We start from the raw sequence: 263,887 nt of genomic DNA, 5'->3' as shown, positions 1-263,887 counted from the left end.
TTTATGTGTAAAAAGAAAGTTCAACTAAATAAAAAATCATAAACAACAGGATGAAAAATCGAAACGTAGCAAAAAAGACATGAAATAGTGATAATTCGATAATTTTTGAAAATAATGAGTCGGTTATTGATACCTTTGAAAAGGCTGAAGATCGCAAACGATTTAAATCCTTAAAACTTGACAAAATCGATAAACCTGTAATTGAAATAAGTAAAAGCGATACGAGATAAGAACGAACCTGTGAAATCGCATGATTAAATATCTCCCACCTAGGTTTATTTTGTATTTGACATTTTTACTAAATAAATTGTTAGAACTTCGTTATTTCCCCGAATGCTGGAAAACAGCTGTGGTTGTCCCTATTTCGAAACCAAATTCTAATTTGACTTTACTTCAAAATTTCCGTCCCATCTCGCTACTCAGTAGCTTGAACAAAGTGTACGAATCTGTGCTCCTCAATTGCCTGAATCAATTTCTTAGCGACAATAATAAAATAATTTCCGAACAATTCGGTTTTCAGAAAACCCTGTCGACGAATCACCAGCTAATTCGTTTACAGAATTGATTCATGATGGCTTTGTGAAGTCTCAAACCACAGGTGCACTTTTACTGGACATAGATAAAGCCTTTGATAAAATTTGGCGCAAAGGGCTCTTATTCAAGTGCATGCAACTTGGATTTTCGGCGCAATTTGTCAAGATTTTACGCTCGTACCTATCATCTCGTAACTTTAGGGTACGAGTAAACAATGTAATTTCGTCCCCCAGACCAATCCTGAGAAGTTGTGCGCAATGAAATTTAACTCTCTCGAACTTTTTTTAACATTTTTGTTAACGACCTACCAAGAGTTAAGAAATGTCACTTTGCAATTTTTGCAGACGATACTGCCATTCTTACACAGCATAGGGAATCCACAGACAGTCACTACACAATTACAACAGTACACGACCCTTTTACAGTACTGGCTCATTGGCTGGAAAATAAAAGTCAACCCGAATAAATGCGTGTGCCTCTTATTTACTAAAAAATTGGTAATGCCCCTATCCAAATTTTCGACCTGCCCGTCCCCTCTGTAAAAGAATATAAATACTTAGGGTTGACTTAAGACATTAAATTAAGCTTTAATAGTCATATTAAAGCGGCCCTCGCCAAAGTATTAAACTCAACAGTTTAATTTCTCCATGGAGTAAGCTCTCGATTACACTCAAGCTTCTTCTCTACAAACTATTTTAAGACCAATTCTAATGTAAGGCTCCCAAATTTGGGTGGCCACTTCTGTCGGAAACATTAAGAAGTTGCAAGGTTTTCAAAACAAACATCTGAGGAAGATAGTTAATGCACTCTGGTACGTCAGAGGGAAAATAATTCATTACGACCTCCAAACTGAACCTGTTTCGGAATTTATCAAAATAACATCAATTAAGTTAAATAAGTTAAAAATTACCCCTGATTCGTAACGAGTTACTTCAATTGCCAACGTATAATCCTGCTGTAACCAGCTCTAGGACCTAGGGCTGCAGCAGAGAATGTCTTTATCAATTTCCCAGCTGTAAAAAGGCTGAGAATTCACTAACTCTGTTACCAATCTGGTGAATTAAAATTCTCAAAATTATTTCTGTTTCGGCCTTAGATAGCTATGATGAGCTACACGTGCAAAAAAATTTTTCTGGAATTTTTCGAAAATAAATAAATCAAAATAGCTAATTCAGTCCCCATAGAAAAAGGCACGCATAACGTAATTCCTTTAAAGTTCTATTTACTCCATAAATAATCTAAATATTATTTTAAATTAATAATTATATCCTAAAAGTTAAGATCTGCCGACGTCCTGGCTTAGGGGCAGCGCGACTTCCCCGTGATCTGGGCATCCTGGGGTCGAATCCTGGCTCGGTAGTTCTTCCCCGTGTTCTATCTGTGAGGTATGTGAATGAGCCCCCCTGTAAAAAGGGGTTGTGCAAGCGAATGTGTATGTGTTTGTGTCATCTTCATTTGAGCTAGAAGTCAGACTTCTGCCTCGGATGCTCAGGGGTCCTTACCCTCAGAAGCTACTGCATCCCCTTTAAGCGGCGTTCCTACGACCGGAGAATCTTCAGACAGGCCACGCGTCCCCCCCCCTTGAGCCCCTCTTGCGGTTTTCTGGGGTGCTTTGATGCCTGTCTAGTTTACCGACAAATTGTCGGTAAACTGGACAAACATCAAAGCACCCCAGGAAACCACAAGAGGGATCGAGGGGGGAACGTGTGCCTCGTCTGCCGGGCGGACAGGACGCCGCTTTACGTGTTAACGCGGCCACGACATCATCATCATTAGTTGAAATCTAACAATTATACCAAATTTCATGACGTTAGAGCTTTATTGCGCCCATCCAAACTAATTCAATTAAATTTAATTTTTCCCTAAACTTACAAATTAAAGCAATTATTCCAAATTATAATGTGGAGGTGCTCGTGATCACTTTGTCACACCTCGGAACTCCGAAACATCACAACGTTGCCGTACCAGGTCGTTCATTAAAGATAAAACGGCTGATTATACTGCAAATTTGGTAAATTCTGCTTTCCAAGCAAACTTTTAATAGCTCAAACAACGACGTGATATTCAAGGGCAAGTAATATTCGGTTGAAAGTGACTCCGTTTCGGATTCGCAAAGATCTCAATGGTTAAATACATTTCTGAAAACCATTTCAAAAGAGTGAGAGCCCAAAAACATTCTTAACATGGATGAAACTGGTGTCTTTTTCCTTAGAAATGTTCACTAAATTTATCGCTTTTTCTTTTACTTTGGAAAGAAAGAACATTAAAGACTTTTTGTCGTAGGACAAAATCAGCGAGTAAGTTGTTTTAGATACATGAGATTATATGGACTATGACTTTAACAGAATGACTGAAGAAATTTTTGAAAAGTGGACAATTTTTGATAAAAGTTTATCAAATAAAAAAAGAAATTGGCTAATTGCCCACTTTCTTATGGGCAATTGCCAGGCCCATGATTTGAACAAATACTAGCTAATATTAAACTCATTTTCTTCCCACCTAATGTAATTGCTTATTCACAAACCATTGACTAAATGATCATTAAAGATTTTATTCCGGTTTATGAATAAAGTTCATAAACTGGAAGCAAATACATTTAAAATTTTGACTCTATAGAAGAATTAATAAATCTTCGATTATGTATAAGCACATTAGTCAGAGTATGGGAGAATAATATCTTACTTCCAACAATAAAAACATTGTTTTGCTAACTTAGATTAACGAAAAAAAAAGCAATTTAAAAAACAAAACATAACAGAAAATGTAGAGTAAAAAAATACAGAAAGTGCAAAAAAAAAAAAAAAAAAAAAAAAAAAAAAAAAAAAAAACTTTGGAAATAGTTCATTTTGTTAGAACAAAGAATTTGACTGCGTTGGAATTTTTACAAATGGACGATAACTTATTTACGACTGATTATTTCCCCTATCAAAATACTTTCTAATATATTTTGATTACTTTGGCTAATATGCTTATATATAATCGAGACGGGATTCAGGATTAACAAAAAGATGATGAAAATAAAGATGAATTAACTGAAAAATCACCTAGAAAACAAGTAATGGGAACATTTCAAATAGTCTGATACAGTTTGAGATTTATTTCTAATGTTCTTGAAGAAATTGGTACTTCTCTGAATAAAAGTGGATATTATTTTGAAATGGCTTCAGCCAAAGATTAAGTTGAAAAAGATATTAGGGATTATTTTGTTCAAAAATGTATCATATTCTTTATATTGTAATATTATATTTCCATAATAATCAAAAATATATCATATTTCTATGTATTCTTTAGTGTACTGTAAATATTTTTTAGTGTATTTGGATATTGCAAAAAAAAAAAAAAATGTCTAGTTCTTAAAGTAAATTTCTTTGATCTTTAAATTTATCATTAACTCTAAAAAAGGAGTTAGGGCTGATTGTTTCTAGAAACAAAATAAGGAAATATTTAGAAGCAAAATAAGGAAATATTTAGAAACAAAATAAGGAAATATTTACAATATGTATTTTTACAAAAAAAAAAAAAAAAATCTTTATATTGATTTCTTTTTAAATCTTTCCATTTGTCATATATAGAGCTTCACCTATGTCTTATACTACTCAAAAATCGTTAAAGCGCCGTTTTCGAAAAGTAACAGCTAATGATATAATTGCGAACTTATTTTTTCTATCATAATTTAAATTAAATCTTGAAACTAATTAATCAACTCATAATGTGTCTACACCTCTAATTCTATTTTTATTTGCTGATTTCAATGGATATTTTTATCATTTAGACTCAGACAAATTCTCCCATTCATGTCCCCAATCCAGCAAATCTTTGAAATTCGTTTTCATCCATAAATCAGCTGGGTAAAACATGAACAGATGTTAGTCACTCCCCACCACCTTGTGCAAACATAAGAATAGAATTCGTTGTGGTGACCGTTACATACATTTCTATCCAGCCATTTCACATCACTCTTACTGACCAGCAGTCCCTTTGGAGGCTTTTGACCCCCTCCCTCAAAGCCGGGAAAACGATATATCGAAACAGTCGCGCACGTCAACATCACTCCCTAGTTTTCTAACACAAATAGGAAAATTGAAAATGGACAGAAAAATAACAATATTTAAACTGAATCCGAAAAAGTACTCAAAAAGTATATGCAAGACCCCTCAACGAGGGATTGTTGAGCAATTTGAAAAACATTTTCTTTTGTGATTATTATTATCTAAGTGAGTAAAATAATAATGGATCTGGAAGGGTGTGTTCTTGTGTCATAACTATAAATGTTTAAGTGAAGAATCAATATATCATACTGAAAAAATATTGTTACAAAATACCTAAGGATCAACTCAGTGGAGTAGCTACGAATGGCTTTTCAAAAAGTGGCGGTACAATCATATATGCAGAAAAATAATTTTCAACTAGGAAGTATGGTTTAAATGTCTTGAAATAACTTGCTAGGGAAGCAGCAAAAAGGTTAATTACATCGATCTGATTCAGATTTACTATTTAATACATTACAGTCTTTTCCTTTTATCTGCTTTCTTAGATTAAGGTACTTTGTTCATTTGTAAATTAATAATAGTACCTACGAAATCAAGCTTCTCTCGGTTTTGTATGTGAGCCAAATGTGCATTTTTGCTCTTGGATGTGAGCCGAACATATTCGTATTCGTATAATGTCATATAGCGCCATCTCACAAAATTTTGAAATACCAGTAGGTTATAATCCTATGACGAGTGCCACAAAAATTTACGTGATGGCGTTATATGACATTGTCAGCCATGAGACTAGATAGAAAAAGACTATAATAGTAAATTATAAAAAAAATGTTTTGAGTGTGTGCTTGCGTGCGTGCGTGTAAAATCACGTTTTTTTCAGGAAAGCCACCTACATAAATAAACTTAAAAAGCAAAACCTTATCTAAATATAAAATTTGATCCAAATCCGTTAGAGCCGTTTCCGAGATTCAGGAAATTAATTTATGTGTAAGTTATAGTGAAAACCTAAAATCAGTCAAAACGCGAATTAACTAGGTAAAACGCGCTTTAACTAACAGTTTTAGGGAGAACCCGAAAAAGCATTCTAAATGACAGCGCTAGAGAGGAATGGTTTTCTCTAGTTATTTCTGGTTTTGACCAGTTAAAACCTTGTGAATCTAGATTTGTTGCTTGCGTAATAATAAAAATAAATAAGTATAATAAACTATTAATTTATTATACTTTGTATTAATATAATACAAAGTATAAATAAAAAATTAAATTAAAAAAGTAAGTAAAGCCAAATTAAAAAGTAAATAATAAAGTATTTTTTCCTTCAGTGATGGGTTTTTTCCTCAAACGCTTTTTTACTAAGTATAGTTTAATACAATAATTTTGGATAGATGCAAATAATATTGCCTAACAAATCAGTCACAAAACGAATAAACCGGATTCCCCCTAGCGCTGTTAGTTAGATCGTGTTTTCCCTAGTTAGTTCAGATTCTCCCTACTACTGTTAGTTAGGACGCGTTTTCCCTAGTTAATTTCGGTTCTCCCTAACGCTGTTAGTTAAAACGCATTTTACCTAATAAATCCGGGTTTTAACTGGTTTCGAGTTTTCACTGTAACATATATACAAGAATTGCTCATTTAGAGTAAGCTAAGTTATAAGATTAGTTAATTTTTAAATTATACGATGCAATAATACAAATATAAAATACAAATCAAATGATTAAATTTTCATCAGTGTGATAAAATACTGAAACACCATAATCCTATCTCCAATATTGAAATATTATTCTTTAAAAGTAATTAAATAGGTTTAATTTATCAATTTTGATAATGGAAAAACGATTGCATTGTAATTTTATGCTTTATTTTGTGAATGAGCAATTAAATTTATTTATCTTTTGATCTTTGAGTATATTACGAATTCGTCCTGAGTCGCTAAGATTTCAGCTGCGTCACTGGATCTACTTTGTAACTTAATGGCATTTGATGGAATGAACTTACAGAAATATCATGTTGTAGAAATATAATTTCTTTTCCTTTTCAATAGTATGTGATACTGGAACTTTGCACTAAGAGATCGTGATCAGTTTAGAAAAGAAGAAGCTTTGACAGCAAGAGACTGTAATCTCGGTTGTTGCTGAGAAAGACGTGTGCAGTAGTTGCAGTTGAGTGTTCATTTAGATTGGATTTACTCGTTACACGCTCAAACATATGCAAGATCGAACCGGCGTGCAAAATCTTAAAATGATGCTCATGCCCAATTGAGGTTTACTGTTTCGAAAAACTGATGAATTGCACCCATTACGTTTTAAGAATATCCATCATATCCTTATTTAATTCTGAGTATATTCAAACTGCTTTAACATTGCGACTTCCCTTTTTCAAAATATTTCTTAGGAACTGGGGAAATAATAAACGGAACATAATTGCCAAAAAATATATCGCACTACATTACATCTCTAGATATAGTAAAGGATGATTTCTTCACCCTTCCGCAAAAAAATTGTTATTTTAAATAAATAAGTTCATCTTCCTTTTATTATTGTTTAATACTGTATATCCTGTAGAAAATAACAATTCTTTCATAGTCGTGAAATAATATGAACTTACAAACTTGCTACTGCTTACCCAACTATCTTTATGTTGCAGCGTAGTCAAATATGAAAAATAAATCGGGAAAAATTTATGGTACGTTTTAAAAATTCATTTATAAATATTTCTGCTTATAATTTTATAATATAACTGAGCAATGTAAGCAATTAATATATTATTGATCGTTATTTATTATTGTATTATAAGCATTTGTTGTATAAGTATTATTAAGCACATATTTGTGATAAGTTACGGCTGCAAACATATGTGATATGAAACAAATCAGTTAATATAAATCTAATTAAACGAATCAAGGTTAGGACAAACTTATTATCTTTCTTTTAAAATCAACACGTTTTTCTTCTTGTCACGATATTAGCTACAAGTCACGAAATGGACGTCTTTAACTCTGAGGTCACGGAAATTCCATGTAGTGCTGTTTTAAAATACCCTAAAAGAGTTGTATTAAGGTTTGAGCAATTAATTTTAGATTTCCCTTTTTCATTTTCTTTTGATTACGGACATTTATTTCGATATAAGATGTCTATTTTCGATAAATTCTGGCAAAATTATTAGTTTGCTGTTAAGTTAAAATAATTCTACTGCTAAGTGTAAAAAGGATTAATCGTTTCTCGGCCCTTTGGCTAAGATCAAAGTGAAGTATCAAAGGAAAAAAAAAAGAAGTCATATTAATATTATAGTTTTAAGAGTAGGGAGAAATGTATGACTTCTCCATTAATACGATTTTACGAAAAAATATCATGGAAGTGGTTTTGAAATACTTTTAATGAAGCCATGAGGGAGTATTCAAAATTTCTTATTTAGTTTCAATTCAAAAACTAAATAAGGAAGTACAATAAATATTTATATATACATATAAGGAATACAGATAAGAGTATTGTATATATATTATGTATAATTGTATATTGTATACAAATAAGGAAATGCAATATATATTTATCCAGAATCCTAAATAATTCTGGTCGAAAAAAATCGATACGCCGAGTACTTTATACTATAATAATGTCCGTTGTGAAAATAATGGCGATATCGCAAATGCTTTTGCTACTTATTTTAGTCCTGTTTTCAAACCAAGCACGGATGTTGACGGTATTGCTAAGTAACAACACTGATCTTATTAAAATCGACAATGTAACTTATGACGATGTGGAATTGGCTATCAGAGAATTAAAATCTTCTTTAACTGATGGTGTTGATAATATTCCATCCTTTATTATTAAGGAATTTTGATATTCCATCCTTTATTATTTTTGTTTATCCTCTGCTTATTTTGTTTAACTTGTCGTTGAAAGCTAATGTATTTCCTCATAACTGGAAGCACACAAAAATTATTCAAGTTTTTTTTTTTTTTTTTTTTTTTTTTTAAGGAGATGAACATGATTGTAAGACTATCGTCCTATTGCTATGTTACTAAATTTTTTGTGTGCTCGTCTAAATTTTTTGAAACTGTAATTCATAAAAGGCTTTTCTGACAAATTAGAAACCTAATTTCTTAGTCTCAACGTGGTTTTGTTCCTAAACTTTCAACTGCTATCAATTTATATTGCTTGCATATAAGATTACTTCTTCATTTGACGTTTGTTCTCAACATGATGTCATTTACACTGACTTTTCGAAGGCATTTGATTCTATCGATTTTGGAATTCTTTTAAATGTTACGGATTTCCCTCTATCACTATCAATCCGTCGGGTTCGTTTACTTGTGTGTATTTAGTGGCTGTGTATGGTATGAAGATAACACAACACGATGATCAGTCCTTTCAGTAGACGAACACACAACACATTTATTGACACTACGACACACAGGACAGCACAAAGACGACAACTATATACAGCATAGAGAAGACAATTATCTTCAGCCGAGACGTGCACACAGCAGCACACAACAGGACTCTACTGCAGACAGTAGCGCACAGCTTAGTTCAGCACTAGCTTGACTTTGTCGCTTCTCTGCTAATCTCTGGAAGACCCACTGTTTACCGTCGATTCCGACTACCTCTCCGGCAGCTGCAGACTGCCTCCTTTTATAGGTCTCAGGAGGCGGGGCTAGAAGCCTCTCAACCGATCAGGAACTTTTGAGGCGTATCTCGGCTCTTAATGGACGAGTCGGGAAAATTCTCGATGTTTGTTATCAATTGTTCAATCGATTGCATTGATATTCTGACTTCTATGAACTTCGCTGTGCCTGTAAGATCCTAATGGAACCAGAGTATTTTTCCAAATGTTTATTCTAAATTTAACTATATTAAAAGACTCTCTTTGTATACATTTTGTAAGACTTTAAACAGGATCTCTGGGGAATTAGACATTCTTCATATGACCCCAAGCGTTTTTAAAGCGACTTGTTCTTAACTATTATCTACTTGACATTATTTCTTTTTTATTGATTTTATTAGTATTTTAATTCTTGACTGAACATTGTTTTTAACTATACATATTGTGATATCTATGTGTATTCATACCTTTTTGTTGCTATTGTGCTTCTGTGTGTTTTGCTTTTTGACCGTTGCTAGTTGTTTACATTTTTATTTATATATGATTTAGAATTTTGTAATTCTATATTCTTTGCTTTTCCTTTTTTATGTGGTTTTAATTTGCTTTGTGGCTAGTGTCTGTTGTAGGTTTTTGATTAATGCACTCTGTAAATGGAGCCAGTCTCTGTAGTGTGCTTATTTCAAATAACGACTTAATCAAATTTATAGCGAATTAAACGTGTACAGCGCTTTTCCCGAGTTATTTTATTAACAAAATAACTAGAGTAATTTTGTTTAGATTTTAACCGTATTGGAATATGTTGTAATAAATATAAAAGCCTCAGATAAGTTGATAGATGGGCCATCTTGTTCAAAGGGGGTAGAAATAGTGGGGGTTGAAATTTTCATTTCGCTAGAGCTTCCTTAATATTGCAAACAGGAAAATAAATCAAATCAGCTGAAATTAGCATCTCATTAAGACGAACAACTTTTGTATTTAATTTTTGATAGCTGCAATTGTTTCGAAGTTAGGGGCTGAAATGTGATTTTCAACCCATAATTTTGACTGTTACTAACAATTTATGTTGCCAGTTTTGAAAAAAAAATGAAATAAAATAACTACCTTTATTTAATTTCCATATTTTGAAATCGTTTACATGCATGTGGACAAAAAAATTAAAAGCTTGAATAAAGCTAATAAAAAAGAATAAAGGAGGAGAAAGATTTAATGGCAACATGATATAAAAACGATCAGCTTAAAAATTTCCAGAAGCTGCGTGTTTTTTATTTTCATACAAATCCTCCATATTTTCAATGGTTATTATGAGTTCTGTTGATGAATAAGCCTTATTTTGTAATATCTTCAGTGACAGAGCAGTAGTGAGAAGATTTTCCTGTCAATATTGTGTTATGGGTGGAATATGTAGAGGAGACCGGGAAGAGCTGACAAGCGGGGGATGATAAAGGATGTCTTTTTTATTTTAATCAAATTTTACCATCTATTGGATACTTCTATCTCTACACACTGCTAGATACTAAACATTCACACAGTGAAGCTTTTGCTGCCTTTTCGTTGTTTGTTAGATGATGTCCGTGTATTTTGTGTGAGTTGTTGTAATTTTCAAGATGGCCATCGTCAGCTGACCACTGTGTACCGCTGGCCACCTCGCCACCACTGAACAAAGCAGTATCGACAGGATTTGTTATGGCCGACAACTGTCTTTATCACCATCAAGTTACATTTCTGGCCAATTCTCCGAACTGGCATTCTCTTTAGAGACATCCAACCTCCTCCCCCCCCGACTCGAGAAACGCAATATATTCAAAACAATACCGTGTCCATAGTCATTATTCTCTTCTCTTCAGTCACAAGGTGATCAATCTCCGATCTTCCTCCTCATCTTACCCTACACCTATCAACCTGTTTTACGAGGAGCAGGTCACCAGATCTCGTATACTGGAAGGGAAAATATTTTATTATTCTTTGTAACACATTACTATCTTAAACTATAAGTTTTTCATAATTACTGTTTATTTGTATCATATTCATGTTATTCCTATAAAAAAATTAATGATTTTTAATGTTTCCTATCAGAGCAAAATGACTGGGGTAATTTGACGATCTCATTTTGCCCCTAGTGTTTTTTACAGTACAGTACTGATGATACCAGGTAATCTTAAAACTCTGAAGGATATGATGTCAAAAATTGTCAGTTTTTTACCAATTATTTGAGAGTTTGTAAATAAGGAAGAAGGACAGTAATTGACCACTTTGTGGCCAATTACCTCGAAGAGAATGTCAGTTTGACAAATCGGTCAATGCAAGGATGGAAAATGCTAAAGATAGCAGTCGGCCACAACAAATCCTGTCGATACTGCTACGTTCAGTGGTGGCGAGGTGGTCGGATGTACGTAAGAAGAAGAAGTCTTTTTTACAGTTTTCTATTAGAGGTTTATATGGGATTTTTTTTTCTTATTTCGTTTGATTCCTTTATCTACTTGATCCACAAACTGCTCTGTATCATATTGTGAAGCGCATAGATCTGCAGATAATACTTTAGCAATCTCACCTTTGGAAGATAGTTCAGTAAAAAATGAGCGTCAAAAACATTTAAAGCAACAAGAGCAAAAGGTGTGGGAAGCGAAATAAAGGGGTATGTTACTAAGAAACTGAAATCTAATTTCTGTAAAAAAATTAAGAAACCCAAAGCTCATAACTTCAGTTGAAACTTCCGAAGAAAGTACGGTGTAGTTCCTGAATGTTGTGAGAGTTTGATCCTCCATCAAAAAAACCAGGATAGAACGTCTTGATCGCACGATGGCATATATATTTAGAAGAATGTAAGCTTGAGCTTAGTTTTTTGATAATAAAAAAACACTGAATTTTAGTTAGTATGTGCCTAGAATTTCGGCACAATAACTTTTTCATAACATAATATTTAATAAAAAATACTTAACAATATTTAATTAATTAGTGTACTATCTTATATATCCTAAGAATAAAAATGCATTCAACTTTTATTAGGATTTTAATCTTACTCTTGATTAAAATCATCTTGCCCCAGTACCAGAGTAAGATAACATTTTCGCATTATCTTTTAAAAATAGCAAAATGGCATTGCTAATGCCAAAAAAATATATCTAACTAGGTACAATAAAAGATTATTCTAGTAATACATGGAAAGAAAAATAATTTACCTGGAAAAAAAAAGGTCAACTATTAGCATCGTCAATTTGCCCCAATCTCCCCTGCATTTCACAGCACAGGATAAATTTTTATGCAGAGAAAATCGACGTTACTTGGCGAAAGAGAAATGTTCTTTTTTCCCCCCTTTAGAATATATTTTTTCCTGCTTTCTAGACTTCAGAACTTCTCGTATAAATTGGGCTACCATGATTTAAATTTGATATCTTTCAAATTTTTTCTTACAGTAAACTTTGATGTGTTCTGGTTGATCATATCCTTTTTATTGGAACACTGTGTAGTATATCAATTCTTCATGAGAATTCTTCACCTTGAATTAAATGTAAAAAGCGGATATTCTCGGACAAGAACCCTTTTAACTTTTAACCCTCGTTTTTTCTTAGCATCTAGGGGAGAAACAATCTTTTGCACCATAAAACTACATATTCATGTCACTCCTACAAGACTCCTTCAAAACTTGAAAAATCGAAAAACATAGATAGAAAAAAAAGAGAGAAATGATAATCCCTTTTTACATTTAGTGATTTAACTTTAATATTTTGAACTTATTCTTTGTAGTTGCTTGTTATTCGTATTTCATTTTTATTCTCTTGAACGCGGCAGATTAAAATGCATGTTCTAAAACAAAAATATTTTTTAAATGGGCTGACCGTTGAAACTCAGTTTATTGATGTATATTAAATATTAAGTGTCCATTTTGTATTTTTCTGCAAAAATAATTAATTCTTTATTTAAAAAAAAAGTTTTATTTTTATTTTTGAAAAATTGTGTTTACTATAAAATGCGTAAACGAAGCGCATTGCAAAGATCTTTAGGAGAAATGCGATAATTTTAATCAATCTCTACTAATAATAACGATGAATGTATATGTATTGGTGGAGCTGCGAAATTTGTCACATATGCATTTTGATTAATGACAATGTGTAACTCGGCACGATTTGTTTCTAAATTTTAATTAATTAAAATAAGCGAATTTTTGACGTTTTTCCGCGATAACATCCCAAAATATTGTTGCACGAAAACGAATTCCACATCTTTTCGAAATTTTTTTTTAAAAAATGACTTCTAATTATACCAATTTAATAGTAGTGCACATTTTTAATCAATTTTGACATTTTTTTAAAAAAAATTTCCTAATTTCCAGCAACAATTGTTGCCCTGAAATACAAACCGTTTTCATTGTTTCCTCAAATATTTAATCGCTTAGTTTTCTTTCATTATTAAAAGTTAAAGAAGGAGAATTCTGTCTAATTCTCTGTAGTTTACAAGGCAAATAAAAAAGTGTAGTTACAATACCGCAAAATTTAGGACAGAGATAAACCCCACATTTACGTTTTTAATTGCAATATAATGTCAAGAAACTGGTCTCCATTGGGAAGTCTATGTACAGAGTGAGCAGAATACACAAAAACAGTTCAAATAACATGGTTTTAATATCTGCCTATTTTAGGGAACTATAGACATGAATTCATTTTTTAAACGATTAAATTGAAATTAACTATAACTAATATCTTCAGCGAATCAGCTAGTCACCAATTAGCTAATTAATTATACAGCACAAACTGACTATAAAGACTGTTTTAAGTTTTAAGAAAATAAATTTGATAACTCTAAAATACATTAAGAGGTCATTGTTGTTGAAAACTGGATCGCTGTTATCAGAAACATCAATTCAATTCCATCCTTAGTTCGTTTAATAATGTTAAATATCATATGAAATATTTTTACGTCCTCATTAATAGAATACCTCGCCAGTAAAATATTTGATAAATTAATTAATTACATTTTAGTAAAGTAAAGAAGGGTAATCAAATAGCGTATGCATAATTTCAAGTTTTAATAGAACAAAAAATTTTTGGATTGACTAAAAGGAGATCTTTAGGATTTATATCATGTTCCTATACATTTGTAACATTTTTTACAGCAGCGTTTGAAGCCACTTAGCCTATTATTTATTTTAATCTACACGATACACGGAAAAAACAATAAAACACCATCTAAAATATGTAGACCAGTTACTTAACCCTTTCCAGGGCCGTGGGAAGTATGCTTCTCACCAAATTTATCAATCTTTGTATGAAATTATGTAGGTTAGCATAAGTTCTGACACACTTTTTTAGAAAGACAGAAACTTAGATGCTTCAGTTCTTTATCTCACACAAAATGATGTGTCTTGATTTGCTACTTAATTATTAATTAACCAAATTAATTAATTAAATTTATCTAATAAGCAAATGAATCCCTTTTCTTATTCTAATCTTAAGTCTAAAAATATTTTAACATAATATGACTAGAAAAAAATGTCCCTTTAAAGGGTTAAATCAATACTTTGAGCTTTAAATAGTTGATATACTAGAGTTTTGAATGGCATATTATGCTAGGCAATTAGCCTTAAAATGACGGATTTTAACTGTAAAAAGAATTGTTTACTATTTAGCCAAGCTCTCAAGAGGAACTGAAGCATAATGAATTATTTATAAGAGGATTTTGTATATTTTTATATTTTGAAAGTTCAGGATTAAATTCAGGTTCTAGGTAGCTATGTTTGATATGAAGCAATCAAAATGTGTGTGTTTTTTAAATTTAATGTTTTTTTTCTTTTATTTAGAGCATGTTCAATCTGCCAAGACATTTTTCTTGCATTATTAAAGCGTCTTAAATAGATAATAATAAAAAAAAATGATGCTTTGTATTTGTAAAAAATTCAAAATTTTGTTGCTATGCTTCTGAATAGCTGAAATTTTTCTCGATTAGTTTCATGATTGATACTAGGACTTCCTAAGCATCAATTTAATTTTATTCAAGAGCGAAGTGGAATATTATTAAGTGTAGAAACTCAAAGCTTTGCGGTATACACGGGATATTTGGGTTCCTCAAAAGTTTATTTCACGGTGTCTGTCTGACGGTTAACTGGTGGGAAGCAATACTATGTGCAAACAGTCTCTAAGAGATGACTATCTTTAAATGTCCTCAAATGTTTAGTATACTTTCGATGAAGTGCAGTTTAATTTAATTAAATATCTACCTACAGAATAAAAACAATACAAGGGCTTCTTTGGGATGGATCTGTTGATTTTTAACCACAGTCATTCATTTCTCCAAATTTTCGCGCCATTTCAGTGGAAGAAATTTGGCCTCACGGATTTAATGCACGCCTTCGCTGGATGAAAGTTATCCATTCGTTTTGGCGTAGTTTTAAAGACGTCCTGTTTTCAAATTCTTCCCAAGAAATCAAGTAATCAATTCCATTGTGAACTGTCAATCCTTTAACCATTTGACTAAATGATCTAGAATAATGCAAAGTTTGTTAATTAAACATAAGTTTTTTCAGGCACGATAATGTGAAAGCAAACAGAAGTTTGATCAACCATCAAACATTATTTGAACAAGTGCTTCAGTGGACGAAGGATTATGAAGTTTACAGAAAAATGGAAAGAGTACATAGAACAAAAAAAGCCAATGTCACTGAATAGGATTTGTTTTTCACATACCCAAAGTGCTTTCTAATATACGAGTACTTATTCTTTTATATAAATTACATTCCAAGAAGTTTGAAAAAATTCTCTTTATTCTTTTATAACCCACTTAAAATATTCGTCATAAATAATTCGTTAAAAAGATGGCATTCTTTTGTTGCATGAAATAATAAGACAAAATATTAGAGGTTTTACGCAATTTTTCAAAGAATGTTTTCTAATTGATTTTCATTCAAATTCTTTTTTCAACTGCAATTCTAAAAAAAAATCGGTTGTGGACCAAACAAACAGTATGACAGAAGCTTTAGTTTAATTTAATTATATTAACGTTCTACTTTGAAGCAAGTTGAGGGTTATCTGGCTTGGAACTCGCAATTTAAACCGCAGTCAGATGAAAAGACAATACCTGAGCTTGCTCCGCCACCACATACTTCAAATTCCACCAACGGGAGGAAGTTTCATCCAAAGCCTCAAATTTATAGTGCATCTGGGCAACTTGATAGTATTCACCAACGACAAAGTACAAAAAAAAAAATACAATTAGTACAAAAAAATTTTAAGATCTATTATCATTCCAAATATATCCTATTCAATATCCATTGATATCTTCATAATTCCATTTCTTTTCTCTGCATTTCAATTTAAGTTCAGCAAAATTATTTATTTTTTTTACTAAAGGAAAAACGCGGGGAGTGATATTTGGTTTTAATTGAATGAAAACCGATATAATAGAAGCTTAAATCTTTAACAATCAAGAACTTTCCATAGTTTGAGGATATGGGAATGGAGCATTTGCGCTCCATAAATTATCCCCTACCCCTGTTGCATTGTAGGTTTACTGGGATTCGGACCTTTGGCAAGAAAACTTGGCGCGCATCTAGAGGGGTGACGGTTTTTAGTTTTGAATAGCTGCATTTCCGGTCGGGCTAATTGGTGATAATGGAATGGTGATAATTTTTGTAAAAATTTTATTTGATCTTGAATTTATGAGATCTGGTACATACATTTATCTTATTCATATATCTTGCAATAAATGATAATTAATTCTATTATTAATAGAAAAGTAAGACTGTTTTTATCAGAAAGATAAATAGCGGAATTAAATGCATTTAAAAAGAAGTAAGATATAAGAGAATTTATAGCTGTTTTATTTACTAATATTTAAACAATCTCATATTTCTGAATGAGTTTTCTTGAAAATCGCTATTATATATACTCATAAAAGGGGGAAAATGTATGTGTATGTATATATATTACAATAGTTCGCTTAGCAATATCTTTATTAAGAAACTAGCCGCCTTTGGTGACCAGGAGTTCGCCAGTATAAAAGATCTCTAAAATTTTCAAATTTATTTTATGTAAATTGATCTTTTAATAGCTTTTTCTGCAAAATATTTAGCTATCAAAGTTTCAGATTTTGATAGTTATATAATTCAGTCATACTATTATGTAGGCCTTAAACCGTTCTGTTCACTGAATTACTTACTAATTTCTGTCAGAGTTCATAAAATTTGCACATTAAATTGGAGTGGAAATGTTAAACTGCAATTAATATAAAAACATTTTTTACTGAAACCAAGCACATCTTTTTTTGAATATGAAAATTGAATGTACAGTCGCTCAGCATTGAAGTTGTATATGCAATGCAGAATAATTTTTGTAATTTATACAATATCAAAGAATTACTCAACAAAAATTTCTCTAATTCATCGTAAAATTCAGTTTTTATTTTTACTTTCAAAACATTTAAATGATGCAAATGAAAATATTTTATTTGACTTCAGTCAATAAATGTTCTTATGAAAAAATTATGAAGTTTAAATTTTACACAGTCCTTTTGTCCTAAGGAGTCATATTCTGCAAAATACTCTTGACACTTCAACTCTTAACTCAAGTTCAATAAATATACTTTCTATCTTCTGCGATCAAATCTGTCAGTTTTTACATATCAATATTTTACATATCAATACATATATATCATATTAGAACAATCAATATTTTCATAATCATAAGCCAATCACTGTTGAGAAATCCTGGTAAAAGATTGGAGTATCTTCTTTGAAACGGACTATGAAGTGTTCTAAAATCGCCGCCAATTTTTATAGAAGAGTGATATTAAAATTTCATAAATTATTTAGTTTTAATGAATGATTTATTTGATTGATGTTCAAAGATTTTTATTTAACCCTTAGTGCTCCGAAAAGTAATTAGATGCATAAATATTTGCCGAATAAGAGAACTTGTTCATTGCTCTGAAAAATTAATATATATGAATTTTCCCTAGAAATTAATCTACATATTTTTACCAGTCAAAATTTCATAAAATAATTAAATAAAACGCCAAAATGATGCACTGCCTTGAATGGTTTCTGAGAGGAGAGATCGAAGTGCTAAGTGTTAAAATATTGATGTCTCAAAAAAATTTGTTAAATAAGATTCAAAGGTTAATGTAAAAGGGTAAACATGTAAAAGGATTACAAAGGGTAAAGAACCTATGTAAGAATTTAACATTCTTAATTCATCGGAGCATTTATTGACTCAAGTAACATAAAATGTAATTGTTTAGTTCATTTAGACCATTTTGTTAGTAGATGCGTGCCCCTGATTAAAATTAACTGATGGGCGCTGATTACAGTGATTATCCAATAGATATATTAAACCATGTTTGCCTTAAATTTAATTGTTTGATTTAATTAATACTATAGATATTGTAAAAGGTCATAGAAATCTTTTCCTCCATTTACTTTTTAGAAAATATATTTCAAATTTTCTCGCTTCTCACAGACACTTGCTGAAATTTACACTTTTATATATTTAATTTACAATAATAGTTGATTTATTTTTTTTAATTTGATCTTCTGTCAATGTGATGGCAACAGCTTGATAAAAGCTAATTTTTTCCCATTGACGTGCTCTTGCGGATTAAAATTTATTTTTATTTTGTACGAAATACATTGTTGAAAAATATAGTTAAAATATTTCTTTAAAAGCTTGTCAAACATCGAAACTTAATTTGTAGATTAAAGCATTGATATCATTAAAAAGAAAATTTTTTGAGTTTTATCTTAATGCAAAAATCAATTTTGTGCTGTAATTTTTCGGAAGTTATAGCGTTGTAATTTTTAGAAAGTGTATTTATTTTTAAATCCTGTTACTCCTTAATGTAATAAATTATTGCATATATAAGGATCAATGTTAGTGAAATTAATTAAAATTAGATGTTTCCATTTTTGTTGAGATTACTGAAAATTAAAAGAGATGCATTGCATAAAAAGCGGAATAGTATAAGGTTTTTAGAACAGTAGTAAATGTTACATGTCCAATAGAATTTGAAGTTACATATGCTCTTGTGAGTAAGCGGTCAAGAACAAGCTAAGTAAATTTAGCAACCATAAATCTGAATTATAAAATTAAGTTGGTTACTAATTTCATAAAAACTTTTAAAAAATGCTTTTTAATGTGTATATGTGTAACAATATATTTTACAACTATTTTTCTTCAATTAATGGTTATATAGGAGTAATCCTAATTTCTATTTTGAAAAAAATAACGTTCCTACCAAGTTATTTAATTGAATCTCTCAAACATTTAAAAAAATTTTAATACATACAAATGAACAAAAATTGCGGATAAGCTTTCAGAAATGTGGAACATTTTTGACTATGCTGAATGTCAGAGACAAAATGTTTGCAGGGTTTTTTTTTTTTTTTTTTTTTTTTTTTTTTTTTTTTTTTTTGTTAAATATAAGTGACCATATAATGCATATTGTGAAATATTGAAAAAGAATTATTTAGAAATTATATTCATTTTTTAAAAAATTTCGAACTCCTTTTTATTATTTTCATATTATTTTTTTATGTAGCCGTTTAGATGTTGCATTTAAATGTCGTTTCCGGTACATTGGATTATGTATAGTTAAACCTGACAGTAAATAAGCTAGAAAATGAAGTAATATATTTCAGATTTGAAGGAATTTCAGTAGTTAACAACATTTTCTTATTGAAAATGTTTTTTTTTTTTTTTTTTTTCCTGAGAATTAACCAGCAACTGTTTTTAAAATTATTAATATGATTCCTATCATTTATTCAAAAAGCTTATTATTTTGCAAAAAAAAAAAAAAAAAAAAAAAAAAAAACTTTATTTGAATAGCTTTAACGTAAAAAACAAATTAGCTCATTTCAAATATCAGTTTGTGGAATGTATATACATAAAAGCATACATACATATACATACATTTAAATTTGAATTTAAAGCCCATTCTATGTATTTTTTTTTTCGTTTTGTTGAATAAAGTTAAACCGTAAGAGATATAAAGATTAAATTCTCATAAAATTATAATTCATTTTATTAGATTAAATTTGTATTATGCACATCAGAATTATAATTTTTATAAATGTCTTCCGTGTGGGAAAATTATAAACGTATTCCTTTTAATAAATACATTTTTAAAGCAAATTTCTGACACTTTATATTTATTATATTCAACACTCGTTTGAAACGTGGTAAGGGTCATCAGCATTTTTCTAAAGGAAGTTTCGTTTCGTTATCAGAGACAAGGAGTATCATTCTCACTCATAGTGAGTTCATTACCATTTGGCGTACATTGTAAAATTGCCAAATCTTACATGCAAAGATAAAGTTTATAATGTGGTAGCCTTTCTTGACACTTGAGCGGAAAGGGGGACATTTATCGAGCACAAATACCATACAACCGAGGATATACTCAAATATTGCACATTCAAAATAAAAACTTTATAAATGGTTTCAGTGACAAACTTCTTTGTCAGATATATTTTTAATTGATATAAAAAGGCAATGATTCAGAAGTCGAAAGAAAAAGAGAGACAACCCTTTAACAGTCAAACAAATAAATGAAAAATAAGTTGAATATTTATTTTTGTTTTTGCAACAAAAAATTGAAATAATCAAGCTGATTAATAACACAATCTTTGCCATGACCCATATCTGCTATTTTCATTTTTTCTACTATCTCTTAAATATAGTACAGGAGAGGTCATTAAATTCGATATACGGTTTGAATCACGAGCTTGAGCCAAATGGCATGAGCGGCTATCAACGTATTAAATATTCAGGAATAAAGAAACTCTTCAGGCTAAAATTCCATACACGGTCGATTCGAATCTTGTTATTACATATTATACATAATGCATCTATTGGTTGGTTTATAGGCTAAGTTTTTTTTGGTTTAAAAGCCAAATTTGATAATTCTACCCCAAGTATATATTAATGCATAAAACTTTGAATTAAGACATAAAACATTTTAAGGCCTTCGTATGTTGATATAAAATCATAATAGATAAAGTTTAAAAAAAATGATTAATATTTAAGTACAATCCAAAGCTGCAATGAATAAAAATGCAGAATCGAGTTAGAAAAATTTTTTAAAAGCAACTTTAATTTCTTTCTCAGAGTTAAACTACAAAGACAAAGAAAATAAAGAATTTAATATTCTATAATACGAATATCTATGGATAATTTTTCATAAAAAATCTGTGTCAATGCATACAAGCAAAATCTATAAGTTTTTGTTCTTCATGGAATGATATATATTTTTTTTATTTTGATGCTTTAAGTGGAAATGGAGGTGGTGAATAAACACCTGAAAATGTCTCCTCTATTTCCTCGCTAATTTTATATTCCAAAAAGTTCTCCGGAGCACTCAAAGTATTCACCTTTTCATCTGTTTCCAAACATTCAGTTTCCTTTAGTAAAGGAATGTTTTAAATATACGATCAATATGAACATGTGAAGAGAATTTGGTATCCTCATCAGGAACTTTAATGTCATGCATTAAAGAAACAAGTCGATTCTTCCACACATTAGATTAAGTGGAAGAATTAACCTTCTTGGAAGCTAAATTTGAAGCTTGTTTGGGTGAAGTTTACCAAAATTTTGAAGCTTGCTTATTATCTGCATTGAACTTGAGAGATGCTAAAAGGTTTTATATAATTTTGGTGCTTTTCTCATACTTATTGGAGAATTATCCTTATTAATCTTATCTTTTCTTAATCCCCTCCCCTCATTTTGTACAGTATTAAAGTCTAAGCCCCTTGAATTTCGGTTACATTCTGGAGCTCCATATTCAGATGAATCTGAATCAAAGAAAACAACCCTATCACTCAGTTCAGGTGTAATATAGAAGCTCTAATTTTCCTAATTATTCAGCCAACAGGTAATATTTAATGAATAAAAGTAAAAGTTCAATTTTTCATAAGTTCCTTAGTGGCGCAAAAATATAGTACAATATCGTATGACATTAAACAATATTCGCAATAGCGTATAATATTGTGGAATATTGATTAATATAATATGAAATCGAACAATATTATACAACAGGCTGTGCTACCTGGGTTGTGATGATATCTTGTCCTGAATACCAATAACAGTAGGTAAAAATGACATAACTTTTTGCTTGTCGACTCGTCCGGAAGAATCTCGCAATATGGCAGCTTTGGCTGTCATAAATCCGTCATGAAGTGCTTGGCGAATTCGAAGCCAAGTGAAACAATTCGTAAATGTTAAAAAAATTTTTAATTAAATGTAAGAGTTATTTAATAATATTTTATAAATTCGTCTATCTGTTCCGGTTATAAAATTTATTAGAGTATGTGTTTTAAAAGTATTGTCTTTTAAATTCGAGATACACTTATTTTCATTTATAATGTTAATTGAAACAAATAATTTTCAAAGTAAAGTGTTTTATTTATTCTTTTTTGAAAGCGTATCCGTATGATACCAGTTTTCCCTACTGATTAGATTCTAAGAAACAGGTTCAATTTTCGACGGAAGTATTTTTCAAAAAAAGATGTAATATTCAACCGTAATTTTTTTTTTTACTTTGTCTGTCCAAGTCAAGCGTTTTACGCATTTTTATGTTGTGTTCTATATACATTCTATTATATTTAATTATCCATGATTTTCCTTTTAGTAGATTTAATAGTAACAGAATATTGATTTTCAATATAAACTGCTTTTAAAAAAATTTCTTGTCAGAATCAAGAATTTTAAGTAAGCAGTTCGTGATCTTTTAAAGCGAATAAATTCGCGAAGCGATAAGCCATATCGGAGCCGAAATTAAAGCGGAATTTTGAGAAATCCTTTATCAAACTCATACAACACAGATAAAAAATGGATTTAGTTTAGTTTTATTTTTTGATAGGAGGTGTGCAGCTCTATAGTAAAGTAGAGGTACTATAGTATATACCTAATATAGTAAAGTAGAGAGGCGAATCTGTAGAACTTTTGAACAATTTCAGGAAGAATAGTATAGGAAGAACAATATGAGGAAAGTATACAGATTATGTGCTGTTCATTTTCGGATTCGAAAATCCTTCGCTCTTTTGTGTCTACGTCCGAAGGTGTTTACTTCATAAAAAAAGGGGGGAGGTGAGAAGGAAGAAAAAAAGGAAGAGATGTTTACATTAGCAATAGGCTGAATGCATGTTGATTGCGGAATTAAGAAGCGTAATAACCATTCATCTTTCTTCGTACCCCCCCCCTCCCCGCCCTCCCTTTAGCGAAGTATAAGCGTAGAAAAGTGCACATCTCGGTATCCTGAAACAAACAGTATTAAATCAGGCGCAAAATACTTGTTTTTGAAATGCAAGGTCTTGAGGTTTATAGAAGCTTTATTCTGATCATATGGGAAAATTTCTAGAAAATACAATCGCTCACCTCGCATAACTATGATAAGTGGAAAACTGTTCTGGAGTTCAATTTCAGCGTTTGCTGAGCTACTGACTATGGTGAAGCCCAAGGACCTCTGTGATTTAGCTTTTATAATTCGGGCTCTATTTTACAATTGACTTTTGAGTTTTAAAAGTAAACTTTTTCATACATTTGAATTTGCCAGCTTTTTTGCTATAAATTAAATTGTTTTTAATCCAAGGAACATTCGTCCTCATTTACGCTTTTTTTCATAAATAAAAGATTATGCGCATGATTGTATACGCGAGATGCAGCAATGCGTCTGAAATGAAAAATATCTATAAATAATGAGTTATTAATGGTTAATAAAGATGACAATCTGTTGACGATTTACAGAACAGAATAATAAAGCTTTATTCTGTTGTCGTTCATCATTATGTATATAAAATTCGTCGTTTTAAAGGCAATAATGGGTACTAAAATATTATATGTATAAAATGTTTATAAGGGATTATCTGTATCTTTGAAATTGCAGCAACTTAAAAATTTCCTTATAGCAGTATTCCTTCTTGATGTCATGAAAATGTTTCTTATGAAAAAAATTATACCGGGACAGATTTTTGTTAATATATAATGATTATATTGGGAAATTTTGGACATTTTCTGTTAAGGAACCGCTTCCATATTTAGGTAATTAAGACTTAGGGAGGTTTTTTTTTACGTCAATATTAATATTTTTAATTTGTGACTCTTTAAAAGCTTCTGTGAAGTTACAAATCGATTGTTACTTGATGCATGACAAAACATTGGTGTGAAAATTTCTGGTGGAAATTTGATTCTTTTCCGCAGAAACATATTCGAGAGCATTGAAAGATTGCTTTAAATTGCACCCGAGCCTAAATCATAACTTCTCTCAAAGCAACAAAAGGCAAAGTTTCGTTGTATGCGCGAAGGAAATAATAAACATATTTTTCAGGATTAAAACTAATAATGATAATCGGCCGATTTTTATTCTTTTTGAGCTTTATTTCCACATTTCTTTATTAGTATATACTATTTCTGTTATCATGCTTGCTATTAAGGAATCGAAATGAAATGCGGCAACACATTATTTCACGAGCAGATGAAATAAGTGGCGCATTTCATTCGTTGACAAATGTAAGTTAATTCTCATCCATGCTCTACGGATAACTTAATGTCCTGCAGAAATACTTTTTGATCGAGAAATATTTCATGATATAAAGAAACATACTCAGGATACATGAATATACTACAAACGTAGACTGCAAATCGCAGAACGTTACAGAGTGTTCATTCACTTATTCTTTCTATCTTTTATTTCTGTTATTGTAGACAGTTAAGCTATTGATTTATCAGATATTTTTTTGCATAAGATATTAATAGAAATTTGAAATTACGTATAATTAGAGTAATAATTATTTTTTGTATAAAAATAATCATTATTTAGTGTTAACTTTTGCATTCGTTCTTAAACGGTTAAAATTCTTTTTAAAATGATGTAAGAACCGCGTTTCTTTACTTCGTAATGGAAATATTTGACAAATCAGGTTTCTTCATTTAATTAAGGTCAAATAAAAAATAATCGCAAATATTTTAAAAGTCACTTATAAATCTCACGCGTTTCCTATAAGTAACAAACCTTAAAATAGTAATAATTTAAAATTGAATTTCATTCGAAATTGTGTGTTCATTTTGTAATAAAATATTTTTGCATATCACAAACGAAAATTTTTTAAGACGTTTATTCATTTTGACTTTCAGATAAATTGAAATGTATTATTTTTTAAATTTTATTTAATCTGCTACTGTTTTTCCTTAAAATGTAAGGTAGGGAATGCATAATTTTATACTTGCAAACATAGAGGTACTCTAAAGCGATTATCAGTATTTCATAAATCAATAAAACTGTTTGAAATTGTTCATTTTCGTATATGTATGGAATAGATGTAAAATACATTTCGCATCCAAAAACTTTATACTAAATGCGTAATATAATAATGTTTTGATGCCCAAATCCTATTTTTAATAATTATGAAAAAGAACAAAACATTTTTAAATTTTAAAGAAACAAGAAAAAAACTTTTCGAAATTAAGTGAGAAAAGCTCTTTCTAAAATTGATCTTATTCTTGCCATCAATAGATGACAGCATATCATATTCTATATTACGATGAAAACAATACCGTAATTTCGATTTTTGTCAAAGTAGATCGGTATGAACTAAAATTGATCCGTGTCAATAAATACAGAATTTATAATATCGTTTTTATTATATTACGTAATAAAACATAATATTTAGTATCTTGAAGTTCTATCACTTTTAATGGATTTTTTTAAAGAATAAGAACCCAAGTTACGTGATATCCTGAAATAAAATTAATATTGTTATGTAAAACTTTACTTTTATAATATTTGTGAAGATTTAGAATCTCGGAAATATTGTCTCATAATATACAATGTTTTGAAACGGTATATGGCATTCCCTGGTACTCACGGTATCATATAGTACTATGCAATTATTTTAAAATATTTATTATGGTTATTGGAGATAGGTCAGAAATAGCATACTGACCCCATTTCGGCGAAGAACCAAATGATGAAAAACGAAATAACATCTGAAAACTCTTCTGGGGGAAATGATGATGATGTCGTGTCAGCGTTACCATGGAAAGAGAGTGCAGTAGCCTCTGAGGTTAAGGACCCCTGAGCATCCGAGGACAGAAGTGTGACTTCTAGCTTATGAAACTCACTCACATTCGCTTGCACGACCCTTTTTTACAGGGGGGCACACATCTCACAGATAGAACACAGATGAAGAACAACCATGCCCGAACCGGATTCGAACCCGGGACGCCCAGATCACGAGGAAGATCCGCTACCCCTATGCCAGGACGCCGGCTCTGGGGGAAATTTTAACTTTTTATGGAGATTCCTTAATAAGGGTGCACTTGTATAAAAAGAAGTAAAAAGGATGCATAAAATTTAACTGAACATTCTCACCAATTAAAAAAACAAATATTTGTAAATATTTTTCACCTTACAAGTTTCCAAATCTATTTGAAGATTTATTCAGTTTGATCTCAAAATTGCGTGAAATCTTCAACTAGGTATTTAGTATTTATTGAAACTAAAAACAAGGACACAGTGACTCCTGAAGCCTTTACAAAAATTTTCCTACTGTCTTGAAGAGCATTTATTGAATCGAAATAACCATTCTACTTTCCTTTGTAATACGAATTTCTTTATTTTTGAGATAAATCATATTCATTAAGTGAAGATATAAACTAAATTATAATTGTAAATGACACGTAATTAATGTTAGAAATTCAACTCATTTTAGTAGTAAAAAATTCAGCTCATTTTTTATTATTTTTTTTAGAACAGTTTGTTTTATTACTTTATATTTTAAAATGTAGATGAATCCTATCTGAACTAAAAATGTATAAAGAGACTTTTTGGTAAGAAGTGTTCGTATAACATGAAACTTCAAAAATCTCCTTTCCTATTCTATATTTCAAAGTTATATCCCTATGCCTGAAGCGAATTTATTAGTTACTTTACCTGATGACCTCAAAGAATGAAATAACATCAATATAAATGTAAGAGCTACGTATATCTTGCCCCATTCACTTCCAGGTCTATCATGAGAGATTCAAAAATTCATTATCGGCTTTTCGAATACATCATCGAAAAACACAACTGCATGCATTCGTAATTTCCTATACTCTCCCACTTTCCTACAAATATACACTCAGGCTTATTTTATTGATCTAGTGCTATAGTAAACGAATATCCGATCCAGCTTAGGTCTTCATTTGAGCTGAGATTTATCCTAAATTTAATTTAACTGTGATTAATCTGTTAAAAATTCGATAAAATTAAACAAAATTTACAACTATGTTTTAAACCTAGTGTTTTGGTAAAAGATTATTATAAATCATCATTAGCCACATAAATTTATATTTTATTTAGAAAGACGAAAATAAATATTATAAAGTCAATAAAGAATATAAATAATAATATTAACTACCTTTGTATAATTACAATGCAGAATGCTTACGTGTTTTAAACCAAGAATGATCATTGGAGGAATCGAGCACATGTGATAATTTCCTTCGTTAACAAAAGTATAGTTCAAATTTGAACCGCTTGAGGAATTTTAAAATGAAATATAAATCTAAAATATGAAAGTATGCTTTTAATCAATTATTATAGATGAATAGAGCGAGAGATTTTTTTTAACCTTGATATTCTCCTTTCTTATTGGCTGTTTCACAAAAAGAAATAAAACAGTCACATATTTTTTATAATGTTTTCTTACGATTTTCGTTGAGTGGCATCAGTAATCTCTGCAGATGCTTTTGATGATTTTTTTTCCAGAGCTAAATTTTTATTAGGAGATTACCTTCGTTTTCGTTTACATTCGTTAGAGCTGGGGTTTCTGAGGAATACGATGTTCTAATGTAATTAAGATTTCGCTATGATTTGGCCGAAATTTTTTCTTATCGGTAAGTGACGTAGATAAACTTTATATATTTATTTTTGTCATAATTTTTTTTTTAGATTATTCTTAATATTACTTGTATAATAAGAGAAATGTAGGTTCTGTCACGCCTTGAAGTATCAAATTAAATATTGAGTTATTTATGTTCATTTCATTTCTTTTATTTTCTAATATTTCAATAAAATTTGCCGATGTTTTTGATGCTTTAATATCATTTTTACTGTTTGAATTTCTAAATTATTTATATTTTTCTTCTAAATTATGCTAAGTTTCTTGCACATAATTTCTTATTGTTTTCGTCTAAAGAACAGTTTAAAATGTCTGCATTTCTTTCTTTTTTATTTTAATTATTTAGATATTCAAAATTGATATGAAACTGTCTAAAAATCGTGTGTATTTTCTGTAGAAATGATGTTTGTGTTTGGTTTCGATTTTTTTTTTCGTCTATTTTTAATTTTTGATTTTTTTTTCAAGAAAATCGAATGTATAAATTTTTTTTTTATTCTGCGCGTTTGCTTTTGAAATAATAAAGTGTTTAAGTTAATTTTTAGTCCAATTTTTTTTATGCTTCTTTCTGGGAGAAAATTGAACGAACGTGCACTGTGTACGAAAATGTACGATTTTCGTACATGTTCATGTGGTTGTTTATAGTTATAATAATTAAAGTTTGTGTTTATCACATATTTAAACATTTAAGTAATGCAAATTTGTCAATTTTATTAGAAGGGAAGATCATTTTTACGAATCGAATACTTCTTAAATGTTTATATCAAAACATCGAAATTCAGACATATATTCGTTTCTTTTGCGTATATGTTATTGATAAACTGTAATGTTATATGTACTGTACATCAATATGACAAACAATTATATATTAATGTGTAGGAAACTATGTATTGTGGCATTGTTAACTTACTCTGATGAGTTAAGGGGCAGAAATCATAACATTATTGGCTAAATTTTTGGGGTATCTTTTCCTTTAAGAAATTTAGAGCATTAAGAAAAACATTAATACTCACATGTTTTTGACAATATAATAAAATGTTAATCTGACAGCTTTAGTTATTCAGCTTTTTTTTTTTTTTTTTGAAGTGTTCAATTATTGATTCCGAGTTTTGTGTAAAATGAATACCTTGACATTTTTTTATTATACTTTCAAAGGAAACTGAAAATTTTATTTTGTGCCCAGAATTAGTTTCAAGTAGTTCTGTTTAGTTAAATTAATTTTTCCAGTGATTTTTTTTTAAATATATAATCTATTTAATATCATGTGGTTGATATTTCAATATGAATTAGTTTTTAGATAAAGTAATAACATAAGGTTTAAGGATAATCTCTTGTTATGTAATTAATGCTTATTTCTGAAATATTTAAAATTTCAAACATTGCTTTATGAAAAATAATACATGATATAAATAAAAACCTGTTATTCTGACTTTTTACTTTCAAGTGTGCGTTTGTAGCATATGCTTTAATTCCACAATTTATTAAATACACCTAGAAAGAATATTAATTTCTCTTTTTATATTCCAATGAATATTGGTGCAATATAAACTCTATTTTGACTTTTTAGTTCTTAATTTTGCTTATACTGGATTTATGGATTCGATACATATTGCTAAATATATTTTATATGCAGGATTTAAAATTAATATATAATTCTTTCAGCAGAAAAATTTAAAATCTTCTTTTGTTTCATAAAAATGTTATGGAATTAAATTTTAAATCTGATCTTCATTGAATTTTTTTTTAGTACATAACTAAATGACATTTTTCTTTTTTAATTACGGCCAGTCACACCTTTATTACAGAACTAAGCCGTATAAACAAGGATTATTGTGACTGGCTGTTATGTATCATTAACTATTCAACTTTTGCATTAAAGAACAACGGCCAACAAAAATTCAAAGATTCTTTAATCTGTTGTTCGTAAAAAGGCTAGAAAGGTTAATCGGTAATTGGAAAGGCTAATTGCATCATTTCTTTGAATATTTTTAGATTTCCAGGATACTGTAATATTGTGTTAAATTTATTATTTATAATGAGTTTCCCTCTAATTTCTTTGAGTTTGACACATTCTATTATGTAATGTTGAACTGAGCCTATTTTCCCCACATATACATGTGTTGTCTTGCATCCTGCCGAATCTGTAGAAGTATTTAGGAATACTGTATCTTTTTTTGGATAAAAAAAAATTATAACCCAGTTTTCTGTCTGTAAACTTTTTTCAATGCCACCTAGCTTGGTTTTTTTTTTGGGGGGGGGCTGACATTAATCTGTAAACAAAAAATTATTTAATAATAATGAGAAGGATGTCCTTTTAAAAATAATGCTTATTTTAATGAAAATTTCTAAATAAATGTAATTTTCTTATTTTAGTTTTTTCCTTTTTTGTTACAGAATCTGAAAAAATTAAATTGCTAAATTTTTATAAATATCAAACTTCTACCATGTTACCCTTATTAAAAATCAGTCCATAGTTTAAGAAGCTCTAAACTAGTTGAAATTTATGATTATATGTTGGTTATTTACTTATTGTGATATGCTACATAAGTTATACTTTTTATTTAATGCTACTTGTAGGTTAAATATCTTTTTTTTATTCAATGATTGAAGTCTATAGATTATCGTACTTGGTTTGAACTAGTATTTATTAGTTATTCTAGATTTAAGGTGTCTTTATGCTCTTCATTGTTAAAATTTATTATTGGAAAGTATAACTATTGCTGTATAATTAGCATAATTTGTATATCATCTGCATCAAAATGAAGTTTGCATTGCAGTTACTTTTAATATCTTTTGTTAAAAAAATATTTCAGATGCTGCTTGTTAAATATTCACTTCCAAAAGATAATTGTTTGAAACTGTTCCAAATATTTACAAAGCATTTCATGATTTTGGGTCTTCTGATCTTCAGCTGAATTTAAACTTTATAATATACTAGATATAAAAAATGCTTTTAAAACATACTAATATTTTCTTAATTGTTCAATAATATATCTTTCGTGTTCAGTAAAAATGTTGGCATTTCTTAACTCTTTAAACCAAGGTGGTATTAAAATTACTTCATTTTTTTAAATGTGTAAATATGCATGGTGGGATAATTTTTTTACCATCCTTTTTAATTATTATTCATGAACCTATGTGGCATGTTTGAACAATTTGATTTGCACCATATGGTAAAAAACTTGATTTAATTCTTTTTATTTTTGTTATTTCTTTATTAATAAAATTAAACCAATCTTGTTTAATTTAAGATGAAATAAAATTTTTTTACCATATGGGTCTTTTTATTTTCTAATATTTTGTGCCTGAAAGAACTGAAATGACACTTTTGTTACCTTTACTTTTTTTTAAAGCACGTTCTTTAGTAGATTTTCTAATTTCTCTCCCCCTTCCAATTTGTCTGGTTGACATATATGTGTACTGTAGGTCTTTAATATGTTTTCATTTTATTTATGCCGAGATTTTATAATCTCATAGTGGTTTACGCTTTTTGGTTATCTAGTTTGATCACACTCTTTTGGGAATGCATTGCTTTTTTATTTAACCAAGAGTTGATAATATATATGAGATGTCTAAAGATTACTTATATTTTTTGTTTAGACAATTTATAATGTAATATCAGTGCTTGGATCTAACCTGTAAACCTGTTGACCAACTTAAAAGAAATATTCTCTTTTCATCATGATTTTTTTCTGGGGTTTCCCTAGATTTATTAATATGTATTATTATAGTTTATGGTTAATAACTGATTTTAAAAAAATGATTCTCCTTTTTGAATAAAATTCAATCTGTTATGGAGAAGTATATTCGAGTAATAAGAACTCTTTCAAAGCTGAGATAATCTTTTACTACGATGTCTGTATTCTGTTTTGATGTTCATGGTTAGTTGCTGATTGATTTACAAAACTTCAAGCATTTAACTTCTTAAATTTAAATATTTTTTGTGATATACAGATGAATAATAATACCTAAATAATTGAATAAAATTTAGAATGTTCAACTATTTAATTTTTAATGGTTCTTATAATTACTCTTACTTTGTTATAAACATGCATTATACATTACATTTAAGATAAGAGGCTAGTATTAGTTTGTTTATATATTTGTAATAATATCTATTTTTAATTTATACAGCTTGAATTAAAGGTTTAAACGTATTTATTTAATGGATGTACTTTACTTTATTACATTCATGAACTGGTTCTGATTTGATTTTGATCATTACATTTGACTTGTGCTAGTCTCACTTTTTTTTTAATTTCAAAATAATTTGATCTGGTCACTCATGAATGTTTATTATATTGTCTATGTCTCAGTCAAATATCAAGAATGTGAAAAAGGTGCTAGATTAATGTTGCAGCCGAGGAGCATAATTATACGAGTAGCAGGATTAATAAAATGACAGGGTCCTATGATAATAGCCCCCTTCCCAACACATGGTGTTGCAGTGATATATATACTGCTGTATCTGATCTTTTCAATGGCAAACATTTTTCTCTTCATAAAGCATCTTTCTAACATTCCTAAGCATTTGCTTAAGGAACCATACTCTAGTTATGCCATTGTATGCAACATACCTAGAAATTTAGATGCATACTTTGATTAAAGCTAATTTTTTATATTGGGATTGATTTTAAACTGTTGCTGATTAATCATGGAATATATTTTAATTTTAGGAATTAGAATTGGTTTTAGATATTACTATTTATTTATAAGAAGCCAAGAAGTTGGTCTAGTTTGTTTGATGATTTACCTTAGGTAATGTTGACTACTTGAAATTCAGATGCCTCTACAACATTCGAATTTTAGCATGTTGTTTTTGATTTTATTTATATGTATGGAAAGGTGTTTTGTCTTATCTTGTATTATTTTTCCCATTAGATTATATAAAATAAAATATAAATATGAAAATGTTTTCCTCTTATTGTTTTAGAAGTAAATCTAAAGTGTTATGTTTTAATAACTGTGATATCAGGAAGAAAAAGGACTGTCAAAGAAATGTAATATGTTCAGGAGAAAAATTCTATCAATATTTTTAACTCAATACTATTATTTAAAAACTGATTACTATTTTTACAGCAATAGAAAAAAAATAGTCTAGTTGTCTGCCATAGTGTTGGTTCTGAGCCAACTGCCTTATGGTTACATTAGTACAGCTGCACTTGGCAAACTTCCCAATGTCAGGGGCATATGTCTAATGGGGGGGGGTTGCAGGTTTGATGCTTGACTCCAGGACATCAGGTACTAATCTTGACTTCTACTCTAAGTTGTACTCCTCAATAATAGTTATTAGATGCATATATATTGGTTTTACTGGCAATTTATTTTTTAGTTGGGGTATATAGTATGTAAATGCACTGTTTCTTAACTTCTTTTTCTGAAAAACAAAGAAAACGTTATTAGTTTATATTCAGTTGAGTTGTATTGATTAATTTGGTATTAAAATACCATTTCAGAATTTTGTTGTTAGTATAATTACGATTCGGAGATGCCCCAACAGTTCTTCTGTTTCTTTAAAATAGGACCAAATTTAGTATAACGTTTTCCATTCTTGGGATTTATTTTTAGACTAATGATCTAAAAATAGTAACCAGGAAAATTTGTTCTCTATCTAGTATGATACACAAATTGCATATCTTTTTTTGTTTTTATTCATTTGCTCTTTTCTCAGAGACCACATAATCTGGCATTTTTATTTGTTGTGGTAGATATCTGATATTGCATATATTATCTTGTTCAGACTGGCCAAAACCAAAGTATTTCGTAGAATCCTCCATATAAATTTTAAAAAATCATTATTTTGCTTTTATTTAAGTGTGTAAGAAGCATTTATCAGCTTGTAAGTTTTCCTTTTTTTTTTGAACGACACTTTTCTCTTCATATCGAAGATATTTCTAATTGAGGAACAGTGTTGTCTAAAGATGACTTTTTCTGATTTTTAGAAGTTTTCATGCAATTATGAAACTACAGGCGTTATGAGTATTAAGGAATTTGTGTATAACAATCGTGAATTACCATTTTATTTCTTAGATAGATTGAGGGAAATAAAAATTACGGAATGTATATTATGTGAAACATAGACGTTTGTTTCGAATTGGTGAAAAGGCATTTATTGAAAAAAGCTACAGAAATTTATTACACATAAAAATGAATGCATGATTAGCTTCAATTAAAAGCTATGGTATTGATATATAAGATGCATTATATTTAATATTAGTATTATATTAATAATTTTTTTATTACAACGCAAAACTTTAATATCTTTTAGTGCTATTTTTAGTCTACACTATCCCCCCCCTCATCCTTTTGAGAAGTGCATTGAACCTGTCCTGAATATCTGCAGGTTTGATGAGAAATAACGCATTTAAATGTTTTGTTTTGTGAGACTGGAACTTCTCCGTTTCAAACCTGTTGATAAATTTTAATAACGACCATTCTCAAAACTTGATTATTATCAAAAATCGATTTTTTTTAATCACGAGAAAGCACTGAAGCATGAAAGTTTTCCTCCCTTTGTCATCGATTTTATGTAATTAAAAATATTCCCATCATCGTGAAAAGTGTATATTCCATTTTCTATTTTTCAGTCCGAATTTAGCAATAAACCGTCCATTTTTGTTTTACTTTTCGTTTGGTATGTAACATTACTTCCCTGTGTGCTGTTTTCTACGTTGTCAAATCCCGTAGATTTGCCTTACTTTGCCAATCGATATTCGGTCCAATAAATGAGGCCTCATCTATGACTGGTTATTTAATTTAACGGTAGTAGGTGACTTTTAGATTTAATTATCATACGATTTAGTATTCATATTATGAGCTTGTCTGTTTTGTTTTAAATAAATGGTATTGATTTGCTCTTAATTTAAAGTTGTAAGATTGGCAGATAGTATGAGAAACGCTTTTATTTTTAGTTGTAGCGACTAATGAATTCTTAAAATAAAAAATACATTAAAATTCGTGGAAGTATAATATTTTAAAGCTAAATCTGGATCTTCTTTCCTTTTCTATTATTGCTACGGTTTTTGATAATCGAATATTTTTCAGATTATCGAAGAACATTCTGGGTTAGAATTGGTTATTAAATAATTTGTCGTTTTGAAGCATTAAGCGTAAACATTAGATTTTGCAATACTGAACGTTTGTTCACTCGAATAGTCTTTTTAACTTTTTCGAAAAAAAGAGGGGGGAAAATTCTCCCATATTCTTAAAAGGAATTTTAAAGGATATTGCTTTTAGGAATAGATCTGGAAGAAATATAGTTTAATAAAGTGGTTTAAGACATGGAGAGAAAGATGGCTGAAGATTTTGTCCTCTGATTGTACTCTTAATCTGCAGTATTTAAAACTTGGTGGGCTGATGTACACTTTAACAATGAATTGTTTACTGCGGTGAAGGTGGCTGCTGGAGATTTAATTCCAAGTGAGACACATTCTTCTAAAAACAGTTCAGAATGGCAATCTATGTCCCGAATGTTGGAGCTAAGTCTTGGTGCACATATTCGATTTTAACGGGACAAAACATTAGCTGTAAAATGCCGGAATAACTATAGCGGAATGAAGTACATTGAAAGCAGTATGTACTGCCGGGATGCTGTAGTGCAGGAAAAGTAATTAGCAAACCTTTTGTTCAACATTTCCCCCAAGGAACTGGAATCAGATCCCACAATTAGTTTTCAGTATATACAGGAGTACCAATTGTTATCCATCTACTTCATGGTATGGTATTTTGCCGCTAATGACTTAAGGTATGTGCCTACCTTCAAGACCACATTTTTTGAAAAAGAAAAAAGGAAATTTTTATGACACATTCATGTTTCCAATTACAGTGATGTATAACAATGTGAATTCAAATAACATTTTTATGGGTTTTCCCCCCATATGTTGGTCATATGTGGTCAAAATTTAGTAAAAATTGATGTTTACGCTAAATTTCATATAACAAACTTTAATAAGTTTACTTCAATTTTTATTTCTATAATATCTTTGTTACACATTTACCTATGTTTTGAAGCAGAATATTTGCAATACCTCTTAAAGTTACTGAGACGCGCCGTAGTTTTTATATACATGATTTTACAGAAAAATAAGTCATCAAATTTTCAAATAAAATAATAATTACATACTTACAAGCTATATTGAGATTCAGAACATACCTAGTAATGCACAAAACATTGTGGTAAAATTTTATTTGAATATTAGAAAAACTATAAGAAATGAAATTCGTAATACAAAGAAATCAAAAATGTAGTTTTCCAAAAAACGTAAACTTTTTAAAATTAAAAAAAAAGATTAATAATAATAATTATAAACGTATTTTAATAAGCTAAGTTCACCATATTTGTCAATCAAGCCTTTCTTGATTTCATTTTTAGTTAATTTGATTTTCTTTTAGTTTTTAATATTTTTCTTGATAGTTTTACTTTGGATTGTCCGTGCCGCTTTGATTTCGAAACTTTCTTAATATCAAATTCTTTGTAGGTTTTTTTTAAAATCATCATTTCTAATTGAAGTTTTATATCCAGATAGTTAAATACAGGCATCAGCCCCATATAACCAGAATTGAATAGCAAAACTGCTATCTTAGAACCTAATAAGTTTTCGAAGCTGTACAAAATTTTCTTTCGATAACACATTCTACAGAATATTGTTGAATGACTCATTGTTATTCTATGCCATTTCATGTGAACACTTTTTTAACAGTTATTGGTCCCAGATTTCTAAATAAACTGGCTTTATTTTCTTTATTATTGTATCTGAGATTCCTGATGATTTTTCTAATAAATTTTTTCCATCATGGAATGCTCGTTTGTATTTGCCCCAACTTTTGGGACCCTCGGAACACTGCCCATGCATTGGCGTTTGATTACTCGAACAGCAATATAAAAAAAAAAGCAGCTATTGCAGCTGACAGCATGTTTTTAAGGTTTCCAGCGTTAGCGCGAGTGGCTCCATAATAATATTGTAACTTGCCGATAAAATTATCAGTTTGCCTTTCCACCTAGTCCTTTTGTTTCCTTCGTTAATTTTCTTAAACGAGACCCTACTCTCTTTTGAATATGGCTGATGCATTCTAACTTCGTGACAGTATCTTTACTCATAAATGTCTAACTTGCAAGAAAGCCTTTGAATTTCCATCGACGTAGTATTCATTCTACTTCAGGTTTCGCTTTTCAACTGGTCTCTCGAAAATTCGATAAGCCGCAACTGCTTCCATGTTCTCAGATGAACTTTTGTAATGAGAACACACGTGCTTTTCTTTACTCTTGGTTTGACGCATTTTACAATATTGGGATATAACTTTCACATCTAAGACTTTCCTCGAATCAATGGAGATAGCTGAAACACAACCATTTAGTGATATGTGGCCCCGTTTTTGCCACATATCGTCTACCGACACAGCACAAGTTTAACTTCTTGTTAGATTTTTCACTTCTTTGGATGACTGTTTCGTATTTTCTTCAGATGCGAATTCCACATCTTCATATAGTTTCAATTCATTGCTCGTAAAAGGTTGCCTTGGATACACAGAAAAGATTCAAAGTCGTTAACTACTTTTTTGCCAGCATTGAAACTTCTATCAATTAATCGCAGTCCTCATACTAATAAAAGGTTTATACTGCTCAGTTTTGTTGTCTTATTTGTTGAGGTGAATGCAATGCAGTTACAAACTCACAACCACATATCAAAGCAAAATCGGAACAGAGATCGTATATTGAATCCTCTGTAAATTTTAGTCTCCTGTTGCGAAATAATTTGGACAACAAAGAATTGAAAATATATTCACCAAAGTTATAATATCTGTTATTCTGTTCTCTTCAAAATTTTGTTTCAGATTATCCGTATTCAAAATATTTAACTTTGAAGAACCAGTCGTAGAGATGTTGACATTTTTTGGTTTCAAAGTGTGTTCGTTTTCAGTTCAACATCCAGTTTTGGATGCTTCTCTAAATGTTATCTGACGTTTAAATAATGGAAAAAATTTCAAATGGAATCTTTTTCTTTGGAATTCGAGAAAATGTAGCCTTTCTCTTCCGTGAATTAGGGAAGAAGGAGCGCTATGCCCTTTTTTTAATATTGAAATTAAAGTAAAAGATTAAATTGAATTTTACATTTAGATTTGTATTCGAAAGGTAAGTTAGAGGAATGACATCTGAATCTTCTCTCCGTAGCATATTTGATGAACCAGACTGTTTGTAATTAGATTGAATTGCTATTATAAATCCAAATACGTAAATTAAAAGTATTTATATGTGTTTTGTGGGCGTCTTTTTGAAGCTAGTTTCAATTCACTAAACCATGCTAAAAATTGGGACGTGTATTCAATGCAGAAACAGAGGAATTTCATTTGGGTTAGTAGATCATTGTTTCGAATTTTTATTGAAAAAAAAAATATTGCAGCTATTTTTTCCAATATGTTTGTGAAATTTTTTTGGAGTATTTCTTCTCTGTTACTAATAAAATCAATTAAAATATGGCATTTTCAAAACTACAAAGTTTCTTTTTTATTAAATCTTTCTGATTTTGAATGAATGTATTCGTTAATTTCAAAGACATCTGTTATTTTATATCATTTGAATAAGATTTAAAAGCGATATGGATATTTTGAAATTTTTCTTTTTAAAATTTAACACGATTTTTAGCGAATTAAGTTATAATACTATGCTGTTATTAGCATTTTGTTCATATTTTTATTCAAATGAATACATGTGCTATAAAATGTACCTGTATTCATGCCATGTTTTAATAGTGTATATCGTAAACAATATGTGAATTATAATATATTTAAACTTTTAGCGAATATCCAAGAATTTATTTGTACGTTATGTCTCAATTTCATTGCTTGATTTTCTATAAAATATTATTTTCCACTCTTTATTATGGTAATAAAACGATGTTTAAAATCTTTATTATTTGTATTATTTTCTACTTTTTAATCTTAAATATATTTCTGAAATGAATTTCTAGATGATGCCACTTATCTGAGATCAGTTTTCGGTTAAATTAATGTATTATATGATAATTAAAAGAGTCCTAAAATTAAAATATCTTATTGTCAACGGTAACCAATAGTTACAAAATTTAAGAATTCAAGTAAACGAGGATACAATGAAAAATCGAATACAACACGTTAAGTAAAAGGATTTAAAAATGTGCAGTCAATACAGCGGAAGCACGCATATTAAGTTCTTGAAATCTTTCAAACTTTTTAAAACTTGGGTCCTGATCCCGCATGGGGCTATGCAATGGAATTTGGTTTGAAACCTATGCTTCACAAAACAATTAGCATTTAGTAATACTAGTACTTGCTTTAACTTTATTCTTTTAATTCTACATTATGATAGTTTTGTTGCGTGAGAAGACTAATGAAATTTTGGAAGCATTTATTAAGAACTTATTTTTAGTTGTTTTTTAAATTATCGCCTGAAAAGTTTTGACAATAAATTGCATGAATACTTGCCTTACTATTTTCACTCGAGACTTGCTTATTTTAACCATTTTCACTCGAGAAATTCCCTTCGGGCATCATTTTGACTTTTCTTGATTTCGACAGATAAAGGAGGGAATATATATATATATATATATATATATATATATATATATATATATATATATATATATATAATCTTCAGAGTTTGTTAAAAGTTGCAGATTAATTTTCGAAGGAAAAAAAGTGTATCGAATTATATATACTTTTTAGATCGTATACCTGAATGTGTCTTCGTTGTCAGTGAATCTAATTTTCCGCTTGTAAAAAAATTGAAGGAGTTTGTGGTCTTACAATATTTTCGATGTCATAATGGAAAATTGCGGTTTTGATTCTGATTCATATAATGAAATCCACCGTGTATGCGGTTTAAGTTGAATTTAGCTGTGAGTGGAATGCCTTCACGTAGGTCTGGTACGAAATTTGAACAATTATTAGCGTATTCTCCAAATCTGGTAGCATCTCAAATTCCATTCCGATAGCTTGTTGTGTTATTTCAAAATGGGTCTTTTATTTACCGCATCAAAACATAGATGAAAAATGGCGAAGTGCATATACGAATATCCCAAGTTCTTTATATTTTAGGGGTTTTCTTTTCAGACTCGCCGCTTTCATTGTCATTAAATTTTGAAATTCTCTGTTCCTGCCAAAAGGATAAAGAAAAATTCTTCTAACTTCGTAAATTCTGACGAAATTCCGGTTCAGACGACTAATTATATTGGAGAATGCAACAATCAGTTTTATTTTTGCTGTTTGAAATGTGCGTCTAAACGAGCTTCTTGAATCGTACTTGTATAAATAGTCTGGTAGTTGAAATAACTTCTATTGCTTTTACGACGAATACATTCATTCGTTAAAGAAAACGTTCGCAATTAGACTTTAATTCAATGATTTTGTTATTTCAGTACTCGAAATTTTTGAAGATCTAAATTAACTGCGAAAGTAAATACAGGGTGATTGATAAAGTCCTTTTAAGCTCTTTAAATTCAAAACGGTATCTCGTATAACCAGAGAAATAACATGTATTTATAGTAAAGTGAGTATGCTGAATTTATTGAGACAGATTACAATGGAAAATTAATAAAGTTGCAAAAAATAAAGATCGACCAAAGAAGTCCATTTAGAAAAATATACGCTATAAATAATAAATAGCGTTTATTTCTATCAACTTCCCGTGACTTGAAAAAGAGTTCGTTCTGAAGTAGAAAAACGTATTATCCGGTACTCCCCACCCCCGAATGCGTTTTTCAAATTTTTTAGGTATTTTTGTTAATTTTTTTTTCGTTGCATAATTTTCATTTCGCCGTTGCTTAACTCTGAAAAACTGTCAGATAATACTGAAAGACACATTTTTCAGTTTCGGACAAATCCTTTTTCAAGTCACGGAAAGTTCATAATTTTAATCTCAAATATCTCTGCTAGTTTTGCAGATAACTCCATAAAACCTTTGCCTGTGTTATTATGGTATAGAGTACGTTTTTCTAACTGAACTTTTTGGTTGATTTACTTTGAGTTAATTTTTGTTACTTCCTTATTTTGCCGCTTGAGGATACTGTACCCTATACCATTAAATTCATCATAGTATCTTTACTATAGGTACACGTTACTTCCCTGGTATACGAGAAGCTGTTTTGAATTTAAAGGGCTTTACCGATTGCTTTGTATATGTAGTTATAAGATAAACGTGAACTAATTTGATAAAAGAATTAGCTCCAGCTTATTCAGTTTAATACTTATAGACGGAATATGTATGCAGTTTAGAGTTTGTTCTTTTAGCTTCATTGTTATTTAATGTTTCCTTATTTGGATTAATGTATTTAGACTCCAACTATAGTTAGTAAAAATGCGTATCTATATTCTGCTTGATTTCTATTTGTATATTTCTCTTTCTGAATAATTTATTTTAATGATTGCTTTTTTATGTTCTTTTTATAGGCAGTCATCCTTTCCTGATACAGGTCCCATCTACCTGTTGATCATGTCTCGCCAGCGCACGGCTTCGACAAATGAGCAATTTCAGAACATCGATTCTCCCAGTCCCACCCACAAGCGTCGGACGGGCCACAATGAAAACCGCATCACCCCACCGTCAAATGTCCGTCGATCTGCCACCGCCAGCACAACCGCCCAGAAGTCGTCGGGCCGTCGCAGGCATTCTCCACCGCATCGTCCCGCCAACCCACCACCCGCCGGGAAGCTGGAGCGTTCTGTTTCTAATGCAAGCGACATCTCCACAACGAAGCAGTTGCGGCAGACCCGTTCGCCTGAGCGGCACACTAAGGTTTTGTCGTCGCATCATACCACATGCTTCTCTCCCGGCGGCGGCAGGCACACTCGAGCTTCCTCCACTGCCTCACCCGTGGTCAGTCACAGAAGCAAAGCTTCACGAAGACCCATCGTGAGGGTATCGTCCGCTGACTTGTCGGACGGAGGCAGCAATGTTGATTCGTTGACCACCTCGAAACGGGCCAGCGTCCCTATGAGTTCGAAACTTCCAGGGAGTCTTGTTGCCCGGAAAACGGCCTCTCCAGCGAGGTCAGTGTCGGAACCTCACGATGTCTGTGCCGGCATTGGACATCGTGAGTCGAGTCCGCCAGAAAAGTCGAAGGATGAGGAGTCTTCAAGCGAGGCCTCACCACCGTTTCGGAAGTTGTCTCCTCGCTACAATATTCGCCTCATGCTTACGAACACTCCGAAGAATGAGGAGAAAAATGAGGATAGCGAAGTCTGTGATAAGGAATCTTTAGCAATTGCCATGACGCGCGAATCTGATAAGGAGGAGAACGTCACGCGTTTAGATGATGATAAGTCAGCAATTTCGTCCCCAGTTTCTCCAAGCAGTGAGAACGAAAGGACGTTAATGCGTTCTCCATCGGCTAAGTCCCCTATAGGGACCGAGGGTGATCCGACTGTCGGTCAGTCGGTCGAGACTTCCAAACAAGACAGTGATGGATCGACACAGGACTCCAAGTCTGTTGATGTGACCAAAACTGTTGTTGCTGAGGTTCGTGAGGACGAAGCTGAGAAGGCGCAAGCTACTTCTCCCGATGGGAGATTCCTAAAATTCGAAGAAGAAATTGGCCGAGGATCTTTCAAAACTGTTTACAAAGGCTTGGATACCTTGACGGGTGTCGCTGTGGCTTGGTGTGAATTGCAGGTAAGATATACTTTTCTTTGCATTGAAAACTAACCCTTTACTGTTTAATATATTGCTTTAAAATAGAAGTATGGGAAGAGGTAAGAGAAGATTTTTTTATTTTACAAAACCTTTGATCTTGGTATTTTCAGAAAACGAAATTTGCGGCAGTGAATGAGAATCGGTTATTCTTCCGGAAAATTAAATTACAGAAATTTACACTTTTACCATTTTAAATCGTAGAATTCTGTGAATTGCATTGTTTGTATGTGAAGAATATGTAAACTGCGTGTCGACAAATATAAAACTATTTGTATATTTCCCTTGCAAAAACTCTTCTATTTGTATAATATTTGATTTACTCAATAGAATAACAACGATTAATAATTAAATTTAATTTTCGGTATTTATCTTATCCTTATATTAAAGAAGTTTTATATTTGGTGATCTTTCATTATTTTTTAAAATTAAGATTTTTCATGTTCCTTGAACGAACCTTAGATTAAAATATTGTTGTAAAAACTATTTTTTTTTGTGACAGTTTATAATGTAAATTAGACTTTATCATTTGGGTTTAATGTTATGGAACGTTTCTTCATTATAGTCCAATATAATATTGCTGAAATGACTCAAAAGGGAATTACTTTCTACCATATAAAAGTTCGTATTTTAAAATATTAAACATTTGAAGGCCAAATAATTTCCTTTTCTGGCTCATTTTTAAATACGCCTCAAATACAAGAAAATCCGTAGGCAACTTATGAAGCGGAACACTTGAAATTTCGCCGACAGATGTTTAGTTATTTTTTCTCTCACCGCTTGGTGAAGTAATGTGCCCTCTATCGTGAGCAAGGCAACCCTCCGAAGCTGTGACGACACAACTGTCATCTAGCCTGAAATAAACCTCAGAACCATGTAAATGTGTGAGCGGATGTCATTCAATTGCATCCTGGGAGCGAAATAGACGTACAAATCACGTTTGAAATTGGTAACTACACTTAGGAGAGTGAAAGAAAATTATATTCAGTGGACCCATATAAGGATGGTATAGATATTCGATTATATATATGCAAAAATAAGTGTTTTATACCAAGTGATCGCATGTGCCTCCATCATATTAGCAACGGTTTTAAAGTTATTCAAACGGTAAATGCGTGTGACATCCTTGTCCGGTTGTAGTAGTGCTTACTGTACGTATTGGGGTGGAATCATCGTAATTTAATGTACATTTTCGCACGTGTCCGAGGTTCCTATCATGAAAGATCACCTTCACCTCAGATCCGGCACGGTGTCTGATTCAGTTTAGTTATTGGTTACAAAAAATTGAGTTTCTTTTTCTTCCTTAAACTGAATTTAAAAAATCGAGATACCTGGTGTTGCTTGTTGAACTATGTATTGCTTCTTTCAGCTAGATGAATGCTAGTTCTTGCATAATTTCAAATATAACTTACGTTGGCTGCATCTTTCAGAAAATAGTATAGTTTGTCTCATCGTTTGAATTATTTACTTGTCTGACTTTTCTGAATTTAAAAAAAATTAAGAATACTCGCCTTTTTATATAAGTTATGCTCTTTCTTCTGTGGTATTTGCGTGTTTTACATACTAGGTTAGACACCTATTCTTTTAAAGAAGACGTGCTTTTCATTGTCGCGAAATATTAATTTGTCGGGATTATGATGAAATATTTCATTGTGTAACTTGTTGGAACAGCAGTCGTTTCTTGGCTAACAGATTAATGCGGCTAATTTAGTTTACAAAGACTTATAACGGAGTAATTTAGTCTTTAAACCCAGAATATATTCTATTATCAGATTCCTTTTACCCATTATATTAATTTTTTAATTTCATTTATTTATTTATTCAGCAGCTATAATCACAATACTTTCGTGGTCTTTCTATGGATTTTTATTAAAAACGCAATAATTTTCAACTTAAATGTTAATTTTTGAAATCCTGTTGGATTTTCTGTTACCCAAATATGTGAATGTCTGTACGTTTTTGAGTTCATGTACTTTTTACAACACGATTTATTTTGCAATCACTTTTATACGCTTTTTAACTATGCAGACTTGAAATTATGCGTCTTTCAGATTCTTGATCTGAATGGTTCTTTCAGAATCATTCTTAATTTAAAGATTAAACATTCAGCTTGGAATTGAAGGAAAAATCAGTTTGATAACTTAACCTTCGAAAAAAGGTCATTAAAAAAATAATAAATATGTCCTTCTCGCGCTTTGTCTTTGTGTTTAATTTGTATTGATGATCTTTGACATCTAGAGAAAGAAATGAAATCCGATGTGACACTGATTTCTGCCTAGCATTATTCTTCCGTTTAATCTTAACTAATTATAAACAATTAAATCCATTTATGAAATCTCGCGTCTCCAGGAATTACTTTTCTGAAATTCTTAAATTTCTTTCATGATTGATGAGCTGACATTTCTTGAAATTTCACTTTAAATGTACGAACCTCTTTCAGATATTTTGAAATAGCTTACCGCAAAGGTGAGAATTATTTGCAATAGAATACGAATTTTCCACTAATTGTACTTAGATTAAAATTATGAAACGGAGGAGAACTTTTAAAGTTGCTTATTTCCTTAATATATCTTTAGTTATATGAAAAAATTTTTGTAAAAAAAGACACTAAAAGTTAGCTGTCACACGCTTTAAGTGTAAAAATGTGGAAGTTTGATATTTTAGATTCCTAAAGAAGTTTTTACAAACTAGAAGATAAGATTTATTAAAATGATCGTGGCACTCACATGGTTAAACCGTAAAATGAAACAAATGTTTTCTTAAACAATTTTTTTATGCTATAAATATAAAATATTTTTGGTCAGAAAATGCCATGCAGCGCTCTGGAGTTGGTTCCCTTTGAAATAGATGCGTTCGGCAAACTCCAATGCGTGGCCAAAAATAAGTAATTTTAAGTGCGAAACGAGGAAGAGCACGATCGCATCCTAGCCACACAAACGGCTAGATAAATCTATTCTGTTTTGTTGCTTGCAAACTGTTGGTAGTTTAAATTTTCATCCGAATCATTATTTAAGGAATAGAGGAAAACAGTGTTTTTTGTTTGGCACATTCAAATTCTGCACGTAGTTCTTTTCATAAAAGCACCAGTCTTTATTTAAAACTTTTGTGAATACCCTATAAATAACTACGATTTTTATATAATCACAATGATGATTTTTCTGTATCAGCTGATTTGCTGCTTTTCAAATCTCATGTTTTTAGGAATTAAAGTCCTCTTTCGGATATCAATTCATAGTATCCTAACTAATTCAAATAAATTCATGTGAAAAGAATTACAGTATTTAAGAAACACTTCATAAATATCTACTTATGGAATATTATTAAAATTTTTTAGAAGACTCGATTGTATACCTGTGAAATATTTTTAGTTTCAAAATTTTCGGGAAATCGGAAATTGGAGTTGATTATTTGAGGTTTTTCTTCTTATTATTATTAGATATGAGTTACCAAATTGTTTGACTTGCAGATACAATTAAATTGAACTTTCTGTGAAGATAAAGCCAGAAACGCGTTTAAAATGAAATATACATAAAATAAATGATTGAAATAGCTGTTTAAAATAATACTCAATGTTGCTGGAGATTTTTCTGTGCGCCTGCATATTCTTCCTGTACTTGGATTTTCATTTGTTGTATTAGAACTATATTTTTCGGTAGTCTGGTTATTTTAAATCAACGAGTTAATGCATATCCTCGTCATGTCTTAGAAGAATCTAATTTCATTGAATTAATAGCCATTTTATTGCTTCCTGTAAAATTTTTGTTCTATTAAAGAATTTTATAAAAAAAGTATTTGCAATTTGAAAGCAACATTATTTTCCTCCTATATTTATTGACCTCCTATATTTAAACAAGGAATCAGCAACAAAGTACGTGTCTTTCCTCATAAAGCAATTTTTGTTTAATATTTTCTAGGCTCTGACAATACTGAATACTATTTAATTTGGGCACGTTGTTTTTCTGAGATTCATTGACCTTTCTACTTTATTCTTAGATAAGTGAAAACAATTTAGTTTACTTAAACCATGTTAAATAAGAATGTATTTTCCCCTCATGTATGTGTTTTCAGAATGTTCTTGGTTAAAATTCCTGCATTGGGAATTCTTTCTCTTGAGATTTTAATCTCATATAATTTTTTAAAGGTTAGTTCATAGGTTAAAGGTTAGTCGCCGTTGAATTAAATTTGTTTTTCGATATAATTGATTCTGTCGCAATCGCTGAAGTACAAACTTATTTTTCTGTTTTTATCACCTTATGATGATAGCATTTCATACCAGAAATAAGAATTCTTTAAAAAGATAAAAGTACTTGTATTTTTAAAGAGAGAGCAATAATTTCAGCATTTAACTTTGTTGACTTTTGAATGCCCCAAGAGAATTGTTGCATTTGAGAGATTCCGTGTTATACCTAAATTCTGTGGAATACCCAAGTTTATTTTTCATCATAAAAATTTGTCTGCTTGAACAAAGTTCATCGCACCAAGTTTAATGACAATATGTGATTTGCAATGTAAATAGCGTGACGGTGAATTTCATCGAATTCATTCCAAAATTTAAATCATTTTAAATTTTGAAAGGTCGGTTTTTACTTCACTTGTAATTTTATGATTTTAAAATGCTTGCATTTTCATAAATATCACGTTTTAAACTCAATGCTGGGAGATACACGCGGAATTCTCATTTTTGATACTGATTTGTTGAGAAATTTTTTTGATGCAAATTTATCTATTCCTGAAAATTTTTCATTTGAATAATTTTCTTCAAATACAGACAGACAAATTATAATGTGATAATCATTTCTATTAAGTTTTTGATGCAACTTGGTCAGCAAAACTTTTATGCCATTAAAGTCAATAATTCAACCATTTGAATTTTTTCAATACAAGAATTGTAGATAAGATCAGGTGCAATAAATAATAAAATTTTGTGTAGTAAAAATTGTTTTTAATAATAAGTACAGTGGGAGCTCGATTATCCTAACTGATTAAAACGAAGCTTCCTCGGATAATGGAAAACTTGTTTAGTGGGAACTAAATTTTAAATCATGATTTGTTTCGTTTGGTAAGATTTCTTAAGTAACTTATTTAAAATTTAAAAAAAGAAGATCGCAAGTACTCTGTTGCATTAACATTTTAACTAATTCTTTTATTAATTATCAACTCTTGACAAGATATTTCACGAATACCACTTAATATCTGCTCTCTCTCTGTTTCATTTTCCTGTGATTCTATAAGGGTGTTCTCAAAAGAATGTTTGCTTCCCTCAACAACGTGCAACTTTCCGAGACTTTTACACTGCCCCTTTTTCAATGGAAATGCATGGAATCGACTCACTTTTCTAATAAAGCATTTAAAGATGGAACTGTTCCTCCTCCCCTCTAAACAGCTTCTTGGTTACAAAAGATAATTTACCTATAATCTTTTACAAGCTTCGGCCTTATGAAAATTTTCTCCAATGCCAATCTTGATGTACTCCTGAAAAATTTGACGAATTTATTAAAAAATGTAAAAAACATTTCGATTTTCGAGTATTGGCTCGGTTAATAGATTTTATTTGATAGATGGCTTGATAATCTATGGTTTACTGTAATAATAAGATTTCACATCTCTTTTACTGTAGAAAGTTTATTTTATGAAGTAAATTTTTCTTTTAGCCTCGTCACTTTAAATGTTGATTCCGTACTACTTGCGTCATCGGGTTGTAATCGAAGATCCCGCAATATTCGCAAGAATGAGTTGACTAAAAGTACAAAATGAATAAATAAATAAAAAGATTCTATCTTTTAGCACTTGGATAAAAAGTGTTTTTTATAAGAGACTGCTTCATTAAATTTATTACTGTGGGCTTTGTGAAAATGCATTTTTTTTTAAAATTAAGCAGCAATGATGCATGTTTTAAATATCATTTTGAGTGGTGGCTAGTTCCAGCGGTATGGTCTGTTCTGAATGAAAGTAGGTTTGCTGTAAAGTAATTTAAAGCAGTACTTTTCATCATTGAATGGTAACTACCTACGAGAATATATTAAGTTCTTCTGTCACTGAATGTGTGACAGTTCTCAGATTACGGACACGTGTCTCGGGCGATAAAGGGTAGCTGTTAACCGTTTTCATCTATCTGTCTAGATAGTGTATTATTGATTTCAACGAAATGCAGGTCAATCAAAATGAAAAGTGTGTTGCTGATAAAAGGGAGTATAATTGAATGACACTTCTTACTTAAAAAAAGTGATATTGTGATGAATAAGCTTTGGAGTATTCTTTCGTACTATTTAACTGTAAACACGTGTTTTACTAGCTGCAACTTGCCGACTTCATCTTATCAGTTGAAACTTATCCAATCGATTTTGGAGTTTCGAAATGAAAGTCTGTTAAATGTTAAAGAGGAGAATATTTCTCCCAAGTTAACTTGAAAATACTTTGGTTAAGTAGTAAATGATTAACTGTAAAAGTTCATAAATTCATCCAGATTTATGCCTTTGGTAATTAAAGTAGGGCAATGTATAATTTTATTATTATTACTATTTTTGGTTTTATAGCAAACTTTCTTTAGTAGTTAGGTTAGATGTAATGAATTCTATGTGTTATTCCTAGTTCCGAAGATGAGAAGTGAACATTTCGGCATTCTCGTTTTGTAAAAAAATTATTTATTTTGCTTTGCTTTTAGGAAATAAGACATTTATTTGCCAATTTTGAAAACGTTTTAAGAAATTAACAGCATTTTCCCCCCTTCAAAATTGGGATATCTTCTGGATATTATTACTTGAATTAATCAAAACGCTTGGTTGTTTGTTTTAGTGAAATAGTTTCGAGTTCTTTTTAGAAAGAACTTTTGGAGCTTATTTTGAATTGCTTAAAGTTATTAATGTATAATTACTTCTATTTTTCTTAATAATTGAAACACGTTTACCTGAATATCTGATAATAAAGCATAAAAATATAAAAGCAGAAACTAGATCATGTAAGCAAGATTGTCTGGTAGATTATACGACTGAGAGAGAACTGAATCTTATGTCATAAAATGATGCATTACTGAAAAAATAATTTTAAATACGCTGTTTATTTGATGACGGAAGTGGTGGTGGGAAAGGGTGTAAGGGTTTCATGTACGCCGATTTGTCTAGACAGACGGAATTGAAAATCGCAAGGGGAAAAAAAAAAAAGAAAAAGTTAACGGCTATGGGAGTGACTTCTGATTCATGCCTTCTTCCGATTCATTGAATGTATTAGAAAAGAGCTTTATTGTCAGCGAATACGCCACTCAAATAATCAACTAAAGATTAGTTAATCCTCTCTAAGCGGAAATATATTTGTTAGTGCATTCAAAAAGGACATTTGTAAGAAAATTTGAGTTTAATTGCTGTTTTAGTCAAAGTTTGTTCTAGTATTTGATGGATACGCAAACATCGTAAAGTCCGGATGCGTTTTTCCGTTTACCACGTCGTGTAGATCGGAACAGTTAAAAATTGAACTTCAATAAAGAATCCAAATATTTTTCTTGTGACACTATAGTTTACAAATTATATTAATTTTTATGCACTTTTATTAAATGTGACTTGTTGCATGTTAGCAAGAAATGAAATTTAGTAATCGATTTTCCTTTCTTTTTTTCTGATGCGCTGCTTGAGTTTTTAAATTTTGTACCCGATTATATTGAAGTTTAGTTTTATGCAAATAAGTAGTAATTTTGCAGGGGAAAAAAAAAAAAAAAATCCAAATTTTGTAATATTTATAATAATGAATTATAAATTAACAACTGAAAAGTTGAAAAATCATCAAAATAATAAAAAAAAATTAGTATACTAATAAAAGTCGTTAAAATTTATATATATTCGTATGGTTTAATTCGAATTTACTGCTTGTCTTCTGTCTAAATCTTCTCTGTAGTTGTCAAAACGTATACTCATAATTCAAAATTGCGTTTTTCCATGCAACTCTCAATCTTATCAAACATCATAAAATTTTTTCCATTTATCTTGTTCATATAAAGAGCATTAATTTTAAATTCACGTTCTTCAAAGCACAAAGATTCTTCTTAATTCGAGATATTCTTATTTTATGGCAGCAGTTGTGTCATTACATGTCAGTTCGTAGCCATCTGTTCGGTAATTAAGAAAAAAATATTGTATAGCAGAATGAGAAATGACTCATTTCTTCCTGTTTATATGCAGATTTCTTTGATAAGCTTGATGGAAACCGACACATTTAAATACTAGTATCTTTTGCAAGACTGAGTATCGATCTTAATTAGTAATTTTGGAAATGTTTTAAATATGCAAAGCTGTTTCATCCTTCACAAAATTTTCCAGTTTTTTTAAAATAAATTATATAAATAGGAAAAGTTAATGAGTACATAATTTGTTTTATATATTTTTGAGTTTTGTGAATAGGAAAGGGGCTGATATAATGTGGCTATTTGTTTTTTCCCCCTGTTTAACTACCCTATACTCGAATTTATTGCTCATTAAATTGTTATGCTCTTCTAGTTTCGGGTTTTATTTTTCCCCCCTCATTTTCTGGACATTAAAGTTTTTCATTAATATTGGAATGCTTGATAAATTACACCTTTTAAAAGTCAGAAAATTGCGTTTTTTAAAAAAAAGTTTTGAAAACGATTTTTTACCGACAATTGTACCCCCCCCCTTCTCCTCATCTCATTCCTTCTTCGATATAAAACTGCTCTGGATTTGTGGTTAGCGTAGTTTAACTAATCTTTGAGTTGAATGAACTTGCAATACTTGTGGTTATAAAGTGTTGGTTTTAATGATGACTTTCAGGGCTTTAGTCTGTTCAGTTGTTAGATTTGGCCTAGTTTTCGGAATATTTTTTATTTTGTCAAAGTAAGCATCAAATCACTTGCTTTCAGTTCCTGCTAGATCGTAATATTGAGTTGCATTGCTAATGATTAGAACTCATATGAAATATTTAAGCGAGGTATTAATTATAAAATAACTTTCCCTATCTAAAGGTATCTGCAATTAAAATTAATAAACGAAATGAAATCCGGTCACAAAAAAGTGCAAAAATCGCCGATGCAATACCATACAAGGAAAATCAGCTTATTGAAAATGTTATGACTGGAACCTTAATATTAATAAAAGATCGTTTTCTGTAAGTTCCATACTACATGTCATTCATTTCTAAAAGTGATTTTTTTTTTTAAATCTCTAAAAGTAAGGTAATTTTTAAGTGCTTTCATTGTAATTATTTATCAATCCTAACTATGCCCAAATCTTCCTTATTGGCGATTTTCATTTTTTTAAACAAATTTTTCTCCTATATCTTTCTCAGTGTGTATATGAAATTTGGCTTCATTTCAGTCATAAGTTTTAGCTGCAGATGCTCCAAAAAAGGGAAACTTATTTTATGACTACCCTGTATGTTCCCCGTGAAAGTATTCAACTTAATGATGCAATGCTCCTAAAATATATTAACTTTCTTTCAAAACTTGAAGAAAGCAGATTGCAAGTAATAATAACCGAGTATCCGAGATAAATTGTGACATAAATCGCTGACTTAAACGATTATCTAGTTTTGAAATTATCACTCTTGCATCGGCTATCTTATCTTAGATATTCAACATTCTACTGATATTGTAAAAATGACAATTCTTTTGATAAAATCGAAATCTCCCTTGAAGGTAGACGAGCGAACTAGGAATTTCTTTCTAGAAAAGCTTATCTGATCTGTGCTTGGAGTTGTGCAGCTATGTTCTGTCACTCGATATTAAGACATCACGGAATGAATGGAAATTGTCTTTGTCTGATTTGCAAGAGAACAAGTAGACGCACCTTAATTACGAACCAAATAAAAGTGATTCAAAAGGATTCAAAATTAGCGTTTTGATCTAACAAAGGGACAATGAATAAATTTTAGATTAAAAAGACTGAAAATCGTATACTTTCAGATATTTTTATTTTATTTTTGAAGGAGTTGTGCAAAATGTGAAGTGTTCCGGGTTTTTTGACCTTTCAGTTATTGTTAGGGTTGGAGTTGAGTTTGATAGAGAAAATCTGGTCTGATCAAGCCAGACTTAACTTGGCGAGCTCAAAATTTTAGACACAGCGTTCAACTTCGTTAGCCAAAGATCCATCAATTTCTGAATTTAAAGTTGTTAGGTGTGAAATTTTTCGTCTTTTTCCAAGCTTGTATTAATGATAAACAGCTCACCTTTTTTTAGAAAACCCCTTTCTCCTCCAATGAGTTGAAAACTTTCTATCGGCATGTACAGATGTCTACCAAACTCTGAATTCGATGAATTTTTTGGAAGGCCACAAGTTGAAGCCGTTCAGAACTCGACCTTCATAACAAGAAAAAAAGTTGTCTAGCCATAATTGTGTTCGTCTTTGTGATCTTGTATACCAGTTATTCATTGTCCCTGACCACTTTCTTCTGCGTTCTTTTATGATTTATTTATGATTCTTATTGATTCCCCTCTCTGCATTTGTAGAAGTTGCTCGAAACTATTTGAAAAGAGCGAGGATATTGTAAATGCGACCCCCCCCCCCTCCTTTTTTTTCAGAGGGATGGAAAAAAGTATAGACTGGGATATCCACGCTTACCTTCCCGTTTCTGTTGTTCGACAGTGATAAATGGAATTGCCGAACAGCATCTTTCTGTCCGTCTTTTTCTTTTTTTTCCCCCTGAAGGGGAGAGGGGATTGCTTCAACTTAATGTACGAGGTCATGCGTCTTTATATGAATCTAACAGTATGTGTTGCTTTCTTATTCTGTTGTAATTCTGGATTAAAGGCAGAATTTTGTAATTATTTGCTTAAATTGGGTTTACAGAATAAATCAATTTTGTTAGGCGTGCCTACAATAATTATTTAATATCTTCTTTTTCTTCTAAAAGAAAAGAAAAGAATTTCCTGGAGGCTCTTCGATTGATGTTTCTATTTAAAGGATTTTTATAATTACTTGTTGGAGTTTAAATTTTTTTGTAGGGAAGCACAAGCATTTGGAATATTTTCTGTTTTATAAAGCATTAAAATTCCATTGTAATTACAACAGCATTATTATTAATGTAAAATAATAAAGCTTAAAATTTGTTGTTCGTTGTGGTAAAATTGATAATGACTAGAACGAAATCGTGATTTTGAAAAATTCATGCAATGTTTTAAAAATATATTTGCGATTAATCATCTTAAAGTTGCTTTTGTAATTTACTTTTTTAATTTACAAGATGCGTATCGCCATGAAAGTCCTCAGAAACAACTTATTTTTAAAAGTTCCTATATAAGGCCTTAAAAGTGCTTATTTTTGTTTCTGAGGTGGGGAAAAATTAACCCCAAACTAGATCTGCCTGATTATATGAGGTTTTTTTTAATTGTCTGATCTTTCATCTCCCAATGGGTCTCTATTCCGAGCACTTTCAATTCAGAATTCGTGATGAATGCACAGTTTTTGTAGCTGAACTCTTATGCTTCAACTTCGCCCTCAAATGGATCGCTGAACAAAATAGTGTAATTTAAGATTATCTTATTTGTACCGATTCACTATCATCCTTGGATTCTCTGAAGTGTATTTCATCGTCTAACAACATAATCGTTGAAATCCAAAAGCAAATTAAAAGCCTGAAAGATAAAAATATCTCAATAGTTTTTGCATTTGTTCGTGGACACTCGGGCATTTATGGAAATGAGCGGGCCGATTGGCTTGCTAAAGCTGCCACTAAGCGCAAAATCGACATTGACGTTAATATTCCTAAATCCTTTTACAAGAAGATTACGAGAGAAAAAATGGTGGAGTCTTGGAATCAAGAATACCTCCTTTCAAATAAAGGGAGCTTAACAAAGACATTTTTTCCATCCATTAATAAGAGACTGTCATGCCATCATTTTTATACTAATTACCAAATAACCCAATTTCTAACTGGTCATGGTAACTTTAAAAGTTACTTGTACAAATTTAATTTGTTTCCGTCATCTTCTTGCGATTGTGATATTGGTGGGGAGGAAAATGTTGAACATGTGCTTCTTCTATGTTCCAAGTTTGTCAAAGAAAGACAGATCCTAAGACTGGCTCTTAAGCACATGAATTTAAATTGGCCTACAGAGTTTCACCAACTTATTTCAACTAGAAGTGCTTTTGAAAATTTCTGTAAATTTATTGTTGACATATGTAATCCTTCATAACTGTTCAATTTTCTTTTTTTCTTTTTGTAATGTGTTACATACTTACTTCTGTAAGCCCCATGTGATACTTTGTGGTGCACGGGGGATTTATAAATGTTCAATAAAAAAAAAAAAGGGTCTCTATGGGTCCGGAAGTCTGTGGAAAAGGTATTATCTGAGTTTAGGGAACTACTGATAATTTGGGAAAATATATTTCTTTCATTTGACTCTTCTTTCACGTTCTTTTGCTTGTTTAGATAGGGGAAAAAATAATCTCTTTTTAGGGATTATTTTATGCATTTATGAAAACCACGTGCTTTAGTTTTTAAAAGTAACTTCAACTCATCGTTGTGTGCTTTCCTACTCTTTTTTTTTTTTTAGAGCATCTTTTAATTATATATAAACTTTATTTAGTAAGTCACCAATAATTATTTAATTGTTTTTTCGGTAAAAAATTTTTGCGCAAAAAAAAAAAAGTTTATAGAACGTTTTAATAATATAGCCGGGAGATGTGTATTGAAATTACTGTGGATTTTCAAACTTTGTTTACTTATGTTCGGATTTTTTTCTTTCGAGGAATTGAAATGTAAATGATGTAGTGATAAAATGTTTTTCATCATTTCTGTCTGTAGTTAACAAAATAATTTCAGGTATCCAATAAAAGTACTTTAATAAGATTTTTCAAACGTAACTTACATATAAAAATATTTTAAATAATTTTCCTTAAATGTTAAATATTCAGCAATTATTGGTGGTATTTAATGTTTATATTCTATGAAATTGGTTACTTACTTTCTACCCAACTTAATTCATTTCAACATAACACGTAGTTCTATAATCAATATTGATTCTTATTTTCCTCTAAAGGTATTGAATAAGTGTGTATTTTTTAAGATAAAATTTGATTACGCGTTTTGATTTATCTATAATCAATATTGGTTCTTATTTTCCTCTAAAGGTATTGAATAAGTGTTTATTTTTTAAGATAAAATTTGATTACGCAGTTTGATTTGTCTATAATAATCTGCTGTATCTTATATAACAATGGAAACATTTTTAATGAAATAATACCTTGCATATTCAATTTTAAACTTTTATGCTATCATTTTTCTGTAAACTTTCGAGTCACTGACGGGAATTTAACTTGCGACAATCATTCGATTTGATTACTTCCAATTACAGAAGTTGTATTTTCAGTCGTTTCAAATGACCCTTAGGCTGCCGCCGTCATTTTTCTTCTAGCAGGAAGGCGAAAACGAAAAGCAATGCGTAATGTGTGCCATTTGACTATCAAATGCGTTCATTTTTCGCTTCGCAACCTTGAAATCGGACATTTCTGCCTCTTTTCGCCCCCTCCTTTCCTCTCTTTTCACTCCTGTCTTAAGATAAAAAAACCGCTGATGAAATTGAACTCTGGTGTTAGCTTTGACTCGGTAATGAGGTCAGGTGGTAGCGTTATTTCTGTATACTGATATGTCTAGCTTTTTATGGTATTCTTCCTAGATTTGAAAACCTGACCTTTTTATTGCATTCTTTTAAGAGATGTTTCATTTATTGTAAGATCGCTTGTCTCTAATTCCTCATTAAACAGCAAGTTAATGACCTTAAAATGATTTTAATTTAAATTGCACACGATTAAAATTGTCTTCTGTAAAATATCATCCAGAATAGATGCTAAATGTTTCGATTTTGTTTCGGTATTATAGGGAAGTTGTAAATGCTTGCATCGACTGTCTCATGTGAACTGGGCTTTCTTATTATTTTGCAAATGGCAACAAATTCCTTGCAGATTAATAAATGTTATGATTTATTGGATTTAATGTATAAAGCAAATGTAAATAATATTTCTTAAGACTAGACGCTGAAGTAGTATCAAACGTGAAAGATCTAAATTTTAAACTTAAAGCGAAAAACTAAAGTTCTTAAATTGTATGCTTGACAACAGGACATAATTGACGTCATTAAAGATTTTTGATTCGGTGAAATTTTTCCGTTTCACCCAGAATTTTAATTAAAATCCCACATCTAATCTAATCTTAACTTTAATTCATTTAATACGTTCTTCAGTTGCAGTGTCATTACATAGGACGATTTCAAAATTCTGTGACAAACTTTATGCTGCTGTATTATATTGCCATGTATTCTAATTGTATTAAATCTGTGTTGTGCCTTTTATCTGGAGTATACTTTAAATAAAAGCTGGTAAAAATGATTTGCAGATTTCATCATCCAGTAATTAGTTACCGCCGATTTGAAGTTGATTTCCTTCTTTATTTATACTATAATACGAGACTGTGAATTATATTATTACTCATATTACGAGTGTTTCTTGTATGGTTTTCTTCATCTCTTGGTTAAAAAGAATGTTATTTCTTCGTTTCTTAACGAGCAACACCTCTGAAGAAAAAAAATGAATTTTTCACAAGCAATAACGAATATAGTGTTTCCCCAAATTTGAAACCAATTTGTTTTTCATACTAAATGTTACAAAAGAGGGAAAACGCTATCATCAAAATACGTTATTGGTGCGAAAATTTCAATTTTTTTTCTTCTTTCTCTTAAAAAATTGAGATATAGGTGTTGTTAATAGTTAAGTAGCAATTTTCTTTATATTAAATATTATCTAAACATTTCATGCGAATTTCTTTCATTGTTTATTGTTTAAAAAAATTAACGAACTTTAAAACAAATTTTATTTACAGTCGGTTCCTGTTATAGTGAACAACCAAGGAAACTCTCCCAAAGGTCTTTGTATCCTAGGATTCTAAATTTGACAAGGTTATGCATATCGAGAGAGAAATTTCTAAAGAATTATATTTTTCTCCCTTCAGATGGCGTGGTACAGATTCACCAAATCATTTTAATTATGTCATCGATTAAGGAAGTTCTGTGTGTAGTTATTCATTTAGTACTAATATTTCTAACAAATTGTTTCATTTTCACAGGAGTCTTTCTAATATTTTGTCTTAATTAAGTAGTTGCTTTAAAATGACGAAATGCCTGATAGTCATTTGGACTTACACCTAAGCTTCATCATTTTTTCTATTGATGATAAAAGAAGTACATATTTAATTATATAATTTGTGTTGAAAGACCAAAATATATTTAAATTGTGGTAAACTGACAGTTACCCTTCGGATGTGTACTTTTAAGAAAATGCATAAAGCTTTTGAAGTCTATTTAATATTATGTATTATTTATTAATGAAAAACAGAAATATCTAGAAAAGTACATTACTCCGGCAATGTCAAATGGTTTCGCAGGTCCGGAAAGGGTAAAATGCTTGAATATATATTTTTTGCCTTTTGTACTTATTTCGATCTCTGATTGTAACTGTCATCCCTTTTAACTTATGTTAAAAATACACCATTTGATTTTGATAATTGATATAGTTGATCATTCTGCTGAATAATTTATTTATTATTTTAACATTCAAGTATTTTAAGCAAAATTTTCTTTTTAACGTAATTTGCTAGAATTAAAACTTGGTTTTTCTCTGGAGTTATTCTAATCTTTTCTTATTTATTATTTTTATTCTGTTCATTTATTTTTTGAATATAATTTCACTTATTCAAAGAGCCCATTTAATTTAAATAATCTCAGAACGTTCTTTTATTTTCCTTTTATGTTTTATCACCTGCTAATGATTTGATTGAACTGGGTTTCAAAATTTTGGTTTGAGATTCGAGGAATTTGAACTTAACAATAAATGAATGTAAGTAATGAATAACAATAAATGAATGTAAGTAATGAATAACAATAAATGAATGTACAGAGACCGGCATATACCATCATGGCATTTTCCTCTATGGAGGGGAAAAAAATCTTAAGGGCAAAGGCCTTGAGAACTAGCAAGAACTTATATTGGTTGCCTTAACTTATCCTCAGCTTTCATCGGCCCGGATTTTATCCTTTATTTTACCATTTTCTTGTGCTTGAAGATTATTTTCGCCGAATTCCGTTAGTGAAACTCTTTTCTATTTAATAATAATCTGGAACTTTTTTTATTTCTGGACTCTTAAAATTCCTCTTCGAAATATATTTTCGTTTAATTTATTTTTGAATTTGGATAAAGTTTGGCATTTTATTTCCTTTTAGTTCTTCGAAAGTAAATAATCATCCATTATTATGTTGTGTGCAATATACGTGGAATAAAATCTTTGAATGGTTGCTTATCCTTAGATTTACAAAGTAACATGTTAAAAAAAAAGCCTATATTTTTAAACTCCCTAAGTTTGGAGTTTATTGGGGATTCATCATAAAATAAATTTTTGTTTTGATCAGCGATTGATCTTGTCAATTTCTTGATTATCGAGAAGTTTCATTGCTTCTTATGTGATAGTTTTGATGAGATTCGAGTTATTCTAATTTCGAAACTGCAATTTTTATCATAAGCACGAATTTACTACCTTTTGAAGTGTATTGTAATACTTGTGAATGATAATTTTGCTGTGATATTTTTTCGCCCATTAAAAAAAGAAATTGGAAAGTTCGCAGCTAGCAGGTAATCCAAATCTGAAAGCGTGGACAAATTTTGAAGGTTCTGGCTTGAATTCCATTTTGCAATTTTGAACTCGACGATTCATTAAATAGAAGAATCTCTTGTATTTGTGGTTGATGTTTGACTGTCTTGGAATGTTTGCGGAGCTTTAAAAGTATTTTAAAGTACAACAAAGAATACGTCTAGTCGGGGCTCCAGTCCAGCATCGTTAAGAAAAGAAGTAGGCTTGTAGACGCCAGCTTTGGGAATGAGATAAATAGATCATTGAGATCCTCGGCAGGCAAAATCCCTTGTACGCTTTATATTTATTTTGTTTTACTCCATCGGAAAGTTGTGAAGTGGCAATTCCAGACCTGCTAATTTGGCAGTCTTTCCTAACTAAGCACAATTTGCCAGCATTTTCTGTTTTGACGTCAGTTACCTGATAACCGGATAAACTAAATTTGAACTATTTACATGGTGCTGTATTGTAATTCTCTGAAATTCAGTACTTTATTATTTTTTTATATCTAAATACATATTTGCTGTAAATTGCACGAAATGCTTAAATATTCTTAGATTAATTTTATTTGCTTTGTTTTGGTGGTCAACTTCTGTTAAGTTTCAGAAATATTTTAAAAGTCATTTACGTCATATTTCCTACTGTTGAATTGTGTAAGGAGTAATTATGAGGTTTGCATGTGATTGTAAGGATTCATTTAACCCGTGTAAACTTAATAACTTCAAGTGAGTTTTTTTTTTTAAAGTTTTTTTTTTTAAGTCCTACACTGAGAGTGAGGATGGAGGAACAAAATTTAAGCTTTTTTACAAACATAATTTACTTGATCCTCAATATATAATATGTGTTCTTACCTCGAAGGTTTTATTATGCTTTGCAGGTGGTCTTTTTTTATTATGACCATCAGTGATAAAAGACTGATTCAGTCATTCATTTATTTATTAGAATTTCTAATCGAAATATCGTACAGGGCGGGGATGGGAACAAGTGAAAGAAATTTTATTTTTCTTCTTTTATCATATCTAAATCCTTCAACCCTATTTTTCATCATTTCTATCAAATATAAACAGAAATAGTAAAAGAGCGAAAATCAGTAATCTAGCTGGTCTTTTGATCTTTAAGATTGATTACTATATTTACAATTGTTATCTGATACATTATTTCTTGAAAATGTTTAAATTTATCTCTATATTAAAGAAATGGTATAATATAACAAATTTTCATATATTTAGAATATTCAGTATTTTATATAGTTTTTTTCTTTAATATGCTATGTTCTTTTGTGTTTTGTGAAGTAGATTTATAACTATATAACCCTTTTAAAATGTTGTGAAATGCGTTGTTATAAATTTTCATTTGTTGTAATTTGCTTTGTTTATAGTTTTAGCTACTTTTTAGTTATGTAGTCATATTCCTAATTTTATCCCCAACATAATGTACATTGCTTATTTCATTTTTTCTACTTTCTGTTCTTATTTTGTTTGTGTTTGTGTATCTATACGGTGTTTTTTGTATGCTTGCATTTGTTTTATTTATGCTTATGTGTATTTTTACTGTTTGCATTATCTCTCTCTGTGTGTATTTGCTGTCAAGTGGAGAAAATTCATATTTTCTATTAAAGTGGATGCTGCTTTATGTTTCTATAGTAAGCAAATTGGATGATTCCACACTATTATGCTATCTCGATAAGTGTCTTGAGTGTTTTTGTGTTAAATTGCATTGTTACTTTCAGGATGTATACATACAAAACGTTTTGTCGCATCATTTTCTGATCAGTTAAAAATATTTCGACATGGAATTTACTGTTCATAGCAAGTCTTCAAACATGATAGTTGTTTCAAGCTATATATTGTGCTGAAACAAATGTATGTTTACTACTTAACAGATTTTTTTTTTTTTGCACCTTCTTGGTGATTTTGTATTGTAATTATATCCTTTTACAATGCAATGGTTCTTTTTTTTTTTTCTAGTTATATATGACTGTACACATCGGTCGTTACTTATTTTATACAAAACAAAAGTTGCGCATCCATTGCACATGCTTGCTTTCTTTAAAAACTGGGACCTTTCGAGATAGATATTGGTGAATCGTTCTTTTTGCTTATTTTAGATACTCTCAATCAGTATCGTATTTTGTTAGAAATAATATAAAAAAGCAAATATTGTATTAAAATCACTAAAAGCAACTTGAAAATTGATCCTGGCTGCTGAATGTTTTAACTTTCATCATAACATGATGAATTTAAAACAAGTTATTACTCAAAAATTATATGCTCTAGAATTAAATTTTGTCTGTATAAATGCATTCCATTTTCATTAATTTTCAGATTTCGAATAAACTCCCAACTACATCCATCAGAGAAAGTTTTAGAATTCCTTTATTGCTTAGATTAGCATTTTTTTTTTCATTCTCTTTGTCATTGTTTTTCTTATTTTTCTTATGTTCATTTCACAATTTTCATGTCTCTATAAAACTGGATTGTATTTCCTCTTTGCATTCAAAATGATCTGGCAACGTTTCTTTCATAAAAGCGTAACAATTTATCACTGTATGAAAATTTATATATATTTTTTTTTTCAGGAAATATGCATTTATTGATTTCATGGCTAAGTGGCAGTTTCAAATTATCTATATAAATTTTTCTCTTGTTTAAAGTTTTTTTCATTTCGGTTGTATCGGAACTTCTAAGGTTCTCTTTTCAACTGAATATCCAATTCTAAAATTCCTGATTTTTTTTTTTTTTCAACCTGACAAAGCTAATTACAAGTTTGCAATAAAATAAAAAATAAACGACAAAATTATGCATTTTTGCTTACTCTTATAAATTCTTTGTTACTTTTTGTAACAATTATAGCTGCTTCCTCAAAAAAATTTTTTTGAAGGAAATTGTGACGAATTTTTTAGTTCATATGTTGTTTTCTTAACACTGTCGTTAATTGCAGCATTCTTAAGTATCTGTAGTAGGATCATATTTTAACAATAACAAAGTACCTGAGGAGGAAGGAAACATGCGTTTCTGAGTGGAATGTTATGGTGTCAAGTGTTATTGTGATCTCCACTTTAGTATCTGGGCAATTTCCAGGTATGGCTGTGGCGTCAGACAGACTGCCTTGAAGCGCCAACGGAGAAAACTAATTCCTCAGTAAAGAAAAATTGTTTTTCCATCAGCCACTTGTTTTTCTGTCTTCCAGCTAGCGATGACTTACAATTCAGGCGTTAATTGCCGACCTTGTAAAGGGCTTCGTTTCATTCTTGATTCTGAACACGTTTTTATTTTCACAATGACCAGCTCTGCCTTTCCTCTTGATTCGCACGCTTTTCGTTGTTTTCTTCATATTTAGCGCTTGGCAGGTGTTTTGGCTCAAGCTGCTGTTTTGGAAAGATGTGGATTATTGGGAAATTTTTAACTCTGTATCATATCCATTGGTGAAAGATTTCTTTTGTGTTTTCTTTCACTTGGTTTGCTTGTAATTTTTACCCTACGGAGATTTAATTAAAAACAATTATAGAAGAATATGCAATAGATTTTCGCCATTTTATGTTTTCTTTTGATGGTTTCTCTTTCTATCTTGGCTTACAGATTTTATATTTTATTCAATTTTTCGAAGATTAAAACTAATTATGAGAGTACGTTTCTCTCATTATTTCTACATGCCTTCTTTTTTTTGTTTAAAAATATATTTTATTTTTTCCAAAAGTAGCTTTCTCCTGTAACGGAGTTTTCGCTCTTAAAATTTTTTGAGGGATACTAATATGTATGCTTCTTCTAATTGAAATAATAATTTGGCTTGATTTAAAATGATTCATTTTTCTCTTACTAATGCCTTTGTGAGCGACTGATTGAGCTAGCCTTAAAAATTGTTTCTAGTTACACTGAAAACTATCCAACCGTCCTGTTTATCATCTGACCTTCAAACTTTCGGCATGCTACTGTCTGAAGTATTTCTTTTCAGTTCAAAATATTATGTCTCAGTTTTCTATGGAATTGGTGTCGTTCACAAAGGATTAAATATTGCATATAAAATATTTTTGCTCCTGATGCAACTTTTGATGAGCTTCTTAACATTCTATTTCTTGCTTTTTAACTGCATACCTTTTGATGTTATGTCTGTGTGTATGTGTGTGCTTTTTATGTTTAATTAACTTTATTTATATTCAGGTTAGTTCTTTTGGATAAATCTAAGGCTAGACTATTGATAAACATTAGAAGTAGACAGCATAAGTAAAAGTTTTTTCAGAATTTGAGAAGCAGGAGATGAAGACAATTGAAGCCTATTTATTGAAATTGCAGCAATAAATAAAGACAAACTAAGGGAATATGTAATAACTCCTTCTATCATGTCACTTGAGTAGTTATGACTGTGTCACTTGTATTAATACTTGAAAATCTAATTTTTCATTCGCTGCATTATTCGGGAAATTAATCCCTGCTGATAATTATGCAACACTGTTAGATTCAAAATTTTAAAAAGTTTGTTTTTGGTTTCCTCGCAAGGAAACTAACTCTATGATGGAAAAACATGATGCAAATACCATGGATGTAAACGGCTTTAGTCGTCGGATAACTTATATGCTTTTTTAAGATCAAAAGGTGTCATAGAAGAAACATAATACAACTTCTATGGAAGCTGTTCGAAATATTATTTCTTTGAATTATTATTTGAACTATTATTTCTGTGGCATCGGAAATATAGAAAAATTTATTATAGCTGCATCAACCAATGAAAGAAGCTGATTAAAAAATTAGTTCATTTTCATGAAAGGAGAAAAGAAAGTTTTTCTACTATTCTGTCATAAATCATAAATTTTCTTGTATTTTGCAGTACAGTACAGTGCAATCTTTGAGATAAATTTTTTTCGCCGAAAAATGAAGGAATTGGATTTTGTATGTTAGTTTTGATTGCAGTTTTCGAAGTGATAAGCAATCATATATGTTTGGAATCAATGATCACTTTACATGCATTAGCAAAATACTTTTACTTTTTCGGTTTAACTTTATTTAGTGAAATTGAAGTCGCATCTAAAGTGAAATATTTCAGCTATTCATTTTGAGCCGGTTACGCTGTAATCACTTATAATACATGCTAGGAATGTCTGATTTTTATCCAAATTGCATATTTTGTGTACAAGACAGCTGCGAATTATTTTAAGCGATAGTGACAGTTTTTGATCTCTCTTGAAATTTTACAATTTAATCATGCCACAATGAAGATTTTCGCAACATTAATAATGCTTTTTGTTTGAATTGGATTTGTGAGATTTTTCGTCCATCCATAACCCATGCTGACGTATTTACCTCTAAGCTTTAGAACTTTTAAGCTGCCGACTGAGAAATCTGAGATATTTGTTCACCTTCTTTGGAAACAGTTTGTTTAGGGGCAGCATTGATTTCCAATCCATTATATCAACAATGAAGTTTTTCATGTTCAACAAATATTTCTGTGGCTTAAATCTTAAAGAATAAATTGAGATACTCACAGAAGATTCTTTTCTCACTCGCCGCTGATGTGATTTGACAAGTTTTACGAAAATCACTTACGCTTTTATGTGTGCTTCGGTCGATGAATTTTTCTTTTTATAAAAATACGAAAGCCATTTACTATTAAGTATACTTTTTCAAGAAGATTTTTTAAGATTTTCCTCAGATTTACTTTTATCTCATTCATGGAAATTTACATTCTGGCCGCCAAAAGAATAAACGTTAAGATAACCGTATGACTTTGATTTAGTGGAAAAATGAATATATATGGATCTGAAATGATATGAATTCTTTTTCTAATTTTTTGTATTATAATGAATGAAGCGATGTTGTGGTTAATCAGGAAATGCAATTATTTGAGGGACCGTGATATTGTTATATATCTTGGTTACATTTGAGCAAAATGTTTGTCAGTTTCTAGCGTCCCGCTTTACTCCCAGACTACATCCAATATTTTATAAATTTTGCATTTCTGAAATAAAAGAAGGGATTTTGATTCTTCTGTGTACTGAATCACCTGAGTGATTCACTACACAATCAGTCAGTATTGATTGGTTGTAAAACAACTCTCATCAATGATCGATCACTTTGGAGTTGCATTTTTCAAGATATCTAAGATGGACTTTTTAACAGTAAACGAAGATTAACGATTGAAGATGTATATCTTGAGAAGAATAAAGTGTTTTATGAAGAATTCAACTAGAATGCATACATGTCATTAAATATGAAACTATTTTTATTGATGTGGAATTTGAAGTAGTGTATTTTCAATGATAACGTGTGCATATATGTAGAGTATATATTCCTAATTTATCAAGGCATCGGATATTAAAACAAGAGAAACGTATTTTAAAATACGCAGTGTGAACATATAAAATATTTCGGCGGATGAAAAATGGATATTTTTAGAAGATCGATGATTTGAAAAAGATTCTTAATTTCATTTTAAATGAGTTCATCTGATTTGAAAAATAAAACTTCAAAATTTACATTCCAAAGGATGTTTGATTAAATGACTTAAAAAACGATAGTTTTTCTTTACTGTGTTGAAGTTAACAAAATGAAAGCATTAATCATTTTTTAAATATATGAATAAATAGATTTTATTAGGTAATACATTTTACAGGTAATTTTATCAGGTAAATATGGATTTATCAATTTTTTTTTAAAAAAATAACTGTATAGTTAATTTAGTATATTTTTTTTATAATTAATTGAAGGGCTATTACTTTTGTTCTATTTTGAGATTATGTAAAATATTTTTGAATAATAAAATCATTTTATAGTTCCCTCATTTTTAGTACAATTTAAATTACTGAGCCGTTGTACCAGTTTTAGAGTATGTGCATGCGTTAGTATAAAAATGTTCTTAATTATATTTACTAATTATTGATAGTTTTTAAGTCCTTTTATTGTAGCAAAAGTAGAATTTTCATTTTATTTTCGTATTTCCCTCTTTCCCAATATCTGTATTTATCTTTTAAATTGTTAATAATAAAATTTCTATGCTATAATTAAGTTAAAGAACTATTTTACTTAGAAATACAACACTATTTTCGTTTACTTCAGTGTTATCGATTTTTTAATATATTTCTGAAAATTTATCGAAATTGTTAGCATTTTCAAACAACGATGTGATTGGGGAGCAAAATCGAATCGGTTCGTTGGTTAATTTTGGTGATTTGTTGAAAACCAACGCTTAGAATGCCTATTTTTGCTTTCTTTTGTTTCGTTATCTGGAGAATCGAAACATATGTTTAGCGTTTATCGCTGGATATCTGAAATGCGTAGTTTGGCTTTAGGAAGATATTAATTGCAGAAATTGAATCCGAATGATTTTATTGGTCTGGGAGCATTGAGCTATTGCCATTATGAAATAGGCATCATGAAATAGGCAATTCAATGTCATGCTGTCCAGGTTTCACAATCCTAATGCATTTTATGATGTATTTGTGAAGTTTCTGTACTCAAATGATGCTGCTTTAAATCGATTGGGATTAAGCTTCGAATTTTGATTTCGGTTTCAGTAGTGATAACTAAATCTGTGGTCTACAGGCGGAAAAGCAATCGACAGATTTCTTTTTTTCCCCCCTTTCTTAACTCGCAAATGTGACGTTAGCGACAAATTTACAAAAAATTTTGTCTTATGCAGTCACTAGTAAAAATAAGTGCATTGACTAGTTGCGGTAGTTTATACTGGTTGATCTTGCTGTAATTTGGCTTTAGATCTTTAAATAGTAGATCTGGAAACTAGCCAGTCATTGAGAAAATTGTCTCCTCTTAACGTTTCATCTTACATTGTGACATGAATTTAAGATGAAATGTTACGCTCGATTAAGGTGTAATAATGTTTGTCACGCTTGTCAGCTTCCTGATGGTGATTAGTATTTTATTTTCAGACTCTACTAAATAAAAAAAAAAAAAAAAAAAATCAGGATTTATGATAACTTCATAGTGATTGCCGCAATTGAGATCATTCGTAAATGAATTTCGCATAGCAATATTTTCTGAATATTTCTCAGCCGCTACATGATTTTGCATTATTTCAAGCAATTTTTCATGGTGTTGTAATTTCTTTGTGGAATTGTCGATTTTCATTAGAAATTTAGCTGATATTTGAGATTGTAGTGTTTAGTATAATTGCTAATCTAATTTCTGTTTTGTATAGATTTGTAATTCTTATTTGTATTTGAATCTAATAAATTTATGAAACTTAGAACTGTATTAGAATGTTTGTAATTTATCTGTTTGTTTTGTTCTCTATATAATTATAACCTTTTATTATATGGAGAATGTATTCTTTTTTTCTCTACATTTTAAAACTGCTCTTTTTCCCACCCCACTGTTTAACATTCGTTGATATTACTAATTGTTAAATTGCTTTACAGAAACCATATTGTTGGAGGTTTGTATGGAAACCAAGAATATTAAACTTTTTTCCTTCATTTTTTTAAATACAGAAGTGTTCAAATATATGCATTCATAGTGCTCAAATTATTTTCGGGAATTACTTTTAAGTGAATGAGGATACCTGCAATATCCTGTGACATCATTTCTCATATTTTTACAAGATTTAATAAGTAGAAATCTGTAATTTTTAGGATGTTTCCCTTCCCATATTCATCTTTATATCCCCTAAATTTAAGTCCATGACTATTGAGACGAAAGAATAGCGCAATAATTAGACCTCTGGTTGTTTTACAAATTGTAAAGTTCTCTAAACCTTAATCGAAAATTGTATCATTATTGTCAGTTTTAAAGAATGCATATATATTTTGGATGCTTCTGTATTTTTAGGAAGTCTCGCCATTCTTTTGGACAACTGGATATAGAATCTCTTTAAGATATTTTATAGGAATGGAAGATTTTGTCGAAAGTTTATTATGAAAGAAAGACAAATAATTTTGAATTACTGTTTCAATGAACTTGATATCATTTTATGTTTAAATCTTTTGTAAAGGTTTGAAAATGTATGTATATTTTTGCATAAATTGTCTTCATATTGGGAGTCAATTCAAGTCTAAATATACATACGTCCAAAACCAAGGTTTTTATTGAACGGCGTTTATTTTACTATTCTGCTTTTTTGACCAAAAATAATTTTTTATAGTTACCTAATATGCTGCAGGATGTCTCCAAAATAAGATTTTTCTCTTTACTCGATAATTTCTAAGTTCGCTAAATTTCTTTTAGGTCGACTTTTTCCTCTATACAATTTTTAATTATTTTGAAGTGTTGGTAAAATAATGATTAGGTAAAATAATAATTCATATTTTGCCTTTTTTTTAATTAAAAAAGTGACATATGAATTATGTTTTAATAAAATCCGGTGATAATAAATTTCCATAAATTAATTTACTTATTTAATAAAAGGAGTGTTTCACTTTAATATTTCTGTATTTACTTGTTCGGAGTCGTTACAATGTATTGCATAAATTTCTTCAGTATCAGTTCTACCTAGACTTGATTTGAGGAAATAAAAATAACATTTTTTTTTTTTTTCATTCAAGTCGACTGCTTTTTAGTAAATTGGAACTGAAAACTGTCTTGCCCATTTTATTTTCTTCATAAATTTACAGAGAGCAAATCAATACAGTTCATAAATAGCATAAAGCATGAAAATTATGAATGTTTGGTTTCCATTACTTGTAGAATGAAAACTTCTTGAACCTTATTTAAAGAAATGAAAAGGAATAACTTGTAAGGGGCATCCTGTAGATGCATATATATTCTTGTGTGTCCTGCCTGAATTAAACTGTTTAAATTCATTTCGTTTCAATATTTTTTTGTTCTTTAAGATCTGATTTCAGAATTCGTTTTGCTGCCTAAAAAGTTAGAATTGTTTTCGAGTTCCAAGCGAAATTCCACTACTTACTTTCAGAACTGACATTAGTTTAATCCTACAAGCTCTTGGTTTTGAGCATTTCATGGAACTTATCACAATTTCTTCTGACGTGGTGTCATATATATGAAGAGAAAAATCTGCACCCGGCACTTCAGGTTTATGCTTTCATGAGTGAGAGAGACTATGAGAGCTTTCTGACATATATTTTTATAACAGGCTTGAATATTTATAGTATTGCCATATTAACGTTTTTTTTTTCTGCCTCGCATTTTTTTTTTTTTTGAAACTTGTTTCGATTGTATAGAGGATTTTTGAATTATGTAGCATGTCTTGTACTGGAGAAAATCTCATATTTCATGCGAGACTGTTATGTTTCAAAGAGAAGCTTTCGGATTGCACGCAACACGTTTGGTATTAATTCCAACGTACATTCGCTCATTTATAAGCAAGGAATCGAACCCTTCTTAATGTATGGTTCTAGAGTTTGGGGTGCAGCGCTTAAAAGGAAGGTGAATTCTAAATATCTGCGACGCATACAAAGAAGGATACTTTTGCGGGTCATACGCGCATATCGTACCATTAGTTACGAGTCTATTTATGCAATTTCTGGCTTCCCCCCAATTGATATTGTTATTCTTCATAATATTGCCTATAAGGAAAATCTCTCTGCTTCTTACATCTCTAATTATGATTATATTCTGTCTCCATCTTTTCTACCTCATCCCTCAGAGAGAACCGCTATCAATATTATTCAATTTAGTGATAAAATCAAGGATGTTTTTCCTGTTATTTGCTATACTGATGGCAGTAAAATTGATGGTAGAGTTGGTTTCGCATTTGTTGTTTTCAGGGGTGGTATTGAATCCGAGCACTTTCAATTCAAAATTCGTGATCAATGCACAGTTTTTGTAGCTGAACTCTTATGCTTAAACTTCGCCATCAAATGGATCGCTGAACAAAATAGTGTAATCTCAGACTATCTTATTTGTACCGATTCTCTATCATCCTTGGATTCTCTGAAGTGTATTTCTTCGTCTAACAACATAATCGTTGAAATCCAAAAGCAAATTAAAAGCCTGAAAGATAAAAATATCTCAATAGTTTTTGCATTCGTTCGTGGGCACACAGGCATTTATGGAAATGAGCGGGCCGATTGGCTTGCAAAAGCTGCCACTAAGCGCAAAATCGACATTGACGTTAATATTCCTAAATCCTTTTACAAGAAGATTGCGAGAGAAAAAAATGGTGGAGTCTTGGAATCAAGAATATCTCCTTTCAAATAAAGGGAGCTTAACAAAGAAGTTTTTTCCATCCATTAATAAGAGACTGTTATGCCATCATTTTTATACTAATTACAAAATAACCCAATTTCTAACTGGTCATGGCAACTTTAAAAGTTATTTGTACAAATTTAATTTGTTTCAGTCATCTTCCTGCGATTGTAATATTGGTGGGGAGGAAAATGTTGAACATGTGCTCCTTCTATGTTCCAAGTTTGTCAAAGAAAGACAGATCCTAAGACTGGCTCTCAAGCACATGAATATAAATTGGCCTACAGAGTTTCACCAACTTATTTCCACTAGAAGTGCTTTTGAAAGTTTCTGTAAATTTATTGTTGACATCTGTAATCCTTCATAACTGTTAAATTTTCTTCTTTTTCTTTTTATAATGTGTTACATACTTACTTCTGTAAGCCCCGTGTGATACTTTGTGGTGCACGGGGGATTTATAAATGCTCAATAAAAAAAAAAAAAAAAAAAAGTGAAGCTTTCAATTCTATTTTTATTCTACGTTTTTCTTAGACTGAATTTTGTTCAGCTATCTATTCTACCATATTATCAATAGTTGTTGTAGTTTTATTTTTATTATTTCAATGAAATTAGAAATTTTTAATTGAACCAAATAGATGCAGTTGGAAAGCTGTAAATGATTTTTGCAAATTTGTTAGCGGGCTATCGAGTTGCGAACAAATTTTGCACAGTGCTTTAATTTCTTTCTCCTTTTTGATATTGGTAAAGGGGAGAAAATGAGCTTTTCTTTTCATTTGCTTTAGACGGCAAGATAGCTATAGCGATCTCGATCTCAGGATCCGAAACATAGAATTCTCATTTTTGCCAGTATCGTTAAGATGAGCATGCTTTTCTATCAGAAACAAATCAGAAGCTATGCTTTGTCTCATTTTGAAATATGCTTGGTATTAACAAAAATTATCCAAAAATCGAAACCGCTTAGGATTTCTGCGGAATATTGATTAATAACGTATTTTCATTTGTCCTCAATGTTTCAATTTATTACAAAACTTCAAAGATTCCTTACAATAAGGATCGTATTGTAGCTTCAAAATCCAAAGCTGTTTACAGCAATTAAATTATCCACAGATTGTGCAGTACTTCCAAAACCAGAGTTTGTGATCTGATGTCATTTCCAAAACTGTGTTCGAACGCCAAAATATCTAACTTTTTAGGTAGCTGATTATTTTACTCGTATTGTTGATTGAAAGTGAGTTCCTATTTCACTTGAAAAATAAATACTCTTTTATGTGTGATGGTGTGTGTTTATTTGAATGCTAACTAAGAGAATATGAAACTATTTCTGTTATGTGCCAATGTTCTAATGCCGGCCACTCATGACCTCTCCAAGCCTACATGCGCAATTCCCATTGAAACATAATGATGGAATTTGGAAAAATTTTATGTTCCGCACCATTCCAATCATGTCTCAGTTTTAGTTCTGTAACGCGCCATTTCCGTAGCGCGCGCGTTTTGTTAGCTTAGAGCTCTCATGAATGGCCGCCTTAATGTTTGTAATCTAAATATTTAATGCTCTCTTGTTATTATTCTTTATTTTATTTCAGTTAATAACATTTCATGATTGATATGCATTAGAAGTTTTAAAGTGCTAATAAAATTCGTTGAGCAATGAAACAATTGAAAATGGGAATCCTTTTAATATGAAGCACATATGAGTTGTAAACGTCATGGCTATAGCACAAATAAATAATAATTTTAAAAAAATGAAGTACGCTCAAAGTCAGATTCTCTTCTTTCAGAAATAATCGCAGCCTGTGTTTTGCAACTTTTTCAAATGCTTGGGAACTTTACTTGCTGTCAGCTAAGTAATTTCTTATTAGCACCATTGATTGACTGTTCTGAAACTCTCAGCATTGAGTAGAATTCAAGAAACCCGATCTCAGGAAGGAGATCCCCCCCCCGTCCACTCACACACACTTTGGGTACTAACCTGGAAGCTCATTATCTTTATTAAACTATGTGCTTCAAATCTTTTCATGTTTTATGTTATTGTCGCATTAATCTCATGACGACATGAGCTTGCTATAAAGCAAAGTAAGCGTGAAAAGTCCTTTTCTTTCTTTATTCTACTTCTTAATACTTCCTATAAGCCAATTTCATAATAGTTTGTTTACCAAACTAAATTTTTCTCATAATTAAATTTCTGTTAATCGAATGGGTAATCCAGATATGTGGATATTTATTGGATCTTTTCAACAAAAACTAAATTGATACCATCCAACATTTCCTCAATAGATCAAAACTTTGACATAGGCTGTGATTTTCTTGAAATGGAAGCCCATTTTCCCAATAAATAGATTTCCATTTTATTAATCAATTAATTGCCCTGATAATTTACAACTCTACATGAGAATGAATTACGATATTTTTGAGGGATTTCATTGCAAAAATTAAGCCATTTGCATCAAATAGAATTTTTCTGTGTAATTTATGAGAACCATATCTTAGAGGGTGGAATGTGGCAAATTTACTAGGCCATATCACATATGATGGAATATTCTGTCAAAATAATAATGTTTTATTGCATTTAATATCTATGCAATTACTGCATTGTATACATTTATTACATAATTATATTCTTTTTCATGAAATAAAAACTTTTCGTGATACAAGGCCGTTTCCTGGCTTTAACCAAATGATATGATCTTGTTAACGATGCATTATAAGTAAAAATATCCGTTAATTACTTCAACTGGTTTTGAAGAAATATCATTTCATCGGTTATTTTTTTAAATTTGTCTTCATGTGTAAGTGATAAAGTCATTATTAGGTTACAATGTCGAAATTTCGACATAAGGTTTAGAAAATTGGTCTCCGTTATTTCCTTCCATCTTTAATTAATAGCAGAATCAATATCTCGAATTTGATTAGTACAAATTCGAGTTAGCGGTTAGTACAAAATTATGCAAGATAATTCGTCAACTTCTCAAGCTACTAAATAGGGAATTTCAGATTAAGCAAACAATTTCATGTATTTGTCCTGGCTCTTATTATATTTTAATGAACTACGATGTAAATGAAAACTGTTCGTTCATTAATTGAATTTTTTTCATTTTAAATCAGTGTGTAAAGCTTATATTATTGAAATTTATTAAGTGCGAGTCGGCACATTTGAATTTCATGCTATATAATCATGTAATTTACTTGAAAAATGATAGTCTGTATTTTTATAAGATTTGATACTAAATAACAAATTCAACGAATGGAGGGGAAAAAAAAAAAAAATGTAAAGCCAACATTTAAAACAGTCTGAGACAGAAACAGCTTCAAGTATGTTATAAAATTTATCGTTCTGTTCTATCGTTACATGCGTCAACAAAAAATATAATTTTAATATTAGCTTAAGCTGCGATTAACAGGATGAAACTAAATTGTAAAAGCCAAGTACAAAATAGACTAATTACAGAATATTTTTCTGGAAGTATCCGTGATGCTCTGCTATTTGTTACAACATTTTTAAATTTATTTCTGTCAAAAATCGACTATGAGTCGAAATTTGTAGATTTTAAGCGAGATCTCTTCATCCAAGTTTAAAATAATATATAATATTAATTCTATATATTAGGTAATGGTATTTGTATTTGTAATTTAGATAGACAAAAAGTGAAGGTATTTTTAAAATTCTTTGCTGTTTTATTTTACTACCTAATTGTTTATTCATATGGGTGTTTTATTTTAATATTATCGACGGATTTTGATTGTTACAGAAATTCAAATGGAAAAAAATAGAATACAAAGAAAACCTTAAAAACAGAATCATTTCAAGCATTTTGCAGATATCTTATCGTTTTGCATATTAATCAGAATTTTAAATGTAAAATTGAAAATGTAAATTTTTATAAATTGTAAATATTGGAAGTATCGTAGAAAAGATTGGTAGCTTTTTGCTTTTCTCTTCGCAGCATTTCGCTGCTCTCTCTCAAAATTTCGTTTCAATCAAAATTTATTTCCAAAATGGTATTCCTTTTAATATAATATTCAAGCTTGCCTTCAAATTGCAAATCGTTAATCGTGCAATTTATTAGCATTTTGATTTGAAACATCTCAAGATTTTGCTAAGACATCAGAATTTTTCCTAACATTCATTTTTATTTTTCCATTGTTGAATTAGTATTAATGTGCAGATTAAGAAAATTTTATTTCATGGTAAAATTTAAAAGAAATTATTTAAAAACTTTAAGAACACGAAGAAATAAAATTATTTTTACCCCTAAAATTTCGTTTCTTTCATTGAAAAACTGAGCCGCTGACTCAGAAGGCCGCGGTGGCCTGGTGGTAAGGTCTTGACTTCGGGATCAGAGGATTCCAGGTTTGAGACCTGATTCCCCCGAAGAACCGTCGTGTAAGTGGTCTAGCGTCGATTAAGTCCTCTCGCTTGTGTGGTGCGGAAGTTTGGAGGTGGCCAGCTCAAATGTCGTTCTCGTCACCTGACCGTGGTTCAAAAATACGAGGTCCGTCTCAAAATAACCCTAGTATTGCTTTCAAACGGGGACATTATTATAACTATATCAAACTAAACTAAGACGTTGATTCCACATTTCGCATGGACAAATTGTTTCGAAATGTATGATAATATTCAAGCATTAAATGCCTCCAGATCCGTACGGTTCATTCTACGAGCTTGATACATAAATTATCTTAAAATATTTGAATCTACTTACAGTATCCTTAATTTTTGATTTAACAGTAATAAAACAGTGCTGCATTCTTCTTTGTATTTAAAGTTTTATTTTTAAAATTATGTGTAAAAATAATGTAGAATTTAACCTATTTTGAAACGGAGTAAACAACCAAAATAACCCCTCAAAACATAATTCATGCATGTTTTTTTTTTAAAAATTTTTTTATTCTGAACATTTATTCTAACTTACGAAATATCTTGCCAGACTTCTTATTTCTTCTGGAAGTAATTTAATTTATTGTTCAATCTGTGCAATAAATTTTTATTCTGCATGTATGTTTTTTCACCATATTACATATAGTGCTCCAATGGCTTTCATTAAATAATTGTGACCAAAAATGTTGCGATGGTCTATTATTTGTTTTTTTTCTATAATTATTTATTGAAATTTAAATCTGTTTCGAACATATTTTTACGCTGCACAAAGAAGCAAAAATTTTCTCTTAAAATTTTAAGATGCTTTTTGTGTTCCATTATTCCGGTAAATATGTGAAGCATAGTCGTATATGGCGGCAGACGAGGCAAAATTTCCCTCTTTTAATTTGTTTCACATTTATAAAAATAGAATTTTATAATCGATTTTTCATTTTGATATGTTAGTTTTGAATGTTTGGATGCTTTTGTTCTTTTCTGAACTTATTAATTCTCATTTCATCGATAATTTTATTAAATCTTAATTCCATTTGATTAATGCTATCTTTTAGTAAATTTGGAAAAGGATTTTAAAGTTCCGTAATATCTATAATGATGAATTATGAATTCAAGATTATAGAAAAATTCTAGTATTAAAAATCGAGATTATTGTATTAAAAGGAAGAAATGAATTCAAAATAAGAAAATCCTATCTTTTGATAAAAGAATAACCGAGTGTGTTTAAAAACTGTTTCTACATGTTTTTGGTTGTGCGATTTAATAATCATTTGTATTTTCTCTCGGAACACAATATAAATTTGTTTGATTTCAAATGCTTTTATTAGTTCACTTAGAAGTAAAGTACAACCTATGCTCTGGTCAATTTTTTTTCTTTTTTTTTGACTAGTACGCAACGTGTTAAGATTTCTCAAACCTACCACTTGTTTCAGCATAATCCTTTTAAAAACTTTTTTATATCATTTTTGCATTAAAACGCATCTTTGAAAGTAATATTTCCAGTTACATTTCTTTTAATATTCTATATGAAGTTTCAGAAAGATATTTTCCAACTAACTTTGAAAACATCAATCAAGTTTCAGTGCGAAGCTCCGTTTTGCTTCAGTGGTTTCTTTATTTCTGTGATTCATTTTCTCTTTCTGTACAAATGTTTGTAAACCGGTTCGAATGGTGCTCGCCGGCTGCCAAACGAAAGCTCTGTTGTTCCACAAACCATTTCCGGTGCTTGAACTAGGGTAGTCGTATATCGTTTTCGTAGAAATTTCACTTTTTAAGCAAGAATACTTCTAATATCTTAATTATTCGTTACCTTAGCTTTATTTTCAGTAGTATAATTTGAAAATGACAATTAAGAAACGGTTATAATGATATTTATCTTGATTTTATTTCTGCAGTAATTGCTGCGTTAACAGTTAAAACTTAATGGAATCATGATAATTTTTTATCCTGTTTACCCTCAAGTATCAGCAATGTAGTTTATTGTAATAAATTTACGGGCAAGTTAATTTTTCTGAGCTTAGGTTTCGTTGAGATCGATGGAAAATGACATGCAATAGAACATGAACATAAAGATTTCATAAGAGAAATGCTGTGTTTATGAAAAATTTATCGTGTATTGTGAAAGCCACTGTTAATTATGTGAGTGTTAATATTCAGATTTAAATTTTAGATCATTGAACCTTGTCATTCATCTTTTTTTTTTTAAACCTATTTTATCGGTGTCGTTATAAATTTTGAAATTTGTTTCGATGATGTGCGAGAGTTACTAATTTTGAATTGACGTGCTTCCGGAAATAAGATGCGGCCTTGCTGGCAGTTCGAAATATGATGGAAATTTGTAAAATGCAGTGGCCAATTTGGAAGTTTAGGAAGTGGAGTGCCCATTCGGTCATCAGTCATTATCGGACCATAATTCAAAATTAACAGAACTGTCCACACAAATGAAATCGGTTGTTAGTCTACTTGGTGGAAATCAGTTTTTATGAAACATCTCGCAAAAATTTAGTTCCAATATCTTGAGAGGCGTGTATGCTTTTTCTAAAGAACAATGTAACTTGATGCATTTTAACGTACATCATGTCATGTTGTCCACATTTATATGGAACATATTAGCATTTCTATCTGGTAATAAAGCAGTTTATGAAATAGTATGACTAACTACTTTGTAGCGAAATATGCTTTATTTGTATAAGCGGGCACTTTATTTTTGAAGCAAAATTATTTCCGTACTTTTTGCGAAGCGGCAAATATGAGTCAAATAAGATCACCAATATTCTGATGTAAATTTAGTTTGTTATAAAAATATTCATTTGCCAAAATATTGAAAATTTTCCCAGTCGTTTCCTCTGTAGAAACTGGTAACTAAAATTTAAAGCACAGTAAGAAAAAAAAAAAAAAAAAAAAAAAAATGCCATGGCTTTGATTTGGTCGAGAAGACATTTGGAAACTACATAATTAAGCTAATGATCTAGTTCAAATTTTGTTACTACAAAACGTTTTGTCTAAATTCTTGACACTTTGTATCAGAATCTAGCTGTCAAATCTAATTCTCTTTTAATAATAAGGACGTTTACTCCGAGATTTTGGATTATTAAACGAAATAGCGTTATTAATTGATACTTCTGAATTTTTGATTAAATTTTTTTACTATGTGTTCATTAATTTTATTTATAACTCATTGTAAATTTATGGATATTTTATCGCATTTTTATATTAAAAAATGCCATCTCTGAAATATTTTATGAAAAGTTGATTTTATCGTAAGGATCGTATCAGAATGATTTTGCCGTGACGCTAATTAAATATAAAGAAGTATTTAAAAAATTTTGCCATAAATTTAGGTGTAAAAGTCGCTAATTTTCATTTTCAAAAAAAAGGACATGAATTACGTTTTTATGCATCATATAAAGTAAACTTAGTTTTGTGATATTTTTATTGGACTTTTACCTAAAATAATTAACACTACTTCGTAATTTTTCCACTCATTTTGCTATCATTAAATCAGTTCATCAAGGATTTATATTTGCAGTTATTGGCGTATTTGCCTTGACCTGGATTCGAACTTCTGATCGGCAGCCAGACACTTTACCTTCAAGCTCTTAGGTCGATGACATCTCCCCTTCCGGCATCTTGAAGGATATCAAGTTCTTTTAGACTTCTAAATTTACCAAAGGAAATGTTGCCCCCTCCCTTTATTTTTTCTTCTTTCTTTAGACTTTGCGCTCTGAAAAAATTTTCATCTCTATGTTCATTGTATAGTTTGTAAGTATTAAGGTTTTATTTTTATTGCATTTAACCACGAACACATGGTGAGAAATGCTTTCGTATTATGCATTAATAGTTACATTTGGGTGGAACGAAAATATAACTAGCAGAATGACTATTACATATAAAATTTTTCTTTGAACTTTCTAAGCTTGCACTTTCATATTTATCAAAAGACGTGCATACTTCTTTCTGCAACTCTCGTTTTTTTTTTAAACTGATTTTCTATGGAATAATGCTTGGAATTTTTACGTCAGAGTCCTTTGTCGTGACGGTCCCGTCTATCTGAGCATTTCTTCGCCCCTCGTGCTGTGTGTCTGCCCTTCATCTTTTGTGAAGTACCCTTCACACAAGATTTGGAAGTCAGGGGCCTTTGTTAGAAATAGGTGATACTCAGAAAGGCGTTGTATTACCCTGCATGCTTGAAGAACCTATTTTGGGTATGTTTCGCACGCCGAATAGTTTTTGGTTTTGGATAAAGCGAATAGCACGAGGAAGGAAGGGAAACGAGTGAAGTTAAGGCGATAAGAAACTGCTCTAGCCAACTCTAGAGGGGAAAAGAAACTTAAGCTTTTGTTTATTTGCTGTCTTTACAAGAAATGCTTTTATTCTCTATTGAAATTACTAAATTTATAGGAAACTATTTCTTTTTAGCTTATAGGTTTGCCTGCAACCTTTACTCTTTTTGCATTGCGAAGAAAAATATCTAGATAACATAAATTTTGAAATCTCCAAATGAAAAGCGCTTCTTTCGAAGTTATTTGAATTCGATATTGCTTCCGCATTCAATTTTTTTTTTTGTTTCAGTGTTTTTTTTTTTTTTTTTTTTTTTCATGTTTAAATTATTTCCCCCCCCCCCTGAAATTTTTAGTTCTGCAGTTTAAGTTTCATTTTCTCCTCAAGCCCGTTAAAATAACTATTCAGTTAAAAATGAACTAATTGTTTGAATGAACCACAATAAATTTTACAAATGCTACTGCTGTTTGCCAGTTTTTGAATATTTATTCCAAATTCTTTGTAATAAGTAATACGTATCATAAAATTTTGTCTCGGCTGTTATAAGATACTTGAATAAATACATCGCGTACTGTATATACTATTTAGCAGTTTGCTTCCGATCCATTCATTTTTTATTTTTTTACGATAGCTTTCATATAAACATTGTGGTTATTTTTATTAAAAATTTCTAATAAGATTAGTTGATCTATATCGTTAGGATATTAAGATATACTTAGGAAATGGAAAAGTTAAAAGTCAAAGTCAGAAATTAAGTTAAAATCTATATTAATTTCACAAAAACTTGGTATTTATAGATTTTCAATAAAATATGAAAGTTTTGATTAAATTGTTTAAAATAATTTTTTTTTGACAGTAGTCCAAGTAATATGGCCTGTTCTCGGTTTTGATTCTGAAATATTAATTTCTGCTTGTATTATTCTGTTAAATATGATCATATGTCTGTTAATTGATTAACGAAAGTTGAATCTCGCTTAATATGAAAGTAATAATGTCAAGTATGTAGGTGTAACAAAAATATCAGCAGTTTCAGGCATAATAATATTTGAATACTTTTATTCTCGTTGTCTGAGTTACAGTTTTAAAAGCAACTTACCTTAATGTATACATAATTGACGTTACAATATTAATATTGAAAATTTTTTTCATTTGTTGTTCTTACTTATTAAGTGAATGCCACTCTCATATATATTTCTCCCAATACTCCCATATTATCCCGTATACTAGGACCAAGCATTCTCTTTTTAAACGATTGTTATTTAAAAAAACATTTCATTGGGGGGGGGATTGGTATAATTTGGAATTTATTTAAAAACATTTTGTAACCATCCTTCTGCTTTCTGAGGCAGTTTAATTAAAATTATTTAATAATAAATTTATCGTTGTTATTTATTTTAAAAAAATCTATAATTTCAAAGCATATTTGTTGAAAATTTAGAGTTGGCGCGGTTTAATCAATAATTTTTTACATAGAAATTTTAATTTTATGGCGATTTTTTTGTGCACATCTACATCGCCTAAAGTTAGCGGAATACGCGTTATGTTCATGCACTATTTTTGCAATATACTTGAACCTTAAATATTCTTTTAAGAATAAATGATCATGGTTCAAACTTTTTGGCACCAAGTCAGCCATTTTTGCTGAAGTATCTGAAGTGAAAAAAAAAAAAAAAGTGAGCCGACTTTGTCATCTAAAGTCAATGTCTTTTATGAATTGATTTCATGCTCTGCTTCTGCAGTGTTCCATTTAACGAAGGATATGTTCTGAAAGAAGTTCTGTTCAAATGCACGTTTTCTTTCTCTGCTCTTAGCTGCATTTCTTATTGGTTTTATTTTCACCTTATAGCTGCTGACAGCTGGCCTTGTGAATGCGATCGCTTATTGTCTCTGGAAGTTTCTCACTTTGTTCCGAGAAATCCATTTTCTTTTTATCTCCTATACACTCATGCAGAAGATATCGAATTCTTACTAATTTATTGTAGCTGTGTATTAAAATTGCTTTCACTTCTAATTCTTAGAAGTAATTGCACTCTAAAATTACGTCTATATCTACAGTTATTTCGATAATTTCTACAATTATTTCTAATAGCTATACAATTATTTTAATAATTTCTACGATTATTTCTAACAAAGCTGTACAATTATTTCTCTACTATTAGTAATCTCTACAGTTATTTCTATTTTTTTCACCATGCTATTCATTTAAATATTTTTCTACGAGGTCGTATTAGCAAGTTAGTTTAAATAAGAAAGGACACTAAGTTTGTCATTCGAAAACTGAACTGTCATTCATTACTTAAAATTTCAAGTCGCATTTATTCTAAAACTTTCTGAACATTGAAATACTAAAAGATATAAAACAGATTCTCATACAATATGCGATGTATATATAATCAGTGTATAATAAATATGTATTTTTGCAGGAAAAGTGTATATTTTCGATAGATAATTAAATAGATCTGGCGCTTTGCAGAATAATTCTAATCGATCCATTAACTATAGATTTTTCGATTAACCATTTGGACTCCAAAAAGTAATGAGATGTATTATTATACATACGTGATTATAAGGATTCCTTTTGGTGCTAGAAATCTTAGAAATAGTTGTAAGTTTGTTATAATTCCTAAAAATTAACGTGAAAGTTTTTGCTATTATACGGCTTTTAGAATAATCATTATCCATTAAGAATATAAGAACGATGTACTGTGCACAATGGCAGTCAGACTGGACATGAAAGTGCGAAGAGTTAATAATGATGGGCATAAACATATTTAAAAGGTTTAATACAAGATTTATTTTACATTTTGAATTATTGAAGTAAATAAATGTTTAGTACAATGATAAAGTTAATTTCCTTTCTATCAATAATTTATCTATTTATTTTCTTAGATTCATATTGATAAATGTGAATTAGAATTTAGCCTGAATTTGAACTAGGAAATGAGAATTGGAGACTTCAAAGAACACCTGAAAAAATATAGAATATATTAAATAATAGTTACATCGAGGTGTCATTTCCTAGTTCATTTTAGATCAAATCAGTACTGAATACGCAGTATTTATTCAGCGTCATTTCATTGTGGTTAGAAAGGTTCTTTTTAAATAGCCTATGCGCAAGATTCTTTAATAAAAATTCAAGAATAATGAATATTTACAAATTAAAATTTTTTATTTGTACATAATTAGACATTTCCATTATATAATGATATTATTAACTTCCCATTGTACGTAGGAGTCTCGGGCGTTTTATTTTATGTATTTATTTTTGAGATTAATGGTTTTATCATAGTTGTTTAAATGTCAATTCATACATTGAAACTGCTTTTGAATTATTTCCCAACAAAAAGTATTTCTCTGAATTCAGGACTGGGGAAGATTTTTCTAAATAAAATGAGTGTTATAGAATTTAAAAAGGATATTTTAATATTTTGTAGAAATAGTAGAATATATATCTAACATTTAAGGGGAACTGAATATATATATATAGGGATATTTTGATATTTTATAGAAAATTATTAGAGTATTTTTTGACAACTGATTTCAATATCTGACATTTAAGAATATCATACTCTGTTTCAGTTTCGTAATTTTAAGTATTTTAAATTTTGATTATTATTTCTGAATTACACTGACAGTTTTTAAGTCTGATATGTTTGAGAAAATAAAGTTACGGTGCCTCGAGCTTTTTTCTTTTCTTTTCTTTTTTTTTTTTTCTTTTTTCCTCCTCCACTGTAGTAAGCATATTGTCGTAATCGCAACGAATGGTTTTAATTTGTCTCTAAGATTTCTTATTTCGCCTTGGCAGTAAGCCAATTAAGATTTCTGCAGTAAAAAAATAAAAATAAATTATGAACGACCATCGTTATGTAATGTTTTAAATAAAAAATTGTTTTGCTATTGTCTGAACTTCTGAGGAAAAAAATTCCCTCGATCTCAGACTATCACAGAGTTTACTTCCCGAATAACCGTTGTTGGAGAAATTGAATTTCCTGCGTCTGCTGCATCCGGATGTTTGGTACTGAATGATTTGTAATGCCCATGCGATTAGTTAATCAAAAGTGATAAACTTATGTGGCCTGATTCTTTTTTTTTTCTTAGACAATTCGGCAATCGTTGAGCTGATGGAAGGAAATAGTATTTTTTTTTTTTTTTTTTTTAACGGCCGTCCTATTTTTCACAATATATTTCGTATTATTTTTGTTCCTTTTTATAGCCGTCCTACTTTTCATAATCTTGCCACCTCTCCCTCATTGCAAATCTTAGAATGTCTGAGTATCCTTGGTTTTTACTAGTTCCAGTTTCTTCCTCGGTTTCAAAATGCACGTTTTACTTTTAGAATGTGAAATGTTTGCTTAGAAAACCAAATTATTACTTCAGTGGGGGAATTTTTTTTTTTTTATCCTTGCACATACGGTGATATATCTGATTCATCAATCGGATACATATTTTTGATTAATAAATTTATTAAACAAGGTAATTAATTAAAAAGACTAAAGTCACTTTGTCTCAAGTGTCCGTAACTTCCTTACTTAGATTGAAATAAAAATAAGATAAAATCCAAAATAGGATATCCCATCTAATTAAGGAGGTTAAAAGAAGTTTGCGGGCCAAGTGCTAAATACATTCGAGTGCATTAATATTACCAATTATCCATATATACTTGCATATTATGGCAAAAATGTATCTCAAGCTAAAAGAAAAAAAAAAAAAAAAGATTTGACAACGAATAATTTTTTATAATTATTTTACTTTTCATTATCTCGTCCAGCGGTTTAATCGTATTTTAGATGATTAGGAACAATAAATACATCCTTCTGAACAATAAAACTTATCGACTAAAAATAATAAAATTTTGAAGAATAATTATATGCAACTCTTGAAATATATCCATATATTTTTTTTATAAAGATGCAAATTGCTGTTTATATACAACGCTTTGGGAGTGTAAAGTAATAACGTTACCTTCGAAATTATATAAATCAATTCATGATTTCTGCGTTTCTCTGGTGCAAAAAATTTAATTTAATTGTTGAGACAAATTACGATCAAGTCTCTGCAATTTGTATTGAACTCAAAAATTAAATTTGAAAGTAATGTATTGGGAAAAAAAAAAAGCATATTTAAAAATGTCTGCTGTAAGTTTAAGTAAATTGATTGATTTAAACAAACAAAAAAAATTGCGAATATTTAATGTCTGAAATTTTAATTTTGGTTACTTGAGAAGTTTTAAAATATTTATGCAAAAGTTAAAGATGGCTTGTATTAACAACTTTCATTCGAGAGGTTCTTTAAATGTTATTCTAATGTTGATTCTTGTAATGCAACGGCAATTGAAAGATATTTAATTTTAAAGAAATGTTTGATTTTTTTTTTTTTTCCCCCAGAAATGTTTAGTAGTCTTTGTATAAGAGTATCGGTAGGTCAAAGTATCACAATATGGCCTCTTGCTTGGGTGGCATCCCTGAATTTGGTGTGGACTACTCTAAAATAGCGCTCGTGCAGTTTTAAAACGGCACTTAAATCAATTTTGAAAGCATGTCTCTGTTCCGAAGATCTTGTATGCAGTGACGAATTTAGGATTATTGTGTCCCCAGGTAGCGTACCTTATCGCCTTTTAATAAAAGATCAACTTAGTTTCGCATTTGTAAACATATTAATGATTTATTTTACTTTTACTTTGTTTTAGTGACTTTTAAAAAGTATATATGTTTTTCTATTTTTTAATATATATATGATGGAAAAAATTACTGAAGTGGTAAAATTCTTGATAATTAATCTTAATTATAAGTTACTGATTTTTATAATTTCATATAAAATATATAATTATAATGGGAAATTACGAGGAAATCATAAGTATCAAACAAAACATTAAGAATTATTATTTTACTGGACTTGTCAAGTGAAATGTAATTTAACCCGTTAAAAGAAGTAATATTCCAATATGTAATAAATAAATACTTAAATTCATTTCTTAGTGATGTTAATTAATAAGTCAATGTAAATGCATATTGTAGTTATAAATGTTTATAATTCATAGAATTTATAATTTTCTAAATTTCTTTGACTATTAAACTAATAACGTTTTTTAATCAAACTGACCGCACTCCGCAACTCTTTCAGTCTTAGACAACTCCTTAGTTGAAAATTCGCCTCTGCGTGTTTTCAAGCTTGTGCAAGGCCGCGATAGTCTGGTGGTAAGGTCTCGGCTTCGGAACCGGAGAGTTTCAGGTTCGAGACTCGATTCCTTCGAAGAACCGTCGTGTAAGCGGGTTTGGTCACAACCCCCGATAGACGGGGGTCGTGGTTTGGTGCACATTAAATCCGCTAGAGTCAACTGTCCTCCCGCTGGTATGTGTGGAAGTTTGTAAAGAGGGAAGGGGTGCCAGCTCAGATGTCGTCCTCGTTATCTGACCGCGGTTCAAAATTATGAGGTCCTTCCCAAAATATCGCTGATGTTGCTTTTAAACGGGATGTTAATATAACTAAACTAAACTTCAAGCTGGTGCAAGTTAAATACTTATTAAATTTTTCAGTATGGAAGTTTGGAAAATCTATTGCAAATTTGTATAGATGCCTTTGTCATTTACAAACTTCATCCCAGAAAAGAAATTTGGAATTTTCAAAATGCCATATTAACAATCAAATCGTAATATATGAATAATTAACCAGTAAGAAAATATCGGTAATATCAATTACAATTTAAATAGTCACAAATCATTTATTGGGTGCGTTTTGGTTCTAAATGTTAATGGAATACTTTATTTTACTAATACTCAGTATTGATTCTGTGCTGGAATTTTAATTGTTAATCCGAAGTTAATAATAAGTAGCGATGAAATATATTTTTTTTCCGATTTTTAATTTATTGCTGGTTAAAAAAAACTATTTAAATCATTTGATTTCAGAAAACTTGAATAAATTAAATATGTAAGACATTTTCAGAAAAACCGGTATATCTGATTGGCTTCTCAGTCCTTCATATGAGATTTATTAATGACATTCCAGAAATAACCCTATTTTCTTGTATTTTTATTCTTCTTTTGTAGTTTTTTTTATTTGAAATTTGTAAAAGTTAAATGTAATTAAGGTAATTGGGAATCATGTTTTGGCGTAAAATGTTCATCAACTAGATATATCATCACAATAGTAAAACTTATTTTTAAAACTCCATTTTTATGTGCATATACCTTGACTGCGGATTCATAAATCAAGAAAACCACCTTAACAGTAACAAAAATAAAAGTTAAAAATATTTTTTAAAATATTTGCAACTTGATAGCCTTTTTTTAAAGGAAAGTTTTCTCTGTGTGAAAGTTAATTAAAAACATGAATCCGCATTTAATTTCCTTTGTTTTCTGGAAAAAGGAGCTGTTAAGAGAATGTTTTTCTGCTTTTTTCTTTTTAAACAACAAATATCTGAGGAAAATACCAGTTATTTCTGAAAACCGATGAACCGAAAATTCCCACTATTGTATTCATCTTTGAGTTCATGTGGACAGTTAAGGCAAAAAAGAATATTAGTTTGTAGTGTCCTGTTTCTGAAGAACTCCCTTGAGAATAAAACTTGTTTATTGTATATTAAATCTTGTGAAGATGTTGATTGCTGTGTGTATTATTCAAGTGTGTGACTTTGCGATTTTTTAAATGAAAAATGACGAATAATAATAATTGACTTTTTATAATAACAACTAAAGCTCCCTTTCTCAACTTTTCGTTTTTTTTCCTGGCATACGTTGCCCAAAACTTTTAACAATAGTTTATCGGTTTGTTTATTTTATAATAAGTACGCTACAGAAACTTTAAGGTAGAATTTGTTGTGGAAATGACTTAAGTTTACCAGAAAACTGCCCCCCCCTTGTCCCTTAAAAAAACATAGTATTAAATGTAAGGTTGTGACTGTCGTATTAATAATTGACTGTAAACAAAGGCGAAAAGGGTTAGAGGATTAGTGTTTTCAGAAGGTGTGTATCGAGTGGGGGAAAGCAATGAGTGAAGAGAAACGACTAATACGTGCCATCTTGTTAAAATTAGGTATGTGTTTCGGGAACTTGAATTCATATTTTCTAATCACCCAGTTTAATTGGCTGACTGAAAAGTCGTGTTAACATTTCAGTACTCTCTGATTAACTATGAATGACACTTCACTGGCGTCAAACGATATTAAAGTAAACATAGCAATGTTTAATTATTGAAAAATCGAATAGTTTGTATATTAATCTAAACTGTATAACAAAGCTAGATTTAGACCATGTGCTTCTAAAAGTAATCGAGTAATAAAGAGCCTCGAAATTTTCTAGAACATGAGTGTGAGAGAACTGACCGATTTTATACTTTTTATAAATTTCATAAAATGTGTTCAGAGATAAAGCAATCTATGTAATCCGTTCGTAAAGCGAGAAAATGCCACTCGCCGGTATCTATTTATTGGCTTTGAAATGAAGGGTCAACTTCAGAACTTTTCCTTAAATACCAGTGATGGATAGGAGGAGTGGTCCCTACTTTATTAATCTCAATCTTTTTGGCAGAAGAGAATTTATTAAAATTTAGGAGAACGTTTGTGATAACTTCCTCAAAAGAAGTAGTCTTTGCCTTTGTGTCAGTGGACTTCATGGACACTCGCACTGACTTTTGAAGTTACTCACTGTAAATGGAAGGAAGCCTTGAAATCAGATTAAAGAAATGATGTATTGTATATAGCTTATTAACTATCATATTTTATAGATAATGGAAGAGGCACTACTTATATCAAATTTACTTTATAGATTTTGTGTTAAAATTAAAATCTGGCACATTTATTGTTTAATTGGTGGGAGTCTTTAAAACTGTGCCATACTCTCTTATAAAGGTGTTATCCCCCAGCCCTTGTAGAAAGGTTTGGACCTTTAAGGTAAAATACCCCTTGCATGGCATTAATGTGCAATAGTTACGAAATATTAACCTTTGGCGTGAATTTAATATTTTTACGGAATTTATCATGCTATCCTTAGCAAGTTTTTTGCGGTTAATCCCTGACATACGGTTAATGGTATCCGAAAATCAAAATTGTGTTTTAAACGCATTTTTGCCCAACCGACGGACCAAATTTGGCATAAAACTACAATTTTAATCACAAAATCACATACAAAATATATTTAAATCATTACGTTTTTTTTTTTTTTTTTTTTTTTTTTTGAGTGATCGTGTTGACGTACTTCTGAAATTACAACCCGACAGACGGTGAACTCCGTGTTAGATTTGACTCACAATTTGAGAGATATCTACACTATAGGTGTTAAATCTTTGTACCCAATTTTATCCATCTGGCTCTCTTCATAGTTTACATGATAACTTATATTCGAAGAATTAGACAGATTTCCTTTGAATAGATTTTACACAAAATTTAATAAATCTACAAATTTGTTGTAAAGACTATATATCAAATCTTATCCGTCTAGCTCAAAGAGTTTTAGAGTTAAATTGTCGTAGACAGACATAATGCCAAAAATGGGTTTTTCGAATTCGGAGAGATTTTAAATGTGGAAATTCGTCAAAATCTCGAGTTTTAAGATTGCAGTACTTTCTCTGTACTTTGTATAGGAGGAAATAAAAACTGAAAATCGATTATTTTTTATACTTAAGAATTTCTATTTCTTATTCTACTTCTTTCAGCTCTATCATTAAATAGTCCATCCCCCACATCTTAAATATGAGTTGTTCTATGCTTTAGTGATTTAAAGATGCTTTCCTTGTTCATGACGCAGAATTGCTTGTTCGCAGATATTTTTCGTGGAACGATTTTTCATATTTTTTTATTGCATCGTTGTTAAAAGGCTTTAACATACATTATAATTTTTTTTTTGTGTTAAAAAATTAAAAATTTTGAATTTATTTCTTGAAACTCGATGCTGATGGAAAGTTGTTGTAGGTCGTATATTTTAAACCTGATTTTCTGCTATAGCATTTTTTTAACTTTTGTTTTTGAAAGTATACGATAACATTGATTTCATCATCTCTCTATGACAGCGTCATATTACATAAATTCGACTAAAATTTTTTGTAGCTTTACGCAGAGAGAGAAGTCTAGTTCCTAATCGATAATAGTGAGTAAGCTTTTGTTAATATTTACATTCGGTGCAAACCTGCTTGTGGATAGTGTAAGCATTTTCTGTGTTTATAGCAGCTGAATAAACATTTATTGTAATATTTGTAGCTCAAAAGACGGGAGTGTATTTTAAAACGAGAAACAGACTGTGACTGCAGTTTATTAAAAGTAAAATCTAGTTTTGTGATAGATTCGGTGTATAATCTTTAAATATTTCTCCATAAACTTCGCTGAAGTAGGCAATAAAATTTCATCCTAATTTATTTTTTTTATAACAGAAGAGATATTAACTGAAGTTCAAAGCGTATATTTGTCATGTGCTGATAACAATATCTTTTTTTTGTTTTTTTTTAAAGAGAAACTAGTAAGAGACAATGTTTCAATTCTTTTATGGACTTTTTATTATGCAAAATGATGAAATCTTTTAAACTTATCCAAGATCTTATTTTGACTCTGATTTTTTTTTTTTGTAATGTTAAATGAGCATCAACCTTTCACAGCCACAAACTGGGCTATAAATGATATTTTTAATCAAAATAATATCTTTTGATGAAGAAATCTCTTGCTATGGCTTATCATACATACATTGGTCAAGGGCAGTTTTTTTACATTTGCGTCACTGAGCTATTAAAATTTTTAATATCTTTTATCAACTGATGACTTTCCCTTTTCATAAGTCTTATTGCATAACATCAACACCTGTTATATCAAAAGTGATCATGAAATCAATTTTTATAGTATGATTTATCTAGGAATATTACATAAACGGAAAATTTCCTTTTTGGACAAAGTAATAACCTTTAAGAAATCTTACCGAAACAATTCAACATTCTTACAATGTATAATTATCATGAACTTGATGAATAAAACTGATTTAATTTCAAAGGAAACTTGTACAATTTTCTTTTATGCAACTTTACTGCGTTACTGTGGTTATAGATAAACAATATTCTTCAGTGGAATTGGTTATTTAAAAATTTTGAGACATAAAAGTAATTTTTGCTTAAAAGTAATTTTAGTAATTTTGTTTCAATTTCATTTAAAATCTGTGTAAGAAATGAATTTCAACATATTATGACCCATTCGTATAAATAGAGAAAATGATTTGGGCTAAACGTAAATATTCAGTCTGGAAGTAATCTTTGTTCAGTTTTTGTAAATTTACAGTTGCACATTTTTCGATAAGCTTTGCAGTAAAACTGATATCATAATAAATACATTTAGATGAATTTTTGATATTCAACTGGCTACTTTTTCATTTTTGTTCACTATATCTTAAAAAGTTCAGTATATTTGTACACAAGTATCTTTAAACTGACACATTCCGGTTTGTATTAAATATGATTGGAATTTTTTATATGTTACAATCTTCTTATTTCTCCTTTATACGAGTGTTTTGCCAATTCAAACTTTGTTGATCAGATCTTCTCAAAATGGAACATTTATTCCGTTATTTGAGCAAAGAACGTCATTTTGGTTTTCATATGCCCCCTTAGTATCTTTTTCTGATCTCAACCAATTTGGAAACCGAAACTATGTCAAAGGCAATAAATTGCTGTCAATTTTAAATGAGAAATGATGTTGCTTTGAAAACTTTGTTACAGCTTAGTGAATGTCTATACACACACACACACACACACATTTAGCCTTGTCGATTCTAAATGGATAAGAAATACTCTATTGTTTAAAGAAATTCAAGGGCAAGACGAATTTCTTTACCCCCATATAAATTAAATGATCGAAGTAATAAATTCTTCCATTTGCAATTCGGTTTCACGTCGTTCGGTGAGTCTTTACAGGCTGTACTTTTCAAATTAGTTCTGAAATAAGGCAGAATAAATGGGTGGGGGTACTGTCTCTCTACTGTCAGTAAATTCTGCAAGACGATGAATGGAGGGGGGGGGGGTAGGAGAAATGATTTTATATGATCTACTTTGTATTTTTAAATTCCTTTTATAGATATTTAATTTTTACTGATACTTATTGGTGTTATACATTCAGAACATTGTGTAATTTCGAATAGGACAACTTTTATTGTAGCTAAGCATCTGATTATTTCAGTAGATGCAAAATATTATTGTGTGTGTATTTTTTTTATTGATTTAGTAGTAGTGATTGCTTGATTGTAATCGTAAGTTCGAATATTAGCTCTATCATAAATCATCGTTTTCACTTACTGTATGTGCTGATATATTCTATGTGCATATGTATATGCTGTATTTCACTTTGTATACTCTACATTATAAACGACATACTTCCTTTTGTTGTAAATATCACAGTTTGGACAGTGGGTTGACACATTTTCTTATTATCCGATCGAGATTCAAGATTTAATTCTTCGCATTGTTGTATGAAAATGAGACAATCTAACTCATCAGTACATCGAAATCTAATCATTAATTTGCGTTATAAATATTTTTTTTATTTGAAAGCATTTTCCTTAGTATACGATATACTCTGCTACCAGATAATTTAGAAGTTTGAGAATTTTACAATAGAAGAGGAATGAAAAAGCATTGATGCACTTTATGGAACACCTGGAATTCGCTTAGAGTAATAATTTGATTTTCTTTTCATATTCTTTAATTATCGAGAAGTTATTTTAGTTCCAAATACCTTTCTTATTTTTACATTTCTCTTCTTGGCTATTAAAATGGGTTATGTTTCTATATGTAAAATCACGAGAGAAAAGGAGGTGGATAAGTGCTGAATTTTTTACTGATGGCAGAAAACTTTATTCATACGTTCATTTTCATTCGTGATTGTCGTATTTCATTGCTGTCATAAAATCTTTCTACTCTTATAACATCGGGCGTATACAATATATTTTCTTTTTTTCCTCGTTTAAGACTTCACGCGCTACAGTCAACACGTAGATTTTCTTTCCCTCCAAGTCTGCTTTCGCCTATTTTCTTGGTTTTGTTTTCTGTGAAATTGTGTGATTCGTATCGCATTTCTTGCCATCCAACTGAATATATGACCCGTCATAACTTTTGTGTGTTTTCCCTTCCGAACCGTATGTTTCGCTCTTTTCCACACTTGACTTCTTTTCTTCTTATTCCTTCCCTTAGCATTACTGAAACTGTTTTTACCATTTCCCCCAAAATGTGCCTCTTTTTTTTTTTTTTCTGTCTGCCCATGCTGGTTGTGAACTTGGGAAATTATGGTATCTTTTCTTTGTGTTTATAAATATGCTGTGTTACAACAAGCAAATAAAGGTACTTTCAATATCACAAAATAATTTCAAATTACAAATAAGAAAGAAGTCTGCACGTTACCAATTTGTTTTTCTTCACGGGATTTATATATTTAAGGTGTTAATTCTCGCTTTAATATTTATGTAGTCTCTTTTTCGAGTGAATATCCTTTAAAAAAATAGGAGAAAGTTGAATCGCTGTATCTTTTATTATTATTATTATTATTGTTCGTATCATATAATGCTTTTCTACCTTTTTTTTGAAATTCTTTATCACTGTAAGTGCCGATGCTTATGAAAAAGACTTGAAAATGCCAACATTTGATGGAATGGATAACATTAAATGAAAGACAATTTACAGATATATATATATATGTAATGATATCTCTAATTTAATTTAAATCTTAATTTTAGAATAAAGTAACATGCCTTATTTTTTAAAATTAGCCCATTTTACTGTATTCTAAAATTTTCGCTTATTTCCTTATCCAAATCCCACTTTTTTATTTATTTCTAAACGCTCTTTAAAGGATTGGTGACTTCTCATGCCCCGAGTGAATGAATGAAAATTCCTGACTCCCACACATTCCTTTCAGAGATACCTAAGATTTCCTTTCCTAAGTCGACTCGTGTCAAAGAAATCCTTAAAAGAATCTTAGTAAAAAGCCCTAAGGGAAAAACTTCTCTCACTTTGCTCTTGTATCGCGATGTAAACAGGCGCGTATCATTACTTCTCCCCGTGTACAAGTTATGACTAAATTGAAACTGAAGTAAAAACTAAATTGAAGTTTAAATCCAAATTTGTCTTCTTTTCGGATGAATCTGCAAAATCGTAGGGCCGCGGTGGCCTGGTGGTAAGGTCTCGGCTTCGGATCCGGAGGATTTCAGGTTCGAGACCCGATTCCACCTAAGAACCGTCGTGTAAGCGGGTCTGGTGCATGTTAATCCGTCGGGGTCAAACGACCTCCCGCTAGTGTGGTATGGAAGTTTGGAGGGGGCGGATGCCATCTCAGTGTCGTCTTCCTTATCTGACCGCGGTTCATAATTACGAGGTCCGTCCCGAAATAACCCTAGGTTGCTTTAAAATGGGACGTTAATATAACTAACTAAACTACAAAATCATGTTACGTTTATGTATATTAAAAAAATCTCTTTTTTTTTGAAAATCCCTTCTAATTTTTCTCTTAAGGATTTAAAAATATGTAAAAGTGGGAAGTTTTGTAGTTATATTTATGTTCAACTACAGTATATAAAAATTATAGTATTTGTAACGCTTTAACACTTGGGCACGCATGCTCATTCCAAATATGTGTTTCTCTGAATTTCATTTCATTTTATTTTTGAATATTTGAATTAATCCCTTTATATTCTACATAAAAATTGAAATTTAGAACGAAAATAACTTTAAATAAAATGTACAACTTAAAACATAATAAAAATTGATTAAATAACTTGAAACAGTTTTAAGAAATTCAATAATTTTTCCTGGCCACTAACATTTAAATATTGAAATTATTTTCCTTGTCGTAATACTGTAACTATACCATAAAATTTCTTGTGCCCTTTCAATGACTTTCATTTTTGTTAGTATTATAAGGAAAATATTTGCTTCACATGTGAAGTACAAAATTCTGATACTTTTTCTGTTATTACTTTTTAAAATCAATTAACGATTATGATATTCACGTATTTGTTACTTTTGTGTCGTTATTTCTTTTATTATATAAAAATTAGATAACAGCGAGAAATTTTATATTTCGCGTCTATTTTACGTATAATGTTACTATCAGCCATAATTAGCGACTTCGGGGGGGGGGGGGGGGAGTGGGCACCAGGTTCAAAATTCATTTCCACTAAAGATCCGTCTTATATGCAAGCCTGGTGTATGCTGTATCTGATGTCATGGGCCAAACTTCATTTCTTTGGTAGGATGCGGAAATATGGAAAGGAGTGCCAGTTTAGGTGTCGGCCTCGTTACCTGACCGGGGCTCGAAATTTCGAAATCCGTTCCAAAATAACATTAATGTTGCTTCCAAACGAAATGTTAATGTAGCTAGACATCGTTCATAATGTATCTTTTAATGTTAATCTACGAGAATTGAAGTTTTATATCTCTAGTTTACACTCTTATTAGCGTTACCCATATTTCGAATCCTTCGTCTGTTTTTAAGAAAATTTGTCTTGAAAATGTCAAATTAATCAGTGCTTTATTCCTTACTGTATATTTCTTAATGCATATGCTTCTAATTTTCTGACATGCATCTCGATGTTGCAAGTTTTTCTCATTTTAATTTTCTTATTTTTTAACCGCTTCCCATTTATGGAATCTTACATTTGTTCCAAAAAGGTGCTAATATATTGTTTCGTTATTAAAACGAAACGATTAAAAAGTAGAAGTCAAAGAAAACTATTCAGGCGAGGGGAACAGGAAGGGCGGGGGCAGAAACTAAAAGAAAATATTAGAAAACTGCAAGTTTTCATTGTTTAAATTATTATTAAAGATAGCTTTGCGGTCCTTAAATAACTCCGTTTTCTTTACTTTAACATGTTGAATGCCCCGCTAATTTCATATGACTTGCCCGTATGGTCAACATGAATTTCACACTATGGGCTGAATATTTTGGTGAGATATTAATTGCCACAGACAGTTATAATAAAGTTTAATATGTGTAGTCATTCGTAATGTATTTATTTTATTGAGGTCACCGGTGATCCCCAAAGCGCTGCAATGCAATCGTTTTCTATGTTGGTATGCTCTATGTGGCATTAATTTCGTCACACCATTTTAATAGCGATGATAAAATTTAAAAACAGTGAACATTTACTCGAATGTGCTTTGCCGGTCACTGAGACCTCCTTGGCGCTACGAACAAACTCTGTGCTGGTCACCGGTGACTTCCATAGCATTCAACATGTTAAATGTCATTTCGATATGGGCTCTCACAATTTTTTAAAAACTATTCTGAGTTGCAGCGATACAGCTCAGCGTTTCTTTAGACTCGAAGTGATATTTCGCGAAACTTCAACCAAAAGGCAGTTATAGGATGGGATTAAGCCGCAGTGGCCTGGTGGTAAGGTCTCTGATTCGGAACCGGAGGGTTTCAAATTCGAAGCCCAATTTCACCGAAAAACCGTTGTGTAAGCGGGTCTGGTGCTCGTTAAATCCATCGGGGCCAAATGTCCTCCCGCTGGTGTGGTATGAAAGTGCTGTCCTCGTCATCTGATCGTGGTTCAAAATTACGATTTCTGTCCCAAAATTGTCCTAGTGTTGCTTTAAAACGGGACGTTAATATAACTAAAATAAAAAAAAAAACCAAGGATGTGATTAAAAATAATTATATTTAATCTTATGACATAATCGAAATCTCAATAAGAGAGTAGCGAGAAATGTAAAAAAAAAATCATAATTTTTGAAATAATTGCAGAGAATATTGCTGCCCCAATAGATAACTCGCTTCTGCGTTGAGGTTTCAAGATGAAGGTAAATAATAATATTAAAACTTTGGTTGTGTATGTTGAATAGATAGTTAGCATCAAATAAAATGTAGATGTCCTCTTTTGAGGGACTTCTGTGCATGGAAGTAGTTAATGGAGATAGATTAGATTAGTTTATTTTCTGCAATTCTTTTATTTTTATCCTTGTCATTTTACTTTTTTCATTTGGTGCAAAAAGTTTTCCAAACTGCTTGAACTACTTTGGAATGTTTTGTATACCGTATCATCAACACTATATTTTTCTGATCGTTAATAATACATGTATGCGGAGTAGCGAATAACAGAGAAAATCTTTTTAAAAAAAATGATTTTGAAATGCATAGTAAAATGGAAGGGTAACGACCTGTTTGATATGATTTGAACTTGTGAAATTGTTTGTACATTAAAGGGAAACCTTTCTTTGTTTATTTATTCACCTCCAGCGTGAGAATATTTTGAACTTATTTTGTTAGTCAATTTTAAAGAAAATAAAGATTCGATGAAGCGTTAAATAAAAAGAATTTAAATTGGGATTTGTATTATAGAGATATTTTTAGTGTGCTGTCATCTGTTTCCGCTCTCATTCATTTTTTAAATATCGCAAGTGCAAACAAGCGAATGAACATTTCGATTTTTTTTTTTTGTAATAATGATTTTCGCTGTGATTTGTTGAAAATATTAATAATAAAAATGGAGAAATAACATTGCAAGTCATCTTGAGAAATTCTTGTTTTGTGTTATGTCTTCAAGTTTTTGTTGAAAATACTCAGAATATTTTAACTTGCTAAACCAATCAAGACCTACCACAGGCCTTTGCATATTTATTTTCTAAGGATTTATCTAAAGTGATTCTTTTTCTTTTTGTTATTAGTTGGAGGGCTTTTTAGGAAATACACAGGGTCTTAATAGCGTGCAGATTTCTTTTAAGGAAACATGTATTAAAAAGCCCCACGTTCTTTTTTAAGAAAGTTTCGCAGATATACTGAATTCCTCGATTAAATCAATGAAACTTTTTTTTCTTGGAAAAGTAAGAATCTTTAAGCCATATAATTTAGTTTCTTTAAAAAACTCTGAACTCGTGATTATTATTTTAAATGTATTCTTCTAGTGTTTTATACTGTGACTTCACAAAGATAATTTATTTTCTGTATCTTTTCACTTTCAAAAGAAGTGAATGAGGTAAGCGACTTTGATGTTTGAGAAGTAATTTATATATAAAAAAAAAGGTCAATTGAAGTTAATTGTGCCTTCTTTCCAAAATTTTTATATATGCGTACTGACTGATGTTAAAATGCGCTGCTACGCAGTATTCTCCGTTACCAGGAGAACAAACCCGTCTCTTGTACAGCAAGAATAAAACCGACTGTCCAGACAGCCACAGATAATAAAAGATCAGCAGAAGCCGTATAAAGCAGATTCCACTCAGAACACGGAATCCTTACAAGGAGGTAGGTTCCGTCATTAGCGACGGGGCCGTTAACCGCAATCGCATTATCTCGCTTCTTGGAAAACCAAAAACTCAGGTTTGTTCGGGTAATTTTTTTGTACTCGATGTTTCCTCCTTTTTTAGAAGAATATGCAAGATAATTCTTCTGTAAGATAATTCTCAGATTCCTAGGCATAAACTTAATTGTTTAAAAATCGTTGTCTGGAATTAAACTTTCTATTAATTATATTATCAAACATTTTCTAGGCTAAACGTTATTTCGTGCGTTCAGTTTCACATGTGGGGTAATAGACATTGATTGATATCTCCACATCAAAATAGTTGCTCTATAATACATGGGAAATGCTAATGTGTACCAAAAAAAACAAACAAACATATTAGCTGTTAAATTCCAAAGTCGAATAAAAACGTTGCGAGTAAGTTCAGTGTCGAATATGGATGAGACGTGTAAGGAAATAATTAAAGTGATGGAGTGTAACTAAACTTGGGAATTAATAAATGCTTCATGCTTATTACCAACCGATATCCTAGTACAGTATTCAATAAACTCTATTCTAAAAGCGCGGCTTTAATATCCCTATGGTAATGTTTGACTTCATGATTAAAAGATCACTGATGGTTTCGTTACGTGTTAAATGCACCTTAAACAGTTAACTGTTTTAGACGAGTATACTTGTCATGGAAAAAGTACAACATTGTGCGTTATGACGAGTTTATTCAATGACAATTATTATATTTATATAATAGTTTAATTGTTATATTTATAAATAATTATTATATTTATATAATATATGTATGTTTATGACATTTTAGATGCACATTTTCCAAAGAGGTCGAAACAATTAACTGGTTAAATTATGTCGTGTGAAAAATGTTCTCGTTTTCTAGGGGTTTAGGAATTTTAAAAAGGAAACCCATTTTTGATTTCAGCTAAGTCACTTAACCTTGATTTAAATTATTGTGGCCATGTCGAATATCTCATATTTCTTCATTATGAAACGTTAATGTAAAAACTTTTGACTCAGATTTTTTTTCTTTTTATTCCCTTTTCAGATATATTAAATACCGCTTTAATAATCTTCTTATTTAAAAGAGTAATCCTATATAAATTTAAAATTAAAAAAAAATTCCGTTAAATATTTCGAAATACGGAAGAAAAGTTCAGCAGTTATATCTTAAGGCAGTGTTGAGACGGGCTGCTGACTCGCCGTACTTTCATGATTTAGAGGTAGGGTGACAGCGCGAGAAACCGGAGCAACTAACAAATTCATCAACGTAAGAAATGGTAATTTAATTTGTATTTACATAATGCTTATATATAAATAATGTATATCATTTTCTTTTTATTCTCTATTGCTGCTTTTTTGCTCTGATAGAGCTTAAAATGTTGTTTGGATTTTAAATAGCAGAGATTTTTTTTGGATCGCTTCACTTATTTGTTTTAACGGAAAAGAAATATGTTGTAAACAATGATCCACTTCCCTAGTGAAATGCCCTAATATGAAAGGGTTAAGCTTTGCCACTAGTTCCCCTCGTCAGCAGTTCTTCAGCCAAAGTCGGCATCTTTTCTTCTAGTTTTACACTTTCATTTCAAGATCGACATTGACGCCAAGAAGGGTTGAAGATGTACCTTTTTATCTTGGGTCGTTTCAAGTGCGCTTTAATCGTCTCTTTAAATAGCTTGTTTTTCTATAATTACGCCTACGGCCAGCTGTGAAAGGTAACATTGTATCTGGATATCAGGTAGAAAATCTACACTTGGCATTAGTGACGTCTTCTGTTTGTTACTGTTTACTGACATTGCACTTGAAGATGAAAAATACTCGGGTATTCCCATGTGCAAGCATGCTCTCTTTCTTAGACTGGAATTTTTAGTGAAAGGCATCAACTCTTATAATGATGCATCTTATGGAGGGAGGGTGAACGTAATTTTTATGTTGTTAAATATATTTAATGTTTATTTTAAAACAGAATGGTATCGAATGATTAAAGTAAAAACAAGTATATGTTGTGTCTTAGATAGCAATATGCATAGAAATATTTCTTGTATGAATTATATTTTGACATCCTTTATACTTTTAAAATTTAATTGTATTAAAATGAAGAAATAGTCTGGATAATTTTTGCTGTTCTCTGAATAGTATAGTAAGGAAAAAATTAGTTTTGAGAGTACATACTAGCTATTTAATTTCGCATTTATTATTATTTATTATTATTTTTCTATTTATATATATATCACTAACATTTTCAAGAAACTTCTTCATAACTTTATATTGCATTAATATATAATTTTGAAGGAAAAATTGAAAATAACTATTCCTTTCTCATTAATTGCCTGAAATCTGAAAATGGTCTTTGCTTATGAGGTATGATTGCAATCTTCTGATATATCATTAGCTCAATACTTGAAAGAAGTATTCAGCTGAGAAGTCGAACGGTTTAAGTGACTTAGTGGGTGCACCTATACATATATATGTATGCTACTCCTTGCATCCCATATCTTTAAAAGAGTGAAAATTTAGGAAACGCCAGATATTTATGCTGACATAATGTTTGGAACTCCAGAAATATCAGTTAGAAGGCTGATTTTTTTTCTAAATCCAGCTTTGCAAGTGGAGCAATTGTAAAGCATATCCTTGACATACCTACTTAAGTTTGGAGAGGACCTGTTTGTGATTCACCGATTAGAATAGGAGAAATGCGGGACAGCAAGGAAAAGAATCAAGGAATTGAAATTTAGGGTTTATATATTTAGATTTTACTTGTTGCTTTCACTTCATGCATTTCTAGAATAAGTATCCGTGAAAGAAGAATATGAAATTGGTAGCTTTTATCAGGATTCAGAAAAATGAGAATTTTTGATAGTTCACCTGTCTGCCATTTGTGACAAGAAGAGAGGGGGAAAAAATATTACGGCATTAGCTGCCCTGTTTAAGATAGGGAAGAAATTTCTAATATTCTTCTACAATCAGTACTCGAACTTAAATAATTTTCAATTTATTGTTTCTTGGATTTTTATTTAGAGATTTTGCCTTTTATTGATGATCTTTCAAAAATGATACAAGAAGAATCAAGTTTCTTAATAAAGCAGTTACTTAAGAAAAAAAACTTCGTTAGTAATATTAGAGTGTTATATTGTTTTTGTTATTATTGTTGTTGTTTAGCAGCTTGTTAAGTTTTCTGAAATTTTCTTGAAATGCGCCCATTATTTTAGATATTTTTTAAATCTTTTGTTTAATTCGTATGCTTGTATTCTTCTTTGTTTCATTTAATTAGATTGAAAAGAGTTTTTTTTTTTTTTTTTCTGCGCAAGAGGAACAAAATAATTTTATTTTTATATTTATTTTAATATACGTATGGTGGGTGCACTTTTGTCAATTATCTTACTTGATATAAAATTTTTTCGTTAATTTTTATATCCGATGGAAAGTTCTTTTTAGAATCGATTTTAACATTGATTTTTTTAAAACTAACGGTTCGATGCAGCACATTATTATATGAAATTTTATATGATATTTCTTATTATATTATGAGATAATTTTTAAAGACTCTTTTATTTCCTTTCAATTTTTATAACCTTTGAACGAAATTTTCGGCCTTTTCTATTTCCCCCCTCCCTCCTCCTCTTTTAAAGACGGTTGGATGCATCGATTTGGTCTTATAAATGTCAAAGGTTCGAAGTCTATAAAATTATGCATGTAAACTTGGAAAAAGAAACAAACAAACAAGCAAGCAAGCAAGCCTTACATTACAAATTGAATCAGTAACGTGAAATCGTGAGAAGATATATTCAAATGTTGTTTACGTAGACTAAAGGAATAAACATTCCACATATATATTTGATTTTTTTTTTTTTTTTTTTTTTTGCATTATTTCGCATACATTTATATAATTAAGTTTAAGCATCAGTAAGGAATACCTGCAAACAAATATAGCAATTAAAGGACATGTTTTCAACGTTTCATACACCGTTGTTTTAGGTATTCAAAGGTATGATATTATTAATTTGTGTGCATTCCTTGTAACCCGTCAATAATAATGTTTTCAATAACTTTTAAACTGGTTTCAGATAAAATATTTTCTTTTTGTTCAAATAATAGATATTGTGCATGCAGTTGCACGAAGGAACTACCACTACAGTTTTTCTTTTCATATGAACTGCAATCTAGCAACTGACCTTCAAACGTTTATTTTCACACATTTGTTTGTTCATTAATAGAAAGGGATTCTTTTCTTTTTCCCTTTAGCTTTCATGTAGATTTGAATAGATATTTAAATGTGTATGTTGGCAATGACTATTATCAGGTTTTGTTTGTGACTCCTATTGAAGCTGTCTATTTCGTAAAACTCGTGCTTAAAAGAAAATAATACATATTTTAATATTGCACTTGGTAATGCAAGATTGAACTTAATGTTTATGACTATTAGTCGTATCATCTGCTTTCAGTCGCATCATTGTTATAAGAGATTTCACTTATGTCTTTATTTTAAATTAATTACTGTCTAAATTTTAAAATCAAGAACTTAGGAAAAATGGTACTTTTTTCCTTGATTTTCTCTTTATTTGTTTTATTTTATATTTTTCTTTTTTATATTAAGTTTATTAATCATCTAGAGATAGTTAATACAAAACTGAAAATTTTTAGAACTTCCATAAAATAATTCTATATTTTAACCGTTTAAACATACAGCTGCAAGATAGCAAAATTGCAGCCATTCAGTTTGTAGAGCCATTAAGACAGCACACTGGATTTCACATTTATTTTTCTGAAAATAGAGGAACTTAGAAAATTTTTTATTGGATTTTTTTCAAAAGTCTCTGTTAATTAAATTATTAAATAACAAATTTATATAAAACTTGTGCTATATTTTTTCTGTGTTAATTTTATTTTTGTGTACTTTCTCGAAGATAAAATTCTCAGATCAAATCGAGCTCTCATTAATATCCAGCAGTCGGATTTTCTGTTCATGATGCTCTGTTCATTTAGTGATTGCAGAATATCACACGTATTTTTAAATGATGTGGCTCACGCGTTGATATTAACATGATGCTGATTCTATAGTGCTAATTATCATTGAAATTTCTTGTTCTTTTGTGACCATTGTTAAATAGAATAAAGCTTATGTGTATGCGGGGGGGGGGGGCTATTTGCATTAATGAATCTACTTTCATCGAAAGGAAAAACGTCTGATCTTTTTACTTATACATATTTGCTGAAAAATTTGGTATTGGGACTCATCCGTACCGGGCATTTCCATACGGGTCATTAACGTCCAATAAATCATTCGCAACTCCTTGAAAAAAAGGGTATGGGGAGTGATTAGTCTAGGTTTGCTAAAAACATTGGTTGTTGACAAGAATGTTGGGCTAGAAAATGTTTTGGTATTTTAACTAAATTCTGGTACTTAAACATAAGGAAAAAGCTTAAGTCAGTTTGTCTGTGTGTGTATATATATGCTGTCTGTACAAGCCAGTGTTGCAATCTCTTATAGAATTGATTCTTATCATTAATACAACCGGCTTGTAAACAAGACTGTTGATTGACAGTTTTATGATTGGTACGGAAATGTCCCATTCGGAAAAGTCATACAACCGAAGATTTTGAGTTCTAATTGGTTAGACATGAATTTGTTTTTTTCACTTTGACTACTGCCATCGGAATGAGTTGAACAAAAAAAGTAGCTTTGGCGATATTAGAATAACGTTTACACGATTTAAAACATAGGTTGATTGAAAAGAAATTCATATTTCAGTTCTATTCTTAATTTCGGAAAGATTTTCGGAAGGAAAAAAAAAAACTCGATGAAGCTCAATTGTTATTTTGATATATGTTGCAGATGTATTTTAAGTGATATTAAATTCCGAAAATTCAATTTATGTGTTTTCATTGTATTATTATTTTTAAGAAAATAAAAAAAAAAGCATTGTTTCTTATTATTTCCATATGCTCGTATTCTGATCGCGTACATTTCTCTTTCTTTCTTTTTTAATTCGTACCCGTACAGACTGGGAAAAAAAGGGGCGAAATATCTATTCTCCTTTATAAGTTATGGTAATGAGGAGGTTTCAGAGACGATTCAAGACAAAGGCACATTTACTGAAATGATTACTGGTCTGTGTCACGAAAGTTGTTATGAGCAAATTTATTTCATTTTCTCAGAATAGAATAGAGCAGCATACCTATCTCCACCTCTTCTCGTACATACAAGTTGACGAGTTGGTCTCAGTTTAACTAATGCACTCATTGGTGCTCCATGATCTGCGAATAAAATGGTCAACTCGTACAGTAAACATCATGCGTGGTTTCTTGTCTTTATTTTAAGCTTGTTATTTCATTTAAATCATTTTTCACGTTAGGGATACTTTCTTTCTCTCTCAAAAGAATCCTTCTAGGATAGTGATAGCAGGATTTCCTAAACAATAGTGATATGAAAGGTCTGAGACTGCTGCTTCCGATAACAAACCATTCATTAAAAAAAGACATAGTTTGGAATGACAAAGGTAGATTAAGAGAGTTAGTTTTTATATTAAAAAGTACGACTTTAAATATAGTTTGCCATCAGAATTTTTTATATTTTGGTTGATTATATTATAGATTGTCTGCATAGCAAATCGTTACCCCCCGCATTCGAAATTTCGAAGTTAAATGCATTTTTATTAATTCCGGGATAAGAAAACAGCTGTATATTTCTTTTGTATGCTCTGGCAGTGGAATCTTATTTACCAAGTTTTTCTTATTTGAAGCGTTGCTTTTATCAGCGAATTTCTAAATTTTTCTACATTATATCGTATAGCTTTAAAGTGATCATTAATCCGACAAATTAATATAAACGACTTTACATTACTGAATGAAAGATTTGATAAGATGACAATTAGATGGATGCCAGGTCTTGCACACAAAAAGTTTATATATTTTGTCCAGTTGAGTTTTTGATAAAATGTAAGTGAAAAGTTTTTTACTGGAAGCTTTAATCTTACATTTTATAATAACGGATTCGAGAACCAAACGGCTTGCGGAAAGGAAACTAAACGGAAAGCCATTTTTCCTATCGGTCGGGCGTATTATAAAATTAATGCGTGCTTTGTGGATCTTCTGTATGTAACGATAGATTAATGTTTCAAGCCGAAATTAGGCTGAAAATTAATAAACGAATTTTTTTTTCCCTTTATACTATGTTGTAACCGCGCGTTACTATTAATTTCTTTTGAAATCAAATGATAATTAAGATTGCCAAAACTTCTTACTTTTTAACAGGAGATATTTTTTAAAAAAAATCATGTTTCTAAGTAATTGTATTAATGGATTGAGACCGTTTTGCTTACCCTCACTTTTTTAAGGAAACATGGTATGTAACATAAATTCCCTTTTAAATTTTCGCTATTTGAATTATAAAATATCTAGCTTCTTCATAGTTCTGTCAGGAAAGACTGAAGTGTTGATAAACTTTTCTATTTCTTTCAAGAAAATTGTTACGGGTAAGCCTCAAGCTCTTGTGCATTTGGCTCTGTTCCTGACACGATTAAAAGAAAGAACGGGTTCTTTTTTTTTATTCCCCTCATCTATCCTACTCTCTTACTTAAAAAATAAAGACAAGTAAAAAATAAACAAAATAAACACAAGCATGGTGTTGACATTCAGTTGGTGAATTTTCTGCCTGGAGGTTTTCTTGTTTGTGTCTTAATTGTGGCAGACAGTTTAAAGAATTCGTTGAATTTGTCGACAAGTCTTAAAAACAGCTTTTTAGAGATGACAGACGCGTAACGATTAAATTACTATCCCATCTCGAGTTTTAATTTATTTAAAGTTGTAAACCATTCAATTTAATGCGAAAATTAAAATCCACAATTTTTCTAAAAACGTTGTAGAAATCTTTTTAGGCTTTATTTATCGGAAATCTCTGAAAATTTGCCATACATATGCTAAATTTCAATATTTTGAACAGAGAATCGGAGCGACGTATATTAAAGCTACAGATTTCGATGGATTTTTCGAAGTAAATGCACGGAACAATTTTGTGTACTAAACGTGACCCCTGAACATCATGTTTGTTGAACTTTTCAGGTATTTACAAATTAATTACAATGGAAAATGAAACTGGTTGGATTTAAAGCCAAAATTTTTTTATTTAACGCAGAATAAGATTCAGTTGACTCATTTTATTATAAAATTCCTGCAGCCGTATTGGATTGAGTGAAACATAAAAAGCTGTCTTTCCGGGTAGAAAAGTACTTTTATTTACTAATAAAAGATAAAGTATTGAAAAAACTGAAGCTTGTCTATAAAACAGCAGGACTACTGGCTCAAACACAATATCCTAACTTTAAAAAAATTTCTTTTCAAACTTTGTAATGCATGATGATAAAGAAAAAACATGCATATACTGTTACTGTTTATGCATATGCCTTTAAAGGCCTGCATATACTATTCTTTACAAAACGAATAGCAATAAAGAGATTTATTTGATTATGTTTAATGAGAGATAAATTGTTAGAAAAATAAAAGTACAACTCAAAAGCTACGTGCAAAATTCAATTTATAGTATTCAAATCTCTAGTGGCAAATAATGACACATTACATTGGTTAATTAATAGTTTGGATCTCTGTCTAGATTATTAGATAAAGATTCAAACTATTAATGCCTGCACAAATTCAATATTCATTGACCATTTGATAGCAATAGCATCACCCATGATAATCAATTAGGAAATATTCTCAATCTGACTCTATATGAGCGATAGAAATTTATGTTCATGGACATAATTGCGTTTTTAAGTACTAATTATAAACCAATAATTCATAAAAGGTATAAGAATGAGGATTGACTTTCGGCTTCGGGACCGAAGTTCTCTAGTTCGAGACTCGACTCCACCACATACTAGCGCCTGATGCACTTTTAATTCATTATGGCTCAGCGTCATCTCGATGAAGTCACGTAAAGGACAGAAATATCGACTTGGATTGCATTTTCATCTCTGATTATAGTTCAGAATCACTAGGTCTATTCTAAAATATCCATAATGTGTTTTTAAAATGGGATGTAAATTTTATTAAACAGAATGTAGAAGGCGACGTGAAATAAATAAAATTTAATATTACCTTAAACCATGATGCCCTTGCAATTAATGTGACACTGTTTAAAACTATTATTAGTATGTCTCAAGTGAAAAGTAAATTACTAGTGAAGATGATTTTAACACCTCAGTGTCGTCGCGGTCACTGGCAAAGAGTCAAATAAAATAACAGACTCGGGCTTTATCACGTTTCTCGATATGCATTACTAATAGACATTGCTTAATTAAACGTTATTATGAGATTATGTAAAAGCTAATTCTCACCTTTCTTACTTGACCTTGTATGAATTTGAAATCATTAACATCAATAAAATCATTTTAATTGAAAGTTTTTATATATATTTTTTTCGATTTATAAAAAATTGCAAATTTCAAGCATCCTGACTGAGACATTGGATATTACACCAATTATTTTCGTCTTAAATCGCATTGAAATTTGAAACGATTCTTGGAAGATGTTGATGAAATAAATATAGTTCCGTTTCCTTACTTATCGGTGTCAAAAGTTTTGTCGATCTGAAACTTACGGCGTCAATTCGTTTGTTTCGAAATGTGGCCTATTGTAGCCTTTTTACTTAATAAGTGCGTTGTTGAGAATGAAAAAATAAGGGAGAGGAAATCGAGCAGTCTGTTGACATAGAGGCAAATCACGTGGGATAACTGCGACATCCTTTCATTCTCTTGGTCGAAAGACTGTCGTGATATCACGCAAGCATTTAAGGTGGTGGGGATGGGGAAGACGACAATTAAGATTTGGAGGTTTGCCAAAATGATAAATTCAACTATAATTTTGTCTAATTTTATCTTTGTATTTCGATTATCGGTTCAATTTGTGAACCGATAATCGTGAACCTTTTCAGCCTGCACGATTATTTCTGTTCGTCTTGTATTGTTAGTAAATGCTGTGACGGGACATTTATATATCGCCTCAGTTTAATCATGTAACTTGGAGAATTATTATATTTTCCCCTCCCTTATCTTGGAGAATCATTACGATAGCGAGGTAAATTATTTTAGTAGGTTGGTTTAATGGATTTTTACCTTTTGTTTGAAATATTCATTTAATTTTCAAATACTCTTTTACTTAAAGTTTTTAATGCTTTATTTAAAGATTTAAGAAAGATTAGATATGTTTTAAATCGGTAAAAGCATTTTCCCAGTATTTTATATATTCAATCCCGTATTCAGGAAAAAAAAAAAAAAAAAAGAGGATAAATTTTCTTTTTTTCGAAAATATAATGAGCATGACATGGCATCATGATCTATTTTTTTTTTATGGAATGTAACGGAAAACAAAAAATCAGAACATTATTTGAAATGTCCTTTCATTTTTAATTATATTGAAATATTGGAAAGAATTCTTTATCTATAAAATACTAAAAGTCAAAGTATCAAATTCTTTTTATTCTAGCTATTAATATATTTTCAGCTGCGAAAAACAATGCTACTTTTTGTAATATATAAATGGAAAGATTTCTAAATGTTTTTTTTGTTATCCATTTCAGTTAATTTTGGTGTCAATTGTCTGATTATATTACTATTTTATAATAAGATAAATCGTGATGTAATCAGCCTTTAAAAATTTTTTAAACCTGTAAATGAAGTTGTTTGACTGCAGATGACTTGACACTTCAAACATAATAGCGGCTGGTGGTAAGAGTTTTATTTTATTTTTGGTTATTTTTATGTTTTCAGAGACCTTGTTAGTCGCTGGTTACTTATCGTTAGAAAACATATCAATTTGATAGTTAAGAGTGTTAATTAAATTGAATGAATATATTGAATATAAAAAGAATCGTTAATACAGTTTGTATAGCCATTAAATTTTTTTACATAGCCCTTTGATTTTTAAAAATTGTGAGGATTTGAATGTACTTAAATGCTCCTTCAGTCTTAAAAGGATTAACTTAGGAAACCCTCCTACAGAAGATGTATACGTTTTTTATGGGCATGTATTTATGACGTAACTTAGATATCAGAAAGCGGCGGCGGCTTCAGATTTTCAACTCATCTTTATTGAAGTGTGTGTGTGTGTGTGTGTGTGTGTGTGTGTGTGTTTGCACAAATCAAATGTTCGACATTTCTTCATTCATATTCTATAACTTAAGGTAAATTTCAATAGAAAAAGTCGTCTGGTCATCATCTATGCAGCGAATCTCGATTTTATTAAAGAAAGTCGAGATTTGACGTATATCCATTAAATCATAAATTGAATTTGTTCAATTCTGCTGAAATCGATTTTGTAATAGAATAAAAAGAAGTTATTCGTGTGAGCGAAATGTGATTATGAAAAAAACACCTATTTACGACAATCAAATTAGATCAGAGGCATAAAAAAAGAATAAATAAAATTAGATTACTGTTCCATTTCTTAACACGTCAATTACCATATGAGCTGTATTTAACTCGCGTAATTTTTGACTAGAGTGTTGCCAATCATATGTCTTGTTTTATTTTTTCACTGTAAAACACCTTGAAATTTTCATGCGACATTTAACGTGTTAATTAAAGAATTAAACATGTGTTAATGTATATCTTGTAGTTAATTTTTATGAAAACTGCCTGGAATTTTGGAACGGGCCCTTTATCAAATGATTAAAATAACTCTAGAAAAAAACACAGCAAAAATGAAATGGTATAATTTATTGACGGTTAAAATTATAAGATTTTCTTACTATTGGACAAATGTATTTATAAATTTTATTCTTTTGCTCTCTAAATTTATTAATTTGGAATTTGAAATTCTTATTTTGTTTTGCATTGTATGAATAAGTTTCTTTTAAATTTTATCTCATTGTTTTCGTTCATAGTATAAAGGCAAAACATTAACTTGAAACCGTTGAACTTCATCACTTCAGTTTTCACCTGCTCAGAACTTCAAAATCAGCTGCTTCCTTTTAATCCGTTACGAAAACAAGGAAGTCCCCCCCCCTCCACTGTCTGTGAAATTGTTGTCAAAGATGATAGTGTTTTTTTTTTTTTTTTTTTTTTTAAAGAATAAGACCTTGCCAGTAATTTTTATTTTCTGAATGAATTTTTTTAGGATATATACACCAGCCGCATCATTAAAGAAAAGAAGTTTGGAAGCGTCAGTATTCTTATTCATTTGTCTTTAGTAAAACGAACTTGGCCTTCGCTGTACGACGGTTGGTCGCTGAAGGATATAGGAGCTCGTGGTGGTGGCAGTGTGGTGTGTCTCATATTACTTTTGCGTTCGCTGACGTGTGTTATCATTTGTGGCCTCTCTTATAAACTTATAGACAAGGTGACGCATTCTGTCGAAGTGCATGACGATTGCTGCAATCAGGAAATAATTTGCTTTGCCTACTTTTTTTTCTTTTTTTCTTTCTGTCTCTTGCTTTTCTTCTTTCATCCATCTTTCGAGAGGAAACACGTGATTTTCAGTTTTTCTCGTTTAGTGATTGAAAATTTTTATCAATTTAACCAGTTACAGTAATGGGTCATAAACTTTCTCGAACATTCACATCAGCTTATTAAAAATGTATTACTATAGTTATTAGTATCGATTTATGTTATGAACTGTTGTGCAGTTACTTACAACTTGTATTATTTACCAACTGTCTTTGGCGACCAACTTGTTAACAGAAATTCTTGTTGTGTTTCTGTTTTGTATATAGTAGAAATGACAAATAGTATCAATAAGATCGTAACCAACGCTCAGGAGGAAATTTAAACAAATAAACAAACAAACAAAAAAAACCCCAATTGTCTTCAAAAGGAAATAAACTGAATATAAAATTTTACGATTAAACATTTCAAATAACTTTATTGCCTTAAAAATATAATCTGTTCATAGAAAAAATATTTAACCTTTACCAAAATAATAATAATAAAATAAATTTCAAAAATCATTCATCGAAATTTGAATGTGATGATAGAAAGCTACAGGTTCAAAGAATGTTAAATTTGTTTTATTATATTATGGTTCTTAAATTACATTGGAAGTTTCATTGTTAATTAGCATCAAAAGCCAATAAATGATAGTGCCAAATATCATTAGTTGTTCATGATGTGGAAAATTTGAATAATGATAAAATTAAAAATGACCGACTCAAAATTTTCCAGTATAGGATTTCTACATTCTTCTAGATATTAACTATGTTTATCGGGCTTGCATTTAGCGAGAAAGTAATCACGTCTGTATGACAAATATCAACCACATTTATATATATGTGGCTTTTTTTTTTAAATGTCTTTATTTTTTTGTGAAGTAGTGATTTATTTAAAAATATTTATGGAAATGCTGAGGTCTCGAAGTGTTACAGAAATCTTTTTTTCCCCTCCTTCTTTTTACTCCAGGTGTGCCTGGAAGACCAATCGGATAAATGCACATAAATTACTGTATAATTTAAAAACCAATATTACATAATTGAATTATACTATTAGTTGAACTTAGAATATCATATCCGGATAGATCATATTATAAGCTTCTTAACTAAATCATATGTAGAATCCATAAATAAGCTTGCATGTTTTTGTTCTTTTATTTCCTAAGTATTCTAAATCATGTGGCATTTTACAACTTGGCAGGTTTCAACATGTATCTAATACATAGATTCGTCTGTGATTAAATCTGGAAAAGTATGCTTGATTAGATTTGCACGCCAAGTTGCTTCAATCTTCATTATATAATGTTTTAAAATTCTGGAAACAAAATAAAACACTCATATTCATAAAATTTAAGTGGAAATTGTTGAATAATATCGTATAAAAAATTCCAGCGCTTCTTTTTGCTCATCATATATATACTTTAAAGTCAAGAAAAGTATATGAAGTATGAGCCGTCTTTAGATACATATGAATCTCATTTGAATAATTATCTTCACGTTTAATTTCATAAAAATTTCAATTTTTCCTATTGTAACATTTACTTATTATTTTCTTAAGCCATCTTACAATTTGAAAACTTGATTGATATTTTTCTGAGGTTTAACTATTTTGGTCGTCCCAGTTTTTTATAATCCGTTTCTTTTACAGAACACGTTTGGATTACATGCAGCGGAAATATTATATATTATTGTGAACGTCAATTAGCAAATGCATAAATTTTTTTTGAACTGGTGTATATGTATATTTTCGGAATGCCTTGGCGCAGCTGTAATGTTAGTGTGAGCTCATGGAAATGATCCCAATGGAATTCATTTTACTTTTTTATTTATATTCATGTTTGTGTTGGCTGGCCAAATTTTATTTGCACTTGTTGTTTCACCCATCGTTAGTCACAAATCATTTTCATACTTAAATTATCGTAAAAATTTGTTCTTTGATATGTTCACTTGATTTTGATAATTTTGCTTTATAAATTATAAATATAATAATTGACCCCAAGGAGAATGTGAATATTCTGTAGAAAAATTCAAATTGTAATGCCTTAAAAGTAAAATATAACAAAAAAAAATGGATTAACCTAATATGTTATGCATATCTATTAAATATTGCTTCTAAGGAAGTGTTAGAATGAATTACGCATGTTTTTATGACATTTTGGAAATTTTTTAAAAATAAAATAAACCTTTTCAAGTGTGTTGCAAATATTTTATATGTTGTGCCTCTTTAATTATGCAACCACACTAGCTACTCCGCCCCGCCTAATAAAGGCATTCAGATTAAATCTGCTTGACCGGAACGCGACAGCAACTCTAGAGGGAACTGTGGTTGAGTCCTAAGGGCCATCACTGGTCACAGTACAACTCTTCCCATGGGAAGCACGTCCCGTCATCGATGGGAGGTAGCCGACCCCCTCCATTTCTGTGCCCACCAGGGTGCCGAGAACCAACCACCAAGCCAGGAGCTTCTCATCCTCATTTCTGAGGTTCCCTTCGGGGGGGGGATTCTTTAAGTATGTAAAGATGTTCAGATACTTCGGTGGCAAACTCGAAAAACTGCCAGTAGGCATCAAAAGGAACACAAATTGTAATGGAACGCGATATTGCAGACTAAGCTTAATCGGTGAAAATTGCTAAAATACGACATAATGCATATCTCCTCCAAACTCAAATAAAAAAGGAAAATTTCAGAATTGCTCTGCAGATCGTTAAAGAATAATTTATGAAGAATTTAAAAGTAATTTCTTTCAAAATCGATTAATTAGCTGCGTTTTTTATGTCGAGATCACGACGTGATATGCCAAAGTGCGCGTTTTAACGTTGCGTCGTTTTCACCCACATTATAACTATTGTTTTATCTGTCCAATTCGACGGAAATTGCTTCAGTATATTTCAACATTCTCGAACTCTTTTTGTAATCGTTATTTGGTTTCATTAAGATTACATCCATGTTATTGGAGGCATTAGGTCCATTTCTCAATAATACCCAAGAAAATTATTTAATTCACATAACCATTCCCCAATAAAGGAGTCATGGAATTTTAGATGAAGATACTGCTATTCCGATATTCCATGCTAAAAATATCGAAGTTAATGGTAAAAATCCGCACTTATAATAATATGAATTCGATCTAAAGAACTATTTCTATCTGAATAATTTTTTTATTTGCCTTATTAGTCATTCCTTTAAATACTTATACAGCAAAATTGTAGTCTTTTTTTTTTATGGCAGAGTGATTTTGAATCTACTATCATGTTTTCAAGGATGTCGTGTATGAAACGAACTTGAACAGTTGAAGGTCGATATTATAAAAATCAAGTATTTTGAATGAGTTACCTGCACTATAAACGTTCGAAACACTTAATGCTATAAAAAAAAGTTCGCATTAATTACCTTATTAATTTATTTGAATTATAGGAATATCGAAATACGTGTTGAATTAATAATATTAACGAATATTGAATCAGTAGATGTGATGGCATATGGTAGATACATTTATATCTCGGGCTGCATCTAATAAAAAATAAGAGAAGAAATTCTTTCTCTCGTTATTGTTTAAGCAAAAAGTAAACAAGGGGACAAAAATTTTACTTTCTAAGCTTTTCAATAGCTAGAAAGAATTGTAAATAAACTGTATGCATTTATAATATGTCATTATATGCTTTTATTTTTCATTTACAGGAACGTTTGAACAAAAATGAACGCCAAAGGTTTCGAGAAGAAGCGGAAATGTTGAAAGGACTTCAAAATCCAAACATTGTTAGATTTTATGACTATTGGGAAATGGATTTGCCACCGAAAGGAAAATATTTGGTCCTAATAACCGAATTAATGACTTCAGGGACTTTGAAAACGTAAGAAATAAGTTTTGGACTGTCATTAACTGTTTTTATGAGCCATTTAAAAAATTATGGAATCAAGAGTATTTAATACATTTGAATGTTTCATTAAGTTTCTCTATGGAACTAAGATTTATGAGAACTTTTCGTACGGTTAATTTCTATCATAATTAAAGGCTGTCTTTTAATAGCTGTTAAATTTTTATTGCTTGTGTAAGTGGATTGATATAATTTTATTCTGGATGGACAAATTAATTTATCGTGATTTAATTCTTTCAAAACAAATACTTTTCTTATTGTTATATTAACTATTTCTTTAATTGAATGGTCTAAAATTGAATCTATTGCAAAAATGTCTGAACTTGTAAAAGTAAAAAATTTATAGCTATCATGAAAGATGCTGCCGAATTTTCGCATAGAAATTCTATTTCTTGTAAAATCCAACTATTTTATTTTATTAGAGATGGATTTGAAAAACTTCACAAACTTCTTTTTTTGTGTGTGTGTGTGTGTGTAAAAATAGCTTTATAGTTTTTATCAAAACTCGGTACTAATAAAATGACCAACTATGAGTAATTCTATTATGGGAAACAAGTCTTCTGAAGCAGCTCAAATTATAAAACAATTACTAAGTAAATATATATCGGCAGAGCAAATTGCGCTCTATATGTTTCTATAAACATAGAGAAATCGCGTACTTAATTTCCATTTAAAATTTAATTCCTCATCGACACTCATAAAATTAGATTAAAAAAAAAAACTTGTATTTAAAAAATAAAAAAACAACAACTTGTATTTAAAAATAATCCTAGAATTTTCTGTGTAATAAAGTTTCCTTAATAAATATTTGTGAATAAAACAATTGAAGGATTAGCAGTTCTAAAGAAGTCATTTTTATGTTAAAAGTACTAATGATAGGGTGAATATTTTCTCAGTTTGTCATGAAAACATTGAAGAAAACAAAGATCAAATATAATCTTACTCCCAAGATTCACAGATTCGAAACCTTCATGGGTTTTATTATTTTTGCCGTAAACGCTTTAAAACCTTTGAAATTTAACCTTCTTCCTCTCGTAGAAAAAATAATTTGAAAATGCGAAATATCTCGTACTTCTGTAATGAAGATTAAATTGTTGCCATGTATTTTAGTATTGTTATTTTGACCTAGGGAAACTCAGACGTACGTATTACAATTCTTCTATACCGCCATTAACCATTAGCCAATGGCAGAGATTGTTCAAAGAGCAAAAATAGGAAACATGTAAAATAGATTTGAATATTATTCTGATGGATTTGAAAATTTAAAGCGTGATAAGGTAACCACCGATAATGTTTCTGCATCATTTTATGTTAGTTAATATGCCAAATAGTTGTGGTCGGTTTAGTAAAATAAAAGTTAAAAATTAAATACAGATTTTAAAAGATTAGTTAAGAAATAATTTTGATGCTTTTTTTCTTTTTTGATTTACAAATGCGTAGGAAGCCATAAAATAACTTTCTGTGTTAGGAGGCATTCATAGATAAAATTAAAGAACAGAATGAAACCATGTTTCATATACATACCGCAAAACTAGCATAAAAGCTGGATTCCTAAAAAAAAAAAAAAAAAAAAAAAAAAAAGGCGGGGGGAACTTATACACAGGAAATGTCAACGAAATGAAAATGTTGCATGTGTGTCATTTATTTCTAAATATAATTTTTTTTTGTCACTCGAAAATTAATGTAATTTTGTTTAATCTCTTTTTTTGGGCATTCATTGTAATGATAGACATGGCACTTTTCAACGGAAATGCAGATTTCAGCATTTTCAGAATCGAAATTTATCATTTTTCAAATTAATTAATTTTGTTTTATGTAATAATTTATGGAGTAGTAGAGGGATTTTTTAGGGAAAAAAAAGGGTGTGTGTGTGGATGGGAGGGACTTGTACAATTTTATTTTTTATATCTCAGAGTAGTGAATTGAGCTATGTATTTAAAGAATTATTAGGTTTTAATTTATACCGTCATGTATGGTTCTGATCTTCTTTGTTTATCGATCTTTCTTTAGATGCTTATCTGATCCATAGTTTTATTTTTAAAAGCAGAAGCAAGAAGAAAATCATAGTCAAAATTGTCATATATTCAACATATTGTTATTGTGAATTTTATGCCATCTAATCGACGTTTTGTTGATTTCCTACATTAGCATCGGTTAAACTATTCAATTTCAGGTAGTTTAAGTTTCAATTGGAGTTCCAGGTTCGATATCAGAGTTCACTTAAGATCCACCATTTTTGTTCTCCTGGTGGTGTTAAAACTGACATCGAAGATTGCATGACATTTCCCTATTGGACACTTCCGTACCGGTTATAAAACTGTCAATCAATGGTCTTCATGTATATATGAATTATTTATTTGATCTCCGGAAATTCTAAAGCTATGTGGATGTATTTGTCTTTTAATTAGAAATTTATCAGTTGTTAAATTCTCTCACTGATTGTCTAAATGATGCAGTGTATTTTTTAAAATAGAATTTTACCATTTTCGATATATATTTAAATTAATATTTTCGTTTTAAAATTATATTTGACATACTTTGAATGTGAATGAATGTCGGATTGCTGCTATGACTTCCAAATATTCTGGATATATTTAGACGTGTATTTTAAAGTTTGCTAATTTTAATATAATTTTGTTTGCTAATTTTAATATAAAAACATTTTCTTTATGTTTAAGCGTCAAAATGTAGTTAAATTACCAATACATTTTCTAGCCAAACATTTTTGCCAACAGCTAAAACGTTTAGCTAACCTAAACTAATCCCTCCCTAACCCTTCTTTTCAATGAGCCACGGAAGATTTATTGGACTTTTATAACTCGTGTGGAAATGTCCTGTACAGTAAAGTCCTAATACAACGTCAAAAAATAAACAACCTGTTGGTATTGCGGTGAAGTTAAGAGGAGGAAATAAAGGCTAAATTGTCATAATTGCCGTCGTCATTCTCTGACAGTGGTTTAAAATTTCGAGCCCGTGTCCAATTAGCCTTCATTTTACTTGACAAAAAGGCATTAATATAAACAACTAAACTGTGTCTCCAGCACAAGTATGGGCCGCGATGGCCTATTGATAAGGCGTCGGCTTCGGAAACGGAGGGTTTCAGGTTCGAGACTCGATTCTACTGAAGAACCGCCATGTAAGCTGCAACTAAATTTTTAAAGAAAATTAAGTGTTTAATATCTATTTTATTTGCCTACTTGTACATGCACGTGAAGTCCCAGAAGAAATTTTACTCCACAATCCCCTTCTCTTTATTGGATCACGGAAAGTTGTTCCAGAAACGAGAAGTGCCACGAATGCAAAAAATTAAAGAATCTTTTATTATAATTGAAAAAGGTAAAGACTGGGAATAATTTTCTTAAACCAAGAATATTGTGCCACTGGTCCGTGTTGAATATTTGTACTTCCCGGCAAGTATTAAAATAAATATACGACAGAAGTTTTATTGTGCTTTCTAAAATTTCTAATTCTTATGTTAAAAAATTGCTAAATAGTCATTTTGTTAATAAATAAACAGAATTTTATAAGAGAATAAGTTTTACAATTTTTAAATGTAGAAACTATCTGAGATCTTGCGTTCTGCGGTGGCCTGGTGGTAAGGTCTCGGTTTCGAAACCGGAGGGTTTCTGGTTCGAGGCCCGATTCCCCCGAAGAACCGTCGTGTAAGCGAGTCTGGTGCACGTTAAATCCGTTAGGGCCAAACTTCCTCCCGCTGGTGTGGTGTGAAAGTTTGGAGAAGGGGTGCCATCTCACTTGTCGTCCTCATCATATGGCCGCGGTTGAAAATTACAAGGTCTGTTCCAAAATAGCCCTAGTGGTGCTTTAAAAAAAACGGGACGTTAATATAACTAAACTAAAATCCAAGTTCTTGCGTAAGTAAGTAGTTCTGTTGCCAGTTTTTTCTCTTGGCAAGTTTCAGTTAATTGAATCCGATTACAGTAAATTTATGAAACATACATTCGAGTGAAAAATTGTTCTTACATAAATCGAGAATAGTAGTACTTTTTTTAAAAAAAATCTACTTCTTTTATTTTCATTGCTATCCTGCTTTCTGAAGTGGATGTAAAGAAGAAACATGTTTCTCAAGCTGATGTAATCATGCAGGGGTTATGAATCAAATTTGAAAACTTCGGTTCAAACAGAATTCGTTTTCATTATTTGAAAAGAAATATTTTAAATAACTACTTTTCTTTTATTTGAAAAATATTATTAAAAGGTATTTTTAATTTTATGGAAAATAGTTTGTTAAATCTGTTGTATTTTTCAGGTATCTGAAACGTTTCAAGAAAATTAACACCAAAGTGATTAAATCTTGGTGTCGACAAATCCTGAAAGGACTGCACTTTTTGCACTCCCGTCAGCCACCTATAATTCATCGTGATTTGAAATGTGATAATATTTTTATTACTGGAACTACAGGTGCAGTGAAAATAGGAGATTTGGGCTTAGCTACCCTGAAAAATCGCTCTTTCGCCAAAAGTGTTATTGGTAAGTATTTCCTCCCCCTTTTTTTTATATGCCCTCCCCAATATCTGTCGACTTTTTTCCTTTCTATCATCTGTTTGCCACGAGGAATCTTAATGACAGAAATTATTTGCTGCGATTCTGCTATAACCAAAAATAATTCTTTCATTCATTTCTGTGTACGCTAATAATGTATAAACTTTATTCTATTACTACTCATAAGGTATTGATTAGGTTCGACATTTATGGTATCAGGCCGTTATAGACTTAATGTTTGCTTTACTCCCTCTGACAGTCCCACGGGGGGAGGGGGGAGCACCTCGTAATTGAGGATGAGAAGCTTCCGCCACCTCTGTGGGTACACGAAAAGGTGGGGGTCTGGCTCCTCCCATCGATGACGGGACGTACTTCCTTAGGGAAGAGTTGTACGTGGCCGGTGATTAGGACTCAAGCACAGTTCCCCCCTCCCCAGTGTTGCTGTTGCGGCGGTCCGGTCATTAAAGTTTTTTCGTGTGCCTTCAGGCGGGTTGGAGTAGTCAGTTTGTGATTATTCCCCCTGAGACATAAGCTATATAGCATTATTATTAATACGAGAAAAAGAAAAATAAATAAATAAAGGAAAGCATTTTGGTGGCCATTATCTGAGAACTTTAAAGCAGAAACTACTGGATACATAGTTTCCTTAGTATCTAACAAAACGTAATCTGTGCATCTCTCTCTATATATAATATAGTATAATATAATGTATTTGTTTTTTCTATATCGCTAAATTTTCCCTGCGTTGCAAATTTCCTTTTAAAATTTTCTATTCTGAAATGCCTTTCTATTGTAATCAATGTACTGTATATTTACCAGTTTAAGCACAACCATAACAGTATTCTGTTCGGGAACGAACTATTCAATATTCTTCGAACTGATATTTAATAATACTGCGCTTGGTAGTTAACAATATAAATAATTATATACAGGATTTTTATCACAAAACAACGATTATCAAAAATTCAAATTACAAATGCGGCAGTTTTTCGTTCTTCACGCTGTTCTTGTTTTTCCCAGTTACCATCCTCTTCTCATTTTTCCTGTTTACATGGAGACTTCGTTCACTACATATCAACATTTGTTTATAATTTTTCGTCATAAAAAGGAATGACCAGTGTTCACACGTGTTTGCAGTCGGATTTTATTTAAGCTCGCTAAATAAAGTACAGTACACTCCCGAGTATCCGGATCCCGACTATCCGGCCTAGTTTTCTTTTATCTTAAATGAGGAAGGCAAGGACAACATTGCCAAGGCATTGGAAGCGAGCGTCTGCTACGATTCCCCTTCGTGTCTTGTGCGATATATAAGTTGTAACAGGAAAAGAGCAGTTGTAGTGACCATGGAAGATAAATTACGCTCCAGACAGCGACTAGACTCTGGTGTAACAGCAAAAAAAATATAACTTCGGAGTTTGGAGTTAGGAAAAATATAGTGGGGAACTGGTAAAAAAGCGGGCAGAAATTGAAAAGTGGCTGTTGCGCGAGCTAGTGGAAGCTAGTGGAATAAAAGTAAGAAAAACCATTCACATTCTACGTGGCGTGGTACGATAAATGGAGGGCTTAGTACTCAATAAGAAGTGAGACAATTCGTATTATAACGGCGTGCTTTGGTATAAAAACTTTGTCTTCTGGTGGAGGTGGGCAAAGAAATGAGTTCATAGAAATCCGGTCCATCCGGCTTTTTTGTTATCCGGCCAAATTTTTTGCCACATTAAGCCAGATACTTGGGAGTGTACTGTATAGTATTTGTTGGCCCTACTAAGGAAGTTACTGATAGACGTTATATTGTTTGGTTATAATACTTTTATTAAGACAGTTTTGCCTTATTTTGTCTGCTTTCGAAAAGGAAGAAGCAAACTATTTTTAAATTACGTAATGGGAGGGGTGGTAATGGGTAAGTAATGGGAGGGGAGTTACAGATTCGCCGGATGTCAGATTTGGTCGGTGCTCGGAAAGCAGTATATTTGCTTTTCATTTTTGTTTTTAAAATCAGGCTGAGGCAAATGCGATCAAAAGATTTGGTGAATAAATACTATGTCTCGTGCTATTTACCCTCCTTTCGGCATTGCACATCAAGTACTTCTCTCAAGGGAAAGTATTCTTCTGTCTTTTTTGAACACTCAGTCTGCATCCTCAGAAGATTTCAGAAAATAATGGTTCTGCTGTAGTCGTATTTCTGTTCCTTTCCTTAACAGTTAACTTCAAGTAAATTACTTTCTTAACGCTTTATCACTGTTGTTATATTTTGTGAATGCTTTTTCATCATATAACACTATGAAATACCTTTTAATGTATCCTATTGCTATTAAAATGAGATTATTGGGCTCCCATAAAGGTGTCATTTTCTGTAATTTAAAATTTCTTGTGTAAAAGCAATTGCTTTTCTTTGTTCTTCTCAGATGTCATTCTACATGATGATATCGTTTTTCTTTGACGAGCGCGCCTTTGGATTTTATTTTAACATCTTAAATGTTAACAATCCATTTCTCTCTCTGTCGAAATTTCTATATAATTTTTTTCAGGTGTTATTCCATTGGCTACTTTTCTTTCGTTAGTTATTTTTTGAAATCAGCTAATAGTAAATTTGGGGATTATCAGTTGGCGAGTAACGTATTTGATGTATATTGCGTTTCTCCCCCAGCCCCCATGTAAAGGGATAGTATTATAATTGTTTGCAGCTTAGCAAGCTTGTTTATGCAACGCACACTTATATATATAAATAGAAAAATAGATGTCCGATGGGCATTCCTTGAAATAAGGCATAAGAACCTTGAAATTATATATGGTAATTACCTATTACTTTACAAGGAAATTATTAAAATCCAGCAATCAAAAGTCTCAAGGTCAATAAAAAAGAATTTTGCGTTTACAACCTACTTTCCACATTGTATACTTTAGACTTGTTGCTGTCGAGGTTAGTCTATTTGTGTAAGTCATTGAGAGGACTAACCACGTTTGATAATTCCCATTGGCAAGAATCTTAATCACCGAATTCTCTCTGTACGAGAAATTACGTTTTTTGGCGAATCAGACTTCATTTTTCGTGCAAAATGAGCAGTTGTACATCATGCTTAATTGTGCTCAAAGATTTGATCCATATCAACAGAGCTGTTTTCAAATCTGGGTAAGGTTTGAATAATCTTGTATCTTTCTTTTGAAATGTGTCATATTATGATTTATTAATATGCTAAATCAAAACTTTTTGAGTGTTTCAACTGAAATAATGAAAAAATGATGCATAATATTTGATTTATACACCTTTGTATTAAAATTTATTTTCAAATACATAATTAGAGAATAGAATCCATTCACATAAGTCATTATGGTTAACTATATTTGTTAATATCAATACTGCTGTGTTTATTGATTGCAGATAATTGAAATGAATTTTAAAATTCTCAGAAATGTTTATGGCTTTATTTAATGGCAAAGTAGTGATAGGAATATCAGAAAATTATATTATTTAGTTTATTTTGTAGCTTATGTATAATACAATTCGATCTTAATCTCTTAGTTTCTCTGACAAAAGAGGATATAATATTGAAATAAACCAGCTTTATAAGTTGCTGATTTTATTGCTGAAAATTTCAAAATTGTACCTGTCCTCGAATTATTATTTTTACATCTGACGATTTTATTCCGACGATTTTATAATTACCTTATAAATTTTAATCCATTAAAAGCTTGTATGTATTATATTATTAGATTGCATGCTTATAAAAATTTGTGTGCATTTTAATGTTCATCTATATTGACATTTCTCTTTATTTTATAACTTTCGCATTGAAAATTATTTAAAACCCCTTTTAAAAGTATAAAATAAATGCATTTGAAACCATTTACATGACGAATTCATGATTTGTTTATACATTCCTCATCATTTTTAATTTTTTTTTTTGTATTAATGTACTTGGTTGTATGTAATCGGAGCATTTAAAATTTTTTTTGTATTAATGTACTTGGTTGTATGGAATCGGAGCAGAACTTCCTGAAATATTTCATAATACCCTCGTCTAGACTTTCCAGTATGAAGTAAGGGACCCTTGTTGGTGTTTACTTCACCAAGTGGCGCTTTGGTATGCTTTGACCAAGTATTTATCACAAGTGTTCGTGTGACGGGAAATTTTTCGGCCACCATTTATTGTTCGAAGGAATTACTTATCTCTGTAGATCTGTCGATTCTACCTAGTCTTTGTACATTATATCTCTTACAGAATTTCGTAATCTGTAGTGAACACCCTGTATATGTTATAGATAATATTTAAGCTTAATACTGTAATTGAATCCTTTCTTTTTATTCTCTCATAATGTGTTTTTATATTTTCTGTCAAAAGATGAATGTACGAATGTACTGCCATTTCTGGTAATAAATGAAATTTGCTTATTTTGAAATTCCCTTGTCTAATGTAGCTCTTTCGAATAAATTTTGTAGTTAGATTGGCTCTCCCTTCGGTTTTGAATCCCTTTCATAGAGTTAGTATGAATTCTTGACTTATTAGTGCTTGTTTCTTTTTAAATTAGAATTTCTTCTTCTATAATAACAATTGCTAAAATAAATTCTCAAAATAGAAAATTTAGGAAGACTTTCCATTATTTATTTTTCTTGTACGTGTAGTTGTGGTGAAGATCACTAAGCGAGGGTGTTTAGTGTACTCTGTAATTGTCACATTTCCACTTTTTTATGGTTTATCTTTGGATTTTTGTTAGTTACCCCCTTCAAGGTATTAAAAGGGCGTAATAATCTAGTAGCCGAATCTTGGGTTTGGGACAGTAGGAATTGAAAGTTAGAGACTTGATTTCTTGTATATTGATCTAGAAAATATTCAGTCTGTTATTAAAAGTCAAAACTCCTTACTTTATGGTAGTGTGAAATTTTGGAGAGTGATTAACTGGCTCTAATATTAATCTATCACTTGGCGATGTTGAGATTGTTACCCTGAAACCCATACATTGCTTCAAAACAGGACAATAACTTTATATACTTAAACTATTTTCATCATTGCATTTTCTTAAATAATACAAGAATAAGATTTGTTTATTTATTAAATGAATTATTTTAATGATTTAACTTGCTTTTTTTCATAAAGTCTGATTATAATTGAAAATTGTGATATCTGCTAGAGCAGTAATTTTGTGATGTCATATTGTGTAAGCAAAGTGAATGTTATTATTTGCTATGAGTGTAGAATATCCTTAAAATATGACAGTTATAAAAGTAAATCAGATGTAAAAATTATAATGTGATCATACCAAAATATGACAATTTTCTACGTGTTTAGTTTAGTTTCAATCTGTCATTAAGTAAAAAAATAAAATTCAATAAGAAAGTAATAAATTTCATCCTATCCACATTATAAAGAAAGTGTAGGACCTTAAAAAGTCATTATTTTGAAGAAATTATTTTAATGGTAAAGAAATGTTAAAATTGTTTGCTAACTCATGTAATGATTTTCGATAGATCATATGGTGCAAGATTATTTGGGCAGTCAGGTCTCTTAATCCGTAATCAGTTCCAGAGCAATTTTTCTTTTCAATACATGTTAAAAGGTTCATTCCAGATGCATTTTTGAACTGAATGTTGTTGTGAATTTTGCCAAAAATTTAATGTATAAAAAAATTCAATAATTTTTCAATCTTCTTTCTCCACACTATTTTTTCTAATAATTCCAGGGAACAGACTTTACTTGTAATCAAAGTTCCATTTTTTTTGTACTATTATAAACTGTATGACGTATAAGTATATGAAGTTTGCTTTTCTTATATACATGTAAGCAAATAGATGATTCGAAGCTGCGGGTTCAGCTGCTAGTGTGCTAGTAATCCTTTAGTTTTGTCAAAAGAAAAGTATGTGAATGTTGACGTGATGATTCGACATAAAAGTGTTTGAGACTTCCTCTCCACACACACTTCCATCTTTGTCCAGTCAGCTCGATATTGCTTCCCAAAAATGATTATATAAAATTTTCATCTGAATAACGTTTTAGAAAATTACCTTGTACTTTTTTTATAGATAATAAGAACAGAAACCAAAACTCCTAACTATCCAATCAAAGAGAGATAAAAAGAAGGGGGTGGGGGGAGGGACTGAGGGAACGAAGGTAAACTTTGGATGAGAGTGAAATCAGAAATGATCACACTCTAGGACGGATATGTTCTGATTGTTGCTTCAACGCCTCCACATTCAATGGTAGTAAAGGGTTGTATTTTCAACAAATCTTATATTTAATTGTGTGCTGAGGAGACTTTCATAGACTGCTCTATGAATTGCCCCTACTTACTTTCCTATCTTGTTTTTATTTTTTTTATTGCCCCCCTCCCCCCATTTTCATTGACCATCAGATTCTCAGAGTGACAAAGTAAACAAAGAGCATCAGAACCTCAAAGTGTAAAAAGAAAACATAATTTTTTTTTAAAAAGAAAATTTAACCTTTAAGTTCAGTGTGTGTTGCAGCTCTGCAACCTTAATGGGCAAGCAGGCTGCTTTTCTTAGATGATCACATTTATGTTTGTTTTGGAAAAGCTTGATCCATTGTAATTAAAATTACCTAATTAAATTATTAATTGAAATTATTTTATTTGGTTTTTGGTTAATTATTTCTTGTTTTGAAAATTTTTATTTTGTTCAAGTATGTTGTCATTGTACTTGTGCTGAAAATAACTACCGCATATATAAACATACTAATATTCACGTTGAGACATAATTATACTTTTATTTTTAATTTCTGTACTATTTATTGGAAAATTATTTTTCATCAGCCTCTGATACAATGTTTGTAAAGTCTTTGTCTTGAAAGGATTGATGATCCATTCATTATTAAGAATAATTATTATGAATCCGTTGTATTAAACAGGAAATACTTATTTTTAAATTATAAATCCAATCCATTTTAATTGGTTTCTAATGTTGGTTTTCTTTTCAGGCACTCCGGAATTTATGGCACCAGAGATGTACGAGGAAAATTACAATGAATCCGTAGACGTCTATGCTTTTGGAATGTGCATTTTGGAAATGGCTACATCTGAATATCCATATTCTGAATGCACTGGACCAGCTCAAATTTACAAGAAGGTCACCAATGTAAGGATTTTTTTTTTGTATTGAAAATATTTGTTGCAATTTTAACTTTATTGCGATTTTTCCATTACCATATTCGAATACTTATAACTCTTCTCGAATTGACTTTTTTTATTTGAATTTGTGAAATGTACTTAATTTGTGATATAATGAAATACGTTAAAAAATAAAGTTAGGCTATTGACAATGTAGAGCTGTGATACTATTTTATACTCTTTGATACATATTGCAGGCCTGAGAAAAAACTGTCACTACTTAAAATGATTAATTTTTTAGTTAAAGCACGGTGAAAAAATCTAAAATGATACGAATCTAAGCCAGCAACTGATATACATCTGGTTGCGATACTTGCTACCTGAACTGATTTTAAACTTGTTATATCCTGAGAATTAAAACTATATGAGTAAAAAATAATTCAGTTTACTATTAAGTGCTATCTATATCCAAATGTATAAAGCAATTAAGTGTAAGTCTGATGATTCGTATCTTTAATAAACTGTTTTAATAGATACCGCTTTGATTACAGTAGTCTTCTGTTGTAGAAGATCTCTTCACCCCCTCTCTTGAAAGGACAGCAGCTTGATCAAAACTGGGAGTAATGGGAAAGGGATTCAAAGGGAATTCAAAGGGAGGAAAGAAAAGGAAGAAAAAAGTAGAATCTCTAGCTCAAATGGGATGTCAAATTCTGAGCCAGTGTATTACTCTTTATCAAAAGAATTCAAATAAAGCAAGATGCATTGAATTCATTTTATCACAGTCTTCTGTATAGCTTGTAGAACAACGTGGTCAAAGTTGCTGCAGAATCGAAGAAGATATACGTTTTATTTCTATATTTAGGGATATTTTACTAAACTGGATCATGCTTATAGCATGGCGGAAGCGTAGTAAAAATAATAAAATTTATGTAATTCTTGATAAAGTAAAAAAGAAAAAGAAAAGAAAAAATTCGAAAAAAAAAAAAAAAATGAATCAAGAAATAGTGAAAAACTTTAAAATTGTCACCGAAGATATTTTTACAAAATATACAGGAATGAAAATGCGATCGAATGTCAATCTATTTATACGGAGATGAGCATATTTTTAATAAGTAAACGCGTGTTCACTCGCTTCAGATTTATTCTCTGAGGAAATGAAATTACAATTTTGAATGAGCTATTTATGTTCTTCTTTGACAGCCCTAGGTATCGAGATTTGATGTTATTTTTTAAAGCTTTGTCTGAAATACAGGATAAAAATATTTTGTCCGGCTCAGATGATATGTTTAAATTATTCACTTCGCAAATTTCAAGCCAGTCTGAATTTACAAAAATTTTAAAATTGAATTTTGAATTTCTGAATTTGAGCAAATTTTTGAACATTTTAAAAGCATTTAAATTAACAGCATAATTATTTTAAATATAAGTGTTAATATAATGCGATAGAAACTTATATATACTTAATCTGGATGTAAATATTGAATAATAACTAAACGGTTATAAATTTATCCAAACTTCGATGTCAAAAAATTAATAAATAAGCACGGAAAACATTTAAAATTTCTTATATCAATTGTAAGTATAAAATAAGCAAATAATGAAAATTAAAGTTTTTACTACTAAAAGTATTTCGGTTATTCTATGATGTTCACTTTTTTATTTATTGATGTCATTTTGTTTACAATTTTAAATTTATTTTGAAATAATGCAAAAAGTTTATTATTTAAAGTAATCAAACATAATAATATAAAGGACAATGTATTAGAAAAACCGAAGCTCTCTTTTTGTCAAAAATTCTTTAGTTTTATTGAAATTTGCTCCATTTTCTTATTTCCATTTTTGGATGCGATACCTGCATTATTTTAGATTATAGATAGCATTAAATTACAAATGCCACTTTCTGTAGGAGACTTGTTAGAAGCACATATCCTGGACAAAAAAAATTCTGATATTGGAAGATGAAAACGTGGAAGGCCCAACCAAGTAAATGATACAACATTAGAAAAATGAACACACACACAAAAAAAAAAAAATAAATAAAAAAATGAATAATTTTAAAATTGTATGAGAAAACTGTTCTGGTTTTTATCTGGACTTTTTGTAGGGTGTTAAAAGAAAGGATGAGCATAGAGATTCGAACTTCACACAACGTCGTTAAAAAAACGCTCTGAAATTAATTTCTTTTTTTTTTTTAGAATGCATTTCGAACAGCGGAAACTATTCTGTTTTCTTATATAAAATAAAGGAGTGAGATGAATCTTCTTAAATTGCCTGTTCGAAATACTGTCTTATCACGCACCATGTTGATTACAACCAGAAGCTTACCTTCATAAAAAGGCACTCATAACAGAAAACCAAAATTGCGACCCTTTCCCCAATTAAATGCGATCCATATATAACACCATGTATCCCGTAGGGTAAAGATTGACTTGAGCCAAACCTAAATAATAATGTGCAAAACATTTTTGAGCTGATCAGATTTACGTATAATCGACAGCTTTTCCAATGGACATTATTAGCTGATGGCTTTTTTTTTGTGTGCATCACGATGACATTTTATTTAAATGCTTTGAAAACAAATTTTCAAAATTGTTTCGAAAGTTTTTAACGAAATTTTGCTTAATTTTCGGAGAAAATTTTTAAATATTCTGAACTTAACGACATGAAAATGTAGGAGTAAGATATCTTACAAATGTTACTGCGAAAATGTTGATATTTTATAAAAAAAAATACGAACCAAGGAGGCATTTGCTTCATACTAAAAAATCTTAAAGAAAGCACATATATAAATCATTGATTCTGTCATGGGGAAGGAACCTCAGAGTCAAATATTTTTATTTGCATTATTATATATTTGCATTATTTTTTGTGCATTGACTTTGGATAGAATCTGAACATTGAAATAAGCCTGTAAAATTGTATAAAAGCCGCCACATATAACTAAGCTGTATGTGTATTAATATAAGAATTATTTTATTCATTTCTTTAAATATATCTGTAATAAACAAACTGAATATTTCTGAAGAAGATTTTTAATGAATTGACCAAAGGGAAGTTTCGTGAACTTTGATTCACTCACTTTTAATCATATGAAATTAAACTAACACAATCATTTTAAGGAATTTAATGTACGTTTATGGTTTAATATCTTTAATCTTCCCAAAATTTAACTTAATTTCAAACTTATTTACTTATTTTTTCAATTTTTAACTGTTATTAAATGTGATATATTTTTTTGGAGGGAAGAGGAAGAAAAATGCCATCTCAGTAGACAATTATTAATCTGTTTGTTGGAATACAGTGAGTGAGATCAAACTTCTAAATATGATTGCTAAGGTAAAGACACCATTATGGGCTTCTTGGAGTGATAAGAACTTTTTATTTTAATTAAAAATAAAAGGCAAAAAATTGAATCAGTTTGTCTAAAAGTTAATGTTTTATTTTGTATTTTTGTAGTTGATCTATAATTTCGTGATTGAACATGATATTATTATTTCTTATGATTATTATTACAATATCAATTAATCTTCGAAATTATCTTTTACAGTAATATTTAAAAGAGAAAAAAAAAATGTTACAGTGTTTAAGATGTACTTCATAATTTAATTTTTATTTTTATTTAATTGCTTCATATTTTTATATCTAAATTTTGATAGAAATTGTGTGGTATTTAAGAGAAAAACTAACTCGAAAAAATTTATTTTGAATGTCATTAAAATTATTTTTTGTCTCTAAGAACGATGCTCACTTCAATGAGAGAGCAGTTTCAACTTTCTCCCAAAGAATGTATTTTAAAAAATATGTACAATGATTTGCTTCTAAAACACTTGTATATGTACTAGACACAAGAATTCGATACAAAATCCGACTGCCATGTTTAGGTGGTTATTTTAAATCAACGGTTTTAATGATTGGGTATACAATCTCAAATGTAATGTGCTTGTTAGCATGCAAATTCCTTAATGACAATAACCTGACTGACTCGGTTGGGGGTGGGATCCTTTAAAATTCAAGCGAAAACTTAATTTTCATTAATTTTGCATTTGATCTTGCAAATTATTAGGAATTAGCTTATATTTCTCATTTCAAATGCCAATATGGATTTATAAATTTTACCTTTAAGTATTTGCAAAGCTTTCCGGAGTTCCTACCCTCTTGCTGTAGTTTTTAGTATATATTTGTCAGAACAGTTGTATTTGAAATTTTACGAAATAAAATCCAAAATAACTTATTATATTTTCAGCTTACAAATTATATTAATAAATGGAAATATTTACAACTGAAAAACCAAGTTGAAAATAGTGAAATAAATAATAGTGTGCTTACCTCTAATCAAATCGACTTTCGTTATACTTTTCTAAAAATAGTTGAAGCATTTCTTACTTAAAATCATTATACTGAGTGAAAATAGAAATATTTTTCTGGTCATATTTAATAATTCTAGAATACGATTTTCAGTCTGTTCAAGTGAGGAGACTATATCATTTCATCTGCATGCATATAATGAGAAATTCTGAAATTCCAAGTGAAATTAAGTATTATATTTTATTCCCCTTTTCTACTAAGCTGATCATCGCCCTCCCCCATTCCCGCAAGTCGTAAATCTTTGAATAGATTCACAAGTACTTCTTTACATAGATAAAGGATTTGGATCTGCATAACATAAAGGATAATCTGCGTAACATAATGTTGTTTATTTTGAGAACCTTGCTTAAGTAGGGTCTCAAAAGAAGTCTCAATCCATTATGTTTTTCCACACTTGGTTGGAATCATCTTTTTCTAATTTCAAAGAAAATATTTCAACTCTGAAGAGCAGCAGTTTGGCCGAACCAAGAACACATATAATACAAATGTGGAAAATCCCCAATTTATGTGGAATTCGGGTATTGATATTACTGTTTGCTTAATTTCATAGGGGCTCACAATGAGACTGACCCTGCTGATTGTTCCTATTCAAAACAGTTAAGAAAAGTTAAACAATTTATCCCTTATATAATCTGAATTCATTTTTTCTTTTATGTAATAAAATGAAGATGGCAAAATATTTAAACTGAATTTTTTTAAGCTGAAATTTTTTTCTGCATGTGAAATAAAGGAGGGGGGGGGCAGCTGCAATTAATTGACCAAATACTAGATTTATTATTTTCTTCAAGATGCTGTTTAACTTATTCATTTTTTAAAATTTCCTAATTGACTATGTTATTAGTATCTAGCAAATCATTGTTAATAAACAGAATATTTTTAATCATTTGGAGATTCTGTAGATATTTCATTGCTCTTACAATAAAGTCATGGGAGTTTCGAATAATTTAAATTTATTCGGATGTTTTCTTTGAAATATGAAGTACTTATATCAGTATTGTATGTGTAAGTCATTTTATTTTTCTACGTTGGATTAAAAAAAAATTCTGTATTCAATTTTTTGTTGTTAAATATTGCTATTTTTAAAATCCTGTATACTTATTTTCTCATTTCTGAAATTCTTGCTTGTTCTAACTTTCCCTTGTCTTTGTGTTATTTAAATTTGCTTAACTAGATTAAAGGTTAAAATTACTTGAAATCTCATTTTTTAATGCAATTTCAGATACTATGTTTAACTCTTTTAGATAAGTCTGATTAACAAAATGAAATCATTTGTTGTATTCCTTTCATTTTTCTTTACTTATGTATAGATAGGATCTTGTTTTCCTGTTTTTTATAAATTACTCATTCAAGTGCACTTAAGTGTTTTTAATATTAATTTAATCCCAGAGTCTAAATTTGATTTTTTTCCCTATATGGTTGATGCAAGCAATAGTAACAATATAAAATGATTTTCAATTTTAAGTTCTTTTTTTGAAAGTTTGATTTTAAGTAGTAGTGCTTAAGATCTTAAGTAAGTACCTAAGCTCATTTAGTAATAGTTTTTAAGCATCTTGTCCTGCTTAAATGTTTCTTAATTTTACTTTTTAATGTTATTCTTGCTCCTATATTATATGCGAAATTTTATTTAAGAATTGGTACCAGTTTTTTTTTTTTAAATGTTTTGTTTGTGTTTTCAAATTTTCTCAATTTATATTTTAAAAGCAATGGCCTTGTCTTGTTAATATTTTAATCATGCGAACTCTTATAATGAATGTTTTTATATTGTTTATTTCCATGACATTTCTTTAATATTTGTAATTCCTATTTAAAGGGTATCTTGCCCCAGAATTTCAAAAAAGTTGAGCAGCCAGAGCTAAGAGAGATAATTAGTCTTTGCATTTCATCTTCAAAGGAAGATAGGTGAGTATGCTTCTTAATATTCTTATTTTTTTTAACATGTAGATCCCCAACTTGTAACAAAAATTTTTCAGAAAGAATATTAGTTAATTTATACATTTGCACCCCAAACATATTTACAAAGTTACTGTCTATTTTTCAATATCATTTACAAAGATATAATCTAGAATTTATTGCTTAGTTGAAATTATTGAAAACCATACTGAATGTTCTTGAAACAAGATGGATCTTAAATAATTGTTTATTTCAGTTTTGGAAAAACTTTTTTCTCTTGTGTGTTTCGGTATCGAAAGTGACAATATACTTGCTTACTTATTGATAATGCTTCTACTGAGACTTTTTATAAACAAGGAATCATTTGAACAGTTGGACAGTTTCCCGTGTTTTACTTTTTTATTTTAACATTTGGTTTTAGTTTTTGTTATGGTAATATCTATTTTTTAAAATGATATATATGTTCGTATATTAAAGGCCTACAGTGAAGGACCTCCTGATGCACGAATTCTTTCAAGAAGATGTTGGTTTGAAAGTGGAGTTTGTTAACAAAGAAGAAAGCATCCAAAGTACTTCCAGCAAAGTTGAATTATGGCTACGTCTTTTAGATGCAAAGAAACGAAAGGAAAAGCACAAAGAGAATGAGGCCATTCAGTTTGAATTCGATATTGAAAATGATAATTGTGACGAAGTTGCTCAAGCTATGGTATTTGTTTCTCTCTTCATTATGTAAAATCAATTATGTTGTAAATCAGTGTCGTTATTTTTACTTTCTCATTCATCATTATTTCTTAAAAACAGTTTAATTAAGCAGAGGCGGAGGCAAGACAAAGCCGACAGGGGAACAAGGACAATATCTCTCATTTTGCTTCAAAATAATTCATAATAATTAATTTTACATTTAAGTAAAGAAAAGGAAGTATTATTTAGCTTTTTTTTTATTCAGATACTGGTCCTTTCTTTCGTTGTTAAAATTTTACAAAGCAATTTGTAAAAAAAATGTTCTCAGTTTCTTTTAATGACCATCAAAAAATTGTCAATATTTGAGTATTTCTGTATGAGACTGTTGAGATTTTATTTCTCTGAGATCTAAAATTAGGAAAAATGTTATATTCCTTTCTAGATTGCAGAATATAGATAGAAACACAGATTGCGCCAGAATGACGTGTCATGCTAAATGAACAAATGCATGCTCTTATTTCATATCAGAAGCTATATAAAATAAATGTTCAAAGAAAAAGTTTTATAAAAGAAACTTTTTCAGAAATCTAAAATAAAAAATATTCGATGTTTTCATCAAAAATCGATTTTCAGTATTTTTTAAATCAGGATTGCAGCAACGAGCAGGAATTCATATGCGTTTCGAATCCGAGGAGAATAAGTACGCAACAAAAATTCAACAAATTACATTTAATACAACAAAAAATTTACTATAGTTCTTACATGATCAATATAGAATGCGGAAAAGATACAATGATGTCGTTTCTTAAGAATAATGGAGACAGTATTTTGTAAATATATGTACAAACTTACTATTTTATGTAAGATGTGAAAAACATTCTTATGAAAAATGGACTGCTTAAAGATTATATCCCCATGTATTTATTTTTCATTATATATTTAGGCTTAAAAAAACCAATGAATTTTACTAAGAAACAATTAGATCTTGAATATGAATTCCCCTATCTTCATTTTTAGACATGTGTTCTTATGGTTACTTTCTTAATTCAAAGTTATTGCAAGCTAATATTCCTCCCCAAAAGCGAGTTTTATCCCCCCATTTGCATGCATTGGCTTTTCTTAAGCCTTTCGTCTACAATGACGAGTCTGATTCGCTGTGGAATTACTAAATTTTTAACTTTAAATCTGCAATTATGGGGAAGTTTTAAGTAATTTAAAATGTAAAAATCGCTTGAAAACGCATCATTACCTCAAATGCCCTTATATTATTCTAGGGATTAAACAACAATAATTATCCCAAATAAGATGTGCCATGTAATTAGGAAGTTAAGTAAATTCGTATGTCAAGGGGTTAATATGTTATATAGGAATATTCTATGAATAACAATTTTAATCATCCTTTTATCAAGACATCTTTATATAAAGCCTACTAAGAATTTAGAAACATCTGAAATCATATAGTTTTTACCGAGAATAGTAATTGAAAGAAAAAAATAAAAACGATATGTTCTCCGGTTACATAGTCATAATATTGAATGCATAGTTTGAATAATTTAGGAAGTAATTTATTTAACAAATTTAGTGTATACTTGGTTAAACTATTTTAGTGTAGCTAAAAACTACCATGCCACAAATATTTGTTTTGTCGTCAGTTGTAGTGTAATAATTGTAGCTTTATAAATTAGATTGCGAAAGAAAACAGATATTTTACTGTTAAATAAACTTAATTTGCAATTGCACAATTTACTTACTTCAGTAATTTATAATGAATCCACATAATTTCGCTACAGTAAAGAAACTTTTTTTAGCAGGCATATGCATAACCGTGTGAAAAAAAGTGCTGTCGCTGCAAGACGCTGTCGACAGGGGGGCAATTGCCCCCTTGCCCTCCTACTACCACCGCCTCTGTAATTAAGAGTTGTCCTATTTAGAAAATATTTGTAAAAAAGCAAAGTTATTAAAAACTTTCAGAAGCGTGTGTGAAATGTAAAGCAAGTATATTATCTTTTGATATTGTTTATCCTTATAATAAAAGATTCTAAAATGTGTTTTTTCAGGCTAAGAATAACATAATCTTGGATGAAGATATTAGAACTGTTGCAACGCTTATTCGCAATCAAATATCATATTTAACCAGAGAAAGGACTAGGTACCAAAACAAATTAGCACAGCAAGAACAAAATCTAAATAGACCTCAGCAGTTAACTCCACAAGTCCAGAGTAGCAATATACAAACTCAACAACCTATTCAGCAAGTTCAAATTCCAGTATCACATCAATATCAAACTATGTCGACGCAACAGTCAGAACAAATGAATGCCCAGCAAAAAATTAACCAGGAGATGTATCAGCAACAGATATATCAAACTCAAATGCAACAAATGCAATTACATTTAAATCAGCAAATGAATCCTGTATCTCAGCAATCTCAGCTTCCTTCTCAAGGCTTTGAAACACCCGATTATCAAATGCACCAGTTACACATGCAAGTATCGCAGCTTCAAGATGTATCTGCCCAAACTGGTCAGATACAGCAACATCAGAACCAACAAATGTTATCACAGCATGGACAAATGCAAAATCAGCAACTTTCTATGCCTTCTCATGTGCTTCCTCCTAATATGTCTGTATTCACTTCAACATCGCAGTTACAAAATCAATTGTTACATTCACAACAATTGCAAGCTGGGAATCAAGCTGTTTGCTCCCAGTATCAAGCAGCCAACCAACCATATTCACAGTACCAGCATGTTCCTTCTCAAAATTTGCCCACACAGACATCAACTGGTCGATTTACTAATCAAGTTCAGCCAACTTTACCTGATGGTAGTGTTTTGTCTCCTGAACAGTTTCAAAATCAAACCCAACCTCAGCCTTCTCATTTTGTTCAACCAGTAAATGGATCTGTGCCTGTATCTAACCAATATCCACTAAAATGTCAACAACTTCCATTACAAAATATTGCTTCAAGTTCTATAATCTCAAATCAGCAGTCGTCTCCTGTAATTTCATCACAGCATAATTTTGGCCAGCCAGTACAGAGTGTTGCAGCTGCATGTGCATCTCAACAAAATCAAGTACAGCCACACATGCAAAGTCCACAAAAGATAATGTCTTCCCAGCCAATTCAAACTTCGATTCCTAATATTAATTCTACACAGGTTATATCTAATAATCAAACATCTGTGTTTAATCAACAAATTCATCCTCAGAGTCCTCAAAAAACAATGTCCCCTCAGCAAAATCATCCACCAAATTTACCATTATCATATCATCCCCAAAGTGGGACAGATCCAAATCAAATACAAAATGTCAATATTTCTAACAATGCCCCTATGATGTCACAAATTGTCCAGTCTCCTGTAGTAAATCAACAATATCAAGAAGCATCCCAAATTACTTCTCAACTTCCAAACTTTCAAGAACCTCAGCAAGCTTATGTTCAACATCAAATATCTGCATCTAACATTTCAGTTCCAACCAAACAGATGAACCCAGAGGATGCTTATATTGATCAAGAATTCTTAGAAAAGGGAACATGTAATCAGCTTATTCAAGACTCATTGTCTCGCCAGGCATCTCTAGAATCAGATGGTATTAGTGGTACACCTGATGAAAAAAATTTACCTCCAAGTATGACTACAAGTTTGACGTCTGAAAGTTTTTCAGCAGGTTAGAACAAATCTTTACTATCAATTTAGTTTTTGGTATAATTATTGAGTAGAAAATTTAAGTAAATGTTTGTTTTTTAGATATCACCCCCGAATCATCTCAACTACTGTCTGGAGGCCACCAATCTAATGTAGCACCGGTAAGGAATACTTACTGTTTTGTTACATCAATTTTTCTGTTCAAATATCTAAATATGTTTTGCTTTTTGCACTGGGGATGCATGACTATATGCATATAAGGATTCATTTTAGTATTTAAAATGCTGAAAAAATATGGTTATTTATTAAATTATAAATATTAATCAGAAATTATCTGGGAGGGGTTGCTGTCTTTGTCCTACCTAAATAATTTACTATGCTGTGATGGGAAATCATTTTTATATAAGAAAGCGGTATAATTTTTTGTAATTCGTTTATCTTAAAAATTCATAACATTTTAAGAAAAGCACTCTAAGGGGGGAAAAAAATGAAAATTGTCTTCTGTCCATTTAAAAGGACTGGCTTCCTTGAGCACAATTATTGCAAAAGTATTTTTTGATTTTCACATTCGCATCAACACACAACCCAAAAATGATATTTTATACACTTTATATTTCTTCGTTTGTTTCCTCATATATTATACAAATTGGGCTATAACTACCATTGTGGCAGTTTTCAAAGGTCCCCTTAGTGAAGAGAAAAAAATATCAGTTTTTTTTCCATATTTGAAGTTTTATTAAAAAAAGAAAAGAAAAATTGAACTTTCTGATGTGATATTTATGTTTTCGCTTTTCAAGCTCAGAAATAATTGATCTAATTAAAATCTTAATTCGTACTAATTAAATCGATTACATCGTAGCCGAATCAGATGAGACAATATCATATAGTTTTGAATACCTCATTCTTCTTAACTTAACAGGAGTAATGAGGATAAAATGAAACATAGTAGCATCGATAAGACATTTATCGAAAAAATTTTTCGATTAAAGTACGTAAAATTATATTAACTAATGGATCAACCATAACTAGAAAAGTAGTTAAGATTGGCAGAAACAGTAAAGAGAGTCTCTTCATCATCTGATGTACTGGCGTTTGTCTCTATTTATAAATCAGGATACAAACCCACATAGATTAGGTTATGTTCCATTTGAACCAACATTTGATGCTTTTAATATCCCTCATTTGTTTTTACTTTGTTTTCTATTTCCATCTTATGAGGGTTGCTAGTTAAAATATTTACTTTCTGAGCTGTTCCTCTAGCTTGAGATAGTTCTGTAGATTTTACTTGCCCTATTTAGGCAGCTGTTTGTGGTGCAATCGCAGCAACTTTTATTGTTATTAAAAAAATTCAGTTGACTTTATTTTAAATCTGTTTTTATTAGATTAGTTAATTTAGCCAAACAAGTTTCATCCCTGAGGATATAACAACGTGTTTACTATTTATTTTAAACTTTTGTTTGTCTATGATATATAAATGTAAACACATGTTCTTTAATTGCAGCCGTGTAGGGCATTTTTTAAAAACTTATTCCACAAACTTCATTTATTTTGAAACAATTTAAACTGCCTTTTCTATTACCTAAGTCTTTAATAGCATAAAGGCTATGATAAAGGTTAAATATATGGCAAAATATGGTTTTTTCCTTATTCCACCTTTATAATATTTATTTCTTACAAGAATGGGACAATGATGAACACCATTCAGAGAGCGAGTCAGAATCGACATACGAATACAAAGGGTTGATCTTATCAAATATTGCTGCTAAAATAATAATGAAAATAACACTTTTTTTTTCAGTTATCATCAGATCAGACCGGGCAAAAGTATATCTTCATTCCTGGTATTCAGGGAACTGCTCCATCTAATGTTGAAAGCCAAGCAGTACCACAGAGGCAAGATCAAGGGAATATGCAGATTCCTAACAGTCAGTGTGGAGCCCAGCCACTTCAAGATCCTAACCTCTCAAATGCAAGAATATCTGGAAAACCTCTAGTAGGTTTTTCCGCTTCCTTTTCCCATGCCTCTGTGGGACCAGATACAAGTCACTTTGTTCAACATGATCCGAATTATCCCTATTCTTTTTCATCTCAAAATTATACCAACATGTGGAATACTAGATCTACTTCTCCACTTCCTAGGGGTTCATCTATTTCTAAAAGCTTCTTTCCCCCAAATTCTAATTGCAGAGGATCTAGTTTTATTAGTTCTTCAAATGATGGCTCCAATTCCCCTGTTTATGTTGTTGTTCAACCAGGAAACTTAAATACACAACATATGGCCAATTGGAATACTGATGGACAGGTTCAATATAATCAACCTGAAGGCTCGGCTTCTATGAATAATAATTTCAATCAATTTATTTCTCAAAATGATGCCAGTTTTTGCCCTGTCAGATCTATATCTACATCTTCTTTGAGTCGCTCTCCATCTATGCATTCACTAGGGAATTCATGGGTTTCTCAAACATCACTTAGTGTTCCTATGTCTGAACAGCATCCAGGGAAATATGCTAAGTATGTCATACCCGTAGGTAGTAGACCTACTTCACCTGTTCCATATTATCCTGTTAGGGTTGAAAATGAATCTCCACTTTCAACACCTCCACCACAAATCATATCAACTCCTCCATCTTTACCTACACATGTTATACATCCAGAATCGAGATTGGGTTTTCCCGTAATATTTTCTCCTAAATCTTCACCGCCTCCTACACCAGTTCTTGTTCGATCTCGCTCTGCTACTCCAGTAGGGAATATGGATTTACCCTCTCAAACTTACTTATATGATACACAGAATGTAAATATTCCTTCAAATGCAAATAATTTAAACCAATTTACGAATCCTCCGTCTCCAATCTATCGGTCACGATCAAAAACATTTGGAGGGTTAGTTGGTCAACAAATAAATAGGAATTTTGTGCCACAATCTGTTGATCCAAGACAACGATTATCTCCCTCTGTATTATCTCAGCTTTCAAAAACTAATGCTGGAGATCAATATCACAATAGTTTTACAGTTATTCCTTTTGATCGATCACATAGCCATACTCCTATTCATTTACCTGACAGTGGGCCATTTATTGCTTCTTCTCCTTCTCGTTTATTCTTGTCTTTGGCTGTGGAAAATAGCAAAAAATGTAATCCATCTCCTGATACTTCTCAGTGGCCTTTGTATCAAACTCATAATAATCCTGATGATTATCATTGTGTTCATTATAATCCTACTATGCAACAAAATGTTGTGCATAGGCAAAAGAAAACATCCGAGACCAGTTTCTGCCAACCTGGGTTCAACCATCCTACAACCTTTTTGCCTCCAGGTTCAAGCAGCGATCAACGCCTCAGCCCTGTAGGTCTGAGAACTGTTTCATCCTGCTATAATGCCTTGAACAACTTCCAAGTCGATCAAGTGAAGGTACCAGAAGTGTATCAATAGTATAGAAGGTCGTTTCTCCATCAAGATGCATGTGCTTTGATAGCTTCTGTTTTGTCATTTTCTGCTTTCGCAGATTAAACCAGCAAAATGTTTCAGTACGTATTTGCATATTTATTAAAAGAAAAATGCAGTAATGTCTTCTGATATGAACAAGTACAAATTTTAAAAGGGGAGGGGACTTCAACTATTAGCATCATTGGAATAACTTTTTGAGATGCATGGAATTTTTTAAAAGTATTAAATTTTATGTATCTTTTTCAAACACATTCAGGTGACATTATATTAAAAATATATTAATACTATTATTTAGAGTCAAAATTTTACCTTCATTAGAAATTTTCATGTAAATTTTGTGCAACTCCGTATTCGGCCAGAAATTAACTATTTCACTGATTAATTAATTTACCTTTAGGATGGAATATTTACCCCCCCCCCCGGTAGATTTATGCTTGACATTTAAAACAAATAATAATAGAATTTAAAATTAATGCAAAATATAATATAGTATGTCATTTGATTTTCACTTTTTAATGATTTATTTCACCAAGAACAACTGTTGCGTTATTTTTACAACTAAATGAAATGTATTTTTTACTTAAGTTTCCAAGAAATGACTTGGTTCTACTATCAGGTTCTTGTTTCAAAGTAGTTTTGGTATCAGGCGCTTTTTTCAAAATAATTTTTACCATTGGCGAATTTTTATTCAGATAATTTTTATTAATGAATGGTCATTTAAATTACCTTATTATATTCAAAGCATTTTCCATTGTTAACTGTGAGTGAGTATGAATCTTAGAGGAATTTTAATTACTAATAATTTAATCTTTTTCTTCATTTATGAAATAAAATTTATTCACTATTTGCCTGTACAAATTTTGCTGTCGAATTATTTTGAGCGTACTTATATGTTTTGCTGGTTGTTTTAAACTCTTTTTTTACGTCAATTCTAATGGGTAATGGAGTCTTTCTTTCTCTTTCTCTCTCTCTCTCTCTCTCTATCTCTGCTGGGTGTGTTGGAAACCTTTCTGCAGTCTTGTAAATTTCTCACTATGCTATATGCTAATAGACGACGATCCAACTATTTTGGAGTAGATGTAGTTTATAGCAGTCCATTTGAAAGTAAAAGTTCACTTTATCTAGAGTCATCATATCCCATATCCCTATTTTAGTTTAGAAAATATCCATTTTTAACCAGTATTTTTCACTTATTTATTTCAGAATATATTGTTACTCATGTAATTTAAAATGAAAATTTTATTTTTAATTTAGGAATTGCTTTGTATTTAAAATTATTATTTATGCCCATAATATCTTGAATGAGATACAGATTACTTTTTTTATGCATTAAATTTTGTTTCAACTATCGATTATTTTCATTTTAACTTTTCTCTATTTTTAAAATCAAAATTGTTTCCTTTTTAGGTTGTGGGGGGGAATTAGTAACATTTGCCTGTACAGTTGTGGAGAAGTATTTCTTTATAATGTTTCATAGAAAATGTTTTGCTAATTTGTACAGAATTTTTAAATTTAAATCTTAATACTGACTTATTTATAATAATGCATTAATTATGTTTCATTTTTATACAATTTTTATATATAAACAATATTTTATATGAAACTTTATAATTTTAATATTATGTTATGATGTTATCAGTTATTAAATATTATTTCTACTTCTTAATAATTGTAAAGTTTTGGTTCAGGTTAATTTGTGTTTCTTGATATTTTATTTGTGAATAGTGTATATTTTATCTTGTTATGTCTATTAATACTTTAATACACGTTTTATAAAAAATATGTATTAAAGTGTTTTTTTAAGTAATGATTCCTTAGAAATTAAGAAAGTTGCATAAGTTACTAAATAAGATAAACTATGCCATGGCAAAAAGAATTTTTAATTCAATTTGTGTTACATACGGGAATTCTTATTTGTGTTTTAACAGTAAATCCAAACAAAATGTAAAATTTGCATTGCAGGATTATTTATGCATTATGATCACTACCACTGAAAGATATTTGTTAAAAAGAAAATTTAAAGTAGCATCACAAGTACATTTGTTCTACAAAACTTGTTAAATAAATTATTCTTAAATATTAACTTTGAAACATTTGATAAAATATATAAAATAAAATATCCGAGTCTCTTTTAATCTAAAAGCTAATCTTTAGACTTCATTTCGATTGTTTTTTTAGGTGAAATAATTTTAAAATATTACGATTTCAAATAAAAAAAACATAAAACAAGCTCAGATGTGATAGAAACATATATATCTAGTATCATGTATATCAAAATATTGCCCTACTCTGACCTACAGTGATTAAAAGTATCCTGAAATTTCTCCACCTACGCATTTTTTCGAATATTTCCAGAAAAACTGGACAAATTGTCTTTGAGCTTTGAACATTAAAAAATATGCTTGAATTTGCTGTGTGCAGTATTTGTATATATTTTCGTAAAGAGGTTCTTGTATTCTACAAGATATGAAGTTTTTTTTAATCCCAAATTTTTCCGTAAGTCTTATTTTGCTTGAAAAATGCAGCCAAACCAAATCATATGATTTCAACCAAATCATATGAAACTTGTTTAATATATTGCGAAGTGGTGTGATAAAATCTGAAGGGATTTTTATAAATATTCAAGGACACAGGAATCATTTTAGTGGATACATTTTAACTAATCATGCGCGAAATATAACGCATCAAGTATATCAGGAAATCTTATCTCATTCATTATTAAGTGGAAAAATATTAGACATCTACAATATGATTAATTAAAACTAATCACGCCATTATGCTTTTTTTTTATCAAGAAGTTATGTCAGTTACTAGTCTGATGTGTCAACGGTACTACCATTTCCTAGAGTGACGACTGCGACCCTTTGAGCGAGGTTTTAGAATGTTTTTAAAAGAATTGTGAACCATTCTTGTAATAGAAAACTGGAGAACCATGTTAGAGATGTGAGAATTTGTGGTTTTGATGGAATTCGAAGAACGATTTCGTCCCTCGGTAATTGAGGAATTTAACTGGCATGCTTAGGATCTTAATTTCCTAAAACATCTGGTGGTTAAATGGAAAATCAAATTCGAGTTAGGTCAATTACAACCGTGTTGTAGTCTATCTGCAGAATAAACAAAGTATAATGGTGTCCATTTTAATTATATTCTAACTCGTCATATAGTGTTAGAAGTTTAATATTTGTGCAAATAATGATTAATAACACTATAAAGTTTTCTAATATCTATATCTAATTTGCTGTGATTTATGATATGTACTTATATTAAGGAATATTTAGCACTTTTCTTACCTTTTATAGTATTCAGGTATAGGTATTCGAAGATTCAACTTTAAAGAAAATCAGTTTGTGGAAAATCCCCCGTCATTATTTTATTCTTTCATCATTCAAAAGAATCTTAATGGTATTCAATTCTTAACTTTTATATAAGTTGCCCTATATATCTGACTTCGAAAGTGTGAAAGAAAAAAAAATTTTTTATAATTCGCGCATGCGCAATTAAATTTTTTTCAAATTAATAATGTCCGTATTTTCTTGAATATATAGAAATTCATTTCGGACTTTAATATAACGTTTTAATAATATTTTATCATATATTCTGCAAGTTTCGTTTAATTTGGTTCAAAACTGCATTTTATAAGAGAGAGAGAGAAACAACCGTGCTGAAAAATTCGGGATTTTTCAAAAGAAATCTTTATTTCTTCCAGAATATGGTTACCATTTTTACATAAATTCTTACAAATACTGATCACAGCAAATAAAAACCTTTTTAATCAACCTAGATTCAAATTATCTGCTTTTTATCAAACCGTGTGAGCTATAATCCTTTTTTTTCTTCATCAATTTCTGGTCGGCCCCATAAATGCCCGGTAATTGAATCTTCACTGTAAAATGCAAATTCAGGTATATTTTTTTACCTGATCGGAGTTCCAAGATTATTTGCTTAGTTTCTGTGGAGATATTTGAAAAAATGCGAAAGCTCATGCAATTTTTTATCCCATAGTGGATTTTAATATGATGCTTGAGTTAAATTCTTTTTGGAAAATATAAATCTTAAAACATTTGTAATTTTTGTCTTTTCAGTTAAAAATAATGATTCGAGTTATATAATTCTAAAAACATTTTAAATATGTTGTATCATTAATTTTGTGCGATTCGGTGCCAACGAAATAAAACGATTTTCTTTCACTGACTAAGTTATTATTTTTTTTTTTTAGCGTTAGATAAATATTTGGATTTAATAACTTTTCTCACATAAATGCGCATCATTATATATTCTCTTTTGGCCAGCCAACACTCACTTGCATGGCTTTTTGCATGATATTTGCATGTGTTATTTGATGGAGTTATGAAACACTAAGCATGTAATATGTAACTTAAATTAAAGCATGCTATATATATTGTTTAAATATCTCATATGTTTGATTTATATCCTAATTGTTCTTAATAACTTTGAGAAATGTATGAAAATAGTTTATATTTTTAATGATGTTTTTCGTTTTTGTTTTGAAAGAAATTTTTAGGATTTTTAAAAAACACTTTTTATAGTAATTGATAAAAAAACGCTGTGCGTTTTGTGTTACATGCTATTTTTCAAAAAAAAAAAAAAAAAAAAAAAAAACTGCAATTGTATATTTTTGTTTTGATAATGAATATAATTTTAATAACTTTTTGTAAGTTTGATTGCATATAACACTGCATGGTTATATTTAGCTTAGGTTATAATTTTGATATTGTTTCTTTTCTAACACATTGCTAGTGTAGTTTCTTATCTGTTAAATTCAATCAAATGTTTAACTAATCATTTAAATCTGCTACCAGGAAGACACCTCCATGTTGGCAAATCATTAATATCAAATCTTAATAATAAAGTTAGGATGAAATGTATATTGGTCTTTTCTTAAAATGGCTATTTTTTAAAACTTCTGGAAGTTTATTTTTCCGTAGAATTTTTTTTTTAATCGTTAGTATCTATTTTAAGAAAATTGTATGTCATATAAATATTTAAGTGCATTTAATGTCTCGGTGAGTAAAAGAACCATTTCTGCAATTAAGAGTAATTTTAAACTTTTACATTTACTTTGATCAGATAGCCCGTATTACAGCTAAATGTTCCTTGCTCTATTTCAGCAACATATTTGTGTCTCTTTCTTGAATCATGCTTAGTATTTTTTTTAATTGTTGGTATATTTTATATAATTCTATTAATGGATTTCATTTGCATTGATGTTATTTTTATTTTTAAAAAAGTGACAGCTGCTAGACATTTACAAAGTATTCATATTTTTTTGCATTCAAATTAATGGGAATTAAAATTATATTTAATTTTCATTAATATTTTATCTCAGACTGATAATAATTCGTTTTATAATGCTGTTTAATAGAAATTGAGAATACTGTCGTCATTTTTGAATTTATTCGAAAATTGGACTATTACTGTAAAACACTTTAACTTCCCTTACTTTAATTTTCGATTGGTTTTCACATTTACATCTGTTGTGGATTTTCATTTGCTGAAATCAGCTTGTAACTTTGAAGTTATTTTTTTCACATGTTTTTTTTAGGCTTTAAAAGTTAGATGTTCTTCAACAGATATATTATTTTAAAAATAATTTCTTTAAAACATATTCATATAAAAATGCACAAAATAGTTTTTACCTTTATATTTCTTTATCTTTGGAAATGAAGCGAACTATTAAACATTTAGCTGTATGCGGTGTATTTAAGTAGCATGTCATTGTGAAGCCTCCTAATTTCAGATGTCTTTACATTGGTTAAATGTTCGATACTCAAAAACTTTAGTTGTACCTGAAAAGATTTCGAAATTATATTTCAAATTACCAAAATTTTCATGATTCTTTTTTGCTGTAAAATGTATTAAAAAATGTAATAGTTCTGTTTTAACAAAGAATACCTTTATGCTAAGGAAGACTCTTGAAAATAATATCATCTCTTTTAGAAAATATGTAAATATTTGTGTATATTCAAATACCACTTGATATTTAAACTTTAATACTATTTTTCATGCTTTTTTTTTTAGGAAAGCGCTTCACATATTCTACCATCTGAGTCTAATAATGCTACACCTATTTCTGATGATTCGAAGATTGCAAGGTAATTAAAGCAATTAACTGGTACAAGCTTTTTGCATTGGTATTTGTTTTATAGATTATAAATAATGCAAAGTATAAAAAGAGAATTTATTATAATCATCGCTCTCAAGATTACAGTAAAATTATGTGCTTTTTTTTTTAGCATACTTATTTTTATTTATTTATTTTACTTTTGACTATTTATTTGTTGCTCTGTTTTTATAAATTTTTCTTTGTTTATCAATAAGTTTTTCTTTCAAATAATTTTTAAGATTTCTAAAGCACACATTAAGATTTTTCAAATCAATGAAGCCTATGTTTTTGAGGTATTGATTGTCTAACAATGCTGGTTCCTATTTTAAAAACACAATATTAATTTTATGTATAATATAGATAGTTTTATGTATAATATAGATAGTGAAATTGAAACTGTACCTGAAACACCGTGAAGTGAAAATATCAGGGGTTAGTAGTGAAAATAATAATAAATGAAATGAAGATATGCCAACATTTAATTGTATAAATTTAACTGTAAAACCCACTTAAATATACTGCCTTTTTTAGTAGATTTAATCTTGGATAATACATTTATTAGACAAGTATATTGAGGTATCACAACACATGAGAATGAAAACATGACTGCTAAATTATCAAAAGAGAAAATATATATCAAAATAAAACTGACATTTAAGACTACACTCTGCTTAGTCTTAATATTCAGTTATAAATTTAACATATCTTGGAACATGCGGTCTTTTTTGAATTTATGGTTTTCCAGCATATTTATTAATTATAATCTCTTGAATCTTAAAAACTAATTTGATTATAAAAACATTTAGTATTGTTTTTCTTATTTGGTAGAAAAATCAAAACATGTTAAATAATAATAAAAAAAAACACCTGTTTATTTTGTTTAGAATTGTGGCACAGGTAAAAGAAGCAAGGGCCTTTTTGCTTAAAATATGTGGCTATAACTTGTAGTTGGGATAAATTCAAATAACTTTTCTTTCTTTCTTTTTTTAAAATCCTGTTTAACAAAGAATAGGGATAGATTCATGTAAGATTAAAAATAATAATAAAAAAAAAGGATGTTTTCCTTTCATTTTTTGTGTGCCTGTATTGCACTAAATTTAAGTACATGATAAATATCTTTACTTAATTTTAGCATACCATCTACAGAAAATGTTGCAGATACGGAACATGCTCCAGACAGTACTAAACACCAAAAGGCTGAAAAGAAGAAAGTTAAGCGTCGCAGAACTCAAGACCGCACTCCTAAATTAACTGTGATAAGTGTTGAAGATACAATGGTTGAGTGTCAGTTGGAGTCAACCAAAGGAAAAACTGTTACATTCAAATTTGACTACACTGATACTAGTCCTGAAGAGATTGCTAACAAATTGGTAAGTGTGCGGGATTAGAAATCTAATCATTGAAAGGGTGATGCTTCAATCTGTCACTGTCGACTCTGCATTCAAGAATTAAATGTGACTGAGTTTATGTTCAGTTATTGCCAATAATACTCGAATAGTAGTATTTTGTATCCACATATGTAAGTATTTTATGTTTTATTGTTTTACGAACTGTCTTGATTGGATTAATTTTTTCAGTAACAAAATACTGTTTTCATTTCGGAAAAATAAAGTTTTCACTTTTTTTTTTTTTTTTTTGCTTTATGAAGAGAAAGGATTGCAATCGCCAAAAATTTCCTTTGCAAGATTTTGATAACTCTCCGCATTTTAAGTTTCCAAATCTTTTGAAAAAACAATTTTGGGATTATATGTTTTCTTATGAACATGGTGATACAAAAATGTAACGAACTCGAATCATGAAATTTGATATGCAGTCTTTAAACCAAAATTCTAAATTTCTATAAAATTTTGGGCAAAATTCAGCAAGAGGAAATCTGCTTGTCAGTGTGCATGGGAACACGATAATTCAGAAGCGAAACGAGCTAGATGAAATTTATATCATAATTACAGACATGTATCGGATTTTGAACCAAATGTGTCAAATATTTGAATGTTTGTCCAATTGACTGTTCGTGGATATGTGAACATTCTAACTCAAAACGCAAAAAGCTAGACAAGTTAAATTTGGCTTTTATATCTAGACTCCAAGATTTTTAATCTGTGTCATAATTTGCATCCAGTCGGTCTAAGGAGAGAAAGGTCATTTTCGATTTTTTTTATGCTACAGATTTTATCACAAAATGCATTATATTGTGTATTTACATGATAAAATCGGGAGAGAATATTCTTTCTAGATTAAATACGAAAGTACGAATTTTTTTTGAGGAGAGAGGAGACAAAAGCTCTCATATCAGGTTGATCATTAGTGCAACTTCATTTAGAGCACACATTTGAATTTGTTTGATAAACGAGAAATATGTCGTGAAATTTCAAATTTATCTAATGTCATGAAGCAGTACGGATCGATTTCGGTTATATGACAATTTCGTGGTAAATTAATGTGTTATAGTTAATTAACACTTATTATTCTGATACTTACCCCGAGAATTTCTTTCAGATATAGGAACTATGTTTAGATACAGAATAACTCTTATCGAAAGTATCGAATGTTCATGTTTTGAATACTAGAGGTTCGAATAAAAGACGATACGAATTTTACACATTCACATACATTTATTTTTCACACACGCCACAGAACATCACAAGACAGATTCACAGAACTCCAACTTTCATCGTTCTCTTAATAAACATATTATAGGTGTGCCCTCTAGCGGCGAAAATTCGGAACAGGCTTCGATCAAAGTTTAATCGAGCACAAAAATAGACTTAACCGTCGCTAGGTGAGTAAAAATTGCTTAAAATTGAAACTAATATATAATATTTTTGTAGGAGGTTAGAGAAAGGAAGAGGGGGCTCTAGAGACTTGCATTGCCTAATGGCTCTTAGAAGGTTTAAATCCGTCCTGACGTTTGTTTACTTATAGTTATGTTCAGATGTAGAAAGTTAATTGCTAGATATGCCGTGTTAAGGTGATTTAAACATCTCAGAGGAGTTTAAAATGCTAACATTTTCGATTACAAAGACTGAAAATGGAAAAATTGTAAGTGCCAAATGCGGAAGCCTTCAAAAGTTATGAAATACAGTTCACATTAGTCGAAAGTGAGTTCATACGAGCTCTACATTTTGTTTTGAACTACTTGGAAGACTACCAGGTATTCCCCCCCCCATGTTTTTCACATTATAAAGCATTGTTCATTTCACACTCAGCATGAACAGTGCTTGAATTGTTTTGGTTCTTGCATCATTTATCATATTCTAAAGTTCATTTCGTTATGTGTTGGACGCATTCAAACAGGGTGTTAAAATTGGAGAGAGTTAAAATTTGTGGTTTTTTCATATTCTCATTTTGATTATGTTTTTATATACAGAAACATAATTTTTAAAGCCTTTTTATTACTGAAATGTCCGGTGAAATTTTTAAAATTTTTTTATTGACTATTGCTTTCGATAGTTAAAAATCCCATTGCCTACATTGCTTTCCTTTTGCTTCCAAAATTATTATATTTTTCTTTGCTATTGTAATTTTCATTACCAGCTAATACGTATCTTGTACTTCCTTTTTAGTTTAATGATTTTAACTACTCTGAATATTATTTGTTAAAGAGTCCTGGATATCTGAATATTATCTACTAATAATTTGTTAAAGTTTTGTACTTATATTTAAATTCTAGTGCTTTTTAATAATTCTGAAAGTTTGCTGCCAATAAATTCTTATTCTTTGATAGGTAATTACTAATTTACTTGCTGAAAACCACGCAGAGATATTTACTGATTTTATCCAAGAAGTTATTCGGCAGCTAAAAGAAAATCCAGACAAAATTCCTGTCATACAGTGCCTTGATTCTGTATCTGGAACTTGTAGTCCTCCTACATTAAGGAGACAAACTCTGCGCGACCATTTAGATCTTGAAAAGGTAAACTTATGACTTAAAGTTACTTTGTACCCTATTTGTAATCAACAGCTTTTTTTCTTTCTTGTTCTCATTAGGACCCATGTGCTATTGAATTTAATTTCAATTTTTGTAACATTCAAAGTTATTCATCTAATCAGCTTATGTGAAGAAATGGATGTTGGAATAGTGAAAATAAGTTTTTGCTCTTTTAAGAACTTAAGCATGGATAGCCAAGACAGCTCTTTGCCATCAACTCCTCAAGATTATGAGAAGGATTGGTCTCCAAAAAAGCAAGGTTCACCCTCGAAGCTTGTAAAACCATGTCTCCCTACTGATTCTGTGCCAGTTTCAGCAGCGATCATGTCAACATCAGTATCTGAGAAGCAGGTATGTATCATTTCTTAGTCTTCTTTATATTTGTTAATTTATAAACAATACTTTATCCGAGCTTTTACCATTGATTTTAACACTGTTAATTAGTAAAAAGAATTCTCATATCATTATAAGGTGTTTTTTAATAGAAAGAAGTTTTAAGATGTTTTAAAAAATTAAATATTTTTATTTTTGTACTTTAATTCTTTAATAATAGATAACTGTATGATAGAAACAAAAACAAAACAAAAAAAAAATGTGATGTATCTTTCTTTTCAAATTTAATTATATTATTTATTTTTTCTGATCAGTAAAAAATGTCATTTTTTTTTCTCATTTTATATCCAGTGCAGTGTTAAAAGTGCAAGGCCTGTAAATTAAAAAAAAAAAAAAAAAATCAAAAGCAGATACAGTTTTTTTTTATTTCCTTATTAACTACAATTCATGAATTTTAAGTTATATGAAACTTTGTATACTAAATCAATAGTTTAAATTACTTGTATCATTTGCTGAATTAAGTGAGTAATAAATTAAAAAAATAGAGTAGGTAAAGGATGTGAAATGCAACACATTGAAACACTTATTGATTATATTTTTGTCATCATATGATACAGCTAAAAATTTCAGTACTATGTTAAGAAAGCTGCCAACATATTTTTTCATTTATAAATGATAGTTTGATGAAAACAATTGTCTTATGTCCTTTCTAAGTAGTGGTACTGGGTTTGGATATTTTTTCTTTGAATTTTAATCCTTTAACAATGAAATAGCTGTCTTATCCATTAAATAATTAGAATCTGATCTTCTAACTATCCCACTCGTCATTATATGAGGAATGTACATGATAGTAGTGTCATTACTTAGTTATTGATTTTTCCAGATATGCCTAATTCAAAATATTCATTTTCTACCATTCTTGAGAAAAGTTAACATAGAATAGATGCTGCAATATTCGTGACTTTGATTGTCAGTATATCATTAATTAATAAATGACAGGATTATTAGCTTTGTTGAAATGCACATTATTGTTCAACAATTTTGAAAAATATGAGAAAACGCTGAGATGAGAATTTAGACTGATTGTCTACACAAGCCAAACTATTTTTGACTAATAAATAATACATCATCTTTCATTAATAACGCATTGTATTTTGTGTTAGAATGATTATCAAAATTTCTTGACATCCTGTGCTGAAATCTTTTAGATATTTTTGGATTTAACTGTAGATAGTTTTATAGATTGGATCGGATTTATCGATTATTTTATTTTTGGATAATTTATTATTAATAAGAAAGGTTATGATTTTTGGAATATGTTGATACTTACAGAAGTATTTTAAACTTTTGTTCTTTTTTAAATTTCCTTAATAGATAATTTGTATTCTTTGTTTATTTTCATCATAAATTATGATGGAAGAATGTTATTGATCTTCAGTTTCTGGGAAAAAGAAACATTATTAATTGAAGAATAATAAATATTACCATTCTAAAGTTTCTAATATGTTATAATAAATTGGTTTAATATTATTTCAGTATTATATGATATACTATAATAAATATCTTATTAAATTAGTAGATATGGATTGGATATACCGTTGTTGAAAAAATCATTATTAAAATCTTATATTAATCTATTACATATTCTTCCACGTGAGGGCATGATTTATATACGGAATATATCTTTTCGCATTGGGTCGCAGGAGAAAAAATGTGTCAATTTTTCCCACATGAATTTTACTGAGAGAATTTTATCAGGACTTCTTTGTTCTTATCGTTCAACTCGATTAACAAAACGGAGTCATCTCTCAAAGAAAGAGCAGACGCCAAAAAGGGGGGAATCTGTTTCTGCAAGAAACCCACCAGTAATTGTTCAATCTCACAAAATTGGCCATTGGCCTAAGCATATTGAGAACAAACTGTGTTGTAAAATATTGTTTTGCAAAGGTTTCACTAGAGTCAAATGCACCAAATGTGATGTTCCTCTATTCTTGAATGAAAACAATTGTTTTAAAATTAGCTTTTAAAATAGATTTCAAAAATTGCAGGTTCTTTAATTTCTATGTAAAGTCGCATTATCCAAAGTACTGTTTTGATTTATGTAACAATGAAATTGTCTGTTCTGATTTAAACTACAAAGCTATTTTTTATTCTAAACTAAACATTGGAATTATATTAAAAATATTTTGAAAGATTACTAAGATTTCATATCATATTTTGATGGTTTTAACATATCTTATGGTATAACATAAAATAATAAATGTATAAAAGTAATATATAATATATGTGCTATAAAAGTTCATGAAAAAAAGTAAAAAATATTTACACAAAATTTGATAAGTTAGTTAATAGGCGAAAAATAAGTGTTGCTACATGATGTAGTCAGTTGGCACTGTTTAGTTTTTTTTTTTTTTTTTTTTTTTTTTGTCAAAAAAACATATAGTTTATTTTTTAAGTAATTTTTTTTATATGCACTGTTATAGAAAGGAAATATGTATTTTTTTCATGTCTAATAAAAAATCATGCATTGTGGAGTTAATGATATTAAAATAAGTGTCATCCACAAGTTACAAATTTTTAAAAACTGATACATAAACCATATACACATCTCTATTGCATGACTTTTTCACTTATCTTTGATTGTTTGTAATAAATTACTGAGGAATTCAGAACCTTTAATGGACAATGGGTTTGTAATGCATTGAGTACCTATTATAATGGTTAGTGTTGAAAATTCTGTTTTGTTCCATAAGGTAGATTGTTGAACATCGAAGAATATTTTTACTTACCTTGTTTTATGCTTTTGCACTTTTTCCAAATTTGGATTGATCCCTCCATGCATGGTTGTTGCTACGCTGTTTCCTAATATGTGCCTCTGCCCATTTGAATATGCTGTGAATTAATTTAAAAAAACAATTGTGTTTTTGAAAGTGAAATCAGCACTCGGATTGAAATATATTTAATCTGCTTAAGTCAGATGATGAACAATTAATTTTTTTGTATCCTAATGCTGAGAATCAAAATGAGAAAGGAAATGAGTTTCTAATTATAATTTTCCAATATTTTAAAATATATGCAGAGCTTAAGATTTAATTGTTATAAGATCTAATAATATTAATTCATTTACTTTTTAACTACGCAATTCAAAAATTTTGGCGAATAAGTGTAGGAACTGATATTTTTGAACAGGATTAAAAAATATTTAATGAGTTTTGTATAGTTTTTATTAAAAAAGTATCGTGACAAGATTGCTTTTTTGAAGAAAAGCAAAAAAGTATATAGGTAGCTTCTTTACGCTATAAAAAACATCAAAAAATAAACAAATCGTGTAATAAAAATCGTTTAATAAAACTAAGTTAAAAATTATTTTATAGTGGTAGTATATTTTTATAAAGTTGTATGTAGGGTATAATATACAAAATGAACAAAAGGGTTAATTCATCACTATAGTAAAATTGAAATTTACATTTATTTGCCAATCCACTTGATCAAAAGCTGTTTTCCGAAGAAGCGCTGGAGACGGTCGTGTCTTTCCCCAAAACGAGGAGGTGGCCTCAAAATCTATTTGACACATACTATATGAATGCTAAGCCGATGACAAGCTTTCTATATTAACGCTTCGTTCACGGAAAGTTTTCTTCGCTTATATTTTTTTTACAGAAAAGAATGAATGAATGCAAACAGCCAAATGAAACGTAGGAGAAATAAACGCCAACAAAAACATAAAGAGAAGATATCAAATCAATAAATAATTTCAATAGCAGTGATATTCAGGAAGTTTCTAAGATATGAAAAACGATTTTAATAATTCAACATTATCGTTTAAATAAAAGCATAAAAAGAATTGCTGTTAGTTTCTTCTTTATTCAATGAAAATGTTGAATTTTGAATAGGGTCATTTACACTACATTTCTGGTGTTCGCAGTGCTATGTTGCTATATTGACGGTATTCTTTTTCTTCCCCCTCCAAAAGTGCCATCGCCGTTCAAACCGAATACTTTCATTTTTAATAATTTATGATTATTATTGAAAACAAAATATTAAATTGACAAGAATAATTTAGAAACATTTTTCTAAATTAGTGAAAATTTGTATATTCAATTAATTACAAATTGTAATTAAATTTGCAAATGAAAATTTTTTATTGCATTTTTTTACGTTTTTCCAAATTGAAGTCTGGCAGAAATCCTTGTCAATTTGTAATGTAATTGGAGAGGGATAGTCTTTTTTAAAAACTGAAACGTACCAAGAACGATTTCAGAATAGTCTGAACCAACCTCATTTAAATGAATTGTCGCTTTTAGTTTTTGAAAATGACATGGTACACATTAGATTATGAAATGACATTAGAATGACATTAGATTATGAAAAAAATTATAAACAAATTCCCCAGTAAAAAGTAAAAAAGTTGTATATTGATATACATTCAAATATTAATATATATTTCTATCTTTGCAAAATCTTATTCTCATTTTTTTTGTTCTCATTTCTTTTATTCTTATTTCAATTTTGAAGTTATTTAATGTGTATATTTGTGCCTCCGCAAAAAAAAAAAAAAAAAAAAAAAAAAATTTCTATCTTAGTCGTCGAAAAATGTTCATTTAATTTTACTTTTTTATAAAAAAAAAGTAGTTAATAGACTAAATTTATTGTATCAATATATTTTGTGGTGTATTTCTGTTTAAATATATTACACTGGAACTTACTGTTTAATTTTACAATTAATATTACACAATATAACAAATTATGTTGCATCATTAATTAAGGTAAAAATGAAATTCCTATTACGAGCTATCGAAAGAGGCAACGTAATTGTTCTTTTAATAGAAAAGGAGGGTGTTGTTCTGATCTACCTGATTCTTGAACCAGATGCTTATCTTTTGAGATTTGGAATAGCCGTAATGTGAAGTCCTACCCTAAAATATTTTTTTAAACCTATTGGGATTTAAAGCATTAGTAGATTTTTGATTAGGCCGCTGTTCTAGGTACAGATACGTCAGCTAGCCGATGTTATTTGTGAGATGCTATTTGCCTGTTTACCAAATCAATGTGCAAAAAAATACAAATGATATGAATGACAAGTGTAAATCGTCAGGTTCCTCTGTTTCTTTGCATTAACTTTATCAATACAGTATTCACTGGCATCGAACGACTTTTTAAATAAAATTATTTTCACATGTGGATGCCACATAATCAGTCATAATGAATAAAATCATCATATGCATTTCCACAAAGATAATAAATTTAAAATAAATTTTAACCTTTTGATTAAGTTAATAAAGTGATGTGATGTGTAACTAAATCGACTAATTTATTAATGATGGATCACTGCCTAGGATCCGATACTAATTGAAAAACAAGGAGGAGGTTTTCATAAAAAAAAAAAGATGTTTCAATTTCACCTTCAATATTTATTATAGGATATTATTACAGGACCCATAAAATTTTACCACATGATTTTCCTCGCGTTTTTGACTGCCTTGTGCCCGGAACGCATGTTTGCGAATATGACAAACTGGAAAATGTAAATGGTGTCATGTGATCAGTACACCAAAATTATAATTTAAAAAAAATTGTTCGAAATTTGCCCGTTTTCAAGCCCATTAGCATGCGAGCTTGAAAACTCGGAAAAGTTTCGATTTAATAAATGTTTAAAAATTGCTCTGTGATTTTATTCCTTTTTTTAAAATTTGAGCGAAATTTTCCCACTTAATTACATATTATACGGAAAGGAATATACGGCAAAAATTTCAAATCAATATTTACAGTTTAAAAAAAAATAATTCAGATGATTGAAGGGAAAAAAGGCGAGAATTCGTTGTAGAAAAATGACTACACATTCTTTAATATTAAAATTCACGGAGTGAAAAAAAAAAATACTATTATTGTGATTTTGTAATTTTAAATGTATGATCATTATTTAGATGAATATAATGAAAACGCACTTTCCAATATTCTAAGCTATAGCTATGCGCTAATACGTTTGAGAACTCAGTATTTTAATATTTTTCGAAAAACAACTGATTAAGAGTACTTATCCCCCTCCCAAATCTAACGTATAGAAACCATTTGGAATTGCACAACAATTTTAGAATATGGTTTTTTCCTCCGAACAGGTAGAGAAACGCTTATAGACTTCTGCTGACGGATCTTTCTTTGAATAATAATGCAGACTAAAATTTTTGCTGTATACTTTTGCATAATAACATATAAAAGTGGAATAAAGTTTATAACTAATAAAGTATGTTCTCCATGCAAATGAGACGAAATAAACTATATAGATGCGTTAAATAGCAATGTTAGAATTGCCTTCATTAGAATTTCGTTTTTATTAGAAAATAAAATCAAGTATATAGTTAAAGATTAATCCACGTTATTATCAGCTTGTCTTTAATAGATTCTATCCTTTGGGTGTATCAAAATAATTCGGTGCCTCTAGCTCAGTGGTTCTTAACCTTTTTAAGCTGCGACCCAAATTTGAGAAATATTTGAGAAAAAGTCAAAATTTTTTCATTGCTTTATTTTAGATCGTATTTTTAAAAAATCTTCAATCCTACGATGATGATTTTTTTTTAACTTACAATTTTTTTTTTTAATAATAAAGATAAACAAAAGTATTTTTCGATCCAAGGAAAATTTAATTAATAATCAAGTGTTTTTAATAATTTTTATTGACCAAATTAAAATAGACTTCTGTCCGTAATGATAATACTCTTTGAACAACTTTGCCCCGGGACAGCCATCTAACTTCAGAATAATATAATAAATGTTCGTATTCTGCACCAAATTCGAAACACAGTTCGCGGAAAATTCTGCAGTTAAGAGCTCTTGATTTGATAAAATTGACTACCGCAACATTTTCATCCAAAACGATACATAATTCGGGTGATAATTTTTTTTGAAGCAAGATTTTGTCTATGTAACAAACAATGAATCGATATAATTTGTGGATTCATTTGTGGATTCAATGCTTCCTTGTATTCACGTTTTGCCATTATTAGGGTGATTACAATTTTTTTACAATTAATTACAATTCTTTACAATTACAATTTAGCAACAAGTTTTTGACAGAGAGCTTACTGAGTCTGCGTGCATGGAAAGCAATGGCATGCGTGTATTACCAACACCTCCTATACTCTGTTTCACCCCAACTTGGCAGTATTGTAAAAGGCAGAAAATGTGACGCTCCGCGCTGGGAAAGAGTTCCCCATCCATTTTCACTTTAAAACAACTAAAATGCGCTGAAATTTATCAAATTATATCATAAATTACAGATATCGTTTTTTTTAGTCGTCATTTCTAAAATGTCTGAAATTTGGTGTATTACTAACTTTTTTGGTTTGACTCAGCGCGACCCAAGAAATATGCTTCGCGACCCAATTTTGGTTCACGACCCATAGGTTAAGAACCGCTGCTCTAGCTTCATACTATCAAAATCTGCCCCTGAACTTAATTTAAAAAGTGATATTCTTAATCCTTTTTGAAATGTGGCTAAATTATTATTTTAATAAATATGCATGGTCATTCTTTGGCCCATATTTAATCAACTTTTAAATATATTTAAAAGTATATTTCACTACAATATTTTCATTGTTGTGAGTGAAATCGAAATAATTCTCATTGTTTCATCAAATGTTTGATTGTGCGAATTTCTTCCATTGTTAACTGTTGAAGAAGTATCCATTTTAATATCTTTGTAATTTACAGCACAGATTTAAAAAAAGTGAAGTTACAATACCACTAAATTTAGAAATGAACCAAACATAATAACACTATGAAGTCATGGAACTGGTCTCTATTAAAAATGTCCCTATGTAAAATGAACAGAACTTATTAAGACTAATATTGCTTTAATGTCTGACTATTTAATGGAACTATGGATATGAAGTTTTATCTAAATGCTCCGATTCTGGCTCAGTAGCTAATTTCTGAACCGTTAGATAAATGCGTATTCTTCTAACGAGAAAAATGCTTTTGATAAAATGAAGAATTATAATTTATATTATTTGTGTGAATAAATCTATTTTTGTAAAGAAATTCTGAATGCTTAATTTTTTCTGGAATTTCTTTGCCCTATTAGTCATATTGTTGATTACTAATTTTTTAAAAAAAAATTCCAAATTCTGCAACTGAACAAACTAGCGAAAATATGAAAATCATCTATTTTATAACTTTTCAGTGGCTGCCTTAAGGAACATCCACTAGTCACTACCTAAATGTTCTTCAAGGTATTCATTGAGGAGTATAAATTAATGAATTTCAAAGTTTCATAACATGGCTAGTTTCAGGTGTAGAATAATGTAACTGTTTTTTCTTATAAATGTTAGTGTACCTAGAAAATTTTACCAAATATGACTTATAGAACATTGGAACAATATAAAAACTCAGGCTTAATTTTTTTTCAGCGACATATTTAGCTACTAAAGCTGTATTCATTATAATTGTTGATGTCGTTTAAAGCATTTCTCCTGATGGAAGTAAACGCCTAACTTTACGGTTTAGAAATTACCTTTTGGGTTCCAGTTAAGTTGAAAGGCCCTGTATGTAAGGTTATCCATTATATATTGTATTTTATTAGAAAGAACCAAGAATGTTTTTAAGATTTTAGCGTAGAATTTTTTATTATTTAAAGTATACTAACTTTCGTAAATGCATAATTGTTTTTACTGGATTTTAGTTAACTTCCTTAAGTTAGGGTGTAATTCATTACAGTCATTTTGTATTTTTCTCATCATAATTTTGTGGAATGCATTTTTTTAATTTCCTTTCTGATCTTGTTTTAAATATGTGAAATATCTGATCATCTTGTAATTTTCTATGGGAGGGGGAATTGATTGTTTTGTATTTAATTAATAAACAACTCAGCGGGACTTCAGGGGAATTCGAATCCCAGGAACCCGAAATTTCAAATAATCCTAATATATTTTTTCTAAAAGAAGTTCTGCAAAATTTTTATTAAAAGATGAATAATAATAATAATAATAATTTTGAATTTGAAGCGAAGCTAACTTTTATTTCCAATTAAAAAAAACATTTCATTTAATATTTAAGAATGAGTAGAACTCCTTTATTAATAAAAAATAAAAAAAATGATTACCTTCTTTTGAATAAGCGACTAAATCTGCTTTATGATTCAACGATGCCCCAGCGCCATATAAACAACATGTCGGTCAATATAGCAGCAGTGTGATGTTCTACATAGTGAAGTGCCAGTTTAAGTGAACAACATCTGCTTATGATCCAAAATTTATCGAGACTTCTTCATTTTCTGAAGAAGTCTCGACAAATCTTGGATCATTCATTCTTCTCTTCATTCTCTGAAGAATCTTTCTGAGGGCTGTTGACAAGAATCTATCTAGGAATCTTTATCAGTTCAATCGTTTTGAATGATAGAACTAAATAATTCCACTTGGCTACAATATACAATGGTCTGAGAGAGTGGATAATCGAAACTCAATTTTTCTTACTACGACTGTAGAAAAATAATTCATTTTGCAGAAACGGGACCTAAGTAATTCTAATGTGTCTTAAAGTCTGCCGGTTACAGATAGTACATTTTCTTACTAGGGGTTATTCTCATGTTTGCTGTAAATCTTTAAATATTCATACAGATGTTTCAGAGTCATGCCTAATGTTTTTGAAGTATGTGGGTATCAAGTAGAAATGCGCGCTCTCGGTTTGAACTTCGAAAATTGTATAAAAATTATCGCGATTTTGATGCCAACTTGTGCAAATTCTTACAACCTTTAGCTCACATATAAATCAACTGGGTTTCTAAAGTTATGTAATTTGTGCCAGTGATTCCTTCGTCCAGTGAATATCGCGCAAAGCGATTTCTGAAGCTAACAGAAAGTCCGGTGATTGTGTAAAGGACTGCACAGGCATTTCCATATATATTTTTGCTTAATTTGAATGTTATGTCCTGACGCATATTGCCCTCAAAACATGAAATATGTAAATAGTTTCTTTGATGAGGAATTACTAAAATTTGACGACACATCTTCTGTACATCAAATGTAAATGCTAACTTATGCTTATTGAAATATTAATTCAGAAATACCTTTGCCCACATCATCTTTTGACAAAACATCATTGATTTAAACTCCATTTGAACTGTGCGGAGAGAGTTCGCATTAAAGATAACTCTCAAGGGGGGGGGGTAGTTGTGGACCTTGATTTGTAAAATTCATGATGAGTAAATAATTATCACTGGGGTATTTCATCCTTATCGACATTTTCCATGTGATCTAGATTTTCATACTCCTCCATGAGTTCAGAATGAAGGTCCCCCCCCCATATAAGGATTTTTTCAAATCACTTAATTAAACTATCCAATCATTTTTACGGTATTTGTTTTGACTCACCCAAATAGGGAACCTCTTTCATTTCCATTTCTATTCTTCCATATGCCTATTCTTTATTGTTTTTTTTCGTTTTCTTAATATGTTCCTGACAAAATGCTACTCCTTCACTTATAAATTATTTTCAGCTTTTGTTTAATTCTAAAATTGCTGTATTAAATCATTACTCGGTTTATTTTGCGTAACAAAAGTGCAAAATTTATGATTGAAACCTCCTTCAATGATAGAGCTGGTAACACATTCTGAATTCCGAAGTATGAATTTATCTGTAATACGTTTGCCCGCTTCTATGATATTAAAGGGGGAAAAAAAAAAAAAAAAGGAAGCCGAAAACAACATATATATTTTATTTAATTGATCTGAACTTAGATTCGCCAATTAGTATCAGAAGGAAGATTTTCAAGGTTATTATGGTGAGAAGGAATAAAATATGAGATTTTCGGAATGACTAATAATTCTATTTGTCTATAGTAAGCTTCATTTCCGTTCGAAATCTGAGCGAACACTGCAGAATAAATATGAGTATTATGACCATTAATCCCACTAATAGATGCGGTATTAATTTTATTCTTTTTCAAATCTAAGCTCTTTGTTAACTCGGATGATACAAAACTGTTTTCACTTCCAGAATTGTACAAACCTTTAACTAGTATCCTTAAGTTTGAAGCATTCTTAATATAAACAATTACAGTTTTAAAAAAAGCGGATGGTTTATTATTTTTTTCTTCTTAAATTCAGTTTCCTTTTTATTGATATGGTGTCACGCTGGGTGCAATGACATTGCGATTTTCATTTTGTTGATTCGAATCTGATAACTTAGCTTCCTATTGATTTATGTATTTAATTCATGAGTTTTAATTAATATATGAAATGCTATTATGTGATAACATACACTGTCAGCATTTTCTATTTTAAGATGAACGATTAGTTCAATATTTTTAATTATTGTCAATCTCGATAAAGGATCTAATTTTTAGAAGGTTCCACACTTAAATATGAGATATTGTTGAGGATTTTTGCAAACATTACATATATTTTTAAAATCATTAAAAATATATAATTGTCATCTGCTGTTCGTATCTCAACGAGGTTTCGGTTTCGATGTTATATTAGCTTGATTGTCTTTTGTAATATTGTTATTGAGAGGGGTATATAAGAATTAGCGGTAAAGAAGTAAAATTGTTCACAAGTATACTGTAAGCCGCCCAGAACCAGAATCGAATAGTTATGACACAGAGGATGCATGTGGAGGAGTTTTTACGTAGAATTATTGACCATCTGGAATGTGGACATTCTGAGATGGAAGCATCTGAGAAACTTGGAATCGCCCAAAGTGTCGTCTCTAGGCTTTGGTAACGATTCCAAGTTGATGAAAGTGTCAGTAGGTATTACAGTAAAGGTCGCCTCCGAGTTACAACGCCAATTGACAAAGGGCATTTGGCAGAAACTAACAAAAGAAGCAGGCGGAGCACAGCATCAAACCTGTCTCGTCAGTTATCTTCAGCCTTGGATACGGCAGTTTCAAGGCAAACCATGTACAGACGTTTGGGACGTGTTGATCTATATACTCACAGGCTGTCAGATGTGTTGTGTTCACGGCAACTCACTGTCGTCAACGGTTAGCCTGGAGTAGAGAACATATAATTTGGACATCAGCATAGTGGGCATGTATGATGTTCCGACAATTTTAGGTTTAGCTTGCTGTCTGATTGACGTCGGACGTTCATATGGAAAATGCCAGTTACCCGTTACCACCAAAAGAACATCATGGAACAGCACCATTACTGTGGTTCTGTATTGCTCGTTTAGCATCGAATTATATAGTGGGATCTAGAACATATCTGTATGTTAAAATCGGAATGGTAACAGACCAGAGTTATCGAGTTTATTTTATTTCTGAACCTTTATTTGCCGTAGCTGGCATTATCCTTAATTTATGGACATGAGTGTAAATAATGAATTATGTGAATCATGTTCATGTAATGTAACAATATCTGCAGTCGCACCGCGAAATGTCGATTTGAAATAAAATAATTTTTGGCCTTCATCAATTTATGATTTGAATTAATTATATTTTCAAAATGGCAGTCATGATATTGGCCAGAAAAAAACTTAGGTAGACAAAATCTCTGATATTCTTATGTCAACACTTCAGGTTTCGGAGGATATTTCAAAATTATTTCTATTTTTATTTGTATACATAGTTGTTTTATTATTTGAGACTAGAATTTTTTTCAGTCCTACTTCTAATATTTTCTCTTCTAGCTCAATCACTGAGCTTTCCGTAGCTTCCAAATCATATTTATCAATTTCGAAATATTGATTTTTTTATTTTACTGAATTTCAACTTAATCTTCGCAAGTTCTTCAATTTTGTTTCGCTCAGACTTAGATTGTCGCTTTCTTCTGATGCTGAAAAAACTGCGAGTTTTGTTATAGAAATATTGAAAGATTCTCTTTTGTGGTTAATGACTACTATTTTATCTTTTGTAACAATGGTGAAATGAATGGTTCAATTCTGGGTAAAAAGACCAAATTATATTTGCGTTTTATAGTTAGTAGAAGACAGTGGACTGTATTAACTATGAAAAAAAGTTGTGTGCAAATATACATAATTGGTAGAATTGTTGGCTGCCTGATATCAGAACTCATTTTTCATACTAGAGTTGGAAAATGGGATTAATACATAAGTAATATATATACTGGTGATAAGAAGCTATAATGCTTACACACCTACACCAAACAAGAGTTTTTTTTTAATGAAATGGTACTTACACTGAGAGAGGAGCAAGAAGGAGTGTCACTAAAAAAAGTTGTTCTAACTTAAAAAGAGCAAAAATAGACAAGTGGTGAGAAATGCATTCAGTTAAAGTATTAACTTTTGTTCATTTATCTTTTAACTTTGATATGGAATAAATACACCAAATCATTTTTCTAAGTAATCCATGGAGTGTGAAATGCAGTTTAAATCTTCTAAACTTTTTGTTCTGTTATTTCAAAATATGAAGCAAGTGCTGCAATATTTGCTGAATATTTTCATACTGACCAATCATTTACTCGTCTTTGAGATATGAATACTGTCTCTGCAAATGATTGTCTTAAACACACTTTAGAGGGGAAAAAAAATTTCAATAAATTTAAGACAAATGAGAATTTAGATTACATTTATGAGCAAATTGGAATTGATAGTTACAAAGGTTTTATAGTCTAATTAATAGTTGTAAAAAATAACTATGTTAAGTATAGTTACGCTTTAATTTTTTATTTCATAATAAAAATAAAATAGTTGTGTGCGTATATATATATAATATATATATATAATATACACTCACACACACACATATATATATATGTTTTCACTTGCAGTTTTTTTTAGTGATTTATCTAACATATAAATGTTGGCTAACTGTGTGCATGTATAATAAACTTGCTTTCATTTTTGAAATTTTTTGTTAATTTATATCATGGGTGTCAATTATTTATTTTGTTGACAAATAATTTGATGTTATATTGATTAGTTAATGCATATCAGTGTTAATTATAAGTTTCGATTTAAAATTTCCTTTATTTAAATTACTTGTGTAGATAACCTGTTCTTAGTGTGATGTTCTTTCTGAATAAAACTTGTTATCAAAAATGTTATTACTATTTTATAATTTTTATGTCTATAACTTTTTAATTGATATAATAACTTCAAATTATGTTTTAATAAAGAAAATAAGTCCCTTGAGTGCATATGTTTTTCCTAGAATAAATGGAATATTTGTTTTTCAGTTTAGTATTTATTATAAATGGCTCATCCTTTATACTGTAAATCACGAGAATTTCATCAAAACATTTATATTAAGATATAAAAATTGATTTTATTATTTATTTGCTGAAAATTTTGATTAAATTCTAAAATAAAAGGATATATTCAAAGATGCGAAGCAATTTATGCAGTGTTTTAGAACAATTGTTTTACTATGTACTTAGTTTAATTTCGAATTTTTCTGCAGTTTCCCAAATAAATTTAGGAGTTAATTATGTCGTTCCAGTTTACAGTCAGTCACCAAATGTTTTCGAAATTGTTTTACGTTTGTATGCAAATTTACTAGAATGCTTAATTATTAACATATAACTGGGATGTCTTCAAATAGTTAATCACTTTCTATAATTATTTTGCTGTTTATTCCTTTCATTATGAAGTCATTTTAATGACAGTGTGTATGAAGAGGGGAGTTGTTCAGTTTTAATTGTGATAACGGTTTAACTTTTCAGTTTAAATCATGCAAAATTATCACATCTTTTTTGAATTTAATTTTTAAAATATTAAGAGAACTAAGGGCAAACGACATTCTGTCAAACACACTGGTCGTTGGAAAAGGTTGATAACCATGACTCATCATGTTTGTTGTTGTGAAATCCCACACATGCTGCTTCCTGGATTTATCTGGCAGGTTAGTGTTGCTGCTCAGCTCTGCTTCTTCTGTAACGCTGCCTGTATTAGCTTGCTTTTATAGCTGCAAGTGCATGAACCTGGGTGGCTGAATGATATGCTGGAATTTTAAAAGTCGTATTAGAGCCTATATAATTTTTCAAGGGAAGATTTGTAAAAAAATTTTCTCTCTTGTGTTTAAGAAATGCATCATCTGATCAAGAAAAATGATTCTTCAAATTCAGATATTCAAAGTAATATGGAGATTTTTTCTTCTTGTATTAAACCTAGAAATTCGGTGTTATCAGTTTTTTCCCCTTAAATAGTTTTCAAAAATGTGTTGATAGCTTCATCATTGTGTTTGTAATTCAGGTTCTTGTTTAATACATATGCATTGAATTTCTTGCTTAATCATATTTTAAATCAAAGGTAATATGGAGAACCAAACATACCACAGTTATTCATTTTTAATTTGTGTTAATAATTAATTGATGTTAATTGTTACAAATACTATTACTGGGAAGCTGTTTCTGATGTAGTTGCTATGGAATTTAATTTACTTTTATCTGTTTAGTATAAATTTTAACTACTTAAATACACATTTGATGTTGAAACTTAAATTAGAGTGGTATAACTTGAGCTCCTTATTCTGCTCAGTGATTTAGAATCTTGCAACAACCATATTAAATTTGGAAACTGCTCACTCATTCTTCATTTTTATTTTTAAGATGATATAGAAGGAGTTTTGTTTTTGTTCTCGATTTGGATTCATGTTGTCTTGTTTAATAAGATTTGTTTGTTATTTCATTAAATGTACCACATGTATTTCATTAAAGTGACCACTTTTAAGATTGCCCCTCAGATTTATGAAGTGCATTGAAAGAATATATGCGAAGTGTATTTTTAATAGTATTGGACTATTATATGAAAATTGCATAACAAAGGTGTAAACTTCAGCTTTATTAGATGCACTTGCTTCTGAAAAATGCTACCACTTTTTTTTATATTATATCTGAATTTAAGAAAACTTTTATTTTTTGTCAACTTTGTTACCATATGTAATGTATAAAAATAATTTTGCATACATTTCTTTTATTGATCCAGGCTGTACAGTCTGCTTCAGAAGCAAAAGGGAATGAAACACAGCAGAAAGTAGATTCTGCACCCCTTAGTAAGCAGCCTGCTAAAGTACAGGTAATTTTCTTCTAACTGTTGCTCTTGTTTCCTACCTCACTCTATTATTTTTTTTTTCTTAAAGATGATCTTCAATATCAGTGTTAAAAAAAATATCTGGTGCTTTTAAAGCTTTCATGATTCACAAAACTCATGTTTCAGACACATCTTTAATGTTAAAATGCTCATTCCAAAAAGATAAATTCTTGTAAAGATCATTCGATGTAATTAAAATTTTTAAGTATGAGTAAGTTGAAGAATAATTTCCTTCAAAGTTTTCATTTTTTAAATGTAAACTTTTGATTGATATTTTAGTATCGTCTGAAATTTTCCTTCAGTGATGCAAAAGTGAAATTTTCCTACTCGATAACCATTTAAAGACATAACTGTCATATCCTTTTCTTCTCCAAGAATAAAGTGAAGCAAAATGGATATAATTTATATGTCTCTAGTAATTTGAATGCTAAAAAAATACTGATATGACCAGTGCGGAAATCGACCTTTGAACCCTTTCATTTGCATTCTGATTAAATATCATTACTCATTTATTTGTTGATGGCTAGAAAGCTTTATTAGACATTACTATGTTCCTAATTAAAGGTGCACTAAAAAATCGACTAAAAAGAATTTTTTTATAACATGCAGATTTGCTTTAAATCAATCGCATTGAATACATATGCACATAAAAAGTAAAATCACCATGAATTCTCGCGAAGATAATATAGTTGGTTTTTCAAAGGTGCAAAAATTAACTTTTTCTTACCCATTTAGAAATATATGACAAACTTGATATACTAAACATACACATTATTTTGTATCTGTATTTTAAGATCAATGAATCTTCTTAACTCTTAGAAGTTTAGTGTGCGTATAATGAAGCACAGACACAAGGCCAAATTCTTTGAATTGGGCGTCGCCACTGGCCCACGCATTTTCAACAGTTAAGTCTAGCTTTACAAGTTAAAAAAAATATATAAAATCATAATTTTATTGTAATAAATTTGATATAATTCACAAATCTCAGAATCACTTACATTCATAGTTTTACATATTTCATTTTTCATTTAGGTATCTCTGTTTCTTAGTCATAGTTAACGAAATGAAACTGAATGCTACCCCAAAACATACCACAAATTTCTACAAAACATATCCAGAAATATATCGCTGTCACTCCCTGCAATAGTAAACTGGGTGCGCTTTCTCGTTTTCAATTAACGAAAAATGCTATGCAATAAACAAGAACGCCAGTTTGTTTACAACAACAGATCTATCAAATCCTGAAGAATAGGATAAAAATTGTTGCCGGTACATGAAGTTCAAATGTCGTATGACTCGATTATTGTGAAAACCGCTGACGTTTAGCGCCATAGGAGCTATGCATTTAAAAATACAAAGAGATTGTTCCGTTTCCAGATTACGCTTACGCAACGCTGGACCCACCATGTTAATCGGAGTGGAAGCGACGTTGTGCTGATAATAGAATCATTGCTATGCGTCTACGGGACGTTGATCGCTAACGAGTTAAAAATCTGAACGAAATATTTTATTCTGTTAAATGTAAAGATGAAGGTAGAAGTAAAATACCCAAACTTCTTTGTAAGAAGGCTCTTGATCAATAATTCTTTAATAACCGAATGACAAAAGTTCAAAACAGTTCTTTCATCAGTAAGATGATTTCGTTATGTGAATAGAATATAATGCTAGTGGAATCTTTTTTAGTTCATATTTTCGCTATAGTTCTTATACTAGAAAAAAATGTCTGAAGTTTTATCTAATGAGAGAGAAAGTATAATTTTTGTTAATCTTTTATCGTTAAGATTTGCAGTGCAGTGCAGTGCAGTGCGAACCATCTTTACCCATGAAATTATTTTCTGATATATATTAACAAAGGATGTAAACAGAAATTTTTCTAAATATTAATCTGTAAGAGATCTAACTTTTTTTTGTGAATAGTATGGAGTGCACAGAAGGATAATTAGCTTTTCGATAGCACAGATGAAAAAATCAGCCTGGCATTCTATCACCATTCATGAAATAACAAGTGCCCATGATGTCCCTTTTGGCAATAATCGTTTTGTTGGCAGTAATCATACCCGAGTAATCAAACTCTTGTTTTGATACAAAATCAGCGAAGCATTAGAAAAGTTGCACGTTGCTTGCATACAAACTTTTCTAATACAGTTTCATTGCGTTGAACAGAATTATTTAATTATTCTGAATATTGCTGGATAAATATTAATTGATGTATTCTGTTGAGATGTATACTGTTTCTTTCCTGTTGCTCCTTCCTTCTAAGAATATTTTTTCTTTTTCTCTCCATTTATATTATACTGTGCTTTTTTGTTTATTTTTACTGATATCTTTTTTAGCAATGCAATCTTTGAAAAAATTGCTTTATTTAAATTTATTATTTATTTTTCAATAAAATCAGTAAAATTGTTATTTATAATAAGATTAAGAGGTAGTTTTCTATTTGCAGTTGTCTCTCGCATTACAATTTATTGTAAATTTAAATTATTTGTTTTGATATAAATATAAAAATATACCAATTATTATTATTTTATATAATATACTTATATTAATAATAAATTAAATATGATATGATTTTGCAGACGAATACTGCTGCAGGGTCACCAGAAGTTTCTATAGCTTCATCAGATGGTTTTTCATCTCAAAAAACTGATTTACAACAATCTGAAAATCAAAGTGTGCTTTCTGGAGGTCAAGGCATTATAGATCAAGCCAAAAGAATTCAGGATTTTAGGTGTGCTTTACTTAACTTTTGTTTGACATAATATGTATAGTTTAAGTTTTACTTTAGTAAGCTCAGAGATTTTGTTTGATAAGTAACTTTCCATAGGTATTTGAGGGCCTTTTTTCCATATTTTATAACATTGAGTTTAACGGTGCATATTTTTCTATTCCGTATAATCTTATGAAAATGTATCAATCAGGGGCATCAAATTTTAGATTTAGTTTTTCTGTTTAGCTGCATTTTTTATGCAGATTTTTAATAGAACAATCTCCCTAAAGAAATTTTAAAAATCAAATTTAATGGATAATAAAAAGGCTTCTGATTATCAATGATAAAGTACAAAAAAATCAAGCAAAAGGAAATGCAAATTTTAAGTTTTATGAATTATTACTTTAAAACGTTTTTATTTAGCCGCCTGATGCTACCACCTATTGGATTTTGTTTAATAGAATCATGATATAATTAATCAAAAAGGAATAAACTACTCTGTTTATTTTAAGTGTTTAAGATTGGAAAAAATCTAATTATGGAATTCATATACATAAATTAAATATATAATAATTTATATTAAATGAAAAAATATTGAAATATCGTGAAACATCTTCTCTTGATACTGACTTGAAATGATAACAGACAAACTAAGATCATTATAACGTTATTTTGAAATGTCATTAATTTAATGCCATTTAATTATTTCACGGCCTTTTTCGTTAAAATTAAAGTGTAATTAAGGCTATTTTGTATTATCCCATGCATGCTACTTTCTTTTTTTCTGAAAATAGTCGTCAGCATTTCTGATTCTAGTAAATGATAAAATTTTCGGCTCATAAATTTTACCTAAACTGTATATAATAATCATAGTACTGGATTTACCATTTACAGTACTATGATGTGCTGTATACAGTTTCCTGGTGTTTTAATTTTATCACTATACCTTTTTATTTAGTGCAAATCGAAAAGTGGCAAACTAAAAGCAGTTGAAAAAGTGCAATATAATGCTTTTACTTTATTATTTGGGTATTAAAGTATTTTGTTGTTATTGCTTTATTCTTCTAATACAGGCTTCTATTTACTTAAATTTTAAAACATATTTCATTATGCCGATTTCTGAACTAGATTATACTATAAAACCGATGCCAAATAAAAATTTCTTCCTGAAAAAGAACTGCGGTAATAAGACATCTATCGTAGCTACAACATTTTTAGGTGATACATTCATTGCATATTCCATCCTTTTGATAATGCTTTTTAATGTTAAAATCGGGTAATAACTTTTCATTTAAAGTGCATATTTAACGAACTCCATGAAAAGCAACTTCTGTTACTTATATTTAAATCTTGATATCATGAGTGAAATATGGTTGGTTTGTTAGATTCCATTAATAATCCATTTTTGTTGTCTAAATATTAGCATCAAAATTGGATTTTATAAAATTCATCTATCAAAAAAATCTATTATAAGGCTAAATCTTAGATCATCAGATTAGTTAGCTTTTATAATTATAATTACACCTGCTTAAAGCATTCAATTTACATCAGCGAAAATTGTTTTTGGAATTTAAATAAAAGCAAATAAAATCAATTTAAAACTAATATTATTCATTACTATGATTCAAAACTTTTGTGTTTAATTTATAACATAATAAACATCTGTTTGTTAACTAATTAGTGATTAAAATTTGAAATTTTAAATCTGAAATGGTACTAAATGAAAATTTAATTATATTACTTTAGATCATGATTTTGATTGCAGCTTTCGAAGATATAACGACAGAAATAAAAGAAAAAAAGTAGAATAAAATTAATTAAATTTTTTTCTCTGGGAATAAGAAAACAGTTTTTCAATGTTTCCTTTTTCAATTATTGTTTACTCACCTGCTTCTCTCTGTATTGATAGCAAAGCACTTTGAAGCATTCTCTTTTATATTTATGAATGTACTTTAATTAAAAACTTTGAAAGATTGTAGTATTTTTTATTGTTGAGTAAACAAACTCATTAGACGCAAAGAAAATCTATTCCTGTTGCATGAAATATTTTAAAGAAAATAGTACTTCTCTTAAAGTATATTTGATGTCTGACTATTGAACTGAATTAATATAAGATATTTTGGTATGGTGTTTTTGAATGGATCTAATTGAAGCCAATATATTCTACGAAAAGTTTGCTTTGTATGGGGAAGATGCTTGATGCATCAGAAATCTTGCATCAATGAGAGTGTGTAAGTGGTGCTCGAATCATAAAGTTTTTTTCTGATCATTTACTTAGCAAGTGTGAATAACGTCTAGAATTTGGTGTTATTATTTCGTTTTCTTATCACTTTGGGTTAAAATGACATAAATGCATTCTCCTTTTGTTCTATCCCATTAGATTGGCCCAGAGGTTATTCATTTTTAAGGAGGGAATGCATAACCCTCGTTTTTTCGAATAACTAATATTTTTGGTATTTTTATTTTTTTTTAATATTTGTTTCATTTAACTTTATTTCAATCATACTTTATTTCAATAAAGTATTTTTGAATGTACGTTTAGAATTGTTTTTGATATTATTATTATTATTATACAACCTTGAAAGTTTTCTATTTTTAGTTCCATATGCTCACAACTGATAGTGTCTGCAGCAAAATATATTCTTGGTCAGAAATCTAAAATGTAGAAATAGTCACTGGAACTAACTCTCAATTGCGATTTTCCTAATTCCGAACACTTTCCTGTGAATAACATCAATTATAGCGATATGCAGTTTTGAATGATTATGACAGTTCTGTCATTTGTGTGAAAAGAACAACCTCTCCATTCACTTTTTATCTCATTCGCCGTTTTCCTCTGTAAAAGTATTTCTCTTCGGACAGCATGCTGTATGTATTTCCTTTCCTTCTGCGGTTTATTCCCTTGAAGCAGAACCATCTATTATTCTGATTATGATCAAAAGAGCATTATCTCTTAATCGCTTTAGGGGAGGAAATTTGTTTAGGCAAAAAGGAAACTGTGTAGGCAGTCATTTTTTTTTTTTGGAAAACTGAGAATTGTTGGGCAGCAAAATGCTGGAGAAGGAAAAATCCTGAAGTACATTGATAGCAGTTGAACTGAAAAGTATGGGACATTTTACTAAAAATAAATTCGAATAGAAACGGAGGTTTTATTCGAATTCTTTCAATGTACTTCAAGCTACTAATCGTATCTCTGGCATTTTGAGTCTCTTAATCCGACACTAATCGAGCGTTTATATTACTCAATTAGGACTCTGAGTTGTAAGAGATGATCCCCTAAGACTAGAGATGGATTCCTGTTCTCGAGGTTCTACGCTTTGGGAAGAACGAGTCAGACTCTTTTATCAGTTGAATTACTAGTTCGAAAGCTGGCTGAACTTAGTTTTCTTGAGTGTCAGTGCGTGTGCACTTTTACTCAGTTTGAGTGATCGTGGAATCTTAAAGAGAAAATCTTGGAAGAAATGCGTTTAGAAATACATTTTTGGTAATTTTTAACGTTGGATGAGGAAAGTTGTGAAGCATATGAACAAAAGCTAATTTAAGTTAGGAGAAACATTATGGCGGTTTCAGAGGCTTCAAGAGCTGTAATACAACAAGTCGCCATTAACTTCTTATCGATGATTGAATCATACCTCTATTTGTCAGTAATACTTATTTTTGGTATTTGGGATTGTTTGATATTATCTACAGAATAACAGTTCTTGAAATATTCGCCTTTTTTGTTAATTTAACCAATTTGTTTAATTTGCGTATTCGGATTCTCGGTGCCGATCTGAAGTGAATAACACTTCAGCGGTGATGATCGAGAAACTGTCAAGTACCCAATTTTGCTAATTTTCTCTTACCATAGGAGTAGTGCAAAATTTTAAATACCAATATAACCAATAAATACAATTCTTAAAATACTGGAAAGAAGTATTTTAGATTTTTGTTTGAGAGATAATACGAAGAATAACGAATTTTTGTTCGTGGATTGGTTTAGATTTTCCCATTTTTCTCTTCAATAAAAGTAAAATGCCAGTTCACTTGGTACTGTTTTGATCTGCTTGTTTATATACTATTTTGTTATTTAAATATTATTGCTACCTTTTAATTGAAAAAAAATCAAATTACTTATACCGTAAAAATATTCATTAATATTTTCTTATGAGTTTTTTTCTTCCACTTATACTTCAGCAGTAGCAGCAGTAGTGGTGGAAGTACTCAGCATTCTCAACAACAAAGAGCTATAGTTCCCGATTTAAGCAGTTTGCAATTGAAATTGGCACAATTGACTTTCACTGGAAGTAGTATTGCAAATGATCCTGGTTTAAGTTGCAGCAATGCCCAACCCTTACAAAGTGTTGCACAAATACTTGCAGTATGTATTTTTATATGTTTTTATTCGTAAAAGATAAAGGTATTTAAAAATTCTAATTTACATTGAACATAGTTTTGAGTAATCGTCAGTTTATGCTAATTTGTCTCGAGTCATTTCATTCTTCTTAAAAAGAGAAATTCAAAAAATGAATTTTTAAGTACAAATTCCTTTTTTTTTTCTTTTTTTCTGTATTTTCTTAAAAATTGCAATGACTGTAATGTCATTTATTAAAAGTTTCCGAATGAAAAGTAGTAGCATGCTTATATTTTTTATTAAATTTTTTTTTAAAGTGGAAGTATGATCATTCTCGATTTCAATCAGTTTTGGTCTGATCATTTTTTTATGAAAACACTTAAAATGTATCATCCTCAAGTAATTTGCTCCATTTGTCTAATACACTGTATATAAAGTATTTAAATTTATCGTAGCCAAGATGATTCAAAATTATGCTGACAAACTAAAATTGCAAATAGTGTGTGCAGAAAAAAACAATAAGCTCACAGAGAACCATAAAATCAGAAACGCTAATTGAAAACACTGGAGGGCATTTTTCTGACACGATATAAGCAATTCATTCCTTCTGTTATGGAGTTTTGGATCGCTTATGAGTATCAAAAAACATTTTTTTTTATTAAGTAAGTTGGCTATCTATATCGTATCTGCATATATAGAAACTTGAGGTAGTTTAAATGTTGTGATGTTTTTGAAAGATTTTCCACCACATCAAGATACTCAAAATATGTCCATTAATATTGAGAATGATTTTTATTTGATATGATATGAATATAAATTGTTTGTCGGCAATTCTTGTAAAGTCCTTGTTCTTAGTATTATGATTTTAAATGTATCATTTATGCCAAAACAAAGAGAAAAAAATTTTGTAGATAAGTTCTTGCTTCTATTTACTGTATTATGTACTGTTTTCCTGGGCGTCTATAATCTCTAGAAGATACTTGGATCCTTTGTACTTGTATTAATTTTATTTGTTTCTGTGCATTAATTTTTCTATTTTATTTTGTATACTTGATTTTGATTCGCCCTGTAAAATACACATGTTCAAAATTAGAGTTTGAATGCTATTTAGGCTTCTACCCTGGGTGATTGAGTATACAAAAAGGCAAAACATTGTGAAAATTCATTTGTACATTTTCTCAAAAACATTAGCATAGAAGTGAAAAAAAGAAACATATGTGGTAAATGTAGCCAATTGAAACTAATATTTTTGATAGAAACTAATAATTTTTTTCGAAATGGGAAAAACCTTTTGAATGTCACTTGTTATCATTCACAAACTGACTCTTAATGAATGTTTGAAACTGGCTTTGCTTATATTAAATAATTTTAATATCAGAAATAACCATTTTGGATACCATTTATTGCCAAGTAGTAGGTTAAGTGGAGCCAGATAGCCATAAACGAAATGAGAACAGATATACAAATTTTCCCTGGAGCGCTGTCATGTTTATAACATCAGTTCCATGAATAGGATGAATTACCTTGTATATCAGGCAGAAACCGTCCAAGGTTTCCAAATGTTGAGATGTTACATTTTAGCATGTAGCAATCATTGGATGATGTGTATCACATACAACACCAAGTATGTATGACTTCATATTGTATATTTATAAGGATACAATGAGAGAAAAATGTGCCCTCCTCTCCCTGACAAGTTTATTTAAGTTGTGTCAACATAGATCTTGTAGTAATGATGACATAGTTTGTTTTCATTTTGCAGAGGAGTCAAGATTCAGTCTATATAGTGAAAGCCATATTCAATGGCATAGTAAGGGAAAATGCTTCCAATTTAAGTCTTTTTCCCTCTCTTTCTCATATTTAGTTCTGGAAAGGGTAATAAATACCCTGATATAAGCCATGCTTATATGAAAGTGAGACCGTGCTTCTAGAGACATTATTTTGCATGATTGATATGTACAATTTTTTGGTAGATGGCTGCTATGTCAAAAGAAATATGTCACAAAGCAAAAATTGCTTTTATATCGTTGAGGGAAACGAAAGTGAAAAAACAAGAAATGTGTTATAGGTTCTCTTAACAGGCTGAGTACAGAATAGTCTTTTTTTTTCTCTGCCAAAAGGTGTTAATAGAACTAGCATTTACGGTCAAATGAGGGATTTGATTTATATGGAATTAAGTTTATATTAAGTTGTTCTGTTTTGCAATGGCTGTAGTTATTTGTTTACTAATGACTAAATGTGCTTGTTCTGATTATGGCATGTCACCTGTACTTCCATAAACCCAAATAATTGTTTACTGTCCTGTATGACATGCTTTGTCACATTTACATCTCTCATCGGTCTGTAAATGTCAAATCTATTGACACTCTTTGCCCACTAAAATTGGACTACTGCATGCTGAGCTTGTTTAGAAGAATCAGTGATATTATATTACTTGTTTTATCATTTTTTTTCACTGATGAGTGAATTAACATTAAATCTATTTTGTATCATATTTTTCCTGACAAACACAGCTATCAACTAGAGAAATTTCAAAGTTCTACCACTTGGAATAATACGACTAGAACTAGAGTCTCAGTTTAATTTGACTACAGCATATATTTTACCTTTGTGGAGCCCCCAAAGTCAAGGCCCAGGACATTATAGCTCCTTGCCCCCAAATCCTCAAACACTGTCATGATCAAGAACTAGTTAAGAGAATCAAGAATGCAATATCATTCTTAAAATCACGGGCTATGAATTTTTTTGGTGATAGTTAACAAATTTGATTGGGAAAAGATGAGCAGCCATTTTTAAAATTTTATAGTCTCCTCTAACAGTATATGCTATCAAGAAAATATCTTGCCTTACAGAATAATCGGTCCAATTTTCTTGTTCATGGACAATAATGGCCATCCTCAGAACTACTTTAAAATTAAAGTTTTTCTGATCCGCCATACTGCAGGAATTGGGGGGGGGGATAAACCTGACTGCATAATGAAATTCATTATAGCAGTATGTCATAATTAAAAGTATGTCTTAAGCTATGGCGACTTCTTAATTTTAACTGTGGAAATGTTCCAATGTGCAGTGTCATGTTTCTGTTTAACGTATGCTTCTTTTTAAAATTAATTATGAATAATTTAATCCTTAGTCAATAAAAAATAAATATCAGACTTGTAGGTAAATTTTTAATAAGAGTTATAAACATGCAATTATTAATTGTTAATTTTAATGAAATTGATTTCGGAATAAATTTTCCTATTTATAAAGATCTACTGAAATACAATCGCACATTAAAAAACTGTGAAATATAAAGTTAAAATATATATACATGTAGTGAAATTATGTTCGTATTTATTTAAAAGAATGATTTTATAGTATAATTTTTTAAACCAATTTTCATTTATCATTAACTGTCTTTCATTTTTCTTTTTCTCTCTTCCATTTTTCAAATTTTGATTTAAAGAGAAAAAAAATGCAGTGGATAAATGTCTAAAGCTCTTTTTCATATCTCAGGAATTGCATTTTTTGCAATACTTCTTCTCTTTAAACCCTGTAGTAGAAGAAAATACGTCTTATTACTGCGCATGTGCTAAGAAGGAACTCAGGACTGGGTTAAATGCAGTCCTTTAAGAAGTTTTCAAAGAAGGCATATGGATTTTTCAGACTTTGAAGAGTAAAAGCTCTAAAAAGGAAATTGCATTAATTTGTGAAGATAATTAAATATTTTCAAAATTAATTAAATTAGTCATTAAAATTATTAACTAAAAAAGTTGAGTGTACTATAATTTTGTTTTGTCTCTAGACGAGTTATTCCTAATCTTGAGTATGGTTGTGTGACCTTAACAGGTCGCTAAGATCAATTTAAGATTTTTATTCCTATTGTTTTCCTTGTTCGAAATTTCTGCTGTACTTCACATATTGTCCATCTGATCCCCTGAGTATACAAATATTGTGCATTTTCATTAAATTTGTTAAAATGTACGTGGGGTGTGCATTCTTGTATACATGAATTGGTTTTCTGTTGGGGATATTTTGCATTTAGCCTCATATAGTGTTCGAATTCTCATTTTGGACATGTGTATCTGCTTATGCAAGACAATATAAATTTTGAATTTTACCTTTTTCTTTTTCAGCGTAGGTTTTTTGTAAGTATTTCATTTGATTCTTTTATATTATTTTATTATGATTTGATTATTTTGAGTTTCAAGTTTGCGTATTAAACGTATAAAATTTTATTTATTGCAATCTTATTTTATCTGATATGAGAAAAGTGTTAATGCTGAAAATGAATCATTCATTTTTTTTTTCTTTCAAATTTACTAGTTGAATTTGCTGGGGTAGTGGTAAGGGCGAAAAGCACTTAGTGCATAATATACTTATTTTCGCCGCCACTCGCTATCAGTGGCTTAGCTGGTATAAATGACGCTGGACCATTAATATGATAGTTTCGTCCCTTTAACATATTTAGCTTTAAAAAGCGACACAAATTCTCTAATGAATGCAACCTCCGAACCTCCTCTAATAGTCTCTAAATTTCAAAAACGGCCTCAAAGACGTCGCCCGAGTCATCTATACTTCCTTGCTCCTCTGTTGCTAAACCATTGCCAAGGGGGAGAGATAATAATCAATTCTAGCATTTTTTGAAAAATTTTTTTATTGTCTTAAATTGTAAAATGCTCACTTTGCCTTAATTCATGGCTAATTTTAAAATTTATTTGAAGATTTTTTATGATCTTGTTGCCGCAGTTGCCATGAAGAGCATGTGCTTTTTCTTTTTAGTATCAAATTAGAAATTTTATACTGATTGCCTTGATACATTTAAATTTTTGCAGTTTCCGTTTTTTATTTAAAAGAAACCTATATGTACTATTATTTGTATAATAAATAATAAACCCTTTTTACAAATTTTAGTAACACATTTGTGCAAAATAACAGTAAATCACATGCTTTTAGTACTTTCGATTTTAGAACTCTAACTTGCTTGACTGAAACAAGACACATGCTGGAAATCTAAAATCAGAGGAGTTATGAAAATTATTGAAATTCATGCAGATGTAGTTTTTCAAAATTAATTTTAAAATAGTGTCAAATTAAGAGCCCCCCCCCAATAAATTTTAAATATACAGTGGTTTTTAAATTTTATTCTTCAGTATTATTTTTTGAGTTATGACAATATATTATTTGGGAGAAAATGTGATTGAAATAACAGGTTGAACAGGAGAATTGGATTGAAATAATAGGTTCATCCAAAAAGGTTTAGAATTTGTGGGTTCATTTGCATATTGATTTCGAATCCAACATCTGCCTCGCCGAAAGGGAAGACGCGGGCAAAAGCTCAGGTGCTTAAAATAAGGAAGGAATACTGGGGAAGTGATGGATGAGTGGTGCATGCCAGTATTTTCCCCCGGGTCTTTCCTCTCATCTCATTAATTTTATATCGTATTTTTGAATTTTACTGTAGTATTTATAGTTATATAATGCATAAACAATTATAAACATTTGGATTGAAACAAAATAATTGGCCATCTCAGCTGTAGCAGTGTTATGATAGTTGCTAAGTTATAAAAATGTTAAAACGAATAAAATAAAGATTAATTTATCTTACTGTATATTCTCTTGAATACCCAGCTTCTTTTGATGTTATTATGTTAAATAGCGATATCTGAATATCGGAAATAACCATTCTAAATGTTTATTTTGTAATTTTTACAATGTTTTTGTCAGGAAAAGGAGTGAAAAACTATATTGATTTCAGATAAAAGTTATTTTAAATATATATATTTACCTTTCAGGATATTGATGATTTTTATTCAAAAATGAATTAAATTCAAATTTCTCAGAAGAATAAATTTTAATTGAACTATTTCATATTCTGCGTTTATTTGCTTTTATAATTCATTCCTTTTATTCCACCTTATCTAGTTGGAGACTTTCTCAAATCTGTAAGATTAGATATTTTAATCCTTAACCACACAGGCATACAAAAATTGCCCTCTTCACAAGTGAGAGCATGCAGATCCTAAGAAAACCAACAATTTTATTTTAACAAATTATTCGTCGCAAATTATATGAGTATGAAATGGGCAGATATAATTTTTCGATTAAAAATCAGTGAGATTCAGTATGAAATGAAAGGCACTTGTCTTTGACTTTTTTTTTTTATTTGTGTAACATCACATGATACATGTGATTCACATTAATGAAAAGATGTTGACAATAGTGGTTTGAAATTCAATGATAATTACCCTCATCCGAGTTTGCTGAAATTCTCTTACCGTCTGCCTAGGGAGAAGGGGATCGATATTACTTGACCAGGTGGGAGTACACATGCGTCAACATTGACTTTGTTATCTTTAGTTCAAAGATCGTAAAATCTTCACTTTTTCGTATTATTCCATCGTTTGACAAGGCTTATTTATTTCTTACTTTATTTGCATTTGAATTATGAAATGAATTTACTAGGCAATAATCGAAGTTTCTGTGCTTGATATGTTCGTTTTTCCATGAATGGTCAGAGATTGTCTTTTGGGTTTGATTCAAACGTCTTGTATTTAATAATTATTATACTATATTTAATAAGTTATAGAAACTAACCAAAAATCAGTACCTGGTTATTTTAGCCACAGAATAGATTATAGATAGTGGAACACGCACATCCAATCCAAACTGTTGGTAGTGTCAACTGTAAGATCGAATAGCCTAAATGTCGTGTTTGGTAAATGGGCTTTTATTCAAATCTGATCACCATGTCATTTTTTAAGACTAAAAATAAACAGTAAAATAAGGTTTTGTGGGAAAAAAGGGGAGCGAAATATAAAACGAAATTACGTGTGTTGTTTCACATGTGGGGAAGACACATATCATTACGATATGGCTTACTGGCATATATGGGAAATGTCCCAACTTTTGACTAAATGAAAGGAAATTACTTTGTTTTGATTGGCATATGTTGAGAAGCTCAGGAAATGGAAACACAAATTTTTAATTTCTACACATGCATAGAACATATGGGATCCGTGCGTGTGTATGGCTAAGAGTAAATAAAGCCATTGATCGAAAAAGAATTATTCTAGATATCGCCCTTAGTCCATCTTATTTAAAAAATAATGAGGAGAGGCTTTGCTTAGATACATTTTAAGAGGTAGAAGGATACATCTCATAGTTTTCATGTCTTTATATGTTGTAATACTATAACATTGATATTTAAATGCATGTAAACTGTCATAAGTAAATTCTTCTGAAAGAATTCACTATTTGTAAAATGCATTATGAAAAGACTTCAAGATGCTTCCTAATTATTAGTCAAATTTTTCGAGTGACTTGTTATGTTATGGAGCTATTTTGCCAGAAATTAAATAATTGTAAAATTTGGAAATGTTCTTGAAATGTATAGGGCCAGGAAAGAACAAGGATTATTTGGGAAGCATATGCTTTTTTGTAAGGCACTATATAAGAAAACGAATAATACCGTCAAATTATTATCGAACAAATCTTATTAGTGTTATATTATCGATATATTGGATATGTAAAGATGTGGTATTATAGTATTTTGTCAAATTAATAGTAAATTTTTTGCAATGATCGTCTTACCCTCGTCTAATATTTTTTTATATATAAAACTAAGAAAAAATTATCATTTACCATTGGTTTTGCGCGAAGATATGCTTAAAATACATAAGATACTTAAAATAAGCTTAATTAGAATACTATTTTTTAATAATTTAGTTCCTAGATTTAAAAATAAAAAGCCGATTTCAGAAAAAAAATTACTAATTTGTTAGCATCTTGTATAAATGACTGTATAACTATCAGAAGGATTTCCGCCGTTTGAAACGATGTTTCATTTATGTATCTACTCCAAAATCTAAAAATACCACTGAAGTTTTAATCCAATTCCATGAATATTTTTTTGTTTGAATTAGTTTATTCAAAGAAATCTGAGTCAGTAGGGTATAATCTTTGTTTTTTGTATATGAGTAAAATTTCAAATATGTCAGTGGTTATCAGTTATTGTTATTGCATAAAATAAAACAGAATATGTTGCTTTCTATGTTTATGAATTTATAAACATTTTGTTGTTTTTTGTAAAAATTTTTAAGTTATTAATCTGACATAATTATCCTTTATAGCCTTCTTCTGTTTCTTCTGTTTCAACTAAAAGTAAAGACGTGGAACAGAGTAACCCAGAAATATCTGTTGCTGCATCAACTATGCAAATGCAAATGACATGTGCACATACAACTTCGATTGTAACTCCAGTTGCTCTGCCACTTGCATCTGCTCATTCACAAAGTAGCAAAGCATCGTTAGCACCTTCTGAGAACATATCGGCTCGAAGACACACCGTAGCTACAAATATTGAAGGTTTGAAATTGGAACTTCAAAAAATCCATACACCCTCTGTGCCATCTGTGAACTTAAAGAGTAATATTGAACAAGGTCTTCAGGCAATATTTTCAATTAGCAGCACTGCTCAAACCGTGACAACTCCTGCTCACTCCAATTCATATAACCACACTCATCAGCTCTCTACATCGACACCCTCACTTAATACCCCAACTGAACCATGTGGAACTGTTACCAAATCTCCTATGATAGTACCACCTCCACTTCCTAATATTTGCAGTCAGCAAATTGATCCAGGTAAGTAAACTTCAAATTATTTTATTTCAAAATAATGTATAGAAAGAATGAAGAGAAAGATGACTTCTGAAAATAACTTTAAAGACACTTCTTTATTGTTGAAGTTCTGCAAATTCTTTTACTGTTTTATAGAAACTGTATAATTAATGCTGGGCATTGTCTTATTGTTATGGCAACTTTTTCATTTTAGATATGGGAGTGTTGTAAACTATACCATATTGTGCGTGCTACCTTTCGTTCAAATTTGATTTGTCTTTTCTTATTGATTTTTAATAATTTAGTTATTAGTCAGTAAAAATAATTCGATGATGTACGTAAATTTCTTAAGAAAGAAATTATAACTGACCAATTACTGGTTTCAATTAAAAATTAAACTTCAGGCTAAATTCTTTATTTTTCTTGCATTTTTTATGTTTATGTTATTTTTTATGTTGATTTATTTTTTGTATAAAATTCAGAAATTGAAACAGCGATACATGCTATAAGGACACATCCATTAGGCAAGTCACATACAAGTATATTGCCAAAGCATACAAGATAAGAAAATGTGTTTATCAGATCAAATATAACAAGAGTGGAAACTGAGTTAGTAAATTCGTAATACTGAATTTAGTAACTCAGTTGTCACTCTTGGCTGTCAGTTGGCACTCCAATAGGCTGTCATTTAAATTTTGAAATTAAATACTGAATAACTTAATTATACACTTAGTACATTTATATAAAATATTATCATTGATATCAAATAAACAAGATAAATTAAAAAAATTTGGGACAGATTATAGATGATGATAAAAAAAAAAGATATGTGGTGATAGTAAGAGCTCTACTATACAAATTATCTATTTTTTAAAAGTCACACAAGTAACTTTTTTTTTTCTGTTGAGGAGCTTCCTTAATTTTTCAAATTTAACTTTAGGAAGAACTTTTGTAAAAAATATCAGCCAGCTGCTTTTCAGTTTTCGCATTGTACCTTTGTTTGCTTTATACAGTTGTAAAATGCAGTATTTTTGATCAGCGTGAAGGCACTTTGATTTTTTTTAAAACTTCTTCACAGATTTCACTTTCAGTTACATTTTGTATGAATTGTCGAAGCCATAGGATTTCTTTCGATTCTATTGAAGCTACTATTTATTCAGCTTTAGTTGTATATTTAATGACAATTTGTTGTGTCTGGCTGCACGAAGTTATTAAATCATTGTTTAAATTTGAACACGTATTCAGAAATTGATTTTCTTGTGCCCACAGCGTTAGCAAAGTCAGCATCAGAATATCCAATAAATTGTAGTATAAAAGGGAGAAAAAAAGAAAATAAATATAATGAAACACTGTAAAATTATAATTAATGCATTTGAAAGTATTTTATTTTTGCATTTTTTATGGAAAAAATAGCAGTGCACACCTTTTAATTAATCTTTTATGAATAATTATTCTTCGGACAGCAACTTAAATTAGTATCTTTTGAAAGTATCGGCAAGTAAAAATGGTATGCTTTTCTATGTGATGATGAGTACCATTTTTTGATGCGTATTGAAGACTTGCCTTTGAACACTGAAAGTTTTAAAAGAATGTTATTAGATACTTGAAAAATTTAAATAACAATTGCAAAATTAAATTCATACTCAGAAAAAAAGAATGAGAGGTTCTACAGTTCCACAGTGTATTGCGCGAGCTACTCCCGGGAAGTAATAAACAGACAGATATACCAAACATAAGCGGTGGGATTGAAATAAGGTGTGTCTGCAGATGTCCGGAGCACTAGTCTTACAGGCTGCCATGGGGATTTATGCCATTTTTTTCCAGACAAAATTCAATGTGGGGACGAAAAAATGCCAAATTTAGTAGTAAAATTAATTCAGAAGCCAAATTTAATGAAGCCGTTTATGCATGTTAAGCTGCTGATGACTGTTTGGGAAAGGAATCATAGTATGCCGTAGCCACCACTCGCCAAGCAACAGAAACTAAGTTCATTTGAATTCTTTCTGTGAGTTCTGAATAAAAATATCAACTTTTGAAGAACACTTTACTTGAATGAACCAACCTTTTATAGAGAGATGTCTCTAGGGAAATAAAGTTCATTGAGAGAATTACACCTAGTTTTTATGCATTCTCTAATATTGTATGCTTCAGGTTGTTTACCAGCATTTTACGAGCTGGTCATTTGTGCGTTGAATCTTTTACCATATTCTTTATGAAGTGATTCCTATTTGAACATATCTTTTTTCCTCCTGCAAGATTTTACACATATTACACAACTTTAAGAATCAAGCACTGTTTGAGAGAAGTGCTATTTCTAAATTGCTACATGTTTAAAGATAATCGCCCAAAGTGTAGAATTTAACAAATTTATTTCAATACCGCCAATGCTCACTGTTGAAGTCTAAAAGTTTGTCAGGAATCCGATTGCTTATTGCATTTACTATGTAAATCTTCAGAATAGAGTTAATATTTTTAAAAATCCTAAAAGCCACAGTTGTCTCGATTTCATAGAGTATAGCCATCTATTTGTGATCCTATTCCTGATTAGATAGTGCGATATATGTCTATTTGATGTGATTTTAACAATAAAACTGAAAAGGCAACTAATATTATTGATTTATGAAGAAAATAAGTATAAACGAAGAGTGCTAGGGGTAATTTCTCAAAAAACAAAACATTCTTTTAAAGTGGGAAAAACCTTGGGCGAATATATAGTAAATATATATTATTGTAATTAAAGTGGCATTTTCAGAAGGCTGTGAAATAAGAACCAATAATCAGTATTATCTGATATTTCATTTGAGTATACATGAAGCAGTGGAAATTTATTTCGAGTTGACCGATAGATGGTGCTGTATTGCTGTACAAAGCCCATCCCGCACGACAAGCAGGTGCAACAGTCGGATAGGGAAAAAAAATCGGTTTTTAACTGTCCCTATATCAAAAACCGTAGGAAAAGCAAAAACGAATTCGGTTTGTAATTGTCTCAAGGCCAAAAAACCGTAGGATAACCAAAAATAAAATCGGTTTTTAATTGTCCGTAGTCCAAAAACCGTAGAAAGGCAAAAACTAAAACTGTCAAGAAAATTAAGTCGGCTACGACTTGCTTAAAAAATGTTCATTATGCAATCCACTGTTTTCTTCTACAAAATGAAAGCACAAAACAGTTTTTTCCACTACAGATCGGAGTGTTACAATAGTGATATTGTGAATTTGTTGTGTAATGCGTATTTCCAATTCACCTAAGTTCGCAATCGGGCCCCTGTACACAACATCTCTTAGTTAACCCCCTCAGTCAGAAGTTGCAAGTGTTCAAGTTAAGTAATCGTGGCCAGACTATTGAGAAATGGTGACTGTTAATTTTGATTCTAAAGTGAGATTCAACAGCTACTTCACTGGTTTTGCAATGTGCGGAGGAGCGCAACTTGAAAAACATTTGTGCTATCCACACATCCGCGCTGCTGCAATGAGATGTTGCGTAAAAGAGATTCTTAACGTGTCCCATTAACAGCACAAGTTGCAGGGCTCGGAGGACAAATATCGAAAAAGAAAGGGCCAGTGTTAAATGCTGCCGGAAACAAGCAACGCACAGTTGAAAATGAAGAGGCAATGGTTGCATTTGAAACGAGTTATATCTTGCTCATATTCTGCAGTTTTAATTATTGATAGAATCTTAGCGATGGTAATGAACTTATTTTGTTCACAAAATTTTTCATAACCAAGCATTAAACACTCCTGTTCTAACAGGAAAATACAGGGCGAAAGTGTCTCTTTTTGGCAGGTCAGCAGGAAACAACTCCTGTTTGGTAAAATTTTATAAACCGTGCTGACAGGCATGTCTAAATTTGGTAAATTCCCCACGAACTGGACGTTCCAAAAGTACTGCTTGACGTTTCCTGAATTGCAGTAGCCATAACCACATTGACGTTGAATTAATTGATTTCCTCTTTCTGCCATATTTCACGTCAAATAAATCCGTCTCATTTAATTTATCAGTCATCTTCAGATGGATTGCAGTCATCAGATCAGATCCTCTTCTTAAACCCTTTAATATCCGGAATTGTTGGATTACAGTTATTTTTTATTCTGAATGAAATAATTCCTTTAATATCTCAATACAAAATAATAATAATAAAAATAATTCTGTAAAATCTTATTAATAAATAATTTCAAGGGATCACTTTAAAACGTTGTACTATGCTATCTTGTTTCAAAATGTGGTGAACTACTTCCTGTAGTTGCATTATATAATGGTTTAGGTGTAATCTATACTTATATAAAGCTCAATGTGTGTGTGTGTGTTGGCGCTCTACAGAAAAGACCATTTGACCTACAGCTACCAAATTTGGTACGTGTATACCTTGGAGGTCGGGAATGTGCACCTGGGGTCCCTTTTTTTGAAATTTTAATTAGAATTTTAATTATTAATTAAAAACTAACTTTCCCGCCAAAAAAAATCTTCATTTCCCCACTGCCAAATGAGTAAGGCTTCAGTATTTTTTCTCCACGCTAATGAGGCTTAGGCTTAACATTTTTCGGCCGATTATTTCAAACGATTCTGTTCATTTTCTTAATGTTTGATGCATTTAAAATTAAAATTTGTTAATTAATCGATCTTTCAGATTCATTCTGAAGTACTTTTGAATTAAAATAAAACAAAATAAAGGAAATTAAAAATTTCTGATCTGCATAGCGTTTTCCCAACTGGCGTAGAAACATTCAAGCATGCGCATTGTGTTCTGATTGTTTACATCTATTTTCAATGGAAGCGGACTAGATTTAAATTATTTTTAGGTTAGTTGTATGCTTTTGTAATTAAATTGTATTTATGTTAGTTTAAGTTAATCGTTTTTTAAGTAATTTTTTTACATGTTTTCGACCGATTATTTTAAACGATTCTGTTTATTTTCTTAGTGTTTGATGCATTTAAAATTAAACATTGTTAATGAATCGATCTGTTCATGACGAATTTCAGAAAATTTTGTAGACAAATTCTTGAGATATTACATAAATTAAGAAAGATATTCCTTAGTTCCCATAAGGTTTAAATGCTCAGTGACTCTGTTTTCAGTAATCATATTACAAAAAAAAAAAATGCTTTGTTTTAGTAAAAAAATATTATTAGATAAATTGCAGATTAATCATTTCCACTTTAATTTAAGGCATAAATTCTACGGGAGCTAACAGAAAATTAGAGAGATACAGATTACGTTATGACTGGAGGCCTTTATAATATTATGAGTGAATTAAAATTTGAAGTTTTAAAATATTTTAATAAAGAAGCTATTAAAGTAGGAATTACATAAAATATTTAATTATTAAAGTTTTAATGAGCATTAAGATTGGCGAACCGGCTGGTCGCCAAAGGCGGATAGTGTTTAATAATATTACATGATAATATTAGTTGATTAGTTTGCTTATTATGTTAAAAATTATTATGGAAATTTAAAATAAAGTTACATTTAATTCCAGCTTTGAAATAATTGAGTGGAATGCAACATTAAATAAAACATTTTTATTGTAATAAACCTTTTTAAGTAATCATATTTACGAAATTCTTTTTTATTTTTATTGTAGCATATTAAAATAAGTTAAATGGATATATTAATGCATTTAGATTAGTTTATTAAAATAAAAAAACAATTAAAATGACCACCTCCATTGCACTGATTTCACTATTTTTTTCAAAGAAACATTTGCTAAAATTGTTCATTTTGCAATTTTTGTTAAAAAAAAATCCATTTGTTTTTGAAATTTGTGCATCTTTATGTTTTTAAAGAGAAGAGTAACATTAATTAATCCAAATACTTATGTTCATTTGAACAGATTTCAGTATACTAAATCACAAGATTCTGAAAATAAAAATTATATTCAAATGATACAAGAAGTTTCGGAAGTTCATAATGAAGATTTTGCACTTTTTGCTACTCGAGATTTTCTACGTTTAAAATGCTTATAAAATTGAAGAATTTTTTATTTAGAGGCATTTTAATTCATTTTGAGAATTTTTGAAATGAGATTTTACTGTTTCTGTTCGATAATTATTTTTTTAGCTGTGTAAGGCATTTTTTTGTAATGGTTCAAACAGTGAGGATCTGGAATAAATTTCTTTTAATACAAGTATTCTCGTCATTTCATCACTATTTTGATGATATATTTAAATATGCATTTTATCTAAACGTATTCAGTGTACAAAGGTAATAAAGTTTTTACAAGAGTATCATTATGCTTGTTGTTTCAATAGTGTATGAAAACATTTGTAATACTTTTTCTAATATAGTATAGCTAAAGGTTTTCTGGAGAAGAAAATTTTAAGTGGAGGAGGAGAAACAAAAGAGAGCCATGAAATTTAATAGAAACTGGATTTCCGATTTTTGAATATCTGTTCTCGTTAATCCTTATAAATTTCCTATAATTTGTCGAGGGAGTTAAGAAATTTAAAAGTTATTCTCTTTCGATCATTAAAAGCTCAGTGTACAAATATATCTAAATAATAAAAGCAATTCAGAAATAGATTTATATACTGAATTTATCGAAATTTATTCGATTTATAATCAATATTTTGAATTTTTTAGAAAATTCGAGAAATTAAAGAATAAAAATCGAACAATGAACGAATTTGATTCGAAAGGTTTCCAATTATTCGAAGGTCACTGTAAATAGAATCTTTCGAATAATTTTAAAGAACTGAAAAATATTTGTCCGATTTTTAAGAATATGGGGTAGATAATATCTATAACATTTTTGCTTTCTGATACGAAACACATTAAATATTTCCTACTAAAACGCCTTCCAAGATTGGTGCTAGGGCATCAGTGATACTACTAACGTAATGTGCGATTTTCTTCTTCTAGTTCCAAGATTTCATTGCAACTGTAACTTTTATTGAGTCTCTGTAACTTGGTTATTTCTGTTATTTTCGAAGTAAATAATAACTGAAAAGTCTTAGTTTTCCTTATTTTCATGCATATATAATTTGAAAATTTTTTACAATTCAATAACAATAAGAACTATATTTGTTGACTAAAAATTATATATGATATATTTAAGAAATTTATTATCTGATTTTTAATCGGTATCTGTACCCTCGTTAAGAGTAGGAATTTTAATGCAAATGCCAAGTTGCAATCAGCATCTGGTGATGGAAATCGATCAAAAATGTCTTCAAACGACCACGTACAATTTAGGTTATACAAAAAGAAATCTGGATTGTAGACTTAATAGTCTTTTAATAATATTTATTTAATAACGGTATACCTCTTATTATGAACCGGTTGACAGTGCTAACAAATGAATAGAGGGTGCGGCAGTGGTTCGTCGATGGGGGGAGCACAGTTTCTTAAATTTGGCTTCAAAATCACTCATAATTAATATTACATTTATTTAAAAAAATTATTATTAGCTTTTTTTTTTTTAAATTCAGATAATCTCCCTTTTTTCTCATTGTCAAAAAATTTGCAAAGATATTTAAAAAAAAAATGTTCCGAGGGTTAAAAAATTTTTTAATTTTTTTTCTTTTTTTTTTTTCTAGCCATTAAAAGATTGTTTGAGTTGAGTTGAGTTTGTTTTTGATGAGACTTTTGAGATTTAATTGCACTGAGATCTAATTCTAGAGAAAATATAGTTATATTTCATACTAGATTGTAGTTTATAGATAGAAACACAGGTTGCAACACTAAATTACCTAAATTTATTGCAGCAGGATCATGGAAATATTTAATCGAAGGAATGCGTTTTTAACTACTTTGAATTTTGTTCGAATTTAATCCAGTTCTTGAACTTCTGGATCTTTTTTTAATACTTATAAAATATTTCAGTTACTACAAAAATGAATTTACCGAGCAGGATTAAAGTAATTTATAAATGCTTAATATTGGGCAATGATAACGTAAGCAAAATAATGCTTTATAAAATAAAATAATTAAATATGAAAATTCATAAAATTTTTCTTGGTTAATTAATTTTTTTTTCAAAGTGAACAATGCTTCTACAATATATAATTATATAAAAGGTAATAAGGTATAAGACAATATCGACGCAAGAAAAAACATGGGAAAAAAAATACTATGCTTATTCTTATAAATCCCTTCCAATTCAGAAAGAAAGAAAAAAAAATTATCTTTTATATTTAGAGCACCTTTTGTTTGATGATAGAACTTTTGATGAAATAATTTCCCATGTATTTTCATTTCTTCACTCCCACTTCTAAGATCGGAGCTACTTGATTTTGTTATACTAATTCAGGATGCTTCACATTTTTGTGTCTTTTAGCGTAATCAATCTCAAAGCATTCTTGGGAAAGAACGCATTCAACTTTTTATCGATAGCACTAGAATGATATATCATGCTAAATGAACAAGTTGAGGTTATATAAAATGAATGTAGAAACTATATTCAAAAGGTTTACCAGAAGAAACTTTTCAGAAATCCAGAATAATTAATTAAAAAAAAAATTGATGTCACAAAATTGTTTTGAAATCCCCTAATCGTTGGCTCTGCCTTGCGATGTACTTCGAATAGAATTTGAGACTTTTAGGTCTCGAGAGACTACGCAAACGTCTTTATCGCCACTATCTTCTAGACACCATTATCTGATGTTATCGACTTTTCTGATTATGATAATATTGTAAAGGGCCATTTTATTATGATTTTCTCTATAATAAATAAAAATAAGAATAAATTCATAATATTGATTTGTTTTTTAGTTATAATCTTGTGTAATACTTACGAATTATAATCATTTAAAGTATAATGATTTTTTGTAATCATTAAGCGGAGTTACATATATAAGAAAACATGTAAGCTGCTTTTATGAAATTATTATTTTTTTTTTACATCCTTTTAGCTCATCAAAAAAGTGAAACATTAGAAGTGCCACCTACAAGCAATGTGTCTCGTTTCAAAGTTACTCCTGTGCTTGAAACACCAACAATTCAGTCAGCTTTAATTCCTGATCCTGTACATAGTGTATCTATTCCTGTTACCACCGCCCCGGAGCTTAATGTTAAAAAACAAGGAAGATTTCACATTACACGTGTAGCTGATGAAACTTCAGGAAAGCTTATGCAGTCATCTTCAAATGAAGATTTGTGCAAAAAAGCTGTTGTGAGTAATAGCAGTGTTACAGCAGAGCCAGTGCAAATCCATGCTCCAGCTGGAAAATTGCTTTCTCAAGAACAGCAAATAGTACCTGGATATACTACCCAGACACTTACGCTTCAACATTCTTCTAGTAATCCAACATTAATGTCATCTCTTCTGCAAGCTACAGTACCTCACTCCCAAAGTTTTGCAACCAACTTCACTCGAAGCATATCTGATATTGGCGTAGCTGAGGATCAATCTGCCAAGTTGGGTGCTGTAGATTCTATAATTTCTCACAGTGTTGCTAAACCTACTATTCATTTACCTATACCGAATCCAAATATTGCTCATGCTTTGGTTTCTAATGTTCAGACTACTGATTATAACGTCAAATTACCAGATGTTAATTGCCATGACATATCTAGTATTCATTCAGATAACATGAAAGCTTTTCCAACTGCACCAGAGCGATCTAATATTTGTGATCCAGATATTGCTAATAAGCAACTTCTTGCAGAGAAAGTAAACCCAGTTACTTCTAGTATTTATAATGAATTTGAAAATAAGGAAGTTCCTGTAAGTGATAATTTGCCAGTTGCTAATCAGTCACTAATAGTTTCAGGTTATGGTATTATTTCTTCTTCTCAGTATAGTGTTTTGCCATCTTCAAATCTGAGTTCTAGTCTCTCATCTGCTAGTGGTGATAGTTACAAAATGCCTTTAAATAGTTTACAAACTCCTGTTAATGCAGTAGATGCCCAAAAAATGATTCACTGTCTTCCTGTGTCTGGAACATTAGGAAATGTATCATATTCAGGGGTATCGTCATCTCCAGCTATGAATCATATGATTCTTTCTGGTCCTGAAACAATTAATAAGGTTCCTGAGATGTCTCAGTTTACTACTGCCTCGCATCAAATGATTCAGTTACAACCTTCCTATTTAAAGGATGCAAATGCTAATCCGTTATATTGTACTTACAGTTCAGAAGATGGAAAACATCTCCAAGTAAGTATAAGTTTTTCTTATTTACCTATAATTCTTAAATACAGATGGTTTGATAAAACTCCATTTGCTGCAGTTCAGTTAGACCTTTGATATTAAACAAGCATGCTAATGCTATGAATAATAAAATAAGATAGGAAAATTAGTAAAATCGGATGAATCAATTTTGAATATTTTAATAACTTGATAACTCCTGAATGCAATATCTTTATATCAATAATGTATTATTATTTCCCTTTGAAATTAATAAATTTACTGCCTTATTTTTTGAATGAGCTTTTGACATTTGGTGAAATTGTATTGTATGTAAAATAGTCAAGAAAAATTGTTGCAGTTAAATCTTTGGAGGGATATTTTCTTTTAACTTCTTAAATTGTATTGAAAAATATAAATAAAACTTATAATTTAATTATTTTAATATTCAAACAGATGGTATTGTATCTGTATTTTTGGTTGAAGACTCAATTCAATGAATTTAGATTGCTCGAATTTTTCAAATGTTTGCCTATCATGCTTGAATATATATTAGTTACAATACACAAAAAAATTAGTTTATGGTGGTTCACATGCCAGGTGTGAGAAAGTTAAAATGCCAAATATAGTAATGAATGTTGAGGAGTTAAGAAACAAATATTTTTAATGTGTCTAATTAGCAAACATGTTCATATTCTGAGGTATAATGCTCTTTACGATTTTGAATGAAATTTGGAAAAATTACATTGTGTACCATGTCTATTTTTCTACCATATAAGATTAAAAAGTTTAGAAAATAATAAGAGAACACAGGAATGAAAGACTTGAAAAGCATTCAGAAAAATTAGAATGTAAAAATTTCAAAACAATAGTAATGATATTGAAAAAATATTTCTATCAAGATATAAATTATTTTTATGGATAATCATAGTGTACGGCTTTGTGGAAATTTAATTGAGACTTTGTTTACAGCATCATAATGTCGCTATGTCTTTTTAAAAAAAGAGCAACTGTAATTATTCTAAACAATAATCGCTCATGCTCTTTGAGATGGTTGAAAGCTAATTTAATTACACTAAATTATTTTTTACAAGATTCTTTAGATATTACAAATAATTTAAAAAGCTGTTCCTTTAAGGTACAACATTCTCCAATTTAATGCTATTGTTGAAATATCAACAGAATGTAAGCATTTTTTTCTTGCTAAATTTAGAAGCATTTTTAATCCAGCATCTGAACATTCTAATTCTTCTAAAAAAAAAAATCTAATTGAGATTCTGCATCAAGTTTATAGATTTAGTTGAACCAATTTCTCTTTGCTGTAAATATTTTTGAAAGGATTTGAACATTGAAGAACTTGAATAAATTTAGTCAAATTATAGGAAGTATTCTATTATTCTATAACTATTTTGATGATGTATTTACACATGCATTTTATCTAGATGCATTCAGTGTGTAAAAGTAATAATAATAGAGGTGATAGAGTTTAATTGCTATTTATGTGTCCCTAGAGTACGATAAATTGTACAACTCTTAACTAAAACCATGCAGTTAAAACTCGATTTTACGGATTAACCATATATGCACAAAAAGTTACTTTTTATTTTATTAGTATATTAATAATGTAAATAAAAATTTCAAATCATATTAAAAAACTATACAATCTGAAATTAAAAGCTAAAGCAGATTTCCCAATATATAATAATTATTAACTTATGTTAACGACGATTTTTTTCTTTCAATTTTTGGCAACCTTAGACCAGAAAAGTTCCATGATTACATGAGAATTAATAATAACAACGATGATCAAGTGTCATTAATAGCACATTCAAAATTGTCATTTACTATAATGCACAAAGTATAATAAATAGAAACTGCTAACTTGCTTGAAAAAATGTATTTGCATAAATTTACCGATAATGTAATAAAATGTGTAGGATGAACTTTATTATTTCAACCTGAAACTTTTGTTCTTTTATTTCTACTTATTTGTTGTCAATTTTGAATCGTACTTCTTAATGTAACTGTTTTCACATTACAAAGAATATTCATTCAAAAATATTATTTTCAAAATCTTTTTAGAATTTTATTTCATAGTAATTAATTCTACAATGATGGATCCAACAACCAATGCAAAACAATTTTAAACCTATCCTAAATTCTTCATTCCAGAAATTAACCTCATTGTAGTGCAAAACAAGTATAGTACAATTCTTGTTCAAGCATTGATCCTAGGAAGTTACCAAAGGGCTTCGGTTAAATTTCCCTAAAGTAAAGGCATTCTCCAAAATTTGTTTTAAGGAAAAACTCAAGAAGACCTCTTATTATTTATAAAAATAATTTATATCTTGATTGAAATTTTTATTTTTTCTATCATTATGAATTTTTAAAAATTTTTATGTTCACAGTTTTTCTGAATACTTCAAGCTTTTCATTACTGTGTTATTTTGTTACTTTCTGATTGTATATGATACGATAGTAGACTTAGTATGCAATATAATACTCCTATTTTCCTTCAGAATCAAAAATAATATAATTATCAATACGAACATATTTGTAAATTACACATCATGAATTTATTTTTGAGGCGGAAACATACATCCTAGTGACATTTTCATTGACTTCTTCCCTCTCCTGCAAAAAAAATGAGATGCCTGTCACGTTTCTGTATAAATTTTCTACTTATCTCAAAAACATTTACTTTTTACTTTTGCCATACAAAATGAGAAGAAATTGAATGATTTTGGTGATTATTATATATTGAATTTTGAGTTTTTGATAGATTTTTTCCTGATATAAATATTGGTTTCTGTTAATTTTTTTAATAATAATTTTTAAATTAATCATTAAAATTGCAAGTTAGGCTATTGCAAGGAACCTTCAAATTTTTTTAGATTTTTAAATTGAAGCAATAAAGGTAGTGCAACATAACTTAAAATAAATACTACAGTCTGAAAGTATATAGATCAGACAAGTTTTGAGAAGTCACTTATTCCATTAAAGATAATTTTTTCAATTTTTTTTAATCAATACAGACTTATTAATAATTCATGTGTGCAAGGTGCTATGGATATTATTGTATATAAGTAATTTTATTAAAATATTTTTTCGAACAATTTTTTTCAAATATAAAAAAAATTATAATTTTGATAATTTTTTATATTTTGATTCAAAAAATTACACTGTAACTTTGAAAAGATAGATATATATGCATATCCTCAACTAATGATTTGAATTATATCTCATTTTTATTTGTATTCTCATGATTTGTAATAATACTGAGTTCTAATACTAAAAATATTTAATAAGTCCCCGTTTCATTTAATTCCAAACTTGCAATTTTTTTGTAGACATCTAGAAATTTTTGTTACTCCCTTCATTCAGATATATTATAATTTTTCGAGAATAGCATTAATAATTGTAAAATAGAGCAAAGTAACTGCTTTTGTTTAATAATATAGATAAAGTTTTATATTTAAATAGAAATGCTTTTTTTTGGGTAATTTTAAGTTTTTTCTTTTCAGATACCACAACCTGAAGAAGAAAATAAAAATTTCGAAATACTAGAATGCAATGATGAATATTTGAAAGTTATTCTAGAAAGGTACGTTCATTTTCATGTATTTGTTTTGTGCAAACCGAATGCTAACTAGATGCTTGAAGTGTCTGTTTAGTCTCCTGTATTAGTTTTTCTTTTGGGAGCCATTTGAGTTAGAAACACTGAAATGTGATTTTATCTTCATTTCCCAGTTTTAATAAAGTTATTTAATGCAAAGGCATCAAACTCAAAATTCATTGAAGTATTTTGTTTAAATTACTGGATAGTTTTGAATTTGTAGATCATAGTAAATTTTAAGTACAAAAATAATGAATAATTTGGTAGTTGGAAAGTTTTTTAACTTCAATTGAGCATTGTAAGCTATTAACAAGCTGCACATTCTTCATAAAACTGTATATTATTTTAATGTTCTTAATTCAGTATGATATAAAGGAGTTAATTAGGAAACCATTAAGATGAATAATCAACACACACTAGAACAGAACAGCTTAGTGTCAGACTGAAGACATATTTCTGTACAACTGAAGTACGAAAACAATTACAGTTACTCTTATTTATTACAACCGTTAAATATGTAGTCCCAATAGGAATTTGTTTGTTCTATTTAATATTTCCCCTCAAGCAAAACTGTTTTATCCCTTATCTGTAATTCTTAGTTCTTAATGAAGTGAAACTTCATATTAAGATATTTTGATCTCTTATGGTATTCTGGATTTTTCACTAATTTTAAGCACTAGCGTTATCAACATACACACCTTGTACACAACACTGATATCTTGTTTGTTGCATTAATTTCGCTGAATAATCTACCACGCCAAATGCATTTGTTTGCATTTTTATATGCAATAAAATTTTCAGTTTTGGTAGTAGAGAGGGCTACATTAATTTAAATTTGGTTTATTCGAGATATAACACCGTAAGGAAATTTACTAAATTATAGTAGTTTTGGAATGCCTCTTTTCCTGTCACCCGCATAGTCTAAACAGTTCATTATGACTTTACTTCATTTCTTGCCTTCAGGCAATTCAGCAAGATTCCAAGTTTTGTTTTCTTTCAAGGAATTAATTTCCTCATTCATGGCTTGCTTCTATTTATCGGCATCATCTGCTGACATTGATGAGGTATAAGAATCTGGAGTGGATATTCTGTCATTAATGTGTAATCCCAGAAGTGTGTTTTTTAATTTCTTTTTTAATGTGACCATATAATAAAGCCAGAGCTGACAGTGTTCGTGTCTTCTTCACACATTTCTATTCTCTTTGAGCTGCTGAATCTGAAGAATTCTCATTATCTACGGCAGGATAATATTGACTTTTTTGTTTAATGTTTCAGCAGTTCTTGAAATCAAATTTCCAAGCATTTGTTCTTAAAATTTCGACTTAAAACAATCTTATTATTAATGGTACATATTCTACGGTCGTCTTAGTAATCACAGTACCTAATTAGGTGACCTCTCTTACTTTTTGTATTTTATTTTTTCCTCTGTGACTTTGGAACATGGATGTAACCCTCGGGCCAAATATTCGTAAGTGGTCAATGCATGACTTCTCTTTATTGGGCCATACTTGATATCTGATATTGATGTCTTTGCAGTTCTTTTTAACTCATAAACCACAGTGTTAATTGCTTCAGACCATGACTTGAATGAAAATTTTTTAGTGTGAATGAGAGATCGAGCACTTATATTAATGTGCGATTTTCCCTTTTAACACCATTTTGATGAGATGTTTATAGCATTATTAACTTAACTTATTCGTAAACTTAAAAATTCGTAAAACTTCCTTTAGATGAAAAGAGAACTAATCTCATAATTATTAAATTTTGTTCATTCATCTTTTAACAACTTTTTAATTCTATGGCCAACTATTGCAGACTTACTGATGAATATCTTCAGGCAATTCACGCCCTCCTATTTTTTATTGGTAAAAATTACTTTAGGAAGCTTTGTAAAGTTATATTTAAAGCATGCAATCAAGCAACACCAACATATATTTCTTGCCTGAGGCCACATATATCTACATTAACAGTTCACCAGCTACTGTTGTTCGGTTTTTTCCGATTCTAAAAATCTCCCTATGTTGCTTGCTTAGCATGTAGCCTTCATAGAAATCATTAGATGCTGAGACATCAACACCATTCTGTCTCTCGTACCATAGCTGCATAATACTTTCCGCTACCATTGAAATATCAGCTGATTTAATAGACATTACAATTTTTAACTTTAAAGCATGGAGTACACGTGAAATTCTTTTTCTTGCAAAATGAACAAGGCCTTTTTTGAATAAGTAGCAACCGTTTCTATTTACTTTGAAATTATAGCCTTCATCAACTACTTTACTGACAGAGAATGAATTTCTACTCATTTTCAGAACAAACGATACATTACACAGATGATTATTTTCCTATTTGGCTAACACAAACATTTTAATTTTGACAGTTTCTGGACGAAATGCAAATATACTCAAATTATTTCCTATCTTAACCTCCTTTGGTGATAAGGAAGGTTCATATGAGAGAAAATATTGTTCAAGAGGAGTCATTAAGGCAGAAGCACCAGACTCAATTCTCTTATTCAGTGAAGTTTTAATATCAAAAGCAGAATGTTTACTTTGTTTGCCCGGCAGTTTCATTTCAATAGGATGGAGATGCTCAGTTAATTTATTAATTTCCTTTCTCTTTCTCCGGAAAATTTTTCTATATTCTTTCGAATTCGAAATAGTCTATAGAAAGAATTGACATTAACCTACTCATGAGTAAAAAATCAGGTAGTTTGATTTTAACCAATCTCTCTAACGTCGTTTGATTCTTTGAAATTCCGCTGTAGTCGCGCAATGTGTGTGATTACTTATTAAAAGTGAAAAATTGCTCCATTAGATGATCCATACCTTTTCCGGAACTCATCGTATAAATTGAAATAAACTTGTCCAATGTACTTTTAGCTGAATCACAAGATGAAATTTATTCAACAATGGTGTTATCCATATTACCGACTGATATTAATTGTGCGAAGGCATCATTCTTTTAAAGGATACTTGCTGTCCCGTTGAAGCAGCGACTCCGAAACAGTTAGGCTTCACACGATCACCGGCAATCAGATCCAAAACATCTTGATGTAGAAGTAATAATTCTACCTGCTTAAATATTGTCCAGTATTATGAATCTTGAATAGCTCAGTTTCATATATTTTGAGCGCACAACTTGTTATTTTAAAATTACAAATTTCTGTATTCTAAAAAAGAATTAGGAATCCATAAAAACACAGAAAGCAACACACACACAAACACACACACAAACACACAAACACACAAACACACACACACACACACACACACACACACACACACACACACACACACACACACACACACACACACACACACTCAGCTTAGTGTTAAGCGAAAAACATATTTATTGACATACAAGCAAAATGCAAAAACAGTTAGTTATACTTACCTAATACAATAATTAAATAAACAGTTGCAACAGAAATTTTGTTTGTAGTATATAATAATATTGTTACGAATCTGTGATGCGGCTTCCCAGCATAGTTGGTTTCATCATTAGAAATACAGTTTTACAGTCATCTGTATTAGACGGAGTCCGGGTGTCGCGTCGGAGGTCCATGAGCTTGGCGACCATTTGGCGACTTGGTGACGAATTTGGCGCCTTTGGCGCCAAAATAAATTATACCCGAAGCATCGAGAATTTTCCCGATCCGTCCATTAGGAACCGAGATACACCTCGAACGTTCCTGATTGGTTGAGAGGCTTCTAGCCCTGCCTCCTGAGACCTATAAAAGGAGGCAGCTGCAGCTGCCAGAGGAGGGTAATCGGAGAGAGTAGTCGGAATCGACGGTGGACAGCGGGACTTCCAGAGATTAGCAGAGCAGCGACGGAGTCAAGCTAGTGCTGAACTAAGCTGTGCGCTACTGTCTGCAGTAGAGTCTTGTTGTGTGCTGCTGTTTGCACGTCTCGCGACTGAAGATAATTGTCTTCTCTGTGCTGTATATAGTTGTCGTTTTTGTGCTGTCCTGTGTGTCTTCGTGTAAATAAACGTCGTTGTTTCTTTTTCTACTGCCGCCTGCTGATTAAGCGTTCTTCACACCATATAACTCCCACTATCCGAACGAACCCCGGAAATTTCGTAACAATATTTCACTGTTCAAGCGCTGATTATCAAAATCGTGTAACTGCTTACAGTTTATATTCCAAATGAATATATTCTTCAGTTTTAGTTATTCTCATGCTCAATTACTACTTAACTAATGTCAAGCTCTACTTAGAAATTCATTGTATTTGGCTACCAAAGGAACTTAATTTCAAAAAAGTGTGGTACAAGCATGTCAGATAATTATTTAGTTTAAATGGTCTAACACTTAGTAAATTAATTATGAAAGGTGATTGTGATAGATCTTTTGTTTAGCCAGTTCTACACCTCTTGAAGATTCCATAATTGTCATTGTATCATTTGCATATCTTTTGTTAATTTTAGAAAAAAATTTCCCAAATTGTAATCATTTTTATTTATTATATACTGATAAAATTCTTTTTTATTTATAAAATCTGAGGATATTATAAAAATGAGACTGAATGTCTGTTTATACAAATCATAAAAATATTCAGAGTGAAAATATCTTTTTTAATAGCTCATATTTTAAAAAATTGTGCTGCATATCAATTTCTTGATCAAGTTATTGAGAGAGAATAGCTTTAAAATAGCGTTCATTGCTTTCAGAAGCCTTTTACTTAATATAAGCTCATGTGAAAAACTTATATGAAGATTAAAAAAAAAAAAAATTAAATGAGTTCTGTTATTGTTTTTGTGGAATTAAGAAAAAGTTAAATATTGAAAATTTATTTTATAAATTAATAATATTAAGTACATCATTTTTATTAAAATAGAATTTTTTTTATGTGAACCTAGTTCTTTTTATATATCTTATTAAGAACATATTAGTAATAATATATTACAAGCATTAGATAATAGAAATTATCCCTAGATTTTTATTAAAATTTTATCTATTGACTTTTTTAGCTGTTTTCTTTCATTTGATGGAATTTTTAGGAATTGTTTTATTTGTTTTATGTTGTTGTTTCTAACTGCTCTTGTCCTAGACAAGCCCACTGACTTTAAGAATATTTGTTTCATTCCACTGTTCTTTTATCAACTTCTATGCTGGCTATTGCAGTGTTATTCCCATATAGCATAACAGAGAAAGGTTTGAAAACAGAAAAACTCTGTACATCAAAAGATTAAAAAGATTCTTTGGAATTCTTTTAACTACAATGAAGTTCATATCTCTTAAATTGCACTAATTTCAGAAATCTAATATTTTTTTGGGGTTACCACGATTTTATTTTTATAAAAGAAACTAAATTTCTGTTTGCTGGGGTGGTTAGTGATGAAGTTTGACAATATGAAGCCAAGGACGTTGAACTATTTTGAGTCGCCCTCTAAGTAAAATCTGTTGATGGTAATAAAGTAACGTTAAGTTAGCGTATTTACGCTTTTAACTGCAGCACCATGCTTATTTCCTAATATTCCTTATATAATTGAAGATAATTCTGGCAATGTTATTTAACGTATTTTATTTTCACTCATTTTCACAGAGAATGTACTTTATAATCGATAAAGTTTTACATTAAGCCATTTTGTTAAAATGGTTGCTTATTTTGTTTGAGGCAGAATGCAGGTTGGAAGACATTGAAGAGACATTTTGCACTTTTAAATTCATTTTAATCCATCCCGGGAAGGCAATTTTATTTACAAGCAGAGACGCGGACAAGGCACGTCCGCCACAGTGCGGCACAAAAGCAGAAGTCGGAAAGGACCGAAACAAATGATCACTAGTCTTATATAACATGGGATTTTCGGCCACGTGTCAATTGAATACTCGTGCTCACCTTGGCAAGAGCAACTGATGGCACAGTAATTTTTACATAGCTTCAGTTGAATTAAACAAAGTGGAATTGGATGAAATTACTATGGGCTAAATTGAGATAAAGCTTTGGAAATTAATTTGGATTAAATTAGATATTAAAATATAATTACAACCCCCCCCCCCCACCGCAACACGTGGAAGTGTGTCGGGGCTATTCGACACACAGTCATACCTTACAGTGGTATTCAAGCAAGAAATTAAAATTTAAAGGCATATCACAAGTGTTACCCAAGTTTCCTTTAAGTTTTACATTAATACAGAAATCATTTTGAACAAAATTATTTAGAAAATAAAAAAGATAAAGTGATATCTGTGAATATATTAGATACATTTAAATATCCAACAACACCAAAATAATAATATTAAAATGTATAATATAAAAATGATTTCCTGCAGAAACTCGGTCTATTGTTTCTCACTATGTAAGATTGTCTCTTTTTGAAGAGGAATGTCTCTAAAGATTGCTTGCACACAGTGTCCTTCAATAGTAGAAGGCTCACCAAAATCATCAAATGGGATATAAAATATTGGAATAATAAATTGAACTTATATAATAATAAAATATCAACATAGTTCTGATTTTTGTATGTAACACTTGAATCTGAAAATAATAAATATGAGATTCAAATAATCATTATAATATTTATACTCAAAACAAATGACATAAAAATGTGTAATTTTAAAAGAAAAACCTTGACAGATATATTTCTCAAAATATGTTTTTGCAGCTCAAGGAAACCTGCAATATGGAGATTCGTCAAAATCTCGAGTTCGAATTTTTTTTGACCAATACTATATTTTCTGTCATAGAAACACTAGGGATTGCAATATCGGACCAAAATTTTATTACCGGTATTCGGCAATTTTTAGATCTTAATATCGGGATATCGGTTTTAATAACGTCATTAGAAATTTAAGAAAAAGAAAGAAAATACAGGTGTTTCTTTGTTTTATTTGCCAGTTTTATTTGAGTGTAAATATCACAAAAAATAATTTGTAACCTATAAATTATAACAGTATATAAAGAATCACAAAAAAGTAAAGGAACATCTTATTTATTTAAATCACAAAAAAGTGTAAATATCACTGTTCAGTCTGTGGTACTATTACAAATTTTTGAAAAGTAATCTTAAAAAACATAATGCATCAATTGTACTGTCATTAAGCCTGAAAAGTAATATTGTGCAAAAATTACCAGCTGTCGAAAACGCTCTTTCGGCATCTACGCTAGTCGGTGGTACTGTTAGCAATGCGAGATATAAGTTTTCCAAGTATTTACCTCTAAATCCCTCATCTTCAAATAAATCGATTTCTTGTCGGATGGTTTTGGATATAGCTGATTTCTGTATTGTATTTTGGTTCGTTGAAATTTTTTTATTTATCTCTAATTCTAATTTTTGTTCAAGAGACAATTCCTTTTCACTATCGACATTAGTATCATCATAATCTTCGATAACTGAACCGAATTCTTCTGAATGTGTATAGGTTTATGAGTAAAAAAAATTTAATAAAATTTACTATAAACGTAATGAGATTTGAATTGGTTATTTTCTTCTCTTCTTTTTCATTTTCATTTTTAAAATCATTATAATTATGTGAATACCATAAGACATTTTCTATTTCGGTATGCCTTTCTTCTGTGCGATTTTTCAGTGTGATAAATAATGTTTCAGATAGTGATGTGTGTTGTTTTTTCAGTGACTGCAACATGAAATTTATTATTGCATTAGCTGTTAATAAATTAGAATCTCTCCGACATAATGCCTTAATAGTCAGTTTTATTGGAAGTAGAATTTCACTATCTGAAAAATTAATTTACAGGTTTAAATCGATTATTGCTTTTTGGATTGGATTTCTCAGTTTCAAAAATCGTTCCATCATTAGGAGTAAACTGTTCCAACGTGTTTTAGAATCTAATATTAACATATATGCTGTTTTATTTTCAGTTATTAAATATTTTACTAATATGTCATTTTTTATTGGGGAACGTTTAAATATCTTAACAATTTTTCGAACTTTATAAATTATAGGAATCAATTCTTGATGGGTTAATATTTCATCCTCATTAGCAATATCTTATTCAACAATTACATTGTCATTATCTTCATTGTCAATATCACTCACACTCTTATTCTCTTCAAAGTTGGAATCCGAAGTTTCTATATCCACAGTATTTGGATTCTTCTGTTCTTTATTTTTTGGTATAATATATCTATTACTCCTAATTAATTGAATTCCATGAGCATAGCACAATTGTTGATTTGCACCAATCAACTTTATAAATCAAATATCATTTAGTAAATATCAAAAAAGTAATTTAGTAAATATCAAAAAAACGGTATTTAAACTTGTGAATACCGGTATTACAAAATTGTACAAATGGCTCAAAATACCGGTATTCGGTATCGTGGTATACCGGTATGGCAATCCCTAAGAAACACATATTGAAATACATCAAAATACTAAAATATAATTTTTACGCTTTTATGTAGGAAAGCTTGTCTGTAATTTTTTCATAACATATTCATACTGCATAATTTTCAATAAGTAATACAGACCCTTGACTAATACTATCCTGCAAATTGTTATTGTTCTTGATCATCAAAAAACGATCTCTTTCGTCTTACATTGCAAATTGGTATGGATTTCCGTCGGGTATCTATTTGGAGGTAACTAAACAAATACAATTGAAGAATTTTCACTTGTATAAGAAATTGTCATTTGTGACATAGTGTACTTAGAATTTTTTTACTAATTTTGAAAAATGTTGCGATAATATTCTTACTAATTTCAGTGAACTTACATCATTGAAAATCAAATTATATGGCTTGAGTGGCGATGAAGCTTCTGACGAAAAAATAGAATTTCCTGATTATCGAAATTCTGATTCTAGCGAAGAAATCTTATTGCAGCATTGACGATCAACGATATAAATGATTCTGTTCAAAATTTATATCTTTCATTGGATAATAAAAGATTACAAGTTTAGAAATGTTTTTAACTTGAAAAATGGTGTTAATTTATTGATCTAAATTTTTTTTTCTCAGTATTTCATTTAGTGCATTATACTCTATCTTTCATTTATTTTTTAAATTTATTCACCTTACTTCTTTTATTTTTTATTGAATAAAATAAGGGGACTAAATTCTGTGGACAAGTTTTCAACGTAGGAAATTTGCCGTTGGCTTATCACTGAAATATCTGGTTTCGAGGCCTCTCGTGGCATGATGCGACCACCTGTACAGCCTGTGCGAAAAATCACCACTGGGTGTGGTATGAAGTTTGGAAATGTGTTGATTCGCTAAGTCTTCAGTTTATGGTTTGAAAATGTAAGATCCAAGTAATACTAGCATAACTTCAAAACAGGATGCTAATCCAACGAATCAGTTCTGGAGGAATACTGAGAAGTGGCATTTATCTTTGTTACATAGGAAAACTTTTGAAGTCTCTTAGCTAATAGGGAGTTTATTGGCTCACCTTGCAAAGTCACTAGTTTAAGTTGCTGGATATATTATGTTGTTCGCCAGAATTTAATTTATACAAAGTTTGACTTTAAAAACGAAGAATTTATGCGAGAATTGTAATTAGCGTCAGTGCACGAGTCCTCAATTTTTTTGTTTTTGAATGGGCCTTTCTTTTATTCGGTTTTGAATCTGTTCTGAAATCCATTTAAATATCTATAGGGTGAGGCGCAAAGAGTTATTTAGTTAAAATTTGTAATTATAATTTAGTGTTTGTGTATTTTTGTACTTAAATACTTTTTAAAACCCTTTTATTTTTACGTTTTAGGCAAGAACAAGAGAGACAGGAATTATCTAGAAGACATCAACAAGAGCTTCAGTCTTATAAAATGCATCATTTAAGGACACATTATGGAGGAAAATGTTGTTTTCATAGCAAAAGTCCTCAGATAGCTGTTGCTAGTAGTCAGACCGGAAATGACACATTCTCAAGTTATGGCACTTCCTTACATCATTCCAAAGACCAAGTTGCTCCAGAATGTGCTGTAGGTTTGACTGCTAATCAAAATATACATCTTAATTCTGGAATTGTGGGTTGTGAAATGGACCAAAAAGCTTATCTGAGGTCAACTGACATGCAACAGCCAACTAAAAAATCCTTGCCTATTGGGGAGGCGCTTCAAGCAGCTAACATAATTGTAAATAAGCCAAGTGAGTTTGGAGTTTCAGCTAATATTAGTCAATCTGACATTAAGGAAACTGTTAGTCACCAACATGTTAGAGATAGCAGCCAACAGATATTAAGCAGTGGTGTTTTAGATATGAGCTCCATACCAGTTGGACAGCATTGTGTTGACCTTTCTACTGCTGATATTTCTGATCCGTCACTGACTAAATTTAATATGCCTCAATTACAAGTTCATGATGTACATACTAATAGAAACATGGCAGCCTTAACTAAAAAGCCAGTGGTTCAAATACCACTTGAAGTAGCTCCTCATTCTTCTCCTCAAACTGTTCGCCGCATAATAAATGCTACATCTGCTATTAATGTTAACCCTGCATTTCATCACGTATCTCCCCTTATTTCCACATCTACATCAGTTTCGCAGCTTAATTCGGAAAACGAAACATATAATGGGCATTCACATATAATAAATGTTTCTTTGCCTTGCTCACAAAATTCAGATGTTATTGTCAGTTCACCTTCCAAGCCCTTTTTACCCCAGCCTGACAGTTAGATGTGCATCATGTTCTGTTAAGAGCAACCACTTTTATTGTGATAACTTAGTGTATTTCTCTAAAGAATTCTTAAGATTCTTATATGTCAGTTTACAATATTCCCCTATTTTGAATATATATATATATATATATATATATATATATATATATATATATATATATATATATATATATATATATATATATATATATAATCAAGATTGCAAGAAATACAGCTTCTGTTTCATGATTTTATTTACATTGTGGCTAATGTACAAGATATATATATATATGACATGCAAGAATCCACATGTTTCTGTTATTGTTTTTATCTAACAAAGAAATTTCTATGTTCAACATTTTTAACTATATAAATTATTATTTTTGTTTCATATTTGACTTAATACATTTAGTTCATAGAATAAAATAATAATGTGATTCTTTGTTGTTAATTTATTGGGACTCTAAGAAATTAGTTGTATGACTTTTTATAGCACTGAAAGTAAATAATTTTGGTGTGTTTTGATGCTATTTTTCTTTTTGTATATTAATTTGAAAATCCGATTTTATATTCAACCTTATGGATTTGAATTGATTGTAAACTTTACTTCTCATCAGTATTTTATTTTTTAGACAAAAAAGTAGTTCTTTTTGTGTTTCTGATAAAGAAAGTGTCTATTTTTGACTTTTCTAAAAATATTGAAATACAATTGTTTGTGATAAGTCAGTTTATATTTGCTCATGTAAAACTACTTTCATTTTAAGAAATAGATTCAAATCAAGAAGTTTAACTCTATTTGTTTAAAAAAAAATTTCTGGATTGTTGAAAACTTGTGCTTACGATTTTTCCTCTTATAAGTATCAATGAGACTTCCAAACACATTTGCTCAAATACTATCTATGCAATCATAGTATCTATTTTATAGTAAGTTTCTCTATTTTTAAGTTAAATTATTACCTCAAAACATCAACATTATGCATTCTTTAGAATCTCAAGTTTAGTGTGTTGAAGAAAGAAAGGTGTTGTTTGCCGTAATTTGGCTTAAAATAAAATTTTATGATTAGGATGTGTAGAATAAAATGTTTGGTTAATGAAATTTTAAGAAGACATTCATTGCTTTCTTTTTTATATCCAAAAATATCTTCCTCTACCCATCTTTTATATTAATGATATCGATAGTATTTCTGTAAGTCTGTCTCTATTAGAATGGAAATAATTCATTTTCAATAATATTTCTGGATTATTTTAATAAGTTTTGTTATGAGGAGTGGAAAGCTTCTACATAGTACTGATTTTAAAAACGGAATTGTAAAGTGTTAATATAGAAAAAATGCGAGAGAGAACTCATCCTTTTATTAAAATCTTTCATGATATAATTCTAGTCTTTGTTAATTATTGGGATATGATGATAATAAAACATAATCCTAATATATTAGAATTAAGATTTTCTTCTTGATGAAGACATTACCGAAAGACAGATTTTCAATGAGTATATTCATCTTTCCCAGACTGAATACACTCTTATTTGTTTTTATGAACAGTTAGAATATTTGTTTTATGTTTAATATCTGTAGTCTGAAGTTTAAAATTATGAACTTGTTTGAAGAAAGCTTTGAAACTAGCTACTTAATTATACGTAATTTAAGTTTTTAGACTCTCCTAGACTATAATTATATTTTTATGTTCCATAATTTCCTCTTTATAACATTGGAACCTTAAGATTTTTTATTTCAGTTTTGTTACATTTACTTTATGACTTTTATGAGAGATGGATTTTTTGGATTTGTTGTTTTTGCTCAGCTTACAAATTGTCTTCAGTGAAAGATTTCCCGTTAAGGTAATATCAGGAAACCATACGAGTTATTTATATGGTTTTCATTATTGTCATAAAGCAAGTGAGCCAATTATCCGGGATCACAATCATGTATTTTTGAACTAATGTGATGATATTTGTAATCAGTAAATTTTTTTTTATTTTGAATTCTATATACAGGATTAGGTGACAATTAAATGTGATATTTTGCAGAACTTATTTATTTCTAAAGAAAATATTCAGCTTTGTTTTAAATTGGAGATATTTCTCTATTACAACATTTCATTATGAGCCATGAAAAAAGAACCTTTAATAAAACTTTTCTAAAATTCGTGCTAAGGCCAGTATTTTGTAGATTTGATGATATTTTATTTTAATTTGGTCTGGAAATGAATTGAAAATCCTAACTATGAATTTCATTTAATTCTAGAAGATCATTAAATCTCAACAAACTTTTTAGCCTTCTTTTAGTATATTGATTCGTAGTCATATTTTTCACCTGAGAATATTGGTTATGGTTCATGTTTCCTCTGTATATCATAATTTTAGATAGATAATTTCCATTTTTTCACATTTCATTGACTTCATTGTTTTATAACAAAATAATATTATGATTATCATGACTGTGTATGGTCATATTGTATTACGAGAGTAGTATATTATAAGTGCTTTATTGAGCTTTTCTGTAAGTTAGCAAGTTTTTGGAGCTTTCCTTATAATATAAATTTAAGACCGTTGAGTATGTTTTATGTTATTGTTTATGTGTCTTTTGCTTTAATGTTGTATTCATGTAAATTGTGGTGTCATGGGAAGGCATCTTATTATATATATATATATTTAACTAGTCTGTAGATGTTTATTTATGACATTATTTGGAAGTATAAAATATGAAGATAAATGTACTTAAAAATACAATTTTATTTTAGACTGTGTTTTTCAGATTGATCTGAAATACAAAATTAAAAATTTATTGAATTAATTTTTAAATTAATATTATATCTGCCTTAATTTTGTTGAATGCTTTATTTCTTATATTACAAGCCTTGCACATTTGTGTATTGCCCTCAAGTGTCTACTCAAAGTCATTTGATATATATTAGCAATTTTTCAAATAAACACTGTTGTATTGTAAATATATAACCTAATTTCTTGGTAAAATAATTCTGGAATACATATAGTTTTAGTGCACATTATTTTCAAAGTATTTGAAATTCTAATAAATTTAATTTAATAATGTAAATTTTGTCATATTGCGTTTTGAATATTTAATTTATAAAAGTCGATCATAGTATTTAAATTTTTATTTATAAATAACCGGTTATGATTCGTGCATTTTAAATGTATTGTATGTTTCTTGACATGAACTGAGTAAATTCTGCCTACTGTGATAATGATTATAAAATGAAACTGCAGATATTCTTTCAGTATACATAACAGAATTAAATAACAGTATACATTACAGAATAAATACATCATTTTAATATAAGGTCTTCCTTATTCTGATACTATGCTTTTCTTGTTGCATTAATGAAATATAATACGTTTTCATTAGAAGAAAGCAAATTTTGCGATTTAGCATAACATAGCATGTGTGCATTTTTCAAATATTTAGTGTGTGAAACACTACTTACATATCATGCTATATATCTTTCGTATAGGTCTGAATTATTACATACAACTCTGTTTTGCTTCTGTGAGTTATTAAATATTTTATGTGCATTTTAATACGTATTGTTAAAGTTTATTGAATTGTTTCATACCCTATTTGTTCAGTTTGTTTGCCTATAATTTTCAAATGCAAAACATACGTGATTGATTATATTTTATGAAATAAATTTTTGCTTCTCGTTGTAGTAGTTTCTTGCTGTTATTTATAAACCGATATTCCATAAGATGTGCATAAGACTGTTATTTTTCTATTCATTCAGATTCCCTAAAATATTTCAATTCAACTTAGCATATACATTAATAAAAAAATGTCATGAATATCTTTAAATGAATGAAATATTAAGGTATGCATTCGAAGATATCTTGTTATTTATAGTATTAACTTTATCCTGGAATAATGAAAACATTATACATTAGTAAACTTTAATTAGTTATATCAAACATTTATATTATTTTAATGAATAATATCATTAAACTGTATTCTTAAGATTAATTTTTTTTTCTTATATTGGAAGTTTTGGAATGAAGTTTTGTCTCTTTATCCACAGTCCTTTGGAAAGAAGCTCTATACTGAGAGGTTTTGAATCTCATCAATTAACTGTATTTAATGAATGAAAACTAGGTGTAATGTGTCCAGAATAGAAGACGTATACATCATTGTTGATTCATAGAAAGGGAAAAAAAAAGGAGCCGTAAATTTTTGAGAAGACGAAATACTTATACCATTATTTATTAGCAATTCTTCATTTTATTGAAGTTTGGAATGCATTGTCTTATGTGCAAAAAATCTGTAGTTTTTCTGTCCCAGAGAAGCTAATAGATATCATGAGAAAGAAAATATGGGAAATTTATTATAAACAAAGCTTTATAGTAAAATCTTCTGGCTTTTAAGGAAGGTTCATTTTGCTCTGAAATCTTTATTTTGAAAGGTGCAATTACCCTTTGCTTTTTTTAAAAAAATAATTTCTTTTTTTAATTAAATACTAAATCAGATTTTTTTTTTAAATTTCAGAAATGAAATCAGTATTTTTTTTAATTATTATTTTTATGTGGCCATGTCCTATACATGTTGTTAGACCGATTAGGCACAAGTTTATAGACCAAACTAATATCACCCTTATAAGTGATTAATCTATTAGCAATTTTAGGTTGAAAGTTCCAGTTGTTGAATGGAACTTCGTGCTTATGAGCCCGTATTTCAAATTTTATGTTTTTTGTTTTGACAATTATTGGCACTCAAGTAATATACTGTTGATGATGACTGTTGATTCAATTTCAAATGAGTATATTTAATAAAAGTAAAGTTGAACTTTTTCTCATTGTGTTTTTTGAAATATTCATATATTCACTTGGTTTGAAGTATTAACGTTTGGACACAGAAAATTGCAATATTGACTTATTTAGAAATAGTATTGCATTTAAAAAAATTTATGAGTTAGAATGATTCCATTTAAAAATTTATTAAATTTTGTATTTGTTTTAATTTTCACATTTATTTATCATCCTATTTTGGTGTTTTCTAAAATATTATAATTTGTCATTAAAGTTTATATATACATAATTTATTGCAAACCTTTTTTTAATAAATCTTTTTTTATCTGTATTTCAATGTCGTTTAAGTAATTTTTTTAATATTCTTTACTATTACATTTATTATTTTCGTTGTTATAAAGCAGTGTAATTTACATATCCTTCATATTAGCATTGGTGGTACAATCAATATTAAATTAGTTATATGCCATTTATCTCATTAAAACAATTTATAGTATCATCGTGTCGTATTTATAAAATTATTTTTTTCTTGGAACGTTAATTACCAAAAAATAGATTCAGAAACTGTTATGGATTTGAAAAACAATATCCTTTTTTCATTAATAATTTGGAAAAAAATATTCTTAATAAAATGTATAAAATTGTTGCAATAAGAAATGTAAAATGTACCATTATTTAATAAGTAAATAAATTATTTATTTATCTTCAGTGCGTGAATAAATTAACTACCTTTCAAATCGGAGTAAAAATTGTTTTAAGAATTGGCATATTCATACACATTGCTCAAATCTTGGATAAATTACAGTAATACATTTAAATATCACTGATATAGAATATCAGTATTATTTTTGTGGATGTATTTTTCCTTCAGTGGAATTATTTATATTTTAAATCTAATTTGTTGTAATAAGTATTCTATAGTTATTCTTCATATTGGCTATAAGTTTCTCTTTCAATGTTGGCATCACCTTATTCTGTAGTATTAGAAACAACGTATTATTTTGTGGTATCAGAACAAAATGATCCTCTTTTGATTGACACAGGAAGTTTTTATTTTTGTTTAGAAGTATTCCATTTTTTAAGTTGAATTATTTTAAAAATGAAGCAAAATTACCGAATTTTTGTTACAATGAGATCATATTTAGTTTTGTCTGAGCTTGTGTGACATATCATACATGGCCAGGAGTATAATTAAAAAACATTTTTTAGCCATGAATATTGGTATGACAATTTAACATTAAACGATATATTATGTCATCAATCATTTAACACGATTAAGTTTTAATTTTATTATATGTTATATTTTCCCTCTTCCTTCTCAGTGCTACTTATTGCTTTTTATTTTTCTGTTTTTCAATTTATATCTACCCCTTTTCTATTTCATATGTAAGCAAACATATTTATTTTTTCCAGGTATTTAGTATATGTGTCAGTAATTTTATTTATTGACTTTACTTTCAAAATCAATTGCTGAATCTTTTATTTTCAAAAATCTTTTAATATATTTTAGCAAAAATGTTTTGCTTTATATTATGTAATGCTTGACATGTAGAGCAAATCATAACTTTCCTGAAAAGGTATCCATTTGTTGCACTGTCATATGTTTGCAAATTGCTGTGTAAAGTTTATGATTGGAAACCAGCTGGTACTGTGATAGTTTATTTGTGCTAACTTGTAAAGGTTTTCCTACAAGCTGTTGTGAAAATGTCAGCAACCATGAACGTTTTTGACTTTGTGTATATATTTGCATATTGTATATTGTGTGTGTGAAAATTTGATGTGAATGTGAAAATATTTTCTTTCAGTGTTGGGTTTTGCTCAATAAAATTTGATTTGCTGTATAAGGTCTCGCATATTTTTTTCCCTTTAAAATATTCTTAACTGTATAGTATAAAATATGTACATTCATTTGAAAGTAAAAGGATTGTAAAGTTATTAGAAAAATGGGTGTATTTACATTAACATGTAAAATTATTATGCATTAATTGTCACAAAGTTAATATGTAATCTCTGCTAACTACATGGATATATGACTTAATTACTCAACATCAATGAATGCGTATGAAGGAATTTCGATGTAGCTGTTGCAAAACACTGTTTTTTTTTTTTTTTTTTTTTTAATTCGGATTCAATTCAATAGATTCAAATGAACATGAGTGGTGCAAGACCCATTTTCTGGACGTGATATCGTCTGGAGAACGGGCACTATACTCGCCGAACTCAATCCCATAATTACAGTGTATGGTCTATTTTGGAGTCTAGGCTTGCACTAAAACATGCAAAAGTTTGGATTCTCTGAAGCAATGGCTTTGGCGGGAATGGGGTAGAATAAAGGTAGAAGACTTGCCACCCATTGTTGAAAATTTTAATACGCGTTTGCGCCTCTGCATTACTGCAAAAGGTGGCCACTTTGAAACAAATTAAATTGGTTAATTAGTAAAAGTCTACTCTTATTATTATTTGTTAATTTATTTATTTTTAATCAAGTTATATTACAAATTGTTTGTTCGCGTTTTTCTGCCGCACCCTGTTATTTCGTAGGAAAGGATTTAAATTATTCTTTAAGATGTTTCTTTCAAAGAATCAAAACATTCATTGCTGTTTTATCACTTTTAGAATCATTCCATCATCCCCTTTAAAAATATTATTTTAAGGCAATCTTAAGAAATAAATGTTCCAATTTATATCAAATACTGATCAGCTGAAATAACCAAGAGCACGAATGATTCTTATCTCCGTAACTGTGACTTGCTATTTAACTTTTTGATATGAATAAAAGTTTTTACCTTTTTTTCAATTATAAAAGAAAGATAACACAAATTGAAGAATCTAAAATATGATTTAAACAGTTATGGTTAAGTCGTCATTAAAAAATTTATTTTTGTCAAGTTGTGTCTTTGCGATAAAATTATTTAATTTATTCTTGACATTTAGATAGTTATTTTATAACTGTTAAAAGTCGTATCGCGACTATTAATTAATTTTTCTTTATTACTGAAATTAATATACTGATTATAATGATTTTTAAGTAATAAATGATTGTAATGCTTTTTTAAATTTTAAACGAAGAAGTTATAATTTGATTTTTTGACATTGATATGTATTACGTTATACCATCAGTTTTTATTTCTTATTTACTTTTGTCAAAAAAAAATTAAAAGTGATAAAGCAAAATGTACGAAAATAATGTTTCGATCTAGTTATGGAGGTTGAAAGTACTTCACTTGTCATGCTAATGCTAAATTTCGCTTACGCGTGAAATTCATATGTGTTTGATAATGAGCATGTTAGTATGATAAATTATTCAGAAATATATTTCAAATGCAAATACCACTGACAAAGTATTCTATATTTCACTTTGCTAAATAATCAACTTTTTATTTAGCAAATAGGAATAAAAGTTAAAATAGATAAATAAATAAAAACCGACGTAAGTGTCAATCGACAATAATTTTTATTTATTTATTTTTTTAGATTTGATATAATTCAAATGGTAATAAATGTGAAATGCGCTGAATTCATTCATTTATGTATCACATGTCTATGAACTATGAACTCTTTTCTGAGAAACAATGGATTTTTTTGTTTTGTTTTGAATTGTGCCTTGGAATGTAATTACAGAATTACGATAGTGCATTATTTTAAAATTTCTTACAGGAATTAGTTTTTATAAATGATAAGTAATAGAATTTTCAAAATAAGTGGAGATTTTTGAAAAATACGGAAAAAAAAAAATGTGGAAAAAAGAAAGAAATAGAAAAGGAAGGAAGATAATAATTAAAAAAAAATAACTCCTTCCGTAAGACAGCAATCATAAAAATATTTATTTGCATTATCTTATAAATTGAAGGAAAAATAATAATTGAATATGAGTCTTAATGTTAATATTGACACACACTTTATTCAAAAATATGAACTGGCAAAAAAAATATAAATGCTACAAAAATGTTTCAGTCGCAAGTGCTGGTAAAATCTCCAAACAACTCTTTGCAGAGAGTTCTTTTATAATACAAAATTCTTCCAAGCATCATATTCTGTTTCTTGAATTTATGATACATGAGAGGGATTAAATGTGCTTTCCCGTCTTTTTAGATCCGTGAAGAGTCTGGTAACCAACCTACACAAATGTTTCCGGTTCAGTTGAGTTTTTGTACCTTTTCTCTTTAAAAAGATAATGTTTCTGAGTTAAATTGTTTCTGTTAGGAGACTGTTTAGATCTGCAAATTGCATCTCCTGTTGTTTTAGCCGAAGTTTCATGACTTAAAGTTTGATTGGAATTTTCATCGTTTGTTGTAGCATGAATTGATAATTGTTTCTCATATCCCACGGTATGGAATTCTCTTGACTGAGAACTGAACGTGGAAAATTTCAAAGAAGAATTTGTGTTCCTAGAAACAGTTAATTGCATTTTATAACTTCGGGCCAGAAAATGCGATGCTTTTTTCTGAGATTTTATTCTTCTGACAGAAAGAATCCATTGCAGATGCGATTTAGCAACTTTTCGAAATTTGTCATTTAGCCAGCAGTATATGAAAGGATTGCAACATACACTACTCATAGCAAACCAGTCGCATATAAGCCAAACAATGGAATTGTGCTTTCTAAAATCCGTTTCCCCCCGAGCGTCTTGATAAGTATGGTATATGTTCATAGGCAACCAGCATATTACAAAAGTGATGAGAACTATGACAAGCATTTTTATTGTTTTCCATTTTGCTTCTCGTTGATATATCTGTTGATCCAATGTAACTGATCCTATGGATTTTCTGTTCCAAATTATTAAGCATATTTTTACGTAAATGATAATGCTTATTGTTAGTGGTCCAGCGAATTGTAGACCTAACGCTATTAATGTGAAAATCTGTCGATACTTGTAGTCAGGAGATGGATATTTCATTTCACAGCGAATTACATATTCATATGTTAGCTCATTAGTAACATGACTCATGAGTGAATAAGGGAAAGATAAAATGAAAGCGGTAAACCATATGAGTACTATTTTGTAAATCGTAGTTTTATAACTTGGCCGTGGTTTTAGTGGATGAGCAATGACTTGAAATCTATCTAAGGCAATGAATGCCAAAGTCAATGTGGAAGCAGAGACTGACATTCCTCTGAAAAGCGGCAAACATTTGCAGAGGAAAAAACCGAGTGGCCAGTTACGACATAAGATTTCAGTCAACTCCAAAGGTATGTTGAGGATAGTCATCATAAGATCTGATATGGAAAGATTTCCAATATATAAATTCGTTGTAGACTTTTTACTAGAGCCAGTAAATACTATTTTACAAACAATTATATTTCCAAATAGTGACACAATTATTATCAAAGCATAGAAAAATATGATGGTAGCGTTTAGTAAAGTAGAATTTTCCTGAAATTTATCGTAATATTTAGGAGTCCAATTTACAGCTAACTCACTGGTGTTGTTTCTGGATATCGAAGATGACGCATTTGAAGTTAAATTCAGTGCAACTTTTATGAGTTTAATTTTTGCAAGAACACTCTGTACTGACATGCTGGATTTGATATCGATTAGTTCATTCCGTGATGAGACGGTGAAATTCAACAATCATTAGTCTACTTCATACTTTTATAAAAGGACCTGAAAGAAAATAAAAAAGTGCTGAATTTTTTAGCATAGTAAATTTAAATACTTTAAGCCAGGGGCTTAGCATATGTAAATGATTCCCGAAGCATGGGATTATTTTTTCCTCAATATTATATTCCTTCGCACTTATTTATAAATTATCCTCAATATATACTTGGCTTTAAAAAATGGCAAGATTTACTTTTTATCTCCACGACAACCACTAACATTAGCGTCGGACGTCTAAATTGCCTTTGTCTCCCCCCTCTTATCATCGCTACGTTATTGTTTGAAATTCTAAATGTGACATTTTTTACAGTTCCTTGATCTAAATATCTTTGGAAACTGAAAAAAGTACAAAATGATAAACACTAAAAATATATTGTTCAATAATAAAGGAATGATGTAATAAGTAATTGAAAATATATTGCATATAAAATTAATAACCAATATTTAATAATTATTCGATTACTTTATTTTCTAATGAACTAAAGGAATTCGAAGTTAAGAAGACTTAAAAATGAGTAGATTTAATAATTATATTTATCAGTTAAAAGACAAAAAAAAAAAAAAAAATGGGGAAGGCAAAAAACATTTCTCAAATTTATCGTCAAAATAACAAACAATATATAATTTCATATTTTAAATAAAGGTAATTAAAATTTTTATAACTAATTTAATTATAATAATTAATTTAATAATAATTTGTAACCAATGGTCCCCTGCTCTTAATCACCGTCCATTCTCGAGAAAAATCTCAGAAATACTTTACTGCATATTTTCTTTGGGGAAATACCCTAACCGAGTTTTCCAATCACAGTCATTACATAAAATGGATAATTTATTAGTTTCACCTATTTTTATTTTATATGAAAGCTCCTGACTTCTAGATTTGCCATCAATAATCATCTACCCTTTCACCCCCACTTTTGAGGGATATCGCAGTATCAAAACTTAGACAGAGGTCCCAATATCAACAACGGGGCAGATTTCGTCAATTTTCGTCGCCATTTAGTTTTGCCACTATGATAGCACAACTAAATAATCCAAATATTCTATCATTACTATACAATTATTATTTAAAATAGCATTTTCTTTTGCTTTGATAACGCATATTTTATCGAAACTGGTTTCCATGACTATATTAATACCATTAATGAAGTCATTGAATTAGGCTAGAATTAATAAGATTAATTCAGTCATATTAAACAACTTTGCTTGTCACAACAAAGGTATTATAAGATTAATTATATAATTAATCTTATAATATCTTAATCTTATTAATGAATTATATAATAATAATAATCTTATTACTAATTATAATTATTAATAAGATTAATTCGGTCATGTGAAACAATTTTAATGAACTATATCTTGTCACAACAAAGGTATTACAACAAAAGTAGAGTTACAATAATAAGATAAAAAAATACTCAATAATGGCAAATGATTCTGATTGGTTAACAATACTTGAAAGTGACGAAATTCTGAAGTTGACTCTGAAAATTAATGAAATCGGTCATTTGTTTAGGTTGAGGGCTGTGTCAAAATTTTATTTTGTGATATATTTCGAAGTGGAGAGAAAGGGGGTAGTCGACCACTGAGGATGTATCGAGAAATAATAAACATTCATTTGAAACAAAAACCTTTGAAATCAGCACAGCGGTTGTGGTTGGAAACTCTGTAGTGAGTTTTCTCGCACAAAAGATGTACTGCGAGAAAATCCTTTTTCATTTCCTTTTGAAAATGGAGGGCGAAGGAGTGACCATTGACGACATATCTAGAGGACAAAAGTTTTGCTATGAAGCTAAAATTGGTGAAATTGGACCAGTGATTGTGTTTGAGTGTTTGGTTCAATGGTCATATATCGATAACTTCATATCAAATGAACTGTACCGAGCTGATGTTGATCAAAAAATTTCATATCATTATTTAAATTTTATAACAAAATAAAATGACAGTCAAAACAAGAGAAAATAATTATTATCTTATCTGATTATTGAACGATATTTTAAGCAAAATGAATTAAACAAAATGAAATGACATCAATCAAATCAGTGGTTAAAAAATTTTTCACGTCAAATTAGGATAATTTACCAAAGCATAACAATCCAATTATAGTTATTATTCTAACAGCTTTAAAGAAGTTAATAAATATTTAGTAATAAAGTTATTATTTAATAAAAACATGAGTATTAGTCTTAATTTCTCTTAAGTAAAAGTATTTACCGAAATATTTCTTCCGGCAAATATTTTTTTGAACTAGCACTTTGAATCTAAAACGATTATAAGTTCTTTTAAAAGTAAGAATTGTACTGAGCACCACAGGGAAATAATCATACGTTGCAAAACCCATGCAAATATTTATAACATTCCAAATGTTTAAAAAGATTTTTCCATATGTTTGACGCCCGTTGAAAGTTGAATTTTTCTTCTTTTTCTATTGGGTTCAGTAAAAATTTAATCAGGACAAACAATTTGAAAAGTACCTACGTACTCGCATTATAATCCTAACATACACAGCTTGCATAATAATAATATACTTTGATTTTCCTTAATTAATCCAACAATAAGTGACAAAAAAGCCGACGCCAGCAAAAATCTATACAATTTTTCATCCACCATATTGATTGCTTAGCCGGCCAACTAAAAACTGTCGATAAAGTGCGACACCATGTCAATTATTCTCTGAAATGTAAAACAAATTATAGCCCGGATGAACAACAATTGAAATATACGTCTAATAATCTGTCGACTTTACGTCGTCGATATCCACCACAGCGATTTCTTAGCCAAGCGACTAAATACAATCGGTAAAATACAAAATCAGATTTACTGGATGTCACATCGGTTATTCTGATAATGCAGAGCAACTACAGACTAAATAGGTGACAACTGAATCAGATGTTCGACACCCCGCTGACTTAACCATTGTAAACCATGTTGTCAATTTCGAAGAAAATTCACATATTTTTGGAGTGTGTGCTATATGATAATTAGAAGCTGGGTTTTAAAATAACAGAATCTTTGGTATGCAGCTCTACATTTCCTTCTGAAAAGATAAAGAATTTTACAGGCGAAACTTTTAATTTCTATCTGATGGTGGAGGGAAGGGAGGTAATTACCCGCTGCCTCTGCAACTACTATTTCTGGAAAATTCCATTATGATCCATTGTTATGAAAAATGAGACCATTAATTTACAAGATCCCAAATGTTTATATCTTTTTAATAGGACTCGATACATCGACATTTTTTTCTACAATTGCCATAAAATCTGCTTTGTTTTGTTTTATTTAAATGTAAACTGTTCAGAAATTTAAATTTCAAAATTCTTTTTCCGTTCAGAAATTTAAAATTTAAAATTTTTAAAATTTATAATATGTTTAGAAATGCTTCTTTTCATTTAATTTTCAATACTTGACAACTTTTTTTAAAGAGTCCTCTTAATGAACTTAATGGAATTAGACATCCGATTTTCGATATCTAATTTAGTTTTGGAGCAAAAAAGGATTTCTCCAAAATTTTTGTGATTTTTTTTGGACTTTCACTTCTATTTAAAAAAAATTCCAATCAATATTTTTGAAACTCGATGCTTTTTCTATTAAGTCGACATTTCTGACTCTGTAGAAAAAATTTCAAGTACTATGAATAAAATGTGTTTGACTTTTACCATTTTACTGTAGATACAATTTCAGAAAAAAAAAAAAAAACCCTGCGAAAGATAAGTTTAAAAATTTAGCGCAGTAATATTACAACTAAACCAGTTTATATTAAAACAATTACTTTTCTCAACAATAACCAGACATTTTAAAGCTAAGAAAGGAATGATTTTATAAAATTTTATTGCTTCCATAGTTAATAATTGCTTTGGTTTAATTCAGCTATAATCAGAAAAAACAATGGAAAGATTAAAAGAAATTTTTTAACTATATTTAGAAAAACATGCTTAATAATCATTATAAATAATTTAAATAAAACATGAATTGAAAAAAAATCGTTTGAAGCAAGTAAAGCTTCTAGAAAAACGAATTGAATAAGAATGAGTTTAAAATCATCTATACAAACTTTTATAATCAATATTTTTTTACATAAAACAAAATCATATTGTAAAAAGCAGTAATAAATTTGGCTTTGCTGAAATGAAAATATTTTGGTAACACAAACACAATCATTAATTTCGGTGTCACTAATGAATTTGACAGCCAAATAATAAAATATTTTTTATTCAGCTATTTTATTTGAGAAGTCTTATTTACGTGTTCTATATCCCATACCATTCATAATAAAACGATGTGTCTCTTTGTTAAATCGTGGCACTTCCAAATCTATCAAAATTTTAGTAAGAAACATATCATGTTATCATTTTGAAAAAGCTAATCTTTTGAAAAAAATAGCCCAGACTTGATGGGCAAATATTAAAACAAGGACTTGTGAAATACACTAACAATCAATACAAAAATCAATCAACAACTGTAATCAATTAATAAATAAATCTAACAATCAATCAACTATACAAACAATCAATAAACAATAAAGTTTTCAGAAAAATCCTTTATTTAACTTCAAATTTTAAAAAAAATCGGTGGCTTAGGAGTAAAAATACAAAATACGCTCGTCTCTTGATATCGCAAATGCCAAAAAGACTTCGTATCTCGCAAAATATTTGTCCGATCTTTTTGAAATTTTCAAGAGAATTTAAACACAAATCCAGAGGTAATTTTGAACCCAAAATTCAAAAATCGGCATTTTTATCACCTTAATTACCAAATCACCTTAAAGAAAAGAGCGACAATAATTAAACGAAACAATCATCATTCCTGTTTCTTTGAATATGGTCGAAAACCACTACAATGCATTAAATTATTTTTTACAGGATTATGAAAATAAAGGTGATGCTCGAATGATACAAAAAGTTTTGATTTTGGAAGGTAAAATTTTACTTTTTAAATAGTGAATAGTTTTTGCTGAATATGTAATTCAGCGTATAAATATTCTTTATCAGCCGAAAAACCTGCTGAAAGGGATTTTGCTATTGACTTTTCCTGATTCAGATGAACAATTATTTCTCTTTATTAGAAATAGCAAAGACTTTTTTGAAAGATGTAAAATGAATTTGTTCGAATCGTGTTAATTGCTCTTATTATTCAATTATTATTTCGAAGTTGCATTTATACATGCATTTTATCTCAATTCATTCAGTGTACCGAAGAAATGCATTTTTTAATGAGAATATTAATATGCATAATATTTCTACGAGGTGGATAAACTTTACAACTCCTTTTTTATAACAGTGTTGTTAAAATGAAATTTTACGGTTTAATATGCAAGTTCCTGCAATTAGTAAAATGTATCTTAATTATTCAAATAAATATCCAAAAAATAAACATTATATGTGAAAGCGTAACCATTTAATCTTACGACTCCCCCACCCCACCTCCGGAGGTTCACGAAGAAAAAAAATTAATACATAAATAAAATATTGAATTGAAAGTGATTGGGGCAAATAATATAATTTCGAGTCAAAAATCTTGTTGACATGAACTGTGGTTATAAAACTGGTTACCAGTCTGTTAAATATCCGGCAAAATATGAAAGCTCCGATTAAGAATGAAGAAGATCAATTCTCAGTTCAATTGTTTTGTGTGCTTTTTTCCTATAAAAAGATCTATATCAGCACTTGTGAAGCAACATTCGTCTTTGAAATAGTATCTAGCGAATCTCTTGGTCGTGATATATTTTCTGGATATTTTCTTATCTTTGTAGATGCTTTTTTTTCACTCATGTAATTTTTAGTATAGTGTTTAGATGTCTCTGCACCTAAGTTAAATACTGGTCTCCCCTTGCATGCCTTCACAAAATTTAGAGAACAGCTTAAAACAGAATGCGGACGAAAGTGTAAATTTGAAGTGAGTTACAATCCTTGGATACCTCGGGATTGAGATACCCACCTTTGGAAGAAGAGCTCCAGAAGGGTCCAGCCGTGTGAAGCATAGAGTACCCAAAGCGAAATCATTCATGTTAACGGCTTAGATGAAGTTGTGTAAATCCTTTAAAATCTCTTGCAGCTCGGCAGCAAAGGCTATGACGTGGTTCCTTCATCTTTAGATCCAAATCATTTCAATCGTGATGTAATTTTTCTCATAACCAGCTGTTATTTCAGAATGTGTAACACACTGTTTATTGTTGCTCTACTTCTTTATATTGTTAATTAATGGGCGGTTATATTGTTAATAATTTCTTTCATACCACAGCATCTGTTTCAAAATTTGGATGGACGATTATATTTATTAAGAGGTAGGTTAGAATTAGAACCCACGCATAGTATAAACTAAACATTCTAATTTCTTTTTATATCATGTATACAGCTTACTTGCTACTATTAAATTTCTAACTGTTATCTTTTCATATTCTTTCTCTGCAGTCTTTTTCCTATAAAAAATTTTGTCCATGAAAAATACTCGTACTTTCCAAAATCCTGCAAAAATATTAAAAGATTGCTCGACAACCAAAATAACTCATATAACCCACCCCTTCAAAAAGCATATATGTGTTGAGAAACGGTTATGTAAAAATTAATAAAATGATGTGCGATCCTTCTTAACTTTGTGATATTTATAGAAAATTTTTTTATTGTTGCATCTCAAACATATGTGGCACTTAGATCACGATGAAAAAAAAAAACTTTTGGTGGTCTTTAAAATGAAGCCAGCGTTCGATCTTATCCTGGCGCATATCTTCAGGATATTCTGGCAATAGTGTATACTTGATTAGAGTCGTCTGTATTAGAAAATAAAGATGGTCTATATCAGAATGAATGGCACTCACTTAAGGATGAGATTGTTTTAACCATCCGTAGACAGAACTTTTCTGAGATCCATCATGCAATAAAAGGCATTATATAGAAGACCACCATGCATAAAAGCATTATTCATATTTTTAATTTGAATAATGCTAAAATGTTTTTATTATTTAAAGGCTTCTACACATTTAAATAAAAAAATGAAATTCAAAAGAATGGAACTTTTTTTTTAATAAAGGCTGAAGCATAAGAAAAATAACTAGAGCTTGGAAACAGGAGAGAGACAGGACTGGATTAAGTCATCAAGAAGTCCTTAGATAATGGAAGTCTCGGTGTCTCCTTTTCTTCCACATCAGTTTCAAAGTCAAATATATTTCTATTGATTTTGATTTAATTTATATATAGTTTTCTATTGATTTTGATTTAATTTCTATATAGTTTTCTATTGATTTTGATTTAATTTCTATATAGTTTTTTTTATTGATTTTGATTTAATTTCTATATAGTTTTTTATTGATTTTGATTGAATTTCTATATATTTTTTGTATAGTTTAAGTAACTTATTTCGACAAGTTGAAATAGTAAATCATCATCAGCTGACTACTCTGACCCGCCCGAACCGCACAGAAAAACTTGAATGACCGAACCGCTGCAATTAGCAACACTGGCGGGAACTGTGGTTGAGTCCTGAGGGCCATCACCGGCCACGGTACAACCCTTCTCTAAAAAAATACGTCCCTTCATCGATGGGAGGCTCCAGAACCCCACCTTTTCGTGTATCCACAAGGATGTCGAGAACCCACTACCATGGCGGAAGTTTCTCATCCTCAATTACGAGGTGCCCCCTCCTCCTATGGGACAAATGAAATAGTAAAGCATTGCGGATCACTATCACTATCAAGATATTTGATTTCAGTATACTACGTATAAAACAAATGCAAAATAAAAATTTGAAAATAATTTTTTAAAAATTAGTAAAAAAAGCGATAAATCTTTTAAACATAATGTAAATTCTATTTAATTATAGAATCGTATATTTTTTAAATATTATAAAACAACATATTTCTTTAGAATTATAAAGTGATATAATATGAAATTTACAAAAATATTATTAATTTGGAATATTGTTAGCACAATGTTCCAAAATTTAAGTGATACTTGATTTTAATGAGGATAAACTCATGCACGATCTTCTAAAATCCAATTAAGATACAAAATTAATATACTGTAAAAATCTTTCAAAAAGTTCGAGGCATTTTGACTCCTGAAAGTTGCAGGACCCCTAAGCAGGTGCTTGCTTTGCCTACTTGATAATCGGAGTCTGGTACGAGACACAAAATTCTGAGCCTTTGTCGCTTATTACACAGGTAGTAATAATTGATTGCCACAATCGCTGCTTATACTTAGGTGTTACAAGCCCCCCATCTGCAGGATTTTCACTATATTTTAAAAGAGTCTATAGTCATTTGTGAAAATTTGCATGATATTTAAACTCATTCTGATGTTGTAACTGTCTTAATACTAAACAAACTCTACTATTTATACTCTACTAACAAATTTTACTATTTATAAAATAATAAACAACAATTAATCATAAATAACAAGATAATGCTTCTAGACAGGAGTATTGAGACGACAGTATATTTTGAATTGCATATTTTTATTCATATTTTAAATAACATTATATACAGAGAAACTATCACGTGAAATTATAAACCGCAATAAAAGGGTTAAAATATTGTAGAAACATTCATTATTTATAAACCCTATACAAAATAAAACGATTCATCAATAAATGTATTCTGACATTAGATTACATTGATAACCACAAAATCACCATTAGCATTTTTTGGCACCAATCTAATTCTACTGAAAGTTATAATCGATGTAACAAAAAGAAATGGTACTTGAGAATTTCTAAAATCTGGAGATCTGGAAACTACATCGCCTGTTTGAATTACTTACCAATGAGGATTTTTATCTTTTTTTTTTTTTTATGAAAGATGACATTCTTTACTTACAAATAATAAAATAAGTGTGGTAACGGCACTACACGCCTTTCGTATCTAGATATTTTGAACAAAGTCCACAATTGCAAAATTTACCATCAACTTTCAAGAATGCTCGATTTTTTTTCGCTCTAAAAGGCTTGAAAAGAAACTTATAAAAATAAGAAATATGGAACTCATTGAAATAATGAAATTCAATACATTGCTGCCCAGCAATTCGAATTAGAATTTGAGAGCATTTTTCCTAAAATTTACTGTTTATCTCTTTAAAAATTAATATTTAGAACTCAAAGAAATTTCCTTATATTATTTAAGCTTTCTTTGAATTTTAGCAAAACTAATTCTTAGCTACAAAAATTCATGAGTAAACATAAGAATACGAGATCATGTGAATATGTAACATATTTTTTCTTATTGCATAACTACGAAAATCCATATTGCGTTGCGTTACATAATCATTTTCTTGGAACCCCAAAGCTCCTTTTCTCGAAAGATTTCACGTAAAGTAACTTGAAAAGTCTTTTCATAGAATAAAGTTGTAAAGGAGGTAATATGATTGAGTTTATTTATTTGTATGCAATTTTTTTTCTTTCCGCAATTTCGTTAAAATAGAGATATTTACATCTACAGATATTGTCACAAGAATTAAGTCATAAGAATTCGTGTTTTGTAAGCTGTTAAATGTTTTGCATAACAACACACATCAAACGGTGTAATTCACCACCTAGTTGATTTGCATTATTGATGTTTCTTATAACTGTAGATAATCTTACAATGTTATAACTAACTGAAGTTCCAATGATCTTTTCTGTTAGCCATAAGAGGAATGGTAATTTACGAATGACTTTATGTGTCAAACTTTCATATAATAATTTTGTAGTATAGATATATGTAATGAGGGTATATATTTTTAAAGCAAATAGTTATTTGATCATGAAAGGCTTCATAAGAGCTTTTAGAAATTAGAAACCAGTAAATCATATGCATCGGTAAGATGTAATATATCAAAAATGTAAGAAAATATTACTGTGATTAAAAAGTATTTGAAGTATTGTCATCAAACAAAAGGTACTCTTTTATTGGTCAATATTTATTACATTTCTTTCAAAATAAACTCTAACTGCAGGGTGCTACTGACAAAAATTTCCTGATCCTCAAAATAAGAGAAAAAGTATTTTCATAGAGTCCCGTCAGGATTCAAAATTCAAAGCCATTTTTTTTATTGGCTCAATATATTCAAGACAGTGTTTCGTTGTTTATAGAGCCATATTTATAGACTTTTTTTTTTTTTTTGTAAAAAAGTGATGAATAATAACGACATTGTGGAGAGGCGCATTATAGTTATGCAAATTCCATGTGTTATTTCGCCGTAATTCAGATCGTTTTCTATATTTTTAGTGCGGGAGCTTTTTCAATAATGTCTTTAATTGTTAAACAAGAATCACTAAACAATTTATTGATCTGATTATTAGAAGAAGTAGTTGGTGATTCATCAGTGACAGATTCTATAGCTTTTTAGAATGTTTTACACTATAAAAGACTCTTGTTTTTGCTATTTCAGATATTTGTTTATTACAGAAATTGCATTGCGGAAACAAATTTTAATGAATATTCTTTTCTCAATTACATTCGCCATTTTAAAAAATCGATATTTCATTAAAAGCAAATTTATTATCAGATAATGATACGAAATCAAATATTGAAAGTTATTAAATACCGGGTGTCCCATAAATTTGTAAATACTTTAAAAATTCATAAAAATTGAAGGACTGGGTATCTTTGAATGCGGTTTGCGAAACTATTATTCTCATGAAGGGGGATTTTTTTTTGATACAGAAAAAAAAATCAAAAATTTGTTAATAGAGGGCGCTGCACACAAGCAAATCAGTGGAAATATGCAAATTAAAGTCTTATGAAAGGCAGAGTGAGCGATTGACACATCATTTCTAAAGGTTTGCATAAGGTTTGTATTAAGATGTTGACACTGGTGGATAAAGCACTATTGGTAAAGTTGTTTTATGTCAGCAACGAATTGGCGGCTGAAGCCTTACGAAAGTTTAGGACCCAGAAAAGATTGATGGAAGGTTCAGGTCCGATCACTCCTGCTGGACTTGTTTCCCTAGTACGTCGTTTCGAAGAAACTGGAAGTTTGTGTCATCGGCCACGCAGTGGTGCACCTCGTTTAACAACAGTCCGTACCCCCGATGTCTCTTCGCAAATGGACATGCTAAGGGAACAGTCTACAAGTGCAGTAAGTAGCGCACGAGAAGTGGCACGAATAACTGGTATACCAAAGACTTCGGTGTACCGTATCCTTCGTGGTGTATTACAATTGTACCCATACAAATTGCAATCGCTACATCAGCTTTTACCAAATGATACAGTTAAGAGATTGGAATTCTCAAATTGGGCTTTGGCGAAAATTGAAGATGATCCACGATGGCTGCTGAAAATATTGTGGACAGATGAGACTCATTTTGCTTTGCAGGGAGCAGTTAATACCCATAACTGTAGAATATGGGCACATGAGAATCCACATGCTTACACTGAGAAGCCCCTGCATTCACCACGGGTTACTGTTTGGTGTGGTTTCACTGCATCTATTATTGTAGGCCCTTTTTTCTTTGAAAAGCCCTGGAAAAAAGCAGGATGGAAGACATGTTCAGTTAATGGAACAAGTTACTTGGAAATGTTATAGAAGGAAGTGATACCGTCCTTATTGGAACACGATGTCCTTGACACAGTGACATTCATGCAAGACGGGGCACCTCTTCACATCGACACCGAAGTGAAGGCATTTTTGAGAAGAACTTTTACTGAAGAACGGATAATCAGCCGTCACTTTACACATGAATGGCCCCCGCGCTCACCAGATTTAACACCCCTTGATTTTTGGCTATGGGGTTACCTTAAGTCTCGGGTGTACCGCCATAGGCTAACTTCGTTAGTGCAGCTAAAAGAAGCCATTCGCCACGAAATCTCATGCATTCATCCGGATATGCTGTATGATGCAGTTACCAGTGTTGTCTCCCGCTTCCAAACTGTTGTTTGTGGTGATGGCGGACACATAGAACAAGTACTGTAATACTGGTGTGATACGCATGTAAACAATTGCTTGCATGCAAATAAAAGTATTTTTCCCGTAGAATTGTATGTTTTGCTTGTGTTTAGCGCCCTCTATCAACAAATTTTTGAACTATTTCTTTTTTTTTTGGATGAAAAAAAATATCCCTTCATGAGAATAACAGTTTCGCAAACCGCATTAAAATATACTCATTCCTTCAATTTTTATGAATTTTTAAAGTATTTACAAATTTATGGGACACCCGGTATTTATATAAATCATAAAATATTTCACAAATGTTTTTAAAATATCTCTTTTAAAAAATTTTTCAACATGAAGCATTACCGGTACTTTTAAACAACAATAGTAAAAGCGGAATTACAATTCTGATCATATTTAGGAGAAAAACAACAAAATTCCCGTATCTATCATTCCTTCGATTTGATTTTAAAAATCTACCCTATTTTTCACTGTTTGTTTTAAAGTTATATTTTAGTTATTAACAATTCTATTCGCAGATAGTCTAATCAAGAAATTTGAATGAGTGAATTATCTCAATGTCCTTCTAAACTTCGTTTTGTTTGCGTAGAATTCTACCCATATCATTTTTTTTTTGTCTCCCCTTTAAGTTATTGCAAATGCGATAAATCTATATGCTTCATAATCTGCAAGTGCTAAAGAATCGGTTGCATGGGCTTAGTAACTTAAGTTGTGGTCCAAACTTCTATTTAAAACATGCATATGTATCTTTTTTATTTTCTCTTATGCGAAGAACAGAGAAAGTACTTTAATCACTCTAATCATTAAGACTCTAACGAGAGGTTTTCTTCACTTTTCAGATATTTCCGAATTCGAAAAACTTATTTTAGACGTTATGCCTGTCTGTCCATCTGTCTATTTGTGAACAAAATAACTCAAAAACGCATTGAGCTAGACGAATGAAATTTGGTATTTGGACTTGAGACTAAATTTGTAGATTTCTATCAAATTTGGAATGAAATCTGTTCAGATGAAGTCTGTTTGTCTGGTTGTACGTGTGCTAAAGAACTTGATAGCTATAAAACCTAAGGAGCTAGATAGATAAAATTTGGTGCACAGATTTATAACCTAATATGTAAATTCGTATGGAATTTTGAACCAAATGTATCAAAGGGTTGACCATCCGTCGTTCTATACCTTCCCATGCATGTAAATGTCATAATGCATAAATTCTGACACTTTTAACGAAATTCGATATGTTATCTTGTGAGTACAACTGTGGTTCCATGTGATTTTAATTGGTTCGCAAAAAGATGTCTATTGTTTGTTTATGTTTACTTTTGTGTGCATATATATATGTTGGTACACCAAAACCAAAGCACTCATGTGATGTGGAAGTCAGAACAGCGAGTTCCACATAGCTTGCTAACTTTAATTCACTAAAGAGCAAAATTATGAAGTCTATACTAAAAGAGCTTTAGTTGATAGGATACCTTACTTTAATGCTTTCTCGGAAAGAAAATAATGATATGGATTACATGAGAGTAGTCGGAAAATAGTTTAAATTTGATTTTGATAAAATTATGAGAAATCGGACTTTTCCGTGTGAATGATTTAATTCATTTAACCTATTTTTTTTTTATCAGCGCATACGGGAATGGATGCATTGCGTTGTATTTGTAGAAATGATTTAGTAAAAAGGTTTAACAGTGTTAATAAAGCCGATCATATTACCATTCAAAATTTACAATAATTGCAGTGATGAAGGATTGAAAAAGATTATTTTGGTACAACTTGATTGCCACCCAGTATCTATCTCCTGTCTGCGGAAATTAGATTTCTTATGGATTTGCTCCAATTATAACGAACAAGCATCAAATTCTTGGATGGCATGGATTCAGAAATATCTTCACATATAATACTTAATGAATACAAAGTGCCAAGTGTAGAAACTTCATACAAAATTCTTTTCCCTATTCAAGTAAAAAAAAAGAAAAAGAAAAGACAACAGCTAATTTAAGAAGTTCGCCTGTTACTGGTTCAGGATAGTCCCGCTTCTTTCTAGGTGGGAGTTACATGCAAGTTATTTTAATATTGGCCTCATAAAATTTTGAATTGTGTTGAGTTACATGGGGGGGAAACTCCCCCTGGAAACTTCCTTCTACTTCCATTAGCTGATGTTTGGGTTTGTTTATATATACAGGGTGGTCAAAAAAAACTTCTCCTATATATGAAACCCTAGCGGCCTATTCACTCAACCTATCGAACCAAAATTTCGGACATGGTTGTTTGAAGGTATGCGCTGGAGATTGTGATGAATCTAAACAACACAGAGCTCACGGTTACGGTTACAGTGAGAGAATTTCGAAATTTTCGGATAGCAACACCCACTTTTTCCTTGCGCAAATTGATCAGCGTATTGAAAAACCACAAATGATGTTGGAACGAGTACCGTGTGACGAAAATTGCCGGCTTAAAGCATTTGCAAAGAAGAGCATTATATAGGACTAATGACAATACAGAAAGGAAAGAAAAAAAAGCTTTTATTGGAGTGGAAAGTTATAATTACAGGTTTTCAACGTGTTCGCCTTCGCAGGCGACAACGCATTGCATTCGGAAGATTGTGGACAACAATGTCGAATGTAACATGAAAGAAGGAATCTGCATAACTTCACACGTATTATTACATCTTGCAATTCTGACACATCTCGTGGACCAGGCGTGTACACCTTAGATTTCAGATAAACCCAGAAGCAGAAATCCATAGAAGTGTGGTCGGGGATCGCGGTGGCCACGAAACCACAAAGTTATGAGAGATGACTCTATCACCAAAGTGTTGTTGCAGCACTGATTGAACATATTGGGTGACGTGTGGAGGAGCCCCATCTTGCATCCATACAATGCCACTAATGACATTTCGTTGCTACTGTTTAACCCTGTGAATTTTGCAAGGTGCGTCAAAGCTCCTCCTCTCTGTGTTGTCAATAGTCCTTTATAATGCTCTTCTTTGTAAATGATTTACGCCACTAATTTTCGCCACACGCTAATCGTTCCAATTCCATTTGTGGTTTTTCAATACGCTGATCAATTTGCGCAAGGAAAAAGTGGGTGTTGCCATTCGAAAATTTCGAAATTCTCTCACTGTAACCGTAACCGTGAGCTCTGTGTTGTTTAGAATCATCACAATCTCCAGCGCATACCTTCAAACAACCATGTCCGAAATTTTGGTTCGATTGGTTGAGTGGATAGGCCGCTAGGGTTTCATATATAGGAGAAGTTTTTTTTTGACCACCCTGTATATGTGTGTGTGTGTGTGTGTGTGTTGGATATACAAAAAAAAATGGAATAAGTGTTTATTTCTTTAAATATTGAATTTTGACATTTATTTCCAATTACAAAGTTTCATTAAATAAGATAGAAAATTGTGTGACATCCTTTTCCCCTTCTGTAAGAGTTTATAATAAAAAGATAGAAGAATTAAATTTTTATGCATTCTGAATAATGTAAAGTGTCGATTATTAAAACATTTATCTATGTGTACAGAAATTTCACATTTCTATCAACAAATTTTTTTTTTATCTTTAAATTTAGAGTGACTAATCACAAACTTAGATGGGAACATTTATTTTTGAAAGATAGTTTTATGTAATACGCAAAAACTATCATATCTAAATATTTGATTAGAAATGCATCATCTAATCATCATGATTTCAAAGAAATATATTAACCATGATTATTGTTTTTCTCTTTGATGGATTAGCAGTTGTAACTTCGACCTTGTAAAGAAGAGACAAGAAAAGAAATGAAACATTTGAGATATTTCAGAAAAGTACTGGAATTCCGAGCAAGAATAAAATTCGTTGCTCGCAGTTGTATGATTTTTAAAGAATGATATATTTCGGTAACAAGGAACGTTTGGATATGATGAAGATTTATGTTGCATGTAGTCGTTATACTGGTCTTGTAGAAGAACACAAAAGTCGTTTTCCGGATTCTCTGCATCATTTCAGGAAGCCTGCTTACAGAAAGATTTAACTATTACAAACTATAGGATCCTTACTTTCCTGGAGAGGAACAGAAAGGATGAGATATTTCTCACATGATAAATAAACTGACATTTTTACTTTTTTTTTTTCAATTTACTTTCATGCTAGTGTACAAACGGTGTGTCCAAAACTCAAAATTCCAAAATCGATAGTATATTTAAATTTCAAACCTAATAACCGACATCCATATAGTATTCATGGAGTCCATGGTCTGACAAATGAATGTAGCTTTACCTGAGAGAGAAACAGTAATCTTCAAAGCTCTTACTTTTGGAATGGTAAAAATCCATTCTCCGTACAAGAGGTTCATCATCAATGGCCTTTCTGTAAATGTGTGGTGTGACATTTTTAGAAACTCTTTGGTTGGTTCCATTTTGTTCATTAATATGCTAATGGTGACCGATATATTCAGCTAATTTTGACTGGCATTGTGTCTGAACTTTGAGATGAATTGACTTTTGTACTACATTCTTTGAAGATCTTTGCTGACAAATTCAAAAATCTGTTTTTAAGTCACAAATGCAAATATTATTAATTTCATATAAATATCGAATGTGTTCATTTTGAACAAGTTTTTGAGCTCTTCATTTAATGTATTACTGAAAATTTTATAAAAAAAATAATGAAAGTTAACATATGCGTTATTATTTTCTGATTCTACCCTTTTAATAATTTTTCGTGATATATATATATTATTTCTGAAAATTACATCGAAAGTCTCGGCAACAAACAGAAAGTCAAATTACGGTCAGAGGTATAGAAGAATGGTCTAATAAATTCGCCTTTATAATATCTCAGCAAATGTTGCATATATTTGCATGAAACTTTCTGTCTTTATGCAAACAAAGAAAGAGTGTAAGAAAAGCATTTTATTCGTTGCCACTTTTTTACTATGGGGAGGAGACGTATCAAAATGAGTTTTTCTTTTCATTACCTCCCTATGCATAAGTTAAAATATTGCCATAAATTTGGTTTCCTTATTTGGTGAAACTTTGCATTTGGATGTATATGTCTAATTGCAGTATTTAAGGAAATAAAAGCAGTTTCCGCTTTTTTGGGACATCCTGTATATGAATATAAAAATCAGCATTTTAGGGTAGAACGATTATTCAGACAACTTATTTGAAAATTGAAAAAATTAATCGGACATTTAATAAGAACTAGTTTTCAAACTTCTGCAGCAAAATAATAATTTTGTAGAATTTTATGCTCAGCAACTTCATTTCACTTCAGCACTTCATTTTTTCCCACCTAGTAACGGAAGTTTATCTTTCAGTAGGGGAAGAACTTGGGAAAGTAATATGAAATTTCACTGAGGTGATTCAAGCAATAAAACCTCAGACATGGAATTTTCCCCATCGCTAACCTATGCCCAAAGTGCTAAGATATAAATTCACCCTCCAAAAATGAGATGGCATACAACAGAATATCGAGGACTTATGAGATATCATTTCAAATGGTATAAATAAGAGATTCTTGGGATGTTAGCTTAAAATGATTTCGATGAAACGCCGTTTTTTGTTTACTGGACTATTATTGATTTTTTTAAAAAATTTCCCACTTATCCGAGGCTTGCCAGCTCTCTCTCTCAATGTATTTTCTTCGATTTTACGATTCAGTTATTTTATTTTAAGCTTCAATTTCACTTTCACGTTGTCTCGACGAAAAACCGTTTGATTTAATTTAACTACACGTATTTTTTCTTTTATTAACAACCAATCATCGAAAATAATTAAATTATTTTCTAAAATTTAAATGCTGATAATTTCAATAAATTTTGGCAGTTTGATAATTGTAATAATTTTGGGCAGTTTTATACTTGTAATAATTTTGGGACTTAAAAGGTAAAGTTTGTTATTTTTTTTCAATAAAAAGAATGTATTTCAATTGTATTCTGTTGAGAAATATTTTATATTGCACTATTCGTTTCTGAACAAACAAACCATTATTACCTTAGTTATTATATGTTTTGTGGGATACATAATATATTGTTGTAGGGTTATATCGTAGGGAAGTGGCTTGAAGAGCAATGGCTGTACTAGCATTGGTGCAGTCTTGTGACAAATATTAATGCAGAAATACATGAATTCAAACATATTATGTCTGTAGAAGTACTGAAAAAGGGAAAGAGTTATTTTATGCAGAAATAAGATTAATTAAAGACAATGAGATATTATTCACTAAGCAACAAAGCTACCTATTGTAAGTAAGAAATGGATTAAATTCCTCCCAAACAAACTATTATCGTAAGACAAAACAGGAAGAAAATAACGAGAAAAAGGAAAAAGTTTTTTTTTTTTAATTTTTTTTTTATTCCTGCCACACAGAAGGTGAAGAGTAAATATCAATATATGTTCGATTGTAATAGATTTTTGTTTGGGTTAATCATACCAAAAGTGAAAATTCAAAATATATCCATTAATTGCTGTCAGAAAGCTTCTTTAAACAATTGAATTACTTTCCAAAGAGTTCATAATAAATTTCCTTTAATGAAGAAATCTCTTTTTTTTCTTTGAAAAAATCGTAGCATTTATCGAATACTAAATAAATGTCATCCTGAAAACAAAACTGTCTAAGATAGTGTATATGATACGGTTAATTGTTTTCCATGTGAAATCTATATTGACAATCCTCTTTCTACAATTATTTTCATTTCTTTAAATCCAGCTGAACTGAGCGTAATTACAAGTTCAATTTAGCGTCTATATTCCTTCGGATAATGAAAACTAGGAAAAAACAAACAAAGCAAATAAACATGAAAAGTACACTCAATTTCTAAAGACTCTAAATGTACCTCGATCTCGTATTTGTGTTCTCGTATTTGCGAAGTGCTCTTTGAAATAGGTTTGTTAAGTGTATCATCTATTCTTTTAACTACAATTGATTTTTCTGAATTTGTTCATTATTTTCAAGAAGTACTATCCACCATTAAATGTTTTAGCAGGTTCAGTACTTTTTAATTGTGGTGAGAGCTTTCAATTTATTTTTTGTTTGATTCTTTTTCCAAATTTTGTATCACTACCAGCAATTTTCACTCTTTCGAAATGAATGGCTACCTTATATTTACTTACATTACAGACTTAAGAGATTTATTCTGCACTGTTCAGTAATAATGTATTTTAATCATTACTTCTGAACTTTTAACTCGCAGCATTTTTTTCCATTCACAGAGATTTTCTTTTAATTTTTAGGAATTGAATTTTGCAAAGTGCTCTTATTTGTGATACCTCTATCCCATTTAATCGGTATTTAGTAATTGGCAGTTCATTTGTTTGCATGTTTATTCCATTCCTTTTATTATTCTTTTATTATCTTCAGTTCTTTATTCTTTGTTTTTTCATTATTCTTTATGTATCCATTAATATTATATATTTGATTATTCCAACCAAGATTTGCCCTTATGTTCAGTACATATTTGTATAAAGACCAGTTACAGCCTTGTAATTTTTTCTCCTTTTCTTTTCCTAACATTTCCACGAAAGGGCAAAATTTGTCTTTTTAATCTTTGTGTTTATTTCTACTGCTTAGGAATTGAATTTCCGCAGTTCTTCAATTTTAAATGCAGAGGCAAGCGGTTATGTTAAAATTCAAACGACCTTGTTCAAACGGATCTATGAATCTGAACATATCTAATATTTAAAGAATTTGGACGATGAGAGATCATTTTTTTTTCTATGATAAAAATCGATGTGGTAAGTGGAAGGCCCTTCTATTACACTAATGCAAAGACTGGGCACCTAAGACTGAAACATTATTTAAATCTTTTTCTCTGAAAACTACCAGTTTGTGTGAATGTGTGCAAAGAACAAAATAATACAATTTATGATTACTTTTATATATATGGAAAGAGGCAAATTTTATGTTTTAGATTCAAAATATGAATGTCAAACATTCGAAATTTTTTCTGTAATTCTTGCAATTAACAGGTTTTGTTTTAAAACAGTCAGTTATTTTCCCCTAACATAGTTACTTCTTGCGAGTGAAGTTTAAACAGATTATTTTAAAAATTTTCATTTAATGATATTGTGTCTAAATTTTTCTGAAGGTGAGCTTTGTTTGGTGGATTTACAATGAAATAGACAATATAAATTAAAAAGAGTTTGGAAAAGATGGAGGGAAATTTTAAGTAGTGAAATATACGAAAATACACATTTTCTCATAGATTACACTAAACGTTGAAATACATGCACAAAAATCGCAGAGATTACAGAAAAGAAATATAATCATGAATCATTTACAAGAATTTCCAACTCAAATGAGTAATAAGAATGTATATTTCAAGGTGCTTACATACATGTTCAGAGAAAAGAAATGAACCTTTTCGAATGGGAACAGGAGCATTGGTTCAGGTAACAAGGTCATCAGGATTTGTATAGGAATGTCCATAGACACTAAAAATACCTTTAGAAAAGAATGCCAAGATATGATTGATCACTAGATACAGGGTTGTCATCAATTCAGGTTCTATTATTGTCATAATTTGAGTGTATTTAACAATTCTCTAGTTTTTATTTAGACAATTATCCTTCGTAGCTAAAATGCTTTCTGTTTTAGATTTTTTATTAATACATTTATTTCTACTCTCCACCCTATAATGATCTGCATGAAGTCTGTTCATGGTCAGATGACTTGTGAATTGCCTCTATCTCAAATGTGCCTCAACAATTTAATTCAGCAATCAATTGCGCAACTCTGAGGAAGAAAATAAACGAAACATCACAACACATTAAGAGGACAAAATGCAGCTAAAGGTTAAATAACACGTGCTGTTCCTGTAAAGTTATTTTATTTTAAATGAATAGGTCCACAATTTCAGTATTCTGAGGCCCATATATCATTCGGAGATAGAACAATTGAGTATAAAAAGTGCGCTTTTATTGGCGGGAAATGGATCCTAATTATCATTGCTATTCTGATTGGGCGACACATTTTATAATGGAAATTTGTTCAATTTGCTATTTCATTTTTGAAATTTACACGTCGTCTATCAAAAACACTATATTTTAATATTGTTGAATTGAAGTCTCTCAATGTATCTATGAAATAGAAAAATATAATCTAAGTAAGCAAATAAAAATGCTGTTCTGTATTTTATTTGTAACGAAAAAAAAAAAAAAAATCTGTTTAAGATGTGTAGTATAAAAAAATCCAATAGTTTCACTATCAAAGCTTTTTTTAATGCAGTTAAGTATTATTGTTATAGAGAAATGAAAGAATTATATAAATATAAAGTAATATTTAAAAATAGCATTGAAAAAGTATCAAATTCGCATTTAAAAATAACCTTGAAAAGATATTGAATCATAAACGCATTAGATTAATTAGCAGGCACAGAGTGACTAGTCTATTCTGCTCATCTAGCTATAAAATTTTTGTACTTAGCAATAGTAATTAAATAATCTTTGAAACAAATTTAAATTTAGAAAAAAAAAAAGAATGTTGAGATATTTTTAAATATGTCAAGGATGCAATTATTTAGATAGAAGTAGAATTAAAGATATGATAAGAAAATGTGTATTGCCTAGTTAGACAAAAGAATAAATATGCATTCCGATTTGTCGATTTGACGGGAGTGTCGCGGAGTGTTTGAACTCAAGGTTCTTAATCTACAGACATTACAGGTGAATAGAGTAATGGCATGGCAATGAGATTACTTAGTAAATGGTAAATATGCATACACAGGGTTTCAGAGAAACTGGAAAGGAAGAGAGTTACCATTATATTACATGAAATATTTCTAAGTAATATAATCACTGGTTGTTTATAAAAAATGCTGGAAGGTGGTTTTTCATAAATCACTTTATGTTATTAACATATATTTTGTTGCAATTTGGACGATAAGTATTGAAATATTTTACCAACTGATAAGTCTGCAGAGAGTTTTATTTTCAAAAATAAATGCTAATATTTAAGTGCTCCATAATGGATATTTGCGAAAAGTTTGTTGCGTATATTCTCTTTATGCATAAAAAATTGTGTTTTTACAAACTTGTAATGTTGCTTCTCAACACGGTTATTCTATCACGGGAAAGACTGATTTACAATCATCTGTAGTGGATGCTGCTCGGGTACCGAGTCAATGACCCAGAGCGTGATGAGAAACTTGGCGACTTTGGCGGCAAAATAGATGATGGTGGAAACTTTGAGAATTTTAACGATCCGTCCATTAAGAACCGAGATACGCCCTGATTGGTCTAGAAGGTTCTCGGCCCGCCTCCCGGGAACTGTAAAAGGCCGGCAGTCTCAAGCTGCAAGTAGTCTTAGTGAACTAGATCGGAATCGTAGACAAGTAACGAGTCTTCGAGAGGATAGCGAAGCAATGGCGGAGTGCCAGCATTGTGTGGAGCCCTAGCTATTGCTGAACTGGGCTTTGTGCCAAGTCCTATTGTCTATTTGGAAGCAGCATCAAGTTGTGTGGGAGTAGCCAATTGTGTGGTAGTGAGTCGGCAGTTGGATACAGCTAAAGCGAGGAGACAGTGAGGACTTCAGCCGTTTGGAGAGACCGTAGATCAAAGCTCCGAGGATCCCCTCTCCTGCTGGATTCTGAGAGCCGCAGTGGCCTGGTGGTAAGGTCTCGGCTTCGGAACCGGAGGGTTTCAGGTTCGAGACCCAATTTCACCAAAGAACTGTCATGTAAGCTGGTCTGGTGTAGGGATTGCAATACCGGGATATCGAATACCGGTATTTAGAACCATTTGTACAATCTTGTAATACCGGTATTCACAAGTTTAAATACCGTTTTTTTGGTATTTACTAGAAATTTTTAAAATTGTCTCCATTATATGTTCAGGAATCGCCAACATAGCAAAATAGTATACGTTTTTGTTTTTATGTCTCCCTAACGGGCGAAATTAATTAGCTAATTAATGACTTAATTAATTGGTTAAATATAAATTAGCGAAACATGGATTATCCCTGAAAGAAGATATTGCATCCATAACGACTGATGGAGCAACAGTTATGAAAAAAGTTGGAAAGTTGATTGGTGCAAATCATAAATTGTGCTATGCTCATGGAATTCAATTAGGAGTAATAGATGTATTATACCAAAAAAATTAAGAACAGAAGAATCCAAATACTGTGGATATAGAAACTTTGGATTCCAACTTTGAAGAGAGTAAGAGTGTGAGTGATATTTACAATGCAGATGATGACAATGTAATTGTTGAAGAAGATATTGCTAATGAGGATGAAATATTAACCCATCAAGAATTGATTCCTATAATTTATAAAGTTCGAAAAATTGTTAAGATATTTAAACGTTCCCCAATAAAAAATGACATATTAGTAAAATATTTAATAACTGAAAATAAAACAGCATATATGTTAATATTAGATTCTAAAACACGTTGGAACAGTTTACTCCTAATGATGGAACGATTTTTGAAACTGAGAAATCCAATCCAAAAAGCAATAATCGATTTAAACCTGTAAATTAATTTTTCAGATAGTGAAATTCTACTTCCAATAAAACTGACTATTAAGGCATTATGTCGGAGAGATTCTAATTTATTAACAGCTAATGCAATAATAAATTTCATGTTGCAGTCACTGAAAGAACAGCGCACATCACTACCTGAAGAATTATATATTACATTGAAAAATTGCACAGAAGAAAGGCATACCGAAATAGAAAATGTCTTGCGGTATTTATATAATTATAATGATTTTAAAAATGAAAAGGAAAAAGAAGAAAAGAGACTACCAATTCAAATCTGATCAAGTTTATAGTAAATTTTATTAAAATTTTTTACCCACAAACCTATCCACATTTAAAAGAATTCGGTACAGTTATCGAAGATTACGATGATACTAATGTCGATAGTGAAAAAGAAATTGTCTCTTGAACAAAAATTAGAATTGGCGATAAATAAAAAAAATTCAACGAACCAAAATACAATACAGAAATCAGCTATACCCAAAACCATCCGACGAGAAATCGATTTATTTGAAGATGAGGGATTTAGAGGTAAATACTTGGAAAAAGTATATCTCGTATTGCTAACAGTACCACCGACTAGCGTAGATGCCGAAAGAGCGTTTTCGACAGCTGGTCATTTTTGCGCAATATTACTTTTCGGGTTCAATGACAGTACAATCAATCCATTATGTTTTTAAGATCACTTTTCAAAAATGTGTAATAGTACCACAGACTGAATAGTGATATTTACACTTTTTTGTAATATAAATAAATAAGATGTTGCTTTACTTTTTTTGTGATTCTTTATATACTGTTATAATTTATATGCTACAAATTAATTTTTGTGATATTTACACTCTAATAAAACTGGCAAATAAAACAAAGAAACACCTGTGTTTTCTTTCTTTTTCTAAAATTTCTAATACCGATATTAAAACCGGTATCACGGTATTAAGATCTAAAAAATACCGAATACCGGTATTGACATTTTGGTCTGATATTGCAATCCCTAGTCTGGGGCACGTTAATCATCCTGACCAAACGTCCTCCGCTGGTGTGGCGTGGTGTGGAGAGGAGGGGAGGGGTGCCAGCTCAGATGTCGTCCTCGTCCTCTGACCGCGGTTCAAAATAACGAAGTCCGTCCGAAAATAGCCCTAGTGTTGCTTTAAAACGGGACGTTTATATAGATAAACTAAACTGTTGGATTCTCTCTGGCTGTGGTCGATTACTACTTGTCGGCTACTGTTTGTTGTAGTGAGCTGCTGTGTGCTGTCCTGTGTGTAAGTCTCGGCTGTATATAGTTGTCGTCTTTGTATTTGTCTCGTTTGTGTACTCGTGTTCTTCGTGTGAATAAACGTAATTGTTGTTTTCTACTGAGGCCTGCTGATTGTGTTTTCACACTATACACCGACTACAAGCGAACCCGGTGATTCGTACCAGTATTTTGTTACATACATAAAACTACTCCTTTTTAATAATTTTCATGCTCTGATCTACGCTTTTGCCATTTATTATTTTCATTAAGAATAAAGTTTTTCCTCTTATTTATTTATACTGTTAATAAAATGTTTCTTCTTTAATGTTTGCTTGTTAGAGGCAGCGTTGCTTTACTGGTATGTTTTTTGTTTACATTAAGTTTTTGCTTTAAAGCGGACTTATTATTTTGAACCGGAGTTACTTGGTAAGGATGATACCTATCTGTCTTCTTTATTTACAGACTTTCACACCATATCAGTGGGAAAACAAATTGCCCAGACAGATTTCCTTTCAGGTTTGTATGTAAAATGGGTCATTTTAGGAATTAAGTTTCGAACCTGCGAATTTCTGACATCAACTCGAGATTTAACCACTATGTTACCTCCACCCCTTGTGGTTTGTTATGGATTCATCGGTTATCATATTCTTATTTATTTTCTTAATTGATATAGAAAAGAGAAAGACCTTTACTAAAAATTAACTGCATTATATTAATTCAGTAATCCTGAACCTGAGGAGCATTTCTTTTTTCTCTTGACTTATAATAGTCTCGCAATCTTGATCTTCAGACTGCTGAAGCATCTGCATTTTTTCCCCAAAAATAAAGTGGTTTTGGGGTTTCTACCCACAAAAACGCAATGATAACTTGTATTCTTAAGGGATTGAATGCACAAAAGAAAACTTTGATTGTAGATGCCTTTTAAGAGGATTTGTAGAAGAAACTGGGTTCAACTTTTCGCTTTAACGAACCGATGCGTTTGGGGTTTCAATACCAATCGTGGTCAACGAAGAAAAGGGTGAAGCTTTTCATACTTATTCGGAAGTTGTGGGCTATCATCATATTTTACTTGAACTGGAGACTAGAACATTTCAGTTATGAAAGAGTTAAGAGTAAATACTTTGGGGATGAGGGGACTAAGAACATAAAAAATAAAGCAAAATATTCGAAAATTAATTTTAAAAAACAATATTAAAAATAAAAATGCAATATCACTACGAAAAATAGGTAAATACATATTAGTCAAAGATATTTTTTTATTAATTATTTAAAATAAAAAAAGAATGATCGAAAAATGTCCTGCTATTAATTTTAAACAGTTATTAATTGATAAGGTTGTGACTTAAAATGAAGTGTAAAGTTGTCATTAACATATTAAAAGACTTAAGAGCTGTACTAAAATTTTAACAAAATCAAATTGTATAAATGAATTTTTGCTATTAGCTAACCCTTTTCCAAATTTGAAGAATTTCTGAACATGCAAAAATACAAATAAATTGAAAATAATTTACTTCACAGCGATTATTATTTCATCATTTATTTTTGTCTTTAATCAAAATAATCGAAAGAAGTTTTTATTATAATGTTACTTCGTTTCAAAAAACTATTTAACCATTTTTTCTTCATTCTGAGAATTTAAAAATATAAAATAGGTTTCAAAAATATTTTTAAATACCTAATTTCAAGCATGTATTGATACCTTTCTTCTTTTCTATTCACGATAAAAACTGCTTTGTTCCTTAACGCTATCAAACACACTTTTTGCAAAAAAATATAAATTTTGCAAATCAAAGAATACAAATAAATTTGGCATAGTGTTTATAGAAAAAAAAAGAGATAAATCCATCACGACATTACGAAAAAAAGAAATGAATAAGTAAAGGAATTGTTAACATAGTAATTGAATATAATGTGAATTTTCTAAAAGAAAAAAAAAGAAAGAATGATACACAGATTTATCTATTTTCTCAGCAAAATCTGTTACGTTTTTTGAAATACTTTATTACGGATTTATTTTATTCCTACTGATACAAACATATTATTTTTTCCGGAATTAGACTATTTTCGATCTGATGTTTATAGAATTTCAGAATTTTATCACGTTTTAAAATTGTAATCTAATATTTACACATAAGAAAAAGATTTACATTTTTGATCCATAGATGGCAGCATGATATATCTATAAATGAAGCCGAAAATGTAGTTTTTAAACTTGGGTTTCTTCGCTTTTATTATACAATTTTAGATGACAAGATGGCAGAAAAGATTATTATACAACAATTTTAGATGGCAGAAAAGATTATTATGCAACAATTTTAGATGACAGACAAGATTATTATGCAATTTTAGATGGCAGATAAGATTTCTGACAACTATTCATTCAATCTGCATGCCATTTAAAAGTTCTACTTTGATGAAACAGTTATTATTAAGACAAACTATTTCTAATAAATTAGATGCACTTACCTCCGAAAGCAATTCTCTAAAGCCAAAGAACATCTTTTTTAAGTTTGAAGAAAAAATTCCTAATTTTATAGAATTATTCAGTATATAAAATATATACATAAATAATGGCGAAAGAAAGTTTGACCTTCGTTTAGATAATTATGATAACAGAATAGTGACTGTAGCGAAATTAGCTGTCTAACATTAAAAAAAAAAAAAAAAAAAACTACATCCGATATTTTTATCAAAAAAGATTATCTCAAACGCTTTCAAAATATAATATAACATTTTTTTGCAATAATTTTCAGATTTTTCAAACATTTTCTACTCATTTGAATATCACTTTTTTTGCGTCATCTAGAATGAATCAATATTAAAAGTAGCGTTTTGCTTATCTCAAAACTTTACTTTTAACAATCTAATAATAGTCATTGCTTTGCAATAAGTCCATGTATGTAATTAATCTATATTAAAAATAGTCTTTTGCTTATCTCAAAACTTTACTTTTAACATTCTAACAGTTAGTAATCATTGCTTTGCAATAAATCCATGTATTATCTAAGTTCATTTAGTCACTCTTTGCCGAAAAATTTTAAATCATACGAATAAATATTATGGGCCAGCCTCTCACGTGCAAATGGATTGATTATAGAGTGGATGTATTGTGTTAAGAAATCGCATGATTCGTAATACGCTATATCGGAAACATTTAACCCTACAGTGCGTCCTATAGCCATTTGGCTACACTTTTTTATTTCCATTTATAAGCTTCGCATGATTGTTTCAAAGAGCAAAAATGAGAGTTTGGAAATCCTTTAAAAAAAATATTTTTTGATAAACATTTGTGGAAAAGACTGATATATGGCAATAACTGAACTAGAATTAAATTTAAACAGGGAACTTGGAAAAATACTCAGATAGTTATTGTATGAATAGCTCTACCGTTAAAAATACAATCAAAATATTTTTATTTTCAAATTATAAAAAAATATTTTGGTAAAAAGAGACTTTTATTTTTATTGCTGATTTATTATAAAGTGATTTGTGTAGCTGGTTTGCTCATTCATGTGTTTAATTTATAATGCAAATATTTGGTACATTTTTTTTTTAATTTCATGAAAAAAAATTTAATATCTTTTAAATAATTTTCCTAAATTATGTGCAACTATTCAAAACACATATATGTTTTTTGGAAGAAAAAAAATAAAAAGTCATACATTGTAGGGTTAAGCAAGCTCAAACATGTCTAATTTGCAATCGCATATTTCTAGTTAGATGTTATTTTACTCTTCATATGTAAACAACAGTTTAACATTATACCTTTAGCCTTATACACAAGTAATAAAAATTTATGAAAATATTAAATTTATCTTATGTGACTGCATTTTACGAGAGTTCCCTGCCCTGAAACACCCATGAAAAGTGGGGAAAAAAAAGAAAACATCTATGTTTGTTATTATGAAATATTTACTTATATGTCTCTTGAAACAGCTGCCGCTCTAAAAGCGAATTAGTAAGAAAATATTTTTAAATCACCCATTTGTAGACATTCTGAAACCTTAGTTGAACAACGCCTTTCTATTCTTTAGAATATTCTACAAAGTTTCTTAAACTTTCGATTCCTTTTTTGCTTCCCCCACCCCTTCAAATTTTTGTTTTGTTTTTATCTCAGATGTAAAAATATATTTCGTGAAACAAGAATTGTAATCTTTAAATAATTATTGTTGTATACAAACAAAACCACTTTTATTTACTTTTACATATTTTGACGAATTTTAAGTAGTTCAGATAAGAATGGTCTTTTAAAATATAAAAGCTTATAGAAATTAATCTTAAGAGAACATAATATCTACTAAAGAAAAAATTTTTCGCTTCGGATTTTTTTGTAATTGCTGCCTATATTTCAAGAAGCCTAGCATTATTAAATTCTAATTTTACTCACATGAGAATGAGTTTGGTTATTATTTTAGTTAGTGAATATCGAAATATTTAACCTTGGATGCTTTTTTCTAATGTTCTTTACCCCATATTTTACCCCATATGTTGCTATCCATAGTTTATAATTTCATGTAAGTTAACGTAATTGTTATGCCAGTAAAAATAATATCTCTTAACCATGATTTTCCGCACTTTCTGATGTAATAAAAGCTATAAATGTTAGAGTCTGATTAATTGAATAAATACGGAAGCATTACGCGACTGTGCAATGTTTGTTTATATAAGATAAGTTAATGTTTTATGAATTCAGAAGCTGTAGCTCAAACAATACGAGTCATTAACTTATATTCTTTTTCCGTTTGCAGATACTATTATTTACTAAAATGATATCCGTGAGTTAGCAAGTGGATTGTTTCTTACTTTCAGAATATATTTAAGTAGGAATATTATTGCAAAATCGTTTTATGTAGCAGATGAAAATATTCGTTAAAAGCATTTATTTTTATAAGAGCATGTGATGATACTTTTTTCTATTGAGGATCACAGTGAATATTATTTAACTACACAATATAAATTGCAGAAATAATAAAAATTGTCATTTTGAATCCCAAATGAAAACTCATCTGTTTCTCATCTTTATTATTGTTACGATACGAACTCGAAATCTATTCATAGATTTATATCAAACGAACCAAAAAACAAGTCAGAATTATCAGACCAATTGCAAATTACATTACTTGCCACACTTTATTTTTGATACAAATGAAGTAATTTGTTGATTTCACTGTTTGTAAATACTGCTTTTTATTCTTACTTGATTTCAGTGTTTAATTAAGTTGCCTATTTTCTTAGAACGCGTATTCGTTTTTTAATTGCCCATTAAATTTATTTCCTGCTAAAATAAAAAAAATTTTTTTTTGTGTGTATTTGTTTATGAAACTGTACACAATTAATCACTTTTCATGAGTATTTTAAAAGAAATTTTTTATAATGACCTCTTTTAACAACTTCGAGAAGAATTGGAAGAAAAGATAAAACGAAATTAAAATACCTTAATCTGCCAGTTTATTTTTTATTTTGAATGTATAATAATTTGAAAAAATTAAGTCAGCGTAAAGTTGAATACATAATTATGTGATTTATAAATGGATGTTTTTTAATGTTAATATATTGAAATTTATTTCAGTTCGCACAATGAAAAATGGATGTTGTATCGTTCAGTTTACGGATTCTGTTAAATATTATTAATTGTTGGGAGTGATATAAAATAGTAATTTGAAAGATGACTTATAGATTGTGCGGGAGAGAAATAATTTATATTATTTCTAGAATAATAGCAAAAAAAATTAATAAAGCAATGAAAAATAATCATTAAATGTAAAAAAATGTTATTTTGCAAGATAATGTGCACAATATAATCAAGAGAGATTTAAAGTAAAAGCAAACTATGCATTATATCATCAATTAACATTTCAGATGTTTTTAGTTAGAATAATTTCGAGATTTCTTCTTGTCACACTCGAGTAATCTATGCTGTGTTGGCCATATTTCATTGCTATTTTCTAGAAATTAAACTTATAAATAAAACTTTATTAAACATTATTTTTTGTAATTTTACATTTTTTTGTGCTTCTATTCGTTATGCGAAACATTTATGGAACATTTTAATGAGTAGTAGTTGGTTGCGTTTGAATCAAAATCAAAGGGAAGCATTTAAATTGAAATAAATATTTAAAAAACTCTTGTAATCATATTCTTTGATCATTTGTTTGTTATCATCAGTTTTGATCATTTTATATATATCTTTTTAAGACTTTCGTCTTTCATTTTTCTTTTAAAATATTTTCACTACTGTAATAACCAATATACATCCAACACACAAGAACTTTTCAGTTTAATTAAAACAATTATTAAATAATTTCGTTTTAGAAAACTTATTTTACTGGCAATAATAAAAGAAACCAAAAAATATTCTTATTCACATAAAAAATATTCTTATTGTTTGAAATTTCTCAAAATTATTGAAATGTTTTTCAGGTTTCCTTAGAATGGGCCTACATTTTGATTAGAATTATTCTGTATGAAGCACGGGATGTTTGAGATCACATTGGCTCATAGAAAAATTATAAATGATTAGCGATGAAATTATAGCGATTAGCGATGATTTTTTTGAAAAGTTACTTATTCCTTATGGCTTTGTTTGTCAAAGAAGCAATTCACAGCATAGTACAAAAGTGTATTTTAATGAATCTTTCCTTCTTCATTTTTTTTGATTAATTTTCTATAGGAAATGAATACAAAGTAGATGGCAAAACTAAAATCTACCCAAAACCTATTGATAAATGGACAATCCTTTATGCAGAAAAATCAGAAAATTTAAACATACTATATTAATTTATCCAAGATCGTTATTTTGTAAAATACTTACATTTTCATTCTGATTTGAATTTCACCGACAGATCTCAAATGTCCAATCATACGGGTGATGTATCTCTTCAAGCTTCGAAACAGAAATTCACACAACTATCTACTACAGGTTTGTTTCCACCTAAGTTACAAAGTAGAATACTATAACTACAGGATAACAGTAAAACAGTCAATATAACAATAAAAATAGATATATACAAATTATTACATTCAATGAGTCATCTTGTTTGTAATCGAATTTAAATTTTCTCTCATTTACTTCGATGTCATCATCATTTTTAAGAGAAAAATAAAAACGATCCTGCTTTTGACATGAAATAAATCTGTCATCGCTTCCTTGACATAAAACAAATCAAGACAAATTCGACACCTCCCACATAAAAATAATGAAACACCGTTAACTTTTCGAAATCATATGTTTTCTTCCCAATTATTAGAATGAAACATAAGAAACAGGTATTAGGATAACAGTGTATCAAATGATTCTTTTTCTCTGTAAACTGACTGAATATGTTTTCGACGTGCTTTTTGCTTCCACTTGATTAACAAGTTGTTCAGTGGTGCATAATGTTTATTACTTTCTATAAATTCGGTTTTCTTATAAAATAATAATAAAAAAATAGAGTCATTTAAAGCACTCTGTTATTAGTGCTCTAAAAAGTAGCTTTTTAAAACTGTTACTTATTTGTTGCTTTATAATTTCTCATTTATAAGTCATTATTCAAAATATTATGAAATCTTGAAACATTTGTTTTAATCAAATTCACTACAAAGTGAAAATTTTTTCCAAAAATTAAAATTTCGTTAAATGAATCGATTATCTAAAAGTTGAATTCTGAACATATTAAAACAGTGCACATGAATTAAGGATATATATATTCACAAAATTTCAGTTCTTTAGCATATCAGGAAACGAATGTGAAAGCAATTACAAAATTATGTCTTTACAAAGATGAAGCAAGCCAGGTTAAATGAAACTGCGTAAAACACTTAATCGTTTCCGTGCAATGGGAACAAAAAGAATGAATAATAATAATAATAATAATAATAAATTTCTGCTCTCTTTCAGTCTTTTCTATAATCCCTAAAATTATCTTTGCATCGTATCATGTAATCAACACATCAACATTCCATTCGAATATTGTTGACAGTTAAACTATTTAAGTCATAATACGAAGTAAGGCGCAAAGTAAAAGAAACCTTTTTAGATTTTGCTGAAACAGCATTTATCTGCTGGCTCCAGTTATAGGCGACAGCAAATTTTGCAGAATTAAAATCGAAGTTGCTAAAAAAACACCTACATAAATAAAATTTATCTTCTTCCAGATTGATTAATAAGCAGCTGATGAAATGTGAATACGTTTATCTGTGATTCTCAAATGATTAAATATTAAGAATATTCTAACTTTAAATACAATTTAAAGTTACAGTATTTTGTTAGATTCTAGAAAAGCAAATAAATTTAATTATTTAATATTAAAACTTCCTTGTTTTGATTGATTTTAAAATAATTATCTATTTATATTCTAAGTAATTTTTTTCTGTATTATGGTTTCACTCTGGTGTCACTGCTTTTACGTTACATTTTAGTTTTGATATAAGCTGATGTTCTTTAAAAATATTTTTCTGGTTTAACGTTTTTGTAGTGTTTATTTTTCAGTTATTTTATTTTTTGTCTTTTATACATTATTTTATTTGGATAAGTTAGATTAACGCTCCGTTTCGTAACTATTCAATTTTGCGATTCTGCTTATAATTCTGGACATGGCTAGACGACAAGAACGACATCCGAGCTAGGGTCCACTCTCCAAACGCCCACATTCTAACAGTGTGAAACATCTAATCTCGACGGTTTTAATATGGAATACACACTCTTCCTTTCTTGAACATCAAAACTTATGTGAAATTTCTCCTAAAGCTGAAACAACCATCACGTTTGCATTTATCTAGCGTTGTGCTATAGCGAGTGCTATTTCTTATATCGTCACTATTATATAAAAATACTATATAACATATTTGCCAATATATTTTTATTGAATGTAAAACACTTGTAAATGTAAGCTACATCTGCTGTATGTTGTCACAAAATATCATATATCGCCAATGCTTACAGATACTTCATCAAAATATCATTTATTTTGTTATATGTGGATTTGGCAAATGACTTTTTGTTATAATAGCGACAATATCATGTATAAAACGGAATAAATATTTTTCAGTTATAATTAACATGACTATCACAAAAAGGACTCAAATATTTTTGAAGTTAATGCAAAACGTTTGATAAGATATATTACATACGTAGTAGAAAATGAATTTGTTTTACAAAAAAGTGCGTTCTGATAAGCGAAGCAGGAATAAAAATTCTTTTTTAAATTTATTCTATTTCTGCCTTTTTTCCGACAGGAAAAACATCTTTCAATATATTTTCAATAAATATGTATTAATATATAATATATAATATATAATATATATATATATATATATATATATATATATATATATATATATATATATATTATAATGTCTCTAAAAATTATCCAAGCATCTGGTGTTTTAGCTGTTCACTTAAACGTTTCAAAAGAGAGTTTAACTATTTTGAAATGAACCTCTCTCTTTCTACATATAAATGCTACAGAACGCTCCAATTTCGATTAGTACAATAGTCTTTCTTATGGACGAAGAAATCTATCTTTACTTATCTTCCATAACTGTTATGATTTTCTTGTGGAAGAAAAAAATCTATCTTTGCTTATCTTCCATAATTGTTATGATTTTCTTATGGAAGAAGAAATCTATCTTTGCTTTTCTTCCCTAACTGTTATGATTTTCTTGTGGAAGAAAAAATCTATCTTTGCTTATCTTCCATAATTGTTACGATTTTCTTATGGAAGAAAAAAATCTATCTTTGTTTATCTTCCATAACTGTTATGATTATTTTGATCTGGAATTTTTTTTCTTGTTGTTTCTGAATTTGAAAAAAAAAATGTAATGCGTTGCTGAATCTGTTAAGAGTTTTAATGATCTTCAATAATATACGGTGGATTTTCTTAAAACATTTAACATTCGTAAATGAATCACAAGATATTTCCCAAATTCCCTTGCTGAGAAATCAAGCTACTAGTAGCCTCAATACCTGTATGTTGTTATCTTATTAAAAATCGTATTTTCATCATTATATTTCATAACAGTTTTGGCAACATTTACATTTACGTCCAACATTAGAAAGACGCAGGATTAGAGTGAATTTGAATTAGGAGAATATGAACTTCGATGTAGCTAAGGTACACTTCAGCATTTCGTTTCCACTTAAATATACGACAAATTATCATATAGCAAACTAAATATATAACAAAACTGAAAACAAAACTATCAAGTTTTATGTAGACAGGAAACCTACATTAAATGCACAACAAAAGTATGAAATGATTAAATGAAATTCTCGACGTACTGACGTCGAATATCTTATGACATCAATGATTATCAAGATAAACGTTTTCAGACATTACACAGATAATGATTCAACATTGTTTTTAGAATTGGCTGAAGGGTATGAGGCTCGTTTACAAGATTTTTGATAGTATAAAATTTTGCGAGCATTGTGAATTTTTAAAAAGAATTAATTTATTTACTTTTGATTTATGGTGAACACAGAAAAATAAGTTCTGTTCACGAAAACGCCGAAGTTGGGCTTTTTAGTGTTGTATTTTTTTGTTTAAGTGAAGTAAAACACAGTACAAATGAATTTATTGAGAAAAATATCGAGTTGACCGAATTACCTTCAGAAGTATGAAAAAGGCGTATTGAGAAACCTTCAAAAATCAAATGAAAACACAAATTATTTAAAAAAAAGAGACAGAACTATTAATTAAGCTTTTCCGTTTATTCAATATTACGACTATCAGTGTAATTTAAGTTAAAATTAAGATTGGCCATATTGTTCTAAGATACTTTATAAGTAAAAAATCAGAATATAAATAATGCATTTTGAGTAAATATATTATAATTTGAATGCATATAATATCGATCAGTAAATGTTTATATTATTGGTGATTTATTTCTTTAGGTTGTAAAACAAGAGAACGCGATTACACAAAAAGAAGAGTAAAAATTTTTAGAGGTTATAAAACATTTTTTGATTCATCAAATAGTCGTTTTAGCATCTTCGTATACTCAAACACAATTATATCAATGAGTAAAGACATTTATGAAACATTTTTTAAAGTTTTGTTTGATCTGTTTTGTTGATCCATCATAATTATTCTGATGAGATATTTATAAATTTTAAAATATATTATGTTCATTATATTTAAATATGCCGCATTTATAAATAAATTTAATAATTTTTATAGTTACTCTAAAGCTGGCGTTGCTTTAATGTAAACTCGGCAATCTCGTTTACTTTGAAGATGTAATGTTGAATAAGGAGTTGCACTTTTTGCAATCAGACGCCACAGCTTGATTCTCTATCTGATTTCTACTAACATCCATAATTGATGACATGTGCATAATTGATTCATAATTGCTGATGTACGCATAATTGATTTATAATTAATGGCGTATGCATAGTTTTTAGCTGGGTGAGCTACTCCGTATCTTAGGTTTTGAGGGCATTTTGCTTTGATTTACATTTTTACACTTGTATTAGAGAACTTCAAAGTAAATGCATGAGATCGAGCATGTAATATAGATTAAAACAGCTAAAACAAATTGAAAAGGTTCTAAAAACTTCTGCTGAATTTAAGAGAAAAATTCTATCTAAAACTTTTAGATTAAAAAAATTAAAAAATCACTCATTTGTAACATGGGAAACGTGGACTAAAACATAACATAATTAGGAAAATGATTCATTTCTAAATATGTTATTCGATGAAAAAAAGTCGAAACTTATCGTGATATAGCTAAAAATTTTGTAGCATCACTATACAAATACAAATATATCTAGAATTTCTATATTTTTTTAGTCTTATGTACGTAAGACAGGAGGCAAGTCTTTCTTTTTCTTTGTATATGAGATATGCTTTTCTCATTTTCATTTTTCCATCGTGCACAATCTCGTGCATTCATTATATAGATAAAAAATTTCGAGTCACTTTTTAGCAAGAGATAAATAATTCTTTTCGTAATGTCTTTTGAAGGCGGTTTAAGTATAAATTTTTTGATATCTGTTCATGGAATATCTTCTCTTTTTTTACAAATAAATTAATCTCTGAACGATATAAAATATTTTAGCACCGTCATTTTTAAGTGTTGATTAAACGTAATTGTTATATAATTACGCTTAATCAACACTTCAAAATGACGATGCTAAAATATTTTATATCGTTCAGAGATTAATTTATTTATGAAAAAAAAGAGAAGATATTCCATGAAAAGATATCAACAAAAACTTTATAATAAGGAATTGTATTTTTGTGGATTTCGGATTCCTTTTATAAATTGCATCTAAGCATATGCATTTACAGTAAATAATTGAACCAATACTAATCCATTGCATAATAGAGCACTTATAATGCAATAAATAATTATGGGCAAATACAGGTTTATAATTTTTTTCAGTAAAGTTTCTCAAAAGCATCTAAACTTCAAATTTGTTTGTTGAAGACGTATAACTGTATCATATTTTTTATACGACAAATTTTGAATGCATTAAAAATTTGGCCTATAAGTTGCTCCGTTGGTACATTCTTATTATCTGAAACAAAGTATCGAATAGCAATCTTTAGCTATTTTAACTGATTCTCCTCTAATGTCTACATAGAGTGTTAATCAAATTGAAGTTGATCCTATTACTAGACTACACTCAAACTGAAATTGCAAATCGATATTTTTTTCATTAACTATTAGTCAAAAGTCCCCGTTGAGAGAAATAAAGAATAAAAGTAAGAATAGAAAAAATAATAAAGATAAAAGACAAAATGAATTATGTAATAAACATCTTAAATTTAAAAGTGCATTTATCATTATATATATATATATATATGTTTGAAAGTACCTTATTATTATTTTAAGCTTGAGATAAATATTGGATCTCAGTAACTTTATAAAAATTTCAGCAGCTTTGCTATGATTTGTTTCTTCAAAATATATGAAATTATTTAAGTCTTTTTATTATATTAGTTATGAAAATATTCTTCAAAAAGTTATAAATTTCCGAGAGAAAAATTAAAATGAAATTAATTAAAATGAATTCATTTTTAGCTTACCTACTGCAAATTGCATTTTATAGTGAGGACTTATGATTTTCTATAACCACAGCAAAACAATCTCTAGCCACAATTTTTCAAAAACTGTTTTGTTTTACCTGGACTCGGGCTAAAAGAAGAGCATCTTTTTGTGAGCTGCGCAGTCATGTACAGACATACTTGCGCATACGCAATTACAAAAGTAGTCTGGTGTGTTTATAGAAGCAGACAGGCGAAGAAAAGAAAAAAATTTCAGGCTTACGCAAAATACCTCTTATATTAAGCTCGAAAAAGAATCAAACATGAAATGGAAACGTTATTCTTTTTTTATTTTTAGTTAAATCCAGATATCTCGCAAGAGTTGTTGTGTTTGTTTTATCTTTGTCACTTAAAAGCTGATTATTATGTTCAAACTTGAAATGTTTTTATTATTATCTGAATTCGAATTTTTAAAGAAGATTAATTAATGATATAAATTTCATGTATAATGTGTAAAACGTAAGAGCCTTACAGAAACTATTAAGTCATTGTGAAAGTCAATAGTTAAGTAATAAAAAATTAAATAGCTGCGATATGTATTTTTTTATAGTGTATAAAACAACTTCTCAGAAGGCAATAAGCTGAAGCTACGAATGAAGATTAAATAATTTAATAATGATTTCAAGCTCAGTAAATTATTTCTACAGGATTTTTTTTCTGGCATCCATTTAAGATCATTAACATATAATAATTGTTCAAACGCATAATAAATTTTTAAGGAAATGAAACAGTCAGATTTTACATTTTTTTTTTCCAAATTCGCCATCCAAGGTCATTTTTTTATTAGTCTGAAGAGCAATATTTTCAAAATAAATCGCAGAATAAATTTATTATTCTCGCTATTTCGAAACAGCATAGAAATTAAATCTTTCAATTATATTGAAGATTTTTAATCCATGTTAATACTTTAAAATTAAATGCAGTAGTGGCCAGTAAAAATGCATCACCAGAGATTTTGTCATATTTTAGACACGATTTTGGCAAAATCAATTAAATGATGGCACAATGGCAAAAATAATAATGCGAGAATGCGTTCTTGTTACGCATCGGTGAAAATTACTTTCTTTTCTACGGTATTATTTGGGCAGTTTAAATCTATAATGTCATACTTATAAAAAAATGCAAATGATACCCAGGTCATTACTATATAATGTCAGCGAAAATGTAGATAATACCTACATATTTGTTCACAAAGAATACAGGTTGATCATAAAATAACTCTACTTGATTGGAGGCATCTACAACTAAAACTAATCAACTAAATGGAGTCAAATTTCATGTACAGTCTATGGAGCAGGTAAGGAGAAACGAGTTGTAAAGGAAATAATAATAAAAAAAATATACCAAAACTTGCCGATGCTACACTTATATAGAAGGAAAGGCAACATATTGAAAACTGAGAATTCTACATGTTGATCTGGAGATCCTAATGTTGGTTAGTAACAGATCGTTTTCTGTAGGTTTCAAATTGTGTGTCTTTCATTTCTGAGTATGTATTTTTCATTACTTGAACATTAATGCAATTTTGCATAATTTATTTGTGTACGTTTATTTTAATTTTTGAACTGTTTTTGTTATGATAGCGCCAAAATCTCTCTTAAAGAAGATTTATGTTGCTATTTTTCTTGTGAAATTTTCTTATTTGCATCTTCAAGAATCTGTGTACCAAATGTGATTTCATTTTATTCATTAGTTTTACTTTTAGAGATTTCGAAACATGGAAAATTATTTTAAAAACCACCCTGTTCTTCATGAAATTTATTTTAATTTTTTATAATAGATATTTTTATCACTTTTAGTATTAATTCTAAGAATGAAATTTGTTTTTGTTTCTCTCACGTGGGGTTTTATCAGCAAATGAATCTATATTTATTGAAAATAATTCAGATCAAAATTTTTTTTTAAATTTTATTATTCCATAAATACTTATTTGGCATCTATATTCTAGCCTTGTAACTATTTTAACGATAAATAAGTTCGTGAAAAAGTTACAACTACTTTTAATATTTATATAATTATTTACTTCTCTTTTCCTCAAAATGTCTTTTTTGCTTTTCTTTTGGTAAAACTTTCTTAGCTTTCAACAGACTTTCCATGGTCTTCATGACAATCTGCTATTGTTCCATATTTCCATTTTTTTAATACGTTTTGTTGAAGTTTTTCATTTTGTTTTCCGGTGAATGAAACTAAATTTTCAGAATATTATCTAAGGTGCGAAGGAGAAAAATGAACCTTTAATTTCACTTTACTTGCTAGTATTATCAAATTTGATAACATTTCTTCTCCAATAAACTTGTAAGTTGAGTCTTTATTTCAAAGAAAGCTGATTATTATCAGTTTGAAATTTTTCTAGGATTCCCTCCCCCCTTTACTTCTATTATGGGAGATAAATTTTCATTCTACATCATTTTCCTGAAATCAGATCCTACAAACACTTTTTTTCCCTTAAATTTTGTTTTTGATAAGTCCTGGAATTACTTAAAGCGTTATTCTAAACATTCTTTTTCTTTTGGTAATGCTTTATGAAATTATTTTATAAGACTTAAATATACATGGTGCAATGGAAGTAAAACTTATAAAAATTAACTAAATTTATCTTTTGAATACTTTTGATTAGGTTTTAATGTGTTCCTATCCCAAAACTGTATGCCCCCTCCCCCCCCCAAAAAAATAAATAAATAAATAAAAAAATAAAAAAGCATACTTTTCCTAGAAAATCCAAAATTCTTTTTTTTATTGCTTTATAACTGCATAGTTATCAAAAATATAGCAGCAGAAATTATCTCGTAAATTAACTCATTTCTGAAAACCACTTATAAACTAAAAGCTATAAGCCCTTATATATACTCAGGGTGTCTCAAAAACCTTGACCGTGGCTTTTATTCCTTAAATATTAATCGTAGACATATGTTGTAAATTACAAAGTTGAGTAAAAAAAGGTGCATATTGTTATGAAATCGATTAAAATTTTCAGTAGATTAAACTTAAAAAAAATACAAAATTTAAATTTTTACAAGAACCCAGTACAAAAAAAAAAAAAAAAAAAAAAAAAAAAATCCAGTGAGTAAAATGTGCCCCATCCTCTAATAAGGTCATGCACAAAATTTCAGAATTTTATCATGAAAATTCTCAAAGATATATTAAAACAAAGTTGGAGAAGGTTAAACTAAAATGCAAATGTTTACAGCTTCAGTGCAGATGACGAGACGCAGGAATGCATCATAAGAAAAATTAAATATGCTTCATATCTTTAGTTTTAAATACAAATTTTAAAATATATGCTTCCTGAAAAATACTTTAAAATTTTATATCATGAATTACAGAATATAACTTAAAAATAGCTTATATAATCTTTCATTAAAGTAATCTTTCCTTATGTAATCTTTCCTTTATGCAATCTTTCCATATGTAATCTTTTCTTTATGTAATTTTTTCTTATGTAATCTTTCCTTTATGTAATTTTTCTTTTAAGTTATTATTTCTATACATTTTTAATACTTTTGAACCAAAAAATAGTAAAATTATTATTTATTTATTCAATCATTACTTTCTATGTTAATTTGTGTACGACCCCTAAAACACGAAGCAGCAAAACAGTCAGCATTTTATGCAGTTTCATTTCATTGAGACTTTTGGTGATAAAATGCTGAAATTTCGTACATGACCTAATTAGAGGATGCGGCATACTTTACTCATTGGAAATTTTTTGTACGGGTTTCATATAAAAATTAAAATTTTGTATTTTTAAAAGTTAATACCCTGAAAACTTTAATTGATTTCATAAAAATTTGCACCTTTTCTTACGCAACTTTGTAATTTACAGTATATGTCTACGATCAATATTTCAGGAATAGCCACCTTGAAGGTTTTTGAGACACCCTGTGTATATATAATAAAAATGAATACTGATTTTGACAGATCTAAAAAACGTGAGATTTATTTTAGTAAAACATTACAAAATGAAATAAAAAATTTAAAAGAAAAATTTGTTATTACAGTAATAGATAAATCAGCAAATAATTTCTTTTTAATTTGTAAATATTTTTATAAAGAACTTTTAATTAATGAATATAACTCTAACGCAACTTATTTATTAAAGAACACCGGGAAAAAGGAATTAGATAAAAGAATGCTAGCTTTCGCACCCCCCCCCCAAAAAAAAAAAATTAAGACTTGCGTCTAAACTATCCTTATCTTTTCCCAAAAGTTAAATTTCATAAAAATCCATTAAAATTCAGATTCGTGACCTGTAGCACTGGCAGTTATAGTTACTATTCGGTTAAACACTTCTTTAAATACTTAAATATTATCCTGGACAAAATAAAAGATGAAGACAGCTTTATTAATTCTAGTAACAAAGAAGTACTGGATTTTATTAAAGATAACAACATTAATAAACTTAATACTTATGATTTCGAAAATTTATACAACCATCTTCCTCATGAAAAATTAATAAAGGTATGCACTTTTATATATGACGAATTTTTAAATGAAAATGTCATTCCTAAAAATAACTGGCTAGAGTTATGTAATTTTAATATTACTGAAATTTACGTTTTTAATGGTATTAATTTTTATAAACAAGTTAAGGGCATTCCGATGGGAACAGCTTTCTCAAGTGCTTTAGCTAATATTTTCCTACATTACTATGAGAAAAAATAATTAAATATAATTTAATAAACGGCTGGAGGTATATTGATGACCTACTTTTGATAAACTTCGACAATACTAATACTGTTACTAATTGCTATCCAAAAAATTTAATTCTAACAGAAACAAATAAAAATCAACTTGAGACTACCTTTCTGGATTTAAAAATCGAAATTGCTAATGATAAAACAATAGTTGGTATCTACGATAAAAGGGGTGAATTCAACTTTAAAATAACAAAACTATGTAACTATCATTCCAATCTAAACTCTAAAATTTTCAAAAATCTAATTTTCTCACAAGTTAACAGGATCAAAAGTTTTTGCAATAACAAAAATTCCTATATTGAAGCATCAAATAACCTAATTTAATTAAAAATGAATTTCCTAGAAATTACTGTTATGTCAACTTTTTAATTAAACAAGGTTTGGTTTGGGATTAATCCTTTACCTAAAATAAAAATAGAACTTTCCTTGCATATTAGATCACTCAATAGATGGCGCTGGGAGCCTACAATTATTTTTTACCTTAAATACGTTAGCTTTGTGTTTTTAAAAAGCGGGAATCACAATCGATGCTTAAAATTTTCTTGCCTGCTGCTGGTATGTACTTTCCTTTTTTTATTAATGGTTTAAGTTTTATTTTATGGTATTTTTGTTTTTATTGTTATTTTTGTTATTGTATTTTTACTTATTAGTGGTTATTTTCTTCTAATTTGTTGTTTTGTATTTTCCTTTCTGTTAAAATGGTATATCTCTTGGGCCTAATTTTAGGGTATTTTAGGGTCACGAGGAATCATTATTAGACTTTCTTGTCTGCAGTCCTTCACAGAAAAAATCCCTTTTTTTGAATCCCTGCCTGAGGTTGATCCTTGAAAAAGTCTTCAGGCCGGATTCTTTTTTTATGTGGTTTAATTTTTATTTCGTTTATTTGATTTTCCTATTAATTTGATTTTAATACTTTTGTCTCAATTCATCTGTGATTTAGAAGTAGCTGTATTTGAGCTCTCTAAATACTATGAAGTTTTTCCTGATCCTTTTTTGGTTTCAGTTTGAATAAGAAATAATTTTTGTTGCGATTCCGAAACTATTTCATTTCGTTTTCGTTTTTCTTACTTTAGATTGGTTATATATATATATATATATATATATATATATATATATATATATATATATATATATATATATATGTAACGATATTTTAAACTTTTAATTTCAATTTAATTATTTTCCAAGATTTTATCTTAATTTAGTCCATAGTAACTTAATTCTAAAAATATTCCCTTATTTCGTGATCAATTCTACTTTCTCTACTTAATTAATTCAAGAGAAGCTTTATAAAATTGCTGAATTGGCTAAACGCCTACACTTTCACACGCTCGGCGTGAAGGGGTAAAAAATGTCCAGTAAGCACATTCTTTCTTAAAAGATCCCTGTGTTTCGCTTACATGTGATTGACATGCGTCAGAAATCCCTATCAGAATCTCAATAATATATTAGCACTATGGAGAAATATTTTCCCTATCAAAATCTAAGGTTATATAAGAGGAGGGATAATTTATTTCGTCCTTCTTCCCCACTTCCGCTTGTGTGCCGCGCTGTGGCGGACGCGCAATGTCCGCGTCTTTGCTTGTAAATAATTATGCTTTCCCGATGGATTAAAAAGAATTTAAAAAGATAAAAAGTCTCTTCAATGCGTTGAAATTGCATTCTTCTTCACATAAAAAATTGCTTATATATATATATATATATATATATATATATATATATATATATATATATATATATATATATATATATATATACAGCGACAAAGAAGCTATCAAAAACATTAATAATTTGGAAGACTTTTTCATGTATGTAATACATTGATCTGTGTAATACATTGACCTGAAAAAAAGAATTTTTTTTTCAAGTCTCTCTACATCGAAAATTTGCGAATTGAAGAGAATTTCAAGGAAGTAAACAATAAATAAATAGATTGATGTCTTTCACCTCCGCACGGGGCTAAAAGTTGTAAAAATTGTGAAAATCGATTGTTTTCAACAACTTTGAAAATTAAAGATTTATTTCCATTCGCTTATTTTTGTAGTAGAAATGAAAGTTTAAGAATTTTAAGAGTAATAAAATTTATTTAATCAAAATATTCTTTAACTTCTGATCGCATATTTCCTCCAAATTAAACAAACGACAATAACAAAAAATACATGATATTACGTTAACATACAACTTTCAGTTCCAAATCATCGACGTAATCTCCAAGGATAATCTTAACGATGCATTGTAATTGTTCTGTGTGAATGCGTATGAAAAGGTTATCGAAGTCTAAATAAATAACAACTTTATTTATTTTCTACACTTATGGTAATGCATTATAAAACTGCAACAACATGAAACTTTCAATTCCGAATCATCGTTTTACCTCCACGCATCCTCTTATTGATGAATTGCAATTGTTCGATGTGTATACAAATCAAAAAGTTATTGAAGTCTAAATGAATAACAATGTTATTTATTTCTATGTTTACGGTAAATCTTTATCTAAATATCTTTATGGATTATGGAAATCTTTATTAAAATATTTTTGTGGATTTAAAATATTTTACAAGGTCTTCTAATCTTTCTTCTCACTAGATGATATTTGGAACTTGATTCATGAGAGGCCTTTGACATTACAGACCTAACTTCCTATCTTGACCAAAAACTATTCAGTAAGGATCAAAAGTATTTTCTCTATATTTTATCTGGCATAAAATCGGAAATCGGTAAAATGTATTGAAGAATCAGCTATCTGCGATCCTAACAAATTTTCACATTGTCGCTAGATAACATTAGAAAACAAATTACTGATGATTAGAAAACAAAATACCCATGACACAATTATAAAATATTAAAACCATGAAATACAAATAGCAGTTTAGCAGGTTATTACTGGCATCATACCACTACACGTGAAAGCTCAAAAAGAAGCCATTTACGTCAATGTCACATGCTGAGATAAAGATATAGAATACGAAGGTTTAACCTAATATCCTAGAGAATTTGAAGAAAACGTTTAGAGTATTACTATCCACCCTTGATTGTTTGAAATAGAAAAACCAATCTCAACAATAGAGCCATTCGAAGAGGATAATAATCTGACATTCTACTCAGATGGGTCCGAAATAGAACAAGTGGCTCATATTGCTAATTTAAAAGTCCTTGAATGGAAAGGGAAACTGGAGGAATTTCATATAGCTTTTCAGGCCGAATTGCTTGGACTGAAAAAATTATAATACGAACTTAAGATGAAACAATTAAAATCTGGGCAGATAGTCTCTCGAATTTACTAGCAATACGAGATCACCACCTTAAAACACCAACACCGAGACATCTGGCCCCTTCTCCTTCAAAACCCAAACATCCTCATAGGATGGATCAAAGCCCATGTTAATTATTGGGGTAATGAAGAATTTAATATTCTCATGAAAGCAACCACCATCGAGGATGTTTCAGTTGAAGCACCAAAACCTCTTTGCTGTCTTAAACAACATTTCTAGGAAATATTTATAAGGAAATGACAAAACCTTTAGGAGAGTAGAAACACTGGCCGCTCTATTTATAAAGTCATCAAAACAGTAAAATTACAACCATTCTCCTCGACTAGTGAAGAAATCCTGTTTGTCACAGGACATGGCCCATTTTCTTGCTTTCTTCACCATTTTCACTTATTAGAGAATAACTTTCTCTTTCTTTCTCTCTCTGGAAAAGTAGAAGATCCCATCCACTTTGCGACTCCTGTCCTTTAACTCTTTCTTGGCACCTCAGAGAACCTTCATCTTCGCTAGAAAGTCTTTGGTATAAAAGAATCCTTAATAATTTATCATAAAAAGGAATCTCACGCATAATTAAATTCCTAATTGATCTTGGAAAATGATTCCAATTAGATGAACTCTATCAATGTTTACGTGCAATACTTTAATACTCCACGCATTTTATTTATAGCATATTTTTTTGACCTCCTCTAATATCACATTTTTTATAATTGCTTTATTTTCCACTAATACTGTACATTACCATGTTCATTCATTCTGTTTTCTTGTTTACCGGACATCTTTCATTATTACTTTTTGTTATAACGTCAGACGTCATTTATCATTTTTTGTTATAAATATTCGTATTTTGTCACTTGCATGTTTCTTTCCAACCGATTGCAGGCCGCGGTGGCCTTGTGGTTAGATCTCGGGTTCGCAATCAGAGGGTTTCAGGTTTGAGACCCGATTCCACTTAAGAACAGCCGTGTAAGCGTGTCTGGTGCACGATAAACCACCCGGACTGAACGTCCCCCCACTTGTGTGGTGTGGAGAGTGGCTTGCCAGCTCAGGTGTCGTTCTCGGAATCTGACCGAAGCTCAAATTTGCGAGGCCCGTCCCATAGTAGCTCTAATGTTACTTTAAAACTACATAATAATAATAATATAACTGAGCTAAATTAAACCAATTGATTGAAAGAGTAATTTTCTTCTTTTTTGTTGTTTATTAAAGTCCACCTACATGTATACCAAGCTGGAAAGGGACCATAAGAGCTCTAGAAACGGAGATGTGGTGCGTGATAAGAGCAGAAAGCACGTGCTTAAAGTCATTGAAACAACTAGTTATCTTTTAAAGAAATTTACTGATAACTTTGGCTCTGTGAATAAATGCAATCTATTTTTTTTTGTACAAGGCTGAAAAAATGATATTTATAACTCAGGATGACAGAAAATCTCCGAAAAGCTCTTCGCTTGATAAATTTTAAAGACCTTGAATCGCCAAATATTATAAAGAAATTAAACCGTACTGAGCATCATAAGAAAAAAAATTCTTTAGCATTCATTAAAAATTAAAATAAAGTTGCGTCTCTGATTATAAAAGTCTCATCTTTCTGCATTAGAATTTCCTTATAAAGGAAATTCGTTAAATAGGCATTTGTCAATTAAGTTGTAACACGGAAACAACAACAAAGACGGAAACGTTTTTATTCACTGCATTGACTTTAACACCTACAGACACATACACGTTTAAAGAGAAGTCCTGCTTAGCATATGTATATTATAAAGAACAAATTTTAAACTTTTAAAAAAATTAAAACATATCATCTGTCACATTTCTTGCAATTGTTTTCTTTCGTTATATTATTAGATTCTGTTAGCATTTCTTCTTGTGAGTGCTTTATTACAACCTTTCTATTGTCTACTTCTCGATTGTATAACAGATGTCAAAATTCACGAATTTATATTAAAAAAATGCAATTTTTACAAGAAATTTACTTAACTAACTAGATGGATTAATTAAATTATACTTCATAGTTATAGGGGGCAATATATCTGAAAATCTTAAGTACGACCGATTTTTAATCCAGAAATGTGCCAAAACTTTGGTCATTCGATCTTAGCTAAAATTTGTATCGTTTTAGCAAAAATATACTTTGAAAAGATCTGCATTTATCATACATCGAATTCAACTTACACCAATTTTTGCATTTTTTTTGCCATCTGTTTTAAAGGAAGTTTTTATTTCCTTAGAATTTTGAGAGAGCGTTGTGATCATTTTTAAGATAGAAAAGATTCTAGAAGAAACAGCTATCTAAACATTATGAATTGTGAAAAAGTAGATACACAAATATTTAATAGTCGAAGATCAGCAAGGAGAGTATATCTACTGTGGGCAGCTTTGAAAGTTCGGCAAAAACAAAATTTTTTTCATGCTAAAGCCAAATATGGAAAGAGGAGACAATAATAATAATGATAATAATACCACACGAGGAGCATTTAAACTCATTAAACCACTACATAATTGGTTAGAAATAAAACACCTAAAATTTAATTCAATTGATAAATAACTTGAAATACTCAATTGTTTTAAATTGATTTAAATAACGATAAGAATTTTATTTGATTTTCAACTTGAAATATCAAGCGAAGAGTAATTTTTTT

The 263,887-nt window shown here is 29.8% G+C and overlaps 2 protein-coding genes across 4 annotated transcripts; one reads left to right on the top strand and one right to left on the bottom strand.

Annotated features, from left to right (window-relative positions):
- The first annotated feature begins 27,862 nt into the window (after nt 1-27,862).
- Nucleotides 27,863-205,494, top strand: LOC129960139 (serine/threonine-protein kinase WNK1-like). Of its 3 annotated transcripts, none has more exons than XM_056073316.1 (21): nt 27,863-27,973; nt 41,395-42,616; nt 113,289-113,461; nt 117,753-117,973; nt 124,909-125,066; nt 131,214-131,302; nt 131,771-131,999; nt 134,032-135,646; nt 135,727-135,785; nt 137,423-137,617; nt 145,115-145,188; nt 146,332-146,569; nt 148,924-149,112; nt 149,305-149,478; nt 165,342-165,431; nt 168,023-168,174; nt 172,330-172,513; nt 180,601-181,114; nt 189,936-191,182; nt 194,677-194,756; nt 204,442-205,494. In XM_056073316.1, the coding sequence occupies exons 2-21, from the start codon at nt 41,438-41,440 to the stop codon at nt 205,352-205,354; spliced, it is 7,773 nt and encodes a 2,590-aa protein (XP_055929291.1). In that variant the 5' UTR covers nt 27,863-27,973; nt 41,395-41,437; the 3' UTR covers nt 205,355-205,494. The 3 variants fall into 3 exon arrangements, with proteins under 3 accessions (XP_055929291.1, XP_055929290.1, XP_055929289.1); XM_056073315.1 differs by having other exon boundaries at nt 137,423-139,039; nt 172,333-172,513; XM_056073314.1 differs by having other exon boundaries at nt 137,423-139,039.
- Nucleotides 205,495-214,092: 8,598 nt separating this feature from the next.
- Nucleotides 214,093-253,365, bottom strand: LOC129960744 (G-protein coupled receptor 83-like). Its single transcript, XM_056074358.1, has 3 exons — nt 253,268-253,365; nt 247,063-247,182; nt 214,093-215,693 (listed from the first exon to the last, which is right to left on the bottom strand). Exon 3 carries the CDS (start codon nt 215,604-215,606, stop codon nt 214,206-214,208), a length of 1,401 nt encoding a protein of 466 aa, XP_055930333.1. The 5' UTR covers nt 215,607-215,693; nt 247,063-247,182; nt 253,268-253,365; the 3' UTR covers nt 214,093-214,205.
- Nucleotides 253,366-263,887: the final 10,522 nt, after the last annotated feature.

This window comes from Argiope bruennichi, chromosome X2 (assembly GCF_947563725.1).
Source record: "Argiope bruennichi chromosome X2, qqArgBrue1.1, whole genome shotgun sequence".
Taxonomy (NCBI): Eukaryota; Metazoa; Arthropoda; class Arachnida; order Araneae; family Araneidae; genus Argiope; species Argiope bruennichi.
This window is presented reverse-complemented; position numbering and strand designations above follow the sequence as displayed.

Bases quoted from the DNA above. Each gene is read 5' to 3' on its own strand.
- LOC129960139 (XM_056073314.1), top strand. From the start codon at position 41,438: ATGTCTCGCCAGCGCACGGCTTCGACAAATGAGCAATTTCAGAACATC. The intron at 117,974-124,908 runs GTAAGTATTTCC...TTTTCTTTTCAG, and splicing joins TTTCGCCAAAAGTGTTATTG to GCACTCCGGAATTTATGGCA. The intron at 165,432-168,022 runs GTAATTTTCTTC...ATGATTTTGCAG, and splicing joins AGCAGCCTGCTAAAGTACAG to ACGAATACTGCTGCAGGGTC.
- LOC129960744 (XM_056074358.1), bottom strand. From the start codon at position 215,606: ATGTCAGTACAGAGTGTTCTTGCAAAAATTAAACTCATAAAAGTTGCA.